Genomic DNA, 239,864 nt, shown 5'->3' with positions numbered 1-239,864 from the left:
GAGCTATGTTCGCTTATCCGCGTTTGCAATGTCTGAACCTCTGTACTGATTTTTTTTTTATTCGTTCATGGAATGTGGGCATCACTGGCTAGGCCAGCATTTATTGCCTGCCCCCAATTGCGCTTGTTCAGAGGGCATTTTAAGAGTCAACCACATTGCTGTGGGTCTGGAGTCACATACAGGCCAGACCAGGTAAGGATGGCAGATTTCCTTCCCTAAAGGGCATTAATGAACCAGATGGGTTTTTACATCAACCTGCAATGGTTTCATGGTCATCATCAGACTTTTAATTCCAGATTTTTATTGAATTCAAATTCCACCATCTGCCATGGTGGGTTTCGAATCCAGGTCCCCAGAGCATTACCCTGGAGTACTAGTCCAGTGATAATACCACTGATTCTTTGACAGGTACAGCCTTTGAGCACAGCTCAGATCGCTTAATTTACTTTGAGAGTAGAAATAGACTGAATATTAGGTGGTTTGTCTTTTCTCGGAGAGTATTGAGGCACTGGAGTATAATACAGGCTAGTGAGGTAGATGCTGACTCTCCGAATATTTTCAGAGGGAACTGGTTTAGTTCCTGCCAAGGACAGAAATCACATAAAACAATGTAAGTTTATTTTATAAATCTTTGTAATCCTTGGTTCATGTGACCAATTTGGCTGGTTTCGGTGACCTGAGGGGGGGGGAAATCGGAGAGGAATTTTCCAGGATATACTTTACCCCTCGGACCTGAGTTTTTCTCTTTTTCACTGACCATGATTTTTAAACGGGTTGGCAATAAAACTGCCAGTGCTGGAAATCAGAAACAAAAAGCAAAAATATGGAGTATACACAGCAGGTCTAAGAGAAACACAGGTCATTATGGAGTATTGTACTGTAACTGCCCAAACCAATGCTGCCCTCGCATGGCTGGGACCTATACAATTGAGTCTCATTCAAAAGCATGTTCCTTCTTTGTGATTTTGCCATTTGCAAAGTTTTGCGGGAACGTAAACACTCGCGAACAGCGGGACTTTACTGTATTGTACCGTGTCAAAGGACGACCAGCATACATGCCGCACCATCCCATTCTCAGATAGTACCATGAAGAGAGGACACCTCAGGGTAGTTGATGATTTACTCACCTATGACGGGAGATTGATCACAGAGTTCTGAGAACTCACCTCCCTCCTCCCACGTACACACTTATACCGCAAGTACAAGGTGATGACTTGGACAAAGTGAGAGAGAAAGAGGACAAATATCGTTGTAGCCAGATGTGGAACCTGCTAGACCTCCAACCAAGAGAACGAAACCGGACCTGAGACCAAGCTCGCTATGGACAAGTGGTTGAACGGACACCACATCCAAATAGAGCACGGACACAGCATGGTGGGATGGAACAGACGTGCACTGCTTGCCACACAGAAGCAACCTTCTAGCCCGGGGAAGCGGTCATCTACCCAACCAAACCGGCCAGAGCTTCTGCATTCGTCCACCAATCCAGATGACAACCTGACTGGTGAACCAGAGTCATCAACCAATTCCTCTCCTGCCCAGCAAAGTGCGAGGGATCACCCACAGGACTCAAACCCCCAATCCCCTCCAAAAGAGTAGAGGATCCATTCTGGTAGACTCTGGTAGATCTTTACAGGGATTGTCCATATAATATGAATGGAGGAAAGAAGAGGACCCAAGAGATGAAAACAAGATTAAGGACTGCAACGAACATCAGAGTTTAAAGTTGTGGTTTGTTTGATCGGTCTTCATAATATAGAAATGGGAATCAAAGACTTGGTGTTGGGGAAAGATATTGGATTTGGGTTGTTAATGGGTTAATTCTAATTGTTACATTACAGGAAGTGATATAATATCACATGATATGCTCTCCTGCAGCCATGTGGAAGATGTAGCTAGTACAGTAAGATATGTTCCAATAAAGCTCATGTTTTAAATACCTCCGCAGACTCATAATATTCTGTATTTGTCGAAAAATACCAATATTATCACAGTATCTTTACAGTGCAGAGGAAGGCCATTTGGCCCATCGAGCCTGCATTGGTTCTCCAAAAGAGCACTTCACCTAATCCCACACTTTGCAGTGTGCAAGAGAATCTTGCACATTCTCTCCAGATAGCAAACCAATTCCCTTTTGAATACCTCAAACGAACCTGCCTGCACTACCCTCTCAGCAAGTTTGTTCCAGACTCCAACCACCCTCTGGATGAAAAAAATTTTCCTCACATCACATCCTTTTGCCAATTATTTTGAACCTGTGCCCTCTAGTTCTTGATGTTCTCTCGAGTGGGAACAGTTTCTCACTATTTACCCTGTCCAGACCCCTCAGGATCTTGAATACCTCTATAAAGTCTCCTCTCAGCCTTCTTTTCTCCAAGGAAAACAGTCCCAACCTCATATCAAGGAACTGAATATAAATAACGACAAACAGAAGAAATATGTGGATTGAAAGGTCCAATAATAGTCAGCATTTTTCAACAACTTTCATTTAAATAGCACCTTGAGTGTGGTAAAACAACCCAAAACGCATTATCAGATGACATTTGACATTGAGTTAAAGATGATATTAGGACAGGTCAAAGCGATGCAGAGGTGGGTTTTAGGGACTGCTAAAGGAGGTGGAGAGATTTTGGGAGGGAATGCTTGAAGGTAAATCAGTGTCACAGCAGTGGGAGGCATTCAAAGAGGGGACTCAAGGGCTTCGGAAACATGATCGCACAAAGGAAAAGGGTGGGACGGCCATTTCTAGAGCCCCCTGGATGTCAAGGAGCTTACAGGGTAGGATGAAGCAGAAAATGAGAGCTTATGTCAGACACCGAGAATTCAAACTACAAAAAGCTGAGAGGAATGTTGAAAGTGAAGGGGTGAAATCAAAAAGGAAATTAGGAAAGCAAAGAGACGGCATGAAAGAATAATGACAATCGAAATCAAGGAGAACCCAAAGATGTTTTATCAATACATTAAGAGTAAGAGGATAACTAAGGAGAGAGTAGGGTCCATAAAAGACCAAAAAGGTAACCTATGTTTGGAGGCGGAGGAAGTGGGTATGGTTCTGAATGAATACTTTGTGCCTGTCTTCACAAAGAAGGGGACAATGCAGACATTGTAGTCGAGGACAATGTGATAAACATAGAGAGAGAGGAAGTATTAAAGGGATTAGCATCCTTGAAAGTTGATAAATCACCAGGGCTGGATGAAGTGTACCCCAGGCTGATAAAAGAAACCAGGGAGGAAGTAGCGAAAGGTCTGACCATCATTTTCCAATCCTCAGTGGATACAGGTGCGGTGCCAGAGGATTGGAGGTCTGCGAACGTTTTACCTTTGTTTAAAACTTGAGCGAGGGATAGACTGAATAATTACAGGTCAGTCAGTCTGACCTCGGTACTGGGCAAATTATTTGAATCAATTCTGAGAGACGGGATAGGCACGAAGTAATCAAGGACAGTCAGCATGGATTTGTTAAGGGAAGATCGTGTCTAACTAACTTGTTTAATTTTTTGAGGAGATAACAAGGAAGATGGTTGGGGGTAGTCCAGTCTAATGGATTTTAGCAAGGCTTTTGACAAGATTCCATATGGCAGATTGGTTAAAAAGAATCAAAGCCCATGAGACCCAGGGGAATGTCGCAAGCTGGATACAAAGTTGGCTCAGTGGCCGGAAACAAAGGGTAATTGTTGATGGGTGTTTTTGCGACTGGAAGGCTGTTTCCAGTGGGGTTCCACAGGGCTCAGTACTAGGTCCCCTGCTTTTTGTGGTACATATTAACGATTTGGATGTAAATATAAGGGGATCGATCAAGAAGTTTGCAGACAATATGAAAATTGGCCACGTGGTTGAATGCAAGAAGGATCGCTGTAGACTGCAGAACGATATCAATGAACTGGTCAGGTGGGCAACAAGTGGCAAATGGAATTCAACCTGGTGTGACGTGATGCATTTGGGGAGACCAAACAAGGCAAAGAAATACACAATAAATGGGAGGATACTGACAGATGTAGAGGAAGTGAGGGACTTTGGGAGTGCACATCCACAGATCCCCAAAGGTAGCAGGACAGATCGATAAAGTGGTTAAGAAGGCATATGGGATCCTTTCATTTATTAGCTGAGCAATAGAAGTGCAGGGAGGTTATGCTGGAACTGTATGAAACATTAATTTGGCCACAACTTGAGTATTGTGTGCAGTTCTGATCACCTCATTACAGAGAGGATGTAATTGCGTTAGAAAGGGTACACGGGAGATTTACAAAGCTGTTACCAGGACAGGATAATTGCAGCTATCAGGTAAGAGTGAATAGGCTGGGGTTTTTTCCTTGGAATGGAGGAAGCTGTTGGGAGATTTGATTGTGATGTACAAAATTGCGAGGGGCCTGAATAGCGTGGATGGGAATGACCTATTTCCTCTAGCAGAGAGGTCAATGACTAGGAGGCATAGATTTAAAGTGATTGGTAGAAAAACTAGAGGGGAGGTGGGGAATTTTTTTTTTTCATTCAGAGGGTGGTAGGGATCTGGAACACACTGCCTTAAAGGGCAGTAGGGGCCGAAACCCTCAACTCATTTAAAAGGTGTCTGGATGTGCACCTGAAGTCCTATAACTTCCAGGACTATGCACTTAAGTGCTGAAAAATAAGATTAGGCTTTTTAGAGGGGGCGAGGGGGGGGGCTCGTTTTTCAGCTATCACAGACATATGGGCAGAGTTGCCTCTTTCTGTGCTGTAAATGTTCTGAATTTTCTAAATATCAGAAAGGGTGGGGGGGGGGGATCTGGGGAAAGGGTAGCGGGGTGTGGCCTTATGTGAACTGCTCCTCAGGAGAGCCAGCATGGATAGGACAGGCCAAATGGCCGCCAGCGGTGCTGTAACGATACTGTAATACTGGAGTTTAGGGCTTGGATAATGTCGGATTGATTAAAATCCGGGATGTGCAATAAACCAGAATCGGGAGAGCGCAGAGATTTGGGAGAGTTGCTGACACAGAGAACGTTAATTTGATTCTTCTCTTTTTGCTCCCTCTCCCTTTTTGCTCGGTTCTATTCTGTCACCTCCACATAAATGATAGAATTTATCTCCTCATTTCGACACGGCCAGCATTGATCTGGGATCATGTCCATTTACCTGACCCTTTCTGTCCGAGTCTCTCACTGGCCCTGAGGCCACAATCTCGCGAGACTAGCTGCTCTTTGCCGTAAAACTGATTGCCCTGCCGCCGTAAAACCGTTCCCCCCCGCCGTAAAGGGAATCGTCGCGTCCCTCACTGCCGTAAAGGTTTGAATTGTCGCCTAGCAGCAGCAGGAGCAGTTTCTACCGGTCCCCGTCTCCAGGCCGAGCCCGGGCCGGAAGGTAATGGACTCTCGTTCTCATTATAACAAACTCTAGGAGCTGGGGCTCGAGCCTCTCCCGCTGCCCCGGCCCCGTTTTGTAGCGGCGGAATTTCAGCATCCTCCCGCTCCCTGGGAGGGCGGGACAGTGATGTGAGCAAGAGGCCGTTATGCTGCCTCTGGTGACGTGAGCGGGCGGCCGTTACGCTGCCTCTGGCGCCGTGAGCGGGCGGCCGTTACGCTGCCTCTGGCGCCGTGAGCGGGCGGCCGTTACGCTGCCTCTGGCGCCGTGAGCGGGCGGCCGTTACGCTGCCTCTGGCGCCGTGAGCGGGCGGCCGTTACGCTGCCTCTGGCGCCGTGAGCGGGCGGCCGTTACGCTGCCTCTGGCGCCGTGAGCGGGCGGCCGTTACGCTGCCTCTGGCGCCGTGAGCGGGCGGCCGTTACGCTGCCTCTGGCGCCGTGAGCGGACGGCCGTTACGCTGCCTCTGGCGCCGTGAGCGGGCGGCCGTTACGCTGCCTCTGGCGCCGTGAGCGGGCGGCCGTTACGCTCCCTCTGGCGACGTGAGCGGGCGGCCGTTACGCTGCCTCTGGCGACGTGAGCAGGCGGCTGTTACATCGCCCTTATCTAAATATGATTACTTTTAATATTAAGAGACTATTGTGCATGTCACAGAGACAAGAGAAATATTCCTGGAAGCACGCACATAAATTATTTAGAAGTAGAAAATGCCAATTGCAAATAAAAACAAGAAATGTTTTGAAATACACATTTGATTCCCCTCAGGATCAGGATGTGAAAATCTAGGTTAGTATTTTGGACTGAATTGTACTCTCCTTTTTACTGCATGTAAGTAGAACATCAAGAAGTAACACATAAGTGTTATTAGCCACGGCAAAAATGGGTTGTTTTCCCTGTGACAATATGACAAATGTGGTCAATATACCCAAAAAATAATTTTTAAAAAGCATTGAATTGTTTCCACACTGGATAGATCTGATGTTCCGGAGTGAAGCATTGCTCAGTAGCCTACAATTAAAGAGTTAGCTACAACACTTGCAACATTAAGTTTTGCGATATATGCCAGGAGTTTCCCAGCCCAGTATGCAGATCTCGCTGTTGATAATTTGCTCCATACTTTGCTGCATCATTAATGAGATTAGACCATAACGAGTCTGGCAGTGACTCTGAATCAGTGGCCAATGGCCAATGTTTCGTTCATTCAGCAATGGCATATGTAGTTTTAATGTAAACTAAAGGTGACCAAATCAAAGTCCCTTATAGCCTCCAAAGTTGAGCTATATGCTGCCGCCCCACCACCACACGCTTGTACCCTCCATAAATCTGAGCTCATCCAAAACTCTGCTGTTGCCTGTATCCTAACTTGCGCTCAATCCTGTTCATCCAACATCCCTGTGCTCACTGACCGATATTGGCTCTCAGTCCAGCAATGCCTCCAATTCAAAATTCCTTATATTCAAATCCTTCCATGGCCTCGTCCCCTCCTATCTCTGTAATCTTCTCTAGTCCTATAATCCCCTGAGATCTCTGTGTTCCTCCAGTTCTGGTTTTTTTCATCAATCCATCATTGGCGGCTGTGCCTTCAGCTGCCTGGGCTCTAAGCTCTGGAATTTCCTCCCTAAACTTCACCGACTCTCGCTCTTCCTTTCAGACACTCCTTGAAACTTCCCTCTTTGATTAAGCTTGTGCTGCCCTAATAACTCCTCCTGCGGCTTGCCATCACGTTTTGTTTGATAATGTTCCACTGAACCACTTTGGAACATTTTACGATGTCAAAGCCATTGTGTAAATGCAAGTTGTTGTTATGTGAATTTGATGAAGGAATTAACTGACAATAGTTGGTGATTGTGCTTCATAAATTCCTGTCCTGAGTTTTCCTGTGAGCATCTTTCATATCCTATGATAATTGGTCATTAAGCTAGAATGATTCGGGTTTCTGCAGCTATGTCAGCTACGATTCATTCCATCGTAAAACTACATGCCAGCTTTTTTTTGTTGAATTAAATATTGATACAATATTATAATGTTGCTTTCACTGATATTGTTTCCTTAGGGATACCTTGTTTGGGTCAGTGCCCAGTTCAAATTCTGTGGGAGCTTTCATTCATTGCATCATCAAATTCAAGCCCAACCTCGAGGCTTTGTGTGCAATAAATAATAACCATGCAGTCAAAAAATGAGAATTCTAATATTTGGGAAAGTGCTGGAGATAATTGTATAGATCTGCCTTTCTTCTTGTGAATGTAAATGAATAGCCTTTCCATTTCCCGGACCAATCTGGGAGAAATTACATCACTGCCAGTTATTAGAATGGTTTGTTCTTTGCATATTTGGTGAGCTTGTGTAACAATTTTGTCATTCAAACCAATGCTCAAGGTGTATCTTGTAACTCCGAACTCAACACTCAAGTGTAATTAACAGCCATTCAGAGTTGTGGCTGCCATTTAGGGCCCTGTTTAATCAGAAACTTTTGGGAACTTTATTATTTCACTCTTAATTAATTAAAATGATGCACATCTCTTCTCCCAACCTGTTTCTCAACCACTTTAACATTATAATGGGGCCTCTTTGATTGGCGTAGATTGGCACATTGACACACACCATCCAGGACAAAGCAGTCGGCTTGATTGGCCCCCTATCCACCACCTTCAACTTCCACTTCATTCAGCGCTGACGCACAGTGGCAGCAGTGTGTTCCATCTAAAAGATGCACTGCAGGAACTCACCAAGGCTCCTTCCACAGCACTTTCCAAACTCATGACCTCTACCACCTAGAAGGACAAGGGCAGCAGATGCATGGGAACACTACCACCTGCAAGTTCCCCTCCAAATCGCACAGCATCCTGACTTGGAAATGTATCGCTGTTCCTTCACTGTCGTTGGGTAAAAATCCTGGAGCTCCCTCCCTAACTGCACTGTGGGTGTACCTACACCACATGGACTGCAGCAGTTTAAGAAGGCAGCTCAGCACCGCCCACTTGGGCAATTAGGGATGGGCAATAAATCCTGACCTAGCCAGCAGCACCCACTTCATGTGAAGGAATAAATAAAAAACAGAGAGTAAAGATAATGGGCAGGTGCTCTAATTGGTAGGATGTGACTACCAATGTCCTGCAAGAACCTGTGCTCAAGTTTCAACTATTCACTTTTGTTATTGCTGACTTAGTTGATGAGATAGAAAACCACATATCCAAGTTTACTGATGAGGCAAAGATAGATAGATGGCATTGTTAGCAATGTAGATGGAACTGTCAAATTAAATTATTAATGCCCTAAGTAAATGGACAAAACATTGGCAAATGGATTTCAATGTTTTGCAAATGTGATGTCATTCACTTTGGGCCTAAAAGGATAGACAGAGTGCTTTCTAAAGAGACAATGGAGGTCCAACAAGACTTGGGGCTCCATGTACAGAGGTCATTCAAATGTCATGAACAGATACAGAAAAGAATTCTGGCCTTTATATCTAGAGCAATACAATACAAGGAGGTAAAAGCCATGCTTCAGCTACACAGAGCCTTGGTTAGATCACACATAGAGTTACTGTGAGCAGTTCGGGACACGACACCTTAGGAAGGATATATTGACCTTAGAGTGAATGTAACATAGATTTACCAGAATTATATGTAGACTCCAAGGATTAAATTAAGAGGAGAGATCATGCAAACTAGTTTTGTATTCCCTGGAATTTAGAAGGTTAAGGGGTGATTTGATCAAAGTTTTTGAGCTGTTCAAGGGAACTGATAGGGTAGATAGAGAGAAACCATTTTCATTGGTTGGGGAGTCTAGGACTAGGGGGTGTAAACTAAAAATTAGAGCCAGACCTTTCAGAAGAGGCAAAGGATAAAACTCCCTTCTGCAAATGACAATTGATTCTGGGTTAATTCTTAATTTTAAATCAGAAATTGATATATTTTTATTAACCAGAGATTTCAAGAGGATATGTGGTAAAGACAGGTTTGTGGAGTTAGGAGTCAGATCATTGATCTAACTGACTGGTAGAATGGGCTCGAAGGGCTAAACTGTCTATTTCTACTATGTTCAAACACCAAACCCAATATTGCATATCATTAAATGTTTTGCTGATGTTTGCACACAAAATCTGCATTACAAACTGCAGCTTATTTTTAAGTATTCCAATCTGCTGAGTGTGTACCGATAGCAGTAGCACAGAAAACAAAACATAATGCAGCAATTCAGTACAGCATTACACCAACAATCAAGGCTAGAACTGGGGCTCTTAAGTCACTCTAAGATTATTCTCCACAGAAACCTCTGATTTGTAATTACAACACTCTTTTGAATCCTTTACCACAAGCTATTGAGGTAATAGAAATAACCCCTTTCACAACCTCAGGACATCCCAATTAGGTATTGTACTTTCCAAGTGTAATCACTGTTGGAATGTAGGAAATGCGGTAGCCAATTTGTGCATGATAGGCTCCCACAAACTGCACTATGATAATAACCAGATAATCTCTATTTGTGATGTTGATGCAAGATAAATATGGCAAGGCCACCAGAGATAACTCCCCTGCTCTTCTTCAAAATAATGCCATGAGAGCTTTTACATCCACTTGAGAAGGACAGGGCCTCGGTTTAACGTCTTATCATAATGAAAATACCTCAACAGTGCAGCATTCCCTCGGTACTGGAGTTCACCTGCATTTTTTGTGCACAAGTCTCTGGAGTGGAACTAGAACCCACAACCTTCAAACTCAGGGGAAAGAGTGCTACCTGCTGAGCCAATGCTGACCCCCAAGCATTCAACATTCACTCTCATTCTTTGGCTTTGTTGACTTACTTTCACGTAGGTGATGGAAGATATGTACACCTCCAGGTTTAATGTACCTTGATGACAAAAACTTTGGCCCTAATAATTACTGTATCCAGCAACTGCAGAAGTTTCTTTAAAGCAGCAAGTTGCTGGTGTGAATCAACATTTACCATGTGACAATTTTCATTTGCATTTGACTGAGTGTGGCAGCAAGGAATCCTCATAATATTGAAGTCAATGGGAATCAGGGACAGGCTGGATCGTATCTAGAACAAAGAAAGGTGAGTGGAGGCCAAACATTTCAGCCCCAGGACATTTCTCCAGAAGTTCCCCAGGGTAGTGTCCTAGGCCCAGCCATCTTCAACTACTTCATCAATGACCTTCCCTCCATCATAAGATCAGAAGGAGACTATTCACTGATGATTGCACATTGTTCTGTTTCATTTGTAACTCCTCAGATACAGTAGCAGTCTGTGCCTGCATGCAGCATGACCTAGACAATATTAAGGCTTGGGCTGATAAGTGGCAAGTAACATTTCTGCCATACAAGTGCCAGGCAATGACCATCTCCAACAAGAGAGAACCCAACCATCTCCCATTGACCTTCAATGGCATTACCATCATTGAGTCAACATCCTGGAGGTCGCAACTGATCAGATATAAAACTAGATGAGCCACATAAATACTGTGGCTATAAGAGCAGGTCAGAGGTGGGATTTTGTGGCGAGTAACTGACCTCCTGACTCCCCAAAGCCTGTCCACCATCTACAAGGCACAAGTCAGGAGTACGATGGAATATTTTCCACTTTCTTGGATGAATGCAGCTCCAACAACAGTCGAAGCTCAACACCATCCAGGACAAAGCAGCCCGCTTGATCAGCACCCCATCCACCAGCTTAAACATTCACTCTCTCCACCACTGGCACACAGTGACAGGAGTGTGTACCATCTACAAGATACACTGCAAAAGTTTCTTCAACAGCACCTTCCAAACCTGCAACCTCTGCAGCAGCAGGCACATCCAAGTCGCACACCATCCTGACTTGGATATATAGCACCATTCCTTCACTGTTGCTGAGGCAAAAACATGTAACCCCCTACCTAAAAGCACTGCAGTGGTTCAAGAAGAAACCCCCCCCGCCCCCCCCACCTCCCTGCCCTTCAGCACCTTCTGAAGGGCAAGTAAGAATGTGCAATTAATGCTACCTTTCCCTGTGACACCTACATCCTGATAAAGATTTTTTTTTTAAAGAGCTGGGGTATAGCATATGACCTGAGAAAACCTTGCTAGGAGTAATGTGTAAAAGTACCTTTTTATTGGATTGCAATTTTTTTTTCAATAAACAGCTCAAAAATTTCACAGGGTTTGTTTATAAATCCATTACGGTCTTTATCCTACAAGCAGATATCTGAGGTGTGACCTGTCTAACATTGCAGAAGCTTCTTTTCTCCCAAAATATCACTTGCACCTTTTTTCAATGTCAAAATGAGTTCTTTTGGACCCATAGTATACTTGCTGGAAGCTACCTATATTCATACGCAGGGACCTGTCCTCTGCAGGAAAAAGGAACATGTCCAGGCATTGCGCTTTTTTTGAATTAAAAGCGTAGGGGACAATATTTCCCTGGTCCATTCTCCATGGCAATGCTGCTGTCAATCAACTTGCCAACCAATCAGAAAACGTTTCTCATGCAATATAATTTGTTGTTGCCTTTGAAATTTGGCATTTTTGCATCTGGCCTGATGAGTGCAAGGCGAAAAGCTTTGATGGCATGTCTTTTTTTTTCCAACAATACTTGTGACTAATGGAATGGTTCAGTTTGTTGCTGACATTTTAAACATTTTGTCCTACAGGGTGAACCCAACAACCACACACCAAGATGGCGCCTAATCTGGATTGGGTTAAGTTAATGAAAGTTGATCCGGACTCTTTGCCAAGTCGAGAGAAACTGGCAGATAAGTTGTTGGATTTGATATCCAAGGTCTTTCTATTTATTTCAGTTTGGTGTTTAATAATAATATTTTTGCATTTAGTGACTTTAACAATTTAACAGTGAGTTTCTGTGCATAGGTTGAAGGAAATGAATTGACAGCAGAGAAACCAGAGAAGCTGATTCAGCTTTTCCGCATCACTCAGTCCTTAATGAAGGTTTGTGCTTATAGATGCCTATTTGTTTTTCCATTTCTAGAATGAATATTTATTAACAAAAGTGGTAAAGTTTGTGTGTCATAATAAACAAGACATGCAGAAGCTTTAACTAATGGGGTAAATAATTAACTACTGGATGATTATTTGATCAAACGTGAAACAGCTTATTTTCACCTTGTATCACCGATCAGTAAGAATTTAGACAGATACACTATCTTCAAAATAATGTTGCATTGACAAAAAAAGTGATGGGGACAAATCTGGATCTTCTGGTTCTGTATTGTGAAAGTCTATAAAATTGATTTAAAAACTGCAGAGATTGGAAATTTGAAACAAAATCAAAAAGTTCTGGAAACATTCATCACCTTTGGAGAGAATAGACAAGTTAAGGTTGCAAATGAAAGGCTTTTACCAGAATTAAAGAAAATCGGAGTAGGACAGGTTTTAAAAGGGAGCAGGAGCAAAAGAAGGGGAGGGAAACAGACACACACACACACTCGCACAGACACACAAATGTACACACACGCATACACACTCTCGCGCACACATGCTCGCGCACACACACTCATGATCTGTAAAGTGCTTAAATGAAACCAGAGATGGTTAAGTGGGTGAAGTAATATTAACAAGACAATAGGGGGCATAATGGCATAAATTGAAGTTATTTGCAAACCATATTCAAATAGTCTGTTCGTACTCACTGTTAATTGGTAGCTGTAGCTTTAGCTGCCTGGGCCCGATAAGCTCTGGGATTCCCTCCCTCAGTTCTCTTTTTTTTAATTTGCGGGATGTGGGCTTCACCGGCTGGGCCAGTATTTATTGCTCATCCCTAGTTGCCCTCGAGAAGGTGGTGGTGAGCTGCCTTCTTGAACCGCTGCAGTCCATGTGGTGTAGGTACACCCACAGTACTGTGAGGAAGGGAGTTCCAGGATTTTCACCCAGTGACAGTGAAGAAACGGCGATATATTTCCAAGTCAGGGTGGTGAGTGACTTGGAGGAGAACTTCCAGGTGGTGGTGTTCTTTTCTATCGGCTGCCCTTGTCCTTCTAGGTGGTAGAGTTCGTGGGTTTGGAAGGTGCTGTCTAAGGAGCCTTGATGAATTCCAGCAGTGCATCTTGTAGATGGTACACACTGCTGCTACTGTGTGTCGGTGGTGGAGGGAGTGAATGTTTGTGGATGTGGTGCCAATCAAGTGGACTGCTTTGTCCTGGATGGTATCCAGCTTCTTCAGTGTTGTAGGAGCTGCACTCATCCAGGCAAGTTGGGAGTATTCCTTCACACTCCTGACTTGTGCCTTGTAGATGGTGGACAGGCTTTGGGGAGTCAGGAGGCGAGTTACTTGTCGCACGATTCCTAGCCTCTGACCTGCTCTTGTAGCCACAGTATTTATCTGGCTGGTCCAGTTCAGTTTCTGGTCAATGGTAACCCCCCAGGATATTGATAATGGGGGATTCAGTGATGGTAATGCCATTGAACATCAAGGAGCGATGGTTGGATTCTCTCTTGTTGGAGATGGTCATTGCTTGACATTTGTATGGTGCGAATGTTACTTGCCACTTGTCAGCTCAAGCCTGGATATTGTTCAGGTCTTGCTGCATTTGGTCATGGACTGCCTCAGTATCTGAGGAGTCACGAATGGTGCTGAACATTGTGCAATCAGCAGCAAACATCCCCACTTCTGACCTTATGATGGAAGGAAGGTCGTTGATGAAGCAGTTGAAGATGGTTGGGCCTAGGACACTACCCTGAGGAACTCCTGCAGTGATGTCCTGGAGCTGAGATGACTGACCTCCAACAACCACAACCATATCCCTTTATGCTAGGTGTGACTCCAACCAGCAGAGAGTTTTCCCTCTAATTCCCATTGACTCCAGTTTTGCTAGGGTTCCTTGATGTCACACTCGGTCAAATGCTGCCTTAATGTCAAGGGCAGTCACTCTCACCTCACCTCGGGAGTTCAGCTCTTTTGTCCATGTTTAACCAAGGCTGTAACAAGGTCAGGAGCTCAGTGGCCCTGGTGGAACCCAAACTCGGCATCAGTGAGCAGGTTATTGCTAATCAAGTACCACTTGATAGCACTGTTGATGACCCCTTCCATTACTTTACTGATGATCGAGAGTAGACTGATGGGGTGGTAATTGGCCGGGTTGGACTTGTCCTGCTTTTTGTGTACAGGACATATCTGGGCAATTTTCCACATGACCAGTTAGATGCCAGTGTTGTAGCTGTATTGGAACAGCTTGGCTAGGGGCGCGGCAAGTTCTGGAGCACAAGTCTTCAGTACTATTACTGGAATGTTGTCAGGACCCATAGCCTTTGCAGTGTCCGTGCCTTCAGCCGTTCTTGATATCACGTGGAGTGAATCAAATTGGCTGAAGGGTGGCATCTGTGATTCTGAGGACCTCTGGAGGAGGCTGAGATGGATCATCCACTCGGCTCTTCTGGCTGAAGATTGTTGCAAATGCTTCAGCCTTATCTTTTGCACTGATGTGCTGGGCTCCTCCATCATTGAGGATGGGGATATTTGTGGAGCAACCTCCTCCAGTGAGTTGTTTAATTATCCACCACCATTCAGGACTGGATGTGGCAGGACTGCAGAGCTTAGACCTGATCCGTTGGTTCTGGGATCGCTTAGCTCTGTCTATCACTTGCTGCTTATGCTATTTGGCATGCAAGTAGTCCTGTGTTGTAGCTTCACCAGGTTGACACCTCATTTTTAGGTATGCCTGGTGCTGCTCTGGGCATGCCCTCCTGCACACTTCATTGAACCAGGATTGATCCCCTGGGTTGATGGTAATGGTAGAGTGGGGGATATGCCAGGTCATGAGGTTACAGATTGTGCTTGAATACAATTCTCTGCTGCTGATGGCCCACAGCACCTCATGGATACCCAGTCTTGAGTTGCTAGATCTGTTTGAAATCTATCCCATTTAGCACGGTGATAGGGCCCCACAACATGATGGAGGGTATCCTCAATGTGAAGGTGCGACTTCATCTCCACAATGACCGTGCGGTGGTCACTCCTACCAATACTGTCATGGACAGATACATCTGTGGCAGGCAGGTTGGTGAGGATGAGGTCAAGTTTGTTTTTCCTTCTTGTTGGTTCCCTCACCACCTGCCGCAGACCCAGTCTAGCAGCTATATCATTTAGGACTCGGCCAGCTCGGTCAGTAGTGTGCTACCGAGCCACTCTTGATGATGGACGTTGAAGTCCCCCACCCAGAGTACATTCTGCGCCCTTGCCACCCTCAGTGCTTCCTCCAAGTGATGTTGAACACAGAGGAGCACTGATTCATCAGTTGAAGAAGGGCGGTACGTGGTAATGAACTGGAGTTTCCTTGCCCATGTTTGACCTGATGCTATGAGACTTCGTGGGGTCTGGAATCGGTGTTGAGGACTCCCAGGGCAACTCCCTCCCGACTGTATACCACTGTGCCACCACCTCTGGGTCTGTCCTGCTGGTGGGACAGGACATACCCAGGGATGGAGATGGTGGAGTCTGGGACGTTATCTTAAGGTAAGATTCTGTGAGGATGACTATGTCAGGCTGTTGCTTGTCTAGCCTGTGAGACAGCTCTCCCAATTTTGGCACAAGCCCCCAGATGTTAGTAAGGAGGACTTTGCAGGGTTGACAGGGTTGTGATTGCTGTTGTCGTTTTTGGTGCCTAGGACGATGCTGGGTGGTCCATCCAGTTTCATTCCTTTTTTGTGTCTTTGTAGCGGTTTGTTACAACTGAGTGGCTTGCTAGGCCATTTCAGAGAGCATTTAAGAGTCAACCACATTGCTGTGGGTCTGGAGTCACATGCTTTCCTCCTCAAAGATGCTCCTCAAGAACCACCTCTTTGACCAAGCATTTGTTCATCTGACCTAATACCTTCTTATGTGGCTTGATGTCATATTTTGTTTTATAATGCCTCAGTGAAGCATCTTGGGGCATTTTGTTAAAGGCCTCTATATAAATATAGGTTGTTGTTGGTGTTGAGGCTCACACATGAGCAGTAAGCCTTGGGCAAGAATCAGAGGTTCACTGGCCACATATGGAAACACCATACACTGCTATGGAATCAATGGACCAAATCGTCCGTTCTCTAGATCATCAGAGATCGGACGTACGACTGAAGATGCGCATTGGGACCCTGAAATGCAGGGTCCTGATGTGCAGACCTATTTGGGAATTCCCAGGAAGCTTCAACTTCCAATGGGCAATTCTGCTCCCCGGGATCCCCCGCAAATGTCTCTGACTCTGAGGTAGAGTTGAAGACTTGGGACACTTCCACAGTACTTACCTTGTTAGTTACCCAGGAAGTGCTAGACAGATTAAAACCTAGTTTAACATCTGGGTAACTACACAACTGACCCCCCGCCGACCCCATGCCCCTAACCACCCTCTTGACCTGACCCAACTACCTTGACCTGACTACCACCTGATTACCTTCCGATCTGACTACCACCCTCCCTCAACCCAGCTCTCCCACCCCCTCCCCCCGGATCTGGTTACCCCTCTCTCAACCCTCGACCCAGCTATGCCCCCGACCCAACTATGCTCCCCGCCCACCTCAACCACCTGCCCATTCATCTACTCATTCACTAATATTCAAACTGGACCTTTCAACTTGCCATACGACAGCTGGTGCCATAAAAAGGAGTGTCCTGTCTTGCCCGCTCCGATGGAGTTCCTTGATGGATGCTTCTCTGTGCATTTCGGTGAAAGCCGGGCACGGAAGACCCCGGTAGAAATGCGTAGCAGTGTTGAGTCGTGGGGAATTTGTGAGCCTAGCAGCAATCTCATGTTCATTGCTGCTGCTCGGAAGATCTGGACCATATCTACAGGGCAAAGAGGAGAAAATAAACCAAAGAGGTAGCACATCCTTTTTAATTTATGAACCATAGTTACGTACCATTAGTTTTGAATGCGATCCTATTTTGTGCAATATTTTTGAATAGTGTTTTATCCAACCTAATGTGAATATAAATAAATAAACCAAGTGTAAAAGATTGTTGAGGACCTTTAGCTGGTAAGTGGTTTTTCTAAGGAGTACAAATCTAGCTACACAGTGGCAAAAGAAACATTGGAAATGCTTTATAATGGATGGAAAGGCGTGTGGTTCGTTCATGTTGAATTTACTTTGTACCCATTAAAGTTCACAATGTTCTAGATTAATACATGATCAAGATGTTTATGTATTTTTTAAAATAATATATAGATGAAAGCACAGGAAGTTGAGTTGGCTCTGGAAGAAGTTGAAAAAGCTGGGGAGGAACAAGCTAAAACAGGTAAGTGGCTGTTGGGCAGTCAGTTTGTCCTGGTCTGTGTGTTCAGATCACTGTGAACAATTGAATGTATTCAGTTACTTGTTATCTGTTTTCTCCACAGAAAATCAGCTCAAAGCAAAGGTTCTTAAGCTGGAAAATGAACTGGAGGTTAGTGTGAACTTTTAATGTCTTCCTTTTAGTCATTATATGGTTTATTTCTATATAATAACAAAACTAGTCTACAACACAGAAACAGGCCATTCACCACAACTGGTTCATGCCAGTGTTTATGCAATCACACAAGTCTTTTCTCCCCCCTCTTCATCTAACTGTAGCAAGCTGAGCAGAATACCTTGCAATAAATCCTAGGTAAGTATCAAGTTGGTTTAAATAAGGAACTTGCACCTCCTGAGTCAGAAGCTTGCACATTCAAACCCCAATTCAGTATTTGAGCACATAAATCTAGGCTGGCACTTCAGCTGAGGCAGTGCTCCATTATCTGGGGTGCAGTTTGCAAATTAGACCTTTACATATCTGCTTGTAGAAAGACTGTAAAAGATTGCAAGGCTCCATTCTGGCTATATTTTCCCTTAGCCAACACTGGTTAACGATCTAGGTTGATGTTTGTGGGACTTTGCACAAAACTTGGTTGCTGGTTTGTCAAATGACAACGGTAACTATACTTCAAAAGGAATTTATTCAGTGTGAAGTGATATCCAACAGGTTACAGACAACACTAGTGTTTCTCATGACTCTGTGTATATATAGAAGGCCTGCACAATTTGGCATAAAAAGGTAAAGAAAGGCAGACAAAGCTTGTTTTTTGACTTGGAGCTAGAAATTTTTTAAAAAGAGACTTGCATTTATGTAGCAACTTTATGCCCACTGACACTCCAAAGCACTTTGCAGCCAATGAAGTACTTAAGAAGTGTAGTCACTGATGTAATGTAGGAAACATGGCAGCCAATTTGCACACAGTAAGCTCCCACCAATGGCAATTGGTTAATGGACAGCTAATCTGTTTTTGTGATGTTGATTGAAGAAAAAATGTTGACCAAGACACCAGGGATAACTCCCCTGATCATCTTCAAAATAGTGTCATGGGATCTTTTACATTCACCTGAGAGAATAGAAAGGGCCTTTGTTTAATATTTCATCCAAAAGATGGAACCTCCAGCAGTGTTGCACTCCCTAAATATTTCAGTAGCGTGTCAGTCTAGATTTTTGTGTTAGTCTCTGGAATGGAAATTGAATGCACAACTTTCTGACCCAGGTGAGCCACAGCCAACACATACACCTTCCATCTGCAAAAGACACTCACTTCCCAATCTGTAGCTGATCTAAGGATGTGCCAATAAGGAACTGAATTTTGTGATCTTTAAGGGACAGGCCAAATTATACACATTGCACAAACAGAGTAATGCTTTGTAAAGTACACGGTATAATATTTCAGTTGGAAAACAGTGAATAATGTGATTTGTCATGGGCAAGGCTAAGGAAATATGCCAATATAATCCTAACTTTTATGTTTTAATTATTTTCAGAACGACAGTATCACCTTTACAGAATTGATACCAGTCATTGTTCACATAGGGCGATTTTTGACATTTCTTGTTCATTGAAATGAAGAGAGAGATAGGCCTTGTTACCATTGTGCATGTTCTGATATGTTGTGCTGATGTAACTCAGATTGGGAGATTTTCTCTGTGAATGTAACTTATTGATTACTTAACATGTGTGTGAGTGCAGAAGGTGAGCGCTGCTCCATTTTGTTTCTGCCCAGGTGGCCCAAGTGACTGCCGGCGGGCGTGATACCCGATTCTTACGAGAAGAACTTCGTCAGCTGGAGACCCAGCTGCAGTTCAAGGACCGGGAAGTTTCTGAAATGGAGAAAGAGCTAAACAAGGAAAAGAAACTCGTTGAGCAAGTAAGGAACCTGAACCTGGAACAACGCTGAATGCAAACCGCTGGCATAATTTTCACAGTTTTTCTTTTAAAGTGGACTCTTATTAGAAAAAGAAGTTAATTACAATGATGTGAAATTAGAATCTACAACAGAGAAACAGGTATCCCAGTTCAACATCCAACCCTCCTCTCACACCCCACTTCATCTCACCCCCATCAGTGTAACTTTTAATTCCTTTCTCCCTTATGTTTATCTAGCTTCACTTTAAATGCATCAATGCTCTTTGCCTTAACCACTTGTTACGAGTTGCACATTCTCACCATTCTCTGGGTGAGGAAGTTTATAGATTGCAACCCCTCACTCCTGAATGCACCCTAGGATGATGTGGGATTAAATGACAGCATAAATTTCCATGATATAATAAGCATCAGAGGCAGGGCAGACAAGTCATAGGAGAAATTGGAAGAGCTCTGGAATGCTACCCCCTTGCGGCCGTGACATAAGTATCCCCTTTTGTCCATGAGAGTTCCATACCCTTTGAGTGAGCCGGTTGATTTCAGGTTGTGATGGAGATGGGTGGTCAATGGAGCACGGAGAAATAGCTGCACAGGCTATGATGATGCATACCCAACTGATATATCTGCGTGAGAAAATCTATCGACTGAAAGATATTCTTACTTCAAAGACTTTGCTCAAACACTGAACTGCAAAACAGCAGAGATCCTTCAGTCATTGAACTAGAATATGGTGGCTGCAGTTTTCTGTAGATTCATTTTAATGGGTTGAGGGTGGGAAACTGTGGGCTGTTGGATTACACTGTCGGAAAACCATAGCCTGTTCTTCGTTTTGTTTCGGTTCAAGATTCCTTCACTGCTTTAAAATGAATCCCCAGCCCTGCCAAAGGTTGTTGTTGGGAAGTGCAAAATGTTATTAACGTCTTTTCTGGCTGTTGTGCTTCGCAGCATGATGCAGCAAATTATACTGCCCATTGACTCAAGAATTGATTTGCAAAGCTGTTAAGCCCTGTAATTGAGCTACAGCAGTCTCCTTCCTGAGTATCTCCAAATGAAGTTCAGCACATATGTTAATTAAGCCTAAGAACCTTAAATCCCTAGCTATGGCAGATTGCACAGCAGCAGATTTTGTGAGACGAGGATAGGAGGATTTCGCGCTGGAAGCTGTCGCTCTTTGCTTGAGAAATCCCATGATCTCAAACAACTCACAAGCTGCTTTGTGCAGCGCCTGGGAGATAAACAGTGATATACAAACCGGGAGCAGGAGTAGGCCATTCGGCCCCACTAGCCTGATTTTGCCATTTGATAAGGCCATGGCCAATCTGATTGTGGCCTCCAGTTTCCTGTCAAGTCCCTTGTCAGTTGATTTAACTCAGCCTTGAATAATTAAATGATCCAGTCTCCACTGCCTTCTGGGGAAGAGAATTCCACAAACAACCCTCTGAGAGAAAATATTTCTCCTCATCCCCATCTTAAATAGGAGACCCCTTATTTTTAAACTGTGTTCCCTAGTTCTAGTCTCTCCCATAAGGGGAAACATCCTCTCAGCATCCACCCTGTCCAAGTCCCCTCAGGATCTTATATGTTTCAATAAGATCATCTCTCATTCTTCTAAACTGCAATGGATACAGGCTCAACATGTGTAACCTTTCCTCATAAGATAACCCCATCATCCCAGGAATCAGCCAAGTGAACCTTCTCTGCACTACTTCTAATGCCATAAGACGTAGGAGCAGAAGTAGGCCATTTGGCCTATCGAGCCTGCTCTGGCATTCAGCGAGATCATGGCTGATCTGATAATCCTCAACTCCGCTTTCCTGCCTTGATTCCCTTACTGATTCAAAATCTGTCTACCTCAGCCTCGAATATCCTTAACAACCCAGCTTCTACAGCCCGCTGCGGCAAAGAATTCCACAGAATGACTACTCGCTAAGAGAATAAATTCCTCCTAATCTCTGTTTTAAATGGGCGACCTCTTACTCTGAGATTATGCCCGCTGGTCCTAGACTCTCCCACGAGGGGAAACAACAATATAATGCAATTATATCCTTTCTTAAATAAGGAGACCAAAACTGTACACAGTACTCCAAATATAGTCTCACCAATGCCCTGTAAACTGTAGCAAAACTTCCCTGCTTTTATTTTCCATTCCCCTTGCAATAAACAACAACATTCCATTTGCCTTCCTAATTACTTGCTGTACCTGCATACTAACATTTTGCAATTCATGTACCAGGACACCCAGATCCCTTTGTACTGTAGCATTCTCCAATCTCTCTCCTTTTAAATAATTTGCGGCTTTTATATTCTTCTTGCCTAAGTGGACGAGTTCACATTTTCCCACATTGTACTCCACCTGCCAATTTTTTTTTTCCCATTCACTTAATCTGCTTATATCTCTTTGCAGACTCCTACCAATCTTTATTTCATCAGCATATTTAGCCACCATACATCCTTAAATGTCTTCCATTATATCTCTACTAACCTACTCCTTAATTTACTTTCCCTGTTTATTTTAGCCAGCTACATCTTTGTACCCTTATAATCACCCTTACTAAGTTTAAAACATTAGCCTTGAAGCCACTGTTCTCTCCCTCAAACTGAAGGCAAAACTCAGTCATGATCACTGCAGGTGGCTTTTTTACTATGAGATCATCAATTAATCCCGTCTCATTGCTCATTTCCAGGTGTAGAATAGCTTGCCCTCTGCTTGGCTCTAGAACATGTTGCTGTAAGAAACAACCCCAAAAACACTTTATGAACTCATCTTCCAGGCTACCTTTACCAATCTAATTCACCCAGTCAACATATAGATTAAAATCACCCATGATTATCGCTGCACCTTTCTCACAAGACCCCATTACTTCTTCCTGTATCCCCTATCCTACAGTGTAGTTACTGAGGGAGGACCTATAAAGTACCCCAACAAGTGACTTCTTACCTTTTCTATTTCTTATCCCTACCTAAACTGATTCTACATCTTGATCTTTAGAACGAAGGTCATTTCTCATTATTGTACTAACGTCATCCTTAATTAACGGAGCTACCCCACCATCTTTTCCTAGCTTCCTGTCTTTATGGAATGTCAAGCAGTCTTGAATATTCAGGTCCCAGCTTTGGTCACATTTCTGTAATGGCCATCAGATCATACATACTTATTTTTTTGAGCTAACAATTCATCCATTTGGTTACGAATGCCATGCGCATTCAGATAAAGAGCCTTTAGCTCTATCTTACTATTTTTGCAATCCGTGGCCTTATCTGCTGGTGCACTCTTAAGTTTGTACGCTTTGTCTCTTTCCGCCATGCTCTGATTATCATTACCCTAATTGCTACCTTGCTCTCTTGTTTTGTCCTCTCCCTTTAATTTATCACATTTTCCCTCACTTGAACCCACACAATGCCCCACATTTGCTTGGTCTCCAAGTACGTCTAGACAACATGCCTGACAGAAGATGGTTGCAGTTGTCCAAATTGTGTCTGTGGGACCTGGAAAAATATATGGAAGAAAATCGCATTGCTTTAACAAGTCACTAAGATAACAACAGTGGCATTTATCAATAGCATAGATGCCCACATATGCATACAACAAAGCACAGTTCCATATTTACTACTAGCCCATGCCACGTTCTCATGCTCGCTTACAGACCCATGTTAATTTATCATGCATTTCCCTAATCCAGCAAGGCATAGCTTAATGCCACATACTTCTTGCACATACTATTGTAAAACAATCTGTCTGCATGGTCACATATGGGCACGCTTACTAATGGGTGCAGGTTGGCCACATGGTTACAATCAGTCATCCACCCTGACGTTTTAGAAAAATTAACAGCGCAGTGGAATTTTATACAGCTCATCCAGGTTCTGTTTAACATCTGGATTTGTTGCAACATGCAATAAAGGGATAGTTTCATGATGCAATAAGTACTTTAATTTTGGTTCTTGGCATCAGAAAGGTACATATTTTTAATTGCTTCTAGGCCCCACATATATTTGCTGTGTGTACCAGAATTTACCTTTTATTGTGTTCTTTAGGTTGGAATTCGAATCAAGGAGACAGAAAACGAAAACAACAAACTAAGAAGAGAGGTCAGTGTGGGAACCGATAAGTCCGATTAACACTAGATTGTGAATAAAGGTTAAATTATTTAGGTGTTTGCAGATCACTTATAGCAACTTTCAGTTTCTTTACACCTTCAGTTCTGCTTGTTTACCTTTTGTTGCTGTGATTTTCTCACTAAAACGTTTGTTCTTGCTAACATGCACTATCTTAGTCTTTTTCTCATTCACACCATTCACTTTTCTTTGTCAAAGAAAAAAGGACTTAAAAGAGAGGTAAGAGCATTATAAAGACGACTGGCTAAGTAATTGATAATTGCCATTATTAGTGCACTTTACATTAAATCATCATTGGTTTCTTGAATGTTTTTCAACTGTCATGTTGATGGAGTGATCATGAATTTTCTGGATTAATGATTTTTTTGCAGAATGATCAACTACGCCAAGATGTTATTGACTATCAGAAGCAAATAGATTCTCAGCGGGAGACTCTTCTTAATAGGAGAGGAGATGATTCAGAATACAGAAATCAGCTCTCCAAAAAGAATAAAGAGCTTGCACAATATTTGGATGAAATTCAGGTACTTCATATTTTTAAGCATTACTTTTTATTTTATAGCTAGGTATTCCTCCATCTATGTTAAATTCCTGTATTGTTACATTCCATGGATGTTTTGTTTTATCTCGGAATAAGGAAATTATGGTTTTCAGGGAAGGGAACCTGCTACCCATGTCCAGTCTGACCTAAGTGTGACTCCAGTCAGGATCTACATGATTGACTCTTAATGCCCTCCAAAGTGTCCCTACAAAGAGCTCAGGGCAGAATCTTGCAGAGGCAATGGCCGCTGGCTGGAGAGCCAGTGAGACTCCTGCGTTGCCTCTTTTCGCCGCATCTTGTGCCACTCAGGAACTTGACAGGCCAGCAGCGGGTCTTTCCCCAGGATCAAGAACCCTGGGGTTGGAAGTCCCGTCCTCCCAGAGCTGCTGACCAGTTAGAGGCTGGCTGCTCTGGGGAAGTGGTGGCTGCTGCCAGTACTTTACCCACCCGAACCCTTAGGTCAAGGAAGGACCCAGGCCAGGTGAGTGATGGTGGGAGGGGGCTTCACGGGGTGGGAGTCACAGAGGAGGGGAGGTGAGGGGGATCAGCAGCAAGGACACGGGGGATGGCTTTCAGTGCCCCCCTCCAACCCCAAACTTCCTGATGCCAGGTCCCTCAATCAGACACTGAGTGCTTTGAACGGCGACCCCACCTCCTCCACTCACCATGCCTCCCCCACCACACGCACACACGTACACACACACACACACACACACACACACACACCCCAGGAGGCCACAAACAAACATGCTCAGATTTTCTTGTTGTGCTCCCCTCATGGCGAGCCCCCTGCCACTTAAGGGCCTCAATTGGTGCCCATGGATGGCCTCCCCACCACAGAATCAGGGTGGAGGCAGGAAGGTGGTATGGTCCCCATTCGCCACCTTCCCACCTAATTAAATGACCCACCACCAAACTCACCATGGAGGAGGGCACAAGATTCCACCTTCAGTTGTAAAAGGAGTCAGCTACAGGAAAGATAGCCATCACCACCACGTTGTCAGCATAACTAGGGTTGGGCAATAAATGAGGCCTCACTAACGTCACCAAGGGAATCAACAGATATGGAGTTGAGATAGATTAGATATGATCTTAATGAAAGGTGGAGAAGGCTTGAGGTGATGTATGGCCTTCTCCTGTTCCTCTTTCCTAAGTCTTTACCGCACCTGCGTCCCAAATCGAATAAACAACTTGAGGGGATTGTTCATGCTTTCACTGATAAGCTAATGTCTTTTAAAGTAAGAGTTGGCTGAGCCCTCCAGATTAAGTATTTGGTACTTGATGTCATGCAGGTACACACAATGTTCTGCACCAGGTGCGTTTCTCAATTTTAAGAAAGCCCAAGCAGTTGCTCTCTTTAGCAACAAATTGCTGATCAAACCTATTAAATTATCCCGACTTTCTTTTCTACACCATCTAGAATTTGTCTGAAGCCAATGAAACACTGGAGACACAGAACAAACAGTTGCAGGAAAACCTGGAAGAGTCCGTGCAAGAGATGGAGAAGATGACTGATGAATATAACAAAATGAAACTGATTGTTCAGCAAACTGATAGTGCTATGGACCAGTTCAAGCGGGAAAAGGAGCAGCTGTTGCTTCAGGCAAGGCCCAGACTTACTTACGTTAATCAAAACTAACAATCAATTTTAAATAGTCTCGGATCAATGATGCCAGAGCACTCTACAGGGTGAACTTGGCAGACTCAGCTAGGCCTTTGGTAGAGGGGCGAGGTGATTGTGCAGGGAGATACACTGTTCCGCACTGTCAAACATGCTTCCTAATTCCTAATTCAAAAATACTCACATTACTGGATGCTTTTGTAGACGAGATTATCTCAATGTTGAGGTTTGATTGGAAGAGCAGGGAAAGATGGCTAACTTGAGAAGGGGAAGGTGGTATTGAGAATTGGCAGGCGGAGTATAAATGGAAGGGAAGGCAAGTTGGGGACTGCTCTGATGTGCAAAACCTTAACTTATTACTAAGATTTTTAAATCATTACCTCCCACTTCAAAATAGGTTACTTGCATTTATTGAGAGTTAAGGCATGGGAAGTTTTATATAAATATAAAGTATAGTTTAAGATAACTTTAGGTGAGTTATTTACTGAAATGCGCAAGGTACTTAAAACAGTGTGTTAAGTTATCCTCCTAAGATGTATCCAGTTGTAGGATATGAAATTTATTTTAAGACTGTTCAGGTAATATGTATAAGAAGGACATTTAAGGAAGGTAATTATTCTTCTGTTTTAAGATTCATGAAAGGGCTGTTGATATACAGACAAATTTTTAGCTGGATGAAGTCACAAGGAAAATGGAGGTGTGGAGCTGCATATTAAATGAAATTTAATTGGGTATTTCCTAATTAAGAAGGACAGTAATAGAACAAATGGAGAGGGGGAAGCCAAGGAAGAGACTGAAGGACATGAGTGACCCAGGGTTTTTTTTATAAGCTTTTGTAAGTGACCAGATTTATAGAATTCAGTCTCACAAGTTACAGTGGTGCCTTAGAATTCAAAGCACCTGAGTTGCTCATCCAGTACCATAGCCTTAACACTACTGTACTCAGACTAGACAATGAGATAGACAGGAGACAGAGCAAAGACAAAAATTAGATCAAGTGGCAGGTGCATGAGAAATAAACTGGTTCAGAATAAACTGCACCATTTGTCCTTCTAATTGTTACCAGAGAATTATTTTATGCATTGTGTAAGCTAGTATTGGACCTAAAGATTTCATGCTGTGTTTCTATCTCTCTCTCTCTCTCTCTTATTTATCCCAAATAAATCTGACTATTAAGTCTTAACCTGAATATGGTGGACCAAAAATGTGTTATTTACCACATTTATGTAGGCATGCCATGTCATTGATGTGAGGTACTGAGATTAAAGGATAATTATTAATTCTGTGGCATGTTGTCCTCTACATCAAGGAGCACATTTCAGTTGCATGAGAATTCGGCCTGCTAGCGGAAACATGGGCAACAGACAAACGTGTTGGGAGAAATTCAAATCTGTGCAGGGTATATAAAATAGTTAATGAGATAGAGAAAGTGAACCTGAATCAATGCAGCACGGTGGCCACATAATGGGTCCAGAATGGTGCATGGCAAACTTAAGACAAGTGTCGCAGGTGGTGATCAACTGCTGGAACGAGTTATAGGCAGGTTTAGTTAAGGACGAGACATTGGATTAATTTCTTTTCTAAAAAAAAAGCTAGGTGATGTGCTGAGATGGTGATAGAGTTTGCTGAGATGGTGATAGAGTTTGCTAATCTGGAGAGCTGAAATTAAATCCGCTAAAAAACCAGCCTTTGAGAATTCAATGTGTTTCTGTCAGCACTGTCATGTCATTTCTATGAACAGGTGCAAGATCTAACTAACCAGCTGCAAGTCGTAACTGAAGAGGAAGATCCTGTGATGTTGGCAGTAAATGCAAAAATCGAGGAATGGAAGGTAAATTATAAATTACTCAGAAGTGTTGAGTTGTCTCTGCTTGTTTAAAACTTATCTTTTAATTAACAATGGTAACTGATATTTTAAGGCAATTTTTCAACTCTTACAGAAAGTATTGACTGCCAAGGATATGGAAATCAGCAAATATCAAGAGAAATTGCAAGAACTCCAAACTAAGCTAGTAATTGCTGAGTTTGACACTGATAAGAGCAACGTCATTTCCCTCCAACAGGTATACCAACTGGTCCAATTTCAATTTCCTCCCAGACATTTTAGTAATTTGAGTATTGCTGAAAAAAGATTTTTTTTTCAAAGCTTTTCGCCTTGCTCTCATCTGGACAGTTCGCACGAATACCAAATGTAAAGGAACGTTATTTCTTTTACATTTGGTATTCTTGCGAATTGTCCTGATGAATGTAAGACGAAAAGCTTCAACAAAAAAATCTCCTTTTTTTCAACAATACTCAAGTTCTGCACTACCAAATGACTATTTTAGTAATTTCTTATTTTTTATTTATGCCATGCTTATATTTCCTGCCAGATTTATTTTTCATCTGTTTCAACTGTAATCTATTCTCATAACTTCTAAAAACACATTTGCCTTCATCCTTTTCTATTGCTTTCCTTATCTCATGGTCACCTAATAGATCATAGAAGAACTCTTAATTGTAAGTACATTTCTATTACTTTAAGATTAAATGGATTACAATTTTGCTTAGCGCATCTTCTGTAACTTTACTTTTCTCCTCTCTGTCTTTCCTTTCAAGAGACTCTTCATTTCGAACAACAGCTATTCTCTAATTATTGTCTTGTGTCTGATCAGGAATAATTTTACTAAGGATTAATAGCATTAAAATTGGTAATTTAGCTATTATGTTTTGAATGACAACTGGAAAAGTTTACTTGAGAAGTTCACTAAATTTTAAAAATTGTTTGACTTTTCATTTTTTTTTTACTTTGCCTAGTCTACGTAGTGGCTTGTTTTAACTTTGCGATAAACGTTCGGTCAGCATTTTTTTCAACAATAATTCTGTTTAGATTTGTAGCTTTATTGAATAATATCAAAAAGAAACACTTCATGGTGGTTTTTGATTTCTGTTCACTTTATAGCATTTCAATTTTACTTTGCAGATCTGTGCTAATGGGGAAAATGACCATATTTTACAAGCTATTTCAAGTATTCAATAATTTATTGATCCCTTGGAATACTTTATTTCAAATTAGGCTTTAAGTAAAAATATGCATTGTCCCAAAACAATTTGAAGCAAGGGCTATATGATTACAGGGAGAGAGCCGGGGAATGGATTGGTTTTGGATTGCCCTAGTAAATAGCTGGCACAGACATGATGGGCTGATGGCCTCCTTCTGTGCTATAAACATAGAGGCTTTATGGCTGAGCTTGTACCCTCCCTTTCCCCATATTATTCTCTGCCTATTTTCATGATATCCTTCTGCATGCCTGATATATACTTGAGCACCTCAAAATTTGTGTTACTCCTTCTTGACTTAATCCTTCAGTTACCTGAAAAATACATAACATTTTTCGGGCCTTCCTACTGCCCATCCACCTGCCCTGAGCTCTCCCCAATATTATGGTGGGACAGGTGAAGCCTAGGCCAGCTCACCTGCTCTTGCCCTGCCCCAATTAAGGGCTGTTTCCCACATGGCCTCAATGTTCAGGCGGGTGGGAGGAGTTTTCGGAGCAGGGACGTAGCCCCGAAGGTGAAGCTGTTCAAACCTGCGAGGGGTGGGGTGTCTCCATCAATGGCCTCTTTTCAACATCGGGCAGCCCCCTCACAAGGTTTCGCCCCCCTCTCTCTCTCTCTCTCTCTCTCTCTCCCCACCCCCCCCACCCCCCCCCCAAACCTCTCCTCCCCCCCCCCCCCCCCCCCCCCCCCCCCAAGTAGGTCCTTCCACCTTGGCCTCTCCATCAACAATCCCGTCCCCCAGGCCACACCTCACCTCATCCCTCCCTTGCTCGAAGACCCCTTGTACTTACCTGGTCCTGAACTCTGGAGACTGCTTGTAGTCCCAGCAGTGGCCACCACTGTCTCTGGTACTGCAGGACCAAAGAGCTGCTGGCCAATCAGATTGGCCTGCAGCTCTCTGAGGCAACACTTCCTCCCGAGTGAGGGATGGAAATTCCGCCTCCAGTCAATTAATGCTCAGGAGGTCCCCAGCATCACAGATGTCAGTTTTCAGCCAATTCGATTCATTCCACGTGATATCAAGAAACGGCTGAAGGCACTGGATACTGCAAAGGCTATGGGCCCTGACAAAATTCCGGCAATAGTATTGAAGGCTTGTGCTCTAGAACTTGTGCGCCCCTAGCCAAGCTGTTCCAGTACAGCTACAACACTGCTATCTACTCAGCAATGTAGAAGATTGCCCAAGTATATCCTGTACACAAAAAGCAGGACAAATCCAGGCAAAGCAGGAGGAAAATGTGGGCAAATGTGAAATCGTTCATTTTGGCAGGAAGAATAAAAAAGAAGCTTATTACCTAAATGGTGGGAGATTGAGGAGCTCTGAGATTCAGAGGGATCTGGATGTCCTAGTGCATGAATCACAAAAGGTTCGTAAGCAGGTACAGTAAGTAATTAGGAAAGCTAATAGAATGCTATTGTTTATTGTGATGGGAATTGATTGCACAAGTAGGGAGGTTATGCTTCAGTTGTACAGGGCATTGGTGAGACCACATCTGGAGTATTGTGTACAATACTGGTCTCCTTATTTAAAGGAAGATGTAAATGCATTAGAAGCAGTTCAGAGAAGGTTTACTAGACTAATACCAGGAATGGGCTCTTATGAGGAAAGGCTAGACAGGTTAAGCTTGTATTCACTGGAATTTAGAAGAGTAAGAGGTGACTTAATTGAAACCTTTAAGACCCTGGGGGTCTTGCCAGAGTGGATGTGGAGAGGATGTTTCCTCTTGTGGGAGAATCTAGAACTTGGGATTACTGTTTAAAAATAAGGGGTCGCTCATTTAAGACGAAGATGAAAAGAAATTTTTTTCTCAGAGCATAGAGAGTCTTTGGAACTCTCTTCCTGAAAAGGAGGTGGAGACAGAGTCTTTAATTATTTTTAAGGCAGAGCTAGATAGATCCTTGATTAACAAGGGAGAGAAAGGTTATCGGGGTTAGGCAGGAATGTGGGGTTGTTACATTCAGATCAGTCCCTGTATTTAAGAAAGGATATACTGGCATTGGAGGCAGTTCAAAACAGATTCACTAGGCTGATTCCTGGGATGAAGGGGTCAACTTATTAAGAACAGCGAAACAGGTTAGGCCTTTATTCATTCAAGTTTAGAAAAATGAGGTGTGATCTTATTGAAACGTACAGGCTTCTGAGGGGGCTTGACAGGGTAGATGAATGAAACCGGATGGACCACCCGCCATCGACCTAGGCACCGGAAACGACAACGGCAGTCTCAGCCCTGTTGACCCTGCAAAGCTCTCCTCACTAACATCTGGGGGCTTGTGCCAAAATTGGGAGAGCTGTTTCACAGACTAGTCAAGCAACAGCCTGACATAGTCATCCTCACGGAATCATATCTTACAGATAATGGGCAGAATTTTGCCCTTGGTGGGCATGCGGGCCCCACCGGCTCGGCAGCGGGCGGACAGCCGACCCCCACCGCCAAAACAGGGCTCGCCATCATTTTGAGTGGGCAAGCCAATTAAGGCCCATCCAGGGGCCTGCCCGACAGGAAGTGCTATGCGCTTCCTGTGCAGGGGGGGAGGGAATCCCCAGCTGTCAAAGTGCGCTGTTTCGCGCACACTGCTCCCTGAGACAAAGTGATGTCTCAGGGAGATTAGTGACAATCTGAAAAACTTAAAAAATAGAAAAATAAAAAAATTATTAACATGTCCCCCTCATGTGACAATGTCACACGAGATGGGACATGATAATAAATATAACATTACATTTATTAAAATTTTTAAAAAGGAACATGAAACCTCATCCCACCAGTGAATGAGGTTTCATGTATTATCAGAAGCCCGCTGGAGCTCCTGGCCTGCCCGCCAGCCTTAAGGTGGGACGGGCAGGGCCATTAATTACTTTAAGTACCCTGTCAATGTTCTCAATTGGCTATTGACAGGTCGGTGGGCGGACAGCTGATTTCGCTGTCCGCCCGCCTTCCTGAAAATTTAAAGGGACCACCGGGATGACGTTGGGAAAATTCTGACCAATGTTCCAGACACCACCATCACCATCTCTGGGTATGAGACACTGGCAGGACGAACCCAGCAGAGGTGGTGGCACATTGGTATACAATCAGGAGGGAGTTGCTCTGGGAGTCCGCAACATCGGCTCTGGACCGCATGAAGTCTCATGGCATCAGGTCAAACATGGGCAAGGAAACCTCCTGCTGATTACCACGTACTGCCCTCCCTAGCTGATGAATCAATGCTCCTCCATGTTGAACACCACTTGGTGGAAGCACTGAGGGTGGCAAGGGTGCAGAAAGTACTCTGGGTGTGGGACTTCATTGTCCATCACCAAGTCTGGCTTGCTAGCGTCACTACTGATCGAGCTGGCCAAGTCCTAAAGGACATAGCTGCAAGACTGGGTCTGCGGCAGGTGGTGAGGGAACCAACAAGAGGTAAAAGCATACTTGACCCCATCCTCACCAGCCTGCCTGCCGCAGATGCATCTGTCCATGACAGTATCGGTAGGCGTGACCACCGCACAATCGTTGTGGAGACAATCCCGCCATCACATTGATGATACCCTCTTCGTGATGTGTACCACCATGCTAAATGGGATAGATTTAAAACAGATCTAGCAACTCAAGACTGGGCATCCATGAGGCGCTGTGGGCCATCAGCAGCAGAGAATTGTACTCGAACACAATCTGTAACCTCATGGCCCACTCTAACATTACCATCAAGCCAGGGGGTCAGCCCTGGCTCATGAAGAGTGCAGGAGGGCATGCCAGGAGCAGCACCAGGTATACCTGAAAATGAGATGTCAACCTGGTGAAACTATAACACAGGACGACTTGCATGCCAAACAGCATAAGCAGCAAGTGATAGACAGAGCTAAGCGATCCCACAACCAATGGATCAGATCTAAGCTCTGCAGTCTTGCCACATTTAGTCATGAATGGTGGTGGACAATTAAACAACTCACTGGAGGAGATGGCTCCACAAATATCCCCATCCTCAATGAAGGAGGAGCCCAGCACATCAGTGCAAAAGATAAGGCTGAAGCGTTTGCTACAACCTTCAGCCAGAAGTGCCGAGTGGATGATCCATCTCGGCCTCCTCCAGAGGTCCTCAGAATCACAGATGCCACCCCTCAGCCATTTCGATTCTCTCCACGTGATATCAAGAAATGGCTGAAGACACTGGATACTGCAAAGTCTATGGGCCCTGACAATATTCCGGCAATAGCACTGAACACTTGTGCTCCAGAACTTGCCGCGCCCCTAGCCAAGCTGTTCCAGCTTGACACTGGCATCTACCCAGCAATGTGGAAAATTGCCCAGGTATGTCCTGTACACAAAAAGCAGAACAAATCCAACCCTGCTAATTACCGCCCCATCAGTCTACTCTCGATTGTTAGTGAAGTAATGGAAGGGGTCATCAACAGTGCTATCAAGCCGCTCTCGCTTAACAATAACCTGCTCACTGATGCCCAGTTTGGGTTCCACCAGGGCCACTCAGCTCCTGACCTCATTACAGCCTTGGTTCAAACATGGACAAAAGAGCTGAACTCCCAAGGTGAAGTGAGAGTGATTGCACTTGATATCAAGGCAGCATTTGACCGAGTGTGGCATCACGGAGCCCTAGCAAAACTGGAGTTAATGGGAATGAGGAGGAAAACTCTCTGCTGTTTGGAGAGATACCTAGCACAAAGGAAGATGGCTGTGGTTGTTGGAGGTCAGTGATTTCAGCTCCAGGACATCACTGCAGCAGTTCCTCAGGGTAGCATGCTCAGCCCAACCATCTTCAGCTGTTTCATTAGTGATCTTCGTTCCATCATAAGATCAGAAGTGTGGGTGTTCACTTCTGATTACACAATATTCAGTACCGTTTATGACTCCTCAGACACTAGCAGTCCATGTCCAAATGCAGAAAGACCTGGACAATATCCGGGCTTAGGCTGACAAGTGGTAAGTAACATTAGCACCGCACAAGTGCCAAGCAATGACCATCTTCAACAAGAAATAATCTAACCATCGCCCCATGACATTCGATGGCATTACCATCGCTGAATCCCTGACTATCAACATCCTGGGCGTTACCATTGACCAGAAACTGAACTGGACTAGCCATATAAATACTGTGGCTACAAGAGTAGCTAAGAGACTAGGAACCCTGCAGTGAGTAACTCACCTCCTAACTCCCCAAAGCCTGTCCACCTTCTATAAAGCACAAGCCAAGAATGTGATGGAATATTTCCCACTTGCCTGGATGAGTGCAACACCAAAAACACTCAAAAAGCTTGTCACCATCCAGGACAAAGCAACCCGCTTGATTGGCACCCCATCCACAAATGTTCATTCCCTCCACCACCGACGACAGTGGCAGTGTGTGTACCATGTACAAGATGCACTGTAGGAACTCACCAAGTCTTCTTAGACAGCACCTTCCAAACCCACAACTGCTACTATCTGGAAGGACATGGGCAACAGAAAGATGGGGATACCATCACCTGGAAGTTCTCCTCCAAGCCACTCACCATCCTGACTTGAAATATATCGCCATTCCTTCACTGTTGCTGGGTCAAAATCCTGGAACTTCCCCCCTAACAGCACTGTGGGTGTGCCTACATCACAGGGACTGCAGCAGTTCAAGAAGGCAGCTTACCACCACTTTCTCAAGGGCAGTTAGGGATGGGCAATAATTGCTAGCCTAGCCAGCGATGCCCACATCCCATACATGAATAAAAACAGTATTGGTGGGGATGCGTTCCTGGTTGTCTCCTTGGGTGGTGGGGTGGGAAACCCTGCCATCTGAAAAATCCTGGCCCATTGTTTGCTGCATAGGTCTCAGTCATTCTTGCCAACACTGGCCTACAATGGGATTTTTATGGTTTTCCTTGGCTTAATCCTTCACATGACTCTCACCACAAGACCCCTTGACTTCTGTTTCCTACATTACATCAGTCACTGTACTTCAAACTAATTCCTTTCATTTGAAGTATTTTGGAGCTACTTGTTTCTGAGAGATGTGGTAAGGGCCATTTGTAAATGTACGTCTTCTGTATGAGCCTAGGAATTACTGTTGTGGATAAATGCTTAATGCCTTCATGTGACTTTTTGTCCACTGTTTTAAAACAGCTAATAAACCTGCTAGTTTTATGAGGGTTAATACCTGGTTAAAATAATATGCAGAGGAATGTCCCACAAATTGTTAACTATTTATCCGTTAATATCACTAACTTTAATTTCTGAGGTGCACGAATAAAACGTCACGCAAAGGTACAGAAAATAATTAAAGTGACTAATGGAATGCTGGCCTTTATATCTAGATTACAGTGGGGTAGAAGATATGCTTCAGCTGTACAATGCCCTGTTTAGAACACAATTGGAGTTCTGCAAGCTGCTCGGGGCACCACATCTTAGGAAGGATATATTGGCCTTTGAGGGAGTGCAGTGTACATATACTAGAATGTTACCTGGATCCAAGGATTAAACTACGAGGAAAGATCAAACAAATTATGGATATATTCACTGGAATTCTTCAAGATATTAAGGGGAAAAGATAGGGCAGAAAGGAAGAAACTATTTTGACTATTTGGGAGTGTTAGGACTAGGGGGCTTAGCCTTAAAAATCAGAGCCAGACCTTTCAGCAGTGAAATTGGGCCACACTTCTTCCCACAAACAGTGGTAGAAGCTTGGAACTCTCTTCCTCAAATGGCAATTGATGCTCAATCAATTGTTAAATTTGAAACTGAGATTGATAGATTTTTATTAACCAACGAAGCTGGGTGTGTGGAATCAGGTCTCAGATCAGCCATGATCTCATTGAGTGATGGAACAGGCTCAAAGAGCTTAAATGGCCACCTCCTGCTCCTTAATGTTATGATTGTTTGATGTTACTGATGACTAGCTTAAACTTGCCTTGGGCATTGGACTATGGGGAACTTGTGATTAAATTTGTTAATGTTGCAATATCAAGTTCTGCTACATATGATCTTTTTAAAATCAGTTTTTCTCATGTGTATTTATGTTTATTCCTCATAGCTATTACATAATTCAATGTTTTCCTATTGAAAAGTGAGTGTGAATAAAAATGTTTTTTACAGGCTCTGCAAGTACGTGACAATCAAATTAAGATTCTGGTGGGACAAATAGAACAATACACCAAGGAGGCGGATAGTAATACACAAATTATCGAAGACTTGAAAACGCAGCTAGAGAAAGAATCAAGTACTAATCTATATTTTGTATACCTTCTGAAGCAAATAAATGGCATGCACTGTATACTGGATTATTATATAAAGTGATTAAGGCTGCCAAAATATTGCAGAAAGCTTGAAACTGAGGAGGAAGTAAATCATGAATTGTTAAGAAGTGAGGTCAGATGCATAATATTTAAAAAGGAAAGTATTGAAGAAGTAGGGTAAGGAGAGCAAAGTGCTGGGAGGTGATGCATTCAATCTGAGGATCTTGGGGAAAAGGGAGGGTAAAAATAGGGGAGGCTGTAGAAATTATAGATTGATCCATTGATTATGGTTGTGTGCTGGAGAGTGGCCAACGTAATGCCTGCTTTCAAAGAGGGAAAGGGAGCTAGTTTAATAATTATAGGCTAGTTGGTTTAACGTCTTTGCTTAGGAAAGTTCTAGAATCTTTAATTTAAGATGACATCACTAATTTTCTAGGTAAAGAGAAAATGGTTGGAAGAAGTTAACACAGATTTCAGAAAGGTTTCCTAACAAAGGAGGTGATGGATATGGTGGATGTGCATAACAGTGAATATAGGGGAAATGGACCTTTGAAAGTCATTGACAAGGAAACAATTGGAAAAGATTAAAGGTTTTGAAATTAGGAAGTTGGGATTAAAAGAGACGGAAAATTGTATGGAAGACTGGCTACAAAGGAGGAGACAGTGAAGATGAATTGAAGCAGCTTCTCAGAATGAATAGAAGTTGGTTTCTGTGCCACAGAGTTCTGTCCTGGAACTGTTTACATTATGTATGTCAATAGTTTGGAAATATGGCTAAATCACAGCATGGTTAGAGCACAGAAGGAGGCAATTTGGCCTGTCATGTTTGCACGGGCTCCCTGAGCAATTCACCTAATGCCATTCCCTCGTCTTTTCCCCATAACCCTGCACATTGCTCCTTTCAGATATCGTTCTAATTCTCCTCCTGAATGCCTCGATTGAACCTGCCTCCACCACAGTCTCAAGCAGTGCATTCCAGATCCTAACATTTGCTGCATGAAAAAGTTTTTCCTCATGTCTCCATTGCCTCTTTTGCCAATTACTTAAACCTGTGCCTTCTTGTTCTCAATCCGTCCACCAATGGGAACAGCTTCTCACTATCTGCTCGGTCCAGACTCCTCATGATTTTGAATACCTCTATCAAATCTCCTCTCAGTCTTCTCTTCTCCAAGGAAAAGAGCCCCAACTTCTCCAATCCATCTCGGTAACTGAAGTTCCTCATCCCTGAATCTCCTGAATCTTTTCGACACTCTGTCTAATGTCTTCATACTCTTCCCAAAATGTGGCGCCCAGATCTGGACACGATACTCCAGTTGAGGCCGAAATAGTGTTATATACAATTTCCTGCTTCCTACTTTTGCACTCTATGCTCCAATTAACAAAGCCTAGGATGCTGTAAAGTTTATTAACCACTCCTTCACCTGTGCTGCCACCTTCAATGATTTATGCACATATGTACACAGATTCCTTTGCTCCTGCAACCTACTTTAGAATTCTACCCTTTATTTCATTCTGGCCTGTAACTTCGGTGCTCCCCAGCATTGGATTGGTGGGATTACGCCAAAGATGCACTGGGGAATCCCTCAGGGAAGTTCTCAGGTAAGGGTTTGCATGGCAATTGCCCAGAAGTGCACGCTTACTCTGGACAATTGTGCTATGCTGGGAACCATCCGGAAATGCGGTTTAAATTGCAAACTTTGATGGTTCTGCCAGGGTTATACCAATAGTTACCCAGAAGAATTAAAACCTTTTCTAACTTCTGAATAACTATTGTGAAGACCCAGACTGACCCCATAGGAACCCCCCCCCTGACACCACCCCCAACCTCCAACACCCTTGGAACTCCAACTCCCACCCACCCCCTCCAGACCTCGGACCCCCCACAAATCCTTGGACCTCGGACGCCGCCCTGATCTTGGACCACCCCTATGCCCCCCCCCCCCCCCCCCCCTCACCTCGGAACACCCCCTCGACCTCAGACCCCTGATCCCCTGCCGCCCCCAACCACGCACCTCACCCACCTCGGATACACCCCAACCACGCCCCCAACCTTCGAACCCCCCAACGCTGACCCCCTCGACCCCGATAATTCCACCCTCCTGGACCACCCCCGGACACCCCCAATCCCCAAATCCTGTCCACTTACCTTAGACACGTACCTTCCTCTGGCCTGTCAATTTCCCTGGCCCTTTAAACTTATCTGCTTCTTGGCAGCAATTGCTGTAAAAAAGGGGGTGTGGCTTCCTTGAATACACTGGGCTGCACTTTGCTGGGGCCTGCGAGGAGTCATTCAATGCAGGCCCCAAAGCAGCTTTGGTGAACGGAAGTGACAATGTAATTTTCAAGACCAGGTAAGTAGGTATTTATTTCTTCTAATTTCTGCGGGTCAGCACTTTCGGAACTCGTTGGAGGTTACGACCCATTGTCTCTCTACATTCTTCCTACCAAAATGAATCATTTCACTTTTCTGGAATGGAATTGTGTCCAAATTTACAGTTGGTAAAATGGGAGGCACAGTAAGTAATTCTGAGGATCAAAGGAAATAGCTAGGAAATAGTAAAAACAGAAAATGCTGGAAATACTCACCAGAACTGGCATTATCTGTGGAGAGAGAAATAGAGTTAACGTTTCAGACCAGTGACCTTTTGGCTTGTTGCAGTAGCAATGGGGCATTGATAAGATGGTGCAATGGTCAGAAAAGCAGCAGATGGAATTCTGTGTCTTAGTGAGGTAGTACATTACGATTTAAAACAAAATGCTTTAAAAGGAGGAAGGAAAGCCTAATTATGTCAAAGAGTTGTGGAATTTGAGGATTCATGTTCACGCAACATCAGAATCAGCACCCTAAATGAATAAGACCATTTTTTAAAGAAAACTAATACAATTCTGGGTTTACAGCGAGAGACACAAAATATAAAAGTTGAGAAGTAATGATGTATCTACATAAAATCTTAAGGCACAGTTGCCGTACTATCTGCGATTTGAGGCTACGCTCTATAGAACATACCGAACATAGGAAGGATGTCAAGGTATGGAGCAGGTTCACAGGGATGTTACCTGCAGAGTTATAGAAAAAGACATGAAAAACGTTATTTGTTTTCATTGGTAGAAAACAGAATACAGGGTGATTTCATTAAGTTGTTTAAAATTTTGAGTCAGTCGAGACAAGACAGACAAGTCCAGTAGCTGAGGGCTAAAAAATTTAGGACAGAGAGCAGAAGAAAGTTTTTTTTTTCATAGAGGGTTGTTGGAAGCTGCGGAGTTGGTGATTGAAGCAGAGGCTGTCAATATTTAAGAATGCAGCAAGTCCTTGCTTTAAGTTGCCCTGCTTTATACTGTTTCGCTTTAACATTGTTTATACTCTGGGCATCTTTTTTGATTTGTATCGCCATTTTTGGTTTTACGTCCTCTGGTCCTCCCCCGCGCTGAACTCTGAGCCAACCACTGCCACGTTTTGATGCCAGAGCCGCCGGTGCAGTCACCAGAGGGCAAGGCTGCGGGAGAGAGAAAGCCAAGATCCAGGAGCAGGACCACAGGGCAGGGACGGCAAGGTATCGGCTGCTGATCGGGTGATGAAGTGTGAACAACCTGGGGTGTGGGGGGTGCGGGATGGTGTGGTTCGTGAAGAGACCCAGGCCTTCGGCTCTTTCCATGCCCTCCCCAACCCAGGAGAGGGAAAACTGTCAGGAGGGGGTCCAGGCTCTGGAGACCGAAGGACAGAGAGGGAGGGAGGCAGAGTGGGAAAGGAAAGCGAGCAAAAAGTTGAGCTGAGTTTCAGGAGTGCTGTGGGTGAGGCACAGAAGGTGTGCTAATCAGGGCTTGTTTGGGTGATTTAGTGTTATCTAATTTCAATGTATGTGGTTTTCCTGTTATATTCAGTGATTTATTTTATTTTGAAAGTTATTCCAGCTCTGAATGCACAGTGCTGCACAGTATTTCAACTTATACATTGGTTTTCCTGGGCAAGAAATATCCGAAGGAACCTAACTCCTGCTTTAACATAGATTCTATGGGAATCCATGATTCACTTAAAGTTGTTTCACTTAAAGTCGCGATTTTCAGGAACACAGACACCTCTTTAAGTGAGAATTTACTGTAGGCTGATAGTTGAAGGAATTATCATGGGATGACAGTGAGTAAACTAGATTGCTGCTTGCAGGTAGGATAAACATCAGCATAGTCTGGTTCTATGCCATTTCAATATAAAAGAAAATGTCACTGTTCAAATGAAGCTTCTGTTATTTTTTTATTGAAGGCATGCATTTTTGATTGGCCTGCAAATCTTTGCTACCAAAATATGATTCTCATTTCTTCAAGATTTTCCAGCACTTAATCAGCAATCCAAAATCGTTTTACTCCAGCAAAAGATGAGGGCAGCAGAGCAGACAGCATTTGAAGCTAAGCGAATGGCTGAGCTTGCAGAGAAAGATGCCAGGGAAAAAGACAAGGAACTGGGGAAATCGCTGATCCACCTGAGGGCCTATGAATCTGTAAGTGGCTGTAACAACATGCATTGATGATGTTTTTTAATTTTACAGTTAAATTGAACAGTACAATTGAAATAAATTCACTGTAGGATTGTCACGAGAGTGATTGACAACCGTTTTTAAGGAGAGCGTGGCTTTAAAAGAATTCTGTCAAGCTGAGAACCATTGTAGAATTCACGTTAATGTTTGATCTCACTCTGTCGGGAGAATTCACCACTCCTTGGGCTGATGGAGCACGGGCCAGAGATAATGCCGACCACCACCTTCTCAAGGGCAATTAGGGATGGGCAATAAATGCTGGCCTAGCCAGCGAAGCCCTCACCCCTTGAATGAATACAAAAAAAAAATGCAGCGCTGATTCTTTGACCTGTGTCCCATTCAAACCCATTCCCCTTTGGGGTGCAGAGATGGCGAATGTGCCCTAATGAGCAATTTTTCCTTGTATCAAGGTTACTGCCAAGCTTGACAAACTTAGATTTCATGAAATAGAAGTATGTACAGTGTGTGTAAAGCTATGGAAGTGACTAAAGATATGAAGGTTAACATTGCCCCCAGTCATTCCTCTGTCACGTTCCCAGTTCTTGATAAATGCACACCTTTCTGCTCTTTATTATCTAATTTTTTTAAAAAGTGAATGCACGTACCAGTGAAATCTGATGAACATTGTGTTATTTTAATTCCTGGGGAGCTTATGGCGTCGTGGTATTGTCGCTGGGCTAATAATCCAGAGACCCAGGGTAATGCTCTGGGGACCTGTGTTCGAATCCCGCCACTGCAGATAGTGGAGTTTGAATTCAGTAAAAATCTGGACTAAAAGTATAATCATGACCATGAAACCATTGTTGATTGTTGTAAAAACCCATCTGGTTCACTAATGTTTAATCACTAATGTCCTTTAGGGAAGGAAATCTGCTGTCCTTACCTGGTCTGGCCTGTACGTCACTCCAGACCCACAGCAATGTGGTTGACTCTTAAATGCCCTCTGAACTAGGGCAACTAGGGATGGGGTCACCCACAAACAAAAAAAAACAAATTTCTAAAACATTTGTTTAATTTATAACACCTCAGCAAATCTGCTAATTTTCACCAATGCAGTACCATGGCTTCTTCTAACTATTTGATTGTCCTGTGTTTAAATATATGCAACACCACTTTAGTTTGAAGATTGTTTTTCTTAACAATGTTCAATATGTACGTAATATATTCTTAGCTCAATATGAGCACCCTAGTCTCTGAGGCAGAAGGTTGTGTGTAAGTCCCACTCCAGAGATTTGAGCCCATAAGCTAGACTAACTCTCAGTGCAGTAGTGAGGGAGGTGCTGTCTTTCAGATGAGACATTAAACTAAAGCTCTGACTTCCCCCTCAAGTGGAGATAAAATACATTTTTTTACTTTATTCACAGCATGTGGACCTCATTGGTAAGACCAGCATTTATTGCCTATCCCAAATTGTCTTTAATGAGAGAGTTGCTAGGCAATTTCATAGGGCAGAGTCAACCATATTGCTATTGGTCTGTAGTCACAAATAGGACAGACCAGGTGAGAACAGCAGATTTTGTTACCTAAAGGACCTTAGTGAGCCAGCAATCCGATAGTTACATGGGGTTGAATTATATGGGGCACCGTAATCCCTGACCCTCTTGGCTAAAATGGTCAGGAGACCCTGCCCAGTGGAAGAACAGCTGCCCACCTTCCAGCCATTTAATGACCAATCGGCCATCGATAGGTGGAGATGGGATTTCTGCCCCTCAGAGCTGCCAATCAGAGGCCAGCAGCTCTAAGGTACTGGCAGTGCCAATGTGAGAAGTGGCCACTGGCAGTATTGCAGTCAGGCCTGGAGGAGGTGTATCGTGATGGATCAAAACTTTGTGTTTGGGGTCAGGTGTGGGCAAGGTGGGTGGAGGCTGGTGTTTGAGAGGCCATGGGGAGATGGGAACCTGGGTGGAGGGGAGGTTACACCTTGGTTGGGTTGGGGGTGCTCTCTGAATGGCCCAGAAGACCAGTTAAGGGCTTCATATAATAGAAGTATATATAGTGTGTGTAAGGGTATGGGTATGGCCAAAGATATAAGAGTTAACATTGCTTCTAGTCAATCCCCTGTTACATTCCCAGTCCCAAATAAATGTGCACCTTTTTTCGCTTTATTTTCTGACTTTTTAAAAAAGTGAATGCATGTACCAGACATTTTATGAACATTTGTTATCTTAATTCAAGGGAAACCTGCTGGGCTTGGTGCAGGCCTCTCCTGCTGCCGGTTTAACTTCACTTAAGGACCTCAATTGGCCAACAGGCAGATGGGCTTCCGAACCACCCCTGCCCATAAAATTGAGGTTGGGAGGGTGGGGATAGTTGACAGGCATGCCTCCTGCTAGATTTAATGGGCTCCCTCACCTTTAACCTGTCAGCGGGAGAGTGTATAATCCAGCCCATGGTCACCATTACTGATACCAGCTTTTTATTCCAGATTTACTTATTAACCAAATTTTAATTTCCCAGCTGTTATTGTGGGATTTGAACTCTGGTCTCTGTGCCATTAGTCCAGACCCCTGGATTATGAGTCCAGTACATAACCGCTATGCTACAATTCCCAATGAAGAACAGGAGGGTTCTCTCGGGTGTCATGGCCAATATTTATGTCACTTAGAAAACAGAATTACCAGGTGATTATTTCATTGGTGCTTTTGAAGATGTACAATATATCTGAAACTGAAGGTGAGATCACTGGAACAGCTTTTCAAGTACATATGCTTTTAACTTAGTAATACTTAACACTGGAAGGAATATAGGAACAGGAGTTAGTCTCTTGAGGTTGTTCCAACATTCAGTTAGATCATGGCCACACTATTTCACATTTACTCACCTTGGTTCTATATCCCTTAATACCCTCAGCCTGGTATCATTCTGGTATAACAGAAAGGAACTATTTATGCTGATTGATGTAATTCTGTACAGGGTATATATGGATTGGAAAATGCTGTTGCAGAGATTAAGCAATGCAAGAACCATATCAAAATCCGAGATCATCAAATTGAAGCAATGACTAGGGAGATCAACAAGCTTGAAATGAAGATAAATGATGTCTTGGAAGAAAATGAAAATTTCCGGGAACGCTTAGGTGCGTGTTTCGATCCTCAGGAGCAGTGATAATCAAATACACTTGATGACTTTTCCTCACTTTACAAATTATAGTGATTTTCTACATTGAATTTGAAATCGTTCCAAATACATTGAACTTAAATGAATAGTTTTACTAGGTTTCAATGCCAGCACTTTTTCTGTGCTGTAGACTTCTTTAACTCTAATACACTTTTCAAAAAAAAACTACAATCACAACAAATGTTAGAGCAGTCCAGTGTTCAGCAATGAGGAATCTGCAAATCGATGGGAACATCTACATTTATTGCATTTCTTGTCCACACACTTCACTTTCTGTTGTCGCAATATTTGTTCAAGCTTTAATATCAATATCTAATATTGAAAATGCCTTTGTAATCAGTTGTAATGGAAGATCCATAGGTAAACGTGTCCCATTGATCCTGTGGCTGCAGCTTACAGCCCCATCTCTCGCTGTCCCCATGTATCTCTCTCTCTCTCTCTCTCTCTCTCTCTCTGCCCCCTCTCTCTCCCTCTCTCTCTTTCCCTCATCCATCTCTCACTCTCTCCCTCATCTCTCTCCCTTGTCTCCCACCCTCCCCATCTCTCTTCCCTCCCCCGCCCCCTCTCTTTCTCCCTCCCTGTCCCTCTCTCTCTGCCTCCCCACCCTTCCCTCCCCCATCCCTCTCTCCTTCCCTCCCCCATCCCCCTCTCTCCGCGTCCCTTCTTCTTTCTCTCCCTCCCTCCCCGTCCCTCCCTCTCTCCCTCCCTCCCCATCTCTCCCTCTCTCCACCCCTTTCCTCCCCACCTCTCTCTCCCACCCCATCTCCCTCTCTTTCCCTCTTTTGCTCTCTCCCTCCGCATCCATCTCTCGCGCGCTCTCTCTTGCCGCCTCTCTCCATCTCACCATCCTGCTCTCTCACTCTCCCTCTCTACTCTATATCCTCCGGCGGACCATGGGAGATCTAGTGGATTGAAACATTTTTGCTGGTTTTCCTGAGGTTCCCTGGCATATACCTAAGTGAGCCAAGTGGATGTAAAGAAGTTTAGTCACACCTGCCTTATGCCATTGCAAGGCCGGAATGCAAATCAATATCCAGTGCCACCAAAGTCCATAAAACTGTATTTAGCATTGTCACAATAACTGATGCAAATAATGGCAGTGATACTTTGCCCCTTATTCCCTGAACTCTGCTGATGAAGGAGGTTGATTTAAAAGTTCTGTTTCTTCTCGCATTAATGAAAAATAATTTGTACTTAGGGCTCAACACAAACGAAGCAATTGATCTGACTGAATTTAGGAAAACCAAATACTTGAAACAACAGCAGTTTCAAGCTGAGAACCAGGTTCTGCTAAAAGAGGTTTGTTAATCATCTTGATTGCCTTGCTGTTCATTTTGTCACAATATTATGTGGAACTGTTCCATTTAAAAGTCCAAAAACTTACGATAACCATTAATTCAGGTTGAACGCCTGGAGGAAGAAAGACTCCTGTTAAAGAGGCAAATTCGCAGGATGGCTCAAGATAAAGGCATGCGAGCAGGTGTGGAGGGTAAGTTTTATGCTCCGTCATTCTGCAATGTACAAGACAAGCATAACTATCTAATAGAGAATTGTTATCATGTATTTGCCAACTGTAGAACAAAATAAAAGTGTGCTGTTGTTACCATTAGAAGCACATGCAGAGTAGTTTCTCTGGTTACACTGGAGCAGGCCAGTTGTCGCTTTTAGCAAATTGCACGGTTAAATAACAAGGCAGCATCAGACAAGTATAACCTCACAGGTTCCATCAACTGCCTGGCATTGAGCGACAGTAATGAGCTTCCCAGAGGTGCTTCTGAGGAGGCAGAAGAATGTTATGGCTGAGACCTCTGGAGAAGAACCAAGGCTTCAAATGGGAGGCAGGGGGTAAGAGAGCATTGTAACCATAATAACTCCCACCATAATAACCGCCACTGAACTCTGTGTTATCAATGATTCGGTGGGCAGCACTCACACTTCTGAGTCAGAAGGCTGTGAATTTAGTTGCTAGTCCAAGGCTGGAGCATATAATCCACACCGATACTTAAGGGCTGAACTTTCTTGGCTCCAAGATGGCAAGCTTGAGGTCAGTTGGGGCGTGGCAGTGGAGGGAGGGGATTGTTACGGGAGGGGTACTGGGAAAATGGGTTGGGGGAAGGTGTTTGCTGTTTCAGGATGGTTCCTTGACGCATTTCTGTCACTGGGAAAATTTCCCATTTACAAGCAGGAACCAGGATTGGCTGTCTGCACCAAGATGGCAGCAACCAATTAGCTGATTATGGACCCAATTACATGATTTTCGTGGGCACACTGGCATTTTGCTTGTGGCGGAAAGGCCCCTTCCATGTGCGGAGGCCACCATCTCCATGGAAGTGGCCACACTGTGGCAGGGATTGGGGCAGTTGGCAGGAAAGGCCACATCTGGAGACCAAACAAGGCACCCGGAGTGATATTCCCTATACTTTGAGGAGGCTAATGTCTTTGCCCTCAATATTTTTAACTTTAAATATACGCCTCCGAGGGTACCTCCATGTTAAGGTGCCCTCAGTGTCTTCTACCTCTCCCAGTGGGGCTGCCAAGACTCCAGAGCTGCTGGCCCTCTGACTGGCAGCATCAAGAATCTGCCCGCTGTCCTTAATAGGGTGGCGTGCACAGAGGCAGCCAGTTAGGAGGCTGCCTTAGAGAAGATTGCAGCAGTGTGCGTACTGCTGGTAAGAGTGGGCTTGGGAGCCCAATTTGATCCCAGCGTCGGGGTCCCGAAGCCCATGAGAAAATCCAGCCCTTAAGTGCAATTGTGAGAGTGAGCATTTTCAGAAGTCATCTCTGTAACTGAGATGCCCCATCCGCCTTTTTCAGGGATTCAAGTGGACATTAAAGATCCCCTGGAATTAGATAAAATAGGGTCATAAAAACTTGGAATGAGTAAATGCCATTTGGCCCACCAAGCCTGTTCTTTCTATAGTTCACATATAATATAATCCACTATCATGGATTGTTTCTGCTCCTTCCCCTGGCTTGAATGTAAGGAAGTTTAGCCAGCATTCCTTCCTCAACCCACATCACCAAACAAAAAGTAATTTACTGGTCATTCAGTACAAAATGGCAGCTGTTTTTGCCTGCATAATAATAATTGCTGCATTTAAAAGCAATTCATTGTATGTGAAGCATTTGAGACGTCTTTGAGACATGTGCCAAGTCATTTCAATGCCGGTTTATAAATCTGCTTATACTACATATATACACAACACAAGTTAACGGAGGGGGTGGTGATTTTTAACCTAATTCACTGGGCAGGAAACCCACAGAATAGGGTAGGTTGCTGGATTTACACCCTGCCCAATGTCACTCTCCATTGATTTCACTGGAGGATAAAATCAGATGGGCGCCTGAATTTTTTGCTCATCAGGCACAAGTGATCGGTGGGTTAACGGCCAGCCAGCGTGAAACGCGCTAAGAAAGGCTCAGCACTGCCGGTGGGAGCGGGAAGAGGGCGGGCACTTTCAATTCCATCCTTAAATGGGATTAGTTGCCCACTTAATTGTCGGCAGGCATGCATTTGACTGCCGCGTGCGCCCGCCAAGCAAGATATTGCACGAGCGCGGGATGACGTCGGGACGCTTGTCAGATGTCATATCGCGCTATTTTGCAGCCAACTGGTGGGGCACATGCCCACCCACGGGACGTAAAATTCTGGTCGGGGTGCAATACTGGCATGATGTAATACTGCACCTGATCTCATCAGTTTTCAGGTGGGGAAATTTGGATGAAATTCCCCCCAAAATTCGGACACGCTCAGCAGCTAGTCATAGCTGTCTGTGTGGCATAACTGACCCAGATTTTGTGGTCAGCGGTGAAGCAAGGGCACTCACCACTGATATTGAAAAAGCTTCACACTGAGAACTAGCCATCTCTATGGCACGAACTTTAACTCTCCCAAGGTGAAGTTGATTTAAGCGTAGCTTAATGGGGATTCCCAGCATCAAGCTGCATTAAGTTGTCTAAGCAGCCAGTCTCATTACAGAATTCTGACAGACAGCCAACCGGGAAACCAAAGCACTAATCATCAGATCAATTTTTAAAAGCTTTACAGAGAGAGAAATAAAGATTGGGAAACACATGTCATTAGGATGTCGATAGTGGAGAAATCAGTGGTGATAATGCCATTGAATGTCATTGGGCGATGGTCAGATTCTCTCTTGTTGAAGATGGCCATTGCCTGGCACTTGTGTGGCATGAATATTACTTGTCACTTGTAGCCCATGCCTGGATATTGTCCAGGTCTTGCTGCATTTGGAGGTGGACAGCTTCAGTATCTGAGGAGTCATGAATGGTGCTGAACATTATGCAATCATCAGTAAACATCCCTACCTCTGACCTTATGATGGAAGGAATGTCATTAATCAAGTAGCTGAGGATGGTTGGGCTAAGGACACTACCCTGCGGAACTCCTTCAGTGATGTCCTGGAACTGAGATGACTGACCTCCAACAACCACAACCACCTTCCGTTGTGCTAAGTATAACTCCAACCAGTGAAGAGTTTTCCCCTGATTCCCATTGACTTCAGTTTTGCTAGGGCTCCTTGATTCCATACTTGGTCAAATGTTGCCTTGATGTCAAGGGCAGTCACTCTCACTTCACCTTGTGAGTTCAGCTCTTTTGTCCATATTTGAACCAAGGCTGTAATGAGGTCAGGAGCTGAGTGACTCTGACGTAACCCAAACTGAGCCTCAGTGAGCAGGTTATTGCTAAGTGTTGCTTGATGGCACTGTTGATGACCCCTTCCATTACTTTACTGATGATCAAGAGTAGACTGATGGGGCTGTAATTGGCTGGGTTGGACTTGTCCTGTATTTTGTGTACAGGACTTACCTGTGCAATTTTTCATATTGCCAGATTGAGAACCAGAGGTCACAGTGTTAAAGTGTTTTGCAAAAGAAGCAAATGCGAGGTGAGAAGAAACTTTTTCACGCAGGGAGTGGTTAGGGTTTGGAATGCACTGCCTGGAAGTGTGGTGGTGGCAAGTTCAATTGAGACATTCAAGGGGGCATTGGGTAATTATTTAAATAGAAACAACGTGCAGGGTTACAGGGGAAAGGTAGGAGATTGGTACTAAGTTAAAATGCTCAGAGAGCCGGTGCAGACACAATGGGCTGAACGGCCTCCTTCTGCAACGTAACACTTCTGTGATACCAGTGTTGTAGCTGTACTGGAACAGCTCGCGGCAAGTACTGGAGGGCAAGTCTCAATACCATTGCTGGAATATTGTCACGGCCCATAGCCTTTTCAGTATTCAGTGCCTTCAGCCATTCCTTCATATCATGTGGAGTGAATCGAATTGGCTGAAGGCCGGCATTTGTGATGCCAAAGGTCTTAAGTATAATAAATTGAAATAATACTGCATGTATAAAATAGGGTTTTGAACTTCAGTTTAAAATGTAGAATTGTGTTTTCTTTTACATATAAATTTTATCTTTGATCAAATTGAGTGAAATGCCAAGACTAGTTAATATGTTGCACCTTCTAGGAATTTCAGCAGAGGACTTGGGGTTGGTGGATCAGTTTAATGAAAGGATAAATCCCATCAAAAGAACAGAACTGTCAAGTACTTCCAACTTTGAGTTAAAGAACAAGGTAATACAATATGCTTTGTGTTGAAATTGTAATTCTATCAAATTTATCTAAATTATGATACCGTAACCTTGGATTATGTTGTTGAGTAATTCTGACTCATGTAAGGTGGAACAGAATTACAACTTTTGCAGTGATTGAGTTAACACGTAAATCCTCCGGCACTGAAATTGACCAATGTAGCCTGAAATGAATTATCGAGTCCATTATCCTAATTCTGTCACAGCAGAAAAGTGAATAGAATTTAGTACCCGTTCGAGCATAATACAATGATATATGGAAAAAGACCCTCTTGTCCATTCTGTCCCAAATAATTGTGCTATATGTATCATAATATAAACACTCCCCATTCCACCTGAACCATGATCTCCCGGGAGAGACAAGAATAAAAACCCAGGATGATTTAAAAGAAAAAAAAATAGGAAATTCCTCTCCAAGTTCCCTTAGGTAATCAAAACCAATAGGTATCTCACATTGGCCCTAACAATGAATTTCCAATGCATTTCGGTGCACACCATAAACTCCTAACCTTTTAGGGAGGGAGAGAAAATCAGATAGCTCGTGTTTCCAAACCGCTTTTGTGCCCCTCAGAGCAACTGGCTATTGCATAGCAATGGTGAAGAAATGGGATCAGGTCTCCAACCTGTCCTTTCAAACAAAGAAATTGTATGGCACAGGTAGACTTTACAGAGAGAAAATTGATCAGAGAATAAAATGACTCTCAAAACAACACGCAACAATCATCATATGTCAGAATATTTGCTGTTAAAAATTGATATGTTCATTTGAGGAAGTCATTTTTAAATCATTTACTTCCTATGTAATGTGACAAAGCCAGATGTCCCAATATTGGACCTAGGAATGTGGTGTAGAAGATATCCAACCTTTGAGACGAGCATGTGTCCTTCTCAGTGCTCTTCAGATATAACTTGTGCTACAGCATTTCAGAGGGGGTGTTGATGCATCATCTAGTCACTCTTGTGTAAGTGTGCACTCGCATGCAACCCAATGGTGTCAGTGCATCTTCACTGAAACTCCCTAATCCCAAGAAGGAGCAGCAAGATAGTTCCCGATTCAGTGACATTGTACTGCATGTAAGCTTGCATAATGTCTCTTAAATAGCCTACTTTTGATAAACCACCATGACTGGGCCCAATGGAACTAGTATTTATAAAGAAAACCAGTCCATAATATCTGGCAGGCTGTATGTGGATATATCTACCATTGAATGAAGGATTTTCCTGTATACTTACTTATAGTTCTTACAAGAACCGTCGCGTTGTAATGTCAAACAAAAGATGAAGTAAGTGACCATTGATGGTTCAAAATAATTTTGTACCTGTTTTTCCTGCTCTTTCGAAAGTTACACTTATTTCTAGCTTAAAGATGTTGCTAAGGAATGACCAGGATGTTGAGAGGAAAGCGTCAAATAATTTAGAACTGCATCTACTCTGTTTTCATACAGGACAGAAGAAGCTTTGCTGATGCTCCCCATGAAATTGAGTACTATAGGGATATTGCTTTAAGGGAAATGTCCAGCCAGATTTCAGCTGTTCTTCAGAGGTGTGTAGGGCAGTCAGGAAGTTCTTGGAGGAAGTCTTTGCATTGGGAAGACTCGGTAACTTCCCAGAGAGAAAGTCAGTTCGTTAACAATTGGGCTGTAAAAGAACATCTTGTAAAGAAAAAGTCTGTTGACAAGTTGCAAACTAATCCATATGAACAACCAGGAGCTCCAGTCAGGTCACAACCATTACCAACCACTTTGACACAGTTACCAGAGAATAAATCAGCAGGGTCACTTGAGCAAGCAGATGTCCCCACGACTGAGTATGTTCAATCAGTGCAGGTGACTGATTCTGAAGAGCCAGCCAAGAACCTTATCAAGGACGGTGACCCATTAGATGATCTCCTAGAACAATTAAGGTTCGAACTATCAAGCCTTAAATCACAGGTTAGATAATAAGACACAATTTTTTGTCAAAGGTTTCTAATTCTTCTAACATAGTACAAATATTTGAGTATGATCAGCGTGGGCATTCTATAATAGAGCACTAGAACGTGGGTTTACACTTTAGCCTCGCCCTCTAAAGAAGGTGCACTCTTTATTGAATTATGCTTGGAGTAATTTAATTATTGATAATGAATTGCCCCTAATTTCTCCCTGACTGGATTTATGACGTGTGAGCAAAAATGGAAGAAAGTTATAAAAGACCATCTATTGATAAGGGCTTCCTCAGTTCTTTGGTTTATCTTCCACAGACATGGTTCTTGCCTTCTTACTCAATAGTTAATCTCTAATTTAGAGTTCTTGTCATTTATGTTTTGAGAAATGACCCCCAGTTTAGTAGAAGCCTTCCATCCTGTCTTTGTTAAAAGAGAATGAAAATTACATAGAATGCACAGCACAGAAACCATTTGGTCTTTACCAGTGATAATGCTCCATGTGAACCTCCTACCAGCCTGCTTCATGTCACCCTATCAGCATGTCTTTCAATTTGTTTCTCAGTTGTGTGTTTATCTAGTTTCCCTTAAGTGTATATATGCTATTCACTTCAACCATGCCCTGTGGTAGCAATTTCCACACTCTGACCACTCTGGGCAAAGAACCTTCTCCTAAATTCCCCATAGGATCTGTTAGTAACTATCCTTTATTTACGGCCCCCAGTTCTGGTCTCCTCCAGAAGTGAAAAAATGTTCCCTATATTGACCCTAACAAACTCTGTCATAATTTTAAATACCTCCTATTAGGTCATCTCTCAGCCTTCTCTTTTCTAGAGAAAAGCGTTCCATTCTGTTCAACCTTTCTTGCTGAGTGCGGCCTCTCAGTTCTCGTACCATCTTTATGAATCTTTTTTGCACCTTTTGCAGTGCCTCTATATCATTTTTATAATATTGAGACCAGAACTGCACGCAGTATAAGACCATAAGACATCGGAGCAGAAATTAGGCCATTCGGCCCATTGAGTCTGCTCTGCTATTCAATCATGGCTGATAAGTTTCTCAACCCCATTCTCCCGCCTTCTCCCCGTAACCTTTGATCCCTTTACCAATCAAGAACCTATCTATCTCGGTCTTAAATACACTCCATGACCTGGCCTCCACAGCCTTCTGTGGCAATGAATTCCATAGATTCACCACTCTCTGGCTAAAGAAGTTTCTCCTCATCTCTGTTCTAAAAGGTCTTCCCTTTACTCTGAGGCTGTGCCCTCGGGTCCTAGTCTCTCATACTAATGGAAACATCTTCCCCACGTCCACTCTATCCAGGCCTTTCAGTATCCTGTAAGTTTCAATCAGATCCCCCCTCATCCTTCTAAACTCAATCGTGTATAGACCCAGAGTCCTCAAACGTTCCTCATATGTTAAGCCTTGCATTCCTGGGATCATTCTCGTGAACCTCCTCTGGACCCTCTCCAGGACCAGCAGATCCTTCCTGAGATACGGGGCCCAAAATTGCTCACAATATTCTAAATGTGGTCTGACCAGAGCCTTATAAAGCCTCAGCAGCACATCCCTGCTTTTATATTCTAGTCCTCTCGAAATAAATGCCAACATTGCATTTGCCTTCCTAACTACTGACTCAACCTGCAAGTTAACCTTAAGAGAATCCTGGACTAGGAGTCCTAAGTCCCTTTGCACTCCAGATTTCTGAATTCTCTCCCCATTTAGAAAATAGTCTATGCCTCTATTCTTCCTACCAAAGTGCATGACCTCACACTTCCCCACGTTGTATTCCATCTGCCACTTCTTTGCCCATTCTCCTAACCTGTCCAAATCCTTCTGCAGCCTCCCTGCCTCCTCAATACTACCTGTGCCTCCACCTATATTTTTATCATCTGCAAACTTAGCCAGGATGCCCTCAGTTCCTTCATCTAGATCATTAATGTATAAAGTGAAAAGTTGTGGTCCCAACACTGACCCCTGCGGAACTCCACTAGTCACCGGCCGCCATCCTGAGAAGGACCCCCTTATCCCCACTCTCTGCCTCCTGCCAGACAGCCAATCTTCTATCCATGCTAGTACCTTGCCTCTAACACCATGGGCTCTTATCTTACTGAGCAGCCTCCTGTGCGGCACCTTGTCAAAGGCCTCCTGGAAGTCCAAGTAGATAACATCCATTGGCTCTCCTTTGTCTAACATGGCCTCCCCTTGATGAAACCATACTGACTTTGCCCGATTTTACCATGCACTTCTAAGTATTCTGAAATCTCATTCTTAATAATGGACTCTAAAATCTTACCAACGACCGACGTCAGGCTAATCGGCCTGTAATTTCCCGTCTTTTACCTCACTCCCTTCTTAAAGAGGGGGGTTACATTAGCGATTTTCCAGTCCTCTGGGACCCTCCCTGACTCCAGTGATTCCTGAAAGATCGCCACTAACGCCTCCACTATCTCTTCAGCTATTTCCTTCAGAACTCTGGGGTGTAATCCATCTGGTCCAGGTGATTTATCCACCTTCAGACCTTTCAGTTTTCCTAGTACCTTCTCCATGGTAATGGCTACCATACTCACCTCTGCCCCCCGACTCTCTTGAACTTTGGGGATGTTACTCGTGTCTTCCACTGTGAAGACTGACGCAAAGTACCTATTCAGTTCCTCCGCCATTTCTTTGTTCTCCACTACTACTTCTCCAGCGTCATTTTCCAGCGGTCCAATGTCCACTTTTGCCTCTCTTACCCTTTATATATCTAAAAAAACTCTTGCAATCTTCTTTTACTCGCCAAGTGTGATCTGACCAAGGTTTATTATGATATTAACACAACTTCTTTATTTTCCAATTCTATCCCTCGAGAAGGACTTTTCTTGGCACTACTTTTAATAATTTGTGTAACTACCCTTGGATCCTTTTGCTCCTCTATCCTATTTTGACTCTTATTTTCCAAGCATAGGGCCTCCCTTACTCTTCCTACCAAAATGCGATGCTTCACACTTGAAATTCCTTAATCCACAGTTCTAATATCCATGCAACAGGATGGAAATTGCATGACTTCCGTAAATCAAGCTCCTAACGATAGTTCCTTTTGAAAGTGATCCTGCCTTAGTGTATGACAAAGGAAAACTATGATCAAAATAGGAAGAATACCTAGTGAAGGAGCTGAATCTAACATTGTAAATTGATTAACTTCCTTAGGAATGTTTCTCAGTGAGTGAGACAAATTCCACATTTTAACTACTCAGTTTATTCTAACTAAGTTAACCCATCGCTGTAGAATCGTCAGATACGCAAGGAGTTACTGAACAAAGAAGGAGCGTACCAGAATGCAGAATTCGAACTGGCCAAGCTCAACAGACAAATAATGCAGGTAGTCCATGTTACCTGTACAAAATTAGCAAATCCAGGAAGGTGGGAAATGGTTTGAGTGGGTGTTTTATTGGGTTGTGCTACTTAGTGTACATTTGCATTGTAAGAAAACTATTAGAACAGACCCAGGGGACCCCTCTCTCGTTTAAAAACACAGAGGTGGAATTTAATGCCCTCCCCTGTGGTGAGTTTGTTGATGATGGGGTTGGGAGTCTGGGTATCTAATGAGGTAGGAATGTGGCAGGTAGGAACCCGGCTGACTTCTCACCACTGCCCTGATTAAGTTCATAGCGAGAAGGCCCATGGATGGCCATCTTGCCCTCACTGCCTGGTCAAGGGACCCAGCTTTGGGTCCCTCCCCCCATCCCCCCATCCCACCATCACTCACCTGTACTTGAGTCCATGGGTGATCCTAGGTTTTGGGTGGGTGTAGTACTGACAGCAACCACCACCTCCCCAATAGTGCTACTGAACATTGAAGAGCTCCAGTCCCTTGGTGGGTGGATCTTCTGCCCCTAAAGCCTTTGATCTCATTGTCCAGTTAAGTACCTGATCGGCACTTGATTCAGTGGCCTGGTCACAAAGAGGTGGCACTGGCTATCCAGCCAGTGCACAAGACCCCTGTTGCCTCCATTAAATCCAGGCCAGGGCACTGATATAAATGAGGTAAGGGTGTGGCATGTATTGTGATTATTGGTGGGGGGGGGGAAATTATGCAAGAAGGAAAGACATTATTGTGCTTCTGCATATCAACACACCAATTTGGAGCAGCAGTAGGCCATTCAGCCCCTCAAGTCTGCTCTGCCATTTAATAAGATCATGGCTGATCTGATTGTGGTCTCAACTCCACATTCCTGCCAACCCCCAATACCCTTTGACTCCATTGTTGGTTAAGAATTTATCCACCTCTGTCTTAATAATATTCAATGACCCTGCCTCCACTGCTTTCTGGGGAAGAGACTTCCAAAGACACTCAACCCCCTGAGAGAAAAAAAATTCTCCTCATTTCTGCCTTAAATGGGTGACCCCTTATTTTTAAACTGTGTCCCGTAGTTCTAGTGTCTCCCACAAGGGGAAACATCTTTTCAGCATCCGTCCTGTCAAGCCCCCTCAGGTTCTTATATGTTTCAATAATTCTGCCAATGCTTAACGAGCCAATGGATAAAATGGGCGTGCAAATGATCTTTGAGCTGAGTTTTTTTAAGGAATTCATTTTTATGAATTAATGGTTTCTGCTGAATTTATGCTACCTCCCTGGAATAACTGTCGTGGATGGCAGCAGCAAATTCATCGGGACCCTCTGCTGGCTCCCCATTCCCTGCCTCCTATTTCTGGGGATTTTCCATCAGAAATGACTTGGGATGTATCCATCCAGATTCGATTATAATGCAGATGACAGAAATGAATCATCCATCCTGTCAGGGCAACACTGTAAATTAGGAATTATTGTGTTCTTTTTTTTTATTCTTTCATGGGTAGTTGGCTCTCTGACGAGCCAGCGTTTTTTGTTGTTATGGCACAGTGGATGGTAAATGCTAAGCTGCTCAAATCCCAGGGGGAAACTTGAAACAGCTGCCACAACTGTTTTGCAATTTGTATTTTTATTTTGAGACGCGTGCTTTGAATTCAGTTGTAATAAGACCACCGAGTCTTAAGAATGTTTTACAAAACTAAATTAAACATTTATTAATAAATGAAATTATTTTAAGCACACACACAAGTCTACAAATTACTACTATGATAATTCCTAAATCCCCTAATTAATTTAGCTCCCAGTTGCACCTCCATTAAGGCAACAGCAAAACAACATAGATTTCAACAGACCAAGGCAAAGCACACAATACCCTGGACAGTGATATTCAAAGTGAATTCTCTTAGCTTCAGTTCCTGGAGACAGCAGCTTGGTACATAGAAACTGGAGGCTTTTCACACTTGTTAGATCTTAGAATGACTTCTTTCTTACGCATAACCTCATCTCCTTTATACATGTAAATAATTTTAATGTAAATCCCATTGTTCCAATATGTCTTTACAACTTTACTTTTTCCATAAAATAAATCTTTCATAGTACTCATATTATCAGTAATCTTTGGCAAAAATAAGCACACTGTTTGGCATAGCCTCTGTTGGTTAGGTATAACACCTTACCATCTCTTTGAAATTCACAACACTAGTTTATCTAAAAACGCAAATGTTCTTAACACCTCACATTCTAAAACTTCAGCCACGTTTGCTTATTTAGCATTTCAAACCTAGTTTCCCTTCTGATACATCAAAGCGCCCAGACCAGCTGTCTGTAATTACGTTGAAACCCATACATGCACATGCTGACACACAGAGAAACTAATCCAAACCTCACTATTAATCTACCTGTACAATAAATTACGATAATATTATGAAAATTATTACATTTTCATGTCAGTTGCCCATTCCTAATTACCCTCGAACTGAGTGCCTTGCTAGGCCATTTCCGAGGGCAGTTAAGAGTCAACCACATTGCTGTGGGTCTGGAGTCATGTGTCGGTAAGACTGGCAGATTTCCTTCCCTAAAGGATATTAGTGAACCAGATGGGATTTTACAACAATCGATGATAGCTGTCATGGTCACCATTACTGAGACTAGATTTATAATCCACATTCCCATGGCGAGGCAGTGGCACAGTGGTATTGTCACTGGATGAGTAATCCAGCGAGCCTGGGTAACGGTCTGGGGACCCACCATGGTAGATGGTGGAATTTGAATTCAATAAAAATCTGGAATTAAAAGTCTAATGATGACCATGAAACCATTGTAGATTGTAGAAACCCATCTAGTTCACCCATGTCCTTTAAGGAAGGAAATCTGCACTCCTTACTTGGTATGGCCTATATGTGACTCCAGACCCCACAGCTATGTGAGGAATGAAACTGGCCGAACTGACCGGCATCCACCTAAGAACCGGAAACGGCAACAGCAAACTCAGCCTCCAACCCTTCAGAGTCCTCCTTACTAACATCTGGCGCCTTGGGCCAAAATTGTGAGATTTGTCCTACAGACTAGTCGAGCAATAATCATAATACTCACAGAATCAAACCTTACAGATCATGCCCCAGGCACCGCCACCACTATCCCTGAGTATGTGCTGTCCCACCAACAGGAGAGGCCCAGCAGAGTTGGCGGCACAGTGGTATACAGTCGGGAGGGAGTTGCCCTGGAAGTCCTCAACATTGTCTCCAGACCCCATGAAGTCTCACGGAATCAGATCAAACATGGGCAAGGAAACCTCCTGCTGATTACCACATACTACCTCCCCCGCCCCCCACCTCGGCTGATGAATCAGTACTCCCCATGTTGAACACCATTTGGAGAAAGCACTGATGGTAGCAAGGGCGCAGAATGTACTGTGGGTGGGGGACTTCATTGTCCATCAACAAGAGTGGCTCGGTAGCATCAGCACAGACCGAGCTGGCCGAGTCCAAAAGGACATAGCTGCTAGACTGGGTCTGTGCCAGATGATGAGGGAACCAACAAGACTGAAAAACATTCTTGACCTCATCCTCACCAACCTGCCGGTAGAAGTGACCTCTGCACAGTGGAGACCAAGTCCCTTCTTCACATTGATGTTGTGTGGCACTATTACCCATGGTAAATGGGATCGATTTCAAACAGATTCAGCAACTCAAGACTGGGCAACCATGAGGCACTGTGGGCATCAACAGCAGCAGAATTGAACTCAACCACAATCTGTAACCTCATAGCCTGGCATATCCCCCACTCTACCATTACTAGCAAGCTAGGGAATCAACCCTAGTTGAACGAAGGGTGCAGGAGGGCATCCCAGATACGGCACCAGGCATACCTAAAAATGAGGTGTCAACCTGGTGAAGCTACAACACAGGACAACTTGCGTGCCCAACAGAATAAGCAGCAAGTGATATACAGAACTAAACGATTCCACAAGCAATGGATCAGACCCAAGCTCTGCGGTCCTGCCACGTCCAGTCGTGAATGGTGGTGGATAATTAAACAACTCACTGGAGGAGGAGGCGCCACAAATATCCCCATCCTCAATGATGGGGGAGCCCAGCACAGCAGTGCAAAAGATAAGGCAGAAGCATTTGCAACAATCTTCGTTCAGAAGTACCGAGTAGATGCTCTACCTTGGCTTGCTCTGGAGGTCCCCAGCATCACAAATGCCAGCCTTCAGCCAATTCGATTCACTCCACGTGAAATGGCTGAAGGCACTGGATACTCAACAGGCTATGGGCCCTGATGATATCCTGGCAATAGTACTGAATACTTGTGCTACAGAACTAGCTGTGCCCCTAGCCAAGCTGTTCCAGTACACCTTCAGCTGCCATTACCCAGCAAAATGGAAAATTGCCCAGGTATGTCCTGTACACAAAGGACAAATCCAACCCAGCCAACCACCATCGCACCTGTCTACTCTTGATGATCAGTCAAGTGATGGAAGCGGTCATCAACAGTGCTATCAACCGCTGGTTGAAATCATACCTAGCACAAAGGAAGATGGTTGTGGTTATTGGAGGTCAACATCCTGGGGGTTACCATTGACCAGAAACTGAACTGGACTAGCCATATAAATACTGTGGCTACAAGAGCAGCTCAGAGGCTAGGAATCCTGTGACGAGTAACTCACATGCTGACTCCCCAAAGCCACTGGATACCGCAAAGGCTCTGGGCCCTGTCCTTGCCTGGTCTGGCCCACATGTGACTCCAGACCCACAGCCATTGTTGATTGCCGTAAAAACCCCATCTGGTTCAATGCGTACTGAACAAGGGGATGGGCAATAAATGCTGGCCACGAATGAATTTTTAAAAATTTGATAAAGTATCACATAACTGGCTTGCCAACAAAGTTATAAAGGGGCAGTGGCAGCATGGATACAAAGTTGACTGAGTAACAGGGAGCAATGTGAATGGTTGTTTTTTTTGGACCAGGGACCTGTACTAGGACCGCATCTTTTCTTGACCTCTATTAACGAATTTGGCTCGGGTGTAAAGGGTGCAATTTCCAAATTTGCAGATGACACGAAATTTGCAAGTATTGTGAGGAGGATAGTGATAAACGTCAAGGACATATACTGGTGGACATGTGGTAAATCAAATTTCATGTAGAAACTTGTGAACCGATACCTTTTGGTAGGAAGAATGAGGAGATCCCTTATAAAATAAGGAAACAATTCTAAAGGAGATGCAGGAACAGAGGTACCTGCGGGTGTATATGCACAGATCGTTGAAGGTGCCAGGTTAGTTTGAGAATGTGTTTAATGAGGCATATTGAATCCTGAGCTTGTAGAGGCATTCAGTACAAAAGCCAGGAAGTTATGGTGATCCTTTATAAAACATTGGCCTCAACTTGAGCATTGTGTCCAATTCTGGCCACCACACTCTCAGAAGGATGTGAAAGTATTAGAGAAAGTACAGGAATGATTTTTGAGAATGTTCCAGAGATGAGAGTCTTCAGTTACAAGATATTCGGAGAAGCTGGGGCTGTTCTCCTTAGAGAAGAAAAGATTGAGAGAAGATTTGATAGAATTGCTCAAAATTACAGAGAAGATAGGGAGAAACTGTTCTTATTGGGGGAAGAGTCGAGAAGCAGAGCACACCATTTTAAGGTGAATGGCAAAAGAACCAAAGGCAACATGAGAAAAAATATTTTTATGCAGCGACTGGTTAGGATCTGGAATGCACTGACTGAGTGTGTGGTGGCAGCAGCTGCAATGATCGCTTTCAAAATAATTATCTGAGTAGAAAAATTTTGCAGGGCTACGGGGTAAAAGTGGGGGTTTGGAACTGGCTCTAGCAGAGGGATGACACAGACATGCTGAGCCGAATGGTCTCCTTCTGTGCTGTAAGCATTCTAAGATTCTGTGGTTCTAGAGAAAAATGATAAATATGTCTGTAATTCTCAGACAGTGAATTATATTTGTATGATTTTCTAGAATGAATATATTTTGCAAGAACTGGAGGTAAAGGAGAAAGAACTGGAACAAACGAGGACCGAAATTGCTCAGCTGACGTCTAAACGTGAGCCTTTTGTTTTTTAAAAAATATTAAAATTGTTTTTATAACCCTGTAAATGAAGGCAGGTTAGATAAAAGAGTTTCATCTTTGCCTTTACTTAATGAAACCTCGATTAGTATGTTTATGGTGCCAAAATCTTGCACCAGACATGCCTTTAGGGAATAAGCAATGCCAATTTGCTCAAATCTTCCATTCATAAGAACTAAACTAATCACAAATTACTATCTATTTAACTGTAAGGGCCGGATTTTTGTGAAGTTGGAAAGACTGCACAGACCTTTAAAAGTGGTGGGCAGAAAAAATTAATAATACTCGAAATAAAAGTGGAAAGTTTACTCATATGCATCTTCCTTAAGGCTCAGACGATGCCAGGAGCCTGTGTTTTGTCTAGGAGGTTGGGCTGGGTTGAGCTGTTTCCCCAAATCCCCTGGCTGTTTCTGACATATCCTATTTTTGCTGGCAGAGGGCTGGGGTCAGGGTGGGGTGTGATTCACACAGGAGGGAAACCCAAACTCAACAGTGCCATTTGAACTTAATGCTGAGTTCAAACAGACCCCATTTTGGCTATTGCAAGGGCCTTATCCCGCAGTGTGGGAGTCATGAATTGGTGGAGTCGACGTAAATGCTCTTGAAGGGCAGATAAGGTCTGTTTAACAATCATGATCTGAAGTTTTTTAAATCCCCCACTCTTTAATAAAAACTGGCTGCAGCTGTCAGTGATCAGTTTTTAAAAAAAGTCTCTCATGGACTGCTTTGATTGACAAATTAGCTGGTGTAGCACCTGTTTGGGTACTTTCAATAAAGTTATTGGTTGATATTTCCCTAAGGGCTGAAGATAAGGGCTATTCATGATGAATTCTTGGCTGAGTTTCAAAAGCTACAATTATCTCAGCAGGGGGCTCTCAATTCACAGTTTGTTTGACAGCTTAAAGAGGCTATTAAAGTATTAGGGATATGAACTGAAATTTGTATGTTTTTACAAGAGATTAACCACTTGATATTTAAAAGCTTTGATGCTTCCATGAATGGGAATTTCTCTCACTATCAAGTCTGTATAGTGATAGCTGTATTAGATTTTTAGGGTTTTTTTTCATCTTCACGTGGCTCCTGAGGTTTGCCCATGATGGTTACTAGGTGAGTTGGCATTGATTTGGCATGGAGGGAAACAACTGGGATTAAGTCCCAGAGAACCGAGGCGGGCCTTCTAACCAGCCCAACTCAACACCAACCCTCCCCTGTGTCCTCCAGGCATCTACTTCCAGGATCAGTGGGCCCGATCTCATCCTGCGCACACCGCCCCCCCCCCCACCGAGTGAAAAATCTTGTGACTTTACCGAGGCAGCCCCTGCGAATTGGGAAATTTCCCACCACAGTAGCCAAAATCTGGCTCTCTGTGTCTGACTAACGAATCTCTAAAGGCCTAGAAATGAGAGTTGCCAATATTGTCAAGTGAATGGAGTTATATCAAACTTCTCTCTTAATAACCTTTTTTTTTATTGTAAAAATATACTTTATTCATAAAAAATCTTCAATCACATTCAAAACCATTTCAAAAACAACATTACAAGGGTACAATCCAGGTTAAACTTTTACAATAACCTTTGGTGCCATGCCTATCATTGTCTATGCCCCAAATTTAGAATTTCCTCCCTACTTCTCTCTGCCTCTCTATCTTGCTTTCCTCCTTTAAGACAATTCTTAAAACGTAACCCTTTGACCAAACTTTTGGTCATCTGACCAGGCTGGATTTTATGTGGGGAAATGGTAGAAAAGTTGGTCATGCAGTGATAATTTGCTGGGGCAGCCTTAACGAGGTGAGAGTGAGCTTTCCCATGTGCAAAGTACTGACTTTTCACCATATTAGGATGTAGAAGACAGAATTAGACCCTTAACTGGCCCTTAATTGGCCAGTTAAGTCCCTCAATAGGCCTAAGGATGGGGAGGCTGCCTGATGCCATACCCGCCCACCATATTATAGCAGACAGCTCGAGGGTGGGCAGGAAGGTAGTGGGCTCACCACCTATCCTATTTTATGTACCCCCTCGCCTCAAACGCACCCGGCTGAGGGGCAATAAATATCTCCCCAATATCTCCTTTGTGGCTCAATGTCATTCTTTGTTTTATAATGCTCATGTGAAGCGCCTTGGGATATTTCATGATGTTAAAGGTACTATATAAATATAAGTATTTGTTGTTGTTGTGATATACATGAATTACACACTTTGTGAAAATGCATGTATTAGTAAGATTATTTTTACTAAACTAAATTTGACTGACAACAGTTGTTCGTTTACTAATGTGAGTAATAATGGTTGGTTATAGTAAAAGAACTGACGGAAGAGAATAAGCAATTTGAGAATGGTATGAAAGATATTTTACAAGCTATAAAGAATACACAAGTGGAAACTGAAGCAATTCATGGGGACAAAATCTTGAAGATAGAAAGTCTGGAGAAACTAGTTACTGTAAGTAGTATCATCCTTCTTAAGTTCTAATTTCATTGGTTAATGTACTGATATGATAAGATTGATCAGGTACATTGTGCACTTGAAGGGCCATTTCCTCCATGACAACAGTTCTGTGCCATAAGCCTGAGAGCCAAGGGCTGGTTAGTTATTTACATCCTATATTGTTCTGTGAAGTGTACAAGAATTTTCGATTATAAAATGTAAGCGCGAATGGATGCAGAAAGAAACAATGTATATAACAATGTAAGATGCTGGCTATTTTATTGTGCTCTTATTATATCTCTTAGTGGAGATGGTGACTTAGTTGTAATGTCACTGGACTAGTAATCCAGAGGCCCAGGCTCCTTTATTCAAAAAGGGACGGAGACAGAAAGCAGGAAACTACAGGCCAATTAGCTTAACATCTGTCATATGGAAAATTTTAGAAGCTATTAGTAAAGATGTTATAGCAGGGCACTTGGAAAAATTCAGGATAATCAGGCAGAGTCAACATGATATTGTGAAAGCAAAATAATGTTTAATCAATTTATTGAAGTTCTTTGAAGAAGTAACATATGCTGTGGATAAAGGGGAACCAGTGGATGTACTGTACTTAGATTTCCAGAAGGCATTTGATGAAGTGTCACATTAAAGGTTAGTGGGAAAAATAGAAGCTCATGGTGTAGGGGGTAACATACTGGCATGGATAGAAGATTGGCTAGCTAACAGGAAACAAAGGGTAAGCATAAATGAGTCCTTTTCTGGTTGGCAAGATGTAATCCCACAGGGATCAGTGCTGGGGCCTCAACTTCTTATAATTTATATAAATGACAGACAAGGCACTGAAGGTATGGTTGCTAAATTTGCTGATGACACAAAGATAGTTAGGATAGTAAAATGTGAAGAGGACACAAGGAGGCAACAGAGGGATATCGATAGGTTAAGTGAGTGGCAGAAGTAAGTAAGTAAAAGACCTGGCAAATGGAGTATAATGTGGGAAAGTGGGAAATTGTCCATTTTAGCTGGAAAAATAAAAAGCATATTATGTAAATGGTGAGAGATTGCAGAGCTCTGAGAAGCAGAGGGATCTGGGGGTTCTAGTGTATGAATCGCAAAAGGCTAGTATGAAGGTACCCAAGTAATTAGGAAAGCTAATAGAATGTTATCATTTATTTCAAGGGGAATTGAATACTAAAGTAGGGAGGTTATGCTTCAGTTACACAGGGCATTGATGAGACCACGTCTGGAGTACTATGTACAGTATTGGTCTCCTTATTTAAGGAAGGATGTAAATGCGTTGAAAGCAGTTCAGAGATTTACTAAACTAATACCTGGATTGGGCAAGCTGTCTTATGAGGACAGGTTGGACAGGCTAGGCTTGTATCCGCTGGAGTTTAAAAGAGTAAAAAACAACTTGATTGAAACATATAAGATCCTGAGGGGTCTTGATAGGGTCAATGTGGAGAGGGTGTGGGAGAATCTAGTACTTGGGGCCACTGTTTGAAAATGGAGAATTTTTTTCTTTGAGGGTTGTGAATCTTTGGAGCTCTGTTCCTCAAAAGGTGGTGGAAGCAGAGTCTTTGAATATGTTTAAGGCAGAAGTAGAAAGCTTCTTGATAAGCAAGGGGGTGAAAGGTTATCGAGGTAGGCGGGAATGTGATGGTGAGGTTACAATCAGATCAGCCATAATCTCATTGAATGGTAGAGCAGGCTTGAGGGGCCGAGTGGCATACTCCTGCTCCTGACCTATATGTTCGTCTTTATTTTCATATACTTTGGGAACATGGTTCAAGTCCCATCACGGCAGCTGGTGGAATTTAAATTCAATTGCTAAATCTGGAGCATAAAGCTAGCATCAGTGATCATGACATCGGTCATCAATTGTCGTAAAAACCCACCTAGTTCACTGATGTTCTTGAGGGAAGGAAATCTGCCATCCTTACCTGGTCTGGCCTACGCATGACTGCAGACTCACAGCAATGTGGTTGATGTGTAATTGCCCACAGAAATGGCTTAGCAAGCCACTCAGTTCAAGTGAAATTAGGGATTGGTAACAAATGTTGGCTTTGCCAGCATAACCCACATCCCATGAAAGAATTTAAAAGGTCAAATTCCAGACTCCAGCTGCTTCTGGGCTGGCTTGAAACACGATCCTGATTCCTGCTGACTGCCTGACTATCCCTTGTTTACTGACATGGCACTGGATATTTATACTTATCAATTATTGTCTCTCTTGATCTCTCATTTTCCATTTATTTTCTCCTTTCTCTCCTAATTTTCTCTCTCCATTTGTGACACTCTGAATTCTGCAATGTAAAAATGTATTGAAGCCTTCTGAGGCCTCTTTGCCAACCTGAGACCCTTGTTTTACCTGTTAATTTGAATCAGTTGGATGCAGATTGGCCTCATTCTTAAGTCTGCAATTTTTCTCAATCATTTGCTCCATCAGCACTTGCCTTCGGAAATTGGCTTCTTAAAGTGGCCTTAGAGAATTAGCTTAAGTGTGTTGATAGAATGGCCTCGTTCTGTGCTGCATCATTCAGTCCACCATGCCTGTGATGGCTGTTTGAAAGAGTTTTTCAGTTAGTCCCACTGTCCTGGCCTTTTTCCATAACCTTGCACATTTTTCTATTGCAAATATTTATCCAATCCCTCTTTGAAAGTTACTATTGAATCTGTTTCCACCAACCTTTGAAGCAGTGCATTCCAGATCATAATAACTCGGTGTTTAAAGAAAAAAAGATCCCTAGTGTCACCTTTGGTTCTTTTGCCAATTTCTTAAAGCTGTGTACAATGATAACTGATCTTTTTGCCACTGGAAACAGTTTCTCCTTAATTACTCTATTAAAACCCTTCTTCATGAACACTTCTATCAAATCTCCTCTTAACTTTCTCTGCTGTAAGGAGAACAAACTTTTCTAGTTTCTCATTCTGTTAAATCTCCTCTACACCTATTCCAAGGCCTTGATATCTCAGAATTAGCCAATATACTTCAACTGGAACCTAAGAAGTTTAGGATAACTTCTTGTTTTTGATATCTGTTGCCTGTTTATAAAACCAAGAATCCAAAATGCCTTTTTAACAATCTTCTCAATTTATCTTGTCACCTTCAAAGATTTGTGTATATACACCCCCAATCTTTCTATTCCTGTACCCCTTTAAAGTTGATACTGCTTTCCCTCGTTCTTCCTACCAAGATGAATCACTCCACACTTCACTGCGTTAAATTTCACCTGCCATGTGCCTGTCAGTTCACTAGTCTGTCTCTGTCTTCTGGAAGTATATTACTCGGCTCCTCACTGTTAACTACGTTTACTTCGTGAAGCAGCTAGAGCGATTTCACCAAGTTGGCGTATGGTCTTTGTTACAAGCTAAGTGGCATGATGGATGAATGACTGCTGAGAGCTGTACTATGGCTCTTGTCAGGGTAAATGTTGATAAATGGTGTTAAGATGCTGATCTTCCATGACTTACTGAAATAGTGGAACAGTTTTGAGGGGCTAAATGGCCGCCTTCTGATCCTATGTTCCTGGTGTCATAGTTATCAATGTACAATTCCGGCGGGACATGCATACTGACTGGATGATCTACAAACAGGTTTCAAAAGATATATTCTAGGGGGTCAGAAAAAGCCTTTCAGAAATAACGTAAAAGAAAGATTTGGAGACTGGGAGATTCATCTAGAAAACCTGGGCAAATGTAACCATTAGTTGCACATTCTTTATTTTTCTGTTACACTTTGCCCCATGCAGTTAACAGCAGAAGAAAAGTGAATGAGTAACAGTTAGCAGGTGGGTAACAATGGAAACCTGATACCACTGGCCATTGATACATTGTGCATTGGTCTATAGAACCATTCCTGTCTGAAACTCTTTCTATTATATATGTGACAAAGTAACTTTGCCTTATTAACCTGGCTAAAAATGTAATATGTGCTGACATGCTAATTAAGCTGCACCAAATGTTGTTTCAGGCAATCGAGATAAAGAATTCCACAAATAAATTTGACAGCAATGTCCACTTGAAAGCTCAGGTGGACCAGCTGACGGGGAGAAATGAGGAAATTCGACAGGAGCTTAAAGAGGCTCGAAAAGAGGCTGGCATTGCTGGCAATCAGCTGGCAAAAGCTACTGAAAGGGTTGGTACACTAAAAATCTGTAGTGGCGTGGTGTTTAACTACTGTATCTTGCAATTCATAACAGGTTCAAGGAATTATGTATAACATAATCCATAAGATCAAGGGTGGGAGGGTAGTAAAAGTAAACTCACAAATGACACTGTGGCTAAACTCCCAACCACAAAGAGCATGGATTTGGTAAGCTAGGTTGCATGGGGTTAAAGTTACAAGCGGCACTGTTCTCGTACTCTCATGTGAAATTGCTCTATGCGCAAGTTAGCAGTTCAGTTCAGTTCTACGTAATGTTAGTAAGTTGTTAGGAGAGAGATCATCAAATAATAACTTTATACGTCAGGTGAAGAAGAATCATTTAAGTATAATTGTATTTCCGCAAATCTTCGACCTCCACCCTTAGAGAAGGCCCTTAACCCCATCTGGCCTATATGTGGCTCCAGGCCCACAGGAATATGGTTGACTTTTAATTGCTCTCCAAAATAGCCTAGCAAGCCACTCAGTTGTAGTCAAGAAGGTGTCTCTCCACTAATTGCTCAAGGGCATTTGGGGATGGGCAATAAATGTTGGTATTATCCAAATCCCAAGAATAAGTCTTGAATAAAATAGAAGAACAAGGGCAGCAGATGCGTGGGAACACCATCACCTCCAAGTTTCCCTCCAGTCACACACACGCCATCCTGACTTGAACATGTCTTACCTGCTCCTTCATCATCACTGGGTTAAAATCCTGTAATTCCCTACCCAACAGCAGTGTGGGAGTGGCTTCACCACACAGACTGCAGCTTTTCAAGATGGCGGCTCGCCACCACTTTCTCAAGGACATCTGAGAAAGGACAATAAATACTGGCCTTGTTAGTGATGCCCAAACCCCAAGAATCAGTTTTCAAAGGAAAACCTACTGAGATCTTCAATGAAGTGCCTTTCTATTTCCTTTAGATTACAAACCTTGAAAGTGAATTAACTCTCTTACGTCAGTCTGGAGGATGCAGTGTTTTGTTCCAACCTCTCGCCCTGCCAGAAGGAATTGTGCCCTCTAGTACTGATGTCATCAACACTCTTAATGAATATTTGGTGCAGCTGTTACAGGTATTCAAACTTTTTCCATTGGAATTAATAGTTAAGACTATGTTCTAACACTTATTCTGTTATTACCATTTACAATGTTAAAGCCATGAATGTGTATATGTGATTAAATTTATCATCAATTTGTGAAATGAAGAAAGGTAGAAAATTATGAGATTCCAAAGTTTGATGGAATGTCAGTTTCTTAGAAGCAAAACATACCAATTTTTTGATATAGTATTTACCATTTTACTAATAGGTTAATAAATAGGCCAGTGGTTGCTTGAGAATGGTAAAGATGTAATTCAATCAAAGGGAGTTTGACAGCGACGCCTCCCTCCCAGTGAATAAATAAAAAAATTTAAAGATATAGTAAAACTTAACAGTCCTCATTTCAGAATTGTTTACAAAAACATTTTTATAATTAACTTTATCCTCTTTTCTCTTGAAACGACATTGTTGCTGTGGTGTGGTTCACTGGCAGTCAACAGCATTCCAACATCTTGCCAAGTCACCACTCTTTATTTGTAGGCCTAATTCATGAGCTTTGGTCAACTGGTTGATCTTTGCGTAGAGATCCTCATGTGGTTACCTAGCTTCCCATTAAATGCATCTCTGCTATTCGCCTCAACTACTCCTTGTGGTAGACAATTCCACATCGTAGCCACTCTCTAGGTAAAAGAAGTTCTTCCTGAATTCCCTACTGGATTTATTGGTGACTATCTTATATTTATGGCTCATGGTTTTGCTCTCTCCCATAGGTGGAAACGTTGTCCCTATGTCTGCATTTTCAAACTCTTTCATAATCTTAAAGTCCTAAAATCTTGAAGGTTTCACATTTCACAGCCATGCATCATTTCGAATAAGAGTAAAGGTGTTCTAAACAGGCTGCCTGCAAAAAGAAACTAACACTTCCCCATACTGCGTTTTCTCCACTTTCTCCCATGTCATGTCCTTCTCTCATCAAATCCCTTCCAACCATGTCTCTCCACTCTTAGAGAAGGCGAAGTTCAAATTTTCCAGAGCACATACCTTATTATATCTTTGAGATCCAGGTGGTGAAGGATAGAACTGAAGCCTAATCTTTGCATATATATAAGCTTTTATTTACAGAGACACATACTACAAATATGCAGCTCTAAGCTCAACCAGCTCAGATTCAGTCTGCTGCTAGAGCACAAGTAAATCCCCAGTTAATGCCCACAATCTGAACACAATTAAACACTCAATTAATATACAATCAACATTCCTCACCCTGGGTAGAATCTCCCAGGATAGCTGGAGAAGACAAACTGGAATGAGTTCTATAAGATGTCATACTTTAAGTTGGAAAGGTACTGGCAAGTGGACCCATTCAATCATTGGTATCTTAACAGGCAGAGGACTCTGTCCTTAGCCTTTGTCAGTAACTCTCTATGTGACCCGTGATCAGAAGGCATATGAGAAACTTGGCTTGAGCTTCCTCTGATATTTTTTTCCAGAGGCCTTTGGCACATTTCCTTGATCCCAAATGACCAAACGACATGCAATTCCATTTCTAACTTCTTATGTTCCTTTAAAATAAATTACTTCCTGGGCAATCCTTAGTTGCTGTTCTCTACCAGTTCTGCTGCTGATGAATAGTAGAGTGTTAAAGTTAACCAGCTCAGTGCTTTTTTTTTGACTTATGGTTCCCCAAAACTGCTCAGTTGGGTCAAGTACCTACTCCATGTTAAGTGCTCTCAATTAATAGAAATGTAGGCATGAGTCCACCTGCCACAGTACTTCATCAATCGCAAACCTTTTTAAATTAGAAATATTTCCTCCAACCATTTAACCATTTTGCCTGCAAAGTTGTTCCCAACAGACTCTTTTTCTTTTTACTGGTGGCTTAGGAAATCTCAAATAAAGAGAAAGAAGGAAAAAAACTGCAAGAGGCAGCTGAAGATCACAAACGCAAATTTGCAGTAATTCGCCATCAGCAAGGATTGCTGTATAAGGAATATCAAAGGTATCAAAACACAAATTGTTTCTCAATGTCAGATCATTATCTACTTCTGAAATTGTGCTCAGCATGATTGGTTATTTTGAATAATCCTGTACAGTATTGGTTATTTTGTTCTTTTAATTGAAAACGAGGCACTAGAGTGCACCAATTAAAATATTAATTTTGAAAATGGGAAATAAGCCTCATTAATGTCAAACAATGCTGCTATGCCACCATGACTAAACTCCTGCTCATAAGCTCTACAATGACAATGGAGCCAAATGAATTCATTCCACTGTTATTGGTTCTGAACTTGCCTGACTGGGTCCCTTTCTGAGACAAGTCACTCATGGCATTGTCAGTCCAGTGCTTCCTTAGTTTTTCTTGGTTTCTTAGTTAAGGGTTAGCTTAAAGGAGGCGCTATTACATGCTCTGAAAAAAAAATCTGCACCTGGAAGAGTGGTTTTCCCAGCAGTTTGCTTGACAACTCATCCAGGGTCTCTCTCTATGGCTCCAAGCACCACGCCCTGAAAACCTAAACTCAATTGGCATGCTTAACCTAGTGAGACTAGCCGAGGAGTAATGGCTGAACACTTGCCGAATTCTAGACCTTTGAATTACGGAGGATGAGAAAGATAATTTGTGCCGGGTCAGTCACTGCCTGAATAACCACTCAGGAACCGAAGCAGGAGCGATAATCTTTTTATTGGTTCAAGGCATCACGATACTATGACTAACTCAAAAATAATGACTGATATTCTTACGTACAGTGAAAGGGAATCCTGGCAGAAAGATATTCAAAAAATTGAAGAAGAAAAGAAAAAGCTTGAGGATTTAAAGGAACAAGATCAAGTAAAAATTGAGGAATACAATGTAAGTGTTTTGCAAATTACTACAAGTTAGTGCACAGGTACTAAAAATAATCAAAAAGCATGACGGAATGTTGGCTATTCACTCGAGGAAGTAAAGCATCAGTTTTACAAATCCTTGGTCAGACTACATCTGGTGTTCTATTTTAGGCTCCGAAATGCAGGAGAGATAAATTAGCCTTGGTACAGTTAAGATTCACCAGAATGTTACCGGTCTTAATGGGTTACATTATGAGGACAGGTTGCCTAAACTTGGCTTGTGTTCTCTTGAATATAGAAGGTTGAGGGGTGATCTAATCGAAGTGTTTAAAATGATTGAAGGATTTGATAGGTAGATGCAGAGAAACTTTCTTTTTCTGTTGGGGGAAACCAAAACACAAGGGCACATCCTTAAAATTAGAGTGAAGGAGTGATATCAGGATATAAATCACCACACCACCAGGAAAATTAAAAATTGTTGGAAATTGGTTTTCGGGCTCCACACAGGCACCTAGGGCCATAAAAAAGCAAGCAGGAAGCCCAATATCAGGAACACCTCAGACTTTAGCATTCTGACACAGAGTATGTGTCCTGTGCGTCTTGTAATTGGGCACACCTGAATTCCTAGCAAATCTTTCTTTAAAAGTTTTGTTTCTGCCCGTAGAAAATTATAAACCATATTGTGTGACTTTGTAACTATTCTTCACTTCTAAATTAGCAACTACTGGAAACACTTCAGATGGATCCCAATGAAATCAAGAAAAAGCTTGCAGGGATTACTAGCAAATTAACCGTGCTACGGGTTAATGAAAGTTCCTTAACGAGGCGCTACACAACCCTGCTAGAAATGGAACAGCACCTAAGGAAAGAAAATAACAAACTCAAGAATGAAATTATAGCCATGGAGACAGCTGTTGGTGAAAGAATTGGATACCTGCAGAGATTCAAGGCAAGTACTAATTAAAGGCAGAAGGAAAATAAGAAGGAAACTGGTTCCTTGGACTTTTCTCCAATGTAAATAATTGGGTTGATGTTGCTGATGACCAGAGCACAAACCTAGTTTTACAAATTCAGGTCTGCCATAGATATCTTCTCAGGTGCTGTGGCATCATTCGCTTTCAATAATTGGTTTGAGTGTCTTACTCACACTGCCCTACATCTATTTATATACCATTGTCACATGGGAGTATAACAATGTTATCCTCTGAACCAAATATTCGTGTTGTTCACACTTGAGTTTTTTGAATTTTTCCAACAAACTCTTGATGAGACAGGAAAGATAAATCCTTAATTTGCTTTATTTCACAGTACAAGCCTGCAGTGATTATCAAACTGACTTAATTCATTCAGTGCAACTTCTTCTTGCATAATAATACAAAATAAAGAATTCAATGTTTCCCCATATCATTGAGTCATCTTACTTGACTTAAATGAGATTACTTCCAACTACCCTCCTAGTTTTGGTGAAAGGCTCACAGCTTACCCGTTAAAAAAACAGGCTGACTGTCTGTATCTCTACAGTTTATCGGCCTTTATTCACAGTCAAAGAGGGATCAAGACAATTTTCCACATTAGTTGTTAAATGTTTTCCAATTGCAGAGGGAAGCTAATGAATTGCTTATTACTTACACTCCCTGTAAAGAAATATCATCAAAGCTAACTCCTTAACATATTAACTACACACGGCCTCAGAGCCTCTTTTTTAACTTACAGAAAAAAAATTAAAGATAACAATCATTCTGTGGAAAAATGTTTGTAAGACATAACACCACAGAACTCTGTTCCATTCGGCCAGTTTGAATAGTGCACTAAATGTAGTTGCAGCATTCAGCTTCAAAAACCAGGATCTGTCAGCCTCTACGGTTCATTATATGCAAATTAGTGGCAACGTTCATTTAAGTGTTATACGTGGCTCTGTTGTCCACTTTGAGGTTTGCTTTGACAAAATGCTTGAATGAATTTGAACTTAGGGAGGGAAAAGAAATTTTACTGAAGTATCATGTTACAGCACTGAAATAATAACATTAAGAAGGTATCTTCTCCATAGCTTATTAATTACTAACTTTACCTTGGGCTTTTGTGTTTTTAATGTAAGCACAGAGTACTTTGTTTTGTATCATAACGTGGTGCTTATCTGTTTGTTGTTTAATCTATTTTTAGGACATGGCTAGTTTTAAAATTGCTGCATTGCAGAAAGCGTTGGATGAAAGTGTACCTACATCAGATCTGGAACGAGCTAACAAGCAGTATAATGAACTCACAGCTAAGTATAGGGATCTGCTGCAGAAGGACAACCTGTTAGTCCAGAAAACCACGAACCTAGAACATTTAGAGGTAGGTAAATAAGTACAATTTTTAACAAAAACAGAAAATGCTGAATAAACTCAACTGGTCTAACAGCATCTGTGGAGAGAAAAAAAAAACAGAGTTAATGCTACCTAGCCCTGAAGAAGAGTCATACGGACTCAAAACATTAACTCTGTTTTTCTTTCCCTTCACAGATGCTGTTAAACCTGCTGAGTTTTTCCAGAATTTTCTGTTTTTGTTTCAGATTTCCAGCATCCTCAGCATTTTGCTTTTAACTACAATTTTTAATTTGTTTTATTATAACTTGAGGTAAGTTGTTTTCACTTTTGTTTCTCGAGCATAATAGGGAAAGGTGTGTGAGTAATATAGAAAGAGTGTGAGTGATGCAATAGTCATTTATTGAAAACATATCTTTTAGGAAAATGGATCATTCCATCAATCTTTATGTGGAAAGGAGTCTTGGTTGGTTTTCAAATTATTGGAACTTTTTTTTTCCAAAATGAAAGCTTTTGTGTTTGGGAAACTGACCTTTTTAGCAAATATTGATTTTGTAGAATGAAAAAAATTATTGTTTTTTATTGCCTGGGTTTTTAAGAAAATCTGGGCAGGAAGCATAGCCCACTCATTACAGGCCCCACCTGATTTTCCCTCTATTAATTTAAATGGCTCCGTTACCAATGTGCAATAACCAGCCCCCAACCACCTGATTTTCCTCTTTGCATTCTGCAGAAAACTAGAGTACTATACCCACTTTAGAAAGGATCTGTGGGTCCTTGAGGGACTGCAGAGGAGATTCACTGGAATGGTTCCAGTAATGAGAGATTTTAGCTGCGAGATCAGGCTGGGGAAGCTGGAGACAATGAATGATATCCAAAGGAAACTCAGTGGGCACTTGGGGGGAAATAAACTTGCTGAACTACAGGGTTAGACCGGTGGAATGGGACTAACTGGATTGCTGTACGGAGAGCTGGGCATAGACTCAGTGAACTGAGTAGTCTCCTTCTGTGCCGTAATGACTCTGTGATTCTAAAAAAGCACCTCCACATTAAATAAAATTTCCAGACCATATCCCTGTTCAGAATAGGCTATGAGGAAAAAGGAAAGCTGTTTACTTTTTGTTTCTGGACATAGTGTGCTGCTGCTACTTGAGGAGATTAATAAACAGAGATGCTAGCAATAATTAGGGCTGGAAATAAAATAAAAGACAAGTTTAATATGCCAATGGCATGTTTTTCTTTAAGGGTGAAAATACAGTATTACATGAGCAGATTAATGCTTTAAACAAGGAGCTGGAAATTACAAAGGAAAAGCTGCACACATTGGAGCAAGCCTGGGAACAAATGGATAAACTAGGCAAGTGGCATGTGACTGTTACCCAAATTATTGTCAACACTCATAAATATTTGTGTTGTAAGTGTATTATGTGTCTCCTATTTAATTTGATGTCTTTTGCTTAATAGTTTATGGGCAGAATTTTTCCCTTGATGGGCGGGCGGGCCCCACCGGCTCGGTGGCGGGCGGGCAGCCAATCGCTGCCTCCGAAGTGGGCCCCGCCGCCATTTTGAGTGGGTGGGCCAATTAAGGCCCACCCAGCGGGCTGGCCGACGGGAAGTGCTATGCGTTTCCTATGCGGGGGGGGGGGAGGGATTCTCCAGCTGCCAAAGTGCGCTCTTTCACGCATGCGCGTGAAAGAGCGCACATCTCCCTGAGACTAAGTGCTGTCTCAGGGAGATCACTGACAGTGCTTCAAAGTTTAAAAATAGAAAAATAAAAAAATTATTAACATGTCCCCTTCATGTGACAATGTCACACGAGATGGGACATGTTAATAAAAATGACTAAAACTTTATTAAAGTTTTTTTAAAACAGACATGAAACCTCATCCCACCAGTGGATGAGGTTTCATGTATTATCAGGAGCCCGCTGGGGCTCCTGGCCTGCCCGCCAGCCTTAAGGTTGGGTGGGCAGGCCCTTTAATTGTCTTAATTATCCTGTCAATGGCCTCAATTGGCCATTGACAGGTCAGCGGGTAGACAGCTGATTTCGCTGTCCGCCCACCTTCCTGAATATTTAAATAGGACGGGATGACGTCGGGGGTTCCTCCCAACGTCATCCCGTGTCATTTTCGCGTCGGCGAGCGGGCCCCGCCCCCAACTCGCCGACGGAAAAATTCTGGCCGATGTTTCTACAAGACATTGAGCCTGCTGTTTTTTTGTAAAGTTTGATCCTAAGATGTTGGCAAACAAGAAAGACCACATTTATCACCCATCCCTAGATGCCCGAGATCTTTGAATCACTGCAGCCCTTGTGGGGATGGTTCTCCCACAACGGTGCTATACGGTTCATTAGTTCCGTACAGAGTGTATAATGAATGGGTGAATGGGCATGGATGTGCCATAAATCAGCATGGAGGATATGAGGGGCCATGGGTAGTGGGTGGGAGCATGAATTGGCATGAGCTGGCATGGATGGGGCACGGGGAGTGTGTGGGGTGTGTGGGATGAGGGCTAGAGGGCTGTTGTTTGTTTTATTGATTTTTTTGAAACTGGGATGAAGTACCAGAACATTGAGGCACACCTTTTAAACAGCCCACCTTGGCTCCCGGCCAGCCCCTGTGGCTGCCTCTGAACTCTTTCCAGAGGCACCAGGCCCAACTCCTATTATCACCCGTCTCTGCCCCAGAACGAAAATCCCGGGTTTGCTGGCACTTTATTCCAAGGCAGGTGGGCCGAGCGTGGAAATTTCCCTATTCCCAGTATCCGCCTCACAGATGAAAATCCAGCCCATGCTGGTTGTACTGCATAGTGTACCCAATGAAGGAAAGGGTAGACATTGGATCCAACGACAGAGGCATGAATTGATCACACTGCTCCTGCCTGATACTGAGCTTCTTGATTGTTTTTTTGACTATTTCCATCGTGAAAGTGTTCAACTTATCACTGGTGACCCTCAGAATGTTGATGGTGGGGTCTCAGTGATGATTGTGCCATTGAATATCAAAGAGAAATGGCTTTCACTTGTCTGAGATTTTTTAAAAATGAATATATGGCAAATGATGGACAGGAAAAAGCTACTGGTCCTTCCAGCTTGTCCCATATATTTATGATATCCTTGAGTATTTTTAAAAATTCATTCACAGGATGTGGGCTTCGCTGGCTGGGCCAGCATTTATTGCCCATCCCTAATTGCCCTTGAGAAGGTGGTGGTGAGCTGCCCGCCCGCCCGACAGGCAGAAAATTCTGCCCTAAATGACTGAGCCTCCATAGCCCTCTGGGGCTGAGAATCCCAAAGATTCACTACCCTCTGAGTGAAGAAATTCCTCCTCATCTCAGTCCTAAATGGCCTACCTCTTATTCTGAGACTGTGTTCCCGGGTTCCAGACCCCTCAGCCAGGGCAAACACCTGTCCTGTATTTACCCTGTCGAGCCCTGTAAGAATTCTGTATGTTTCAATCAGATTAAAGTTTTTGGTTTATTTTAGGAGGTCCCACTGCCATGGATAAAGAAACAAAAGCAATTACCAATAGTGAAATTGTCTCTATCTCCAAGAAGATTACTATGCTTGAAATGAAGGAACTAAATGAACGGCAAAGAGCAGAACATGCTCAGAAGATGTACGAACATGTGCGAAACACATTAAAACAACTAGAAGAACGGAACTCTGAACTTGAAACAAAATTCTCCGAAGTATGGTGCACTGGTTTTTATGTGTTTTGTGTGTGAGAAAATAAATTCGAATGGGCCTATTAGCATTCTGGTTAAACACTAACAAATACACAGGCTACCTTAGCACATTGTGTGAGCATAGATTCAGAGAATCATTGCAGGCACAATTGGCTGAATGGCCTTCCTCTGTTTCGTAAAATTCGATGATTTCTCACAGGCATTCCTTTTTAAATGTGCTGGTTGTAACAAATTTTAAAATAATCTGTCGATCTGATGTTAGGTAATAGCTTGCTGCTTCCTAACAGTTTACCAACAGTCTTGTTGATTGGTATTTTTTTGAAAGTGTTGCTCAATTCATTCTGGGTTGTTCCCATTTGTTAATTCGTTGCTTTTTCCTACCTGAACATTTTTTTTTCTTTGTTCTTTCACATGGTGTGGATGTCGCTGGCAATGCCAGCATTTGTTGTCCATCCCTAATTACCTTTGAACTGAGTGGCTTGCTCAGCCTTTTCAGGGGGCAGTTAAGAGTCAACCACATTGCCGGAGTCACATGTAGGCCAGACCAGGTAAGGATGGCAGATTTCCTTCCCTAAAGGACATTAGTGAAAACCCAGATGGGTTTTTACGACAATCAATGATAGCTACATGGGCCAGCTTCTAAGACTAACTTTCAATTCCAGATTTATTAATTGCCATGGTGGACTTTAAACCCATGTCCCCAGAGCATTAGCCTGCGCATCTAGATTACTAGTCTAATGACATTACCCCATTTTTCATCACGTGTTTTTCATCTAATCTTTAGCATCCACATAACAGATTGTGGTTTGTAATTACTTAGTTTATTGCTACTTGCCCTTCAGTTGTGATGTCCTGAAGTATGCTTTCTGTACAAGAACATAAAATAATAAATAGGAGCAGGAGTAGGCCATTCAAATAAATAACATCATAGCTGATCTTCGACCTCAACTCCACTTTCCCACCCAATCTTATATTCCTTGATTCCCTTAGAACCCCAAATCTCGGCCTTGAATATACTCAATGACTGAGCATCCCCAGCTCAGTGAGGTACAGAATTCAAAATATTCAAACCCTTTGGAGGAAGAAATTTCCCCTTTAAATAATGTTGGGAGCTTGGAGCCTCCACACCCACGCTGCTTACACACACCATTGTGGATCACAAAATGCACTGTGAAACTGACCCCTATGTGAAAAGACGAAAATCCCTCGTAAAGTCATGCACGGGTTGGGTGTGTGTTTTGTGAGCCACGAAAATGCGCCGGTCTGGTTTTCCTGAGCCCAGATGAAAATTTATCCCTAGAAGTTTGCAAAAGCAATGAAGGGGATTGAACTCTGGTGAGTTCAGCCTTTACTTTGTAGGAAAGTATCTAGTTTCCACTTGGCACTTGTAACATAATAATCCTTGTCTCAGTGGTAGCACACTCACCTCGAGTGGAAGCCCCACTCCAGACACAATTCACCCTGACACTTCAGTGTAATGCTAATGGAGGGCTGCACTGTCAGAGGTGCAGTTAAACCAAGACCTCGCCTACCCTCTCAGGCAGATACAGATGATCCCATGATACCCTTCAAAGAAGAATTAGGGAGTTAAGTCAACTGTGACTTAGTTTGTAGCACTCTCGTCTCCGAGTCACAAGATTTCAGATTCAAGTCTCAATCCAGGACTTGAGCACAAAAATCAAGGCTGACACTCCAGTGCCGTATTGAGGGAGATGATGTCTTTCGCATGAGACATAAACCAAAGCCGTAGTTGCCTGTTTAGAGTGGATGTAAAAGATCTGATGACACTATTTCAAAGAAGAACAGGGGAGTTATCCCCAGTATGCTGGCCAATATTTATCCCTCACAACATCACAAAAATAAATTATCTGGTCATTATCACATCGTTATATGTGGGAGCTTGCTGGGTGCAAATTGGCTGCCATATTTCCAACATTACGACAGGGATTGTGCTTCAGAAGCACTGCATTGGCTGTAAAAGTGTTTCGAAACAGATGTCCTATGGTCATTTCTTTCTTTATCTCTTTGATATTCCTTCCTGAACTAACATCTCTAGAACCCGATTATCTGGTAATGTAAATAATTGGGTGGGATTTTCCAGCCCTGCCCACCGCCAGGATAGTGCCATCCCGCCGAAAGACTGGGACTGGGCCGCCAAACCTCCCGTGGTGGATCCTGCCACGACGGGGCTGAAAAATCCCGGCCATTGCTGTTTGGGGGATTATGCTGTGCACGAAATAGCTGCCACATTTCCCTACATCACAACAGTGAGAACATTTGAAAAAGTACTTCATTGGCTGTAAGCTGCTTTGGGACCTTCTGGGCTACATAAATGTAAGTCCTTTCCTATTATCAAGATGTGAAATTCATTTAGTGGTACACAGCAACATCATTGGGAGACGTGTGTTTCAATTCCAGATTGTGTGCTTGTGAATCACTTACATGAGACTATAAATCTTTCCATTCAGGGAATGGGATATGAGCTGAATGTTTGTCCATATGTCCGTTTTGCAAAGTTTTTCTTGCTTTTATTTCCATTCAATTATTAACAGTTATTCTCTTTTTTTTCCAGGTAACCAAAATAAACCTGGAGGCCCAGAAAGTTGAGCAAAACCTGAGAGACGAGTTAGCAAACAGTGTGAGCCAAGCAGTGAGTGATGCAGACAGGAGCCACATCACAGAGCTGGAGAAATCGGAATCTGAATTAAAAATTGAGGTGTCCAAGTAAGTTAGCAGTGCTGGAAAATGTCATATTGGTCATTATTATTCAGCTTGTAAGAAGAGAGAGTGAAATAACAACAGGAAGTACTGGAAAAACCCAGCAAATGTAGCAGCATCTGAGTTTCCCCAGCACTTTCTGTTCTTATTTCAGATCTCCAGCATCCGGAGTATTTTGGTTTTATAGAAGACAGAATGAACTATTTTTCGACACACTTCCTCTCAGTTCCCCAATCTGATTTTGGATAAATCATTCTTCTTATTCTTATACCTCCATATACCTCACTGGGCTAATTCTGGGGAGACTCGCATTTACACATAAAATATCACTCTGACCGTTGTAATGATACCAACACTTAGTTTCACACCATTCAAAGCCCCCAGAGCCAACATTGTATCAGGTAGCTTCTCCTGGGCTCGCTCAAAGCTCCGGCTGTTGAACTGCGATAAACTCTTCACAGGAGCAGATTATGTCACAGCAGTCATCACGTTTTTTTGGCGATTTGCAGTAGTATTCGCTTTCCAAAACAGCTCAATGGGGATTGTAGCATTGGAAAACTTGAAGGACAAAGTGGCTTCCTTCTGGTTTTCTTCTGGCCTTTAATTGACCTCAGGATCTGTTCCTTTCAATTAACCTGTAATTGACCCCAGAAAGGTATAGAAATTAGACCTTTTGTCCTTAAAGAGACAAACTAACATACCTAGCCGCACATTTTGTTACATTCTCTCCATTCACCTGGGACCTTAATGAATAATGGGACCAGCTGTGTGCCTTTTTAACCAATTAGAAAGAACCAGAGGGAACAATGGAGAATTAAATGAGATGGATCAGAGTCAAATCAGAAAAGGAAGTGAAATAAAGAGAAGGAAAGAACGATTGAATTAAGAGAAAGAAAAGACAGACAAAGGAAAAGTAAGAAAAATAATTTTAAAAACCTCTTAGGAACAATTTACGACTTGCAAGACTGAGTCTCCACAATTTAAATTGTTTCCTTTCTGGGCTGGAGAGATTGAATATCATAATTAAAAGAGTGCGTATGCAGTTCCATACCAACCCGAACGTTCTTCAGTGAGTTTACTGGGCAATTAATGTACAAATGCAGCAATATTGTGAAACTTATGAGCTGGTTGAGGGTGAGCTTCTGCACTCATGAGGCTAATGGCAGAGGAGCGTAAATCGCCCAGCAACTTGTTGCAGTTCGCAGCTCATGGAGCATCTCTTCCTCACTACAAGTTGCCGGACGATTTGCACACTAATGATAGTGAATGCCATTAAACTCACCGGTATTTTGCCACAAAATTGAAGCCCATCGTGTATTGTCTTGTTTATATTTAACATAGTCATTTTTTTTTATTTTTCAATGGGATGTGGGCATCACTGGTAAGGCCAGCATTTGTTGCCCATACCTAATTGTTCTTGAACTGAGTGGCTTAATTTCAAGAGGGCAGCTAAGAGTCAACCACATTGCTGTGGATCTGGACTCACTTGTAGGCTAGACCAGGTAAGGATAGCAGATCCCTTTCCCTAAGGGGCATAAGTGAACCAGATGGGTTTTTACAACAATTGATGATAGTTTCATGGTTACCATTACTGAGACTAGGGGCAGAATTTAGCCCTTGATGGGCGGGCGGGCCCCACCGGCTCGGTGGCGGGCGGGCAGCTGAACTCCGCCACCGAAATGGGCCCCGCCACCATTTTGAGTGGGCGGGCCAATTAAGGCCCGCCCAGCGAGATGCACATAGCGCTTCCTGTGCTGGGGGGGAGGGAATCCCCCATTGTCAGAGTGCGCTCTTTCGCGCATGCGCATGGAACAGCGCACTGTTCCCTGAGACTAAGTGCTGTCTCAGGGAGACTGGTGACAGTTTAAAAAGCCTCAAAAATAGAAAAATAAAAAAATTATTAACATGTCCCCCTCATGTGACAATGTCACACGATATGGGACATGTTAATAAATATGACAAAGTTTATTAAAGATTTTTAAAACGGACATGAAACCTCATCCCGCCAGTGGATAAGGTTTCATGTTTTATCTACTGCCCGCCAGGGCTCTTGGCCTGCCCGCCAGTCTTAAGGTTGGATGGGCAGTGTCTTTAATTGGGTTAATTATCCTGTCAATGGCCTTAATTGCCATTGACAGGTCGACAGGCGGTCAACTGATTTCGCTGTCCGCCCGCCTTCCTGAATATTTAAATGGGGCGGGATGACGTCAGGGGTTCCGCCCAACGTCATCACGCATCATTTTCGCGTCGGCGAGCGGGCCCCGCCCCCAACTCACCGACGGAAAAATTCTGGCCTGGATTTCAATTCCAGGGCCAGAATTTTCCCGTTGGCGTTGGAGTGGGGTGGGGGGCGCACGCTGACACACAAAATGGTGTGCAGTGACATTGGGCGAGCGTCCCGACATTACCGCACACCATCGCGATTTTTAAGTGGGCGGGCGCGCAATGTTCTCGGATGCGCAGCCACCATTAATTACTCATGTAGTTAAGATCCTTGAGGCAACAATTGACTGCAATTTTTCAGGGCCCATGCGATCTTCAGGACATCGCACGGGCACAAAAGGCAGGCGGATAGGAGACATTTGTATAAACCTCATCCACGGGCGGGGTGAGAGGGGTCGCGTGTGTTATCTGTCAGGTATTTAACTGTGAAAGTTACTTGCCTGAGTGAGCAGGAATACTTCAAAACTCATACCAGCTGCTTGGACAGGAGTAAAAGCCTTCAGGTCAGGACTCTACAGTAAAGATCATTTTTAGGGCCTGCAGCTTTCAGGAAGCCTTCCCTTAGCCTGGGAATGGGAGTTGTGCTCTCCACTGGAGGCACCCCCTCTGAGGAGAAAGGGAAGGCCAGAAGGGGGAGGAGGCCAGGAGTCCACATTCAGCCTCCAGGGGAGCCACCTTTGGCAGGGGAGGCGCAGGCACAAGGGGTGCAGGGCCAACAGGAAGTCCAAGGCGGAAGGGGGTGCAGAAGACGTCACTATCCTGCTGCCAGGGTATACAGGTGGCGAAGCAGCTACCTCAATATGTCTGAGGTCCAGTGCCGAAGGAGGCTCCGTCTCTCAAAGGAGACAGTCACCTCCATCTGTCAGATGATAGGCCCTGAGATCTGTGCAAACTGTGTGGGTGGGCACCCCATTCCAGTGGCGCTAAACGTCACGGCTGCCCTCAACTTCCATGCCTCCAGCTCTTTCCAGGGGTTGTGGTGCAGATCCTTGACTTTCACCATTCTATACTCTGGGTGTCAGTGTCATACATGCTACGGGTGTAGAACCCATCCTAGCTCAACCCTCTCAGGGTTAACTAGACGTGGGCAATATCTGCTGTCATATCCAGCGAGGGATACATGCCATGAAGGATTCAATGCCATTACTGTACTCAGAGTTGCGGGGGGGTGGAGAAGGGTGACAGCCCCATTAAGTGACTTAAGGCAACATGGTACTCGCCCTTACTGAGCACAGGAGATCATTGAATCTTTTACGGCACTGGACCCATGTGCGCTGCACACATCATGGGATTGACACTCAGCCACCTCCTCCCACACACGTTTGGTCAGGTGGGGAGGCCTCCGCCTCCCGTCCCTTGGAAGAAGGACCTCCCGCCGCGCTGCCAGCACCTCCAGGAGGGAAGCTAGGCACTCGTCCGAGAAACAAGGGGCACATTGCCCTGCTGCCCTACCCTCTGGCCTGGCCTGCCCCAATTGCCTTCCCTCCGGCCTGGCCTACCCTCCGGACTTACAGGCTGCACAGTAGCCCTCTGCTGTGGTCTTCTGCTGGCCACTGTGAGCAGACTTGCAAAGGCTGCCAGGCTTTCATTTAAACAGGTCGCCAGTGGACCCGACGGTCTGTGCACGCCCACTGCCGCCCGTCCACTCCCACTGTCCTCGGGAGTCAAGAAATACGCTGGGTGGGCCTTAATTGGCCTGCCCGCGTAAAATGCCGATGCGGACCCGATCGCGGGCGGTGTTCGGTTCCACGCCCGCCCGCCCGCTCCCACTCGGCCCGCCCGACATGGGGAAAATTCTCCCCCAGATTTTTAATTGAATTTAAATACCAACAGCTGCCATGTACCCAGAGCATTAGCCTGGGCTTCTGGATAACTAGTTCAGTGACATTACCATTACACCACCATCTCCCCCTAATTTGAAGGGGTTCTGTGTGTGTGTTAAAAGGTACTGCCTAGAGCAATGCAGGTTTCAAATGCACTAATGTCACTATATTATATAAATAAATGTTAACTACATTCATTGAATTTCTTTATTCACCAGGTTAAGAGATGTTGCGGATGTAGCGAAATTGCAGGTTGCAGCCTTGGAAGCTCGCCAGCAATCTCGGGAGAAAGAGGTGGAGGCCCTTAGGAAGCAAGTGCTGGATTACCAGGTTAGGACGTTTTTCACTTTTTGCCTTTAAAAAAAGTTATTCATTAACAAAAACACATTAACACGTTCCTGTTCCTGGTCAGACTTTACACTAATCTGACAGATCTTCAGGACGAACAATTATTTGATTGGTCCAGTTTTTTTTCTGTGAATGAGAATGTTTTCCAAAATACTGACAGAATTGTTAGCCTGTGTTTCCTTTTGATTGCTTCCTGCTTTGTGAATATAACATTTGAGTCAATTGCAGAAGTTTTTTAACAGTTGGTTTATATCAGAAGTCGATATTTTGCGCTTTATAACTGCACAGTTAATGCAAAGACACAAGGAGAGCAGTGTTTTAAATTCTACTTCAGTTACCTAACAATGGATTGCTTGGCTAATCCGATGTTCCCTTCTTGTATTCTCACCTGAGAATTTTAACAAAAAATGAATACTGTATTATATATCCAAACTCCTCCCATTAAAACAAATACATTCATTATAGATCAATGTCATTATATTTGTGTATTTTCTTTACCAATGTCAAAAAAATAAAAAGTATTCTTCTATATCTCTTTCTTAAGTCTATTCAGAATTTAGCACAGTCATTTTTATGCTTCAGCTGGAATTCTTACCACATGGACAAATATAGCTTTTTTCAATTTCCATCGGTTACATGTTCTAGAATGACTTGGGGTTTATTTTCATCGTGCATTTTAAGTGACATGTTAAGGAATCTTTACTTGAAGGCTTATTTTGATTACCTGAGTTTATTGGTCAGTTCACCAATCAATAGTGAAGGAAGATTACCTTTGTGTGGTGTAACCATGCGTATATGACCTAGGTGTGCTTGATGCTGACCTTGGGTCCCCAAAGTGTTCCATCCCCCACACCAATGTTCTTAAGCAAAATACCGCTGATACTGAAAGTCTGAAATAAAATGCTGCCAAAAGCCTCAGCATGCAGCATCTGTGGAGGAAGAAATTGAATTAATATTTTAGGTCTCAGTGAAGAGACCAAAGAATCTGGGCTTGTTCTCCTCAAAGCAGAAAAGGTCAAAAGGAGATTTGACAGAAGTGTTCAAAATCATGAACTGTTTTGATAGAATAAATAAGGAGAAATTGTTTCCAGTGACAGAAGGGTCGGCAGCAAGATAGGGCAGATTTAAGGTGTAAAACAAAACAAGTAGAGGCAAAATGAGGAATTTTTTTTAACATGCTGGGTTCTTGTGATCTGGATTGCACAGTTTGAAACATTGGTGAAAGCAGGTTCAGTAATAACTTTCAAAAGGAAATTAGGTAAATACTTATTTATAGGGCTATGGGGAAAAGCGGAGCAGTGGAACTATTTGGATAGGTCTTTCAAAGAGCCACAACAGGCCCAATGGGTAAAATGGTCTTCCTCTTTCCTGTATCATTCTACGATTCTAGATCAATGTCCTGGTTCAGATGAGACAACACTGATCTGAAATATTAATTCTGTTTCTCTCTCCGTAGATGCTACATGACCTGCTGAGTGCCTTCCAGCATTTTCTTTTTTTTAATAAATATTCTTAAAGCCCAGGAGCATCAAATCCACCAAAAGAATTGTTAAAAAATTGCTACAAGGGTCATTATGCCCATTATGGCTGTGCATTGTCTATATAAATGTCTGTGTCATATACTTCTCATTTAGGCACAGTCAGACGAGAGAGCTCTCATTGCAACACTGCATCAACACATTGTCGCATTGCAGGTGAGTGAAACCACTGCTGTTAGCAAGCTGGAGGCATTTGCAAGCAAGCTGCAAAAGATGGAGGCCTACAACCTGAGGCTGATGCAGAGACTGGATGAGAAGGATCAGGCCCTTTTCTATGCTCGACTAGAAGGCAGAAACAAGGCCAAGCACCTGCGGCAAACCGTTCAGTCCTTACGCAGGCAGTTCAGTGGGGCCTTGCCCCTTTCACAGCAGGAGAAGTTCTCAAAGACTATGGTGCAGCTGCAGAATGACAAACTGAAGATAATGCAGGACGTTAATCTTGCGCAAGAGGAGAGGAGAGTGGCAGAGGACAAGACATTGGAACTGCAACTGAAGCTGAAGGGACTAGAGGAATTAATAGGATCATTAAAGGATGCAAAAGGAGCACAAAAGGTTAGAAAGTTTTAAAACCAAATGCTGTTGTTGCTTCTTGACATTTATAATGAACTGGCAGACTTCCTGTGGAATTGCTTGTGGGAAGTCAATGTATATAATGAAGTGTGACTGGAAGTAATTTTGACACTTAAGGAAAGACACACTAGATGCAAGACTTTTAATTTACAAAATAAGTATTGACACCACTGTGCCAGCCAGTGTGTTGGAGGAGTGGTAGGATTTATGGCAGGACTTAACAGCAAACAGTCTATTTTACAGCAAACAGAGTCTATTTAAAAGAGTCTCAATGGACTACAGCAAAGAGAATTCCTAACTGAGCCTACAGCAAAGTGCCCTGATAAAAACAGGATTATTTCTCCAGTAAATACACACGGTGGAGGATAGTTACATATTTTTTTCTTTATTCGTTCATGGGATGTAGCCATCACTAGCTCAGCCAGCATTTATTGCCCATCTCTGATTGCCCTTGAGAAGGTGGTGGTGAGCCACTTCCTTGAACCACTGCAGTCCATCTAGTTCAGGCACACCCACAGTGCTGTTAGGGAGTTCCAGAATTTTGACCTAGCAATACAAATACATTACAAATGATGTGGGTAAAATCAATGTAAGTCACTTACAGCACTGTGGCCTCCAGCCATAATTGGTGGGGAATCATCTCCATCCTGGCTGGGACTTTATACAGCCTTTAATATATGGGCAATCATCTGTATCATAATACATGGGGAGACAGAACTAAGTGGAGTCTTCAGGTGAAGTGGGATTAGAAAGCAGGGCATAATTTTAAAGTCACACATTCTGTTGTTTATTTTATTCCATATAACTGAATATTATTAATAAGTAGATAAAACACTGGCAAGGTACAGTAATTTGGACAGCAGTGAAGTAGAATTGATTGGAGCATAGAAGCTTCTCTGAAGTACAGACTGACTTGCTGGAAGATGCAAACTTAAAGTACCATCAGTGCCAACTGGGTATAATTGCAGTGTGACAAGCTAACATAGGCCATTTCCATTCTAAATGTGGACATAGGAACTTATAATGGAAGAAGTTGACACAAATTGTGACTAATAGGTGACAACAAGAAGTGAGATTTTGTGGAAAGGAGGTTTGCACAAATTGTAGATGCAAATAATTGTTTAAATTCAGTTGTACTTGTTAGTATATGGAATTTGTTTGAACATTTCCAGATTTGACAAATTGGCTGACAATTTATAGACATGTCATTTCAGGCAATTGTATTTTCAAATTGTTAGTTTTTATTTGTTTTCCCAATTTCAATCTTTGTAATTTTTCGGTGCCATTGCATTCACTTTCTTTTCGATAGGTAATCGAATGGCACAAAAAAATTGAGGATCTCCGCCTCCAAGATCTCAAAATGAATCGATGTATGAACAAGCAAAAGGAAGAAATAAAATACTTAAATAATATAATAACTGAACAGGAACACACCATCAACAATCTGGAAGAAGAGATGGTTCAACAAAACAAGGTGAAAATCAGCAGCCTGTGACAAATATTGGCATTGCTAGATTACAAAGACCATTTTGTCCATCTGGGTCACTTTCTACTGTCTTGCTAGTCACATGATACCTTTGTAATTGAGTGGTTGATTAATCATGGCAATCGCTATCAATTAGTCTATATAAGATACAGGCTTGAGACGAGGAAAGCCCTCAGTGATGGAGAGCTTTAGAACCATGAGTTCAAAGTTGCCTGTTTCTCCCAAGTATGCTGCAGTTAACATCATGTCTCAAATTACTCCTCTATCTCAAAATGTTACTCTCTGAAAGAATTCATTCTAATTTTCATTTGCATGAATCAATATTAACTGCTTCCACCACCTTAGGAAGACTGTTCCTTAAATTAACCATTTGCTTTCTTTACCCAATTCCAACAGGCCCATGAAGAGCGGCAGATGGCATGGGATCGCAGAGAGTTAGAGCTACAACATCAGTTGGATATGTACGAACATCAACATAATGAAGTACTGAGTGCTGCTCAAAAGGTGGATGCGTTCTTTGGTTTATAGCTAATACATGTAAAATTTAATATAAGATACAAATTACAATGACTTTTTCAACCAATCAGGTCAATGTATTCTATAAGTGAGGGGATAACATCTTTGTGCAGTTTCTAGTCACATAACCCAGGATAAATCATAGAATGATACAGCACAGAAGGAGGCCATTTGGATCATCATGCCATGCTGTTTCTTTGAAAGAGCTATCCAATTCGTAACGTTTCCCTCCTCTTTCCCCCCATAGACACAAACTTTTTCCTTTCCAAGTACATATCTAGCTCCCTTTGAAAGTTGCTATTATAGATGCTTACAGCACCCTATCAGCCAGTGCATTCCAGATCAAAACAAATTGCTACTTAAAATAAATTTTCTTCATCTTTCTCTGGTTCTTTTGCCAATTACTTTAAATCTATCTCCTGGTTTCAATCCCTCCCACAAATTGAAACCGTTTCTCCTATTTACTCTATCAAAACCTTTCATAACTCTGCACAAAAAGGGCAGTGCCAAATCTATTGTGCCATCCAGTTCCCCATGCCAAAGTATTTTCTTTCCAGAAATCTCAATAGATTTAACTTAGCAGGCATTTTGAATATGAAAGGAGCATTTGAGGAATAGAATATACTTTTGATATGGTAAAATGTGTCTTTAATGCTTACAAACTTTAGAGTTTGCTGTACTGATCGTATACCATTCCTGACAGTTTGAAGAAGCTACTGGCTCCATTCCAGACCCCAACAAACCACTCCCAGAGCAGCTAAATGTGGCTTTGCAAAAGATCAGAGAGCACATCTACATAATTCTCGAAACTCAAGCAACTTGCAGGACTCTAGAAGAGGTAAAAGAAAAGCCAGAATTAGCAGTTTGTCATTTAAAATATGTCAATAAAGCATGCAACAAATTATTGTGCTAACATTTGGGGTGGGGTGCAGATTCAACTCTCTGGCACTCCCTCTCTAAATTCCTTTGCCTTGTTACCTACTTCCCCAGCTTGGTGACTTTACTGTACTGGATGCGCAGAAATTTCCTCCAACTAATTATTCTAGACAGAGACAAAACATTTTGAATTTCACATGATGAAAGACAGGAAATCAGTGAGGATAGGGATGATATAGCATGGCACTCAGGTTGGAGTTTGTGCGGGTTGGAATTTGACAGAGAGGGAATTTGAAAGGCCAAATCTTGAGGTAATGAAATCATGAATAAAGGAGTCACCAGGGGTGATGTTAAGATGGAGTAGACACGGTCATTGTTTTGGAATTGGAAAAATGTGCTGCTACCGATGTTCAGCATGTGGGATTTGAAGTCGTAGCTAGAAAGTGCTATTGGGAGTGGCCTGCTAGGATGTTTTCCTTTAGCTTGAGACTGAGTAAAAAAATGAAACAAATTAGAAAATGGCAAAAACTGCACAGTAGAAGAAGGAATTACTTCCAATAGCATTGGAAAGCCCCAGCATGTAACTAATGCATACTTTTTTTTTTTAAAAAGTCATGCAAGATGAAGAAATGTCTTAGAGTTTAGTAGAATCGATACTGCTGGAATCCATTTCTGGATTTTTAAAAACTTTATTTAACAAATCTTAAAGTGTATTATGTTGATCAAATTTTGAATTTGTTAGCACAAATTTTCTCTTCACAGAAACTTAAAGAGAAGGAAGCATCTTTGTGGAAGGCAGAGCAGAATGTGCTGTCCCGAGACCAAGTTATAAATGAGCTGAGACTTCGACTACCCGCTACAGCTGAGCGAGAAAAGCTGATGGTGGAGCTCAGTACTAAAACAGAGGATGATACAGAAAGCAGGAAGGCACTGAAAATAGCTCATCAGACTATCTGTAATCTGCAGGCCAGGCTAGATCAGAAGGAGGAAGTCCTACAAAAGTACCAGCGGTTGCTGACGCGAGCTCACCAGGTCAGGAAAATTGTGCTGTTGTAAAAAAGAACGAACTTGCATTTATATAGCCCCTTTCACAACCTCAAAATGGGATAGATTTCAAACAGATCTAACAACTCAAGACTGGGCATCCATGAGGTGCTGTGGGCCATCAGCAGCAGCAGAATTGTACTCAACCACAATCTGTAACCTCATGGCCTGGCATATCCCCCACTCTACCATTACCACAAAGCCAGGGGATCAACCCTGGATCAATAAAGAGTACAGGAGGGCATGCCAGGAGCAGCACCAGGCATACCCAAAAATGACCTGTCAGCCTGGTGAATCTACAACTCGGGACAACTTGAGTGCCAAACTGTGTAAGCAGCATGCAATAGACAGAGCTGAGTGATCCCACAACCAACAGATCAGATCTAAGCTCTGCAGTCCTGCCACTTCCAGTCATGGATGGTGGTGGGTAATTAAAAAACTCACTGGAGGAGGAGGCTGCATAATTATCTCCATCCTCAATGATGGGGGAGCCCAACACATCAGTGTAAAAAGATAAGGCTGAGCATTTGTAACAATCTTCAGTCAGTCTAGCTAAACTGGAGTCAATGGGAATCGGGGGAAATCTCTCCGTTGGTTGAAGCCATACCTAACAAAGGGAGATGGTTGCAGTTGTTGGAGGTCAATTATCTCAGTTCCAGGACATCACTGCAGGAGTTCCTCAGGGTAGTGTCTTGGCTCAACCATCTTCAGTTGCTTCATCAATGACTTTCCTTCCATCATAAGGTCAGAAGTGGGAATATTCGCTGATGATTGCGCAATGTTCACCATTCACCACTCCTCAGACACTGAAGCCGTCCATGTCCAAATGCAGCAAGACCTGGTTGACAAATGGGAAGCAACATTCCTGCCACACAAGTGCCAGGCAATGACTGTCTCCAACAAGAGAGAATCTAACATTTGTCCCTTGACACTCCATCCCACTACCATCACTGAATCCCCCACTATCAACACCCTGGGGGTTACCATTGACCTGAAACTGAACTGGACTAACCATATAAATACTGTGGCTACAAGCTCAGGTCAGAGGCTAGGAATCCTGCAGTGAGTAACTCACCTCCTGACTCCCCAAAGCCTGTCCACCATCTACAAGGCACAAGTCAGGAATGTGATGGAATACTCTCCACTTGCCTGGATGAGTGCAGCTCCAATACTCAAGAAGCTCGATACCATCCAGGACAAAGCTGCCCACTTGATTGGCACCCCATTCACAAACATTTGCCACCAAGGCATGGTCAGTGATGAAGATTTATTTATTTAAAATTGTAACTGAGTGGGTGTAGAGATGTTAGGAACCATTTCTTTACACAGCGTTGAATGCTTTGCAGAAGTTAACACAGAGATCATTGGACCTTTTTAAGGGAAAAAAACGGATAGGCATTTGGAGCAGAGGATGATGCAGAGTTGTGGGGAGAATAGGGCAATCGGATGAATCTAGCAAAAAAAAGAGCAATGGTGGAATAGTCTACTTTTCTGCTTTAAACTACTGTGATTCTTTAGATAAGCAGGAAAGAAGAGCCAAATCCTTGCTGGAAGTATTCAGTTATGTGCTGATTTGCCAAACCCTAATTATCTGAAAATCAGATGCCAGAATACATAAATAATCAAGTCACATAGATTACTTAATGTGCTTTTTTTCACACTTAACAGGATCAAGAAGAAATTGCAAAGAAACATGAGGAGGATCTTAAAGTATTGCACCTGAAATTGGATTCATATGCAGATGCATCACTAAATAAATTTAAACAAGCTGCAATGGTTAGTTTAACTTAAAGTCTTCAGATCATTTTGTCAGTAAAGATAATGAGTGAATTTTTTGTGTAATTCTTTAAGGCTGCTATTTACTAACTAGAGTTTTCCATTTGATGTACCTTCATTAGTTTTCCAATTTAACATTTTGTTGAATATTTTTAAAGGGAACATATGAACCATAAAAAGATTAAGACAGTCTTTATCTGCGGGGGACCTTGCGACATCCTTGCCATAAAGGCAGCCTTCAATATTCAGAAATTGGCTCTTTAGGTTGGGGGCGGTTCCAAGAGGCATTCTTGCACGGGAACCAAACTTAGACACAGCTATTACACTGTAGCCCTGATTCTGTGACATCTCCCCACCCCAGTTCCCGGGCAGTGGCTCCTCACTGGAAGCACATGATCACAGAATCACCATGTCTTCTCTGGCTGTCATTTTGCATTGTACCGCTTGTAGCGGCCCCCTCCCACTGTTACAATGGTGTATCATTGCAATTTAATGGTGATCTTGCACTCCCATGCCACACCTGACAGCCCGCCTTCCTCTCTTTGCCACAACAAATTCTGATGTTATTCACATCCATTTTGTTATTTAGTTGTGCTCTTTTTATACAATAAAAATAATCAGTATACTGTTCATAGAGACTAATGGTTATAGTGGCTGACATGAGCAACCTCAACATGGAGATACTGTAATTCATTCGCAGACAATTATTATTAATGTTAACATGCCTCTGAGATGTCGTTGTTCCACTTTACATGAAGAAAATTCTTTCTCACCCACACCCTTTGACCCGCTAAATTCTGACGGTTGATGTTGAAAGATGTACTACAAGGCCAAACGCTATGAATCTAATTGTAGAATAAACCCATGAAAAGAAAACATCTTAAAAAAAAAACCCAGCAAATTTGAAACAAGAACTCAAAATCTGGAAAGACTGAGAAAGCCAGGCTTCCTGGTGGAGAGAACAGAGTAATTGGATAATGGAAAGAGGGTGATCTGGTTTCAAAACTATCAAGTGTTTTTGTTTTTGCACCAGGAGCTGATGAAAAAACCATCCCTTCCAGTTCCAACGTCCAAACACCTGGCACGCCTGGCAGAGCTGGAACAGACCGTTTCAGAGCAGGACAGTTCACTGTCGGCGCTGGTGGACAAATTGAAGAGAGCAACAATGGAAATAGAGAAACAGAAAGCTATTACTCAGCTGAAAATGAAGGAGCACAACACTGAAAAAGCAAAGTAAGCTCTCAGCATGAACTAAATATGGCTCTTTCTGGCATTGTGTAATTTGCATATATGTTTTAACTCAGTTTACTTTGCTTTGAAAATAATTTTAAAGGTCATTATATAAATTTCTAGACAAATTAAAATTTGGTGGTTCTTCGTTCTGCATTCCAAACAGCATGGGAGTAGAGCTTAGGTAGTAGATTGTGGGGAACCTAAGTACCGAATATAGTCCTACTCAAACTGGGAATTGAGTAGGCCATTCAGCCCCTCGAGCCTGTTCCACCGTTCGAACCGGCCATGGCTAATCTGGATCTCGACTCCACTTACACACCCTTGTTCCATATACCTTGATACCCTGACCTTACAGCCTTAGTTTTGATTTTTTCAATTGTCACTGCCCATTCACGCCCCCCCACCCACCGCCACCCCCAGCGTCAACAGCTTTTTGGGGGAGAGGGTTCTAGATTTTCACTGCCCTCTGTGTGAAGAAGTGCTTGCTGACATCACCCTTGAATTCCCTAACTTTAATTTTAAGTTGATGTCCTTTTCTTGTGAAAGCACAAACACAAAAATTACATAATAACATTGCAAACGGAGCTGAATGTGGTACCCGTCTGCTACAAGACCTATGCCATTGACCTAGCCAGTTTTTCCCAGCTAACACCACCATAAGAGCTCACTTGCTGTTTGTCAAGCACAATTGGTTTTCTCCCACACACACTGACAGCAATTCAAAAATAACACATTGGCCATGAAACACTGTACAATCTTGAGGATGTGAAAAGTGTGAAATTTTTGGTTTTGCAGCAGACCTTTCACTGTAACAGATTTGGGAAAAATTCTCCTGCCATTCTAAAGGAGTAAGTTTAATCAGTCACCCGACTACTTGGAAAGTAAGAGTATAAGTTAGAGGGGCACAGGTTACTATTAAAAGTAACAACACAGATTAACAAGACTATAAAAGTGGTTAGGATCTGGAATGCATTGCCAAAGAACGTGGTGAAGGCAGGCTCAATCATGGGCATTTTAAAAGGAATTGGACCATTATCTGCAAAGGAAAAATTGGCAGAGGTATGGGGAAAAGCGAGGGGAGCAGCGCTGGGTGAATTGCTGTTGCAGAGAGCCAGCATAGGCACGATGGGCCAAATGGCCTCCTCCTGAGCTGCAACATTCCATGATTCTTTGATTGCAAATGAAGCACTCAACTACACTCCTAGAGGAATAGAGTTCAAAAGCAGACAACCTATGTGAAAGTGTGTAAAACCTTGGTCAGACCACACTGGGAGTAGTATTGTGCACAGTTCTGGTCTCCGTATTATTAAAGGAATATAGAGGTACTCGAGAATGTGCAGAAAGATTCACAATGATGGTACCAGAGCTGACAGGTTGTACCTTTCAGGAAAAACTGAACATGTTGGGGCATTTTCCTCTCGAAAGGAGAAGACTAAGGGTTGACCTGGTGGTGATCTTTAAGATCATGGAAGGATTTGATAGGGTAGATTTGGAGTAGATGTTTCCACTTTTTGGGGAAATCCAAAACTAGGGGCCATAAATATATGATAGTCACTAATAAGTCCAATAGGGAATTCAGGAGAAATTTCTTTACCAGAGAGTGGAGAATGTGAAACTCGCTACCACATTTGGGGAGGGGAGGGGTGGTTGTGGTGGGGGACTGGTTTGAGGCAAAAAGGATAGATGCACTTAAACACATGGGGGAGAAAGGAATAGAAGGACATATTGGTCAGGTGAAATAAAATAGGGGTGGGAGGAGGCTCATGTGGAGTGTAAACTGTGATATCAACGCTGGCATTTGGGCTGAGTGCCTGTTTCTGTGCTGTAAATATAATGTATTTAGACATTGGAGCATCAAACATTCTATCAATCTTTTATTTAAAGTCTTGAAGAGAAGCACGCTACTGAGGTAAAGAAGCTCCACGATGAAGTAGATGAGCTGAGGTGCACCCAGCTGCAGATGGAGAAAGAGGTGCAGTGCCTACAAAATGAGCTGGAGGCTCAGAAACAAGCTAACACAAGGGCACCCACAACTACCATGAAGAATTTAGTGGACAGGTTGAAAGGTCAACTGGCTTTGAAAGAGAAGCAGCAAAAGGTAGATGTTATAAAACGCAAAGAATTGACTTGAATTTTGAGTGGCTACTGTCTGTTACTGAGGTGCTTTGCACCATATTTCTTAGTAGTTTCCACATGCTTGGAAGTAGCCTTTTAATATAAACTACTTCCTTGTGAACTGGGCTTCCTATTTTTATCCTAGAAATAGGTTGCCAATAAGATAACTGGTTAAAATTTAAGAACACAATTGGGTATTATTTTCTCTATTTGCTAATACAGCTCCCACAACGTATACCTTTTATACTTATCCCAGAAAGTTGGATAAATGGCACTATTTTCCATTACCATATGCGCCAATCTCAAATGCGCTGCCTAATAATTGCTAAAAATGGCAACTATCTGGTCCAATTAAATTCTTCTGCAGATTTCAGGCAAAGTCAGCTTCAGTCAGCTGTTCACAATTGCAGGAGTTAGGGGAGAAGGTGGCTTAGTAGTAACATCACCGGACTAGTAATTTAAGAGACCCAGGTTAATGTTCTGGAGAAATGTGTTCAAATCCCACCAGAGCAGCTGGTGGAATTTAAATTCAATAAATAAATCTGAATATAAAGCAACTCTCAGTAATGGTGACCATGAAACTTATCAATAATATTAAAAACCCATCTGGATTCACTAATGTCCTTTAGGGAAGGAAATCTGCCGTCCTTACCTGGTCTGACCTACATGTGACTCCACACCCACAGCAATGTGGGTGACTCTTAACTGCCCTCTGAAATGGCTGAGCAAGCCACTCAGTTCAAGGACAATTAGGTCTGGGCAACAAATCGTCACTGCACACATCCCATAAAAGAATAAAAAATAAAGTTATCTCATTGCTACAAACAGAAGCTTTTTCTCCAAAGTCCTTATTCCCATTCTATACCTTGTAGGCTCTGAGTAAAGCACTGTTGGACCTTCGAGCTGAGATGACATCCCATGCAGAACAGCAAATTATAAACCAGGCTGCACAAAAGGAGGGACACCTCAACGTTCAACAAATTGTTGATAAACAAACTAAAGAACTAAGGGTGAGTCTTCAAAAAAAATGTCCAAGATTATCATTTATCTTGCTAAGCTGTTTAACAATCATCTTGGGTTGTTTTACATACTGCAGCAACTGAACCATGTTAACGCATCAGAGTTTTTGTAGATTGTGTGTTTACTGAGGTGCACGTCCATGTTTGTGCATTTTTATTTGAGGTTTTCCAGCAAAGAGAGCTAGTGGCCCAAGCAAGTGAATAAGCAGGCCTCAAGGCCTTCTGATGCATAGAGGTTTCTTTTGTTGGACTGCCTAAAATTCAGGACAAGTACTAATACGCTGTTCAGTTCTTTATATGGTTGCATATCCCATACCCAGCCAGCAGGAAGGGGGAAAGAGAGGGAGAGGCAAGGAGGGATGGGTTGGAACTTTGGGTGTGCATCAGAACCGTGTGCTGGCAGTAACTCAATGTAGGATAAGTGTAGGATAAAAGCAAAATAACTCATAAAGTAGGACCTGCTTTTGTCTTCTGCTGGTTTCTGGACCACTAATACCAACTTGTTTTTAATAATTTCCCCTGCTTCCATTTTTGTCTAAGTACAAGACTCAAAATGAGAAGGAGGAACAAAGGGATCTCGGGGAATAGATTCAGAAATCACAAAGTAGTAATGCAGGTTAATAAGGCCAGTTAAGATTAGTGTAAACAACCATGTGGGATTATTTTCTAGAGGGTTGGAATTAAAAAACATTAAAAAACAAGTTATGTTAAACTTGTGTAGGACCTTGGGTTGACCTCATTTGGAGTGCTTTGAACAGTTCTGGTTTCCATATTATAAAAAGGATAGAGAGATACCGGAGAAGACGCAAAGAACATTTACAAGGATGATATCAGAACTGAGGGGTTATACACATCAGTTAAATAATTGAACAGGCAAGGGGTGGAATCTTCTGCCCCTGCAGGAGGCAAGGAATGAGGCGGGAGGACCTGAAAATTTGGTGGGTTGGCATCAGGACTGATACCTGACACCTTCCAGCCTCCACCGGTAGTAAGTTCTGGGCAGAAGGCCAAATGGTTGACCTTCCCACCCTGTCTCCACTAAGTCCCTTAAGTAGCCAATTAATGACCAATTAAGGCCCTCTACCTGCCTTCACTGCAATCTTCTCAGCTTCAGGTGGGCTTGCTGATATGCAGCCGGCGCAACTGGTTAAACTGTGTGGGCTGCATATCAGATGTGGGGGAGGGGGGAAGGGTGGTCCTTTAATCTGCACTAATCTGTGCATGATCGAGGACATGGGGAAGGGGGATGGCCACTGACAGCCACCCACCAGCCCTTGCTGCTGACCCCATGGCCCCCTTCTCCCTGCAGCCCCCAGCCTGCGAGACCTCCCTGCTCCATGGCGCTGCCGAGTGCAAGAGCTCCCAACCTATGATTGGCTGGCAGCTCTTGATGGGCAGTATGTCATATTCCGGGGTCCTCAGTCAGGAGGACGGCCTGCCACTGGCCACGTAGCTGCCTGACGGGCAGAAGATACGATGGGCCTTCCTCCTCACAGTCAGCGTGGAGATGTCACTGCTTTTTCAGGCAGTGCACGAGATACCCACCATGAATGGATGATTCCACCCTCGGGCTCTTTTCTCTAGGAAAAAGAAGGTGGAAGGGTGAGCTGATTGACATCTTAATATTATGAAAGGCTTTGATAGGGTAGACGCAGAGAAGGTGTTTCCAATTGTGGAGGGGGGGATACCAAAACTGAGGGCCATAAACATAAATTAGTCACTAATAAATCCAATAGATAATTCAGGAGAAAGATTTTTACCCAGAGTGGATAGAATGTAGAACACACTACCACAAGGTGTAATAGAGGTGAATAACAGGTACATTTAAGTCAATGTGAGATTAAATCATCATGGTTATTCTGATAGGGTTAGGTGGGGAGGGGGCTACGGGGGTGGGAGGGAGAGAGGAGCCTCATGTGGATCTTAAACATTGTTATGCAGCTTTTTGGGCCAACTGGCCTCTTCCTATGCATTCCATTTAATGTTGTACCCAACCATAATCATCTCAGTTCCAGGACATCACTGTAGGAGTTCCTCAGGATAGTGCCTTTGGCCTAACTATCTTCAGCTGCTTCATCAATGACCTTCCTTCCATCATAAGGTCAGAAGTGGGGATGTTCGCTGATGATTGCACAATGTTCAGCACCATTCACGACTCCTCAAATACTGAAGTAGTCCGTGTCCATATACAGCAAGACCTGGACAAAATTCAGGCTTGGGCTGATAAGTGACACACAAGTGCCAGGCAATGACCACCTCCAACAAGAGAGAAGCCAACCATCTCCCCTTAATATTCAATGGCTTTACCATTGCTGAATCCCCCACTGTCAACATCCTGGGATTACCACTGAACAGAAACTGAACTGGACTAGCCATATAAATACTGTGGCTACAAGAGCAAGTCAGAGCTTGGAATTCTGCGGTGAGTAACTCACCTCCTGACTCCCCAAAGCCTGTCCACCACCTATAAGACACAAGTCAGGAGTGTGATGGAATACTCTCCATTTGCTTGGATGAGTGCAACTCAAGCAACACACAAGAAGCTTGGCACCATCCAGGACAAAGCTGCCCACTTATTTGGCACCCATCCACAAGCTTAAATATTCACGCCCTCCACCATCGGCACATAGTGGCAGCAGTGTATACTTTGTACGAGATGCACTGCAGCAACGAACGAAGGCTCCTTCAACAGCATCTTTCAAACCCATAAACACTACCACCAAGAAGGACAAGGGCAGCAGACAAATGGGAGCACCACTACCTGCAAGTTCTTATCCAAGACACACACCATCCTGACTTGGAAATATATTGCCATTCCTTCACTGTTGCTGGGTCAAAATTCTGAACTAACTTCCTAACAGCACTGTTGGTGGACCTACACCAGATGGGTTGCAGTGGTTCAAGAAGGTGGCTCACCATCACCTTCTCAAGGGCAATTAAGGATGGGTAATAAATGTTGGCCTAGCCAGCAAAGGCCACACCCCGTGAAAGAATTTTTAAAAAAATCCTGTCCCCTCACCACTCTGCCTCATTTGCTGTGTATCTCTAGACATCTCTAAAATCTCTCATTGTGCCTCTTATTGTTTTAAATTAATATTACTTCTACATTCAACCAGCTCCTGTTTTCCTCCCAAGTACCGTACAGGTCATTCCACAATTTCTCACGCATGTATTTTTCCTTCTTTCATCTTTATCTGGTTCCTTTTTAAATGCTGTTCACCTGTAATTTATCTGATGAAGGATGCGCACTTGAGGCATTAACTCATCTGTTCTCCCCACGAGTATTGACAGATCTGCTGGTTTTTCCAGTAAATTTTATTTCCCCTTTCAGCAGATTTTCAGACAGGCAGTGATATCATCAGCACTCGCATCTGTAGCTACACACCAGCTTGGCTTTCCTCAGTTTAACATTGCTCACTTGTGCTATTTTTAGGTGCAAATTGAAGATCTGAATGACCAACTTGCAGCAACTAAGGACAGCATGAAAGCATGTAAGAGCAAGGAAGTGACCGCAGCAGCTGAAATAGAGAATTTAAATGGAGAACTTCAGAAAAAGCAGCGAGTTCAGAACAAACTGCAAACGGAGAAAGATGAGCTGGAGAAAGAGAACGAGGAACTAAAGAAAAAAATTAAGAGGCTGTGCAACAGCTTGCAGGTCCAAATTTTACTCTGTCTCTCACTTTCTGGGTAATTAGAAAATAATCCAATCCTTTCAATCCTTAGGATGTTTAAAATTTCTGAAGAATTTTACAGCTCCATTTAGGTCCATTCTTTTGCTAAAGCCCATAAAGTCTTTCTGTAAGAAATGTACATGTACCAGTTGGTTTCAAGTTAAATATTCTCTTTTATTTTCTCATCTACTTAAATATTTTAAACAAAAAACGCAAGCTACCTAGGGGAAAGTAACTCTCACATTTTTAAATTGTCTGTTTCTTCATTTTGCAAATTCCTTTTTTTTAACAGAAGATGCTGGCAAGAAGCAAAACTAGAACATAGGCCCGTTACTTCTTTGTCAACTCAGCTTTCCTGCCCTATATTCATGTTCCTCAATTCCCTTAGTGTCCAAAAATCTATTGATCTTGGTCTTCAATGTACTTGTCATCTGAGCACCCACAGTTCTCTGGGGCAGAGAATTCCAAAGTTTCACAACCCTCTGAATGAAGAGGTTTATCCTTATTTCTGCCCTAAATGGCTGCCCACTTTTCCTGAGACTTTTATCCTTAGTTCTAGACTTTCCAGCCAGCTTCTTGACACCTACCCCGTCAGACCCTCTAAACGTCTTATACATTTCAGTGAGATCACCTCTCATTCTTCCAAACTCCAGAAAACTTAAGCCCATTCTCTTCAATCTGTCCTCATACGACAGGCCTCGCAACCCAAAAATCAATCTGGTGAACCTTCATGGCCCCCCTTCTACGGCACCTATATCCTTCCTTAGGTAAGGATATACCTGCCTTACAGGGTGTAAGAATTGGGAAAGCGATTTAAGAAACCTACTGACCAGAGCCTGCAACATTATGACAGTTGACGAAGCAAAATTGAATGGAAGTTGCAACGGTCTTTTTCCATATTCAGTACAACTTGCATATGTTCTGTTAATACCGAAGTCTTTATGTAGAGAGATAACAAACATTATGGCTATGTCGGTAAGTTTATTTCAAAATTTCAAATCTCTTTGACCTATTTCAGACCAAGACTGAGACTGACAATAAACAGACCATAATAGATGAACTGCAGAGAAAGGTTAAAAGATTGGAGTGTGAAGTAGACAAGAAAGTGGCGACCGAGCAAATGGAGAGAAAAGCTCTGAAAGAAGACAAGGTAATTTTCCATGGCTTGAGATTGATGTGGCTGATTCTCACTTAACATCAAGAAACAACAAATAAATGTTGCAAAATAAATGAATAATTTAAGGTCTGAATACCCTAGACTGGATTTTATAGAATTTTTAGCACGACCAATTTGTTTTGAGATAAATGAAACTCAGACTTGTTTCTTAATAATAATGCGCAAGCTTGTGCCTGACTATTTTTCTTTCCATAAATATTAGAGAAATGCATTTTTTTGTTCGTTATTACTGAACTCCAGAATAACGTGACAGAGACTAGTTTCTTAAGTCTTCCATCAGATAATTCTGTTCCCGCTTCATCAAAGATTTTTTTTTTGCCTGGTGATTAAAAATAAAATTCCAAGTACTTATCCATGTTAAGTTTGCATTTTCCATGGTTCAGTTGGTAGCTTTCTCGCCTCGGAGTCAGAAGGCTGAGGTTTCAAGTGTCACTCCAGGGCTTGAGCACAACAATCTAAGCTAACACTCCACTGCAGTACCAAAGGAGTGCTGCACTGTCTTTCAGATGAGATATTAAATGGAGGCCTGTCTGCCCTCTCAGGTGAACGTAAAAAAAAATCTCATGACACTATTTTGAAAAAGAGCAGAGGAGTTATCCCCAGGTATCCTTGCCAATATTTATCCTTTTATCAACATCACGTTATCTGGTCATTGTCACATTCCTGTTCGTGGGAGTTGGCCATGCTCACTCAGCTGCCATGTTTCCTACACTACAACAATGACTACACTTCAAATACTAAGATAAAAGCAAAATACTGCAGGTGCTGGAAATCTAGAACACTTCAAATACTACTTCATAGGCTGTAGAATGCTTTGAGATGTCCTGTGGTTGTGAAAGGCGCTATATAAATGCAAGTCTTTCTTTTTGACCAGACGCACTCGGTAACCAAGGGAATCCTTCAGATCATTAACTAAAGATAGCGTTGAGGCCTCTCTGTAGAAACCCTTTCAGCTGTTTATTCTTTTAGTCTACTTTTACTGAAAATTCTCCTGTTGCATTCTTTATATTAAGCAAGAGTAAGAATCTATTTTATTTTGAGCAAGATTTATACATGAAGACCAGGTTTAAATTGTTTTCAATGGGTTATAACTTGATTGACTAAACTATGGGCCAATGGTTATTAGCCATGTTGCCATGGTAGCTCTCAGCCAGAGTTTCTAGATAAACAATCAGCAAAAATGAAAGTGCCACTGCTGGAGTTCTTTTTAACGGAGATAAATGTCTGTTTAGTATAGTATTAATTAGCCAAGATTGCTAATAGAGGCTGCATTAAAAGGTGTTTTTTCTCAATTGATAACAACCAGGTATTGTAATGTGACTTTTTCAATTGTTATTCGTACCCTCTGGTTATGCCAATTAGCTACTAAGAAGTTAAGACAGCTTTAGATTCCTACAACACCAGACATAATGGCCCAAAATTTGCTGGAAAAGTGACAGTGTGTTCACGACACCTAGAATTATTAGTGTGTAAATAAACCCCAGCAATTTGTGCTGAGGAAGAGATATGCCATGATTTCTGATTCATGACAGGTTGCTGGATGATTTTTTGCCGTTTCACCATTAGTCTTGACAAAATTCAAAAAACCTGCTAAACCTGCCGAGTTTTTCCAGCATTTTTCTGTCTTCGTTTCAGATTTCCAGCATCCGCAGTATTTTGCTTTTATCCAAAAAAGTACCATCTCATCATGAACCTCTCCATTGTGTTCATGAAATTACTGGATCTGTACCATAAATACAAATGCATTTTGGTACAGCCATTTAGGACTGGTAACTTATGCCTGAAGGACCCCATTAGTGGTGTATTTATGATCCTGGCATGCCACTAACCTTGGAGGACCCGAAAGAGAACATTTGAAGCTGTGGAGGCTCCACTCTCCAGATAGCAAATCGTTCCTAGAGGCTTCTTAAATTTTAATTTTCTTTTTTCTCTTTTTGTGAATCCAATCTTTCTTTCCCTCTTTTTATTTCTCTTTCACTGTCTAATTTCACTTTAATTGACTCGATTTCTATCTCTGTCATTGCTCTGTTTCTTCCCCATCCTTAAATTTCATTGGTTAAGGAGACAGACTATTGAATCTGACATTTAGTATCTCCTAGATGCCCCGATAATCCAGCTGATCAATCCACATTTTCAGCACTAATGTGATGCGATCAGAAAGATGAAGTAAAGAATTCAATTCACGGCCTCGCTGTGTGATGCCCCACTTCAGTAATTTCTGGGCCATTATAGCACTAGAGTGGATCTACAACAATCTGTTATATTTTCATACCAAGGAGGTGAAGGCAGAGTTACAAAATACTGTTGTAAATCATAATGCTTATATCTTTGTGACATGAATATAGTAAAACAGAGAGGCTGAAAGTCTCCATGTGGAGCTTAATATAACAAAGAATTGCAAACTATTTTCAGCACAAGAATAGTCCAACTGTCCGCCATCCACAAGGCACACATCAGGAGTGTGATGGAATACTCTCCACTTGCCTGGATAAGTGTCGCTCCAACAACACTCAAAAAGCTCAACATCATCCAAGACAAAGCCGCCCACTTGATTGGCACCCCATCCACAACCTTGAACATTCACTCCCTTCACCACTGACGCACAGTGGCATCAGTGTGTACCATCTCCAATACGCACTGCAGCAACTCGCCAAACCTCCTTTCTCAGCACCTTGCAAACCTGCAACCTCTGTCACCTTGAAGAACAAGAGCAGCAGATGCAAGGGGAACACAACCATCTGCAAGTTCCCCTCCAAGCCACACACCATCCTGACATGGAACTATATCACAGTTCCTTCACTGTCGCCAGGTCAAAATCCTGGAACGACCTCCCTAACAGCACATGGACTGCAGAAGTTCATAAAATTAGCTTACCATCACCTTCTCGAGGGCAATTAGGGATGAGTACTAAATGCTGGCCTAGCCAGTGATGCTCACATCCCAACAATGAACTTAAAAAGAAAATCAGCTGAGCAGGTACATGCCGGTGCTTGTGTTCCACATAGGCCACCTGCCATCCCTCTTCATTTAACCCCATCAACAAATCCTATTTCTGTCTCCCTCTTATCTAGCTTCCCCTGAAATTCATCTATACTGTTTACCTTAACTGTTCACGTGGTAGGGACGGGTTCTAACCACTGTCGGGATAAAAAAAAGTCCTCCTGAATTCCTTATTGGATTTAGATTATTTTATATTTATGGGCCCTTAATTTTGGTTTCCCCCACCAGTGGAATCATCTTCTCGACAAATACCCTGTTAAATCCCTTCATCATCTTGAAGCCCTCTGTCAAGTCAGCTCTCAGTCTTCTCTTTTCTATAAAGAAGAGCCCCAGCCTAATTAACCTTTTCTTTGAATCAATGCAATCTACTACATCTAAAGGGGGAGTCTACTTTCTTTTGAAATAAACAGTACTTTACATGACCAGCCTATTCTGCTTCACACTGCAGACTTCAAAAGAGGAAATAGTGAGGTGGGAAGAAGGCAAGAAGTGGCAGACCAGATTGGAAGGTGTGAAAAACAAGCTGAAAGAAAAGGAGAAGGAGCTGGAAACTATGACCAAGCAGATGACCACTCTGAAGGAACTGTATGCAAAGTAAGTCTTAGGTTTGCATGTTATTTCTCTTTGTAACCCATAATGTTTGTTTAACTCTTATTGTGGAATTAGCTGGTAGGATTATATCAAAACGGCCAACATGCATTTTTTTTTGCTTATTCTTTCACAAGACGGGGGCATATCTGGCTAGGCCAGCATTTATTACCCATTCCTAATTGCCCTTGAGAAGGTGGTGGTGAGCCACCTTCTTGAACCGCTGCAGTCCCTGTGGTGTAGGTACACCCACAGTGTTGTTAGGGCGGCGGGGGGTAGGGGTTCCAGAATTTTGACCGAGCGACAATGAAAGAATGGCGATGTAGTTCCAAGTCAGGGTGGTCTGTGGCTTGGAGGGGAACTTGCAGGTGGTGGTGTTCTCATGCATTTACTGCCCTTGTTCTTCTAGGTGGTAGAGGTCATGGGTTTGGAAGGTGCTGTCAACGGAGCCTTGGTGAGTTTCTGCAGTGCAAGAGAGTGGTCACTGTTTTAAGATCTTTTCACGGACGTTGGCAGAGGTGTGTTTTCCAGCATCACAAAGTACAATTTATGTTGATATCACAGACAAAAATTGACACCCATGAGCTGATGCCAGCAGCACACATGATGCTTAACACAGCAGTTCATGGGAAGTGGAGAGCCTATGCTGTGTACAGCTCTAGAGGGTTTACACAATGAAGCAGAGCTGGAAGGTTCTCCCATCAAACCCCACTTGCAAAATTGGCCAATATAGTTGCGTTCGAAAATTTAGACAGAAGTCTAGTTGTTTGTCTGAACTGTTACCCTCTCCTACAAGCAGAATTTCAGGTGGCGCCAAAGGTGGGAACTTATTACAGATACTCTGTATTTATTATTCAGTAATACATCTTACTTTTCTAGCCATTTTATTTTACTTCAGACTATAGCAAGCCTAGGCTTTGACCATTGTAAGTAGACCTATATACGGTACACGAAAAACAAAATATCTGAAATCCAAAACGCAATTGGCCCTGAGGGTTTCACATAAAGGGAACCATAAAACACACACATCATTAAATGCAATTAATTTTTCTTAATGACTAAAATGAAGCTAATTGAGAGAAATATAAATTTAAATTGCCTTATCCCCAGTCAATTAACAAATACACATTTTTAAATAGATAGTGGTGTTGGAGAGACTTCAGAAATGTATTACACAGTGCCATGTACTGATCATGACATACACTATACTGTGACAGTTGAAATAGAAAAATTGAATTGGAAACGTTGATAGAAAAACATGTTCGACAATTGTCACAACAGGAAGTAAGTTAGCAGACTGGAAATGCACCCTGTACATTGTTTTTATTAACATTGGGATATTAACATTGTGTTCAATGGCAGGGTTGACCAGGAAAAGGCATTTTTACAGAAGAAACTGAAAGCTCGTGGAATTACAGCCGACCAAGTAATAGGCGTCAGAACCATGGAATGCGACAGAGAGATTGAAGATTTAAGGAGAAAGAATACAGAGCTGCAGGATCAGATTGCAAGCATGAGGTGGGTCATAAGACACATTGCCTTTCAAGCTGTGTTCCAAAAGAATACCTTCTAATTATGTTCTCCCTAAGTTTTCATTGTCATTCTGTTTTCCTTTAATACTTCTAATTACAGATTTGATACCAGATTCTTATTAGTCAGTTTGTAAATGAATATTTTGGTGTTCATTCTGTATGCTGTGAGTAGAAATGAAAGCAGAAAGACTTACATTTATATAGCACCTTTCACGACCATCCCAAACTGCTTTAGAGCCAATAAAGTGCAGTCACTGTTGTAATGTAGGAAAATGCTGCATTTACTTGGTTGAAAATTCACATCCTTTCCGCCTGGTACCGACCATAACTCCAGCAGGGGGATCTTAAATTAGGCTGGGTCATGGACTGTCTCTGTTGTTTTCATTCGGCCCTGTAGGGGCCTGAACTTTCACCAGCCCCAAATAAGTTCAGTGACGTTGAATGGCATTTCGGCGAGGGGTGGACATTGTCAGGTTGGGAGATTCCCTGTCCTTTGCCTCTCAGGAAGTGGAAACATGAGTATTGGATCATCAAAGGGTGGAATTGGGGCCCACCTGAGCATTCAAGCCTGGATAATGATCCGGAGCTGGACATCACTCCCATCACATGCACACACACAAACACACATACAGAGGAAGAAGAAACTAACAGGTATATTTCAGTCATCTTTGAAATGTGGACCAAAGAAGCACTTCTGTCTTCTATTCAAGGAGATGATGGTGGCACCACTAAGCCAACCAGTTGCCCTAGTAATGCAGGCACCCACCCATTTTATTTAAATTAAATGCCTTTCTCAAACAAGAACATCAACCTACACTATGCAACCTTTGCTCATAATTGAACCCTTTAAGCCCCTTCTTAGAAATATGTTACTTCCTAATAAAACACATTCAAATGTGTTACAAATTCTCCCTCATCATGTGCATATTCTACTACAGAAATAAGGACATGCAATATTCTTTTATTCTTTCATGGGATGTGGGCATCGTTGGCAAGGCTACCATTTATTGCCCATCCCTAATTGCCCTTCAGAAGGTGGTGGTGAGTTGCCTTTTTGAACCACTGCAGTCTCTGTTGTGTAGGTACACCCACAGTGCTGTTAGGGAGGGTGATACAGGATTTTGACCCAGCGACAATGAGGATATATTTCCAGTTCAAGATGGTGTGTGACTTGGAGGAGAACTTACAGGTAATTGTGTTCACATACATCTGCTGCCCTTGTTCTTCGGGTGGCAGAGTTCAAGGAGCCTTGACTAGTTGCTGCAGTGCATCTTGTAGATGCTACGCACTGCTGTCACTGTACATTGGTGATGGACAGAATGAATGTTTGAACTGGTGGTTGGGATGTCAGTCAAGAGGGTTGCTATGCTCAGGATGCTGTCAAGCTTCTTGAGTGTTGTTGGAGCTGCACACATCCAGACAAGTGGAGAGTATTCCATCACACTCCTGACTTCTGCCTTGTAGATGGTGGACAGAATTTGGGGAGTCAGGAGGTGAGTTGCTCGCCACAGGATTCCCAGTCTTTGACCTCCTTTTGTAGCCACAGTATTTATGCAGCTGATCCAGTTAAGTTTCTGATCAATGGTGACCTCCCCTCCCCCCCCCCCCCCCCCCCCCCACCGAGGATGTCGATGATGGGGGATTCAATGGCAGCGATCCAACTGAAAATCAGGGAGAACTGGTTAGATTCTCCCTCGATGGGGATGGTTATGTCTTGTGTGGTCTGAATGTTACTTACCATTTATCAGCCAAAGTCTGAATGTTGTCCAGGTCTTTTCAGAGTTTTATTATCTTTAGGTGAGAGAAGATGTTGGGGTGGATTTAATGCAGCCTGTTGGGGAGGGAGCCATGGTAGCCAGTCCCACAAAATTGTGGGAGAGGCTCGATATTAATCTCTCACCAGCGGCAGAAACACCCCTGATTAAGTCAAAGGGCGGAAGGCGCTGACCCAAGATTCCTAGCAGCCAGTATCAGGATGCCCGTTAGGCTCTTTAATGAGCCAAATGACACCCATATTCCTGAGCCCATCGCAATGGGAGCCGTGTGGCTTTCCCACACCCTCAGAAGATGGCCCAGCTAACCCTGTCAAGTTTACCAGTAACCTTCTGGGGTGGGGTTCCTCATTGTCAAGCTCTCTGTACCTCATCAAGGGACCCAGCATCGGGAAGGAGGACCGGTGGCCAAGACCCCTGTCGGCCCAGCAGAATCCCGGCTGTAATTGCAGTTTAAATATCTTTCATTCCATCTTAATCGAGGTGGATTTGATGTAAGTAATAACATGAAATTGTATTTGATTTTCTTTACGCAGGCAACAGCAAGCTTTACCACGGGATTCAGTGGTGGAAGATTTAACTTTGAAAAATCGTTATCTGCATGAAAAGCTCCAAGCTTTAGAAAAGCAGCTGTCAAAAAGCACATTTTCCAGACCATCAGTATGTATTTGTTTTAATGCTTTAGGAACACTGTAACCAACAGAAATCACAGAATTGAATCATACAGCACGGGAAGAGACCAGTTGGTCCCATTGTGCCTGTGACAGCTCTTTGATAGAGCTACCCAGTTAGTTCCACTCCCCTCAGTCCTTTCCCTTTGAGAGAAGAATAGACATTTATTTGTGTCTTTTCTTGGTCGGGCACTGTTCATCTGAAATAGGGCATATGAAAGAAGACATCGGGCAGGATTTTTCAGTCGGCGTGTGGGGACGGGCCCAACGTGCTGACACGTAAAATGACGCGTGATGACGTCGGGCTTGTGTCATCGCGCAGTCCCGTGATATTTCGTTCAGCGGGCATGCGCCGGAGTCGGGCTGCACACCTGCCGAAATATAAATGACCTATTCAGGCCATTAACAAAGCAATTATCGTAATTGTTAACGCTGCCCGTCCAACCTTGAGGTTGGCGGGCAGGCGAAAAGCCCAAGTGGCCTTTGTGTTTTTTAGGAAACCTCATCCACGAGCAGGATGAGGTTTCCTAAAGCCTTTATTAAAGAAATAAATAAATTTTCATATATATAAAAACATGTCCCATCTCATGTGACACAGTCACATGAGGGGTCATGTTTAAGTAAATGTTTAGACCTTTTATTTAATAATTTTGATATCGATTCAATCTCCCTGAGGCAGCTCCGTGCCTCAGGGAGACTGAAGCGTTCTTTCGCGCGCATGCGTTGGCCTCAACTCTCCCTCCTTCCCCCGCCTGCACAGGTAGCGCTGAGTGCTGTGGCTCCTGTATTACGCTGGGCGGGCCTTAATTGGCCGCCCACTTAAAATGGCGGCGCAGAGCCAATTGCGGGTGGCAATCGGCTATGTGACTGCCCCCGCTCACTCCTGCCGAGCCCATCCGCCTTATGAAAAATTCTGCCCATTATTGAGTGTGACCAAATGTAGTGAAAGCATAGGCTAGGAATCATTCTATCATCAATAGCAGTAGAATCACACTTAACGCTTTTCTACTGATTTAACTGTTTTATTTAAAATGGGTTAACGCCTCTAATGGCAAAATAATGTTCTTGAAACACATTAATCCTTGTCCATTTATACCCCTAAACCCTTGGCTCTGTTTTGAAAATATATTGTGAAGAAAAGTTAAAAAATATCACCCATTTGTTTGAACTTTTCATTTTAAACTTTTTAAGTTCACATCATTTGATGTATCAGCTGAACAAGAAAATAACTGAATAAGTTATCCTGATTGGAAGCACAGGGATAGTTAATTTTAACATGGCATTGTACTTTTTCTCGAGTCTGAAATGTAGAGAGAGCTTTGACTGGATTGGATAAAGAAAGTGTCGTCGATATTTGAACGGGGTTTTTACTGTGTTCACCACATGTTCTAAATGTAAAGTGATTTCTGTATTTCTCCAATAAAAACAGAAAATGCTGGAAAAACCCAGCAGGTCTGGCAGCATCTCTGGAGAGAAACAGAGTTGATGTTTCAAGTCCGTACGACTCTTCTTCACGGACTCAAAACGTTAACTCTGTTTCTCCCTCCATAGATGCTGCCAGACCTGCTGAGGTTTTTTCCAGCATTTTCTGTTTTTATTTCAGATTTCCAGAATCTTTGCTTTTATCTGTATTTCTCCATATCATATTTCATCTGACTCCCTTTCTCTGTCTGTGTGTGTGTGTCTCTCTCTCTCTCATATGTTACCTCTCATAAATTACCTATCTTCTGCTTGTATACAATATACATGTTGTCAATGCAGATTTCAGATCCCCATGAACACATTGAAGCTAAAGGACCTGCAGCCATTGATGTTATCCATGAAATCAGGACTGACAGAAGTATAAAAATGCAAACCAATAAGAAATATTTGAAGAAATCAAGATTGAGTTTGCGAAAGAGTAATCAGATTTGCGACAAGGGAGAAAATACATCTTCAGATGAGACTGGCAAAATTGTTGGCCTGGGCAGTGAAAATGAGAAACATTTCAATGATGGTAGAATGCCTTCAACTTCGAGACCAGAGGATCCATGTATTGAAATCCAGGCAGAGAAGCTTTCAGCAACTCCGACCAGTGATTCAGCTGATGGGGGTAATGTGAATGGAAAACAGCCCTCAGTGGAGAAAAAGACAGAAATAGACCAGGCAGCTGAAAAAGAAGAATCAGAGCAAGGATCTGACGACTTGGGGACTGAGATCAAAAAGTCAGATGTAAATGATTCTCCTTCTGATCCAGCAAGTGATGAGGCGAGCACAAGTAGCAAGAGTGAACCAGGTATTGCAACAGGGGAAGAAGTGGAACAGATAACAGAGGAAGATCCCACAGAAGATCAGGGAGGAGAGGAATATGATAAACTCAGAATCCCTGAAAAGCAGCTTCAGGTTATCCACTCATGAAATCTAACAGAAAGAATGCCCTCTATCCTGCCCCAAGCAGTAGATTTTTTTTTGCTCAGTAGCTAAGCTTTTTGAAAACCTGAAATACAAATAGTGCATATACCCCTCCAAAGTAAATTCCGATCTTAGTTTTACTTAGAAATCCATTCATCCATTACTTTGCTGTTAGATTTATATCTGGGTTTTACTTTAGACAAATCTTTCTATGCAGTACTGCACATGGGGGAAGTGATGTTTCTGAAGAGCTGTTCTATTACTGTACTCTAGACCTCCGGAATTGGATCTGATGCTTCATCTCAGAAGGAGCAAGAACTTCAGAGAGAGAATCTCAATCTGTCTGCCGATAATGTGGAACTGCGGTTTCAACTGGAGCAGGCTAATAAGGACTTGCCACGATTAAAGGTAAGCACACATGAACACACATAGAATTCATGGTAAGAAATGTGGGAATCAGCTGTGGGGCTTTCGAAATTACTTCCAATATCCATCCGCTGAAATTAAGTTAAAATCTTTTTTATTTCTTGGCACAGGCTACAAAGATCAAAGGATTTATTTTTCTGTTGTACTTGTTTAACCTGGTTTAAGTTGAGTTGTCTGTTTCTTACCTTTCCTCAGGATCAAATAGCTACTTTGCAGGAAATGTATCAACTTCTCAAAAAGGAGAAAGCAGAATTGGAAAGAAAACTTGGGAACATCCGAGGGGTAAGCACGATAGTGCTTTTCACGCTCGTTGTGTGTGCTAACTAGTGAGTGTACACTGTCTTCACAAACCCCAGTGTTGATGGTTGGTTGATTAATTAGTTAAAGATACACATGTGATGGCATTATTTGATTAAGGACTGAGAGCACATATAAAGAGAGTCAGCGGAAAGGAGGGGCTTGGTTGCAGATTGGGAGAACCTCCTTGTAAGCCTGCTCCTGGACCTGGCCAAGGTGGCCATTAACAGGTCCTGGCAGTGGCCGATAAAGAGGGTCATACAGCCTGATTGTCTGCCCCTCTTCTGCGGCTATGTTTGTGGCCAGGTGTTGCTGGAGAGGGACACTGCAGTGTCCACTGGTACACTTGAGGCTTCCATGACCAGCGGGGACTGGGGTGCATCATCAGCCCCGGGAATGACGTTTTAATTTGATTATGTAAGTATGCTTTGACATTTTGGTTTTGGTTACAGAGCCCTACTGTCACCCCCTTTTATTTGTTTATTTTATTGATCATTTCTTTTATTGCAAGAGTATATAAAGAGAGTCGGCTGAAGAGGGCAGGGGGCATGTAGATTGGGAGGACCTTCTCATTGGTCTGCTCCTGGGCCTGGTTAAGGTGACTATTAAGCGATCCAGGCAGCAGGCGGTTGAGGGGGTCGTCCAGCCTGACTGTCTGCCCGTCTTCCATGGCTATGTTCACTCCCGGGTGTCCCTGGAGAGGGAGCACGTGGTGTCCACTGGGTATGTTTGAAGCCTTCCACAACCAGTGGATGCCACAGGGGCTGGACTGCATCATCAGCCCCAGGAACATTATTTTAATTTGGTAAGTTTCCTTTGCAGTTTTTGTTTTAGTTGAAGTCCTCTTTAATTAATTAATAAGTTTATTTGATTCACTCAAAAGAGTGTAAAGAGAGTCAGCTGGAACACTGGGTTAGTAGTTGGGAGGCAGAGATCTATAGTGCTGCATCCTGTGAATAAACCTACTAAAAAGGCAAAAAACCTGCCTTCTTTTGTACTTCACCTTCTGGCTTGGATCCATTTAACCCCCAACACATCTTTTTCATCCACTGGTCTTTTTTAATAACTTTTAAGTAATTCACAGAATCATGCAACCCTGAAGGAGACGTAAAAATACAGAAATGTTCACTCATCTACCTATCCAAGTCTAGACAATACTGTAAAACTGGCGAACTTTACAAGAAATACTTTCTCACTCGATCTCCACAATTGCTTCCAGTCTCCTGAATTATTCTGTACAATTAACATTTTTTGTCAGAATTGTCTGATTTTTAAAAAAAATTAGGTATAGCTCAGTCTCTATCAAAGTAAAGCAATCTTTAATGAAGGCGTTTGCAGTGAATGTGAGGGTTGAGGGGGGGGTCAGGGTTAAAAGTGTGAAACACATTTTGTTGCCTGCAAATCTAGATAAATGAAATGAAGTCTTTTTCCTGTGAGAACATTGAGGGAACATCGATATCGAGGCATTGTTTATTCCATTGCTACAGGAAAGGCAACATGTGAGGCTTCATTTATCTGAGGCTGGCTATCTGGGCAACCCATGCTACAGACAGCATACAGTATTCAAGTCAGAGATAAAAACAAAAAACTACTGTGGATGCTGGAAATCCAAACCAAAAACAGAATTACCTGGAAAAACTCAGCAGGTCTGGCAGCATCGGCGGAGAAGAAAAGAGTTGACGTTTCGAGTCCTCATGACCCTCCGTTGAAGGGTCATGAGGACTCGAAACGTCAACTCTTCTCCGCCGATGCTGCCAGACCTGCTGAGTTTTTCCAGGTAATTCTGTTTTTGTTTTACAGTATTCAAGTAACATCTATGGCCAATTAAAAGTATTGAAAAACATATTCCCTGTGTTGCTATCATAGGAGTATGTACGAACATACAGGCAGGAAATTATCATCTGCTCCATCAAGTCAGTCCCACACTCATGATGGCTGGACATCATGACTTAGACAATTCAACCCCCTGAAAAACTGGGAGAAACCTAGGGCCAATAAAGGAAAGAAAGCTCTTTTCCAACCCCTTCATGGAATCAAAACCAGTTCAAGAGATCAGCTGGATGGAATGTTATTTATATGTTAATCTGCTGGCTTGCATATGATGCTATCTCTTTGCATGGTTTAAATACATTTCCCTTGGTCCTCACCAATCTGTCGAACTGAAATAATCTATCATTGTATTTCTAAGCATTATGCGCGGATCTCTGGGCATGTGAAATATACAGTGCGCTAACTTTTACAACAGATCCTGGGAAACTACAGATAATGTGATGTCTTTTTAAAAACGTATAGGCAGGTTAACAGTACAGCATACCCAGAACATTAGGGATTTGAATGGAAATTTAATGCTAAAACTTTAGTGCATTAGAAAGGGAGTGCTACATTGTTGAAGGCGGTGTCTTTCAGATTGTTGTCAAAATTCCACGGCATTATTCAAACAAGAGCAGGGGATTCTCCCAGCATCCTGGCCAATATTATTCCTCAAGTAACATAAACCGAAATTGTTCATTTAGCTCATTAGTGTTTGCAGGACCTTGCTGTGCGCAAATCAGCAGCCATGTTTGTTTATGCCAAAAAGAATTTTGAGACAATTTGAGGAAGTAAAAGGGGCTACATAAGTGTATGTTGTTTATTGAAACCATTGTGCAGTGAGAGAAATCATTGCAGTTTGAGTTGTTGAAGGTGGTGCCCTGATGTGAGTCTGTATCTGTCTGTTTCAACTATAGGTCCTTGTTTAGGGGGTGCCAATTCTGGGGAGAAGATTATTTCTGTCTTTGGAACTTTTAAAAATTATTAAGAGGCTCCTTTTTTAACTCAATCACTGACTGACATAGACTGTTATTATATCCTAACTTATTGTTTGATAGTCTGGGCGCAGTGGAAAGACAGTGCCTGAATTAGAAAAAACAATAGGCTTGATGAAGAAGGTCGTGGAGAGAGTGCAGCGGGAGAACGAGGAGCTGAAGAAAGCTCCAGGAGTGGTATCCAGTGAGAAACGAATCTGCCTTGAAAAGGAAAACGAAAAGCTTAAGGTTTGTTTTAACATTACAAAGTCTTTTTGTTTTAACTTATAGATAAACAACAGCCTGCGAGACTTGTAGAAACAGTTTCTCCTCCAGCCTAGGTAGTGGAGGTAAAAATTACCACCAAGAAACAGTGGACAGCTATTATGGTTCCAAATGGTGTCAAAAGTTGTAGAGAGCACATTGGTTAGACCACACCTAGATTACTGTGTGCAGATCTGGTTACTATATTATAGAAAGGATATGGAGGAGAGAGAGTGCGGGGAAGATTTACAAGGATGATACCAGAATTACAAGGGTATACATATCAAGAAAGGATTGACAGGCTGGGTCTCTTCCCTCTTGGGATAAAAGAAGGCTGAGAGGTGAAGGTCTTCAAAATTCTGAAAAGTTTTGACAGGGCGGATATGAGAGAATGTTTCCCTTTGTGGGGAAGAGCAGAACTTGAGGCCATCAGTTATAAGATAGTCACCACGAAATCCAATAGGGAATTCAGAAGAAACCTCTTTGCCCAAAGAGTGGCGAGAATGTAGAACTCAGTACCACAGGGAGTGGTTGAAGCGAATAGTCACTGCGTTTAAGAAGAAGCTGGAGAAATATATGAGGGAGAAGGGAATAGATGGTTACAATCATGGATTTAGATGAGAAAAGATGGGAGGAAGCTCAGTAGAGCATAAAAACTGGCATGGACTGATTAGGCTGAATGGCCTGTTTCTGCATTGTATCGGGGGAGGCAATGGTGTAGTGGTATTGCTGCTGGACTAGCAATCCACTGGGGACCCGGGTTCAAATCCCGCCACAGCAGATGGTGGAATTTGAATTCAATAGAAATCTGAATTAAAAGTCTAATGATGGAACCTTTGTCAATTGTTGTAAAATCCACCTGGTTCACTAATGGAAATCTGTCCTCCTTTCCTGGTCTGGCCTCCAGACCCGCAGCAATGTGTTTGCCTCTGAAATGTCCTAGCAAGCCACTCAGTTGTAACAAAAAAGGAATGAAACCGGATGGACCACCCGGCATCGACCTAGGCACCAGAAATAACAACGGCAAACTCAGCCCTGTCGACCGTGCAAAGTCCTCCTTACTAACATCTGGGGCTAGTGCCAAAATTGGGAGAGCAACAGCCAGACATAGTCATCCTCACGGAATCATACCTTACAGATAATGTCCCAGACACTACCATCACCATCCCTGGGTATGTCCTGTCCCATCGGCAGGACAGGCCCAGCAAAGGTAGCAGCACAGTGGTACACAGCGGGAGGGAGTTGCCCTGGGAGTCCTCAACTTCGACTCCGGACCCCATGAAGTCTCATGGCATCAGGCCAAACATGGGCAAGGAAACCTGCTGATTACCACGTATCACCCTCCCTCAGCTGATGAATCAGTGCTCCTCCATGTGGAACACCACTAGGAGGAAGCACTGAGGGTGGCAAGGGCGCAGAACGTACTCTGGGTGGGGGACTTCGATGTTCATCACCAAGAGTGGCTCAGTAGCACCACTACTGACCGAGCTGGCCGAGCCCTAAATGACAAAGCTGCTAGACTGGGTTTGCGGCAGGTGGTGAGGGAACCAACAAAAGTGAAAAACATACTTGACCTCAACCTCACCAACCTGCCTGCCGCAGACGCATCTGTCCATGGCCGTATTGGTAGGAGTGACCACCTCACAGTCTAAGTCCCGCCTTCACATTGAGGATACCCTCTTATCAGTTGTAACAAAAAAGAAATGAAACCAGATGGACCACCTGGCATTGACCTAGGCACTGGAAATGACAAAGGCAAACTCAGCCCTGTGTGGCACCACCACCGTGCTAAATGGGATAGATTTTGAACAGATCTAGCAACTGGGCATCCATGAGCAGCAGCAGAATTGTACTCGAACACAATCTGTAACCTCATGGCCCGGCATATCCCCCACCCTAATATTACTATCAAGCCAGGGGAACAACCCTGGTTCAATGAAGAGTGCAGGAGCGCATGCCAGGAGCAGCATCAGGCATACCTAAAACTGAGGTGTCAACCTGGTGAAGCTACAACACAGGACTACTTGCATGCCAAACAGCATAAACAGCAAGTGATTAACAGGGCTAAGCAATCCCACAACCAACAGATCAGATCTAAGCTCTGCAGTCCTGCCACATCCAGTCGGGAATGGCGGTGAACAATTAAACAACTCACTGGAGGAGGAGGCTCCACAGATATCCCCATCCTCAATGATGGAGGAGCCCAGCACATCAGTGCAAAAGATAAGACTGAAGCATTTGCTACAATCTTCAGCCAGAAGTGGCAAGTGGATGATCCATCTCGGCCTCCTCCGGAGGTCCCCAGCAGCGCAGATGCCAGTCTTTAGACAATTCGATTCACTCCATGTGATATCAAGAAATGACTGAAGGCACTGCAAAGGCTATGGGCCCTGTCAATATTCTGGAAATAGTACTGAAGACTTGTGCTCCAGAACTTGCCGCGCCCCTAGTCAAGCTGTTCCAAGATGTTCAATACTGACATCTACCCGGCTATGTGGAAAATTGCCCAGGTATGTCTTGTACACAAAAAGGAGGACAAATCCAGCCCAGCCAATTACCACCCCAGCAGTTTGCTCTCAATCATCAGTGAAGTAATGGAAGGGGTCATCAACAGTGCTACCAAGTGGTACTTGCTTAGCAATAACCTGCTGACGCCCAGTTTGGGTTCCACCAGGGCCACTCAGCTCCTGATCTCATTGCAGCCTTGGTTCAAACATGAACAATAGACCTGAGCTCCCGAGATGAGGTGAGAGTGACTGCCCTTGACATCAAGGCAGCATTTGACTGAGTGTGGCATCAAGGAGCCCTAGCAAAACTGGCATCAATGCAAATCAGGAGGAAAATTCTCCTCTGGTTGGAATCATACCTAGCACAAGGAAGATGGTTGTGGTTGTTGGAGATCAGTCGTCTAAGCTCCAGGACATCACTGCAGGAGTTCCTCAGGATAGTGTCCTCGGCCCAACAATCTTCAGCTGCTTCATCAATGACCTTCCTTCCATCATAAAGTCAGAAGTGGGGATCTTCGCTGATGGTTTCACAATGTTCAGCACTATTCACAACTACTCAGATACTGAAGCAGTCCATGTCCAAATGCAGCAACACCTGGACAATATCCAGGCTTGAGCTAACAAGTGGCAATAACATTCGCGCCACACAAGTGTCAGGCAATGACCATCTCTAACAAGGGAGAATCTATCCATTGCCCTTTGACATTCAATGACATCGCTGAATCCCCCACTATCAACATCCTAGGGGTTACCATTGACCAGAAACTGAACTGGACTAGCCATATAAATACCCAAGCTACAAGAGCAGGTCAGGGGCTAGGAATCCTGTGATGAGTAACTCATCCTGACTCCCCAAAGCTTGTCCACTGGATACTGCAAAGACTCTGGGCCCTATCAATATTCTGGCAACAGTACTGAAGACTTGTGCTCCAGAACTTGCTGTGCCCCTATCCAAGCTGTTCCTGTACAGCTACAATACTAACATCTACCCGGCTATGTGGAAAATTGCCCAGGTATGTCCTGTACACAAAAAACAGGACAAATCCAACCTGGCCAATTACCGCCCCATCAGTCTACTCTCCATCATCAGTAAAGTAATGGAAGGGGTCATCAAGTGTGCTATGAAGTAGCACCTGCTTAGCAGTAACCTGCTCACTGACGCCCAGTTTGGGTTCTGCCAGGGCCACTCCACTCCTGACCTCATTGCAGCCTTGGTTCAAACAAGTCGCAAGGCACAAGTCAGGAGTGTGATGGAATACTCCCCATTTGCTTGGATGAGTGCAGCTCCAAAAACACGCAAGAAGCTTGACACCATCCAGGACAAAGCAGCCTGCTTGATTGGCACCACATCCACAAACATTCACTCCCTCCACCACTGACGCACAGTAGCAGCAGTGTGTACCATCTACAAGATGCACTGCAGAAATTCACCAAGGCTTCTTCGACAGCACCTTCCAAAGCCACGACCACTATCATCTAGAAGGACAAGGGCAGCAGATGGATGGGAACACCACCACCTGGAAGTTCCCCTCCAAGTCATTCACCATCCAGACTTGGAAATATATCGCCATTCCTTCACTGTGACTGGGTCAAAATCCTGGAACTCCCTTCCTAACAACACTGTGGGTGTACCTACACCTTATGGACTGCAGCGGTTCAAGAAGGCAGCTTACCACAAGCTTCTCAAGGGCAACTAGGGATGGGCAATAAATACTGGTCTAGCCAGTGAAGCCCACATCCCGTGAATGAATAAAAAATATATATTGTATGTAATCCTTAGCACCTCTCTAATTTGGGAACAGTAAGTGTGATGGAGTGATAGATCTAATATTATTAAGACACAGTGTCATTGCACATTTATTTTCCTTTATAAATGTCAGCCTTTTCTCAGTAGTAGCCTGGGTCTGAGGCAGAAAGTCATGTGTTCAATCTCCACTGGAAACCTGAGCACAAATCTAGGCCAGTACATGACTGAGGGCGTGCAATACTGTAGAAGGTCCTTCTTTAGGGTCAGAAGTTAAACTAAGGCCCTGTCTGCCCATTCAGGTGGATGTAAAAGATCCCAAATCATGTTTCAAAATAGAGCAGAGGTGTTCTCCATGTTGTCCTGGCCAATACTTAACCCTCAGCCAGCATGATGGAAAACAGATTATCTGGTCATTAACACATTGTTATTTGGACTTTTCTGTGCTATGTTTTCATGATTACAGCAGTGATTATACTTCAAAAAGTCCTTAATTAACTGAGAGGATCTTTGGGACATCCTGAGGTTGTGAAATACGCTTTTTAAATGCAAGTTCGTTCTTTTTAAAACCGGGTTTCAAAGGGTCGATCTCAAAAGTAGCACATTTTTGGTATCTCTTTAGATGGGACAGTAAATGTGATCAATTGATTTGTCTAAACAGTATTGAGATGCAGTATCAGCCCACATGTATTTTCCAATATAAAATCAATACTGAACTCAGCTCATTGTGCTCCAAGGGTTTTGCACTGAATTAACATTTTTGGTAGCAACTAATAAAACATCCCAGATTTACTCCCAGTAACTCCCAGACCAGTGTATATCGAGTGTGTAGTGCCTCCCATAAAGGATAACCTAGAATTTCAGCTTTGCATGTTTTTGACATCACTGTTACAGCAGCGCAGGTCAGAGGATCTGGAATAATATTTCACACCGCTAGCTAATTTGACGGAATCAAGACCTTCACGTCAAGAGCAAGATACAATTTATTGCCTTACTTTGTTTCAGTCAGAACTCGAGAAATTGAAGATGCAGATGGGCGGGCAGTTGAGCTTACGTTATGAGTCCAAAACAAAAGGTGTGGAAAAGATCTTGGCTGAAAATGAACGATTGCGAAAGGAACTCAAAAAGGTAAAGCCACTCGCTCAATAGCGAGAGTCGCCTTCTCTGTAAGTTTAGTTATAACTCTGTTAAGTGTCACTGTTTTTAACGTTAGTATTTGTTCATTTTTTGCCTTCAACACTGAAGGCGGGCACACAGCCCAATTCAAAGATGACAATATTCTCGTTGCGATGTGAAGGGGGCCTTGAAATGCCACCGAACGCACCTGGGCAATGGACTCCTCAATGTTCCCTGACCTTGTTGCCTGGGGAGACACTGCAGCCTGCTCAGAGCCTCCCACCTCTCAACTCAACTCACCAGTGAAGTGGACTGGGATTTTCTGAGCGCTTTGTAGTAAAAGCAGATAATGCTGGAAATATTCAGCAAGTCAGGCAGCATCTATGGAGAGAGAAAGAGTGTTGTTTTTTGCTGCATGTCAGGCCCCAAATGAAGATTCTTTGCACGTGTCATTATTGTACATTTACACTGTATTCTAGCAAATCAAAATTTACACTAGATAATAAAGCCAAAGCGAAATACTGCAGATGCTGAAAATTGGAAATAAAAGCAGTAAATGCTGGAAAGCAACCAGCGGGGTCAGGCAGCATCTGTGCAGACAGAAGCACTTTAGGTTAGTGATCTTTCATCAGAACTGGCAGATGTTCGAGATGAGCAACAAGTGAAAGTTCATTGAACTGTAATGCTAGCTCTGTTTCTCTTTTCAGAGATGCAGCCGGACCTGCTGAGTATTTCTAGTGTTTTTTGGTTTTGATTGTATCACATAATTTCTCTCTCGAAAATGTTACAATGCAATTCTTGATGACCCACAGGGTGACCACAGATGGAGTTGAGATTTTTTTTTTCTGCTGAATATTTGTTTTGTGACAGGAAGGTGACTGTGCTGAGAAACTGCGAATTGCTAAAAGCAACCTGGAGATTATGAATGAGAAGCTAAGCGTGCAGTTGGAAGAGACCAGTAAACGATTAAGCTTTGCAGAGAGTAGGGGTCCACAACTTGAGGGTGCAGACAGCAAAAGTTGGAAGTCCATTGTAGTGACAAGGTATCACTTTAATCTCTGATATATAAAGCATAGAAGCCTGCTAGGCTGATGCCAAAATATTGGTACTCAGGGTAGATATTGATGCGCTGGGACAAAATGCAAACCTTACTGAGCATTTGATAGCAACATTTAAGAGTGGTGTATTATCTTGAAAGTTTAGGCACTATTTATTTTATGGATTAATTTTTTTTCCTCAACTGGTCTGGGTAATGCAGAGGTTAGATAGATTATTGACCAACAAGGGAGTCAAAGGGTATTAGGGGAGATGGCAGGAAAATGAGTTGAGGCTACAATCAGATCAGCCATGATCTTAGCAAATGAAGGAACAGGCTCGAGGGTCTGAATAGCTTACTCCTGTTCCTAATTTGTATGATCTTACCTGTTTTTTATCACCTCTCCCAGGAGATAACATGTCTGGGGTTGGAAGTGTTTGTACCGTGATGCACAAGGCATCACAACTGCACGGGCCGGTAGATCTTTTCCTGTCTGGAATTTTTTGTGTTTAAGAATGTTCACCAAAACGAAAAAAAAAACAACCAATGGTTGGCAGTCAGTGTGATGGGAAATATGGACCTTGCATGTTTACCTAATCTAAACCTGGGTTTTGGAGAAGATTTGACCACATGGGGGTCAGTGTCTGGAGGGCTGCAGGATAGCTGGGGACTTTGCTGTTTTCAGGAGGAGGGAGAATTTGGATTGAGGAAAGTTCTTCTGTTGGACACAGGACTCAAATATTAGGGGACAATTTTTTTTAAAGATGAGGGTGTTAAAAGAAAGGGGGGATAAGGATTCATTTTAATAAAAGAATTTTAGAACAGATTAAACAATGGGATCAATGAATGGAAAGTCATAGTTTAGCTGAATTCTGAATAGCCGAAGGGTCATTTGTCCTAGAAACAGAAGGAAGCTGTTGGGAGGTTTGGAGGGATAGGCTGATTAAACCAATGGTTTTCTTCTGCCCCAAAGCATTATTGTGATTTTCTTTTTTTAAATCATTGCAAAACATGATTTATGATGGATAAATAGATATATACTTAAACTGAAATGAAGTTTAATCCATTTTGGAGACTAGACCAGAATTTGCAATCTCCAAATGGGCAGATTTTGCTGGCTTTTTCCCTGCTTCCGCAATTGTGGATCCTTCCACATACAGTGCTCCTGACAGCGAGTAATCTTCTTGACTGAAAATCCACCATATAAACATGGGAAGGCAACAGTGGGTTTTCCTTGGAAATGATTTTTACTTGGAAACAAATTTACTTAAATAAGCTGAAGGAGCCCAAGGGTTTGCATGTTTTTCCATTTCATTCCTGCAAACCAGTTTAACAGGACTGAAACTCCAAAGGGACTATTCCACTGGCACAAGTGAGGTGGAATGGAACCTTCGGCCAGCTAAATTGTAGGACCTTGATCTCACCCCTGAGTTGTGAGTGTTAGCATGTTTGGGGCAGGTGGGCAAAGACTTTAAGGGCACATCAAACACAGCTTTCAGGAGATGAAGTTCCCTTAAGCATTGCGCTTAGTGGCCACAAGTCCCTTCCTGGGCTGGAGTACAAGTGGCAATGAAGGGCCTTCAGTTCCAGCGGGTATCTTGACTCTGGCAGCACGAGTTAATTGATCCCCCTCCTGCCAGCTCTCTGGTGAGGCCTCTTAAAGGCTGTAAAGGGTAGAGTTTCTGGGGTAACCTGGGAACTGCTCCAGGCGTATCCCATTGATGTGAGTGGAAGTTGCTAAGATTTACCCATAGCTGCTTGCTATTGAAAAATGGCTGGACCAAAAATGTGGAGTGGAATCCCGGGGAAACGTGGTTCCATCCCATTTTCCAGTTTCTGGACATGCAATCTGCCCCAGATCTGCTCGGATCCCAACAGGAATTTTGAGCCCATCTGATTATATTGATCACTTTAGAATTAGCAGCAGTTACTTCATTAACAATTATGCAATCTTACTTCTGACACATTTCAAGTGGCCAGTTGTTCACTTTAACAATGATGACATTTTTAAAAGTAAACTGCATACATTAACAAGATGGCTTGTTTAAACTGCAACCTTGTCAACTTTAGTAGCAATCGGGGAGTCGCTTACATTATTACAAAGACGATGAGTAATTCATTCCTTCATGCTTTAAAGAATGTATGAGAGTAAAATAAAGGAGATGGAGACAGACTTTACAAAAAAGAATCAAAACCTCACCGATCTTAGACAGCTGCTGAGAGAATCGACTGATAATGAGCAAAAATTGGCAAAACAAATAGGAGATCTGGAGGAACAGGTGAGAGAAGAATTGTGAGACCGTTTCAGTTCTAGTAGTGTGTGAACCCATAGAATCTTACAATACATAAGGAGGCCATTTGGCCCGTTGTAGCTATGATAGCTCTTTGCAAGAGCAATTCAATTAGTTCCGCTCCCTGCTTTTTCCTCATAGCCCTGCAATTTTCTCTGCTTCAGATCTTTATCCAATTCCTTGCCATAACTTACCAATATTAAATTCCTCTCTGTGCTAATCTAATATCATTGTTCACCTGGGTCAAATATAAAGAATGAATGAACTTTATTTTGTATGATGCCTTATCATGCCCTCAGGGCTTCCCAATAAACTAAAGTCAGTGTATCTTTTTCTTCTGTTTTATGTAAGTAAATGTAGCAGCTAATTTGCAGACATCAAAGTTCCACAAACAGCAAATGAATGATTGGATAACCCATTTATGTTGGTGTTGATTAAGGGAGAAATGTTGACCAAAGCAAAGGAAGAACTCCTTTGCTCCTTTTTGGATAGTGCCAGGGTTAGATATATCTATATATATATATCTATATCTATATATATGTGTATGTATGCATATATATAATATATATATATTTGTCTGAGCATAAATAGAACTGACAAGGCCTTAATTTAACAGCCCATCCAAAACACGGTATCCCCAACAATGCAGCACTTCCTCAGTACTGCACTGACATGTCAGCGTGGATTATATACTCCAGTCTGTAGTGGTTAAGTGCACAACTTCTACCTCAGAGGTGAGAGTACTGTCATAGCGCTCTCTAACAAAAATGCAAACGATAGAAAAATTCTGTGGAAGTTTCATATTATTAATGATTTGCATGTTATATTTTAAATCAGTTAGCACCTGTATTGTAAAAGTACAAAGAGGACTTTAGCGCCAATATGTTCATTGTGAAGTGGAAACTTCACTGGTTGGAATATTTATCTGTGGTACCTTTAGCTGTAAGACCATTGGTCTCAGTCACATTTCTATTTTTGAAAGTTAAGTCCACTAAAAGAAAGTCTGATAGCGACAATATTTTCCCCAGACTTTTCACGGTACTAAGTTCCTGTTGAACATGACCTAAGTTTGCTTTCTCATTGTGCTTTAAACTGCATTGCATCTCAATGATTTGAGACATAAAGATCTCTAATAAAAAAGGACCTCATGCAGCAGAAAATTAGCTCAGTTGTAGCACTGCCACTGTCAAGTTTGTACTAGCAATTGCTGTTAGGAGCATAATAAGTTACAGAAATGGTGAGCAACATGCTTAGAACAATCCAGGTGGTCATCCTGAAACAAGCAAGAGTTAAAATGAATTGTGCACAAGGAATAGAATACATGTAGAATATATTACAAGTCTTAATGAATGCATGCATTTTATGTTCACAAAACCCTAATTTCCTTTGTCAAGAATGTGCCCATTGTTTTAATATTCATTCACGGGATGTGGGCGTTGTTGGCTGGGCCAGGATTTATTGCCCATCCCTAGTTGCCCTTGAGAAGGTGGTGGTGAGCTGCCTTCGTGAACCACTGTAGCCCATTTAAACCTGTCATTATTGTCACACAAAAAAGTGCTATAGCTATCTGGCATGGTAAATGGAGAACCATTCACAACAGTGCCACTGTGTAGAGCATGTTCTTTGTAGCACTCCGGCACCTCTAGTGGTCTCAGGACTTTGAATTACAAAAATAAAGAGAAACTCCTCTGTTCCAAACATCTTTGCTTCCCAAGAATCAGTTCTTTGGTGGCTTCCTAATTGCCTGCCGACACTCATAGCTGGCTAATAACCTTCTGGGGAAAGGAGTGAAATGTTTCAACGGGGAGAGAAGAAAATGAGGCATAATTAAATGGAAGTTAAAACATGATCTCTGCAATATTAGTTGTCAATCAAAAGTTTCCTTCTCTTCTGCACAATATTTTGGATCAATATTAATAATGGAAATGTTTGGTTTAAAGATCCCACTTGTTTAGGAATTTACTTTCCAAAAATGAATTGAATCTTGTACGGTGATTTGGATTAACAAAGTCAGTTGCAAAGAGGATTGAATGCGCTCTGGATTAGCGAGCAGCCTTTGAGTTAATACAGTCTGGGTTTTGATTCCTGTCCATAATCAGCCAGTTATTCATGTTTCAGAAATGAATACAAGCTTAAGAGTGCAAAGAATACGTCAGCAAATTAGCAACAGCCTGTTCCCTTAGTTTCAATGATATTGTTGTATTCATTAGAGATGTAAAAGTTGTGGGCAGGACCATTTTGATTGATGTTGCATTTTGCTTCTCTACTTCAGATTGAGGTCCTTAAGCATTTCCCTGAAGAAGCTAAAACAGAGCCAGGCCTGACCAGAGAACTCCAGTTACTAAGGTATGTACCGCAGTGATTCTGAAAATGGGCAACTTAACTTGGGACCTGAAGCAATCATGATTTTAATGTAGCTGATGCACATATTGTACATGTATGTATCCAGCTCGACATCTTTCTAAAAGCTAGCTGATCACTTGTCATTGCTTGAGGGTGGCCTGGAGTCTGGTTATGACATTCTGTTGATAGGCTGCCCTGTTCCTTTCAAGGCCATTGCTGTAAACTGACAAATGCAGGTAATTATAGCTATGTCTAGAGGGCTAAGCGCAGTCCAAAGGAGATCGCAACTCCTTGTAAATTTCAGGATGCAGCTAGTGACTGGCTTTATAATTTTAATGGTATTTCACACCTATAATTAACAGAATTTGGGTGTGTGTGTTAATTAAGTGGTAATTTTTGAGAATTTAACGTGTGTGGCTATAAATTCTAATCCTATCTTTTCATTCAATTAACTGGAAGATTGACAAATGATCGATTGGAAAAAGAAAAAGCTGAACTTCTCTATCAACTCCAAGTCTGCAAGAAGCAAACAGCTGCAGTTGCAGAAGGCAGCGGCAGCACCAGAATTGGTAACCCTTCCACACAGTTCTCAACTTCCATATCTAAACTGCACAGTGCTGAACAAGTATATAATCTGACCGGTTTTCTATATTTTCACTTAACCTGACATCTATTTAGCACGTATGCAAGATGGTTTACTAAGATGTACTTGACAATATGGCACAACCAAACTAGCCTTCCTTTCCAAAGCATGAGAGATCAGTGGAGTGGTGGAGAGAGTGAAGTTAACAAGGGTGGGAAAGTGGGCTGAGGAAGGCCATATACCCTGTAGACTGTCACTGTTACATGCCACCTTGGTTGTACCGATCCAGCATAACCTATACAGGTGGACTTTCCCTTTGATTTCATGCATCACAAGGTACTTTTGGAGATTTAATGTAAGGAAATGGGATGGGGATGCCTGCCGCAGATTCTCTTATCCTGGACGCTGATTTGTGAATTTTCCTTCCCTGTTACAGGTCAGGCTTTTAATCACCATTCTCCCTTTCAGTGGATGTTATGACCTCACTAGAAACAAGCTGTAGGCTGAGTAATCCAAACGGGCATGGCCCAAAATTGCTGGGTTGTAAGAGGGCATAAGTGCCATTCTTACCAGGGTGGGTGGCAGAAACTAACCCATCTGATCCAGGAATCTGACTACTTAAACCAGAGCTTTTAAATCTTGGAAGGAGGTGTGAATACAATCTCAGTTTTCAGCTTCTCATCACTATGTCATGAAGGTGCCTACCAATGTGCCAGAAACAGCAACAACCTGTATTTATATTGTGGCTTTAAATAATAAAACATCTCAAAGTGTTAAAAGTACTGCAGATGTTGGAATTCCGAAATAAAAACAGAAAATGCTAGAAAAAAGCAGCAAGTCTGGCAGCATCTGTGGAGAGAGAAACCAAGTTAACAATTCAAATCCGTATAGCTCTGAAGAAGAGTCGTGCAAACTCGAGACAGTAACTCTGTTTCTCTCTCTACAGATGCTGCCAGACCTGCTGAGTTTTTCCTGCATTTTCTGTTTTTATCCCAAAGTATTTCACAGGCGGATTATCCAAACTACATCTGACACCGAGCTGCATAAGGAGATATTAGGACAGGTGACCAAAAGCTTAGTCAAAGACAAAGGTTTTAAGGAGCCTCTTAAAGGAGGAAAGAGAGTTAGAGAGTTTAGGGAGAGAATTCCAGACCTTAGGGCCCTGGCACCAGTGGTGGAGTGATTAAAATCGAAGATGCTAAAGAAGCCAGAGTTGGAGGAGCACAGATATCTCTGAGGGTTGTAGGTTTGAGGAAAGCCTAGAATTACCCATTCACATGAACATAAGATACAAAATCTAATTCACACATGAATTACAAAGCTTCATGATCAGTGATATAATGTTTGCTGTGTATTCCTGTTACAGCTTGTGATGATGTATTAGACAGAAAAGACAAACCGATGAATGAACTAGTGGAATTGCAAACACAACTCAAGGCATCAGATCTGGAGAAACAACAACTGCAGGTAAGCAGCCTGGCTGAGTTCAGTAAACTCTCAGCAATACTTTACACCGTGTGAGATACATGGCTGGAACTTTTTAAATCACACTGGTGTCAGACTACACAGCGAGTTGTTGTGATCTGGAATGCACTGCCTCAAAGGCTAGTGAAAGCAAATTCAATAAGAAATTTCAAAAAGGGATCAGGTAAATACTTAAAAAGAGGAAAACAAGTTGGCGCTATGAGGAAAGAGCAGAGGGTCTAATCGGAAAGCTCTTTCAAAGAGCCGGCACTGACATGATGGGGCAAATGGCCGCCTCCTGTGATGCATCATGTATAATTTTTACAAGCATGTTGTGTGTTTGTACGTGAACTTCAGCTATCAGAAATTGAACCTGAGTGTTGGTTCCTGGTGAGCTTTACTCATCTAATCGTTATAATCTCTGCACTAATTAAACTGTCTGCATTTATTTTGGATTAATGAGGTATAGATATCTAACACAACTTCACCATCTGAAAAGCCCATCTCGTATTTATATTCTCAGCAAGACTGCTCCCATAATGAACCTCGTAAAATTGCTTAAAGCTGATGAGCAATTCCAAATTTTTGTATTTTAGCAGAGCAGTACAGAATCTGCACCTTCCTATTAAACAGCACAATATTTCTGAAGGTCTTTGATTGTTGCCTAGTCATATTGCCTACTGATTGGATGGGTAAAACAGCACCAACCAGAATTTCTTTTTATTGGCAGTCAAGACACCACCCATCACTCAATCTTAGCTGCCCTGATTATTATGGAAAAAACAGGTAGAAGCTTGAATGTAACCAGATGTAACAGCAACTAGAATAAGACTGGAATTAAAGATTTTTTTATTCATTCAGGGGACATAAGCATTGCTGGCAAGGCCAATATTTATTGCCCATCTATAAACGCCCTCAAAGTTAGCACTGAATCACCTTTTTAAACCAATGCAGTCGATGAGGTGTAGGTACACCCACCGTGCTGTTAGGGAGGAAGTTCCAAGATTTTGACCCAGCTTTGATGAAGGAATGGCTGGTATATGTCCAATGGGGTATGACTTAGAGAGGAAGTCAGAGATGATGGTCTTCCCAGGCACCTGATACCCATGGTGGTGTTGGTCGCAGCTGAAGAGGTCAGTCAGAAGCCAGTTTGAACGAGGTTAGTGATGTGGGCATCATTGGCAAAGTCAGTACTTATTGCTCTTTCCTTTGCCCTTGAGAAGGTGGTGGTGAGCCACCTTGAAACCTGAGTGGCTTGCTTATTGAAGTTAAGAATCAACCACATTGATGTGGACTGGAGTCACGTACAACAGTCCAGGTAAGGACAGTTGATTTCTTTCCCTAAAGAACATTTTTTGATTGGCATAAAAACCCATCTGGTTCACTAATTTCATGGTCACCATTACTGATACTAGCTTTTTAATTCCAGATGTATTTAATTGAATTTAAATTCCCCAGTTGCTGCAGCGGGATTTGAACTCATGTCTGTAGATCTTTAGTCCAGGCCTCTGAATTACTCATCCTGTAACATAACCACTATGCTCACTTTTGCTGTTTGGAAGTAGAAGCTGGGGCAGTTTCTAGAGGGCAGTGTGAAGGGGCAGGCGTTGGTGAAACCGGGTCACCAAACTTATAAGGATTTGTTAGCAGAAAACTGGCTATATTCATTGGAATTGTATTATTCTCTATTGACACTGTAATATAGTGTATTACAGCTGGAATCTTGAACATTAAAGAAAAATCACAGGAAAGTATCTTCAGAATGGCAAGAAAATCAGAATTCAATCCCACTAATAAGTTTTATTAAAAGTTCCCAAATTGTTTTAAACTTTATTTACACAATAATCTAATTATCCTCTTGGTTTCTAGGAAGAAATAAAGAGGTTGAAAAAGGAACTCAAGAACTTTGACCCTTCCTTTTTTGAAGAGCTTGAGGACTTGAAATTCAACTACAATCAGGAAGTTAAACGGAACATTCTTCTTGAAGAACAACTAAAGAAACTAGCGGAGCAGTTTGGAGTCCAAGTGACTATTCCAGAAAATGTTTCCATTGATTAAGATGTGTCACAAAGATATTAGCGAACAGCTATCACCATTCAAATTAGTTCATTGTTACAGTTGTTGAATTTGATGTCTCTCAAAACAAAATCTATTTAAGTCTTTCAAGTGCATCCTTAACTGAAATAATTTATAATACTTCAGAGCCTCTCAGACCTGCTCCACCATTCAGTCAGATCATGCCTGATCTGTACACCTCCATTTACCCACCTTTGCTCCATATCCGGAAGATACAATTACCCAACAAATATCTATTAATCTCAGTTTTGAAAGCTCCAGTTGTCCCCAGCAGTCACAGCCTTTTGGAGGAAGAGTTCCAGATTTCTACCACCTAACTTTGCTTCACTTATTTACCAATCACTGTGAGGCTGTTTTACTTTCTCAGTTTAAGGGAGATTAATGTCCAGAAGAGGGGGGAAGTGAGGAAGGAGAAGCAAATACAAAGATTTTTTTCATTAATCCAAAACTCTGTTTCCTTAACTTGGTGGGGGTTTTAAAGTTTGTGTTTTTCACTTTCCCATGGAGACCAAATATTTCAGATCTTTGACATAAAAGCTGCAGTGACATTTGTTACTGGTCCATTTAGAAAGCAGACTCTGCTGAAAGGAACATCGTGAAGGAGCCATGTTGCTTCTCACTTCAGACAGTTCCTCTCTGGGATTCCTAAGTTTGTCCATTAATATGATTCCCATAACTGACATCAACAAAGCAAATCCCAGCTGAGTGGTGAATCCCCTCTTGGTAGTCATGGTCCAACCCATTTACCCAACAGAACACTCAGCCCTCAACAGTATCGTCAGGAAGAAGGTAGCAGCGCATTTTTATTTGAAATCGACCACAGATTCTTCCCACCCTTCTAACTGAAGGACAAAGTTTGTGAGTGACAACCTAGTGTCAGCGCAGTAACTTTGTTAGTGAGACCGCTGGAGAATAAGTTAGGGTCCGTAATGGAGGTGGAAGTTTACAGGCTGGTCCATTCAGCTGTTTTCTAAGGAATAATGCTATATCCTGTCACATGTCTGACAGTCACATCTTTCTTGTACCGTCTTGTGGAAGTACAAGCTGATTGGCACACCTCTCCCCCGCCACCAGCTCCCCCCCCCCCCCCCCCCAACAATTCTTTGTTTCGGTTGCCCGCAACCCATTTGCACGTTATGCTGATTGTGCACATAATGACACATTTGCCCTCAAATATAGACACAAACAGAGACACACGCACACACAAACATACAGGAACAGGGACTGATGATACATTTAGAGATTGAAGATTTGCTCTGCAAATTCTCACTCAGTACTGGAATAGCTGTTTATTGGTCATTACTTTTAGCTGAGGACAGCATCCAGAATATTTTGTGTAAACAAAGATTCTAATCACCTATTTTTCAAAATATTACTAAGTAGTCACATTGAAGAAAAATGAAAAGTATTTTCGTAGAGTTTATTTATACGTATTAGATCATTTCTTGTACTGTTGAGATTTCTATAGTAGAAGGTTTTGTTATTTATTACATGTCATTTACAATTGAAAATAGGTCATAGAGGGAGTTTAGCTCTATCTAATTTGGGGAGTGTTTGATGCTGACATTTGAAAGGAGAATGTTTTCCATTTCCTAACACAAACATTTCTCATTTTTATTAAAAAGAGTAATATTAAAATTTTATTGAGGTAACACGCTGTAATATCTGGTATGGAAGTTGAATCTTTGTGGATGGTTTTATACATGGAACAGAATGCAATGTGTACATACTTTTGAAACCAAATGAACAAAACCATTATTTATTTACGGTGTCACTTAGATAAACTGATGAGTCTGAAGGAATAGCAATTTGGTTGGGATACTCATTCGCCCAAGTTATGATATAAAATGGGTGAATACCATCACCTGCTTTTCCCTGTTTAGCTCCTATTTGCAAACATCCCCAATTTAAAACCCCTCTGATTCACAATGAGCATCACCAGCCAGAGTCTTTCCTCCTGACTATGAAAAGTATGTTTATACTCTTGATACCAATCTTAACTCTCTACCTATAGGTGAATGTTGCTTATCAGCAGATCTCAAGAACACTGTAAAGGGCTCTTTACTCATTGACAACGGAACTGCCCTGCACATTAACCTTCACCAGCACCAGATTAGGAAGAAGGAATCACCCTGTTGCTAATGTAACTTTTAAAATAGAGTTCAAATAATTCCACTTTGACAAGCTTTGAAAATCCAACTTGGAAAAAGGCCAGGAAAAATGGTTCCACAGTATTCTATAATTGAGTATAATTATGGGAGCAATGTCTCTTCAACATCCCTGCTTGTAATCCTGCAAAAACTTAACTCCTGTACCTTCAAAACACATTGACCATGTCTCCCCAGCACTGACTCCTTTTTCCCTTATCTGGGTGCCTTGCTTTTAACTCTCCCAGCCCTATAACACACTGAGATCTCGGCACTCCTTAATTTCTGACCTCTTGTGTATCCGTTAATTTAAATTGCTCCACTATTGGTGGCTGTGCCTTCAGCTGCCAGGGCCTAAAGCTCTGGAATTCCCTCCCTAAACTCCTTCAGCTCTTCCTCCTCCTTTAAGACACTCCTTAAAACATACCTCTTCAACCAAGCTTTTGATTATCTGCCCTGGTATCTCCTCATATGACTCGCTGTCAAATTTTCTTTGATAATCACTCCTATCAGGGACCTTGGGCATTTTGCTATGTTAAAGGTGCTATATAAATACAAGTTGTTGCTTCCAGTGTGTAGGCACAATATGTTCCCAATGTTATTTTCAGTAAATGGAACTGAGCAGAACCTTGAAGTGAAGCTCCCCGAGAAGGCAGCTACTGTTTCCTTTTATTCATTCACAGGATGTGGGCTTTGCTGGCTGGGCCAGCATTTATTGCCCATCCCTAGCTGCCCTTGAGAAGGTGTTGGTGAGCTGCCTTCTTGAACCACTGCAGGCCATGTGGTGTAGGTACACCCACAGTGCTGTTAGGAAGGGAGTTCCAGGATTTTGACCCAGCGACAGTGAAGGAACGGCGATATATTTCCAAGTCAGGATGGTGAGTGACTTGGAGGGGAACTGCCAGGAGGTGGTGTTCCCATCTATCTGCTGCCCTTGTCCTTCTAGATGGTAGTGGTCGTGGATTTGGAAGGTGCTGTCAGAGGAGCCTTGGTGAATTCCTGCAGTGCATCTTGTAGGTGGTACACACTGCTGCTACTGTCCATCGGTGGTGGAGAGAGTGAATGTTTGTGGATGTGGTGCCAATCAAATAGGCTGCTTTGTCCTGGACAGTGTCCAGCTTCTCGGGTGCTGTGGAAGCTGCACTCATCCAGGCAAGTGGGGAATATTCCATCACACTCCTGACTTGTGCCTTGTAGATGCTGGACAGGCTTTGGGGTGTCAGGTTGTGAGTTACTTGTCACAGGATTCCTAGCCTCTGACCCGGTCTTGTAGCCACAGTATTTATATGGCTAATTCAGTTTCTGGTCAATGGTAACCCCCATGTTGATAGTGGGAGATTCAGTGATGGTAATGCCATTGAACGTCCAGGAGCGATGATTAGATTCTCTCTTGTTGGAGATGGTCATGGCCTGGCACTCGTGGGGCATGAAAGTTACATGCCACTTGTCAGCCCAAGCCTGGATATTGTCCAGGTCTTGCAACTCCTCAGATATTGAAGTAGTCCATGTCCAAATGCAGTGAGTGGTGCTGAACATTGTGCAATTATCAGCGAATATCCCCACTTCTGACCTTTAGATGGAAGGAAGGTCATTGATGAAGCAGCTGAAGATGGTTGGGCCTAGGACACTACTCTGCGGAACTCCTTCAGTGATGTCCTGGAGCTGAGATGACTGACCTCCAACAACCACAACCATCTTCCTTTGTGCTAGGTATGACTCCAACCAGTGGAGAGTTTTCCCCCTGATTCTCATTGACTCCAGTTTTGCTAGGGCTCCTTGATGCCACACTCGGTCAAATGCGGCCTTGATGTCAAGGGCAGTCACTCTCACCTCACCTTGGGAGTTCGGCACCTTTGTCCATGTTTGAAGCAAGGCTGTAATGTCAGGAGCTGAGTGACCCTGGTGGAACCCAATTGGGTATCAGTGAGCAGGTTATTGCTAAGCAAGTGCTGCTTGATAGCATTGTTGATGACCCCTTCCATTACTTTACTGATGATTGAGAGTAGACTGATGGGGCGGTAATTGGCTGGGTTGGATTTGTCCTGCTTTTTATGTACAGGACAAACCTGGCAATTTTCCATATACCACATGGGTAGATGCCAATGTTGTAGCTGTACTGGAACAGCTTGGCTAGGGGCGCTGCAAGTTCTGGAGCACAAGTCTCCAGTACTATTGCTGGAATATTGTCCGGACCCATAGCTTTTGCAGTATCCAGTGCCTTCAGCCATTTCTTGATATCATGTGGAGTGAATCAAATTAGCGGAAGACAGTCATCTGTGATGCTGGGGACCTCCAGAGAAGGCCAAGATGGATCATCCACTCGGCACTTTCAGCTGAAGATTTTAACAAATGCTTCAGCCTTATCTTTTTCACTGATGTGTTGGGCTCCCCCATCATTGAGGATGGGGATATCTGTGGAGCCTCCCCCTCCAGTGAGTTGTTTAATTGTCCACCACCATTCACGACTGGATGTGGCAGGACTGCAGAGTTTAGATTTGATCCGTTGGTTGTGGGATTGCTGAACTCTATCTATCACTTGCTGCTTATGCTGTATGGCATGCAAGTAGTCCTGTGTTTAGATTCATAGGTATGCCTGGTGCTGCTCCTGGCATGCCCTCTTGCACTCTTCTTTGAACCAGGGTTGATACCCTGGCTTGATGGTAATGGTAGAGTGGGGAATATTCCGGGCCATGAGATTACAGTTTGTGTTTGAGTAAAATTCTGCTGCTGCTGATGGCCCACAGCGCCTCATGGATCCCAGTCTTGAGTTGCTAGATCTGTTCGAAATCTATACCATTTAACATGGTGGTAGTGCCACACAACACGATGGAGGGTGTCCTCAATGTGAAGGCAGGACTTCATCTCCACAACAACTGTGAGGTGGCTACTCCTACTGATGCTGTCATGGACCCATGAGTACATTCTGCACCCTCGCCACCCTCAATGCTTCCACCAAGTGGTGTTCAACATGGAGTAGCACTGATTCATCAGCTAGAGAGGGCAGTACGTGGTAATCATCAGGAGGTTTCCTTGCCCATGTTCGACCTGATACCATGAGACTTAATGGGGTCCAGAGTCGATGTTGAGGACTCCCAGGGCAACTCCCTCCCAACTGTATACCACTGTGCCACCACCTCTGCTGGGTCTGTCCTGCTGGTGGGACAGGACATTCCCAGGGATGGTGATGGTGGTGTCTGGGACATTATCTGTAAGATATGATACCATGAGGATGACTGTGTCAGGCTGTTGCTTGACTAGTCTGTGAGACAGCTCTCCCAATTTTGGCACTAGCCCCATGTTAGTAAGCAGAATGTTGTAGGGTCGACAGGGCTGAGTTTGTTGTTGTCGTTTCCGGTTCCAAGGTCGATGTTGGTTGGTCTCTCCGGTTTCATTCCTTTTTTGAGACTTTGTAGCGGTTTGATACAACTGAGTGGCTTGCTCAGCCATTTCAGAGCCAACCACATTGCTGTGGGTCAGGAGTCACATGTAGGCCAGACCAGGTAAGGATGGCAGATTTCCTTCCCTAAAGGACATTTGTGTCTTGATCCTTATGCAGCAATTCCTATTTGTGAAGGCAACAAGTATTTTGGCTCTCGTAAAATGTGTTTTCAATGAATAGGCAGGAAACTGAACTGATGAATTGAATAAATTTTAAAAAGTTGCTTTTACATTATATACCTATGGGCCAAGCCCTGGAAAATGGGATTAGTGTCGTCAGATCTTTGTTGACCGGTGTGGAAACAATGGGCCGAATGGTGTCCTTCTGTGCTGTATATAAGTCTATAGCACTGTCTCACATCAATTGGATGTCCCAAAGTGCTTTCCAGCCAATTAACAGCAAGATCCCACAAAAAAAAAGCAATGAAATAAACAAACAGTTCATCTGTTCTAGGTGTTGGCTGAGGGCTAAGTATTGGCCTCGACACCAGGGAGAACACTGCTGCTCTTGGAAATAGTGTGGCGGGATCAGGATGATCCTGAGAGGGCAGACGGAACATCGATTTTTACATCTCATCCAAAAGACAGCACCTCTAAAAGTGTTACACGCCCCCAGTACTGGCTCTGAAGTTTTACTTCAGAAAAAGAAAACGCTAAACATCTTTCAATCCGCAATTAATTTAAGGTTTACTTGAGCTGAATGGCAGTACTTTGAAAGGAATCAAAAAGTAAAATGATACACGTCTTTCATACAGTCCCAACCTGACATGATCCAAACTTCACGAGTGGTGCTAGCTAGCTGTAGACCATTGTGTTTGGAATGTGTTCAAAATCATGCTTTGTTTTAATCGAGTCACTAAGGAAAAACTTTCCAGTGGCAGAAAGTTGCTGCCCAGATGACAAAGATTTCAGGTAATTGGCAAAAGAACCTCTCTATCTTTCTCTTTCTAGCAGCCCCTTGAAGCGACAATGACACTTGCCATGGAGCCTGTGGCAAGAACATGCATGGAGTCTTTTAACAGGGGGAGGCTGTTGCGCTGCAGCTACCACACGGTTCTGGTTTATCGCCTTACCGTCTGCTATAGGGGTTTGGAAGGGTTTGCAGGTTGATAATCTCTCTGTTTGGCTGCATTATGAATGTACCTTTCTTTCCATCAAGTCCTGGGGTGGGATTAATTACCTCGTTCTACCAAAGAGTCAGCACAAGCACAATGAGCCAAATGTCATCCTTCTGTGCTGTCTCATTCTATGATGTAAAGACTGGCTCAAACAATCCACAATACTGCAGTTAACACTGAATCTCCAGTACTACCATATAAAGATACTTCTTATCCAGGAAAATAAATGAAATGAAATGAAATGATCAATATTCGAAAAAGAATTTTTTTTTTTCAGTGGCAACCTCTTCAAAAGCATTGCCTGGGTTAATTGTGATTTCAATTAGTATTTGCCATTTGAGGTTTGCAGAAGCAATAACTGAATATAAAACTGGGGTAGATGGAAGTCACAGCCAAGAAGTGCCACCTCGAAGGTTATGGGCAGTAGATGCATGGGAACAGTATCACCTGCAAGTCCTCCTTCAAGTCACTCACCATCCTGACTTGGAACTATATCACCGTTTCTTCACCGTCACTGTGATAACTAGACACTTGGAAATTAATGATATGATCAGGCAGCATCAATGTGGATTTATGAAGGGCAACTAGGGATGCCTTTAGTATCCAAAAATCTATCGATTTCTGTCTTGAACATGCTCAATGATTGAGCTTCCACAGCCCTCAAGAGCAACTAGGGATGGGCAATAAATGTTGGCCCTGCCAGCAAAGCTCACATCCCGTGAATGAATGGAAAAAAAAGAAAGGGAAATTATGTTTGACAAACCTGTTGGATTTTTTTGGAATGTTACTGGTAACCAGTGGATGTGGTGTATTTAGATTTTCAGGAGGCTTTTGATAAGATCCCATACATGTTCATAAACAAAATTAGAGCACATGAGATTGGGGATAATACGCTGGTATGGACTGAGAATTAGTTAACGGACAGAAAACAGAGTAGGAATAAACAGGTCATTCTCAGGATGGCAGGCTGTTACTAGTGGGGTACCGCAAGGATCAGTGCTGGGGCCACAGCCATTCATAATCTATATAAGCGATTTGGATGTAGGGACCATATGAAATATTTCCAAGTTTGCTGATGGCACAAAACTAGATGAGAATGTAAATTGCGAGGCGGATGCAAGGAAACTTCAAGGGGACTTGGACAGGCTACAGAATGGGCAAGAACATGGAGATGGAATATAATCTGAATAAGTGTGAAGTTATGCACTTTGATAGAAAAAACAAAAAAGCAGAGTATTTCTTAAACGGTGAGAGGTTGGGAAGTGTTGATGTCCAAAGGGACCTGATTGCTCTTGTTGCTAAGTCACTAAAAACCAGTGTGAAGCTGCAGCTAGCAAATAGGAAAGCCTTGGTGAGACTGTGTCTGGAATATTGTGTATAATTTTGATCTCCTTATAGGGAAGGATATACTTGCCATGGAGGGTGTGCAAAGGTTTTTTTACGCAGAGGGTAGTGGGTGTCTGGAATTTGCTGCCCAAGTTGGTGGTAGAGGCAGAAACTTTAAACTCTTTTAAAAAGTACCTGGATCTGCACCTACAGTGCTGTAAGCTGCAGGGCTATGGGCCGGGTGCAGGAAAGTGGGATTAGAAAGGGCACCTGGGTGTCCTCGGGCTGGCATGGACAAGATGGGCCGAATGGCCTCCTTCTGTGCTGTAACTTTTCTATGGTTCACCAGACTGATTCCTAGGATGGCAGGATGATTGTCTTATGAGGAGATATTAAGGAGGCTGGCCCTATATTCTCTTGAGTTTCAAAGAATGAGGTGATCTCATTGAAACTTACAAAATTCTTACAGGGTGTGACAGGGTGGATATGGATAGGGTGTTTCCCGTGGCTGGTCAGTCCAGAACCAGCGGACACTGTCTCAGAATAAGGGGTAGGCCATTTTGGACTGAGATGAGGAGGAATTTCTTCACTCAGAGGGTGGTGAATCTTTGGAATTCTCTACCCCAGAGGGCTGTGGAAGCTCAAACATTGAGCATGTTCAAAACCGAGATGGATAGATTTCTAGATATTAATGACATCAAGGGATATGGGTTAGTGGCGTTGAGGTAGATGATCAGCCATGATCTAATTGAATGGCGAAACAGGCTCCATGGGCCAAATGGCCTACTCCTGCTCCTCTGTCCTATGTTCCTATCATGAATAAAAAAGCTTTTTTTTTTAAAAAAAGAACTTTAGAAAACATTTTCTCCAGCAGAGAGTGGAGAATTAGGAATCACTAATACACTGTAAATAACACTGCGGTGACTGAACCAAGTTTCCAATCCTACAAACCAAGGGCAAGGTTTAATACATGCATTTTTCCAAAAGCAACACATCCAAGTTACAGATTTTTAAAGATAGAAATAGCAGCAACACACTGCATTAAAATACAAAAATCTAACAGTCTGTCAATGTTTACATGCATGGACCTAGCAGGATAGTATAGTTTTGAGGAAATAAGTCTGGTTCAATGTAGTGTTTGGATCATTAATCTTAAACTATCAAACATGGACTTTGTTCACCCACCTGGTCGAAATGGTAGTTAACCCACCAACATAAATAAGTCGTGTAAATAGCTTGTGCCAGCTTTGGGATTTTCCTTCACATAATTATATATGACTATTTTTACATTAAAATGTTGCAGCTCACCATTTTCAGTTCATGTAAAAAGAAATGTTTTAACATTCTGGTTTGCAACATTCCATGGGCAGGGACTGAGAGCAAAGACATCATCACGGCGGACCTAACAGTCCAACCACAGTCCCACAATCCTATTAACACACAAGCCACTGCTGCCTTTCAAACGCCAACCTGCTGAACTGGAATTTCATGACTAATGCAGTAAAGTATTAATTTTCAACGTCTTCCCAGTGAATGTCTTTGAAGTAGTCAAACTGCTTCCCGTTGAGCCTTGCAAAGACCAGAAACGATGACTTCGTTTCAAGATCGCACTCGTACTCAGTTAGATCAACATTAATGGATAAAGGGCGGGCAGTCAAATACGGGTCTGGCACTGGCCACTGTAAACCCAAATGGTGACGATGAAGCTGGAAGTGAGGAAGATAAGCGTTAACCATTTGGAAAGGTGATCTCCAATTCACGACTGCAACATATATAAAGATGTGAAACAAAACTGAATAAAAACCCATGAGATTTGGAACTAACTCAGCATATACAGCATAGCCTCAAGGCCTCCACAGTATACAAAGCTGTGAGGACCCCCTACCATACTGATAAAAACAAGGTGAAGTCTGGGGCAACAGAGCAAGGATCCAATCACTGAGCAAATTCACTCATATAACACAGGATAATGAAATTCAAACCACACTGAAGAAAAACATGAATCACAATTTCAAGGTGCTGAAATCTACAAACCATGCATTATTTGTTTGATAAGAGTGCATAAACACAGAGGCACATTTCTCTTATCCAGAAAGCAACACATCATAGCCAAGAATAAGCGAGCAATCCAGGAGTTTAACCAGCAAAAATCTCTCAGCCTACTAACATTGGCGGAGTCCATTTGCACCCCAGCCTATGGAACACTGGTACGCTGAATCACCTAGAGTCAAGTGAGAAGCGACAGGTCCCAGTACTGAGTCCGTGTTCCCAGTAGAAATGACCTGCCTGCCTCAGGCATGAAATGTTCACCGAGTCAGCCGCTGAAGGCAGTTCTGATCCTCCATCAGGAGACATGTCACCTGGTGCTCAGCTCATGTCAAAGGAATATTAATACCTTGACTCCCATCTCAGGAGAACAGATCATTAAACAGTTTAGTACTGCCTGAATGTGTGGTGGGGGCAGATTCAATCTTGGCTCTCACAAGAAAATTGGATCGTTGTCTGAATAGAAAAAATTGGAAAGCTACAAAGAAAAGGAGAATGGGACTAGCTGAGTTGCTCTTGCAGAGAGCCAGCATGGACACACTGGGCCAAATGGCCTCCTTCTGTGCAATAACTATTCTATGATTCTAAGTATGAGCTCACGCACTCACTCAATTTTTCAATTAGAAAAAAATACACTTTATTCTAAAGCTCAAACTACAATATCAAGGATATGTCACCTTTCAGTTTTCCCAAAACAATGGTGCAGGAATTATACTCTGATCTTTCACTTACTTTGATTAATACTCCATTTGTGCAGTGCCACACAATGCCTTCGACTTTCCCCTCTGGGCTTTCCACAAACCATGAGATCAGATCCATGAGTTTAAGGGTCAGAGGTTTCTCAATCTGCAGGGATCCATGAGGAATCAGGAAATGGACAGGTCGCCTTTTGTTTCCCAGCCCTGGAGCAGGATTAAGAGTGAAGACTTGTCAGTTTCACGTTTACTAACACTTCACACATCCAACCAAGGGATTAAGATGAGGTGAAAAAAATTTGAAAAATAGTCAACCAAAACCATCACGGTGAGGAATATTCCTGCCCCACTTGCCTCTATCCAAAGTTTTTGCCAGCTGCAGTTTTGAGAAGATACTTGATAAAATGCCGGTGAAAAAAGGAACTCAAATTTATGTGGCTCCTTTCCCATTCTTAGGACATCCTAGAGTATTGACAACTAATGCATTACTTTTAACATGCTCTCACTATGAGATCAGCTGCAGCAAACTCCCACAAACAATAAACAGGATGGGAGACCAGTTAATCTCGCTATGGCTGAACTTACTTTGCTGCATCTGACTGATCTATTCTTCCATGAATGATTTTTCTCCATCTTATGTAGAAAGAAGCATTTTATTCATCCTGTATTTTTTCATAATGCTTTTGAATCAGTTTCCTCCTCTTTATCTCACCAACCCCTAACTCTCTGATCCACATTCCTTCAAACAGACACCCCTTCGGGTACCCGCTGTGATTCAGTGGGTAGCACTCTCAGCTGAGTCGGAAGGTTGCGGGTTCCGGACTTCAGCACAAAATTCAGGCAGGGGCTCCCAGTGCAGTACTGAGGAAGTGCTGATCCGGATGATGACACGCTCAACAATGCAGCACTCCTGGGATTAAGCACTCACGTCTCTGGACTGGGGACTTGAACCCGTGACTTCTTGATTCAGTGGCAAGAAGGCAACCCACGGCTGACAGGCCAAGAGGTCAGATTAAAGATAAATGACTACGCGCACAAACTAAAATAGAGTTTGCCTACCGTATGGGTTGCCGTTAATATGTGTTCCTACAAGCTCCAAGGTTTGTTCCAGAAGCTCCACTAATGGAACCATGGTAATTTCTAGAAGATTCTTCTCTGAGCAGGGTTTCAAAACCAGAGCTAATCCCGTATCATAATTCACAGTGGAAAGGTGCCAGCAGTAGGGTTTGCTCCCTTTCTCGACTGGAATCCAACCTTTGGAAATGTTTGGAGGCAAAAGGAGGAATGAAAATAAATTTCTATAAAGCCCACTTGAAGAGCCTTGAGGCAACGTCATCTAGTGACTAAAAACTTGTTTCCTCGTACCAGGAATGTGCCCGTTTTCATCTGGTTGCTGTCGACCGTTTATTTGCAGCACTCCATGGGCCGGGATCCAGGAATCGCTAACTGTCCTGAAGTCATCGTCGAGATTCCAAGTGAACTCTGAAGAGTAAAACAAACGGTGCGTGAGAGAGCCTGGAGTTACTGCACCCGATTCATGCGCAGTCACATTGCTTACAAAGTGATGGCAAGTAGGAATTAGCTAGCTACCTCCCTTCATTACTAATATTAACTATCACGTCAAATATCTGCCCTCTGTTATGACAGGTTGTTCAGTTTACTGTTTACATAAACAGTGACGCACACAAGGACTGGGATTTTCCAACCTCGGCTGGGTGCGAACATAGAAACCTAACGACAATCTGTCCAAGAACATGCATTTATAAAGCACCTTTAACAAATCAATACAAAATATTGACACCGAGCTACTTAAATAGATATTAGGGCAGATGGCAAAAATCTTGCTCAAAGGGGTATTACCGAGCGTCTCGAAGGAGGCAAGTGACGAGGAGGGGCGAGAAGGTGTAGGAAGAGAATTCCAGGGCTTAGGACCCAGGCAGCTGAAGACACGGCCGCCTATGGCGGGGTGGGGTAGGTGGACAAAGGGTTCGAGGAAGGAAGGGATCTTGGAGGGTTGTAGGGCTGGAGGAGGTCACAGAGATAATACCGAGACAACTGTGTCAATCTCAATGCCATTCCCTTTCCCTCAATACAAAACCCCAGCTCAAAGTTGAGAGATGGAGAAGGTGGGGCCCTTTCAAAACATCTCTAATACGCAAGAGTGTTTGTCTCAACTATTCACTGAAAAGAAAAGGGCCAAGTACTTTTAAAAATTGCAATAAATTGTTGCTTGAAACAGAACAGGGAGAAGGAAAAATGCTGTCATTACCGGTGCTGGTTTTGGAAGTCTGAAATTTCCTGAATCGCTTCTCTGCTTGTTTGGTAGGTTTCCTGTCCAATCGAGCCCAGAGATACGGCAAATCTGACAACATTCACAATCAAACATTAATTAACCAACTGAACTCTGCCCATTAATCAAAACGACACAGAAAGGATAAAAGTATTGGGATTTCAGAGCTTTACAGCACAAGAGAGAGGCCAGATAACTCTCTCACAGAGCTTACCACAAATTATTTGGTGAGGCGGTGCCATAGTGGTATTGTCACTGGACTAGTGCTCCAGGTGCCCAGGGTAATGCTTTGGGGACCCAGGTTCAAATCCCACCATGGCAGAAGTTGAAATTTGAATTCAATAAAAAATCCGGAATTAGAAGGTCTAACGATGACCACGAAACCATTGTCAATTATCATAAAATGCCCTTTAGGGAAAGAAATCTGCTGTTACGTGTGATTCCAATCCACAGCAATGTGGTTGACACTTAAGTGCCCTCTGAAATGGCCCAGCAAGTCACTCAGTTCTCGAGGGCAATTAGGGATGGGCAATAAATGCTGACTCAGCCAGCGATGCCCACACCCCATGAACAAATTTTTTTAAAACTGTCACAATAACCTAGTGTAGTGCATCACTGTCCAACAGGTCCAACAACAATCAAACCACGAATGGATAACCATTGAGTTCAAATGCACAGGCTATTGGCAAGTGGGATTACTGCGTGTCAAAGTACAAATACAGAAATGTAGTGAACGGCAAACAGGAAAATAGCAAACATCAGGAGGATGCAGACTGGTGAAATGGGCAGACACATGGCAAATTAAATTTAACACAGGAAAGCGTGAAGTAATTGATGTTGGAAGGAAGAATGAGGAGATGCGATAGGAACTAATTGGTACAATTCTAAAGAGGGTGCAAGATTGAATCCTGGGGCTATACATAAAGTCTTTGAATGACGCAAGAGAAGTTGAGGAGGCACATGGGATCCTCAGCTTTATAAACTGAAGCACAGAGCACAAAAGCAAGTTTTGCTAAACCTTTATAAAATTTATAGTTAAGCCTCAGCTGCAGTTTTGTGAGCCCCACACATTAGGAAGGATGTGAAGGCCTTTGAGACAGGCCAAAAGGGTTTACTACCTAAAATGTTATAAAAGTTTTAAAAATAGATTACTAGCAGTTAACATATATCTGCTAAAATGAAAGCAAAATACTGCAGACGCTGGAGATCTGAAATAAAAACAGTAAGTGCTGGAAAATCTCAGCAGGACTTCTGTGGAGAGAGAAACAGAGTTAACGTTGAATCCTTCCGAATGTCCTGCTAAATATTGTATAGATTTCTGTGCAGATTTCACACAGAATTTTTTTAATTCGTTCTTGCCAGAATTTATTGCCCATCCTTAATTGCCCTTGAGAAGATGCTGGTGAACTGCCTTCTTGAACCGCTGCAGTCTGTGTGGTGTAGGTACACCCACAGTGCTTTTTCCTGCAATGGTTGATACAACCATTTCACAGGGCAGTTAAAATTCAACCACATTGCAGTGTGTCTGCTGTCAGATGTAGAACAGACTGCGTAAGGACATTAGAGACCCTGATGTGTTTTTACGACAATTCAGTAGTTTCACGATCATTATTAATGAGACGAGCATTTATTAACGAGATGAGCTTTTTATTCCAGATTTCTAAAAAGAGACATGTTGCCGAAGCTCTTTGTCTTGCACTCATCATCAGGACAAATACAAGAATGCCAAATTTCAAACGATCACAGCAATTTATACTACAGGAGGAAAGGGTGCTGATTGGTTGGCAACTCGACTCTGACTGGCCCAGGCATTACGTTCTCCATGGCAATGAGGAGCTCTGGGCTCCCAAAGCTCAAATTCAAAAAAGGAGCAAGGATTGGATATATTCCTTTTGTTTGCGGAGAACGGGTGTGTAAGAATGCATGTCACTTCTAGCAAGCGTAAATGAGCCACGTTACGAGCTCAACTGATCATCTTAAATTGATCACTGGTGTAGCCATTAGCGCACTCAGGATTGTTCAGCAAGTGCTGCCCAATCGCGGAATCACACCTAACAGCAGACGTTTTGTTTTGGGTTTTTCAAAACACGGGATGGTTGAGTACGGTCTGTACTCTACCTATTACGAATAACCAAAGGGACAGGCTGTTTGATTCGATCAGTCAAACACTGGGACGTACGGCCTAAGTACCTGGCATCACAGCGGCAACAAAATTCATACACAATGTTGCTCAATTCTGCGGTTGGCAGAACATCTTTTTGGACTGATGGCAGCATTCTGTTAGTGGAAAATACCGCTCGCAGAGTCACTACATAATAGCATCATGGAACAGCTTCTTTAACCTGTTCTCGAGTGGTAGCACGATAACATTCTTGTGTTTGTCCTGATGAGTGCAAGGTGAAAAGCTACAGCGACATGCCTCTCTTTTCAGTGTTATTCAAGTTCTGTATTATCAAGCGACTGTTTATTCCACATTCATTAATTATTTGCCTTTAAATTCCCCCAGATGCCAGGGTGGGTTTCGAACTCATGTCTCTGGATCATTATTCCGGGCCTCTGGATCACTAGTCCAGTAATATTATCACTATGCCACTGCCTATGCTATATTGCACATTTTATCAACTTTAAAATCACTTCATTCCCTTTTTATAACTAAGGTGTGTCTGTTATGTTACCTTTGTATTTAGTGATGTAGCAGCAGGATCCGTCCACTTTCTCTGTGGCGATCGCATGGTGTATATCTGCTTCCAGTGCCTTCAAACTCAGCTCTCCAGTAGCCAAAACTCTGAAAGACTGAAAACAAGTTCATGAGTGAAGGGTCTGTCCCAATGGAGTATGAACAGGTTGGACGGAGGAAACAATCCGGTCAGTTTGGAAGTAACCACAGGGTGACCTGGTCAAATGCCTGAAGTAAAACAACTGGGCAAGCAGTTCCTACATAGGATCATAGAATGGTTACAGCACAGGAGGAGGCTATTCAGCCTGTTGTGTCTGTACTGGCCCTCTGAAGGAGCAATTCCCCTGGTGCCACTCCCCTTTTTCCTGCAAAATTTTCTTTTTCGAATAATGATCCAAATCCCTTTTGAATGCCTCAATTGCACCTGGCTCCACCACTCTCAGGCAGTGTGTTCCAGATCCTAACCACTCGCTGCATGAAAAGGTTTTTTCTCATGTCTCCATTGCTCCCTTTGCCAATTACTTAGCTCTGTGCGCTCTCATTCTCAATCCTTCCACCAATGGGAAGAGATTTTCCCTACGGACTCTGCCCAGAACCCTCACGATTTTGAATACCTCTATCAAATCTCTTCTCAGCCTTTTTCTCTCTAAGGAAACAGTTCCAACTTTTCCAATCTATCTTCATAACTGAAGTTCCTCATCCCTGTAACCATTCTCATGAATATTTTCCACACTCTCTCCAAAGCCTTCACATCCTTCCCAAAGCGTGATGCTCAAAACTGGACACAACACTCCGGTTGCTGCCGAACCAGCGTTTTATAAAGGTTTAATATAATTTCCTACACTTTTCGGAAGCATTCACAAATGGACCGCTGGTTTTGTCCAAACAAATCTTCCTTTTTTTAAAAAAACCAGATTCTCAAATAGAAAAAGCAACGGAGAGATCTGGAATTGTACGAGCGGAATCCCCAAGCACTATTCAAAGAGAAACAAGGATTTGCTGCTTCTATTCACAACAATCTTCCTCATAGAATCCTACTGCACTGAGGGCCATTCAGCCCATTGTGCCCATGTCAGCTCTTTGAATGAGTTTCCCTATTAATCCCACTCTCCCCCCCACCTCTCCCATGTCTCTGTAGCCCTACAAATTTTACATTCAGGAACTACTTTGCTCTGTTTCCATGGTTGTCCTAGCCTTTGGGATCATCTAGCTAGTCCAATGACGAATAGACAATAATTAGTCTGAGTGATCTGCTGGATTGGTTTCAATTGCCTGAGGTGGTCATAGGAGTGGGAGGCCATTTAGTCCCTTGAACCTGTTCTTTCATTCAACCAGACTGTGGCCGATCTGTGACCTCACTCCACAGACCCGCCTTTAACCCGTGCCCATTAATACCTCTGACTGGCAAAAATCTGTTAACCTCAGATTAGAAGGAGTTACAAATTTCACCGCCCTTTGTTTGTGGAAGTGTTTCCCAATTTCACTCTTCAAACGTCTAGCTCATAATTTTTAGATTTAACCCCCTTGTCCTTGTTGCTAAGGGGGGGTTTTAAGGGATATGCAGAAACTTCAAGAAGGTGCAGTTGAGGTGGAAGATCAGCTATGATCTTATCGATGGTGGAGCAGGCCCCTGAGGCCAAGTGACCTTACTCCGGCAACTTTTTTTTCCATTAAGTATGGCCAACATCCAACAAAACAATGATCTAGTCATTTATCACACTACTGGCTGTGGGAGCTTGCTGTGCACAAATTGGCTTCCACCTTACAGCAGAGGCTATATGCTTTCTAAAGCACTTCACTGGCTGTAAAGCTTTTTTTTTGGGGGGGTGGGGGGTGTGATGTGGGAAAGGCGCCATATAAATGCAAGTCTCCTTCCTCCAGGGGGGGGGGAATCTCTGATGGAATCCCTCTGGATCCTGGGCAGATTCTCAAATTAAATCAGCATCGCTGGGTGAAGGCAAGGAACAGAGAGAGGACAGAGGCTGTGGGAATTACAGTGCAAACTGGTTGAAACTAAAACCCTGCAGTTTGCACCCTTTGCTCCGGATGCGATGCTAAAGTTTAATAAGCTTAATAAATCTTGCAGTTTCCTTCCACCGGCCGCTGCTTCTTACCTGGTTGGCCCGCTTGGTTCCCGGCTCATCCCTGACCTGAGTGCTGAAAGCGCAGGGGATTTTCTGCTGCACCGAGCCCGGCTGTTGCATAGCTTCTCCCCCCCACCTACCCTCCCCGGCTGGAAGAGCGCAGAGTGCGGGGAGTAACCAGCACCAGGAGCCGGTCCGGCCTCCACCCCCGACCCCTGCACACACACACAGCGACTAAAAGCCGATTAATGCAGCCAGGAAACCAATGCAAACGCTCCAACACTCTGCACTGAGCTGCTCCGCCGATACTTGCCCCGTCTTTGCGCCTCCCCGCCCCGCCTCGCCCCCCTTTTCTTACACCGGGATATTTACACCGAATCTCCCACATTTGCTACAGTTGCCTCCCAGGCGCATGCGCATGAGCAGCTGTGTGTGTGTGTGAGTGAGAGTCTTGACCCAGCAAAAAAGAAAAGCCTCAGTGGCAACCTTGATACAGCAATACTGGCGCTAACACAGGGCTTTTTGCAGAATGGCAGCGCAACCAGACTTGAGGACGAGTGTTTAGAATGTGGAACTTGCAACACAGGCAGTGGAGGAGGCGATTTCTTTTTATTCCAAGTCAGGATGGTGAGTGGCTTGGAGGGGAACTTCCAGGTGCTGGTGTTCCCATCCATCTGCTGCCCTCGTCATTCTAGATGGTTTGGTTTCTCTTCAGATAGTATAAATCTTTCGTCTTTTACGAGATGGTCGTGGGTTTGGAAGGTGCTGTGTAAGGAGCCTTGGTGAATTCCTGCAGTGCATCTTGTAGATGGTACACACTGCCGCCACTGTGCCTCGGTGTTGGAGTGAAACAAGTGAATGTTTGTGGATGGGGTGCCAATCAAGCGGGCTGCTCTGTCCTGGATGGTGTCAAGCTTCTTGAGTGTTGTTGGAGCTGCACTCATCCAGGCAAGTGGGAGAGTATTCCATCATAGTCCTGACTTGTGCCTTGTAGATGGTGGACAGGCTTTGGGGAGTCAAGAGGTGAATTACTCATCACAGGATTCCTAGTCTCTGACCTGCTCATGTGACGCTTTGCCCACAGTTGGCAGTTTGTGTCCTTTTTGTCCTACAGGATAATGAGTGGAAAGCACTTCTGGGTGAGGCGGGCGGAAAACAGGTGGCAGGAGGCACTTGTCTTGAGTTGTTTACATTCCCAGTGCACGATTTCCTCACGACTTGGCAGGGACTTTGAAAGGAAGAAAAGATACCGATTTAAGACCACTTCAAGAAGTACAAAATGGAGAAGGTACTGCATCTGAGGAGCTGCAGAGGGAAATCAGTTCATGTTGCGAGGGATTCCCGGTTTGCACTTTTGAAAATCTGGTCATTCTGGTCAGATGGGGTGAGCAGAGGCTTGTGTGGACCCTAAAGACTAGTTAAGCCAAATGGTGTGTTTCTGTGGTGTAAATGTTGTTTCAATTATAGGTGGGATGGGAGGCAAGAGAGATGGATAGATGGTTAGCCTCACACTTTGTCACAGAATTTTCAGATTTGAGATGCTATTTAAATGCAACATTTTTCAGGGCCCACCCCCTCCTCCTCCCCCTAAGCTGTCTCTCCATGAACCTTTTAAAAGCCTCTAATACCCTCCATGTGGTGATGGTGCTCCCACCATGATGTTAGATGGGAAGTCCCAGCCCCACATGAATCCAGGGTGTTCCTGTGTTGGAAGCTGAAAAGTGCAATCCATGATTTTGTATTTAATTTGAACCAACTCTCCCGCACCCCTCAACACTAGTGTTGTACGGAGAATTGATATAAATTCACATGCTTCAAACCAGAGCTCAGTATGGTTCACTTGTGCATTTTCGCATGTCCCAGAGAAGCAGGACTTGGACAAGGCTGAATGAGGAAATCAGCAAGGTCAGCATTGTCAATTCTGTAACTCAGCAATAAGCAGCATTAACTCAGATTTGATGTTTATGGGGATAATAAAAGTAGGACACCAATTACCAAGACAACAGCAACACCGGGTCCATCAGCATAAACATCAGTCCATTTCTACAAGGTTGCAATGCAATTTCATGCCTACAGATGCAGTGTCAATTATTCCAAGGAAGGGCTTGCACCTTTCCTAACTTCAAGATGTCCCAAACTGCTTCACAGCCAATGAAGCACTTCTGCAGCACAGTCACTTTTGTAATTAGGGGAACACGGCAGCCAATTTATGCACAGCAAACCCCTACAAACAACAATAAGACAAACTATCAATTAAACCATTTTTGTAATGTTGATTGAAAGATAAATATTGGCCAGGAGGCCAGGGAGAAGTCCCTTACTCTTCTTCAAATGGTACCCTGGGATCTTTTAGATCCACTTTAGAAGATGGGACCTTGGTTTATGGTCACGTCTGAAAGGCAGTGCCTTAGTGTAAAACTCCCTCTATACTTGATCTGGATTTTGTGCTCAGATTATGAGTGAGGCTTGAACTTATGACATTCTGACTCGAGATCAAGAATAAAAAGTGCCGATCATGGATCAGTAGTAGTGCTCCCACCTCTGACTTCAAAAATGTCCTTTAAAAGCCCATTCCAGGCTCTTCCCCTCCCTTGCTGATGCTTTGCAGTGTGGAGGACAATGAATAATACTTACATCAAAAAAAATTGCATTCAACAATTTATTTAGTTATAATGTACATCTTTCATTTCAAGATATGAAGTTACAATTTAATAATTACACCAATAAAGTCAAAGGAAATAACGACTAATCAAAATACAATGTAGCCCAAGTTGACAAATAATTAATGTCAAATATAATATTGGAACTCTGTCACAAAATGTTTAATCATCTATTTTCACAGTAAATTTTACTATATTTAAATGGAACAAGTACTTTAATGTATTAGTAACAACTCTCACCAAGACCCTCAAGGGTGAAGTTATCCCTGTATATTTTTCATGGTGTTTGCAGGGTTGGGGAGCTGGGGCACTGCTAGGCAGAGTTCTATACAATAGTCCACCATTATCCACTTTAACGGAAAATTAAGTGGGAAGAGCAAAGCTACAGGCCATATAAGATAGTCACCAAGAAATCCCATCTGGTTCATTAATGTCCTTTAGGGAAAGGTAATGTGTGTCCTTACCTGGTCTGGCCTACATGTCACTCCAGACCCACAGCAACGAGGTTCACTCTTAAAAATGCCCTCATAACAAGGGCAATTAGGGAGGGGTAATAAATGCTGGCCTAGCCAGCGACACCCACATCCCATGAACAAAAATTTAAAAATAATCCAGTTGGGAATTCAGATTAAACCTCTTTTCCCAGAGAGTGGGGAGAATGAGAAACTCGCTACCACCCAGAATAGTTGATTGCAAATGGCATAGATGCATTTAAGGCGTAACTAGGAAACACACAAGAGAGAAAGGAGTAGAGGAATATGCTGATGGGGTTAAATGAAGAGAGCTGGGAGAAGGCTTGTGTTGAACACAAATACAGGCACAGACCATTTGGTCTGTTTGTGTTGTAAAATGCTATATAATTCTATGTATCACTGATACATGTCATGGAAAAATAACCTTGTACCAATCTGCCATTATTACCCAAATAGGGTACCATATGCATTGCTCAATATTCAGAAACCTCAGGCTCCAGGTAAACAAGCATCTCCGCGTTTAGTCGATGTGCACCGCCAGAAAGAGACTACTTCAGGTGTGGCACTTGCTTTATCTTTCCCAAATCGGCTTATTCAGCCATCAAAAGGAGTGCAGCACATGATCAAATCTGACCTTGCCCAATTTCTAAGGTTGCATTCCCATCATCCCTCGCAGATGGAAGGATCCCAATCACCTGTCAATGTGCCATTGAAAATACATCGAGAGATTCTGATACATACTCTGTACTTAAACTTATTAATATGAAAAAAGATTTGCATTTATATAGCACCTTTCACAATCTCAGGATGTCCCAAACCACTTTGCAGCCAATTAAGTAGTTTTGAAGTATTGTATTAATTGCAATAAGAGCTTGTAATTGACTACATGAATAGTGTTAGAAACACCAGGAACAGCTCAGTTCTGGTGTGTGGTATTTGATACATAAAATCCCTGGAATTTTAAACATTCAAAATTTAGGGTATGGTGGGTTCAAAATGATTAAATTTCCTCGTTCGATCCTAAGTGTTCCAAATAAAAGTACACTTGCAAAATCAGCTAGTCAGCTTGTGAAACATCAAACATTTGCACTAATATGTTGTTAGAATTTACAGCATATTTCAATGGTCCTACACCTGCAATAAAAACACGATCACTAAGCAGGGAGAAGGTCACAACTGTAAGAGATGGCGCATGGTTTTTCTAAGGGACAGAGAATTGGGAGGGGTTCCTTCTTCACACAGGTTCCCAGCCAGTCTGGTTTTCCTATACCAGGAAAATTTACTCTGGATGTTGACCTCGCACAAAGTAAACTGTCATAAAAAGCATTAGATCTACAGCTCAACTGTGTGAAAATCCAAAAGCACTTCATAATGTTACATGGCGTTCTTTACTGCGATCAACTTTAACACATTTTATAAAAGGCACATCAACGCAAACTACCTTGCACAGGAATAAAGGTCATTCCAGTTTTGCCTTGCACCTCCTCCCATCTCACACTGCCCAGCAATTCCTCATCACATTGGCAAAATCTTCATCGTCTGCAATTCCAAGGCTGAGTCCCTCGTAATAAGTTTCAAATTCACAGTAAGTGACTTCATTGGAGCTGACGCAGCTCTCCTTTAACGTGTCCAGGAATGCTGCTCGGACTTGCTGCTCTGAACATTCTCCTGCAAAAGGATCGTAAAAGAGGACAATATTGAACCAGTGCTCGACAAAGAGTGCCGGTGGGGAGAAGCTGGGAGATGGGCAGCATGCAGAGAAACCTGCTGCCCGCCCATGGCATGCTGGCTCCAGAAGAAGGTGTGCCAGTGCTCAATGACTCTCCCTCAAGATTTCTCACACTCCCTGACGAGGGCTTCCCTCAACAATGATGTTGAAATGGGGCGCTCAGTGGAGCAAGAGGCCCAACGGCATCCAATCGCTTGATACCACAGTACACTGGTATTCCAAATTGTGTCCCAAAATCACGGGTGACCACAGTTATAGGGACACTTGTATGACAGGGCTAAGAGTTCAACATGCAAACAGCCCACATAAACAGAACAAGCGTCAGTCATATTAACGTTGCAGCAAGAATATGTTGGCTCCACACAATGCAAGTGTTTTTTTTTTGTGTAGTTGCATTGTATTTTGTTCCTGTCCCCCACCTATGTCTCACTGCATGCTTAATGTCCACGTCACTTCAAGAGATGCAGCATTAGTGTGCTACTACTGGCTATTTCATTTAAGTTCTGGCAGCATTCCTGACGCATGTGTACAGAGCGAGAGGGGGAATCTGTGAAATCATTTTTATTTTAAAAAGCACAGAACTTGATTCCAATGCATCGAGTGTCTGACAATGTCTTAATGTTTATGAATTTGGTGAGTTGTTCCATCATCAGGGAGGTATTCACTTGTGAATTTTTAAACTCACTGGACTGAATGTTCTTGGCTTTAGGATGGTGAGCTTGGAGGTGGGAGAGGCTGGGAAAATAGTGGGGGAGGCACACTGGGACAACTCCCCAATGCACTGCTGCTGCCAGGGAACTTCCCCATGGATGGGTTGTGAAGCAGATCAGGTGTCTGCTCCATGGAGGTTACCAGCCAATTAAGATGTTTAAGGCCCCAATTAGGGTCAATTTTGTGGCCTCGCCAGCATTTTTCCAGTGGTGGAGAAGCAACCCCCACCACCACAGGGAGGCCACTAGCTCAATGGAAGTGTCCACCCTGCAGCAGCCTGAGGAACCATCAGAGTCCCAAAGAGGAAGCTTCATGCCCCAAAGAGGTCGTCACCGGCAGGATAGGCCACATCAGGGGCCCAAACGATTTACCCGGAGGAGTTTCCTTCACTCCCAGGGGCTAATGGCCTCGCCCCTCTGAGGGTACCTTCACTATGAGGCTCGAGTCCCGACCCACCACAGCAGAGCCCACTCCTCCAGGCGAGGCTACCGAGGCTTCAGAACTGCCAGCACTCTGAATGAGCCGCCAACATCAGGACCCCGCTATGGGCGGCAGGATTGGTGACGGTCAATTAAGAGGCCACCTCCAGGAAAACTGCCGAGCCCGTCTTGCCGCTGGCAAGTGCGAGCTCGGGATTCCCATTCGATCCTGACATCGAGGTCCGGAAACCCGTGGTAAAATCCTGCCCATTGTCTTAACTGACTCAGTTATAATGTCCCTGACCTGGAGTCATCCTTCAGGCAAAGGGAGATAAGTCAGTAGCAGCTCCAGAAATTCCTCATGACTGTGCCCTTGTCAAAGCCGTTTTCAGTTATTTCAATAATGGCTTTCCTGTCCGTTGTGTAGTTAGTTTATGGGCAGTTTCCTGATGATTCTACAGTTCTCAGCTTCAGTCACTGGAGCAGCCCATACAGCCTACAACAGGACCTGAACAATATTCAGCTTTAGCCTCCTGACAAGTGGCAGGCAATGATCATACCGCCCAAATGTCAAGTATTAACAATCTCCAACAAGAAAAATCCCAAAAGCCTCTCTTTAACCTTCAAATGGTACCACATGAAGTCTCCCACCACCAACATCCTGGATCACCATACAACAGAGGTTTAACAGGACCCGTCGTATCAACATGGCTACCAAAGTAAGTCAGAGGCTGGGTCACCTCCGGCGAGTGATTCGCCTCCTGACTTCCCAAAGACCATCCAACATCTCCAAAGTTTAAGTCACAAATGTGATGGAATACTCACTACTTGCCTGGGTGGGTTCAGCTGCAACAATACTCAGGAAGCTGAGTACCATCTAGGTCAGAGAAGTCTGCTTGATTGGTGCCCTAGTCACTGGACTTGATATGAACCCTCTCCATTGTCAGCACACTGGGTGTATTATCCACTAGGATGCACTGCAGCAACTCAGAAATTGACTCTGACTGCACCGTATTTACCTGCGACCTCTAACACTGGAGCAAAAGAGATTGAGGGGAGATCTGATAGAAGTGTACATGATGACGACAGGTTTAGATAAGGTAGACAAGGAAAAGCTGTTTCCATTGGCTGAAGGTACATACAAGGACGAGGGGGACACAGGTTTAAGTTTTTGGGCAAGAGATGCGGGGATAATGTGAGGAAGAAGCTTTTTTTTTACGCAGCGAGTGGTAAGGACCTGGAACTCGCTGCCCATGAGGGTGGTGGAATCAGTGATGATCAATGATTTCAAAAGGAAATTGGATGGGCTCGAGGGAAATAAACTTACAGGACTGGCAGAGATAGAACGGGGGAATGAGACTGACTGGATTGCTCCACAGAGAGACAGCAAGAACTGAATGGCCTCTATGACTGAGAAGGACTAAATTACCTCCTGACTTGGGCACATAGTGCTGTTCCTTTGCTGCCCAGGAATTGCCCAACATCACATGGGACCACATGAACTGAAGCGATTCAAGAAGATGGCTTACCACCATCCTCTCAACTAAGGGCAATAAATACCAACCTCGCCAAGTCCCTCACCCCCATATCAATTTTTTAAAATCCAGCAAAGTTCGCTGATGAACTGGATGGTGATAGGAATCTTGTTTTGAGTCATGTGATGGATAAATCTGTCAAAGGGCACAACAAATCAGCAAACAGCATTCGGTCGATGTAATTGTGCTGTGTGTGAAGGACTAAACTCATGTACAATAGTATTACTCCATGTTCTTTCTGCCAAGTTCCTGACCAAACAGCAGCTCATAATTCTCAATCAGGTGTAAGTTCTGTTGAAGGTCCAATTTGCCCAGTGTTGTCTGAGGCTTTCTTGAGCAAAGGAGTCTAATGTGGACAGAGTCACTGACGTAGGGAACCCATTCCCGTAACTCTAATTAAAGTAATAATGAATACTTACTGACAGACGATGTACGTCATGAGCAGACCTTTAGTTTATTACCTGATAAGACTTTAGGGTGTTTCCTTCCACTGTAGAACTTGCTAATGTCATTCACAGAAATGCTACCAGTCTTATTTGGATCAAGCTTCATATAGGCCTGTGAAGATAAATAATGTTATAACTAAAGTAATATAAAAGGAGCTTAAAAAAAAGCTACAATATATTATCCAATGCAAAGAGATTTAATTATTTTATGTATTAAAAATGTATGCCAAATGCACCAGTGTCACACTTTGTTACTGATACAGTTCAATTATGTTTCAGAAAATCAACAAGAAACCAACCAACACATTCCAATCTGCAGTTATTTCACCAAAGAACAATTAAGCTTTGAGCGACCCCAGGTTGTGTTTGCTTATATCAAATTAACTTCCTGGTCTTAAAGGGACAGTCCAGCTTAAACATCACTTCAGCTTAACAGCAGAATAATAGTGTGTTTTATATAGTGTAAAATTTCAATTATAGAAGTAGCACATCCCCAAATTACAATGGAGCGAGCCTTTTGCTTACTGCTTACATTCCCACCTTGGACTCAGGAAGTCCCAGGTTCAAACTCCATTCGGGACAGTCCTGGTGAATGGAGACCGGACCTCCATCTTGGAATTCTGGGCTGAGGTAAAGCAAGGGTACTCGCTTCTGGTTGTTGTAGTGGTTTCCGCAACATATGGATGGAATATCCCTTAAAAGCCTCAACCGTATAGGGCTAACCACCCATTAGCTGCTTTATGTCACGCTTGCAGCCAATTTTTAAAATTTCACTCATGGGATGTGGGTGTCGCTGGCTAGGCCAGCATTTGTTGCCCATCCCTAATTGCCCTTGAGAAGGTGGTGGTGAGCTGCCCTTCTTGAACCCCTGCGGTTCATGTGGCGAAGGTACACCCACACAGTGCTGTTAGGGAGAGAGTTCCAGGATTTAAACGATTTGGAAGAAGTTTTCACTTTATGACTTATCAGACTGTTAATCAGGTAGTTTAATAAGTGATATCAGTTCTTCACCCATTAAAACAAACCCCTATGATCTTCCTTTACATTGACATCAATAAAGTATTGGGGTCCAATCCAATAGTACCTGTTTTATGCCACTGCACAAGTTAAAATAACTCCTTCTTAAAGTCTTACGCTTTAACTTTACCTGACCCAGTTGTGTGACTCATTCACGTGCATATCGGTGATCTCATTTGCTTACAAGACAGCAAGATTACTGCACTTCACAACTAGTTCATTGTCTGAAGATCATCAAGACATCCTGAGGATGTAAAATGCATTAGATGAATGCTTATCTTTATTAGTTGGGAGTATGAAGCTGAAAGGAAATGTCTCAAAATTATTTACGACCAGACGCCTGACTTAGACCCAGTTTATGGACTATCTCTTCTAACATATTAGTAGCGTGACAGAGAAAAGATAACAATCTTACTTTCCTAACGAACGCTTTACGAAATTCGTTCATTTCTCCAATGACAACTCGAATAAACTGGTAATAATCTGCTTCACCATCACCATCCTGGTCCAGTACAAGCCATATAGACTCAAAATCCTACAAAAAGAGGCAACGATTTTTAGCACACGCTAAAGTGTTATTTTAAATAACCTGCAGTCTGGAACATTCTCCTCGTTTTTGTTAAACTACATACATGGATGGGAGAGGTCTGGAGGGTTATGGACTAGGTACAGGTCAATGGGACTAGCGGAATAATATTTCGGCACAGACTAGAAGGGCCGAATGGCCTGTTTTCTGTGCTGTAGTGTTCTATGGTTCTAACACAATCTTGGAGCAGGTGGTGTCTAGTACTCCAGCATATCACAAAAAAAAATCAACCTCCCTATAAGGAATTCAGTAAAACAATTTAATAATTATTAGTGTCAGAGTAAATCTTTTAGATCACTTAGTAAATTGTTTTCACGCTTCTTTTGAAAAAATTGAAGACACCAAGGTCCATTGTGCAGGCTACACCAATAATGTGCGTATTAATAAACAGACAGTAAAATTGTATCAAATCTCGCCAAGCTGACATTTCTGAACCTCACCTCGAATCCTCTGACTGAGGCCAGCTTAGACTCGACTTGTGCTGCCTCATTCTCCCGAATGCAGAGACTCGTCCTCAACAACACTAAAGGTTTCATGGGAAACTATTCACACTTTGCTGTAGGAATTACCAGGGTAGGAACTCTGAGCTAATGCACGTTTGTCCCTAAATCTTTCATTTCCCTCCCATTTATTCCGCTCCTTCTCTCCTTTATAGTCTTTCTCACTTTCAAACTGAAAATCCTAATTGTCAACCAAATATCTAACTGTTATTTGGCCCCTCCATCCTCTCAGCCTTTATTCTTTCTGATCTGGTTTTCATTCACCTGCAGCCAATTAATGTAATTTTGCACCCAGCAAACACTTTCCTCAACTTTGTATTTATATAAATTTCTTTCTGCTCTGCGTTTGCACCACTGTTCCCCATTCCCCGAAGCTGTATCACCCTGTACTGCCTGCCTCCTAACTCTGTTCTCCACACCCCTCTTTTCTACCCCCTCCCCCCCACGAAAGCTCTACCCTCTTTTGCTCCCCCCCCCACTCCTCCCATTGCCCTCTGCTTGGCTGTTTCCCTACCTAACTCCCTGTCCCTCTTTTTAAATATAGATGAAGATTCTTTGGAAATGTACTTTCTCTTTTGGCGATAATTGTGTTTTATTTATTCCAATGTTTTCTATTGTGTTGTACAGGAGGCTCTCTTTTTTGAACTACAATATTCCGCCTCTAGATGTCAGTGTTTGAAGAAAAATGTCTGGGCACATCACTGCGATATGAGGTGTTTGTCTGGTACAATTGTGTTTTGTATGTCTCAGGAAAATGAACAGATGCTTTTTTGATTTGTTTTATTTTGTCTATATTCTTTCCTCCAGTATATATCTGTTCTAACAACTCTATGCAGAGATTTTTATAAACTAAGGATGTGATTGCACTGGAGGGGGTGCAGAGGAGATTCACCAGGATGTTGCCTGGGATGAAACATTTAAGTTATGAAGAGAGGTTGGATAGACTTGGGTTGTTTTCGTTGGAGCAGAGAAGTCTGAGGGGTGACCTGATAGAGGTGTACAAGATTATGAGGGGCATGGACAGGGTGGATAGAGAACAGCTGTTCCCCTTAGTTGAAGGGTCAGTCATGAGGGGACATAAGTTCAAGGTGAGGGGCAGGAGGTTTAGGGGGGATGTGAGGAAAAGCTTTTTTACCCAGAGGGTGATGACGGTGTGGAATGTGCTGCCTGGGAGGGTGGTGGAGGCGGGTTGCCTCACATCCTTTAAAAAGTACCTGGATGAGCACTTGGCATGTCATAACATTCAAGACTATGGGCCAAGTGCTGGTAAATGGGATTAAGTAGGTAGGTCAGGTGTTTCTCACGTATCGGTGCAGACTCGATGGGCCGAAGGGCCTCTTCTGCACTGTGATTCTGTGATATACACAAATGTGATAGAAGATTGGAAGAGGAGTTTATCAGAGTTTAAAATCGTATCACCATGGAAAACAGTGTTGCTGCTTTCATTAAAAACAGGCCTGTTAGAGAAGTGCTGTTTCTCTCTCTTGACCTGAATCAACCTGTTCATCTCATGGTTCAGGTGCTGGTGCATGGATTGAGGATTGGTTAACACACCGAAGACAGAGAGTCAGGATTAATGGGTCTTCTTCAGGTTGGAAAGACATAACTTAGTGGAGTGCCACAAGGATCAGTCCTAGGGCCTCAATTATTTGCTATCTATATTAATGACTTGGAGGAGGGGACAGTGTAACGTATCCAAATTTGCCAACAATACAAAAATAGGTGGGAGGACATGTTGTGATGAGGACATAAGGAATCTGCAAGGGAATATAGATAGGTTGAGTGAGTGGGCAAAAACTTGGCAGATGGATTTTAATGTAGGAAAGTGTGAGGTCTTGCACTATGGTAGGAAGAATCAAAAAGCGGACAATTATTTAAATGGAGAGAGACTCCAAAAAAGTGCAGCACAGAGGGATCTGGATGTTCTTGTGCATGAAACATAAAAAGTTAGCATGCAGATGCAGCAAGTAATTAAGGCGGCAAATGGAATTTTGGCCTGTATTGCTAGGGGGCTGGAGTTTAAAAATAGGGAAGTCTTGTTACAACTGTACAGGGTGTTGGTGAGGCCACAACTGGAGTACTGTGTACAGTTTTGGTCCCCGTATTTAAGAAAGGATATACTGGCATTGGAGGCAGTTCAAAAGAGATTCACTAGGCTGGGATGAAGGGGTTGACTTAGCAAGAACGGCTAAACAGGTTAGGCCTTTATTCATTAGAGTTTAGAAGAATGAGGGGTGATCTTATTGAAATGTAGAAGATTCTGAGGGGGCTTGACAGGGTAGATGTTGAGAAGACATTTCCACTAGTGGGGGAATCTCGAACTAGGGGACATAGTTACAGAATAAGGGGACACTCACTTAAAACTGAGAAGTGAAGGAATTTCTTCTCTCAGAAGGTCGTGAATGTCTGGAATTCTCTACCTCAGAGAGTTGTGGAGGCTAGATCATTGAGAGTACTTAAAGAGGAGGTAGATAAATTTTTGAAATATCGGGGAGTTGAGGGCTATGAGGAGCTGGCACGAAAGAGGAGTTGAGGCCTGTGGCAAATCAGCCATGAGCTTATTGAATGGCCGGGCAGGCTTGAAGGGCCGAATGGCCTACTCCTGCTCCTATTTCTTATGTTGTTATGGTCTTATGGTGCAGGGCAAATGATTCGCAAGTTTGCTAAGATACGTGCGAATGAGGACAGTTGTGGCATTTTTTAAATTCTTTCACAGGATGTGGGGTTTGCTGGCTGGGCCAGCATTTATTGCCCATCCCTAATTGCCCTTGAGAAGGTGGCGGTGAGCTGCCTTCTTGAACCGCTGCAGTCCATGTGGCGTAGGTACACCCACAGTGCTGTTAAGGAGGGAGTTCCAGGATTTTGACCCAGCAACAGTGAAGGAACGGCGATATATTTCCAAGTCAGGATGGTGAGTGGCTTGGAGGAGAACTTCCCATGCATCTGTTGCCCTTGTCCTTCTAGATGGTAGTGGTCGTGAGTTTGGAAGGTGCTATCTAAGGAGGCTTGATGAGTTTCTGCAGTCCATCTTGTAGATGGTACACACTGCTGCCACTGTGTGTTGGTGTTGGAGGGAGTGAATGTTTGTGGATGGGGCACTAATCAAGTGGGCTGCTTTGTCCTGGCTGCTCGACTATTGCAAGTAAATCTTGAGATGTTGGAAGAATGAGCAGGTATCTGGGAGAACATGAGTTCAAATCCCACCTTAGCATTTTGAGGACATGAATTCAGTTTCAAAAATATGTACATAAAATAAATAAAATATGGAAATAAAAAGCTGGTATCGGTAAAAGCAAAGCTGCTGAATTGTCATGAAAAACCCAACTGGTTCAACTAATGTCCTTTAGGGAAGGAAACCTGCCATCCTTGCCCAGTCTGATATACAGGTGGCTCCAGTCTCACAACAATGTGGGGCTGACTCTTAATTTACCTCTGAAATGGCCTAGTGAGGTCCTCCTGATAAATCAAACATTGCACCACTTAGAGATGGTCAATAAATGGCAGCTTTGCCAACGACACCAAGATCATGAGGATGAATTTCAAAGAGAGTACTTTCATATCTCGGAACACAATGTTTAATCTTCTCACTTTTACATTAGAGCAGCGTTACATACACCTCTTGAGTGCTCATGAACAGCTATCAACCCTCCATAAACTTGAGGTCGCCAAAAAACACTGTTGCCCATGTCCTAAGGCGCACCGAGTGCCATTCACCCATCACCATTGTGTTCACTAACCTACAATGGCACCCTGTCCTGCATTTTAAAATTTTCATTCTTGTTTTCCAATCCCTCCATGACCTCGCCCCTCCTGATCTCTAATCTCCTCCAGCCCCACCCCCCTCCGAGGATATCTGCACTCCTCTAACTCTGGCCTCTGGTGCTTCCCTGATTTTTTTTTGCTCCACCTACAGGTGCCTCCAGCTGCCTATACCCTAAACTCTGGCAATCCCTCCTAAAACCTCTCTGCCTCTCTCTTCTCCTTTAAGACGCTCCTTAAAGCCTATCTCTTGGATCAAGCTTTTGGTCACCTGTCCTTATAGCTACTTATGTGGATCAGGGTCAGATTCTGTCTGATAAATCGCCCCTCTGAAGGGCCTTGGGATGTTTTACAATGTTAAAGGCACTAGATAAATGCAAGTTGTTGTTTGTCCTGACCTTATTGGACAGCTCCAAGTGGAACTCCTTCAGACCTTGTCTTAATTCCATTTTCTGCAGCACCCCACCTCCACACTGATCACGCTGGTGAAAAAACCTCACCAAACCTGTCATGGTGAGAACTCCTCTCTTCTTGAGCTTCTCTTTCAGCAGTCCTGAGTAAGAGCAGCAAAAAAACAAATTAAATTTGAATTTCTACATGCAGCAGAACTTCTGTTTATTATTTTCTCAAACTTCTTTAACTAAATTTACTAAGAATACCAGCAGCTCTTCTGTGGCCGTGCTCATAAGTTCTGAGTCACGAGTCTTTAATTGCAAGGCTTAACTGCTAACCTGGGTCTGCTTGGTTAGGCCCTGGGGAGAATCTTGGTACCTGTAGCAGAGATAGTCAACTATAGATCAACATCTTGTTTGCAAAATTTAAGACCCGGGTTAGATCTAGTGGCGTCTTACAGTTCACTCAGAGACTCTGAGTTGCTCTGGTAACATGCACTTTTCACGTGCATGTTGTAGCCTGGAGCCATGGATAGCGATGGTCGAGGCTCCAGCGTTCTTTCCATCACATAGCTGACCAGGAATCTCTCCCGCTGTTACTGCCTGTCACTGGTAGAAGGATTTACAGGCTTATACTCGAACTGTCTGGCTATGTTACGAGCGCACCTTCCTTGGCCATCAAGTCCTAGGGTGGGGCTCGAACCCTGGACTTCTGGCTCGGAGGCAGGAATGCTACCCAAAGACCTCAGATCTGGTAGGAACACCAATGTTACTGGCGTATAGTCCTGGTGCTCTGCAACAAAATATATTTTCTTCCCATATTTCTATGTTTTCTTTCACTCTCATCCATCTAGCCCACAAATCACACGCAACTCCAATCTCTTTGAATGCATCTCTCCTACTTGTTGATTTTCTGTTTGAATTCGTCAGATCTCCTCAAAGCAGTGAAGGTTAATGGGAGATTCAATAGAGAGTCTTCAAACTTATATGGGGGTTTTGATAGATTAAATAGCGTGAAGCTGTTTCTACTTTTCAGGAGGTCACAAGATGTAAGGTAATTGGCTAAAGAGCCAAAGAGGGATAAGGAAACATTTTTTTTTTATTTTAAAAATGGCCAACAAAACTCAAGGCATCCAGGACCTGGAGAAACAACAACTGAGGTAAGGAGAGCTGCCCGATTTGCTAAACTCTCAGCAATACTTTACACTGCGAGATGGATGGCTAAAACTTTTCAAATCACCAGGTGTCAAGACTGCTCATGTATTTTAAACAGCCACATGCAGTGGGACTTAAGTAGACCTACAGGTTGCCAAAGTTCAAACACCAAGGATTAACAAACATCTGCTACATTCCTGAGTTTTTACGGGGGCATTAACTTTGACAGCAGCAAGTTGTTGTGATCTGGAATGTGCTGCCCGAAAGGGCGGTGAGAGCAGATTTAATAGTAACTTTCAAAAGGAAACTGGATAGCTACCTGAAAAGGAAAAGTTTGCAGGACTGTGAGGAAAGGGCAGGGGGACTGCCCTTTAAAAGGGGTGGAATAGGCATGATGCTGCCACTGTGCATCAGTGGTGGAGGGAGTGAATGGTTGTGGACGGGGTGCCAATCAAGCGGACAGCTCTGTCCTGGATGGTGTCGAGCTTCCTGCACTCATCCAGGCAAGTGGAGAGTATTCCATCACACTCCTGACTTATGCCTTGTAGCTGGTGGGCAGCCTTTGGGGAGTCAGGAGGTGAGTTACTTGCTGCAGGATTCTGTGAGAAAACGTTATATAATGAAAAAGTTTTAAATTTATAAAACGTAGCGTTTGTTTTTATAATTTGATGAATGTGAAAGATAAAGGCCAATCATTGCAGACAGCTCAGTTGTGGATAGTTATTTACTCTTTTTGCATCACAGGTGTATCCTCTAATCTTCACCTTGCACAGACATAACGGTATTTCTGTCATCGATCTCCTGCTTACTCAAAGCTGGATTACTGCTGGTTCTGTAGCAAATTAATTCAGAGAAAAGAAAAGTTGCATTTTAAATCAAGTAAAAACAGGCTAGAACATAAATATTTTGTAAAGGTATCTGCAGTTAGAAACGAGTCTTCATATTCTAGTTACTAAATTCAATTATACATTCTGATGCTGGTGTGTTTTTTTAAATCAACTTGCGGGACATGGGCGCCGCTGGCTAAGCCAATATTTATTTCCCATCCCTAATTGCCCATTGAGAAGGTGGTAGTGAGCCGCCTTCTTGAACCGCTGCATTCCATGTGGTGTAGGTACATCCACACAGTGCTTTTTTTTTCTTAAGTGACCTGATACAACTGAGCGGCTGGCTATTCTATTTCAGAGGGCAGTTAAGAGTTAACCACATTGCTGTGGGTCTGGAATCATGGATGGAAATTTCCCCCCATCGGTTGGGGGGGGGGGGGGGGTTGTGCAGTAGCGGGTGCAGACCTGATCGGCACCCCCAATTGGGTCCACACCGCCATTTTGTGCGCTCCTGGAAGTGCTGTGCACTCCCTGTGCAGGCCGGGGGGGTGGGTGGGGGGGGTGGTTCCCTGAGTCCCGGAGTGCGGTCTTTCACGCAAGTATGCGAAAGAGCGCAGAAATCTCCCTGAGGCACGGAGGTGCCTCAGGGAAATTACTTTCACTTATGAAACATTGATTAAAGGTAAACAAAAATTTTAAGGACGTGTCCCCTCATGTGAAACTGTCAAATGAGCCGGGATATGTCCCTTAATTCTATTAAAAACTTTTAAAACACTTTAAAAATGTTCAAGAAACCTCATCCCGCTTGTGGATGAGGTTCCTTGAAAAACGCGAAGGCCGTCTGGGCTCGTCGCCTGCCCCCCGCCAACCTTAAGGTTGGACGGGCAGCTCGGTTTATTAGTTTAATTGATATTTAAATGGTCTTAATAGGCCTTTGACAGTTCGGCGGGCGCGCAGCTGAGTCGGCGCCCGCCGAGCTGAAAATATAAATGACACGCGATGACGTTGGGCGGGTGTCCCGACATCACCACGTGTCATTTTACCCCTCGACGAGCAGGCCCCGCCCCCACTCGCCAAGCCGAAGATTCTGCCCCATGTGTAGGCCAGACAGGGTAAGGATGGCAGATTTCCTCCTCTGAAGGACATTATCGAACCAGATGAGCTTTTACGACAATTCGATAGTTTTAAGGTCATTATCAATGAGACCAGCATTTTATTCCACATTTATTAATTTACTGATTTTAAGCTCCCCCAGCCACCATGGTAGAATTGGAACTGATGTCCGTGGAATATTAGACTCTGGTCTAATATCTCTGGGTCTCTGGACTAATAGTCCAGTATCATTATTGCTACTCTACTGTGTGCCTATCTGTTCTCTCTGCAGTGCCTGGGGATGTTTTTCTACATTAAAGGCACTATATAAATGCAAACAACCTTGGCGTCCTATTTGACTCCAAGCTGAGCTCCCAACTCCACATCCTTATCATGACCAAGAATGCCTACTTCCACTTGCATAATATTGCCCATCTCAGTTCATCCACTGCCCAAAGCCCACTTTGAACCCAGGTTCAACTATTCCAGCAGACCCATGTGATTCAGTGTCAAAGTTTTGTTTGATAACGTGAAGCACTCTGGGACATCAAAGAGGTAGGTTTTAAGGGATGTCTTCAAAAGGAAACCATCCTATCTAGGGCAGAAGCCTAAAACAGAGTTATCAGACTGGTGACAAGACTGCCCTTGTAATTTAAACAGCCACACACAGCAGGACTTGGGTAGTGAGGTTGGGTTTCCCAGTCTATCACACCCACACCGCCTTTGAAATTGTTAAGATTCTTCAAAACAATTTAACACTGGAGGGTTGAATTCACTTCAAAGCAAATACCACAATAGAAATTGCATTCACATTCACTTTGTCACACTGTTAAAAGATTCACTTCAAAAGTAAAATACTGCAGGTCCTGGAAATCTAAAAAACACAGAAAATGCTGGAAATATTTAGCAGATCTGACAACCTGTGCAGAGAGAGAAACAGAGTCAGTGTTGCCAATCAATGACTTTTCAGTAGTGTGCGATCCAAACTCATTTGATAGCCCTGTTTAGACTCTGCCCTAGATGGAGTGGTCTCCTCGTTTTTGTACGCTTCTTAAAACCTTCCTTGATGGCATCCTGAGGCGTTCACTTTATTAATCTCTGTGACTTATTACTTCCTATATTGAGCTTTGTAGAAGAGCTGAGGATGATAAAAGATTCCTCGAGTACTTACAGCAATGAGTGCTTTGCCATTTCATCAATGCCAATGATCCGTAAAGTTAATAACGGTTTCTCTTGAATACTTGTTGGGAGACCAACATGTTGTGCGGTCAGAAAGGTCAGATTCGCACCCTAGCACAGAAAAGAAACAAAATGAAAAATGTCACCACTGTACACGAGCTAAAGTACAACCAATATTTTTTTTAATTCATCCCCAGACATCGCTGGCAAGGCTGACATTTAATGTCCATCCCTAATTGCCCTGTGAAGGTGGTGGTGAGCCTTCTCCTTGAAGGCTCTGCAAGGCCAGACCCAACCATGTTGGCATGAACTGGAGTCACATGTAGAGCGCATTGTTTAAGGATGACATGATTCCTTCCCTCGAAGAACATTAGTGAACCATTTGCTTTCTTACAACAATTTGAAAGACTATACCCTCCACTTAAAAAGGTAAAATGGCAAATCATACATGGATTTTAAAGGTTATTAATGAATGTCAATAAACCCATGGAGAGACAAATGGAATTCCTGTTGTTGGAACCAGAGGCTGGATCTACAAGAGTGAAGAGATAATGTTAAACTTGGTTGTCCAACTTGGCTCAAAGGGCAACATTCTTGCATCCAAGTCAGAGAGTTGTGGGTTGGAGTGTCATTTAGAGACTTGAGCAGAAAATCCAGGATGACACTTCCAGTGCAGTACTGAGGTATTGCTGCACTTTTGGAGGCACCATCTTTAGTAGTAGACATTGACAGAGACCCCAACGACCTGCTCAGTCGATCAAAAAGACCCAATGATACCATTTCGAAGAGGAGTAGGGAAGTTACCCCAAGTGTCCTGGCCAATATTTATCTTTCAAACAATATTACTGAAATAAATGATATGACCATTGCCTCATTGCTGTTTAGGGGAGCTTCGTCTGTGCAATCAGCTGTGCCATATTTCCTAGATTACAGCAGCCACTACACTTCAAATATACAGTGACTGTAAAGTACTTTGGGATGTCCTTAGGTCATGAAAGGTGCTATATAAATTGAAGTTTTTCTTTTTGAGTTAGCCTGAAGGTGGAGTACTCTGTACAATTTTGTGCACAACGCCAAAGCAATGGAAAAGATGCAGTATGGAATCATTAGGATGTCGCCAGGAGCGAGGAGAGATTTGAAAAGTCACGTTGGCTAAAAAGTGGAATTCTCTGCCACAAAGCCATTACTGAAGAACTGATTCTTTTCAAAGGGAATTGGACAGTTGCTTTAAAAGAGAAATACTATAAACTAAGAGATTACAGTACCAACAGGAAAGGGGAAAATGACATTAGAATTATTGAGAAAAACAGGGATGCAGATTTGATGGGCTGAATGGCCTGTATGCTGTGAAGTTCTGCTACCTACCACATGGAAATCTCCAACATCATATTGCCTTCTCTTTCTCCTCCCATACTGATGACAGTAAATGCCCCTTTGAATGAACGGAAGTGCTTTCGTCCTGAGAGAAAAAAAAATCCAATTTTACCTTCAAGTCTGAGAGATTGTAAAGGAACACAGTTGTCAAAGCAGAGGGTAAAGATACAGGTCAGTTCCCAGTGTTGACACTTCCGTATATCCTCTGAGAGATGTTTTGTGATTTGCAGGACTACAGGGTGAAGCCATGCACATTCCATCAAATGGCCAAGTACAGGAGTGTCAGACATGGGAACGTGTGACAAATCAGAAGTCTAACTTGTTTCTGATCACATAAGATTCTTGAAGTAAATTTCTGTGGATTTCTCCTGCTTGAAGATGTCTGGTGTGACGTATTTAATTATCTTCTGAAGTGACATGGGCAAAAATAGTGGAGATCCTACCTGCAATCCAGAGACAAATAAATGGTGGATTGTGCACCCAGGGCACATTTTCACAGATTACCCTGAGTATTAGGTTTTTCTTGTGTAAATAGATATGGCTTCGTCTCTTGGAGCTGCCTTGTGTGTTCGGCAGGGAAAAAAAAAACTACCTCAGCTGTGGCTCAATGCTAGCACGCTCCCATCTGAGTCTGAAAGTCATGGGTTTGAATCCTACTCCAGGGAATTCAGGAAAAAAGTCTAGGCTGAGACTCCAGTGTATACTGAGGGAGTGCAGCACTGTCGAAGGAGCCATCTTTCAGCTGAGGTGTTAATCTGAGATCCTGTCTGCTCTCTTAAGCGAATGGAAAAGATCGCAAAATCACTATTTTGCAGAGCAGGGGAAGTCTCCCTTGTCTCCTGGTCAATGTTTAGCCCTTAAATTCAAACACTAAAACAGATGATCTGATCAGTTATTTCACTGCTGTTTGTAGAAACTTGCTGCGCGCAAATTGTTGCCTTGGTTCCCTATATCATACAGTGCGTACACCGCCCTAGGTAATAGTACTTAACTGGCTATGAAGCGCTGAGGTCATGAAAGACACTAAACAAACTCAGGTTCTTTTCTTCTTTCCAGAGAGGCCCGAATCACAGTAAACTCAACAGATATAGTGATGCATTCAATCAGAAGCATAATTTCACAACAGCTGTTTCTTTATTCAGTCTCAGATACTTGTCACGGGCGAGCAAATGATTATTGTGGACCAGAGTGAGAAAAAATAAACAGTTCCATGATCCAGCTCCAAAGAGATGAAACTAGATCACCCAACCATACAAATCAGGCACATTCTTGGGACGCCTAATCTGAACATAAGAAATAAGAGCAGGAGCAGGCCATTCAACCTATCGAGGGTGCTCTGCCCTTCAATCTGATCATGGCTGACCTTCAGCTTCAACTCCACTTTCCTGCCTGCTCGCCATAACCCTTGATTCCCTGAAGCACCAAAAATCTGTCCAGCTCAACCTTAAATATATTCAGCGATGGAGCATCCACGACCCTCTGGGTTAGAGAATCTGTGCTCTAAATATTTATTTCCTGTCTTATACAAGAGGGCGTACCTGTTTTTCCCAAACTGGCGATATTCGTACACCGTTATAGACTTATCGAAAGCAAAGAAAAAACCGATTAGCTCTCTGCACGCATCCCGTCCATTCCTGTTAAAGAAAGAAGTGCATCCAAGTTAGGCGGGTTCCTCAGCCACGCAGTGAGGTGATATTGGTACGAAGCCTTGCGAGACCAGAGTGTGGATTGGGCCATAATCTCAATAACATGGAGCTGTAGCCTTAATTGTCCGAACCCTCTTTACTAGCGAGACTCTATACCAGCAGCGAGACCACAAAAATTAACCCTAAATTATCCTTAGATGGAAAGAATGGAGCATATAAAATTTACAGAGATATGAATGACCAAAGTGGCTCCTATAGGTGATCCACAGTCCCTATGAGCTGGAGTGTGCCCGCACAATATATAAAAGCATCAAGTACTGTGATCAAACGGGCAATTGTCACCTTTGATAGAAACACTCAGCAGAACAGGCAGCATCTGCGGGGAGAGAAACAGAGTTAACACTTTAGGTTGTTTGAACCAGTAAATGTTTGCAGCTCTAACAGCTGCAAAATTTGATTCCGTGGCAAAGCTGGAGCTTGCACTACAAAAGCCTATGACCCTCAAAATGGTGTACGCATCACTTCCGGTCACGGCCCACGCAGCACCCCATGCTGGGGAGGGCGATTGCACAGATGTGTCATACGGGTGCTGGAAGCTTTCACAGTGGGCAGGTCGTAACATCAAGCTGCCTCTCAGGATCCTGTCAACCACTGTGGAGGGATTTATTTATCAGGCAGCACCAAGCGGATTATCTGACTTTCAATGGGTGGGACAATAAACTCCATCAGACCCTGGCTTCAACAACATCCCAGGCTAATTTTCTGAACGGTAAGCAGTAAATGAACAGGAGCAAAAACAGTGGATTTTCAATAACTGAATACTTAAATATACCTCCCCTAGATACAGGAAACAACAAAGGCGCTAAAGTAAAACTGAAGCTTGAAATATGGTCCCTCTCTTTAAAAAACCTCTTTTGGTCACTTCTCCATATCTCTCCTCCTTTGGTTTGATGTCTGGTTTTACTTCACACTTCAGCTCCTTACCTTGGGACATTTGCTGCGTTTAAAGCAATCTAGTTACTATTGTTCTTGTTATGTGGGTGTCCCTCCTGACTGACTCAATACAGAAGCTATAGAAAGGGATGCTGCTCAACAGGAAGCTTGAGCAACAAGACCTCACCTTTTGATTAACTTTCTGGGCTCAACTCTGATTTCTATAATGTCGTACCATAACTACTGTTCCAATTTTCTCAGACAGATGATGGTAATGGTTCTGCTGTTGCCATTGACACATCCTCTAGACTCATCTTTTATTTCTTTATTCATCCCATTACCATCTCCTTCTGCCTTGCACTATCATCCCTTTTGTAATTTAATCTCTCCTGCCATCGACCCTATCACAGACTTTCGTTTTTTTCCTCTCTCCCCTTCCCTCCGCCACTGCCAACTTTTCCCAGGTTCTGTACTTGCTTAAAAACTGCTAAATCTTCAACTTTTTCCAGTTCTGTTGAAAGATCATTGACGTGAATTTTAACCCGTTTCCCTTGCCTGGCTTGCTGAGTGTTTCCAGCATTTTCCGTTTTCATTGCAGAGACTCTGGGCAGCTCCATGAGGGTTTCAGAAACATTTGCTGAGTTGGGTGAAGACTGCCACATATATAAAAAAAACCACCTGCTGCAGCAACAATGCAAGTCTATCAAATGGACTACAATAGAATCAGTCAATACACCTGACTCCTTGATTCCCAGGAGTCCACACAAATAGAACTGCCATTTAGAGTACAGTTTGAAGACATCTCCTAGCTTGCCTATCGGGTGAAGCTACAAAACAGGACTACTCACATGCCAAATAGCATAAGCAGCAAGCGTTAGACAGAGCCAAGCGATTCCACAACCAACGAATCAGATCTAAGCTTTGCAGTCATGCCACATCCAGTCATGAATGGTGGTGGACAATTAAACAACTCACTGGAGGAGGGTCCAGAAATATCCCCATCCTCAATGATGGGGGAGAGTTAATGTCTCACATCAAATATGACTTCTTCAGAACTCAAGTTCTGAATAAGTCATATTCAACTCGAAATGTTAACTCTGTTTCCCTCTGTGTAAGATGTTTCTCTTGCTCTCTGTCCTAAATGTCTTACATTTGAATCTCATTCTAGACTCCTCAATTACTGGAAACAGTCTGTTTCTATTTACTCTATTCCATCCCTTCTTGATGAGGAAGGCCATTCTGATCGTCCAACGTCATTTATTTACTTCTCCCAATGCAAAATTCAATGGTTGCTCAATCGCTTTCCGCATTCTCTGAGAACGTGCAATTTCTTGACATTGAATACACATGCTGCAACTTTTAAAAGAAAAGCAATACTGAAATTTTATTGGGCCAAATAACTCATTAATCACATATAGTAACAATGGTGAAAAATTTGACAAGATTGCAGTATACCTTGAAATAATCCGGGCATCGAAGCGCAACTTGTTTGACAGCAGACTTTCTGTCAACGTTGAACTTGTCTTTACCCTATTGAGGCAATAAATATCAGGCACTTATAAATACAATAAATGATTTCAGGAGAATCTCTACTCAGAGCGGGTGGAATGTCGAACTCGCGACCACAGGGAGCAGTTGAGGGAAATAGCATAGATACGTTTAAGGGAAGCTGGATAAGTGCATGAGGAAGAAAGGAGCAGAAGGATGTGCTGATGGAGATGGATGGAGAGGGGCGGTAGGACTTCACACGGAGTTGACAACCACACGCGCAAACCATTGTCTTACGAGAGGGGAGGCTGCCACAGAGGTAGTAGGAGGTTCAGGTGGAGCATAAACTTAGGCAGGGATCCGTTTGCCCATTTCTGTGCTGTAAATACATTGTAATTTACAAAACAAACCTAAGTGGGATGTTGAAAGCAAAATAGTGCAGATGCCGGAAACCTGGAACGAAAACATAAAATGCTGGAAAAACTCAGCCGGTCTGGCAGCATCTGTGGAGCGAGAAACAGAGTTAACGTTTCGAGTCCATATGGCTCTTCTTCAGGGCTAAGAGAAGTAGAAATGTGATGGATTTTATACTGTTTAAGAGGGGGTGGAGCAAGTGAAACAATATAGAAGGTCAGGGATAGGTGAGAGCTCAGGAGACATTACAAAGATGTCATGGACAAAAGGCAAAAGGAGTGTTAATGGTAGTGTTAAAGTCTAAAGAAGGTGCTGAGAGTGGTAGAATGTGTTAATAGCAGAACAAGTAGGATGTTGTTTATAACACCAGAAGAATGGGGGAGAAATTAAAAAACTGTCTTTTGATCTTTGGGATCAGTCCAGTTCCAGTATTGGGATAATCCCATGTTCCTAAGGGCTCTGGGATATATGAGACAGAGGGAGAAGTTAGTTGGTGATGCATCATTGCTAACCATGCTCTTGTAGAATATCCCTAATTGTCTTTGTTGGGATTTAAGATCCCATTTTCCCTTGAAAATGGCCACAAGGTTTTCTGTTTTCCTCACATCTCCCCAAGAGTCAGCATCACCTGTGATTAGGGAGGATAGCCAGAAATGGTACTGTCTAATGGAGAGTGCGAGCAATGATGGATCTCAGGACCTTTCCTTTATATTCCTGTAACAGTGTTACTTCACAACCATTAAGTAGTGTCACTTATCAATCCAGGGATGCAGGACGTTCAAGGGAGCTCTAATTTTGGCCTCTCGTGCATCCTCAATTTTCACTGCTTTACCTGGTGGCCAGGACTTCAGCTGCCAAGACCATAAATACTGAAATTCCCTAAGCCTTTCTGCATCATCTCTTTCATCTCCTTTAGGTCGCTTCTTAAAACTTACCTTTGACCTAGTATCATTATATATCCTTATGTGGCTCAGTATCAAATTTTGTTTGATGATGTTCCTATTAAGAGCCTTGGACAGCCTCAGGATATCCCAAAGCATTTTACAGCCAATGATATACTTTTTTTCTTTGAGTGTAGTCACTGTTGTAACAAAGCAGCCAATTTGCACACAGCAGGATCCCACAAATGGCAATGTGATAATGACCAAGTAATTTGTTTGTTATGTTTGTTGAGGAATGAATATTGGTCAGGACACCGGAGAGAACTCCCTTGCTCTTCTTTGAAATAGGGCCATGGGATCTTTTATATTCACCCGAGAGGTTTGATGGAGACCCCGGTTTAACGTTTCCTCTGTACTTCCCTGCAGAACTCCCTCAGCACAGCACTGACGTGTCAGCCTAGATGTTGTGCTCAAGTCTCTAGAGTGGGGCTTGATCCCACAGCTTTCTGTTTCCGAGGCCAGAGTGCTACCACAGAGCCATACATAACATTTATGATTGCACATACAAAGAATTGAATTCGGTCTTCAAATATTCCATGAACACATACTTGGTTTGATGTAGTTTTCTATTTCTAAAGCGCAGGGGTGCAGAGCCAAGACCAGGAAGCGAAGTTCGCTGCTGACTCAGATCAGTAGTGCTTGCATCTTGTCCAGGGTCACTGATGACTGCCCTGTTTTGGATGGGAACGATCAGGAGGTACAGTAAGGCTGGTAATTCATCATCAAAAATTTCTGTTAAAGTAGTTCCTTAACGTAAAGAAACATTGAAATATCATTTCATAAATGGCCATAAGTAAAGTTAGATTAGATGGAGTGAACAGAAGCTTGGTGAAATAGATGAATCTTGAGGGAAGGAAGGGGGAGAGAGAGTGAGTAACAAAAAAAAAGAGGTTTAGGGGGAAATTCAGAGAACAGGGTCAAGGTGGCTAAAGGCTGTGTAGCCAAAATATCCAATTGCTATTGCGAAAGACCAAAGTATTCAAATAATGACCTTCAAAATATTGCACAGAACAACCAAGTAAACATTACAGAGAACACCACCGCCATCTACAACTCACAGACAGTGACACCCACATCCCATGAATACATTTTTAAAAAATCACCAGTACCAACCACCTTGCTATTACTGCTCCAATATAATGCCAATATAATATCAATTCACATAAAAGAGATATCCGTTACCCATTTAAGCCCTAGAGTGTTCATGCACATTGTAAAGCTTCTTCAACAGAAAAGTACCTGCACAAGTATTACTGTATATATTTAAAAAGAAGGGTTAAATTACGTTGCAGCAGAAATACCCCATTCCTTCACAGTAGCCAACAGGAGCATAGAGCAAAATAGTTATTGGTTAAAAGAAAACCTTAATCTGAAAAACGTTCTAGCCCGAATCTCTTTGAAAGTCAGCCTTGTTCTTACTTACCTAGAAAGCTGATCCACCAACACTTGCTCTACCACTGCCTGCTTTTTCTTCTGCGCAGCGAGATCCTCCTATGTACAAAGTTAGAATCATTTCACACTTTTATAGAGATTTCAATTTCTAACCTAACAGCGTGAATATTGAGTTCTGCACGTTACATTCTGAGCATCTAAACCATGAATACCTTCCTCCAATTGGTCAAGAATTTAGCCCAAAATTTACCAGCTTTTTCCACATACGGAATATAGACTAGGCTGTTCAAAGCAAGAATGAACGTGCATTTCTATAGCGCCTTTCAGAGCCTTTTGAAAAGTAGATACCGTAAGAAACGCAGCATCCAACTTGAGCACAGCAAGGTCTCATGAACAGCGATGTAATAATGATCAGATAATTTGTTTCTGGCAAGATTAATTGAGGGATAAATATTGGCCAGGACACCCAGGATAGCCCAGCCTATTTGGGCTTCCTCTTTGAAACAATGCCATGAGATCTTCCACAATAAACTAACAGGGAAGATAAGGCCTCATTTTAACATCTGAGCCAAAAGCTGACAAGCTTTCCTTTTTTTGCCACCCTTGTGCCTCACAGTGACATCAGCTGAAAGCTCGGCATCAGTTTCCACATGTACCCTGATGACACCCAGCTCTGCCTTACGACCATCTCTCTCAAACCCTCCACTGTCTTTAAATTATCAGACTGCTTGTCTGACATCCAGTACTGGATGAGCACAAATTTTCTCAAACTATATACTGGGAAGACCAAAGCCATTGACCCCAACACAAACTCTGCTCCTGAGCCACCGAAACCATCCCTCTGCCTGGAAACTGTCTGAGGCTGAACCAGACTGCTTGTAACCTCGGTATCTTACTTGACCCCTACTGAGCACATATCCGCACCATCACTAAGGCTACCTATTTCCATCTCCATAACATAATTCAATTCCGGCCCTTCCTCAGCTCACCTACTGCTGAAACTCTCATCAGGCCATTGTTATCTCAAGACTTAATTATTCCAATGCACTCCTAGCTGGCCTCCCACTTACACCCTCTATAAAATTGAGGTCATCCAAACCTCTGCTGCCTGTGCCCTAACTCGCGTTAAGTCCCGTACATCTATCACCCCTATGCTCATGGAACTACATTAGCTGCCGATTAAGCAACATGTTGACTTCCAAATTCTCATCCTTATTTTCCAATGCTTCATGCCCTTGCCCCTCCCAAACCATGCCCCCTCCTCCAGCCCTACAACCCTCTGAGATGTCTGCACTCCTCTAATTCTGGCCTCAACTCTGATTTTAATCACACTGCCATTACCTTAATAATATTATAAGAAATAGGAGCAGGGGTAGACCATTTGGCCCCCTCCAGCCTGCTCTGTCATTCAGTAAGATCATGGCTGATCTTCCATCTCACCTCCGTCTTCCCACACTGTCCCCATGTCTCTTAATTCTCTTAGCACTCAAAAATCTATCAATTTCGGTCTTGAACTCAATGGTGGAACATCCACAGCCCTCTGGGGTAGACAGTTCCAAAGATTCACCACCCTCTGAGCGAAGAAAGTTTCCTTCATCTGAGTCCTAAATGGCTGACTCCTTACCTTGAGACAGTGTCTCCTAGTTCTAGGCTCTCCAGCCAGGGTAGACAGTCTGTGGTGAGATCTATGATGAAAAGTGTGTTTCTGCAGTTTCAAGAAACTCGAGTTTGAAATGGAAACTCTTCCTTAAGACAGGTTATAAACCATCATTCCATTGTCTGCCAAGGACATTTTATATGATTACTGCAAATGGAAACATTTTAAACCAGAAGTTCCACAGGATGAATATCCCAGTTCAGTGATATTTTGCTGCGCCAGTCAAGGGGTTCAGGCTGAATTCATGTGACCATGGGTGTTTGTGAATCTGGTCACAATGTGATGAATGAATGTTCACAATGAACATTCAGCTGTCTAGGCCATAAGATACTCTATAATTACAAGCTGTTGTTGTTGAATTCTCACCGTGTTGCTCAGACTCCAAACCAGGCACTGCAGGGCAAATCACAGAACCACAAAATTCATTGGTTGGTTGTGGGGGTTGGGGGGGGAGGCAGGGGGGCAGTTCTGTTTGCTATGCATAACTTTTCGACCATTGTCACTCGTTGGAGATATGAGGGAGGTATGGTGATCAGGCAGCAGAGGAAAAGTCCTTACTCTTCTTGGAGTCATACAGCATAGAAGGAGCCAATTTGGCCCATGATGTCTGTGCCGACATCTTGAAAGTGCTATCCAATTAGCCCCACTCACCTGTTCTTTTCCCGTATTACCCTGCAATTCCCCCTTTAAGTATTTATCCCCAATTCTCCTTTGAAAGTTACTGCTTCCACCACCATTTCAGGCACTGCATAAAAAACATTTCTCCTCATCTCCCCTCTGATTCTTTTGCCCATCACCTTAAATCCATGACCTCTTAACCCTCCTGCCAGTGGGAATAGTTTTTCCTTATTTACTCTATCAAAACCTTCATAATTTTGACTTGAGTCATGAGATTTTCAATATCCAATCAAACCTTGGGAGCAGGCAGAGGGGGTCCTCGTTTTACATTTCATCCAAAGACAGCACCTCCAGCAGTGCAGAACTCCCTCAGAGCTGTACTTGAGTGTCAGTGTAGATTATGTGCTCGAGTCTCTGCAGTGCTACCCATTGAGTCAAGCTAATGCAGAATAAAGATATTTTACTAAATTAGAAGCTTCTGAGTTAGTGTATCGTGGGTTCAAGGCCCACTCCAGAGACTTGAGCATATAATTCACACTTCGCTGCAGTAATGAAGGAGAGCTGAAGAAGACACCGTTGAAGGCACTGTCTTTAGACAAGACAATTAAATGAAAACCTATCTCCCTGTTGGGATGAATGCAAAAGATCCCATGAACTCAACTGAAACACAGGAGAGCACTCTACAGCCTTCTGGATGTAACGTCGAATTCATCAACTTTAGATCTTTATCTTCTTCCGTGTGTCTTTTTCTTCTCTCTTGTTTGTCTTTTTGAGTTGGTTTTGTCTTTCCCTTCAAGTTCTTTCCCTTCAAGTTGCATTCAGATGGTTGCTATGTGGCCATTCATGCCTCATTGGGCACAACTTTTGATTTTGTTGTAAACCCATCACCACTCTCTTTGGCTGTTGCATCATTAAATCTTTTGTTATTTAATCTCCCCTTCTCTCCCGTCCTATCACAGATCTTCCCTTTTGTTCTTCCTTCCCCTTCCCCTCCCCCACTCCCGTCTTCCACTGGTTTAAAATCTAAGATTTTTATCTTCTTTCAGTTCTGATAAAAGGGCATCTTGACCTGAAACGTTAACTCTGTTTCTCGCTGCAGATGCTGCCTGAACTGCTGAGTATTTCCAGCATTTTTTGTTTTTATTTGAGTACTCCCTGACCAACATTTATCCATCAATCCATGCCACTATAACAGATTAACTGGTCAGTAACCTCATTGTTGCTCACGGGACCTTGTTTTTTTGCAAATTGGCTGCTGCATTTCTCACATTAGTTACATTGGTGACTATACTTCAGAAGTAATTCATTGGCTGTAAAGCCCTCTCGAACATCCTGAGGAGAGAAAAGGTGCCAAATAAATGCATTATTTCTTTATTAAAATCATATTAAGAGAAGGGAAAAAGAGGGGGAAAAAGTAAGGATTTCAGACTCTAAAACGAGCAAGTCGTGGATGTGTTTCTCCACAAAATGCAAAGAAACCTTGGAGAGAGAGGGAAGACACTGCAGTGTTCTCACAGCCACTCAGCAGTCTGAGAACAGGCAATGTATTTGCTCCAAAAACAAAAATAGCTGGAAAAACTCAGCATCTGATGCTGTCAGACCTGTTGAGTTTTTCCAGATATTTTTGTTTTTGTTTCAGATTTCCAGCATCCGCAACATTTTGCTTTTATCTCAATGTATTTGCTCTTCTGGCTGACGAATGCAATGGGGATCTAAAGAATTGAAAATAAAACGTAAGTTTTTTTTTTAATAGTAAAATAGCAACCGACTCACGGTTTCCGACCTCCTCCTGCTTTGCTCCGCGGTGTACGGTTTGCTGGTGTAACATTGCTGTTGAATTGCTTTCTCATCAAGGGAAGTCAGGCCCTCGGGACTCTCTTCGTCAACTGGAGATTCCTTTTAACAATGAAGAAATTCAAAAAATATACATCATCAAAAACCCTAGGAACAAGAGGAGGCCATTCAGTCCCATTGAGCTTGTCCTACCACTCAATTAGATCATGGCTAATCTGTATCCCAACTCCATTTACCCACCTTGGTTCCATGTTCTTTAATGCTGTTCCTCCTCTTCTTTCAGGTATCATGCCCTAAGAGGGTATTGGTGACCATGGATTTCCATTGGATTGGTCCATGATTATGCTTGGTAAAGTACTGCAGTGATTTGCCATTGCCTTCTGCAATATGGCTGACCAGGAAACTCTCTCTCGCCGCCTGCCATCAGGCGTATTGGGAAGGATTTTACAGGCTGGTAACCAACTTGTTTGGCCACGTTCTGAACACAACCTTCCATGGCCATCAAGTCCTGAAGTGAGATGTGAACCCAGCGCTTCTAGCCCAGAGGTAGGGACACTACCAACTGCGCAACAAGACCTCCCTTTCAATATCATTACATAACAAAAATCAAATTGTTAATTAATCCCTAACCTCAACTGCTTTTTAGAGGACTGTGTTCTAGATTTCCACTACTGTTTGTGTGAAGAAGTGCCTCCTGACATCATCCCTGAATGGCCTGGTTCTAATTTTAAGGTTATGCCCCCCCTGTACTGAACTCTCCCACTGGAAAAAATAGCTTCTCTGTATCTAACCTAAAAATTGCTTTAATCATCTTAAACACCTCAATTAGATCACAACTTCATCTTCAATACTCAAAGGGATTGCAAGCCTGGATTATGTAACCTGTGCTCATAATTTAACCCTTTCAACCCCAGTATCATACTGGTGAACCTGTGCTGCACCCATCCAAGGCCAATTATATCCTTGTTGAGGTGCAGTGTCTAGAACTGAACACAGACCTCCAAAATATGTAACCAAAGCTTTATCCAACAGTAGCATAACTTGCACCTTCTCCATGAAATGAAGATTGATGTGCCATTAGCGTTCTTTCAACTTGCCTACTAGTTCTTAGTAATTTTTGCACATGGAGCCCCAAATCTCAGCTGCACCTCCACAGTTTCTAGCTTCTCATTTCCGTGGGAGATGGTGGCGTAGTGATAATATCACTGGACTATTAATCCAGAGGCCCACGCTAACGCTCTGTGGACATGGGTTCAAATCTCACTTTAGATTCAAATAATTAATCTAGAATTGAAAGCTAGTCTCAGTAATGGTGACCATGACAACTATCATCAATTGTCATAAAAACCCATCTAGTTCACTAATGCCCTTTAGGGAAGGAAATCTGCCACCCTTACCTGATCTGCCCTACATGTGACTCCAGACCCAGAGCAATGTGGTTGATTCTGAAATAGCAAAAAGCAATTAGGGATGGGCAACAAATGTTGGCCTTGCCAACCATGCCCACATCCCATGAAAGGAAAAAACTACAGGAGGATGAAGCTTTACAAGCCTGCACTGAGTCAAAAGCAAGCTTCATTTTTCTGCTACCCCACCTAGGCAAGATACCTGCATCTGGAGATTGGCTGGTGGAGGCTGCTGATGCAAAGAGTTTGCTTTGCTCTTCTGTGTTATTCGCTGGCTGTGTTGCTTGTAACTCATTTTCATCTCCTCCTCGTACTGCTGGTACTTCAGCTTGTACCCCTCCGAAGGTGCAGGCAAAGTCTCAGGTATGGTCAGCTCTTCTACCAGACACGGCTGAATGCATACAGTTCAGTTAAAATAGTCTTTTTCAAAAGATGCACATGCAGAAGCAATGAAGATCAGGGGTGAAATCAGGAATCATTTACACACATAGGATAATAGAAATTTGGACCTCTCTCCCTGCAAAACACTGTGGACACTGGGACAATTGGAGCACTGAAAACAGAAATCAATAGATTTCTGTGAGGTAAGGGATAAGACATTAAACCAAGGCCCCGCCTACCCTCTCAGGTGGATGCAAAGGTAACCCATGGCACCATTTTGAAGAGGAGTTGGGGAGTTATTCCTGATCTTCTGGCTAATATTTATTCTTCGGTCGACATCACGAAAATACAGATTATCTGGTCTTTGTCACATTGCTGTTTGTGGGAGATTGCTGTGTACAAATTGGCTGTCAGATGTTACAATTGAAAAAAATCATAGTATATAACCAATGTACAGGCCATAGAATTATGCTGATTTCAGTGACATGCAAATTTGGGTGGGAGTATGAAAATATATGCTTTCTTTTGTTATTTATTCATTTGCAGGATATGCGCATCGCTGGCAAGGCCAGCACTTATCGCCCAACCCTAACTGCCCTGGCGAGGTGGTGAGACACTGCCTTGAACAGTCTGTCATAGCGGTTTCTGGAGCAACTGAGTGGCTTGCTGGGCCACTTCAGAGGGCAGTTCAGAGCCAACCATATTGTTGTGGGTCTGGAGTCACATATAGGCCAGACCACTGCAAGGAAGGCAGATATCCTTCCCAAACGGCATTAGTGAATCAGAAGGACTTTTATGACAATCTGGTAGTTTCACGGTCACCATGACTGATACCAGCTTTTTATTCCAGATTTATTTAATGAACTGAATTTAAATTCCCCAGATGCCATGGTGGGATTTTTTTTAAAAATTCGTTCATGGGATGTGAGTGTCGCTGGCTGGGCCAGCATTTATTGCCCATCCCTATATGCCCTTGAGAAGGCGGTGGTGAGCTGCCTTCTTCAATCACTGCAGTCCATGTGGTGTAGGTACACCCACAGTGCTGTTAGGAAGGGAGTTCCAAGATTTTGGCCCAGCGACAGTGAAGGAACAGCTATATATATTTCCAAGTCAGGATGGTGAGTGGCTTTGATGGGAACTTGCAGATGGTGGTGTTCCCATATGTCTGCTGCCCTTGTCCTTCTAGATGGCAGTGGTCATGGATTTGAAAGGTGCTGCCTCAAAAACCTTGGTGAGTTTCTGCAGTGCATCTTGTAGATGGTACACACACTGCTACTACTGTGCATCAGTGGTGGAGGCAGTGAATGTTTAAGGCGGTGGATGGGGTGCCAATCAAGTGGGCACAGAATTTTTTTAAATTTAAAACATGGCATGTTATGATCTGGAATGCACTGCATGAAAGGGCAGCGGAATTGGATTCAATTGAAAAACTTTTAAAAAGGAAACTGGATGTACACTTGAGAAAGAAAGATATGCAGGGTTATGGGAAAGAGCCTAACTGTATAGATCTTGCAAATAGCTGACACAGGCACAATGTGCCATAAGATGCTATCATTCTATTACTGCTAGAACAGTTCACAATTAAAATAAGTACTGTGATGTGCAGACTCTGATGAACAGTCAGCCACTTCTTGTAACACACAGACCTGACGGTAGGTCCGGCGACGGGAGGATGGAGCTGGGAAGGGTGTACCCCAGCTAACAGTCGAGGTAGAATCCGGAGACGCCAGGCGAGGCTGTTCTTTCGTAACAGGTGTGTAGGATAAATCATTCTGCAAGGATAAGATGGACACTGGTATTACTCGACAGGAACCTCAATGAGGCTCTCCATTTACGCGGTCAAATAACAATTATCGTGACATCTTGCTGCTGTTCCAATTTGCCGGCTGTATGTGTTGAATGACATATTTCAAACAGCTCCATCTAAAACCCATTAGTTCCCCCATGGGGAGGTCTTGTGGTGTAGTGGGTAGCGTCCCTGCCTGTCAGCCAGAAGCTCTGGGTTTGACTCTCACTCCAAGGGTAGGATCGTCCCAGATTTGCACGAAGTGCAATAGTGGGCGAGTAAAACATATAACCTGTCGGCTGCGATGCCGTGCTTTCATGCCGTATCATCCCAAACCCACTTCATTAATTATGCATTCCCGGGAAACACGCCGTTTCCATGGCGGGTGGGCTCTCATTTGCCCGCCAGGCCACACCGTCACCTCGCCTCTTCAGAATGTTGGGTGCCATATTTCAAGTGCAGCCACGTGCACACCTCTCAGTGCTTCCAGCCCACGACTGCTGCAGGGAAGATGTCCATGAAAGGCAAAAAGACTGCAGCCCCCGGGTTTAGCGACGCGTCACTGGAACGCCTTTTGGATGCTGTGGAGACGCACCACGGTGTCCTCTACCCCAGCTCCGGCCACAGGATGGACAACAGCATGACCAACCAGGCTTGGGAGGCGGTGGCAGCTGTGGTCAGCGCCAATGCCCTGCAAAAGAGGACAGCCACCCAGTACCGCAAGAGGATGAATGATCTCCTCCGTTCCGCCAGGGTAAGTCACTCTTCTCACGCTCTCAACTCACACACTCACAAACCCATTACACATTCAGAGGGATCTCACTCACTGCCAGTTCAAGGGACATCACCATTCACTCTCTCAGACACACCCTCATTGTCCTCAACCCGTCCATGGGACCACTCACCACCCACACATACCAGGCATTCTTATCATCTGGCCTGGCAGGCGTCCTGCTTACACATTCTCCATCTCTATTCATGCAGGACAAGCTGGCACACAACATGAGGGGGAGCTCACAGACCGCTGGAGGAATGCCTGAAGTCAAGGTCTTCACGGACTTTGATTACAGAGCCATCCAGCTGGCCGGCAACGATTTGAATCAATCCTGTGCTGATGGTGAGGTCGGCGGTGCTCTACCAAGTGAGAGTCCAGCAGTGCAACATCCATCAGACAACCATGCTGTTATCCTGTTTCACAGGTCACTGCCATGTATTAATTATCGTCCCTTGTTTCCGCAGGCACATCTGGGAACCAGCCAACGGAGTTCACGACCCAGGGCTTCCAATCAAGCCCCGAAGAGAAATCTGAAGGCACGCTCCTTGAAGTCCTGTCACAGCGCTCACCCACACCCTCCACCAGTGCAGTGACACACACCTCAATGGGAACTAGCTTTAGAGTAGCCCCGGGATCACAAATTGGTGAGCACATCGCACTTTCTGATCCACAGCAGGCGGAGGCTGGAACTTCCCAGGTGTCCGGCACTCGGAGGACTGCTGGAGGCCAGAAATTTGCTGAGTCCAAGTCAGATGACGAGCCTCTGGACTCGGTCAAGTCACACTTGCTGGAGCTGCAAAGGCGGGCTAGGGAACAACAGGAAGGGATGTCCGCTGCATTCCTCAGATTGCAAGGCACAATGGAGGAATCCGTCCGCCTTCACTCTGAGGTGATAGCGCCGACATGCCAGCGCACTGAGGTCAACATTGGTAGGGTGGCGGCCGCCATGGAGATCTTAGTGCATGACGTCATTCCTGCACTGATGCGTGAACTCAACCTCATCGCTGATGCCATAGTTGGCGTCCAACAGTGCATAAGTGAGAGGGGTGGGGGGCAGCTCAATCTCACTCCAAATACCCCTTCTCCTCAAGGAGTCAGCCTGGGGCCCTTGGGCACCCATAAGGAGGAGGATCAGCCCCCCACCGAGGCCATCCATTCAGGTGACTCCAGGAGTGTCCGGCCCATCCAAATCCCCTCTTCCTGTGACCTCAGCAGCTCCAGTTCCACAGGGCGAGGGAGGGGGGTGCCACTGCCACACAGCAGGACGCCAAAAGCAGGCCAGGGCCCTCCAGGTCTTGGCCCCCCCAGAGGACACCCGCCAAATTCATCACAGACAGGGAGTCGCAGGCAACCTCCACCGGCTGTGGATGTCCGAGGAGCACCAAGACGAAGCAGCAGTGTTAGGAAAGTTAAGAAGATGTAACTCTTTTTGAGTTAAAACAATTAACTAAATTAACAAAATAAGGGATAAATCAAGCACAGCCCCTAAGTCAGGTCAGCTGTAAAATCAAGGAAAAACTTTAAAGGAACCTTACAAAAATCAAACTAAGATGTGATTAAAGGGGTCAACAAAACACCCCAGTACCCGTGGTGCCCACCGGGCACGGAAGGCCTCGATGGTGCCGGCAGACACCGCGTGCTCCCTTTCCAGGGACATCCGGCCGCGAACGTAGCCGCGGAAGAGGGACAAACAATCGGGCGGGACTCCCCCGTCGATCGCCCGCTGCCTGGACCTGTTGATGGCCAACTTGGCCAGGCCCAGGGGCAGGTTCACGAGGAGGTCCTCCTCCTTCCCGACCCCCTTCTGCACCGGGTGTCCGTAGATCAGGAGCGTGGGACTGAAGTGCAAACAAAACAGTAACAAGAGGTTTTTTAAATAACTGAAAAGAGAGTGCAGCCTACCACACCCTATATAAACGTGGTCCACGGACTCCACAAGACCACAAAAAAGGCAGGTGTCCTGGGAGTCCGTGAACCTACACATTCTACAATTGTAGGGGGTTAAGAAGATGTAGTTGCACAACCTGGGTACGGGTGTTAATCTCTTGTACACACTGTTCACTATTGTCAATAAACTCCCAAGAATGTCTCCCTGCCTATGGATCCTTGTTCTGATGAGCAGTGTTCTTGTCACTCAGATGTGAAATCTTTCTGCACAAGATAAAGGCAGGTGTCTCAGTCCAGGGCCTCTTCCCTGTGCTCTGTGCAGCCTTCAGACCAAAGTGATGGTCCAGCTTCACACTCCCTGGAGATATTACTGATGCCTGCACCTCGACGGTGTTCGTCATTGCTGCCAGAATGTAGTGAACAGGCATCATAGAGTTCTGTCATTCTGTCTGTGTGCTCTCAGCACCTTTAAAGGTGGGGCTGGCCCCCGGCTCTTCAGTATCTGTGACCACTGACTCTGTGCTCCTGAAGGGCTCAGATACTGAATTGCAGACAAAGGATCAGGTGCCTCTAAAGTTTCATGGCAGTGTCTCTATGATATGACCCTGATCACAGAACGTAAGCGAGCTGCCCTCGGTCCAGACTAGAGTCAGACATTCTCAGAGGCTATGCGAAGATCTATGGAGTGTCCTCCTGCAATCGAGCGACTATTAGGGCTTCCTCTGTGTCTCCATGACAGGGGCATTATCATTATCAGAGAGTTTGTATGCTTCCATAAGCCAGACTGGAGTCAAACATTCACAGATGCAATATGAGGATCTATAGGGTCTCCTCACTGCATGTCGTCATCATCCTCCACAAATCTAGCAGCTATGAGGGTCTCCCGAGCGTGTCTGCCTCATCTGGCCTGTGCGACACCAACGGGCACAGAAAATCCTGGCCCAAGCCGCGACGGCCAAGAAAGGTGCGTTCATAATGCAGCCAAACAGGCAGAGTATCAACTTGTTAATCCTTCCAACATGTGCCAATGGCAGGTGGCCTTCTAGGCAGTAGTGATCATGGGTTTGGAAGGTGCTGTCTGAGGAGCCTTGGTGAATTCCTGCAGTGCATCTTGTAGATAGTACACACTGCTGCTACTGTGCGTCAGTGGTGGAGAGAGTGAATGTTTGTGGATGTGGTGCCAATCAAGCAGGCTGCTTTGTCCTGGATGCTGCCCAGCTTCTTCAGTGCTGTGGTAGCTGTACTCATCCAGGCAAGTGGGGAGTATTCCATCAAACTCCTGACTTGTGCCTTGTAGGTGGTGGACAGGCTTTTGAGAGTCAGGAGGTGGGTTACTTATCGCACGATTCCTAGCCTCTGACCTGCTCTTGTAGCCACAGTATTTCATAACGGCCAGTCCAGTTCAGTTTCTGGTCAATGGTAACCCCCAGGATATTGATAGTGGGGGATTCAGCTGATGGTAATGCCATTGACATCAAGGGGCAATGGTTGGATTCTCTCTTGTTGGAGACGGTCATCGCCTGACACTTGTGTGGCGCGAATGTTACTTGCCACTTATCAGTCCATGCCTGGATATTGTCCAGGTCTTGCTGCATTTGGATATGGGCTGCTTTCATCATTCCCTCATCACATTTTTAACATAGTAAACATTCCAGTGTGTTTCACTGGAATGTCCTTACATAGAATGCGGAGTTTTCTGCCACAAACCACTGTTGAAGGAGAGTTCAGCTGCACCTTTCAAGTAATTGATTTCCTTTTAGAAAAGGGAGCATTAAAAGGCCATGGGAGAGAGTGAGATCAGATTAGATGATGCCATTGGAGTAAAGCCCCAGTGCATACTTGGTGGGTTGAGTAATGTTTTATGTTGAAACATTCGCCGAGTATGTGTCAGCTGTACAAACCACAATGTTCAGGTTAAAAGAAATGCATGAAAGTTGCAGCAACGCACAACAAAAGGAAAAAATGAAAGGGGTTAATCCAGAAAAATCCCTGTAGGAAAAATACATTCTCATTTTCTACTTTAGCATTAAGGCTTTTCTACTTTGTGGTCAGAACAAGGAAAGTGTATATTTCAGAAAGCCAGCATTCTTTAAACATTGAGCAAAAGTTAAATTTAGGAGCTATCAGAATCTGGGGCTACAGCTGTAATATCAATCCATATTAGGGAAATCTTTAAAACAAAAACAGTCTCAGTTCTGGACTGATAAGCTGTTGTGAAAACACAACAGCACTTAAAAAATTCTTTTTCAGAATGAGAACCATTGCTTACCTCACCATCTGAATCACCGAGTCTCCTCAAGTCTAACGCAGGCACACTGAAATTAAGAAAATCTTGCTGTAATTCCAGGGAGAGAGTGTTACAGTACAAATCAGAGGCCCCTTCACCACTTTAAAACAACATTCACTCCCTCCACCACCGGCGAATCCAGTATGCAATATAAGTAGGATGCACTGCAGCAACTCGCCAAGGCTTCTTCGATAGCACCTCCCAAACCCTATCCTCCGCCACCTTGAAGTACAAGCTTAGGATAGCAAGTGCATGGGAACACCACCACCTCCTAGTTCCCTTCCAAGTCTCACACAGTTCCAACATGGACATATATCTTCACCGTTGCTGGGTCAAAATCCTGGAACTCCCTGCCCTACAACATTGTGGGAATGCCTTCACCACACAGTCTGCAGTGAGTCAAGATGAAGGCCGACCACAATGTCAAGGGCAAGTAGTTATGGCCATAAATGTCAGCTTTGCCAGTGACCTGTGAATTAATTTTAGAAAATATATAAATGTCTCACAAGTGGCAATGGTAGTCTTTTACATGAATGAGAACCCTGTCTTGATACATCAAAATCTATTTAGTGCATTGGCAGCCAGATCTTCAAACCTCAAGTTTCAGAAATAAAATTTTTGTTTGGTAGTACACAACATGATTTTTGCTGATAAAAAGAGATGTCAAAGCTTTTCGTCTTGCACTCATCAGGACACTTTGCAAGAATACCAATATAAGGCGAAAACAACAATTTATACTGTCTGTGAAGACAGTGCTGATTGGTTGGCAAGTGCCATTGCCAAGCAGAATGCACCAGTGATGGTGACTGACCTTAAGACCAACCCGGACATATATATCAGTAATCCTGACAAAGGGATGGGAATAGTCATCCTTAACAAGCATGACTATATCAACAAAATGCATGCCATTCTTAATGACAGGTTCAAAATCATATCCATTGGACCTGCCGCTCAACAAGACCAGACAGCCTTGCTCGAAAGTAAGCTACAAAAAAATGCTTGCTGGACTTGTGTGAGAACGATGAGCTACCGCACGATATATATCACAGGGTTCGTCCTCGCGGTTCACTACATCTACATATGTATGAACCTGCCCAAGACACACAAAAATGATGTCCCTTTTACACCCCATCTTATCTATGGCAGGTTCTGCACAACATGAATTGGCCAAATGGGCGAATTGTTACAACCAGTTTTGACCAAGTTTTCCACATACAGGGTGAAGGATTCCTTCACATTTCCAAAGGCCATACAGGACTTGCATATCGATAGCAATGCTGTGTCCATGTGCTCATTTAACATTGCTAGCCTATCCACTAATGTGCCACTTAAAGAAGCCATAGAAATTTGCGCTGCAGCACCATATCATTGTGATCTAGACCCGCCACCATTGCGTGAATCGGCATTCATTGAATTTATGAACTCGTGCAGTTGAGTTCAATTTTAGTGACACCATGTATACCCAAATAGATGTCGCTGCCATGGGATCCGCTCTAGGCCCAGTTCACGCAAATATCTCTGTTGGTTTCCATGAGAAACGTGTCTTCCATGAAATGACACCTAAACTCCTACCCCTCACAATATCGGGATGATACGTTTGCTATATTTAAAATCGCAGCTGCATATTATAATGTCTTACACGTCTTAATGGACTCCATCCTGCACTCAAATTCACCTTTGAAACGAACTCCCTTCTTTGATGTACCAGTTGAGAAATCTGCCAGGAGGTTCTCTACCATGGTCTACCGCAAGCCTACCTTCATTGGTCAATATACGCATCAGGATTCTTACACTCAACCCGCTAAAAGATTGGTCTTATCGGCAGCCTTGTAAATAAGGCACGAGTCATTTGCTCACCATGCAAGCGTGATGCACACCAAAGCTAGAGCACATCAAAGACATCTGCAGGATAATGGCTACCCTGATCAGATCATTTTGCGCTGTATATCACGCAATCTCATGAACGGGCCTAAGGCTGTCACCTTCGGCCCTGAAAAGTGCCCAGTCTGCCTCAGATTACCCTGGGAGGGAAAGCTATCTCAAAAATTTAAGCAACAGGTGAAGCTAGCTGTTTCACACTGCTACTATGCAGTAGCAGACTAATGGTATTCGCCACTAACAGAATGCTGCCGTCAAGCCAAAAAGACGTTCTGCCTATCATACAAATGAGTAGTGTGGTGGAGGGGAGGTGTTGGCATAGTGGTATTGTCACTGGACTGGTAATCCAGAGACCCAGGGTAATGCTCTGGGTACCTGGGTTTGAATCCCACCACGGCAGATGGTGGAATTTGAAGTCAATGAAAATGAAATCTGGAATTAAAAGTCTGATGACCACGAAACCATTGCCGATTGTCGTAAAAACCCATCTGGTTCCCTAATGAATAGGGCAATTAGGGATGGGTAATAAACGCTGGCCTCGTCAGTGATGCCCACAACGAATAAAAAAAATTTACAAAATTTCAGTGCCAGTGTGATGCTAGGTATGTATGCTGTACGTCCCAAAGACTGGCAGATTGTATCAAACAGCATGTCCCAGCTGCTGTTCGCAATAGGCAGAGTACAGGCCCCATACCAGCCCATGCTTGCAAAACTCAAGAGTGTCCAACATTAGATGTGATTCTGCGATTGGACAACATTTGCTAAATAATCCTCAGTGTGCTAAGAATTACACTGACAACCAATTTAAGATAGTCAGTCAAGCTCGCAGTGTGGCCCATTTGCATGTACTGGATGCTACATTAATACATAGGGCCTTGTTCTTTGCAGACAGAAAGAACATGTACACACATTGCGCCTGTTTCAGCAAAACAAAATAACAAAACAAAACAAAATACAGCCTTTCGCTGACTCATTCCTCACTTGACCAATCAGGGTCAAACTGCCTGGTTTAAATTTCAAACAATGCTTGGCAGTCACCATCACTGGTGCATTCTCCATGGCAATGCCACTTGCCAACCAATTAGCACTCTCTTCACATACAGTATAAATTGTTGTTTTTCCCCTTATATTGGTATTCTTGCAAAGTGTCCTGATAAGTGCAAGACGAAAAGCTTAGACATGTCTCTTTTTTCAGCAATACTCAAATAAAATTTTACGTTAAAGTGTTCCAGTCCATTTACTCCACAGCTTATACATCTGGAAAGCAATGTCAAAGATGGGTTTCAATGCTTCCCCATATTTTGACTGCTCTGCAACACACTAACTCTGCACCACTAATTTTGTTCAAGGTGCAAATGCCACAGTTTAATCGTGCATCAAGAACCACCGTTACCATGAAAGATAAGAGGTTACAAGCTCCAGTGACTGTGCACTGCTTCCACTCCTGGCCTTCCTCTCTGTCCCTCCCCCTTCATTGCATTTGAGTGCCATTTCTGACCTGCTTCTCTCCTGTGTGTGTGCCATGATCTTGTCACCTCACCAAGCCCATGCTTCCAAGTATTTCCAGCCTGACACCCAACAGTCTCCTGATTCCCACCTCAATGCTCACACTCCACCCTGTCCATGATTCCATGTACCCCAGAAACCCATTTCCCCCACCAGTAAATCCACCATCCGCACCATTGCTCCAATACACCAGTTCCAGTGCTGGTAGATCCCCTAGTGCGTCCACAAACCAACCCCACACCAGTCTTTACAACCCCCTTTCTGAACGCTCCATTTACCCAGATTTGAGTGTTTTATTTGCAGCCCTAACCATTCAGAACTCTATGACAACAGCTCCCTGTCCTCCCCTGTGCTGCCAAAACCTCACATAAGACATAGGAGCAGAAGTAGGCCATTCGGCCCATCGAGTCTGCTCTGCCATTCAATGGGATCATGGCTGATCTGATAATCCTCAACTTCACTTTCCTGCCTCTTCCCCGTAACCCTTGATTCCCTTACTGATTAAAAATCTGTCTATCTCCGCCTTGAATATACTTAACAACCCAGCTTCTACAGCCGAGTATTAGTGGGTCCCATACTCCACATCATAGAAAATGAGAACGTCTATGACAGCCATAGAGAAGAGAAAAGATAGAAGAAGAAAAAGAATTAGAGAGAGAGGGAATATTTAATATGGATAAAAAAATTAATAGAACAGATATCCCGAGTGTCAAAGGAAATGATGAATCCCAGGAATAATTCAGAGCAAATGCAATCATTCTCTAAAGCACATAATACTGCCTTTCTGTGCATAACACAGTACCACTTCTTATCAACTGATTAGGGGGAGACTGCTTGAGGACATGACTGTGAAGAAAAACCAAATATGGCAGTTTTACCATCCCACCTAAAAGCAAGTGAAGATGAGAAGGTTTGTGCACAAAAGCAAAGTTAAAATGGAAGCATATTAATAAATTAAATTCGATAATAGATACTTACTCATCAGGACGAGGCCCATAAGCATCACTGGAACATATCCTCCAGCCCTGTTTACAGAAGGTAATTTATGAAACCAATTATTACTAAATGGCAGTGGCTAAAATGCCACTCATTATCAGTCAGCATAAATTAAGCTGTAGTGATTGTATAAAGCAGTAACAAGCAAAGTAAACAGATTAGTGAGTTTCTGGTGATCACAAAACGAACAGTTAGTAAAATAAACTAACAGCGAGTGTGACAAATTAACAGTGAGATTAATGAGTTAGCAGGGGGTGTAATAACCTAACAAACAGCACAAGTAGATTAACTGAAATTAGCCAGCCGTGTGTGTAATGTACCAGCAGTGAGAAAAAAATAAAGTCCCGGCAGGTGTGATGAATTAGCAGTAAGCACAATGATTAAAAAGATAAGCAAAATTTTAATAATTTCTAAAAATAATTCCATATATGCAAATAAGGTTGCGCTGTGTTTTTTTTGTTATCAGTTCATCATTAAGTAATTAAGTTATGATTAACTAACAAAAGTTAATTTTGGATTACTTTATTTCACAGAACTTCAGGAACATGACTGGCAGTTGGCCCAGTGTGGACACTGTCCATTGTGATTCTATTTTTAAAATCATAAATCCTTGCCTTTTCTCCATAACCCTTAACATCCCACGTATCCATCTCCCTTTTCAACACCTCAAGTTCACTTTGAATCCATGGCCTCCTGGGACGGCTTTCTAAAAATACACACCCTTTCACAACCTCAGAACATCCCAAAGCTTTTCACAGCCCATCAAAGACTTTTGCAGTGTAGTTGCTGTTCTTACATAGGGAAACTCAACAACTAGTTTGCACAGAGTAAGCTCCCACAAACAGCAACAAGATAATTGACCAGATAACCTGTTTTAGTATCGTTAGTTAAGCAATAACTAATGGCATAGTCCCTGCTTTCTCTCACTCCATCATTGGTGACTATGCTGCGACCCTAAATTCTGGGATTCCCTTCCTAAACCTAACTCTCTCTCCGTTGAGACACTCCTTGAAATCTACTGTTTTGCCAAGCTTTTGGCCACCTGTCCTAATACCTTATCTTATGTGGCTCTGTAGTCACATGTTGTCCGATAATGTTTCCTGCAAAAACCTTGGGGCGTTTTGCTTTGGTAAATGCACGATATAAATGCAAGTTGTTGTTGTTGTATCTCTCTCCGCAAGTGCTGCTCAATCTGCTGAGTGCTTTCCAGCAGCTTCTGTTTTCATTTAAAAACTTCAGTCACTGGCTTTTGAAAGTGGGGTAAGAAACAGTGTGTCAGCTTGATTTAAATAAATACATAAAGATTAAGATTTCAAAAACTCCCGTGGGATTGCAATTTGAATGCGGGAACATTTTGTTTGGGCAAGAGCCATAGGAACATAGGAATTAGGAGCAGGCAAAAGCCATTCAGTATTTCAAGCCTGCTCCAACATTCAATAAGATCATGGCTGATTGTGGTTTCAACTCCACTTTCCTGTCTGTCCTCGCCCCATAGCCCTCAATTCCCTTATTTATCAAAAATCTGTCCAACTCGGCCTTGAATAAATTCAATGACACAGCCTCCACTGCTCTCTGAGGAAGACAATTCCACAGACTAATGACTCAGAGAAAAAAATTCTCCTCATCCATGTCTTAAAAGAGAGACCTCTTATTCTTAAACTGTGTCCCCTAATTCTAATCTCCTCCACAAGAGGAAATATCCTCCCAGTGTCCACCCTATCAAATCCCCTCAGGATCTTATATGTTTCAAAAGGGTCACCTTGCATTCTTCTAAATCTCCAATGGGCACAGGCCCAACCTGTTCAACCTTTCTTCATAAGATAAGCCCCTCGTCCCAGGAATGAGTCAAGTGAACCTTCTCTGAACTGATAACGCAATTATATATTTTTTTCAAATAAGGAGACCAAAACTGTAGACAGTATTCCAGACGTGGTCTCACCAAGGCCCTGTGCAGCAGCGGCAAAAACTTCCCTACTTTTATATTCCATTCCGCTTGCAATAAATACCAACATTCCAACTGCCTTCCTAATCACTTGCTGTACTTGCATTCTTGTGATTCATGTACCAGGACACCCTGATACCTCTGTACCACCGAGTTCTGCCATCTCTCTCCATTTAAATAGTATTCTGCTTTTCCATTCTTTCTACCAAAGTGGACAAGTCAAAAAGAGACATCCTAGATCCAGACACCTGTTGGGCTTTTACCTGTGCAGATTTCTGCCTTTTTACGTTCCTTGATGCTGTGCCAATGCCCTTAACTTCCAGATCCATTTAAATCTGTAAAATTAAGCCGAAGTTTAGATGGAATCTTTCTTTTAAAGTTTAATTGTACACCAGAGAGCTCTGCGATTACTCAAGGAGTGGGTGATGAGTGTTACTGTCGAGGTGATGAGACACCTTACCTAAGCCTGGAAGAGCTCCTGGTACATGGCCGGGCCTTGTGTCACTCACCTGTCTCCACTCAAGCGCTCACCTGGCGGTGCGTCACGTCAATCACCCCGCGTTGTCATGACGACCGCCCGCGTCAGTCCACACTTCCGGGACCAGCATGCGCTGCAGCACTGAAGTGAAAGGGAGGCAGAGAACAGCTGGGCCTTTGGACTCTAAAGGAGACTAACATTGTTTCTCAGAATCACATTCAGTTGCGTTGGATTTGCTATTTTACAGCGACCTACCCTTTGCTTACTACACAGCTGAGGCAGGAATTGATACATTATATAGGGAGCAAGCTCTGATTAGGCAGGAGTAACACAAGATTTAGAGAAAGCAGATCCCAGACTTGCAATGCTTTAAATTTAAAATTTTTATCCTTGTTATTAAATCCCTCCATAGCCTTCCCCCTCCTGCACATCTGTAAACTTCCAACAGCCCTATGATCCTCCAAGATATGTGCTCTTACAATTCTGGCTTTTTGCACATCACGTATTTTAATCACTTGACCATTGGCAGCTGTACCTTCAGCTGTCTAGGCATAATCATTAGAATTACTTTCCAAATCTTTCGTCCTTGAAGAAGATCCTTAAAACTTAACTCTTTGACCACCATCTTCTCGTATTTGATGCCAAGTTTGTTTGACAAAGCTCCTAAAGTCTGCCTTGGGATTATTTGCAATGTTAAAGGCATTCTATAAATGCAAGTTGTCATTGGCCTCAAATTTGGCAAGAATGGCACAAGAAATTTGTTTGAAAACAGTAGGATAAAGGGAAAATTTTCTATGTTGTCAGTCCTGGCAATTAACAGGAAGCACATACAGGGTGAGCCATTTAGGTTTGAGTAAGGCAAAATTTCTTCAAAGAAATTATCTCCTCTAGGGAGCCATGGATGCTCAGTCATTAGTATATTCAAAATATGGTCAATAGATTTTTGCGTACAAAGGGAATAAGGGGATATGTGGAGGGTGTGGGAAGGTGGAGTTGAAGTACATGATTAATCATGATTTTATTGAATAGCGGAGCAGACTCCTACTCCAGCTATTTCTTACGTTCCCAGTCTTAGCTTCTATTAACTTTTTGACAGGTTCCCTGTTCTGATGAAAAATCAAATTCAAGCCATTAGTCTGTCCTTTATCTTTACAGATAATGGTCGATCTCCTGTTTATTGCCATCAATTTTACAGTGGAACGTGAGACTAGGTTGCATGAACAACTGAGGGCTGTATCTGGAAGGCAGGTAGATTGGGACTGTGTTTAGGAGGCTGTAAGATCACAACTGAAATGGATACATTTTGTGGTCTGCGCATTTTCCTTCTGATGACTGTTAATTGGGTATAGTTTACTCAAATAATAAGCAGAAAATTGTATGACCTTAAATACATGAATAATTAACAATCATCCCTCACTGAAAAAAGCATGGCAATATCTCTGGGTTGAGTCCAGCATTTGATAAAAAGGAAAATTCTGTGCATACATCGTAATTAGGCAAGTGTTCAGTTTACTAAGCCCCAAGTAATGCAACACAACATATTTTCTTCACAGAGCTTTTAATATAAAAACAATCAAGATCATTATCACTACCACGGAACAAGTAAATAGTGATGTTAACTACAACAAATTTGTATGGTACTTCTCTGAATAAAAGTTTAAAATTATCGACTACCAGACCGTTTTTAAATAACAATAAATCAATCACCAGCAACAGACTAATATTTCTGCAAAACCACACAATAATAAGCAAAATGGATCGATGTGATGCCCAAAGTATACAGGGTCCTTTAGCAATTCATTTCCCAAACTCATTGACTTTGTTGCGTCTTCTCAACTCCATGGGTTCATGAGTTTCTGACAAATTCGCAACAGCTTCAGAATCCTCTTCAGTGTCCTCTGTGGAAATGCTGCTCCCAAACTCAATCTCATCAAAATCTGACGATGCAAGCATGTTGCCAGTTATTGGATCAATATCCTGTACCAAGTCTTCCTCACTGTGTGCGGAGGCCTGATCTTCAGACACTGGTGTCCTTACCTCAAAGTCATGGACACATTCTTTGAGATTCTCAGAGACAGGAGTCACTTCTTCTGGATTTGAAAGAAAACATTTAGATCATAATTCTAAACAGCAATATCATTTTTAATTAAACTATATTTCATTGGGATGAAAATAGCACTGTTTCATTGGACAAAAATTAATTTTTGCTTTTTTTTTAAACATAAAATTCTTTCTAAATGTCCCCTTTAATTCCTAAAGTACTATCTCCGAAAAGAATATTTTAAGCTTTTGCACATATGAACATTTAAAAATATGAAGAGTACCATCATGTTCTGTGAACAACAACTTGAATTTATATAGTGCCTTTAACATAGTAAAATGTCCCAAGATGCTTCACAGGTGCAATATCAAACAAAATTTGACACTGAACAACATAGAGATAGGACAGCTGGTCATACATTTGGTCAAAGCGGCGAGTTTTAAGAAGGACTTTAAAAGGAAAAGCTACAAACCGAAATGAAACTCACTGACAAGTACAACTAAGATAGTGATGTACTTTAATTCATGTTATTTTAAAACCGCAATACTGTATAATCACTAATCATTTTACCATCAACATTAGGCGCCTGCCTCTCTTTCACCAGCTGTCTTAATTGCAGAAGCTGTGACATAATTTCATTCTTCTCTGCAGAAGCAACGGCATCGACACTATAAAGAATGCAAAGCAACAAGACTGAGCTGTTAAAGTTAGGCAGGGTTCAAGGTATTATTCAAGCTTCACCTAGGAAATGTGGTCATGTTGCAAACTAAGCATCACATTGTATAATTTACAACTAATAGCAAACTAAGGGCTGCTAGGAATTGAGGCACTATTTTAAGTATTCCAATCTTTTTGAAAACAAAAGTTAGATACTTCATTGGCACAAATTAATACTTAACTGTGAACAAGTTTCACTCCAGACAGTTATTATTTTTTGTTTCCAGTGTTTCTTTTTTGGTTCAAACCAAATTTTGTAGCTATGTTATACCTTGTGCAATTTAATAAATTTTAGCAGTTAATTATGAAAAACTAAATTCTTAGACAACTCCTAAAAAGCAAAAACTTAGTGCAAGCTAAATACATTAAGTATCCATGAATAATTCAAGATAATTTAGGGCTAGTTGCTAGTTATACTACTACTGTATATCGGCATCTCAAATAAATAGAAGATATCCTCCTCTCTACTTCCACTCAGCTTGGCCCTGGGCAGAAAGAGGGAAAGTTTTGTTACTTTGGCTGGGTCAATTTTTGGCAACTAGCAGGTTAACGTGAAACGTTACTCTGAATATTCTTTTTCTTCTTCTCTCAAAGGAGCTAAGACGAAAGACAGTTCTGGCCTATAGTAAATTTACCTGACTTAATTCCATCCGAGCTGCCAGTGTGCTACCTCTCATCTCCACTCAACAGCCCAAGTCTATTGCTTCTCTTCCACTACTCAGGGCAACCCTTGTATCTTTCTCTCTCCTCCTGCTCATCCAGACTCTTGGGTCTCTCTCCCCCGACTACTCACCCCAACTCATGTCTTTTTTCCTCCGCATGCCCCAGCACATTTTTCTCCCCTCCTGCTCCAACTCTCGTGCTTCTTTCTCCTGCCCAACCACAGCTTACTCTCTATATAATGTACAGGAGAGAGTAAATGGTATATTGTACATGGGATTAGTTCCTGCATCAGCTGTGATTTTCATTTGTTACAATATTGTAAACCTCTGTTTATTCCACTATCCCAGATGAAGAATACATTCATACAGATTCACACACTGATTTCATTTCCAATTTGTAGTTCCAATTAGAAGTTACTTAGAATCATAGAATGGTTATAGCACAGAAAGAGGCCTTTCAACCTGTCGTGTCTGTGCTGATCATCTGAAGGAGCAAGTCACTAGTGCCACTCCCCTGTCTTTTCCCCGTAACCCTGCAATTTTTTACACCAATTTCCATTCACAATAAAACCCTACAACTGTCACTTGCTCTCAGTTGCCCCACTCTTTGGTTTGTACTCTTGTCTGAGCTTCCACTGTTGCTACAGCTATTTGTTTCAAGCTGACAAACACCAATCCATTCAAGATGTAAACTGCTACATGTCTCAGTGATCTGACATAAAGGCCAAATTAGAAGTTACACCGTATCTTCAGACTTCTTTTGTATAAGAAGAGTTGTCGGACAGGTTAAAGTTGTGATCCTCTCTGTTCATGAAAAGTGGTTAACTGATAGCAGATGGCTGGAGCTGCCATAAAAAGGATATCCATGCATGGAATTATAGATTAACATCAACAGGAGGTGGATAGCTTACAATAGTTTTAGTACTAAGATTTTCCTACCTAATAACTATCTGTGGGACCTGCCAGGTGGACTGTAGAGTCTTTTCCGATCCTGTACAGTCCTATGTTTCCAATAACTAGAGGCACAATGCACAGAGTATAAAATGTAACTTCATTAAATAACCAGAGCAGTCTTTACTAAACGCACAACTTGCTATGTATTGTGATTTAGAAAAACAAGTGGCAGGGGGTGGCATTTGAAGAGCATCAATGGACCCAATTAAGCTTGAATTAATCGGATGGCTAATTAATTGGACTGAGCAAATGGTAGAGGACCCCTCCCCATTCCCCACACTGAACAAATGCCATTTTAATCATTGATGCGGCTGGCTGTAGCCCTTTTAACATAGTGAAGGCACTTCATAGGCAGTGGGATGTGGAGATTGTAGAAACCAGGCAAGGATTCAAGAGTTAGAAGAGGCGACTAAAGGCAAAGTCAAGAAGGTATGTTTGGAAGACTCTTTTAAAAACAGATAAAATCAAAGAAAACCCAAAGATGTTTTACCAGTACATTAAGAGCAAGAGAAAACTAAAGGAAGGGTAGGGCCTATCAGAGATGTACACGGTAACTTGTGCATTGATGCTGAAGATGTGGGCATGTTCTCAATGAGTACTTTGTCTCCGTCTTCACTGAGAGGGATGACGCAGTTATTTTAGTTAATGAGGAGTGTGAAACATTGGTACAATAAGTGTAATGAGAGAGGAAGCACTGGAGCGACTGACATCCTTGAAGGTGGATAAGTCACCAGGGCTGGATGGATTGTGTCCCAGGCTGTTAAAAGGAAGCCAGGGAGGAAATAGCGGATACTCTGAGGATCATTTTCTAATCCTCGCTCGATACAGGCGAGGTACCAGAGGATTAGAGGTCTGCAAATGTTGTACCATTATTTAAAAAGGGTGCAAGGGATAGGCAGAAAATTATAGGCTGGTCAGTCGGACTTCAGCGGTGGAAAAATTATTGGAATCAATTCTGAGAGACAGGATAAACTGTCACTTAGAAAGGCATTGGTTGATCAGGGACAGTCAACATGGTTTTGTTAAGGGAATATCATGTCTTACTAACTTAATAGGATCTTTTGAGGCAGAAACAAGGAGGATTGATGAAAGTAGTGCAGTGGATGTTGTCTACATGGATTTTAGTAAGGCATTTGACAAGATCCCACATGGCAGACTGGTCAGAAAAGTGAGATCCCATGGGATACAGGGAAGGAGGCAGGTTGGATCCAAAATTGGTTCAGTGACAGGAAACAAAGGTAATGGTCGATGGATGTTTTTGTGAAAGGAAAATGGTTGCCAGTGGTGTTCCACAGGGCTTAGTGTTGGGGCCCTTGCTTTTTGATGTATATATTAATGATTTGGACATAAATATGGGAGGTATGATTGGAAAATTTGCAGATGACATAAAAATTGGCAATGTAGTTGATAGTGAAGAGGATAGCAGTTGTCTCCAGAATTATATCAATGGTTTGGTTGAGTGGGCAGAAAAGTGGCAAATGGAATTCAATCCGGAAAAGTGTGAGGTAATGCGTTTGAGGAGGGCAAACAAAACAAGGGAATACTCAATAAACGGGAGGATATTGAGAGGGGTTGAGAAGTGCACGTCCACAGGTCCCTGAAGATGGCAGGACGGGTGGATAAGGTGGTAAAGAAAGCATTTGGAATGCTTTCCTTTATTGGACGAGGTATTGAATACAAAAGCAGGGATGTAATGATGGAACTGTATAAAACGCTGGTTAGGCCACAGCTGGAATTTTGTGTACAGTTCTGGTCACCATATTACAGGAAGGACATAATTTCCCTGGAGAGAGTACATAGAAGATTTACAAGAATGCTGCCAGGGCTTCAAAATTGCAGCTATGAGGAAAGATTGGATAGGTTAGGGTTGTTTTCCTTAGAACCGAGGTGGCTAAGAGGTGACCTAATTGAAGTGTACAAAATTATGAGGGGCCTAGATAGGGTATATAGTAAAGACTTGTTTCCCTTAGCTAAGGGGTCAATTACCAGGAGGCATATTTAAAGTGATTGGTGGAAGGATTAGAGGGGACATCAGGAAAAGCTTTTTCACCCAGAGGGTGGTGGGCATTTAGAATTCACTGCCAAAATCGGTGGTTGAGGTTGAAACGCTCAACTCATTTAAAAGGTACCTGGATCTGCATCTGAAGTGCTTGTAGCAAGGCTACAACCCAGGTGCTGGAAAGTGGGATTAAAATGAGCGGCTAGTTCTTTTTTCATCTTTTTCTGGCCAGCACAGACATGATGGGCTGAATGGCCTCTTTATGCACCGTAACTTTTCAATGGTTCTATGAAAAGAGATGAAGCGAGGGGGCTCTAATGGGCAAACTATGAGAGGTGTAGAGTTTGCCAGCAATGAAATGGTGAGGAGGGGGTGGGGAAAGGAACAGTTGCCCAAATTCAGAATGGCAGAACATGTGAGCAAAGATGCAGAGCTGCAATATTGATAGGGTAGAGCAAAGATACAAGTGGAGTTGTAGGTAAGGACAAAGATTTCCTAAGTTCTGGATGAGCTGGGATTTCTCCAGGGAGAGCCTGGGGCCAGTGAGTGGACCACTGAAGAGGCAAGAAACGTTGCAGAGAAGGACCGGGCAATCTTGATGACTGACTGCGCATGGGATTTATAGCTTAGCTTTGGGACAAACAGCAGACAAAGATTACGTACAGTCAAAGAAAGGTAGCCTGAACAAGCAATTAGGAAAGGGCTTCGAAACAGGGCCTGGAATGTGGAGGATAAGGTGAGAACGAAACAAGATGGTTTTGGTTTTATCAAAGTTTAGTCAGTAAAAGTTCTAGCTCATCAACAATTTGATGTCAGCATAGCAACAATCATGAATTCAAGGGTGATGGCAGAGAAATACAGCTAGTCGTCATTATACACATATGGAAGCTGACTCCATGCTCATGCATAATGTCTTCAGAAGACTGTGTATAATGCAATTAGTAGGGGAGCCAAGAATTGTATCTTGTGGCACACTGATGGTAACTATATGGATACATGGAGAGGGCATTGAAGGAAGTCAGGAAGGAAGGAATAGAAACTAAGAGGGAGCCATGAAAGCAGATGCCATGGAGGCGAATCACAGAAAATAAACAATGGAAGATGGAACGGTCAATCGAATCAAAGTCACCGAGAGGTTGAGGTGGGATAATGCGTTAGTTAGCAAATAAAAATCAAATTAACATTTAGTATGAAAACAAACAAAAAACCTCAGTGGAAGAGCAACAATCACTTACCAGCTGGTGAGTGGATCTAATTCTTTTACTAATGAGTCCAGCATTCTCTCTGTCTGTGCCAAACGCATCTCCAGTTCGGAAAGCTGAGTTTCTAGTGCAAAAGTTTCTAAAGTTACTAAAAGGTTACTAGAGCTGCTTGCAGTCCAAGTCTTAATATTACCCTTGGCTCAACTAGTAGTTCTCTTGCCTCAAGTCAGGTCATGTGGTCAAGCCCCAATCCAGAGACTTGAGTGCACTATGTAAGGTGACATTTTAGGGCAGAATGGAGAGATTTCCATTCACCTTCTCTGAAAGACTTTTTAAAAATCCATTCTGAAGATGCAGGTGTCACTAACAAGGATAGCATGTTTTACCTATCCCTGGTTTCCCTCCAGAAGATGGTGATGGATCGTAAACTGCTGCAATCCATGCAGTGAAGTCGCTCCCAATGTGCTGTTGCGTAGGGAGTACCAGCATTTTGACCCAGCAACAATGAAGGAATGGCAATATATGTCCAAGTCGAGGCGGCGTGTGACTCAGAGGGAAACTTGTTCCCATGCACCTTCTACCACTGTTTGGCACAATCTTTTAAATTCTACACAATGTACGGCATATCTAATAACTAATTGTTGGCAATTAAGTAGTGTTGGAGAATCTAAACAGTTATCCAACAGACACCACAGGTACAACAATAAATTATATTTATATAGCAGCTTTAACCTAATAAAATATCCCAATGTCCTTCAAAAGGTCCTTGTAAAACAAAATGATACCAAGCCACATAAGGAGAAACGAGCTAAGATGATCAAACTTAGGAACAAATAGATAGGTTATAAGGAGTGTCTTTAAGGAGGAAAGCGAGTTAGGGAGACAGAGATGTAGTGAAGGTATTCCAGAGCTTACAGCCTCAGCAACTGAAGGCAGAACCCCACCAATGGTGGAGGGATTAAAATCAGAGATGCTCAAGAGGACAGAATAGAGAGTGCAGATATTTCAGAGGGCTGTGGAGCTGGAGGAGGTTGTAGAAATAGGGAGGAGCGGGCCATGGAGGGATTTGAAAACAAGGATGAGAATTTTAAAATCAAAACATTGCTTGACCAAGAACTAATGCAGGTCAGTGCGTACAGGGGCAATAGCAGAATGGGACTTGGTGAGAATTAAGTGTCGGGTAGGAAAAAACAGTCACAAGCACATTTTGACACAGTGAAATCACTGGTATCTGATTTCTGCAGAATTTTTTTTTATATTCATCCATGGGATGTGGGCTTCACTGGCTGGGCCAGCATTTATTGCCCATCCCTAATCAAAATTGTGCCACAAACTGCATCAGCTCTCATGACAGAAATGTTGCATTTTCCACGCATAATTATCCGTGTTGTGAAATATATACCTGTATTTTTCCTCTTTTTGTCAACCTCTTTATTTTTCTCATTGCTTGATTGTTCATTTTCATTGAATTTCACCTGTAAAGCCATAAAAGATATTTCAAACAATTACAGGTATCACAGTGAGCTCTATAAAACCCTTATAAAAACTGCAAGCTATTTTCCCTCCTACAGGATGCCTTAGATCTTTGATTTTTGGAAGCAGTAAATTCTAGACTGATTCTCTGTAACATGGACGCAGGCTGTCCACAACAAGGGCTTATATTCTGGACTGACGATTCAGTGCAACCCTCTTTTGGATGAGACATTAAAGCAAGGCTTGCTCAGGTTATTTGAAGGGCGGGCCTCAATTAATAACACCAAAACTGACCATTCATCTTGTTGCTGTTTGTTGTACCTTGCTGTGCACAAATTGGCATCCTTGCCTTGCTTATAACTTCTGGGAATAATTCATTGGCTGTAAAAGATTTTGGAAAGTGAAAGATAAGTGTATAACTGCAGATCCTTTTCTTCCTATGGTACTGTAGACTGCCCTACTCAAGTAAAGCATCCAGGACAAAGCAGCCCACTTAATTGGCACCAAAGCCACCAACTTCAACATTTGCTCCCTCCACCACTGACACACTGTGGCTCTAGTACAAGGTGCACTGCAGCAACTAGTCAAGCCTCCTTTGACAGCACTTTCCAAACCTGGGACCTCTACCATCTAAAAGGACAAGGGTAGCAGATGCATGTGAACACAAGCACCTGTAAATTCCCCTCCAAGCCATACGCCACCCTGACTTGGAATTATATTGCTGGTCCTTCACTGTTATTGGGTAAAAATCTTAGAACACCCTTCCTAACAGCACTGGGTGTACCAACACCAAATGGACTGCAGCGGTTTAAGATGGTGGTTTTTCAAAGGAGATTAGTGTTAGGCAATAAATGCTAGCCTAGCCAGTGACTCCCACATCCCATGAAGGAATAGAAAAAAACATCTGATTGTGAAATTGTAAATATCACAGACATAAAAGCAAAAAAAAAGTCCTATACACATGGATCAACATATTACAAATAGCAAGACATTCCCTTTCAGTTTCATTTATATTAATGTCATATTGGCAAATGAAGAACATTAGAAAGAGCAAAAATGTCAAAACTTTGTCAGTGTCAGAGGTGAGCAGCATTCACAAGTACTCTTACAGTATTATTTTATTTATAAAGTGCACTACAGTAATGTGCTTACCTGCACAAGTTTGTAAATTGCATATATACTTATTCCTATTGCATAAAGTGGCATTAACTGGAAAGCAAATCCTTTGTTTCTGCCCTGAGTCTTCTCAGCATTCATTTCTTTTTGATTTATACTTCTCATCCTGAGATTAGGTGGTCCTTTGGGACTATTTGATTGGGAGTGTCTAATCAAAGGCTGGCCTCTTCCAGGAACTGTAATATGTATTAAATAAAGAGGTTGAAAAAAAGCCATTCAACATGACATGGTACTCCAATTATCTGATTCATCCAGAGATAGCATACACTGAAAGAATCAAATTCAGCTACACAAAATGATGGATTACCTAAGAGTCCTCCAGTGTCTATTATTTACTCAATTAGAATAAATGTTTCATCAAAATATATATATATACTAGAGAGCTAGTGCCTTACACCATTGCTTTATTTTACTGTTTCAGTGATCTCAGAGGCCCACTGGCTCTAGCATGAAGTGGTGAAAGTTGACAAGGGTAAAAGGATAAACAAGACAATTTAAAGAGAAGTAAGGAGTCACCTGGCTAAACTTATGTTAAAAGTTGGCTATCAGCAGCGGTAAGATAGGACAATGAGCAGAGGCAGCTATGTTGCCAAGAGAACCAAGAATAGGCGGGCAACCTTATCAACTGGATACTTATCAAGGATGCCAAATCTCTTCAGTGTGGAGACATGTTCCTTTGTGTTATGACAGCTGCACTGATAACATAGGATTACACTAGATGTACAGCACAGAAACAGGCCAGGTATTTTTGTTTTTGTTCTAGATTTCCAGCATCCGCAGTATTTTGCTTTTATCTTAGTACAGAAACAGGCCATTTGGCCCAACCAGTCCATGTTGGTGTTTATGCTCCACTCAAACAAAAAAATACTTGGGTATACACAGGGCTACAGACCAGGAGGCAAACAGCTGCAACAGTAAAAATAACTGATGTCAGGGAGGCAGAAGATTGAAACTTAAGAAAACAGGGACGTTGTCCACAAGGCATTTCTTTAATTTGGACAATAAGATGCTGAGTATAAGCTAATAATTGATTTTAGTAAAACTCAGTAGAATTTTGAATTATAGATAAGGGTACTAGAAGGTATTTAAACAGATCGGAGGTGTGAAGATTTCAGATATCATTCAGGACACACCTAGAGAATGAGCCAAGGGCTGGAGCCAGAGGGTACAATTACGTATAATTCCGACTTCTACTCAGGCATAAATGGGGTAATATAACTACCAATTAACTTTCATTAAACTTGATAAAATTATGCAATAAATATATAAGCACATAGATATAAAAGGCAGAAATTCAGACACTGTGAAAATGACGGTGCATCAAAAGTAGACTTCTAATATTTTACTGTACAAAGAAATTAAAGAAGCTGAAGCTCTTTTCGTTTGACCAAAGGAGTACATGAGGAGCTCTAACGGAAGTGTTCAAAATTTTGAAAGGTTTTGATAGAGTAAATCGGGAAAAGAAAACTGTTTCTACTGAATGGTTAGTTGGTCTCTGGAGGGCTTAAAATTTACAACAGTTGACAAATGGGAAAGGGAGAAGCTAGGGAATTTTTTTTTTAATGTACAGAAGGCTGTTTGGAAAATAAAATGCAAAAACAGGGCTGATAGCAGAATCCATAATAGTTTTGAGAAGCCAAGCACTCAATCAAAGGTATCCAGAGACCAAGTCTCAAATCCTGGGGAGGGCATCATTTGCATCACACGAACAAACATACATCAGTGGCACCCTTTGGGATCTATTCATTTCCACTCTATTCATTGAGGTCTTAATGGAACTTATGCCAGCTCTTATCTCTTTTCATGAAACCAAGAAAACTCTGGAGGCTGGGTCATTTGATTTATTGAAGGCAGAGTTAGACAAATTTTTGATAGACAAGGGAGTCAAGGGTTATTGGAAGTGGGGATGGGGGTGGGGGGCAGCAGACTGGAAAGTGGAGTTGAGGCCACAACCAGATCAGCCACGATCTTATTGAATGGTGGAGCAGGCTTGAAGGGCTGAATGGCCTACTCGTTCTTCTATGTTTCTAGGTGGACTACAGAGGCCATAAAGGGTAAAATTTCAAGGAGAACCTAGGAACTCCCCAGACACATCCCTTAGATAAATGGAGGTAGGCAGATAGGAAGATCTGCCCAAGGTCCCCTCTTTCTGAATTTAAAGGGCCAGTCTAAACTGGATGCAAGCTTGATGCAACCCCAAATTCCTGGCCACCATGAGCAGACAATGGGCTTTCTGCACTGTCCAACCCCAGGAATTTCAAAGAAACATATGAATTAGGAGCAAGAGTTGGCCAATCAGCCCCTCAAGCCTGTTCCACTATTCAATAAGATCATGGCTGATCTGATTGTGGCCTCAACGCCACTATCCTGCCTGCTTCCGATAACTTTTGACTCTCTCGTTAGTCATGAATCTATCTCTACCTTAAAAATATTCATTGACCCTGCCTCTACCATTCTCTGGGGAAGAAAGTCCTAAAGACTCATGACCCTCAGAAAAAAATTCTCTTCATCTCCATCTTAAATGGGAGACTCCTTATTTTTAAACCATGTCCCCTACTTCTGTTCTCTCCCACAACAGGAAACATCTTTTCAGTATCCATCATTCAGTGTTTGTGTACAAAACTCTCAAAAAACCCCAATGCAGCTTAAAATGATGTGTGATGATAGGTGTTTGGAAACTACCTCCAAGATGTAAAATTATCTCATCAGGAATGAACCCTACAACTTCATGTGCAAATTCATCTGAATTAATTTTTCACTGAACATTAGCCAGAGAAAATAAAGCCTAAGAAGGTCACTAAATGCATCTTTAGTCTTGAAAAGGAGCTAGTCAGCGGAACAAGGACAAACCATGATAGGCCACAAAATTTAAGTGTTACAAAAAAACTATTGCATTGGCTTGGACACAAACCCTACCCATACCATATTTACAAAGACAGTCTATGTTTAGGGGAGCAATGATGCAGGCTGTACCATCATTGCATTATAAATATGTTGACTGTTATGTTAGCTGTTAAAAAGCAAACACCTATTCTGTCAGGCATGGCTCAATTGGTAGCATTCTACTCATCTAAGTTGGAAGGTTTAAGATTCAGGACCCAGTCCACAGAATGGGCACAAAATCTAGGCTGACACTCCTGGTGCAGTACAAAGGCAAAGCTGCAATAGCAGAGGTGCCACCTTTCTGATGAGAAATTAAACCTTGGCCTCTTCTACTCTCTTAGGTGGATGTAAAAGATTCCATGGCCCTATCTGACGAAGAGCAGGAAAGTTCACTCTGGCCTTACAGCTGGTCAGTCCATGCCCCCTGACTAGTTCTGGCTGACACTCAATCAGACACTGGCTGCCACCCAGTGCCTGTAAGCCCCTGTGCCTGTAACCTCATTCAGTGCCCTTACCCAACCTCCGAGTCAATGCATCTACTCTTTGGGCACTGCCTATATTCCAAGCCCTTGAGTGTCTATATACCGGTCTGCAGGCCAGGGGTTATAACCTCCATTCAGTGCCCATACCACACCTCCATCAGTATCTATGCCTCCTCGCCACCTCCATCCACCATGCCCCTCCCCTCCCAGTTAGTACCCAACACCTTTCACAGGTTAATGCCCACACCTTCCCCCCATGGTCAGTGGCCCCACTGCCCCCTCCCCCCATGGTCAGCACCTCCACTCCACCCTCCCCTGCCATGGTCAGTGCCCACACCACCACCCCGTCATGGTCAGTGCCCCCACCGCACCACCCCTCTCCCCATGGTCAGTGCCCCACCCCAACCAACCCCAATGGTCAGTGCCCCCCCACCACCCAACCCCAATGGTCAGTGCCCCCCACCACCCAACCCCCTTCCCATGGTCAGTACCCCCACCACCCAACCCCCTTCCCAAGGTCAGTGCCCCCACCACCCAACCCCAACCCCAATGGTCAGTGTCCCCACCACCCAACCCCCTTCCCATGGTCAGTGCCCCCCACCATCCAACCCCCTTCCCATGCTCAGTGCCCCCCACCATCCAACCCCCTTCCCATAGTCAGTGCCCCCCACCATCCAACCCCCTTCCCATGGTCAGTGCCCCCACCACCCAACCCCCTTCCCAAGGTCAGTGCCCCCACCACCCAACCCCCTTCCCATGGTCAGTGCCCCCCACCACCCAACCCCCTTCCCATGGTCAGTGCCCCCCACCACCCAACCCCCTTCCCAAGGTCAGTGCCCCCACCACCCAGCCCCCTTCCCATGGTCAGTGCCCCCCACCACCCAACCCCCTTCCCATGGTCAGTGCCCCCACCACCCAACCCCCTTCCCATGGTCAGTGCCCCCCACCACCCAGGCCCCTTCCCATGGTCAGTGCCCCCACCACCCAAGCCCAATTTCAATGGTCAGTGCCCCCCACCACCCAGCCCCCTTCCCATGATCAGTGCCCCCACCACCCAAGCCCAACCCCAATGGTCAGTGCCCGCCCCCCTCCTCCTACCTGGAGGGCGATGACCCGCTGACCGGCCCGCGGCCTCTTTCCCTCCGCCGACTCCCCCTGGCAACAGCCTGGGAACCAGCACAAAGACACAGATAAAGAGGCACAGGGCCAGCGCCGCCTGCTGCCCCAGCGACATGGTCAGCCCGGCCCCTGAAACCGCCGCGAGCCGCGATCCCCAACCGCCGGCCGCCGCCGCTCCCCCTCCCCCTCTCCCTCTCACTGCTACGGATCCCGATCCGCAGCCGCCGCACCAACTGTTTCGAAACTGAATCGCTTTTCCCACCAGAACTGAGCTCATCCAGCATTGGGAAAGGTGTGAACACCTATGATTGCACTGCATGGTTGATGCAGGAAATAATATTTAATTTAATAAGTTTGCTTTTTTATTATAATTTTGGCTGTGCCTCTCTAAATTTGGTTGATTTTTTTTTGATTCTGGGACACTCCCTCCTTAAATTATATGTGGCAGCTGTATTAAGGAGATCTTGGTCAAAATCCTGCAACTTCAGCTTGTAACATCACACACAGCACGACTGAGGAGGACCTTCACTACGTGGGATGCAGCGATTAGAGAAAAGGGCCCACCACCTTCTCAAGGACATACTAAGGATGGGCAATAAATGCCAGCCTTGCTAGTGATGCCCAAATCTCAAGAATGAATACACATGTTTTTAGAGAAACGCATTTTCTTGGACAGACAGGGTGACCAGATTCTCAAAATTGAAAATCAGGACTCCCCGAGGAAAGGCTCCCTCACAAAAGGAACAGATTTCCCTGTGCAGCATCCTCTCTATTTTTATCATTGTTCTACCGGAAACAAGTGAAGTGGCCATAAATCTATTTTTTATTCATTCGCGGGATGTAGGCTTCACTGGCTCAGCCAGCATTTATTGCCCATCCCTAGTTGCCCTTGAGAATGTGGTGCTGAGCTGTCTTCTTGAATCGCTGCAGTCCATGTGGTGCAGGTACACCCACAGTGCAGTTAGGAAGGGAGTTCCAGGATTTTGACCCAGCAAAACTGAAGGAACGGTGATATATTTCCAAGTCAGGATGGTGAGTGACTTAGAAGGGAACTTCCAGGTGTTGGTGTTCCCATCTATCTGCTGCCCTTGTCCTTCTAGATGGTACTGGTCGTGGGTTTGGAAAGTGCTGTCAAAGGAGTTTTGGTGAATTCCTGCAGTGCACCTTGTAGATGGTACTCACTTCTGCTACTGTGTGTCAGTGGTGGAGGGAGAGAACATTTTGGATGTGGCGCCAATCAGGTGGGCTGCTTTGTCCTGGATGGTGTCAAGTTTCTTGAGTGTTGTGGGAGCTGCACTCATCCAAGTGGGGAGTGTTCCATCACGGTGTCTTTGCTTCTTTTCAAAGTTGCCAAGTCCCAAGGAAATCACGTCTGGGAATGTAAACAACTCTGTAGTAACTGAAGGTATAGCCTCTCCTGCTGTCTATCAGGAGTCACGTGATGTACTGGGAGGCTCCGACCAATGATCCCTAAGCACGGGCAATCTGGGGGGTGTGACTTCCTGATGAGGGTCCTGACCGAGCAGGGAGCAGTTGGCAGTGTAGGTAATACAACATTAGTGCAAAATTTCAGAAGTGGATCTTGTTGGGTTCCTGGAACCATTGTCTCAGAGACTGGTCCATTATCTTCCCAAGTACAAGTGGAAGATAGAATAGTTTGTAAGCCCGTGGATTATATTCGTTCTAGAGAGACATTCCAACAACCAACTATTCCACCTGTGAGTAACATCAAACTGTCAATTCCTGAGGTGAGAGATCAACCCAGGATAGACATGCCCGATGTCTCTGTAGAGTTGCCAAACCCAGAACTGTCACTTTCGAATGATGTGTCACGTGCTGCAGTTTCCGGATCCTGTCGATTCTATTGAGGGAGCTCAAGTGGTAGTGCTGTGCTGCTCTAGCTGAATAAGGAGAGCACCTCAGAAACGTGATCTTTAATCACCTGAAGTTGTATATATGTATATGTTGGATATTCAAATGTTTCTCTGTAAATAGAAATTGTAAAAAAACTAAAGGGGGTGGAAATGTAGTAACTGAAGGTATAGCTTCTTCTGCTGTCTATCAAGGGTCACGTGATGTTCTGAGAGGCTTTAATGAATCAGCCCTAAGTGTGGGCAATCCAGTTGGGGGGGGGGGGGTGGCGGTGTGTGTGTGTGTGTGTGTGTGCCCTGATGAGAGTCCTGTTTGAGCATGTAGCACCTGAAAACCTCTCTGTAATAAAGTTTCTGTTTCTGTTGAAACTTGTCCACTCTGTCAAGTCATTACAAACTCAAACAAATGCCTCCCACCTTCCTGCTGCCCATTTCCGCCCATCTCACCCATAAGTGCTTTCCATGCATTATCCGGGAACATAATGTCATGCTGCGGGGCAAAGAGGACACAAACTGTGCCGACTGTGGGACAAAGTGGCAGATCTCGGACACATGTGCAAACCTAAATTTAACTTAAGCTCATTCTGCTCCTGCAGAATAAATGGGAAAGCTGAAAACCAGGACACTTGAGCCATTTTGAGGAAATTGTTGGGACACCGGGATGTTTAATGAAAAAACGGAACTGTCCCGGCAAAACCAAGATGTCTGGCATGGTCATCCTACCATGCTGGTAATGAGGGCGGCTGCACCTGCGCGAGTCTCTGGCAGTGGAGGAGGTGCAGGTAGGTGTTAGGCATGGGGACCCTCAATCAGTCCGTGACTCTCAATCGGTCCACATCCCTGGAGCTCACCTCCCTTTCTCCCACCACATTTCTAGGCCACTGGAACCATTTATCTTTGCCAGAATGGCAGTGTTTTGATCAATAGGGTAGAGCAGACAGGAAAATAGAGTTAAAGCCACAATCGGGTCAGCCGTGATCTTACTGGCAGATCTCGGACGCATGTGCAAACCTAAATTTAACTTAAGCTCATTCTGCTCCTGCAGAATAAATGGGAAAGCTGAAAACCAGGACACTTGAGCCATTTTGAGGAAATTGTTGGGACAGAGCAGGCTCCAGAAAAAAACAAACTGTTTTTTTTCTAGGTACTCTCCAACCTGTCACAGGCCTCTCCATTGCATAAGTTCCCCACCCCTTTCTCATGGTTTTGCTCTCATGTATAAACTGCCAATCTCCAACAATATCCTGTTCTGATTAAAGTCATTTACTTGAAATGTCAACTCTGTTGCTCTCTCCAAAGATGTTAACTGACCCGGTGAAGGTTTCCAGCATTTTCTGTTTTTACTACATTCAGAGTTACTTCACTTTTCTAGTGTTTTTTTTGGCTTTTACTATTTTCCCATACTGAAGCTATGAACAACAATCTGCACTTCCTGTAATAATAATAACCATCTTTGCAAGGAAGTGATAAAATTTTGAAAACAGTGGTTAATTGAGCCTTCAAAGTTGTTACTGATGATCAAAGTCTACCAGAAAGGCAAAGGCTTGCTGTATGAAACAGATGGTGATTGGTCGCATAGCTGCTTATTACTCAGGGCTATTTGTTATTCTTGTAAAAGCAAAATACTGCGGATGCGGGAAACCTGAAATAAGAACAGAAAATGTTGGAAAAACTCAGCGGGTCTGGCAGCAACTGTGGGGAGAGAAACAGAGTTAACGTTTTGAAGCCGTATGAGAGTCATATAGATTTGAAATGTTAACTCTGTTGCTCTTTCCACAGGTGCTACCAGACCTGCTGAGTTTTTCCAGCATTTTCTATTTTTTTCATACATTCACAGGAGCTAGGCTTCTTTGGCTGGGCCAGCATTTATTACCCATCCCTAATTGCCGTGGAGAAGGGGGAGGTGAGCTGCCTTCTTGAACTGCTGCAGTCCATGTGGTGTAGGTATACCCACAGTGCTGTTAGGAAGGGAGTTTCAAGATTTTCACCCAGCGACAGTGAAAAAACATCTACCCATGTGGTATGTGGAAAATTGCCCAGGTATGTCCTATACACAAAAAGGACAAATCCAACCTGGCCAATTACTGCCCCATCAGTCTACTCTCCATCATCAGTAAAGTAATGGAAGGGGATATCAACAGTGCTATCAAGCGGCACTTGATTAGCAATAACCTGCTCACTGATGACCAGTTTGGGTTCTGCCAGGGCCACTTCATTACAGCCTTGGTTCGAAGGTGGGGTGAGAGTGACTGCCCTTGACATCAAGGCAGCATTTGACCAAGTGTGGCATCAAGGAGCCCTGGCAAAACCGGAGTCAATGGGAATCAGGGGGAAATCTCTCCGCTGGTTGGAGTCATACCTAGCACAAAGGAAGATGGTTGTGGTTATTGGAGGTCAGTCATCTCAACTCCAGGACATTGCTGCAGTAGTTCCTCAGGGTAGTGTCCTAGGCCAATCATCTTCAGCTGTTTCATCAATGACCTTCCTTCCATCATAAGGTCAGAAGTGGGGATGTTTGCTGATGATTGCACAATGTTCAGCACCATTCGCAACTCCTCAGATACTGAAGCAGCCCATGACCAAATGCAGCAAGACCTGGACAATATCCAGACTTGGGCTGACAAGTGGCAAGTAACATTCACACCACACAAGTGTCAGGCAATGACCATCTCCAACAAGAGAGAATCCAACTATCGCCCCTTGATGTTCAATAGCACGACCATTACTGAATCCCACATTATCAACATTCTGGGTGTTACCATTGACCAGAAACTGAACTGGACTAGCCATATAAATACTGTGGCCACAAGAGCAGGTCAGAGGCTAGGAATCGTGCGACATGTAACTCACCTCCTGAGTCGTCAAAGCATGCTCACCATCTACGAGGCACAAGTGAGGAGTGTGATGGAATACTCCCCATTTGCCTGGATGAGTGCAACTCCCACATCACTCAAGAAGCTTGACACCACCCAGGACAAAGCAGTCCGCTTGATTGGCACCACATCCACAAACATTCACTCCCTCCACCTCTGACACACAGTAGCAGCAGTGTCTACCGTCTACAAGATGCACTGCAGGAATTCACCAAGGCTCCTTTGACAGCATCTTCCAAACTTATAACTACTAGCTAGAAGGCCAAGGGCAGCAGATAGTTGGGAACACCACCACCTGGATGTTCCCCTCCAAGTCACTCACCATCCTGACTTGGAAATATATTGCCATTCTTTCACTGTCGCTGGGTCAAAATCCTGGAACTCCCTTCCCAAAAGCACTATGGGTGTACCTACACCACATGGACTGCAGCGGTTCAAGAAGGCAGATCACCACCACCTTCTCAAGGACAACTAAGAATACACAATAAATGCTGGCCCAGGCAGCGAAGCTCATATCCCGTGAATGAATTTTTAAAAAGTAGCTCTGGACTGGGGCAAGTATGGGGTTGGACACATACGAACATTCAAACATGGAGCAAGAATAGGCCATTTGACCCCTCAAGCCTGCTCTGCCATTCAATAAGATCATGGCTGATTATATTGTAACTTCCCTCCTACCCCTGATAACCTTTCAACCCCTTGTTAATCAAAAATCTATCTAGCTCTTCCTTAAAAATATTGAAAGACTCCGCTTCCACCACCTTTTGAGGAAAAGAGTTCCAAAGACTCGGAATCCTCAGAGAAAAAAATTCTCCTCATCTCTGTCTAAATTAGCAACCCCTTATTTTTAAACAGTGACCCCTCATTCTAGATTCTCCCACAAGGGCAAACATCTTCTCCACAACCACCCTGTCAAGACCCCTCAGGATCTTAAAGGTTTTGATCAAGTCATCTCTTACTCTTCTAAACTCCAGCGGATACAAGCCTAACCTGAACAACCTTTCCTCATAAGACAACACAACTATTCCTGGTATTGGCCTAGTAAAGCTTCTTTGAACTGCTTCTAATGCATTTACATCTTTCCTTTTATAAGGAGACCAGTACTGTACACAATACTCCAGATGTGGTCTCACCAGTGCCCTCTACAACTGAAGCATAACCTCCCTACTTTTGTACTCAATTTCCCTCACAATAAACGATAACACAAGACAGGGATGGTTAAAATAGCTTTATGGGCAGGGGGTGGAGTGCAGAGGGTGACAGAATTGTGGTTTAGTTGAAAAGCCAAATGCCTCTTTATTTTTCCTTTTTCTTAGAATACAAGCTATAAATGGTGAAGCACAGAAGTGTTTAAAATGAACTAGAATGCACCATTTTCAATGCAAAAGTTTAAAATCTTCCATGATCCCTAGAACATACAACTTGGTGCACACGTTGGTGGATATATTTGATGGGAACGTGCACAATGTTAAATTTCATTCTTAAATGATAAATTAATATTTGTCAATAAAAATTTAATGTGATCTTTTAGGTACAAATAATGTTCACTATAGATTCCAAAATATTAGAGAAATAGTGTCAGAAAGCAAAACGTTTGATGTGAGGGTCTGGCATTATCAGTCTGTGAGAAAATAAATTTTGTGTCTTCAACATTTATATTTTCCATCCAGGCTTTCAAGTTTTCCTGCCCCTCAAATTGACGCCCTGCCCCTCAAATAGGAGTGAAGGAATGTTGGGTTTATCCATAGCTTAAAGTGCAAGCCCAATTAACATCTCTCCAACAAAAGCAGAAATTGCTGGAAATGATGAACAACAATTTGCATTTATATAATGCTTTTACTGTAGTAAAAAAAATAATCCCATGGCACTTCAGAATTTCACACAGCCATATAAAAATGTACTGGAACTAAGTCTAAAAGGTAGATTTTAAGGACTATCTTAAAAGAGAAGGGTTGAGAGGCAGACAGGTTTAGGGAGGGAATTATAGAGCTTAACATCTAGGCAGTTGAAAACAAGACAGCCAATGCTGAAGTGATGGAGATCAGAGGATGTGCAAGAGCAGGTCAGGCAGCATCTGTGGAAATATTCTGGGTCTATTGTGAAGTAGTTGATTGCTAAAATTAGTTTTCAACACCATTGCCATTGTAGAAGGTGAATAGATGGACTTTGCTTTTCCTATCATCTACAATTCCTATGTTTCGATGCCAGAACATACCAAATTTCATCAACTTTGCTTTAAATTTTCACCTTTCGCTCACCTTCATATGGTATATCTCCAACTCTTCCTTTCCCCTCTGCAACTTCTCTGCCCCCATTTCTGGGAATAGGCTATTACCAAATGTTCACTATTAGTCCAGTCTCCCACAGCTAACTTGACTAAACTTCCTCGCACTTGTTTCCTGCAAGGACTTCATCCCAGTCTCCCAGTTTTTCCATCTTCGTTGCATCTGTTCCGATGAAGCAATCTTACACGTTAGCGCATATCATAATGACTTCCTTTCCCTCAACCAAGGATTCCCCCCACCCAACAACCCACACCCCACCATGGTTGACAGTGACCTCAACTGTGTCTGTCCCAATTCCCGCCCTTTGCTCGCAACCCTTTCCCTCTCTTACAGAACCACAATAGGGTTTCCCTGGTTTTCACCTTCCACCCGACCATATTCAACGCACCACCCTTCAACATTTCCACCACCAACAGATACATGTTCCCCATCCCTCCCTTTCTGAAAGGGTGGTTCCCTTCATGACACCCTGGTTCACTTCTCAATCGCCCCAACCTCTCCCCATGCAAGTGTTGGAGATGCAACACCTGATGTTTTAACCTCCTCTGTCCCTGCCATCCAAGGACCCAAACACTCCTTCCAGGTGAACAGTGTTTATGTGTGCTTCTTTCAATTTAGTACAACGTCTACTCTACACTGGTTAAACCAAATGCAGATTAGGTCCGCAAAGGTGACCTTGTGCTCCTGGGCACCTGCCATTTTAATTCTCCACCTTGCTCCCACTCTGACCTCTCTGTCCCTGGCTTCTTGCAGTTTTCCAACGACATTCAACATAAACTTGATGAACAACACCTTATCCTTCAATTAGACATTTTACAACCTTTCAACACAATTCAACAATTTCAGACCATAATCTCTATTCCCATTTTGTTTACTTTTTCTTTGCAGGTTTTGATTTTACTCTCTTCCTCTTTGGTTTCAGAAGGCAACTGTTTATCGTTCTGCCATTCAGCCCTGTGTGAAGGTGATAATTATATATAGAGTTATTGAGTTACACAGCTCTGATGAAGAGTCATACGGACTCCAAACGTTAACTGTATTCCTCTCCGCAGATGCTGTCAGACACAAAACCAGCTATTTTAATTTTTGTTACAGAAACCAGCCAATCAGTTCATCATTCTGTCATTCACCCCCTTCTCTGGACATATTTTGTTTCATCACTTGTCCCATTTACCACTCCTTTTGGCACCATCAACCCTTTTTGCCATTTAATCTCTCCTAGCTAGCTGTCTTCCGACCTATCGCGGAACTTCCCTGTTCTTGATTTTTCACGGAGTCACTGTTTAAAAAAGATTTTTTTTTTTCACCCGAGGTGAGTCATTTCCTATCTAGCGATCGAGTTTCGCAGAATTTGGAACACATTTTGGCGTGAAATTGGGCAACTTCCGTTGCACAACCGACTGCCAAGTTACGGAAGTTGAATTCTCTCAACATGGTTGTTGGAAAGTGGAGATGGTTGTTCTCCGGCTCTTCGCTTCACTCGTTCTTTTACTTTGCTGTTCTTGGGGTCGCGATATCAACTTCCATTGATGGTGAAGATTTTATCGGGGAGTGTCTCCGTGCTCACAACCTGTATCGCTCGAAAGTACACCCTGCAGCCAGCAACATGCTGTACATGGTATGGCAACACCACCCAGTTTATCTTGATTCGATTGTGCGATGGATATGAGGCAGTTGAAATGATTGCTAAATATGGGGACTCAGTGTGTTACTTTCCATGAAATGAGTTTCATTCTGCGGGTGGAGTATAATTCTAACTAACGTTTTAGAGTAATTCTGTGTGAAATTGTTAAAGTTCTAACTAGTGAAAGGCTGGTTGTCATTTCATTCACCCTCTTGAGAGGTGAAATCCACAGGCAGGCGTTTTTGCTCAATCACTGACACTCTGCCAGAGTGTCTCCCCTCGCTCAGGATCGGGTGTCTATCTTGTCATTTTAAAAAAAATTTCAAAGCTCAGTGGGTGTCGGATGTCAAAACAAGAGTTTGAAAATAACAAAACAAAAAAGGATTCGATTTGTTTTCCATCAACGCGCCTGTATACAGGGAGGAAGTTAATTTCATATAGTTAGGGGTGTGTCCCCCGCAACCACCCCTATCCTACTGTCGGGAGAAACACATGAATTTATAGCCTAGGGATTGCTTTGTGTGCTGTAATCGAGCTTTTCTTGTCCTTTGCCATCATGCTCATGGATTTGGGGCAGGATCAGGACCTGTAAACAGTGCTAAACAGTAAATTAAATATATGGGAGGATGGTGTAGCTCAAGTTGAGAGGAGATTTGATAGAGGTATTCGAAATCGTGAGGGATCGGGACAGAGTAGATAGGGAGAAATTGTTCCCACTAGTGAAAGGATCGAGAGCAAGTGCACAGATTTAAAGTAATTAGTAAAAGGAGCAAAAGTGATATGTGGAGAAACTTTCTTATGCAGCAGATGGTCAGGGTTTGGAATGTACTGCCTGAGAGGGTGGTGGAGCCATGTTCAATTGAAAATTCAGAAGGGAATTAGACTGTTATCGGAAAAGGAAGAACACGCAGGGTGATTGGGGAGAAGACAGGGGGATTGGTACTAGGTCACTCGCTCATTCGGAGAGCAGTCACAATGGACCAAAGGACCTCTGTCTGCACTGTAATAATTCTGTAATTTTGTGATATTTGAGACATTCAATCCTATTTCCAATTGTCTTCTCATGGCTTACTGCATGCTAAAGTTCAACCTTTATTCAGGCGGTTGGTTTACACATGATCCAATATCAGGATGACATTGTCCAGGATGAAAATGCCCATTTGATGAGTGTCCATTATTTTTTTGTTCACCCCTTCCACCGCTGGCACATTATGACTGCAATATGTACCATCTTCAGGATGCATAGAAACTCAGTGAGGTTATTTCGGTGGTCAATAGCAACCCTTCAACCCCTTATCACCATCACCTCCAAGTTTGCCTCTGAATCATGCACCATTCTGACTTGGACATATATTGCTACTCCTTCATTGCTTTTTGGTGACAAAAATTCGGGAATTCCTTATTTAACAATCTGAGTGAAACATCATCAGCACGAGGACTGCACTATTTCAAGAAGGCAATCACCATTTTCTCAGGACAAGTTGAAATGCGCAAACATATGCCCTAGGAGCAAGAGTAGGCCATTGAGCCCTCAAGCCATTCAATAAGATCATGGCTAATCTGATTGTGGCCTTGACTCTACATTACTTCCTATTCCTATAGCCTTTGACTCCCTTGTCAATCAAGAATCTATCAAATTCAGCGTTTAAAATATTCAAAGACCCTATCTCCACCACTCTCTGTGGAAGAGAGCTCCAAAGACTCTCAAGAGTGTTTCTCAAGAGAAAAAAGTTCTCCTTATCTCTGCTTTAAATGGGAGACTCCTTATTTCTAAACTGTGTCCCCTAGTTCTAGTGTCTCCCACAAGGGGAAACATTCTTTCAGCATCCACTCTATCAAGTCCCCACAGGATCTTATATGTTTCATTAAGATCACCTCTCATTCTTCTAAATCCCAATGGTTACAGGCCCAACCTGTCCAACCTTTCTTGATAGGATAAGCCCCCCATTCCAGGAATCAGTCAAGTGAATCTTCTCTGAACTGCTTCTAATGCAATTATGTCCTTTCTTAAACAAGGCGACCAAAACTGTGCACAGTATTTTGTGATCTCACCAAGGTCCTAAACAACTGCAGCAAAACAGCCCTACTTTTAAATCCCATTCCCCTTGTAATAAACAGTGTTCCATTTGTCTTCCTAATCACTTGCTGCACCTGCATGCTAACTTTTTGTGATCCATGTACCAGGACAGCCTCTGTATGAGTTCTGCAATCTCTCTCTATTTAAGTAATATGCCCTTTTTTTATCCTTCCTGCCAAAATGGAGAAGTTCATATTTACTCATATTATACTCCAGCTGCCAATTGTTTTTCCCATTCACTTAACTTATCTATATCCATTGATGGAATTAAAGCATTGTATAGTGCACAAGGGCTGAATGGCAAACTTTGCCTTTGTTAGTTTCCATAATTTTTGTTTCAAGTCATATTTACTAACTACTTTTCATTCTGTTTAGGAACATCAAAACCAAAATACCTTTCAGCCTCTCGATCCAGTTCTGCCATTCAGTTCTGTTTGCTGGTTCCATGTAACCACCTTAGTTCTTTAACTCTTAATACCCTTTATAACAAAAATCTATCAATCTGTTTTGAAATTTTCAAATTATGTGGCTTTAATAATAAATTGTGTTTATATAGTGTCTTAAATGTAATAAAATGTCCCAAGGCTCTTCAAAAGAGAATTTTACACAAGCCACAAAAGGAGATATGAGGACAGATGAATAACAGGTTGGTTTTAAGAAGCATCTTAACAGGAGAAAAGAGAATTAGAGGGTTCTGGGACTCCAGAAAATTGCAGAGATACAGAATGGGCAAGGTCATAGAGGGAGTGAAAAGAAGGATGAGAATTTTAAAATTGATGCACTGCTTGACTGAGAGCCAATTGTAGGTCAGTGAGCACAGGGGTAATGGGTGAACAGGACTTAGTACAAGTAAGGACGTGGGCAGCTGATTTTTGAATGCTCTCAAGCCTACAAAGGATAGAATGTATGAGACCAGCCAGGAGGGTAGTGGAATAGTCAAGCCTAGAGGTAGAAAGTTATGAATGAGAGATTCGGCAGCAAATTACTTGAGGCGGGGCAGAGCCGGGCGATGCTATGGAAATGGAAGTAAACAGTCTTAGTGATGGCACGGTTATGTGGTAGGTAACTTATTGAGGTCAAATATAACTCCAAGGTTGCAAACAGTCTGGTTCAGCCTCAGACTGTCACCAGGGAGAGAGATGGAGTCAGTGCCTAGTGAATGGAGTTTATAGCAGGGATCAAAGACAACGGCATGTCTTCCCGCTAAGTAGTTGGAAAAAATTTCTGCTTATCCATGTCAAACAAGCTGAAAGAGACAGTGGAGGAGTTGAGAGAGGTGGTGGTGAGGGAGAGCTGTGTATCATTAGGCTACCTGTGTAAATTGACTCTGCGTTTTGGGATGATGTCGCTAAGAAACAGCGCAGGGTTGGGAAGAAAAGCCATTATTGGTGATTCACTGGCTATGATAGGATAGATAAGAAAGGAACATAGGAGCAAGAGTAGACCATTCAGCCCATCAAGCCCGTTCCGCCATTCAACATGATCATGGCTGATCATCCACTTCAATATCATTTTCCCGCACTATCCACATATCCCTTTACATCATTGGTATTTAGGAAATCTGTCAATCTCCGCTTTAAACACACTCAATGACTGAGCTTCCCTAGCCCTCTGGGGTAGAGAATTCCAAAGACTCACAACCCTCTGAGTAAAAAATATTTCTCACCTTGGTCCTAAGTGGCTTCGCCCTTATTTTGAAATTGTGTCCCCTCGTTCTAGACTTCCCATCTACTCTGTCTATTCCTTTAAGTATTTTTTAGGTTTCAATGAGCTCACCTCTCATTCTTTGAAACTCGAGAGATGGAATTTCTCCATCTCTCTTCATAGGACAGTCCCAGCATCCTGAGAACTAGTCTTGTGAACTTTCATTGCAATCCCACTATGGCAATAATATCCTTCCTAAGGTAAGGGGACCAAAACTGCACACAGTACTCCAGGTGCAGTCTAACCAAAGTTCTATACAATTGAAGCAAGACTTCACTACTCCTGTACTCAAATCCTCTTGTGATAAAGGCTAACATACCATCAGCCTTCCTAATTGCTTGCTGTACCTGAATGTTAGCATTCAGTGACTCATTGATGAGGACACCCAGGTCCCTTTGTAAACTACATTTACTAATCTACTACCATTTAAGAAATACTCTGCACATCTGTTCTTCCTGGCAAAGTGGAGAATCTCACATTTTTCCACATTATATTCCATCTGCCACGTTCTTGCCCATTCACTCAGTCTGTCCAAATCCTCTTGAAGCCGCTTTGCATCTTCCTCACAACACACATTCCGCTTTGTGTCATCTGCGAACTTGGAAATATTACATTTGGCCTCCCCACATCCAAATCATTGAAAAATATTGTGAACAGCTGGGGCCCAAGTACTGATCCATGCGGTAGCGCACGAGTCACAGCTTGTCAAGATGAGAAATGACCAGTTTATTCCTACTCTCTGTTTCCTGCCTGTTAGCCGATCCTTAATCCACACCCACCAGTATCACACCTCCTTTCCCACGTGCTTTAGTTTTGCTAACCAACCTCCAGTGGGGGACTTTATCAAAAGCCTTCTGAAAATCCAAGTATACTGCGTCCACCGACTCTCCTTTATCAATTTTGTTAGTAACATCCTCAAAAACTCCAACAGGTTCATCAAGCAAGATTTCCCACTCATAAATCCATATTGACTATGCCCAATCAGATCAGCCCATTTATCACATCCTTTAGAATAGATTCTAGCATTTTCCCTACCACTGATGTGAGGCTAAAAGGTCTGTAGTCCCCTCTTTTCTCTCTCCCTTTCTTCTTAAATAGTGGGATGACATTTGCTACTCTCCAAGCTGCTGAAACTATTCCAGAATCTATAGAACCAGGCAATGGCAGTTCCACCCAACAGGATGATGGAGAAACATTGGAGGAGGATGAGGTAGTTAACACATCAAAGGTTGAAAACCGGTCCAAAGGATGAGGAAGGATAGCTCATCTTTGTCATAATCACATATGATATCATTTAATATTAGTGGTATATATTAATGATTTGGACGTAAATGTAAGGGGAATGATCAAGAAGTTTGCAGACAACACAAACATTTCTTGTGCAATAGATAGAGGGGAGGATAGCTATAGACTGCAGGAAGATACCAATGGACTGGTCAGGTGGGCAGACAAGTGGCAAATGGAATTCAATCCAGAGGTGATGTATTGGGGAGGTCAACCAAGGCAAAAGATTACACAATAAATGGGAGGATACTGAGACCTGTAGAGGAAGAGAGTGAATGTCCACAGATCCCTGAAGGTAGCAGGACAGGTTGATAAGGCGGTTAAGAAGGTAAATGGAATCCTCTAATTTATTAGCCGAAGCATTGAATATAAGAGCAGGGAGGTTATGCTGAAACTATGGGTGGAATCTTTGGCTCAGTGAGCAGGGGCAGGGCCCACTTGCCAAAGTGTAAAATGACGCGCAGTGACGTCAGGCATGCGTCCCGATGTCATTTAGATTTTCAGTTCGGCGGGTGCGCAGCTGAATCGGCTGCGCGCCTGCCGAACTGTCAAAGGCCATTTAAAAAGCAAATAAAGCAATTAGCTGAGCTGCCCGTCCAACCTTAAGGTTGGCGGGCAGGCGAAGAGCCCAGGCGGCCTTCGCATTTTTCACGAAACCTCATCCACGGGCGGGATGAGGTTTCATGAACGTTTTTAAAGTGTTTGAAAAACTTTTAATAAAATGAACGGACATGTCCCGGCTCATGTGACAGTTTCACATGAGGGGACATGTCCTTAAAATTTTTTTCACCTTTATTCAATGTTTTATAAGTGCCTCAGGGAGATTTCTGCACTCTTTCGTGCGCATGCACGGACGAGCATGCTCCCCGACTCAGGCAGAACAGCAATTGCCTGCACAGGGAGAGTGCTCAGCACTTCCGGGTGCGTGTCACAGCCTTAACTGGCCGGGCCACATAAAATGGCGGCGCCCAGCTGATCGGGGGCGCCGGTCAGCTATGCGCCCGCCCACATCCACCCCCGCACAATCCCCCCTCCACTGACAGGGAGAAAATTCTCCCCTATATAAAACATTAGCTAGGCCACAACTTGAGTACTGAGTGCAGTTCTGGTCACCTCATTGCAGAAAGTATGAGTTGTAACTTCCTCAGAGTGGCAATCAGCGTCGGATTGCCACTCTGTGTTCAATTACCTCCCCGGATTTTCTTCCTTGCCCGTCTCACCCAACCTTCCGATTCAGGTGGGGTGAGATCCAGGCAGTGCAGCACATCCTGTGGCCCTGGGCTGAAATTCAGCTCTGATGGTTTGAAGGAGGCCGCGCCCCCTTTTTACAGCACTAGCTTCAGTCAACCGGGTAGGTTAAAAGTCCCATTGAAATTGACAGGCCAGGGAGAAGGTAAGTGCCTAAGGTAAGTGAATAGGATTTGAGGGATGGGGAGATCGGAGGTCGGGGTCAGCTGGAGGGTGTCGGACCTCAGGGAGATGGGAGAGATTGGACCTCAGGTGGGTGTGCGGGGATGGGTGTCAGGCCTCAGCGGGCTGTGGATGTTTGGACCACAGTGGGGGTGAGAATGGAGGTGGGGGGGGTGGGGGGTGGGGGGTGGGACCATGTGGGGCTTTTGGGGTCCTGGACCTTGAGGGGGAGGTGGATGGGGGTGGTCGACCTCAGGGTGGGGGTGGGGTTGGGGGGGGTCAGACCTTGATGGTGGTGGGGGCGGGGGGGGGTGGGTGGTGTGTGGGTGGGGGGAACGGTTGGATCTCAGGGTGGTGGGGGTTGGCGGGAGGGGTTGGACCTTTGGGGGTTGGGCTGTTGGACCTAGGGTTGGAAAGGGATTGGACCTCGGGGAGGGAAATGGGGGGGGTGTGTGTCAGACCTTGTGTGGAGGTTGGACCTCGGACCTGCAGGTTGGCAAGGGGTTTGGGTCAGGTCAGACTTCGGGGTGGGTCAGGTTGGGGTGGGGTCAGGGGCGTTGTGTCAGGTCAGGCCTGCGGGATGAGGGGGTGCCCTGTAGGGGTTCAGGGGTGTGCGGGGAGTTCTTTCTGGTGGCGGGGGGGGTGGGGGGGACGTCGGTCTGGGTTTTTACAATAGTTACCCAGAAGATAGAAGAGGTTTTAATTCTTCTAACATTTTCTGAGTAATTATTAGTGTAACCCTGTCGGGACTATCCGAAGTTTGCGATTTAAATTGCATTTTTGGATGGTTCCCAACATAGGGTAATTGCCCAAAGGAAATTGGGCTCATGGACAATTGCCCTGAAAACCCTTATCTGTAAAGCTCCAAGAGGGATTCCCCAGCTTGTTTTTGGGGTCCCCCCAAATCTGATGCTGCAGAGCTTGGAAGTTACAGCCTGGTGTAATTGCAATAGAGAGGTTACAGAGGAAATTACAAGCAAGCTGCCAGGACTGGAAAATTGCATCAATGAGGGAAGATAGAATAGGCTGGGGTTGTTCTCCTTGAAACAGAGGAGGCTGAGGGGGGATTTGATTGAGATGTACAAAATTGTGAGGGGCCTGGAGAGAGTGAATGGGAAGGGCCTATTTACCTTTGCAGAGACTAGTCAGTGACTAGGAGGCATAGATATAAAGTGATGGGTAGAAAGATTAGAGGGGCGATGAGGATTTTTTTTTTCACCCAGAGAGTTGTGGGGTCTGGAACTCACTGCCTGAACGGATAATAGAGGCAGAAACCTGCAGGGCTATGGACCAAATGCTGGAAAGTGGGATTAGGCTGGGTGGCTATTTTGTTGGCTCGCGCAGACACGATGGGCCAAGTGGCCTCTTTCTGTGCCATATACGTTCTATGATTTTGATATGAGCCTTTCAGTATTGTATTAGGGGTATAAATTTCAGTGAAAGGATTCAAGCATGGAGTCCCTGGAAATATGGGAACGGATTTGGGAAGCGATAGAATGTTCAAGGACTTTGGAGCGGAAAGGAGGTTGGAGATGGGGTGGAAGTTTGCAAAAATGGTGGGTTTTTTTGTAGTAGGGTGATGATGGGCAGATTTGAAGGAGTGGGACAACACCTGAAGAAAGAGAACTGTTAACAATATCACCTAACCTGGGAACTAAAGAGCAATATTTAGCAGTCAGCAGTTGTCAAGGGAGTAGGAGGTGAAACTTATGCGCAAAATGAGCTTAGAGAGGACATGAAGGGAGATAGGGGAGAAACATGAGAGAACAATGAAAGTTCAGGGATAGGGCAGAGAGGAACTTTAAAGGAGGTTTGGCCCAGTGGAGGTGGGAGGGAAGTAATGGAGGCAGCTGAGCAGAGGGCCTCAGCCTTACTAACAAAGTCCACGAGCTCTCCGCACTTGTTGGATGGGCAGGTGGAGAAGGGTCTAAGAAGGCTGTTTTGCAGCAAATATCCAATCAAGAAATTACATTTTTGAAATCTGGGGCACATATCTCTCATTGACTTGATTTTTTTTTTAAATTTTAGTCTTGGGATCCGATTCTTGCTAAAGTAGCCTTGCGATGGAGCAAGAACTGCAAGTTTGAACATAACAGCGACCTGAAAGTACCAGGAAAGCTTCATCCAGTATTCCCCACCATTGGAGAAAACATCTACGTCACAGGAGGTCAACTCATAAATATTACCAAAGCAATAACAAGCTGGTACAATGAAGTTAAGTTTTATGATTATTCTTTACAAAGGTGCACACATGTGTGTGGCCACTACACCCAGGTAATCTCTTTTGTACAAATAATTTCATAGGCCAAATAATAACCAAAAATAGCATTTTCACTACTGTTTTTGTGCAAAGGTCCTTACTGATTTTATCCTTTTATGCTCAGCTCTATGGCAAGTAAATATAATTCGGACTACTTACTCACATGGATGGTAAACACCTAAACACCAACATGGATTGGTTGAGCCATGTGGTCTGTTCTAATGTTTTAACTTCCATGTTTGAAAATGCTATTTTGGACATGTTTTTTTCTTGTTGTATCCTAAAACATCTGGGTCTTACAGAATTATGTTCTCTTACTCCTGCATTCTGTACCTAAATTTATGTATTACAGGTGACTTACTAGGCCACCTATTAGCTTCTTAACCAATTTTTGTAGGGACATACAACATTCAAGAGATACATTAAGAGGCAGGCAGATTTAACTCATAATATACAATTCAATGTTTGAACAATGTGGCTAAACATTTTATACAAAGTAAAACTAATCAATTTGAGGGCTTATTAGCAGATTTCTTCCCCCTCGCAATGTAAGTTTAGTCATTCAACAACAACTTATATTTATATAGCACCTTTAACGTAATAAAACATCCCAATGCCCTTCACAAGAGTATAATAAAACTAAGTATGACACTAAGCCACAGAAGAGAATATTCAGTAAGGTGACCAAAAGCTTGGTCAGAGGTAGGTGTTGAGGAGTGTCTTAAAGAAGGAAAGGAAAGTAGAGAGGTGGAGATTTATAGGGAGGTTATTCCAGAGCTTGGGGTCTAGGCAACTGACAACACAGCCACCAATGCTGGAGCAATTCAAATCAGTGATGCATAAGAGGTCAGATTAGAAGATCGCAGATATTTCAGAGGGTTGTGAGGCTGGTGAAGATTACAGAGATAGAAAAGCCATCGAGGGTTTTGAAAACAAGGATGAGAGTTTTAAAATCAAGATGTGGCTTGACTGGGAGCCAATGTAGATCACTGAGCACAAGGGTGATAGGGACTTAGTGTGAGTTAAGTCATGCGCAGGAGCTTTGGATGACCTCAAGTTTAATGGAGGGTAGAATGTGGGAGATCAGCCAGGAGTGCATTGGAATAGTCAAATCTCGAGCTAACAAAGATATGAATGAGTGTTACGGCAGCAGAACAGCTGAGACAAGAGTGAGGTTGGCCCATGTTAGACGTATGAGAAAGAGGCAGCTTTAGTGTGATTCAGGTTTGAGTGATTTTAAACAAGATTTAATATATTGATTATCAACAGTGCTGTTCTTATCCAACTGTTCTACAGTATTACACTAAATGACAGAAAATTATTACAAACTAGTTTCTCCGCATACCTCAGTAATTAAACATCACCTCTGACACTAAAGCTATGTTACTTCTGACATTCCCAAAGCTCCAGCAATCACTGTCCACCAGCCCTATATGTATATTCAATAAGCCAGGATTTAATTACATACAAACCAGCCTTGTGCCTGACTCTATTATGTTAACCATTCGTTATCTTTAAGTGTCTGGTTCTTTGCATCTTGTTCCCAAACAAAACTTTTAATCCGTAAGCTCAGCTAGTTTGTTATACGGACATTTTAACTTCCTGCACTTTGGTGGGGATAACTGGTAATAGTCAATAGCCTAGTGGGGCCCAAGTTACTAACTTGCATTTGCAATGAAACAGAGATATTTGTTAATATCACAATCTGTATGTATTCACCAAACTATCATTTTTATCACAGATCATATTCTTGACCGTACTAATTCTTGGATCTTTGATTTAAATTGGAACTTTTTTTTTCAAAGAAATCCGAAGTAATCAAAAGGAAAGGACCTTTTAACACCTACTGACCATTACGCTGTTATAATTTTCTTAAAAACATCCGACTGTCAAGAATCATTGGTTTCACCATTACATGCTCCATTTGAATCATGAGGGGCCCTGAACATTGGGAAATGTGTCATGATGTGTAATAGCTGGTCTGTGAAGTTATAGGGTGGCGATGTAAAGGAAATTTAACTAGCCTCATCTGTAGGAGATACATTACAAAGAAAGATTATTTCCTTAGGCAAATAAATAATTAGTACTGGCAATTTGCTGCTAAATATTACTGGGAAATATAAAGATAATACAAACATTTGAACTCCTGGACCTCATTTAAATCTTGTTGCCGACTTGTTTGAAGGAGTAGAAAATTGCACGGCCTAGTGGTTGCCATGATTGCCACTGATAGCATGATTGGCGTTGGGGGCCATTTCACAGGAGGTCTTGTATTCCTGCTCTGGCCCACAAGTAAAAAAATGTACCTGTTTGGGACTCTCCTGGTTCTGCTTCTCTTCCTGTTGTCCTCACCTGGTGGGAAAACTGTGGTAAGTTGCCATCTCTGGCCATCAGCTAAAATTTCAGTCAGGCCTCAATTATGACATTGGGACTCGACATGCATATTTAAAGAAGGATCCTGCTGGTTTTGGGTGTCCTTGCCACCTGCTTAGGGGAGCAGGTTAGAATTTGGAATGGTGAGTTCCTAGTGGCTTTCCGGCTGTTAAGCACATGGGCAATTTTAACTGGGCAGGCTTAAAATTCTTCCCATGAACTCAGAATTAATACCATCAAAATGTCTCTGGTATGTCTTTTAATAAAAAGGCTTGTTTTGAAGTTAAAATACAAATGTTCCAGTTTGTCAGTTACTCTTTAATATCCCTTCTATCCACTGTTGGTAGTAACTGCATCAGGGGTAGATAGGAATGTGGTACTCGAAACACAAACAGATCAGCCATGATCTTATTGTATGGCAGAGCAGGCTCTAGGGGCCAAATGGCCTACTTCTGCTCCTATTTCGTATGTTTGTATGTTCACAGCTTAGCTGCCATTACACCATGCCTTCCTAACTAGAAGAATGATCTAATGATATATAATATGCCCCTGATACAGAGTGAATTATTGATTATGAAAGAGAAAATTGTGAGGTACTCAATTCAGTTTAGTGCTTTAGGTGTTTAAGTTTGAGGTTTTGCTTTTATTCATGACTCGTGATTTCTCTCCCCTAATTTATTTCAAGCTTGTCTGGGCGTCAAGTTACAAAGTTGGCTGTGCATCTCATATCTGTCGATCAGGAATTGATGGCTTCACGTCTGCCATTTCAGTCAATTTTGTTTGTGATTATGGACCACCGTAAGTCTCCCTTAATATTGGATTCACTTTTGATGGCTTTTAATATTCATCATCTAAATATTTATGTACCATTCTTTTCCTTGAAGCGGAAATTATCCAAGGCATCCCTATTTAACAGGAGAAGCATGCACTGAATGCTTTAAAGATCGTTGTGAGAATAATTTGTGCAGTAAGTTTGAGTCACATTTTTCTCTTTGTGTATGTGGATATGCTCCTGAAGTGCAGTAACCTGCAAGGCTATGGACCGGGTGCTGGAAAGTGGGATTAAAAATGAATGGCTGGCTCCTTTTTTCTCTTTTTATGGCCAGCCCAGACACAATGGGCTGAATGGCCTTTTTCTGCACTGTAACTTTTCTATGGTTCTATGTGGTATATCATACCCACATTACTGGCAAAAGCCAACTCAGTAATTCTGGCACTAAACAAAGCTTCTTCATTTGCGCTACAGTAATTCCTCGTTTAACTTTGTAGTTGTGCACACTGCGACTTTAGATGAAACAACTTTAAGTGAATCATATTTTCTGATTACAATCAATGTAAAAGATGTAGTTAGGTTCTGTAGGATCTTTCTTGTCAGAAATTTAAAAAAATATACCCTGTAAGTTAAAATAATGCATATTCCTAAATTCCTATATTCGTAAAAGAAATAACTTTTCAACTAAAATAAATTTTAAAAACTATGTTAACTCTTTCTACTTACCTTTCACTCCCAACTCTAAGGCTCCCTGACTCGTTCCCTCTCCCCAACTCGTCACCTCTCCCACTCACTGCTTCCCTCACCTGAACCCTCACTATGAACGAGGGCTCAGGAAAGGGACAGCGAAAGAGAGAGTGAGAGAGAGAAAGCAAATCTGGGAGTGAGAGGGGCTGCGAGTGAGAGCGTTGGGGGTGGAAGTGGTGATCAGGACGGAGGCAGTGAATGAGGGTCAGGGATAGAAGCTGCGAGTGGGAGTGGGAGGGTTGTGAGGTAAGCAGGAGGGTCAGGAGAAAATCATTGAGCAGGAGAGATGGGGAGGGAAGCAGAAAGAGCTAGGGTTGAGGAGACAAACGTCAAGTGGGAGAGTCAGGGAGGGCAGTGGTGAGCGAGAGGGTCGGGAAGCAAAGCAGCAGGTGCCAGGGTTGAGGAGGGAAGCATCGAGTGGGAGGGTTGGGGAGGGACTTAGTGAGCAGGAGTGTTGGGGAGGGAAGCAGTGAGCGGGAGCATCAGGGAGCAGGTGAGAGTTGGGGAGCGGGAGAGGCTGCTCCAAAATGCCGCCAATTGGGTGACACAATTTTACGTCAGCCCGGACGAAACCACTCTAAAGCGGAAGTGCCGATGCTAAGTGTGCTGACTAGCCTCATTATATCTGCGACGCTAAAACAGAACAATGCTGAATGAGGCTACTTAAAAGGGGGACTTACTGTATTACCTACTTATTTCCCTTTTTTCTTTTTATCAGGGAATGGGACACTTGAGATGTCAAGTGAGTACACTTTTAATATAAAACCATAGGTTGTATTTCAGTTTAAGGGAAGGTGATTTACTTAATTGCACTTATCTCTGTTTGTTTTGTTTTTGGCAGGTGATTCAGATTCCTCATGTGATAATAAATGTATTGCTGTTTTAGCAATAAGGCCAATATCTCTTATTGTTATTGGTGCTGGAGTATACATTGTACAAACAAAATATCCAAACATGTTTGCTTATCTATAATAGATATCCGCATTCTACTGATTTCAGATCACCATACAGCTAAACATTAGGCTTTGTGTTTGAGGGGACAGGTGGAGGTGACACTTTATATCAAACGACTGCTTTTTGATGCGTGATAAAATGAATTGGTTACATAATTTACTAGATAATAGAGAAACTATTTTTCATCAACTTCCCTGAATAAATATAGTTATATGTTAAAACTGTAGCCTCCAAATTCTTGATGAGCCAATGGAAATACATTGGGATTAAATTTCCATCCATTCAATGACCCCAACAATTTTACTGTGAGAAATACCAGCATTGGGGCAATAACAATTTGTATTTCCATAGAACCTATAAAGTCATAAAATGCCCTGAGGTGTTTCACAGGAACATTACCAAACAAAATTTGACACTGCGCCACACAAAATATCGGAGTAACTGACCAAAAATCTGGAGACAGAATGCAATAGATCAGGGCTGGATGGTGGTTGGCTGATTGATCATGATGCACAAGACAGGGCTATCACATCCAAAGGTCAATTGCCTCAAAGTGAGTACTCCGGTAACATATGTCAGAAGGATCCATGAATGGAGGGGTGCAACTATTGTGAGATGTACAGGAAAAGCTACTAACAAGTTTAAATATTGGTTAAATGTTCAAGATGATGGCCAAGAAATTAGGTCCATGAGGTGTCATAATGGTTGATTGTGGTAGTGGATTCCAGCATTAGATACTATACGGTACTCTGTACTAGACAGTGGTGGGGGGGTCACCTGACCAGGGAGTTGAAGGTCAGGTAGCATGTGTTGGAGCCTGCCTTGATAGAATTCAGTTACTGCAGATATGTGTTTATGTGAGGCAAATGTGTTATCAATAAAGTTAGCTCAGCTACAATGTCAGTGGCCTGTGTGCATCATTGAAACAAAAAACAAGACAAAAAACAAGACATGAGGCAGAATGGGTAAAAGAATGGAAAGTAATAAAGCACATTGCAAGTGCTGATAGTGTGTCTGAGAATAATACTTGTGTTAGAAAGCAATCAAATACCAGAGAAAGAGTCTCCGACCAGGCGAGAGAGATCTTACAATATTAGTCCCGAAAGACATTGAAGTGCAGGTAGAAGCTGCTGGTGAATACTTTACACAATAAAGGCAGGGGAGGGGGGTGGGGTGGGGGGGTGGGGGGGAGCGGGGAGGCACAGCTGTGGGGTGCTACAGGATACAGGTTGAGAAACAGAAGTCCTCATGGCTGTGAAGTTTTGCTGGCTGCCAATAAATAGAGGATTAAATGGGAAATGTTGCAATTTAGCTTGGGAAGCCAAGTACTTGAAAAGTACTTTAGCTGTGGAAGCACTAGCTCTTTTAGAAGCAGTGGATATGGATTCTATTTGTGAAATACTTTAGAGGAAATTCTATACAAAGGGTGTATTGAAAATATTTTGTGTTACATAGAATATCGTTCCTTGTGGGATAACATTCACTTGACAAAAAGTGTAAGAGAAAAAATATTAAGGATTGACCTTGTTAGAGTGAAACAGATGTTAGGTAAAAAGACGGAAATTTCCGAGACCAAATGGGTTGATGCAAGCCATCAATGATCCGATTGTTTCACAAAAAGGAGTGCTTGTACCAAAAGATTATTGGGGGTTCACAGAAGAGGGGTGTGTTATAATGTATTGTTTTATAAAGAATATGGAAAATCATTTTCTTTCAATTTGTTTTGAAATATTGTTTGTGATTTTTAAAAGTTTATGAGAAAAGAGAATCTGTTAATTGTATAAATTAAGCCTAAGTATCTCTGGGGGGGGTGAGCACCCATTGGATAATGACTTGAGTGCATATAAAGAGACACTTATTGACACTGGGGGTGGCTTGTAGATTTAGGAGCTTTTTGTAATTTGTAATGTCTTACTTTGCGAATAAATCTAAAACCGAGTAAAGATTGATTTATGGTTTCTTCCTTCATCTACTGGCTATAAGAAGTTTAACAAACACACAGATCTCACACTGTTATATATCATTTACCTGCACCAGAAAGGGACAAACTCAATACCATCAGTCCTGCACCCATTGCAAATCAGATACTTTTCAAACAAAATGAATATGCTCCATTCCCATTAGATACTGTGATTTGGGGGGCAGGAGGATGGTGGGAAGGTGATTATAGATTTCTATGCAAGGATGATAAGTAGATGGGATAAATGTACTCGCTTTTTATTTAGCTTTGTGGAGAGATATGAATCACACATGCTCATGATTTTCCCTTTATTCTGGCGTTAGTACCATTAAAGTGTCCCTGGTATGTCTAAAGAAAATTTGTTTTGAAGTTAAAATACTAGTATTTCAGTTAGTAAGTTGCTCTGGGCAATGGGGGAGACGGCAATGTCACCAGACTAGTAATCCAGAGGCCCAGGCTAATGTCCTGGAAACACGGGTTCAAATCTCACCATGGTAGCTGGTGGAATTTAAATTCAATTCATAATCTGGAATTGAAAAGCTAGTCTCACAAATGGTGACTGTGAAACTATCACTGAATGTCATAAAAACCCATCTGGTTCACTGATGCCCTTTAGAGAAGGAAATCTGCCATCCTTACTGGGTCTGGCCTACATGTGACTCCAGGCCCACAGAAATGTGGTTGACTCTTACCTGCCCTCTGAAATGGTGTGGCAAGCCACTTGGCTCAAGGGTAATTAGGTAAATGCTGCCCTTGCCAGTGATACCCACACCCCATGAAAGAATAAAAAAATGAATGGTTCCTCAATTGAGAGAACTTTGAAAGGTTATATTTCTGGCATCTAAAATGTTCTCATCTACTTTCTTTAAGGCCCTGAGATGGGAACCATTTTGTCCTGGGGATTTGTCACTCTTCAGTCCAATTATTTTCTTAATTACTATTATTTTGCTAGCGTTAATTTTGGTGCAGCCCTGTCCCTGATTCAATATTAATTTCTTTGTAATGTCTGAAACGTGGACCTCTTCCTCTTACTGTAAATACTGACACCAAGTAGTTATATTCAGCTGCATTATTGATTATCTTCCCTCCATTATAAAGTCAAATGTGGAACTGTTTGCTGATGATTCAACTCTACTTACAATTCCTCAAGTCGTTAAACCAGTCCATATCTGTGTGAAGTAAAACCAGGACATCATCCAGACTTAGGCTTATAAGTGGCAAATAACATTCATGCCACATAAGTGCCAGGCTATAACCATCTCCATTAGGAGTGCAACAAGTCACCTTACTTTGATGTTTGTTACAATCTGGTTGGGAACCAGTATCTTTATGTTTCAAGTAGACACAGTTTGAAATCCCAGGTACTTACTAAGAAAATAAATCCATAAGATTCCAAAATAAACTTTACTATACAAAGTCAGAAAAGTAAAACAATTTACAATACCTATCTTGTACTCAAATATTCAGAATTAATGAGGTAAATATGAATTACCAGACAAACTGTGGTCAAACGCACCACACTGCACAATAAATGGCAGATGTGACCAAGACAGATCCCAAGGTTTCTAAGCAACCCACCCAGATGCCAACGCCCACTGTGAGTCACACAATCTCGTTAAAGCTCTGTCTCCCTTATGAGGGATTCTTACTCTTCACTTTTGAAGACCTAGCCTTTGTATTCCTTCAAAAGCCACTCTGACATGGACTGTCTCAACAACTGCTCACCTCCCAATGGCTTAATCTCTTCTCCTGAGACTGGGTTCCACTGGTTCCCTGAGGCTGCACTCCAGTACCGAGTCACGGGCACACCTCCAGCTCTTCAGCCATGCTGAGCAGAACACGACTGCTCCAATGGGTTACGTTTATCCCAGTGGCCCACAGCATGGAGTCAATGACCTGCTGCTGCCTTTTCAGCTCCTCATGGCTTCTCTGAGCACTACCCGCATGGACCCAGCACACAGCATCTTTTTCGCTATCTGGAGCCTATTCCTTTGCTCCTCTCTCGGTAGTTTCTTCCTCTCTCTGGTCCTCCCCCCACCAACCACATTTTTGTCCCTAGACTCCCCCTCTTGATCCTCTTCTTCTGTCAGGGGACTCCCCCTTTTTATGGTGCCATACTGAGTCTGTGATTGCTGTTTTTGCACCACACAGGCACCCTGAAGTTCCCAGAACAATGGGCTGAGAATGCACGGCTTTTTCTGCTCATGCATGTGCTGGTTCTCCCAGGGCATGCCAGGACTCGTAGTCCTCAGTCTCTGCCTGGCAAACACACCAGAGACAGGTAAGTTTGCATTTCCTAACATATTCAATAGCACTGCCATCAGCACATATTGACTAGAAACTCAACAGAGAACAGAGCAATACTTCTTCAAGGTAGGCATTTCTTGAAGAGGAGTGGCAGTCAATTAAACACAGAGATAAAAACAAAAAACTACTGCGGATGCTGGAAATCCAAAACAAAAACAGAATTACCTGGAAAAACTCAGCAGGTTTGGCAGCATCGGCGGAGAAGAAAAGAGTTGACGTTTCGAGTCCTCATGACCCTTCAGCAGAACTGAGTGAAGTTAGGAGAGGGTGCCAAACCTGCTGAGTTTTTCCAGGTAATTCTGTTTTTGTTTTGGATTTCCAGCATCCGCAGTAGTTTTTTGTTTTTATCTCTGTGTTTAATTGACTGCCACGCCTCTTCAAGAAATGCCTACCTTGAAGAAGTATTGCTCTGTTCTCCGACAGGATTTCCACCTGTCTCTTCTGCCTTGTTCACCTTCATTGCTTTCCATTTCTCTTCTGGTGTTTGACAAGGTGTTTACTAAAACCCGCTTTCACAGCCATATCTCCTTTCTATTATCTGCTCCTATCACTGCTTGCTTGTCCCTACAACCACCCCCCCAGCCAACTTCTCTCCCCCACCCCCCGACCTTAAACCAGCTTATATTTCACCCCTCTCCTAACTTCACTCAGTTCTGCTGAAGCGTCATGGGGACTCGAAATGTCAACTCTTTTCTTCTCTGCCGATGCTGCCAAACCTGCTGAGTTTTTCCAGGTAATTCTGTTTTTGTTTTGGATTTCCAGCATCCGCAGTAGTTTTTTGTTTTGGTTTCAGATGGTGTCTGTTCCAGTGGAAGATGCCCTTCTCCGATTGGGTTAGGTAGGATCTTGGAGTGTCAGGCGGCTGCATCACCGTAGCTTTGGTCATCCAACCTTGTTCTTCATCCAGCTTCACTACAAACTCTTCACCAGGACATAGGGTGGGCAGCTCTTTAACAGACTGTCGTCTATTGTAAAAGTGTCTGTAGCATGCTTTAGCTCGTGAGTTTCGGGAAAAGAAAAAGGGAGGTATCTGGGACAGACGCTTGATTGGCATTACTGATAAAGAAATGTCCCAGAAGCTACAGTTACAGCTCGACTTGACACTGGAGAAATCTATACAGCTAGCACGTCAGTGAGGAAAAATAAAATTGCAGATGCAAGAACAAATGACTAGCAATGCATTATGTGAAGTGTTTTTGGAAAGTTGATAACCAAATGGGAGCTGAGTGGATGAAAAAGGGGCAGAGAAAGGAGCATACTAAGAAAAACACACACTTGATATAGGGCGATGACAGCACATTTCACAAGCAAGGTCAGACATTCACAGCTGCAAAAAGCTTGAAATTTACACATTGTAGCAGAGCACATGCTTGGAGAGATCATTGTAATGCAAGGTATGCTGAGTGCTACAAATGTAAGAAAGTAGGCCATTTTGCTGTGGTTTGTCGTACCCATGTGGTCAACAAAATAACTGCAGATGATGTGAGAAATCAAGAAGACAAATGGCTTTTCCTTGGCTCTGTCACGCACATAAATGACGACAGCAAGCCTTGGAGAGTAGACCTTCCAATTCAAGGAACAGTTGTGAGTTTCAAAATAGATACTAGAGCGGACAGTAGTATAATTTCCAACAAAACATACTTTGCCTTGAAGACTCCTCCGCAGCTCAGTGACACTAAAGTCACTTTTGACAGTCCAGAAGGGAAACTGCAATCCCGGGGAAAATTCCCTGCAAAAACACAGTACAAAGTGAGACATTAACAGTTTACTGTGTATGTGATTAATGGGGCGCCAGTGAACAATTTGCTGGGATGTGATGTGGCTGGAACAATGGGATACATCCTATCGAAAATACACATCCTATCGAAAAGATAGGCAGGTTGGCAGAGGGGGTGGGGTTGCTTTGTTAGTAAGAAATGTAATTAAATCGATAGCAAGAAATAACGTAGGGTCAGATGATGTAGAATCTGTGTGGGTAGAGTTGAGGAACCGCAAAGGTAAAAAAACCATAATGGGAGTTATGTACAGGCCTCCGAACAGTAGTCAGGATGTGGGGCACAAGATACACCAGGAGATAGAAAAGGTGTGTAAGAAAGGCAAGGTTACAGTGATCATGGGGGATTTCAATATGCAGGTAGACTGGGAAAATCAGGTTGGTAGTGGATCCCAAGAAAAGGAATTTGTGGAATGTCTACGAGATGGCTTTTTGGAGCAGCTTGTGGTGGAGCCCACTAGGGAACAGGCAATTCTAGATTTAGTGATGTGTAATGAGGCAGATTTGATAAGGGAGCTTAAGGTGAAGGAACCCTTAGGAGGAAGTGACCATAATATGATAGAATTTACCCTGCAATTTGAGAAGAAAAAGCTGGAATCAGATGTAACGGTATTACAGTTGAATAAAGGCAACTACAGAGGCATGAGGGAGGCTGGCCAGAATTGACTGGGAGATGAGCCTAGCAGGAAAGACAGTGGAACAGCAATGGCAGGAGTTTCTGGGAGTAATTTGGGAGACACAGCAAAAATTCATCCCTAGGAAGAAGAAGCATACTAAAGGGAGGACGAGGCAACCATGGCTGATAAGGGAAGTCAGGGACAGCATAAAAGCTAAAGAGAAAGCGTACAATGCGGCGAAGAGCAGTGGGAAACCAGGGGATTGGGAAGCCTACAAAGACCAACAGAGGACAACTAAAAAAGAAATAAGGAGGGAGAAGATTAAGTATGAGGGTAAACTAGCCAGTAATATAAAAGAAGATTGCAAGAGTTTTTTTAGATATATAAAGGGTAAGAGAGAGGCAAAAGTGGACATTGGGCCGCTGGAAAATGACGCTGGAGAAGTAGTAGTGGGGAACAAAGAAATGGTGGAGGAACTGAATAGGTACTTTGCGTCAGTCTTCACAGTGGAAGACACGAGTGACATCCCCAAAGTTCAAGAGAGTTGGGGGACAGAGGTGAGTATGGTGGCCATTACCAAGGAGAAGGTGCTAGGAAAACTGAAAGGTCTGAAGGTGGATAAATCACCTGGACCAGATGGATTACACCCCAGAGTTCTGAAGGAGATAGCTGAAGAGATAGTGGAGGCGTTAGTGGCGATCTTTCAGGAATCATTGGAGTCAGGGAGGTTCCCAGAGAACTGGAAAATCGCTAATGTAACCCCCCTGTTTAAGAAGGGAGTGAGGCAAAAGACAAAAAATTACGGGCCGATTAGCCTGACCTGGGTTGTTGGTAAGATTTTAGAATCCATTATTAAGGATGAGATTTCAGAATACTTGGAAGTGCATGGTAAAATCGGACAAAGTCAGCATGGTCTCATCAAGGGGAGGTCATGCCTGACAAATCTGTTAGAATTCTTTGAGGAGGTAACGAGTAGGTTAGACAAAGGAGAGCCAATGGATGTTATCTACTTGGACTTACAGAAGGCCTTTGACAAGGTGCCGCATAGGAGGCTGCTCAGTAAGATAAGAGCCCATGGTGTTAGAGGCAAGGTACTAGCATGGATAGAAGATTGGCTGTCTGGCAGGAGGCGGAGAGTGGGGATAAGGGGGTCATTCTCAGGATGGCGGCCGGTGACTAGTGGAGTTCCGCAGGGGTCAGTGTTGGGACCACAACTTTTCACTTTATACATTAATGATCTAGATGAAGGAACTGAAGGCATCCTGGCTAAGTTTGCAGATGATACAAAGATAGGTGGAGGGACAGGTAGTATTGAGGAGGCGGGGGGGCTGCAGAAGGATTTGGACAGGAGAATGGGCAAAGAAGTGGCAGATGGAATACAATGTGGGGAAGTGTGAGGTCATGCGCTTTGGTAGGAAGAATAGAGGCATAGACTATTTTCTAAATGGGGAGAGAATTCAGAAATCTGGAGTGCAAAGGGACTTGGGAGTCCTAGTCCAGGATTCTCTTAAGGTTAACTTGCAGGTTGACGCGGTAGTTAGGAAGGCAAATGCAATGTTGGCATTTATTTCGAGAGGACTAGAACATAAAAGCAGGGATGTGCTGCTGAGGCTTTATAAGGCTCTGGTCAGACCACATTTAGAATATTGTGAGCAATTTTGGGCCCCGTATCTCAGGAAGGATCTGCTGGCCCTGGAGAGGGTCCAGAGGAGGTTCACGAGAATGATCCCAGGAATGAAAGGCTTAACATATGAGGAACATTTGAGGACTCTGGGTCTATACTCGATGGAGTTTAGAAGGATGAGGGGGGATCTGATTGAAACTTACAGAATACTGAAAGGCCTGGATAGAGTGGACGTGGGGAAGATGTTTCCATTAGTAGGAGAGACTAGGACCCGAGGGCACAGCCTCAGAGTAAAGGGAAGACCTTTTAGAACAGAGATGAGGAGAAACTTCTTTAGCCAGAGAGTGGTGAATCTATGGAATTCATTGCCACAGAAGGCTGTGGAGGCCAGGTCATTGAGTGTATTTAAGAGCGAGATAGATAGGTTCTTGATTGGTAAGGGGATCAAAGGTTACGGGGAGAAGGCGGGAGAATGGGGTTGAGAAACTTATCAGCCATGATTGAATGGCAGAGCAGACTCGATGGGCCGAATGGCCTAATTTCTGCTCCTATGTCTTATGGTCCTATGGCTTAGTTCAGCAAGTAGACCAAGTCCTCTGTGATATCTTTGGAGAAATTGGCCTACTTAAGATCACACCAGTTAAGATCAGCCTTAAAGAAAGTGCAGTGCCTTACAGTATTCCAAGTACAAGGAGAATTTCACTGCTGATGCTCCCCAAAAGTCAGAAAATAATTTGAACATATGGGCAACAGTGGCGTCATTGAAGAGATCAAAGAACCAACTGAATGG

The 239,864-nt window shown here is 43.1% G+C and overlaps 5 protein-coding genes across 15 annotated transcripts; 2 read left to right on the top strand and 3 right to left on the bottom strand.

Moving 5' to 3' along the window:
- Positions 1 to 5,216: 5,216 nt before the first annotated feature.
- cep290 (centrosomal protein 290) lies at positions 5,217 to 131,632 on the top strand. Of its 4 annotated transcripts, XM_078567759.1 has the most exons (54): positions 5,217 to 5,337; positions 11,966 to 12,093; positions 12,183 to 12,260; positions 17,469 to 17,538; positions 17,639 to 17,685; positions 19,301 to 19,444; positions 23,476 to 23,529; positions 23,928 to 24,080; positions 25,518 to 25,700; positions 27,460 to 27,549; positions 27,659 to 27,781; positions 35,810 to 35,933; positions 40,267 to 40,439; positions 43,389 to 43,551; positions 44,791 to 44,891; positions 44,994 to 45,081; positions 49,076 to 49,182; positions 54,389 to 54,481; positions 60,427 to 60,511; positions 62,831 to 62,973; positions 66,929 to 67,093; positions 68,024 to 68,173; positions 70,024 to 70,139; positions 70,886 to 70,988; positions 71,682 to 71,912; positions 73,124 to 73,297; positions 74,512 to 74,623; positions 76,751 to 76,956; positions 79,526 to 79,677; positions 83,936 to 84,047; positions 85,700 to 86,155; positions 87,483 to 87,647; positions 88,056 to 88,163; positions 88,879 to 89,013; positions 89,814 to 90,083; positions 91,764 to 91,871; positions 92,905 to 93,104; positions 94,989 to 95,202; positions 96,092 to 96,229; positions 99,672 to 99,893; positions 100,928 to 101,059; positions 104,535 to 104,680; positions 106,037 to 106,192; positions 108,515 to 108,638; positions 111,314 to 111,448; positions 111,662 to 111,748; positions 114,631 to 114,795; positions 120,067 to 120,189; positions 121,048 to 121,220; positions 123,351 to 123,492; positions 125,777 to 125,850; positions 126,307 to 126,416; positions 127,797 to 127,897; positions 129,764 to 130,090. In XM_078567759.1, exons 2-54 carry the CDS (start codon positions 11,992 to 11,994, stop codon positions 129,950 to 129,952), a joined length of 7,515 nt encoding a protein of 2,504 aa, XP_078423885.1. In that variant the 5' UTR covers positions 5,217 to 5,337; positions 11,966 to 11,991; the 3' UTR covers positions 129,953 to 130,090. The 4 variants fall into 4 exon arrangements, with proteins under 4 accessions (XP_078423885.1, XP_078423886.1, XP_078423887.1 ...); XM_078567760.1 differs by lacking the exon at positions 54,389 to 54,481; XM_078567761.1 differs by lacking the exons at positions 121,048 to 121,220; positions 123,351 to 123,492 and having other exon boundaries at positions 129,764 to 131,632.
- A 7,304-nt stretch (positions 131,633 to 138,936) lies between these two features.
- On the bottom strand, positions 138,937 to 148,208 carry rlig1 (RNA 5'-phosphate and 3'-OH ligase 1). 2 transcript variants are annotated; one of them, XM_078567746.1, is made up of 7 exons: positions 148,164 to 148,208; positions 145,706 to 145,823; positions 143,010 to 143,102; positions 142,106 to 142,222; positions 141,800 to 141,994; positions 140,778 to 140,947; positions 138,937 to 139,705 (listed from the first exon to the last, which is right to left on the bottom strand). In XM_078567746.1, exons 1-7 carry the CDS (start codon positions 148,203 to 148,205, stop codon positions 139,508 to 139,510), a joined length of 933 nt encoding a protein of 310 aa, XP_078423872.1. In that variant the 5' UTR covers positions 148,206 to 148,208; the 3' UTR covers positions 138,937 to 139,507. The 2 variants fall into 2 exon arrangements, with proteins under 2 accessions (XP_078423872.1, XP_078423871.1); XM_078567745.1 differs by having other exon boundaries at positions 147,822 to 148,197.
- A 2,230-nt stretch (positions 148,209 to 150,438) lies between these two features.
- caps2 (calcyphosine 2) lies at positions 150,439 to 193,941 on the bottom strand. Of its 5 annotated transcripts, none has more exons than XM_078567740.1 (18): positions 193,833 to 193,941; positions 193,636 to 193,707; positions 191,413 to 191,459; positions 187,033 to 187,078; positions 181,962 to 182,087; positions 180,137 to 180,325; positions 178,508 to 178,630; positions 174,491 to 174,558; positions 173,616 to 173,738; positions 171,680 to 171,754; positions 169,184 to 169,279; positions 167,637 to 167,730; positions 166,264 to 166,382; positions 163,938 to 164,005; positions 162,025 to 162,179; positions 157,197 to 157,316; positions 155,780 to 155,876; positions 150,439 to 152,592 (listed from the first exon to the last, which is right to left on the bottom strand). In XM_078567740.1, exons 2-18 carry the CDS (start codon positions 193,699 to 193,701, stop codon positions 152,417 to 152,419), a joined length of 1,788 nt encoding a protein of 595 aa, XP_078423866.1. In that variant the 5' UTR covers positions 193,702 to 193,707; positions 193,833 to 193,941; the 3' UTR covers positions 150,439 to 152,416. The 5 variants fall into 5 exon arrangements, with proteins under 5 accessions (XP_078423866.1, XP_078423867.1, XP_078423868.1 ...); XM_078567741.1 differs by having other exon boundaries at positions 193,882 to 193,930; XM_078567742.1 differs by lacking the exon at positions 171,680 to 171,754.
- A 1,450-nt stretch (positions 193,942 to 195,391) lies between these two features.
- Positions 195,392 to 216,387, bottom strand: LOC144696444 (uncharacterized). 3 transcript variants are annotated; one of them, XM_078567737.1, is made up of 6 exons: positions 215,561 to 216,387; positions 204,051 to 204,250; positions 202,828 to 202,900; positions 201,459 to 201,549; positions 196,462 to 196,559; positions 195,392 to 195,940 (listed from the first exon to the last, which is right to left on the bottom strand). In XM_078567737.1, the coding sequence occupies exons 2-6, from the start codon at positions 204,177 to 204,179 to the stop codon at positions 195,648 to 195,650; spliced, it is 684 nt and encodes a 227-aa protein (XP_078423863.1). In that variant the 5' UTR covers positions 204,180 to 204,250; positions 215,561 to 216,387; the 3' UTR covers positions 195,392 to 195,647. The 3 variants fall into 3 exon arrangements, with proteins under 3 accessions (XP_078423863.1, XP_078423861.1, XP_078423862.1); XM_078567735.1 differs by lacking the exon at positions 215,561 to 216,387 and adding an exon at positions 208,538 to 208,762; XM_078567736.1 differs by lacking the exon at positions 215,561 to 216,387 and adding an exon at positions 208,538 to 208,762 and having other exon boundaries at positions 195,392 to 195,937.
- Positions 216,388 to 216,998: 611 nt separating this feature from the next.
- LOC144696445 (glioma pathogenesis-related protein 1-like) lies at positions 216,999 to 231,728 on the top strand. The gene is made up of 6 exons (XM_078567738.1): positions 216,999 to 217,205; positions 225,715 to 225,960; positions 229,005 to 229,117; positions 229,204 to 229,286; positions 230,557 to 230,580; positions 230,680 to 231,728. The coding sequence occupies exons 1-6, from the start codon at positions 217,020 to 217,022 to the stop codon at positions 230,808 to 230,810; spliced, it is 783 nt and encodes a 260-aa protein (XP_078423864.1). The 5' UTR covers positions 216,999 to 217,019; the 3' UTR covers positions 230,811 to 231,728.
- Positions 231,729 to 239,864: the final 8,136 nt, after the last annotated feature.

Source organism: Cetorhinus maximus, chromosome 22 (genome assembly GCF_964194155.1).
Source record: "Cetorhinus maximus chromosome 22, sCetMax3.hap1.1, whole genome shotgun sequence".
Classification (NCBI taxonomy): Eukaryota; Metazoa; Chordata; class Chondrichthyes; order Lamniformes; family Cetorhinidae; genus Cetorhinus; species Cetorhinus maximus.
The sequence above is the reverse complement of the archived record's forward strand: the minus strand, read 5'-3'. Positions and strand labels throughout refer to the sequence as shown.

Bases quoted from the DNA above. Each gene is read 5' to 3' on its own strand.
- LOC144696445 (XM_078567738.1), top strand. From the start codon at position 217,020: ATGGTTGTTGGAAAGTGGAGATGGTTGTTCTCCGGCTCTTCGCTTCAC. The intron at 225,961-229,004 runs GTAATCTCTTTT...ATTTATTTCAAG, and splicing joins TGTGTGGCCACTACACCCAG to CTTGTCTGGGCGTCAAGTTA. The intron at 230,581-230,679 runs GTGAGTACACTT...TGTTTTTGGCAG, and splicing joins TGGGACACTTGAGATGTCAA to GTGATTCAGATTCCTCATGT.
- LOC144696444 (XM_078567735.1), bottom strand. From the start codon at position 208,673: ATGTCGCTGGGGCAGCAGGCGGCGCTGGCCCTGTGCCTCTTTATCTGT. The intron at 204,251-208,537 runs GTAGGAGGAGGG...TACATATTACAG, and splicing joins AGCGGGTCATCGCCCTCCAG to TTCCTGGAAGAGGCCAGCCT. The intron at 201,550-202,827 runs GTATATATTTCA...CTTTTGCACTAG, and splicing joins CAAAAAGAGGAAAAATACAG to AAACTCAGCTTTCCGAACTG.
- cep290 (XM_078567759.1), top strand. From the start codon at position 11,992: ATGGCGCCTAATCTGGATTGGGTTAAGTTAATGAAAGTTGATCCGGAC. The intron at 49,183-54,388 runs GTAATACAATAT...CCATCGCTGTAG, and splicing joins ACTTTGAGTTAAAGAACAAG to AATCGTCAGATACGCAAGGA. The intron at 108,639-111,313 runs GTATGTATTTGT...ACTGTACTCTAG, and splicing joins GCACATTTTCCAGACCATCA to ACCTCCGGAATTGGATCTGA.
- caps2 (XM_078567740.1), bottom strand. From the start codon at position 193,701: ATGGATCTGGAAGTTAAGGGCATTGGCACAGCATCAAGGAACGTAAAA. The intron at 171,755-173,615 runs GTATGTGTTCAT...TTGCCTCAATAG, and splicing joins AGAAAACTACATCAAACCAA to GGTAAAGACAAGTTCAACGT. The intron at 162,180-163,937 runs GTGAAGATTAGA...GCTCTTACTCAG, and splicing joins TACCGTTATGTCTGTGCAAG to GACTGCTGAAAGAGAAGCTC.
- rlig1 (XM_078567745.1), bottom strand. From the start codon at position 147,911: ATGCAACAGCCGGGCTCGGTGCAGCAGAAAATCCCCTGCGCTTTCAGC. The intron at 141,995-142,105 runs GTACGAGGAAAC...ACATTTCCAAAG, and splicing joins TGAAAACGGGCACATTCCTG to GTTGGATTCCAGTCGAGAAA. The intron at 139,706-140,777 runs GTAAGTGAAAGA...CCTCACTTCCAG, and splicing joins CAAATGGAGTATTAATCAAA to CTTCATCGTCACCATTTGGG.